Source organism: Phodopus roborovskii, unplaced genomic scaffold, assembly GCF_943737965.1.
Source record: "Phodopus roborovskii unplaced genomic scaffold, PHOROB, whole genome shotgun sequence".
Taxonomy (NCBI): Eukaryota; Metazoa; Chordata; class Mammalia; order Rodentia; family Cricetidae; genus Phodopus; species Phodopus roborovskii.
In genome coordinates, this window is record NW_026125896.1 from 1 (window position 1) to 243,367 (window position 243,367).

Here is a 243,367-nt window from a genome sequence, read left to right on the forward strand (position 1 = left end):
CAGAGTCCCAGTATCTGCTCTGCTTTATCCGTGTTGTAAACACAATGGAAACATAGGAGCTCTGCCTAGAAAACATTTTAATCCAAAGCCACTCCATCTATATGTTCCATGAATTCATTGATCCAGAGCTATCATGACCCCATCATCTTTCACAGGTCCCACCTTTTAATTCATATTCCAACACATGAAACTTGAGGAATACCTACAAATCACAGCATGCTTTTCCTTCTTGCTCCTTTCCTTACCCTATTCTACATAGTACATCTTTAACATAGTAATCTAATCACATGTGATTATTTTACCATTGGTATCATGTTTCCCTAGTCATGAGTTCCTTTTCTCTTTTACATTATTTGTCCAGTGAAAGCAACAGCATTATTTTTGCCCTTCATTGGTTTTTGCTTATTGATTTACTATTGATACTTATTTTATAACACAATTTCATACTTGTTTTCTTTCTTCTGATCCCATGCTGCAGCTCATCAACAAGTAGTTGAAGAACAGAAAAATAAAAGACTCGGGAGCATCTGAGACTGTCTTCCTCTCAATGGGCAGTCATTTCATTTGCTCAAAATCTGTAGATTTTTTTTCTTTGTTTTCAGATATTTAATTCTATGATGGAGAATGTTTTTGACTGATTTTATTAATTCTTAGGTACCCTGGGCACTTCAAGTATCGCAGAAATATATGTGATGTTCCGTAACTCTCACACTATCAGAAATTGTCTTACAAATTTCCATTATTGCACACACTTCAACTGTTGTGTCTGTGGTGTTCTATGCTCCTCAGTTCTGATAGAGTAAAGGCTTAAGTCGCGGGCTATGCCTTCTCTGTTCTTATGATGTCCACCCCTTGGATGCTTTTTTTCTGTGAGCTTAATTATCATTATGACTGTGCTGTACGTTATCCTCCTGAACTATGTAACTGTGCTGGGACAGTGATACGTAAGTGTTCTCTGGGCAGTGCTAAAAATGTTCCCATTCCCCCTTGAGACCAGGCCTTGAGTTTCCACCTGGACTCAAACAGTAGTCAAGTAAGTAGGCCCTGTCACGAGACAAGCTGACCATGGGACTCACTAGGCCTACTTTGGTTACTGTTTGACATTTTGTGTAAAAGAGAAAAGAGAGATCAGAGACAAAGACAGAGAGACAGAGACAGTGACAGAGACAGAGACATAGAGAAAGAGATTATTTTATAACTCCTGATGCTTGGTCTAGTATTCCAATAGACAGACAGAGGGACAGAATGGAGAAAAGAAGGATGGATAGATGGATGAATAAATGAATCAAAAAGTGGTCAGAGAGATAGGTGGGTTGGATATATGGTTAGGAGGAATTGTAGAAGGATGTGGGTGTGTGAAAGGAGGAAGGAGGGGTAGAAGGTGGCCAGAAGAGGCTGGTTGGGGAAAGGAGGGTGACAGAAGCACAAAGGCAGAGACATGGAGCCATATTCCTCACTGACCTGATGCTGAGGTCTGGCCCTCCACAGGGAGAGTTTCCTGGTCCCCTGGTCATGCCTCATTGTAGAGGGGATGCTGCTCTTGGTACCTGGAGCTGGCTGTGGGGCAGCGCATGCTGCAAGGCAGCATCGGTGCCTGAGGTGCCCCTACCTCAGTGGTGTCGGTATGTTGGACCCTTCTCAGATCCTCTGACAGAGATTTTGTGGGTTTCCCTTTGAGCATCACTGGTATGCATGGGCTGGACCTGTGACTGGATGAACCAACTCCCAAAGAGGGCTACCATGGAGCCTCGGGCAGAGAGGGCCCTGGATCTGGCTCTCACATGGTACCCCATCCCACCCCAATGAAACTTCCACCTTAGGCATCGCCACTCTGGACCTCAGCTTGATATCCTCTGACTCGCTGGACATGGCATTCATTTCGTCCTGGCTACCTATCCTCTGGGGATGTACACAAATGTCACCCCCTGCTTAATGTGTGCCTGGTGCTGAACATGGCATGCACGAGTGTGAGGTCATTTCATCTTCACCACACCACTTAGGGGCGTTGGGGCATCATAGTGATACCTGGATGCACAAGCCAAGCATCTATGTGAACATACAAGGTGTGGCCTACTGTACTCTTCCAGAGTGACCTTCAGTCACTGTCCCCTGGCACCCCTCCATGATGTGATTCTGCTAGTTTGTAAAAGACCAGATCTAGAGCCATCAGAGTTCATACATGTTCTGTGTACTTTTCATGTCCAAGAAAGGGAAGCAGACAGGAAGCCTGAGCCATTGTTTAGGAATGAGGAAGGGTCCACCTGATGTGACCTCCTGCATCTTTGGAAGAAGCCATGTCCGGGTATTAGAACTCATCATCTTCAAACTGCCTCCTCATGATGAAGAGCTATGAAGGCCATCAGAGGAAGCTGAGGCAGCAATGTATGCTGTATATTGGAAAACATGGAGGCTGCCTGGCCCCTTTGGCACTGACATGCACTTACTGGCCTGAGTTCCCAGTGGAGTGGGAGGAGTTGCTCTGCAATGCTATTGATACCTGTATAGTCTGCCACATGCAAAGTCAACAACTTACAACTCTTCTGGTTATGTGGGATGACAAAGGTTGACAACACTCCCAAGTAAACTCACTTTAGAGCAACCTAATGGCAAACTCTCACTTCTCACATACTCCTGGGACCTCATAGATCAGACCAGGCTGGGGGTAAGTGTTGTCTGTCTGTCACACTCCTGCCACATGGATGGGGCTGGCTCCAGGAACTCCACCTCCAAAAGGAGCAAGTCTACCATCAGGCAAGTGGTTAGCTCCTCTCCATAGCTCTGCTGGGTAGTTTTTGGAAAGCTCTGAGCTTTAGTTTGCTCTTTGGAAGGAGGATAATGCTTTGTGTGAACTAACTGCACACAAAATACTGAGCCCAGGACCTGACACTTAGATGTCAAAACCAATACTGATCTACCATCTCAGATGATCAGAGTTGAGGGGTAGTAATTCTCAAGAAGATGTCATAGGTGTAGTATCAGGTCTAATGAAAGCCTAAAGGAAGAGTGTTCTTGTTTGGGGATGTCACCATAGTTGTGTCATTCAAGTCCCCCCTTTAATTGCCACCATACACATCTGATCTTCAGCATGGCCCTCTGCTTTGCTCACAGGTGTTGCTAGTGTGGTGGTCTCCTCCCTTCCAATGTACTACAACGTCATCAATGCCTGGGGCTTCTGGTATCTCTTCCATTCCTTCCAGGTAAGCCAACCTCTGGTCAGAGCAAAAGCAAAAAGGGTAGAAAATGCAGGGCCACTCACCAAGTGGGGAGCTGGTAGAGGATGAGAACGCCAGCCTGTGGGAACCCTCTCAGTGATGGGGAGCGTGAGGGAGCCACAAGCCAAGCAGGGATGACAGAATCTGGATCCACTACTTGTCACAATGTAAGCCCAACCATGCACTGTGTGTGTGTGCGTGCACATGCGTGTGTGTTTGCATGTGCGTACACACATGTGCACACTCTCATTTCTGAGGAGCAGGTCCACAGCACTCATTGGAATATCTACAGGAATATTTTCAATGACAAGCATTTTAAACAGTGCATTATCTAAATTCTTGTTACTGATATTCTGGAAGGGTCTAGGCTTTGGGGAAAATAAATAAATGCTACAATTCCACACTGAGCGCTGGAATGTTCCTTCACTAGTCATATTCTATCCCACCCCACCCCCCATCTTCATCCTTTTTACTCTCAGAGACTCTAATCCCACTGCCTCCATATCAGCCTCTTTCCAGATGGAAAAAGAAGAGAAGGACCCAGGAATTACCACTCTAATATCCATGCATTCCATACTTCACAAAATCCCCCCCCTTACCTCTGCAGTAAATCCTCTCCCAAGGTCATAGGATAATGACACAGCAGACTCTCACTTGGACATCTAAGGGCCATGCAGGCCCTTCGGAACATATAAAATCTACACTGGCATGGCCACATACACGACATAAGAGCTTTGTTCAATCCCACGAGCTACAAGTGACTCTACAGGACTCTACTTTATGGAGGGTGTCGGTCCTTCTTAGCGGGTACCTTTGGGGCCAAGCAAATGTAAGGACCCTATCTTTACCTTCTGGATGCAGATGAAGGGAGAAGAAAACTGAAAATCTCTCAGTTGTTCCATACCCAGAGCTTCTTCATGTAGCATGTTCATTGGCAGGAATATTAAAAAACAAAAAAATAAAAACAAAAACAAACAAAACAAAAAAACCTGAAGTCAAAGCTCATCTCAAGCAAAGGACCCCAGAGGTATCCTCAGATTTGCAGCCAAATGGGTGAAACAGTGTGAGGTTAGGAGTGGCCTCAGCAGAGGGCCCAGAGAATGTTGGGCTAGGCAACTGAGCTTAGAGGGCTTCTGTTTCTTAGCTGGGACCTGCTGCTGGTTCCATCAGATACCACAGTGTCTCCCTCTTGTGGCCTGTCCATCCAAATGGGCTCACTGTTCAAGATTCTAACTCAAGTACGTTCACAACTTTTTTTTAAATTATTTTTAAAGTTTATCTTATTTATTTTATGTATATGGTTGTTACCACCTAAATGTCCATGTACAACATGGTGCCTGGTGCCTGCAGAGGCCAGGAGAGCGTGTCAAATTCCCTGGGACTAGAGTTACAGAAGGGGAGCCATCCTATGGTTACGGGACTCTAACCTGGGGGAAAACGCCAGTACCCTTAACTAGTGAGCTATCTCTCCCAGCCCTACAACTGGTTTTGAACTTGGGTAGCTACAAGGATCTGGAAAGACTAGGCCAGGGAAGCCTCTGATCCACTGTACTCTGTTGTTTCTGCGCAGTTCCAGGCTAGCCCATATTTTCAGGACAAGGTGTGAAGCCTCCTGTCCAAAGATGCTTCCCTATCATCCCACCAAGCCCTTGGCCTTTCCCTTGACTCTCTGTTGATTCTCACTTCATTCCAAAGGATCCCCCTGCCGTGGTCTGTCTGCCCACTGAATGGAACCCGCACAGGCTACGACGAGGAGTATGGAAAAGGCTTCATTAATGCAGTACTTCTGGTGCAGGAAAACACTAACATCTCACCATCCATCCAGGAGAATGGAGGAGTGCAGTGGGAGCCAGCACTGTGCCTCATCCTGGCGGGGCTGATGGTGTATCTGTGCATCCTGAGGGCACTGAGTCAACCAGCAAGGTGTGCTAGGGAGTGTGATGGGACTGAATCTGGTCCATGCTATGAGCTGTCTCTTGCTGTCCAGAGTAGAGGCTCAGTGGGTCAGAAGGCATGGATGGTGTTATTGGCATGTTCCTGTACTAGCTGACAGTGGAGGGTGTCAAGAAGTGATTAAAGTTGTAGCACTGAATCTGAAATGACAGGCCCCAGCCAGTTCTCACACTCACATGTACCAGGTCATTTCATGGAGATATTCAAACACCCTGCTATTCAGTCCTTGCACCTCAAATGCCAGATATATCTTGTGGAGGGAACTCAACATCAGACTAGCAAGCCTCTGGGGACTTTATTGTGTAGTTGATTTTGGGGTCCCATTTCAAAGTGCTTTCAGGAAATCACAATACTACCCAGAACTGTTGGGTTCTCCTTGGTTTTTGTTTGTTTTGTTTTGTTTTGTTTTGTTCTGTTGTGTGGTATGGGGTTTTAGTTCTTGTTTTGGCTTTTATTTGTGATGTTCTCTTATGTACTTCAGGCTGGCATGAAACTGGCTGAACGACCCAAGTTGGCCTCAAACTCAGTGATCCTCCTGACTCAGCCTTCTGAGTGTTGGGATTTCAGGGCCAGAGATATGCCAAAATACCCAGCAAAGGCCTTTTATTTGCCTAAGCTCGTTCTTTCTGTTGAAATGCCCAGGTTTCCATTCATCCTAGGGCTGGAGTATCTGCTGTATTTCCATCACCCATACCTGTTTCAAGCTGGGGTAATGCCCATACTCAGCTATTCAGCAAAGCAAATCCATAGTTGATCACGGTGTCTTATTCCTGTAACAACAGCCTCAGAGTGTAGATAAATGAGGTCACTCCCAAAAAAGGCTTAGATAGGAAAGTATTCTTTCACAAAATCACAGCCAGGGGACTGCACACTCAGGACATAGACCAGATTTATCTCAAAGCTCTTCCCATCCTATTGGTGAAATGCAGCATGAATGTTCTCTTCACATCTTTTGTGACTCTAGTCATTTACAATTTGTCTTCTTCTGAGAATCCCATGAGACCCCTAGATCTCACTCTTCTGATCACCTGCCTGCCTTCTCCAGTACTGACATGTTTGTTTGCTTTGTTCTTTCATGAGGCATCAAGCTTAGAACAACCTATGTCATTGAGCCCCCCCCCCCCCCAGATATTGCATGACAACACCAATGTTGTGCCTGGCGGACATTTCACATTGTTTTCTAAGTCCCCATAGTGGCCAGCCCCACATAGTCATCTTAGCCCCACAGCACTTTGCCTCACAGCTGAGCATAAGAATCAGGGTGTTCTGGTCAGCTGAGCTCAGACCTTGCAGCATCTTCTCTGTCCCAACCTAGACCAAGCATGATCCAAAAGATCTAAGGGCTATGTCTGTACCCTTGAATATTAAAGTAGCCCTTTCCTCTCCAGGCCTCTTATAGTTGTGAAAAATAAGTAGAGTCTGGACATTATTCTCCTCTGAAGTTTTACTTACTGGTCAGTGTTATTTCTCCTGATAGGTTAAGCTAAAGCTAGATCACATGTCCAGCCATCCTTCCCACAAGAAAAGAAGGAAGCCACTTTGTGAGGACTCTAGAAAGCCCATAAGAAACACGGACCACTGGCGGGGTAGGGGAAGTCCAGAGCTTTCCCCAAATGTCTTTCTAAGTGCCCAGTGTTATGGACCGGATCAGATCCACCATGCCCCCCTGAATTTCTTTCACATCACTGGCAAAAAGACTCTTATCCATTTGTATCTCACCTGGTTTGACATATTAGATATTTGGGTAAATTCACTAACCCCCAAATGTGTAAGCAGCCATGGTAAACATATATCCCACTTTCTCAGTGTCCTCTCTGATAGTCTCTTTAGTTCATAAAGTATGGTGCCATGCTACACTCCTAAATGGAAGTCTGAGATTAATTCAAGCATATCAAGATATGGGTTACTAGCTGTTTCTCAGAGGTGGATCCAACCTAAAAGAAGATTGATAAAAACAAACCAACCTTGTGAAAAGTTTTGTTTCGTTTTTGTTTTTGTCTATGAATCTAGGCAAAATCCCTTACAGTTTTATGCCCATGATACATTGTTTTTAAATTTTATTTATTAACATAATATCCGTGCATGCTTATGAAGGGCCTGATGCTTTGATCAAAGCATGAAACACATAGCAGCTAGACCAATGCCACTACAACATTTCCTTCTCCTCATACATGAATTATATATACATTTTTTTACTCTTCTAGTTATTTTTATGTATCATGGATTCTGTAGATTAGAGTTACCTATAGTGCTGGGCAAAGAAGCAATGATTTTTGCTTCTAATTCTGTATTTCAGTTACTCTTGCTCCATCCTCTGTCTTCCCTGGCTGCCTTTCCCATCTTCTTGGAAGTTCATTTAACAATTTCTCACAAATGAGCAGCAAAAAATGCATTATTTGTCTATGATTTGTTTTATTTACCATGATGCCTGAACTTGTCTATACCTTTACATGTGACAAGATTTCATTCTTTTATGGCTAAGTAGTATTCCTTTGTGGATACACACCATGTGATTTCTATATGTTCACTTTCCATGGATGGTTTTATATCCTAGATTTTTTTAAAGGACTATCACAGTAAAAATGAGAGTGCTGCTATATCCTTGACACATGGCTTTAAGATCCCTTTGCAATACATCTAATTGTGGTTTTTTATTTGTATTCCCTTAAAGATTAATGATGCTGAATTTTTGTTCATATATTTGCTGGCTATTTGTGTCTTAACTTTTAGATGTATTTATTTTATTTGACACATATGAGTATTTTGCTTGCATGTGTATGTGTATGCCACATGTATGTCTGACACTCGCGTAGGGATAGAAGAGGGCTATGACAGTGGTTATGAGTTGCCAGGTGGGTGCTGGAAACTGAACCCAGGTCCTCTGCAGGAACAGCAGGCGCTCTTAACCACTGAGCCAACCTAAAGTCCCTCCTCATGTCTTTTTTAACAAATGTCTATGTAGCCCATTTCTTGCCCATTTTTTAAGGTGGACCTTTGCTCTCCAGTTGTTTGAGCTCTGAATAAAAAGAATTAAGGGAATGAGAGGTATTGGCAATAAAACTGTGAAAATATTAATGAAAGATGTCAAGATGACCTCCAGGAAAGGAAAGATACTCTATGGAGCAGAAGATGTCCTAGTTAATTTTCTGTTCCTGTGAAGAGACACTATGTTCTATGTACTCTGTACTCTGTACTAAGTACTATGTACTCTGTACTATGCTTATCAAAAAGAAGAATTTAATTGAGACTTTGCTTACAGTTTCTTTGAGTCTATGATTGTGGCAGGAAGTGTGGCAGCAGGCAGGTTGAAGAATGCTCTTGCTTATATCTAATCCACAGGCAAGAGGCAGAGTGAGGGGAATGGTGAATGAGAAGGAGGAGGAGGTAGGAGATGGGAGAAGAAAGAGAGAGATTGGGTTCAACCTGGCCTCCCTCATTGGCATGCGCACTCCCTTCAACAAGGCCACTTCTCCTAACCTTCTAAAATAATTCTACCCACTGTGAACCAAGGGCTCAAATATATGAGCCTGTCGGGGCCATTCTCATTCAAACCATCACAGAGTTGGCCCCCATATTATTATTATTATTATTATTATTATTATTATTAAAGTGTACATACTACCCAAGACAGTTTACAGATCCAGTTCAATCCTTACCAATAATAATATTCATAGAATCAGAAAAAATCTTAAAATTACATGACACTATTGAATAAAAGAACAAAACTGAAGTCATATTAATACCTGATTTTAAGTCTGTCTACAATGTGTCTGGTATTCGCTTGAGAAAAGACAAGGAGACAAGTAGAACATAGTAGAGTACCTGAAAACCACATATTTCTGTCAAAGACACCACGAGAATACATTGGAAAGCCATCAAATCAATTGCTGATGCTAGATCCACATCTCACATGCTGTACAAAAAGTCCAAAGTATGAAAAGTCTAAGGCGAAACACTTGAAGACTTAGATTTTTGTGTTCCATGTTTTGGGATAAGACCCGAAAACTTGCACAAAGTAAAAACCAGTAGGATTACATCAAAGAAAGAACTTTCTGTGCAATAAAAGAAATAGTCAATATCATGAAGAAAATATTTAGGAACTCACACACACATTCACAGAGTAAGGGGGAGACTTAAATAAATAATATTGTTTTGTTAGCAGTTTTACTAAGTAATGACAATTTTAAAATAGTAAACAAGAGCAAACTAAATTTAATTATGGCATTTTAATACATAAGTATCATTGCTCCTTATTCTTATTCACCCTCTCTATCCTCCCTCTTTTACCCCTTCTTTCTGGTATAATTTAGAGGGAAAATACATGTTTGAGGTGTAAGAATAGAGGAATTACTATAAAAGTGCAAAAAGAATAGTTATAAAAAGCTGCTCAAGTACGATGATTGTGGTTGATACATTGTTTATGAACTAATAAAGCAATGAAGATCAGAGAAGCAAAGCATCTAGGCTACCAGAGAGCCTGTCCTGTACTAGGCTGGAGATATTATCCATAGCTAAGTTGAGACAAATTGCCAAGACTAAATCCTTAATGCCCTGCTCCTATCTTATATATTAGTGCTGGGGCTTAAAGCTGTGAGCTCTGTTTGTCTTTTAGACTGATTCACTTCTCATGTAGCCCTGGATGGCCTTGTAAATCTAACATTAAGTATTTTGGTTTTTATGTTTTCTACTTCTGCTGTTGACTGTGGCCTTCTTTTTAGGCTCACCTTTTAGTTAAACTCTGTAGGATATGGAAGAGTACATCTCTCCCTCCGTCTTTGTTCCAGGGGATTGGGTTTTGATTTAGGAACATAGCTTTCTCTCATTCACCTAACTCTGTCAGATAATTTCCCTTGTGAATGTCTTTGCATATCTTCTGTTACATTGCTATTGTAAATAGTGTCTTTCTCCTTATTTCTACGGTTGTTTATGTTGGTGGCAGAAGAAACAAACATTTTTTTTATGTTAGTCTTGTACCTTGGAAATCTTGATGCATTTCCTAATGAATTCTCACAACTACAGATTGCTTCTGTTTACTCTATAAACTATCCTATAACCTGGATATGATTTAGCACATTTCTTTTCAGTGTCTGTATTTCAACCCTTTTTTATTGTGGTTTCACTATTATTACTGATTTTATTGGAGTCTCAGGCAACAATTGTTTCTTCCTGTACTTTGAACACAATGAAATTCCAAGTGTTTGGTGAACACTCTGACTAGTTCTTTGATTTACTATAAAGGCTTTTTCTGACTGCTTTTTTTGAGAATACTTTCAAGGCCAGGGATAAAGTTTCCATGGCCTTTGCTTATTGGTTAGGTTAGGGGGAGTAGTTGGTTGGTTTTTTTGATTTGTTTGTTTGATTTGTTTTGTTTTGTTTTCTGGGGCTTACCATTGTCCACGGAGAGATACAACACTTTCCTTTTTTGCTTGTTGTTCTAGTTAGAGTCACAATTGCTATGAGGAAAGGCCATGACCCAAAGCAAGTTGGGGAGGAAAGGGTTTATTTGGCTTACACCTCCATCATGAACTCAAGGTAGATTCCTGTAGATAAGAACTGATGTAGAGGCCACAGAGGGTTGCTGGTTACTGGCTTGCTCATGGCATGATCAGCTTACGTTCTTTAAGAACTCAGTACCACCAGGCCAAGGATGGCACCAGCCACAATGGGCTGCCTCCCATCACTAATTAAGAAAATGCCCCGTAACTTATGGAAGCATCTTCTCAGTTGTGGTCCCCTCCTTTCAGATAACTCTAGTTTGTGTTAAGTTGACATAAAACTAACCAGCACCATTGTCAAGCTCTGAGCCCTGCCTATAGGATCTATAGCCTGACCCTCCATTCCTGCACAACACAGACACGCAGACGCTGACACCCAGGATTCGAGATCTAGATCTCCACTTGTGCATCTATGGCTCCTGGGTTCTAAACTTTTGGCATCCATTCAGTTCCCTTCTTTTGGTTCTGACACTTAGTTTTCCTCGCTTTTTTTTTTTTTTTTTTTGAGATTGGCTTTATGTCCAAGATGTTATAATTACTGATTTTATTTTATTTTATAGTTTTAGAATTATTTCTTTCCCCTGCTCCTGCCATTCTCTCTCTCTCTCTCTCTTATTTCTTTCCTTTCTAGTATATATTCTCTACTGTTTGAAATTTCGACTTTCATATCTCCTTCCAGGTGTGTGCCAGACCTGTCTCTCTTCCATTTTAAACATTATCGTCATGCAGTTCAGGCCCTTGAGCCTATAACTTTCTAAATACTGCAAACTTAGGATGCACAAGGCACTGAGATCAGTCTCTGGCTCCAGGGATGGACACACACACACACACACACACACACACACACACACACACACACAATTTTATTTTGTAAATACCTTTCTGCATTCCAGCTATCTTTCGGAGAGAGGAACTAGCTTTAAAATACCTTCCTGTGGGGCTAAAGAGATGGTTCAGCAGTTAGAAAAGCTTGGTGTTCTTCCAGAAGACCGGAGTTTAGTTCCCAACACTCACATCAAGTACTTCAAAGTCAACTCCAGAATCTGATGTTTCTCTGGCCTTGTGGGCACCTGCACAGACATTACAAAAACATGCACATATACATATACATGTACATATACATATAACTAAATAAATCTTCTTTTTAAAATATTGTTCTATAAGGCAGTTTGTTTATCTGGGGTCGAGAAGGGATGTCTGCTCAAGACAGAGTTTCTCTGTGTAACACCCCTGGCTGCCCTAAAACTTGTTTTGTAGACTAGGCTAAAATGGAACTCATAGATCTGACAGTCTCTGCCTCCTGAGTTCTGGGATTAAAGGTTTGAGCCATCATGCCTGGAAAGGGCAAGTTCTGGCGATTAAAAATTTTGTTAGATTTTATTTCCATATAAACATATGTTTTTGGCCCCATTTTGTTTTCTTTCTTTCATTCTTGTATTTCTTATTTTTTATTTGTCTGTTTGTTTACTTGCTTGCTTCTTTGAGGCAGGCTTTTTCTGTGTAGCCTAGACTCTCCTGGAACTTCCTCTGTAGACCAGGCTGGCCTCAAACAGAGATCTTGCCTGCCTCTGCTTCCTGATTGCTGGTATTAAAGGCGTATTCTATCACTGCCTGTCAATGTATAACAGTCTTTTTTAAACATTGTTTTATGTGTATTTTGTCTACATGAACCATGTGCATTCCCAGTGCCCATAGAAGTCGGAAAATGCTGTCAGATCTCTGGAATCAGAGTTAGCCACTCTGTAAGCCACTGTGGGTACTGGGAATTGAACTCCAGGTCATTTGGCAGAGCAGACAATGAATGCTCTTTTCTCCTTAAAAATCTTCATTTAGATTTATGTTAATCTTTTCCTCCTATTCCACAGGTCTTATAACTTTTTGATTGCATATTACACTATCCATGTCATCATTTCTTTGGGTTATCTTCTATGTTGTTAAAAGGGAATTGAGGTAGTTTAATGAGAATGTCCCCATAAACTCACATGTTTAAATACTTGTTCCCTAGCTGGTAGAATGGTTTAGGAAGGATTAAGAGGTGTGGCCTTGTTGGAAGAGGTGTGTCTTTCTGCCTGCCTTCCTGCCTGACTGCTGCCTGCCTGCCTACCTGCTGCCTGCATGCCTGCCTGCCTGCCTGCCTGCTGCCTGCTGCTATGCTTTCCTCATGATGATCATGGATTCTAACCTTCTGCAGCCCCAAATTAAACACTTTCTTTTAATAAGAGGAAGACAAAATGTTGGTACTAAGGGGTGGGGCATTGCTGTGACAGGAAGCTAGCCATGCTGCTTTTGGAAGGAATATGGAAAACCTGGGGAAATTGGATTATGAAAGCTGTTGACTGCTATAAGCAGGGCTGAATGGACATCCTAGTAAGAGCTTGGAGACAACAGTGCTAAGATCATTGAGGGTTATGGATGCTAGCTCCAGAAACTTCAGAGGGCAACAAAATTAGTGACAGTGTTAGAAACCATTCTTGTGGTGCTTGGGTGAAAAAATGAGGATGCTTTTCTGCCTGAGGGCAAATTGAAATAGTTGGACTAATTTATAGGCAGGCAGAGGATATTTCAAAACAGCCTAATATTAACTCTGTTGCATGGTTATTAGTAATCACATTCATGCAGAGCTACCATAAAAAAAAATAAGCAGGGCAAAAAGAAACACAAAATGTATAGTTTGAGGAGGGGAAAAAGCACCAAGAAATTTGATGTCTGTACTGAAAGAGATAAGGAGAGGCCTAGTGTGAAATGGAATAAAGGGAGTGTTGTCTTTGGGTGAGCACCTAACTCCAGCTAACCCGGAAACTTGCATAAAGGAAATGCCTTTTGTATTTCTATAAAGCTGCAATGTGGGAAAATGTTATGCAAATATAATTCAAGAAGGGGAACAGGCTCCAACCAAAATGGCTGAACTTGGCTTCATTGGCCAGGCTGTCTTGGCTTTAGATCCCTGAATGATACTGGAGTAAAGGGGAGTTGTGGAATCTTCCTCCCGCAGTTAAGAAAATCCTCTGAAGCGAGGTGTTTGGCATGGGAATCCCTTCAAGGAAACCAGAGAAGCTATATGTGAATTTATGAAAATGAAGCCTGGATTGTATTGGAGACCTCAAGATCTTGGAAATGACAAAATCATAGACTTACCAAGAAGCTTGGGACCAAATCAAGAGAGAAAGACACATGTTGTAGCCAGCGGGAACTTGAAGGGAAGAGCCATCTAAGCCCATTGGCAGCAGATTAGAGCTATAGATTTGGAGTTTGCCCTCCTGAATTTCCATTTGCCTATTAGAAATAGATTAGAGATACAGGATTTGAAGATTGCCCCATTGGATTTCTGTCATGCCTTGATCCGTATTTTCTAACTATATTACCATTCCTCCTTTTGAAATGGTAAATATATATTCTATGCTGTTTTACATTGAAGTTTATAAATTACTTTTAGTTTTGCTGAGTTATAGTTAAGTGGGTGCCTCTAGGTCTCAGAGAAACTTAAAATAGATATTCCCCTCAAAGACCATGGGGACTATTCAGAGTTGAACGAAAGATCATTTTGCATTATGATATGGCCACTAGCCCTAATGGCAGACAAGGTGTGGGGTGTGGTAGTTTGAATGAGAATCACCCCATATGTGCCTATCTTTGAATACTTACCCCCATTCAAAGTGCGTCCTTTGGGAAGGATTAAGAAGTGTGGCCTCATTGAGGGAGTCTGATGCCGGCAGTGGGCCTGAGGTTTCAGAAACCCCAGGCCATTCCCAAATAGCTCCCTCTGGTTCCCTGTTTGCAGAAAGGGATATAAGCGCTCATGGGCCCAACACCATGCCCTGCCTGCCAGCCACCCATGTCCTACACGATGATGGCCTGGACTCTAACCCTCTGTAACCATGCACCCCAAATTAAACACTTTATTCTTCTGTGGCCTTGGTCATGGCTTTTGTCCAACAGAAAAATAAGACAGAATCACTTGTATAGATTTTAATTGGCTTGATTCTGCAGTTAAGAAAACATACTGGGCAAAATGAAATTCAGAATGTTCTACCCTCACATGTGCAGGATATCAAAAGAAAAGAAAATTAAATATAGAAAGTGGAAATGAGGGGGCTGGAGAGATGGCTCAGTGGTTCAGGAAACTATCCGTTTTTCCAGAGGGACATGGGTTCAATTCTCAGCACCCTACAGAAACTCCAGCTCCAAGGATCTCTCTCTCTCTCTTTCTCTCTCTCTCTCTCTCCCCCTTGCTCGCACTCTCTCTCTCACACACACACCTACAAACACCCTGTATGTGAGCAAAACATAATTCATATAAAATAAAATTTTAAAAAGAAAATAGAAAAGAAAGTATACAGAGTGCTCATTGGGTAAAACTTATATTTGCTTTCTTTGAACCTGGTTTTTAGCAGTTGGTTCCCTAGCTCTTAGAGGCTAGCTAATGTGATTAGCTTAAGGTTCACAGGTGTACAAAGACATCTTTAGGTCCCACTACATTCTATTGAACAGAATTACACTGAGAAATAACTCCCTGCCCACTAATTTCCCTTCTAACCATGTCTAATTCAACATTAACATTACAGTGACATTTAAACCCAATAATTATATTAATCATTGAAAACACTATTTATTTTTTAAGTCATTGATTCCAATTGTCTACAATGTGGTGCTTTTGGTGTAGTCATGGGCAGGAAAGTGAATTTCAAAGTACCCTAGTAGGGTGTATTTTTTTACTGACATTGTTTAGAATTGATAGCTCCTGCTAATAATAGTGAAATAATTGTTGTGTGATATATAATATTCATAAAATGTTCAAATTGTCATATTATCCTCATCTGCTCACGAAGCCTACTATTCCCCCTTTGCTTATACCATTTAGCTTATTTCATTTTTGTATCAGTTAATACAAAATTGTGTTGCTATAATTAAATACCTAACATGGTCATGAGTGAGGCACTTATTTTATTTCTGGATTGAAAGGGCACAATCAATATGGTGGAGAAGGATTGTACAATTCATGACAATAGACTCATAGCCAAGATTTTAACATTGATGGACATGGAAGCAAAAACAGACAGGAAATGACAGCGGGCTATACAATCTCAAACAACTACCCAATGATCTACTTTCTCCAGTGAGAACGCAGCTCTGAAAGTTATATGTGGTGATCTATAACTTATGACTTATCTAAGCTTGCCTGAGGATTCAGAAAGCAAAGCCAGCCACTAGCTATAGAGGTCAGGCAAGGTGACAGTTACCTTGCAACTGTGCAAGCCATACTAGCTTAGCCAGGCAGTATCCACATACCTTTGGGTGGATTTCTGTGAGTTAGAGACCTCCCAGGGACTAACTAGAGTGAATCAGTCTGAAAGATTTAACAGAGCTCATGCCTTTTTAATCCCTGCTCTAGAGAGGTCAAATGAAAGACAGAATCAGTGTCTCAGGCAGCTTGTGACCTGAGATTTAATCTAAGCCACCCCGAGGATAGGCAGCAGTCTGAGGTTTGCTGGAGTCCTTGTGGAGACAGGATACACCCTTTTGGACTGAGGTAGATGTAAGACCTAGTGGCCAGCTGCTTTGCTTCCTGCAAACCTCAGCTTGAAGCTGACTCCAATATCTCTGTCTCTGGGTTTTTATTTTTGGTGTTACAGTTACACACCCGAAGAGTGCAGTAAGACAGGAGGGTAGACATTCCACATCAGAATTATGGTTTTCATTCTTGTCCCCCTCAGCTCACATGGGATATCTGATGTCTTTTAATCATAGCAGGCTGTCCAGGGCTGGGCCTTCCCTTCATAAAGTCTACAATTGAGGCCATTAAAAACATGGAAGTGTCCCAGCTCTGGTCAGTTCTCTACTCTCATGCTGCTGATGATGGGTTTTGGGAGCATGCTTGGAAACACAGTGGCCATCCTCCACCCCTCTGACCGGACCGTAAGGTCATCTCCAGCTACCTGCCCAAGAAGGCATTTCAGATTAGGTACACCAGGCAGTGGAGGCGGGGCATGGGAGAGTGGAGAAAGGCTAGACAATCAGTGGAAGGGGTCTAATTAGGGGCCTATGTGCTTCTAAGACAACTCAGAAAGGCTGCAGGGGTGTAGCTGTGCTCCTGCTAGGGCAGCCTCGGTTCCACTTGGGGAAGTTGTTCTGGTGCTTTATCCACATGTAATGTGCACCACAGAAGACCCATTTTTAATTTCAACATCTTGCACACCCACCAGGATTATGAGAACCCTCCTTGTGCCTCTGATGGCTCTATGTCCAGGATAGATAATGTAAAATCAAATTACATGCCCTAGCTATCATGTGGGAAGTATCCTCTTCCCGCTCTCGAAGCCTGATAGCACTTGGTTTTTTTTTTTTTTTTTTTTTTTTTTTTTTTTTTTTTTTTTTTTTCTCTGAGTGGGGTCACTCTGTGGTCCACAGGTACAAATGCATGTAGCTCCCAATCCCAGCACTTAATGCTCTCCTGAGGAACCTCCCAGTTGGCTGATGTTGTATGGTATGGCAGTGGGAAGGGCTACCCTATGAGATTCAGAGGCACCATGGAAAGCCTCCAGGAAGTCAGAAGAAAAACACGGAAAGAGGTCAAATATTGACTCTGCCATGCTAGTGCAGTTATCGACAACTTTAAGCCCTGTACCCCAGTATAAAGATCTCTGACTACTACCTTGGAGGCTTAATCTGCTCTGGTACATGACCCAGAGCCTGGCATGTGAGAGCATCTATGTAAATTGAGTTTCCTTTACCTAAAATACTTATCTAGGGCCCCACACCACATTTAGCCATTATCATAGTATAAGGACCTATCTTTAGCATTCCCAGACTTTCAGCCATTATGATAGAATATATCCACGACGAGAAGGCAGAGGGTGGTCTTGAGTTTAAGCCTAGCAGCTTTGTTCCTGCTCTAACTCTGCCTGCTCTCCCCCGCCCCCAAGGCCAGGCCCACCCAAGCACATAGTGACCATCTCGAGGAGGCAGTAGACCATACCCGAACCATCACTGATGGACCTAGGAGTGGGAGGGCAGAGGGAATCTCACTAGCCCTGGGACTCAGAGGCCTGCACCCCCTCCCCCACCTTCTCTGGGAACTAACCTCGTCCCCACCTGGGACTCGAAGCCACACCGGGGAGATGATGTCTCATGACCAGTTCTTCATTGGTCATCCCTCAGAAGCCTCAGCCCTTACCCTTTACCTCAATAGCTCCCCCAGAGAGGATCAGATGGGTTGGGGTCACATTCAAACATCAAACCAGAACAGCATCTTCCCAAGGGCAGAAGGTGTGCAAGCTCGAGTCCCTCCCTCTAGAGCATGAATAAATCTGTCTCTCTGTGCTCCCAACAGATTTGAAAGTGACCTTTAGGCCATGACTTGCCACTCCCCTCAACTGGTCCTGGAAGGCCATGTGGGCGTTTGTGAGTCCAATACTCATCATCAGCCTCTATGTCTTCTACCTGAGTGACTATATCCTCTCAGGGACACTGCAGTACCAAGCCTGGGATGGCACTCAGGTACCCGATGTTCCTGCAGGGCTGGGGAATAAGGCAGAGACCACACAGTCACTCAGAACACAGGGACTATTGCTGTGCTGTGAGAAGGCTCCATGTGAGTATTTCACAGATGCTCAATTTAGCACAGCAGAAGTGGGCTATGAGTTTTTAACCATGATGCATGGAGAGAGCAAGAGATGCCCCAAAGCATCGCAGTGGGCCTTTCCCTAGAAGTACCAGTATCCTCTGGTGTGCCACACTGTACATATTTATACCAGAACATTTCTACCACCACAGAAACCATAGTCTGTGCTGAAGGTTACATAACAGTTAGGGCTCTAGAATAAGGTACTAGAAAAATTGTTTTAATGGCATTCCTGGATAGGCTTCACACACATTCTCTCACATATGCTCGCAAAGGTCAGAATTTCCTTTCTTCGTGGTTTCTCTGAATTGCAGGGTAGTAGACACCACAGTCTTCACTCTTTAGCCTCTTCCCCTTCTTAGAAGGCTTGGGTGAACAGTTCTCTTGGACTTGATGGGAGGGACCTTCCCCTGAGGCTCAATCTCTTCTCCCAGGGGCAGCTGGTGACCAAGGATTACCCCCCACATGCACCAGCTGTCATCGGTTTGCTGGTGGCTTCATCTACCATGTGCATCACCCTGCTGGCCCTAGGGATTTTCATCTGAATTGCCTCAAGAGGGAGGTTCATCCCCAGTGGTCTAAGAATGGACCTCCCAGGGATGAAAGTCAGCCACTATCTGTTTCACAGTTGCTGCCTGCTGGTGGCGACACCTTGGCTGGAGTGCTGGTCTGGGACCTCCTGAATCTGTAAAGAGGATTAGGGAGCTTAGAAAAAGAAGACTACCTTGGGGAGGGGACCACATCCCTTAGAAGACTCCCTCCATTATTTGCCATCTGAAGACTACAACTTGCAGCCTTCTTGTCGTCAGGGGTTAAGGCCAGTACTGAAGATCATTGTCACCCTAGACTCTAGGAAGTCCTAGAATTCAAGGTAAGCTGTCGTTAGAAACTTGACCATAACCCTGAGGAGCCAAACAAGCACTTCGGTTTATGTTTGTTTGTTTTTTGTTGTTATTTTTGGTTTTGTTTTTTTTTTTCTCAAAAGAAAACAAGATACTAATTGCTTTTCATCCAGTGTCAGAGGTTTTTGAAGCACCTAGGGCAACACATTACAATTCTTCTCATTGAAGCCACAGTGAGTGTGTAATTTTTGTATTACTACACTGTACTACACTGTAAATACTACCGGGATTTAGTGTCCACGAAGGAGAGTTATGTTGGGAATGCAAAGGTTCCTCACAGTGGGCTGTGGCAACGCTAAACTGTACAAGGAATCTGAACAGACATTCCCATCCCTGGGGTTTCAGGGTCAGATGATCCACAAGGGTACAAGGAACTGTAACTTTTCTACAAACATCACTCACAGCCACCTTCATTCACCTCTGTATAGTAATGCTTTCTAAAATGTACATAAGTCACACAGAGCAGTGTATAACTGAAAACACTCCATATTAATGGCTGTTATTCATCCATTATGTCAATTTGTCTGTTTTCTTTTTTTTTTTTATCATAATAAAGTGGATCAAGGTTATCCAGACTGAGAGTTCCCTCCTGTACTAACAAGCCGAGCTCATGGAATTGAAGGACTTCTTTGGATCCATCTGTGCAGACACCTCTGAAGACACTTAGACATCACTTGGAACATCGACCAGAGAGATCTTTTTATTTCTCTCTTTTTCCCAATGACAAAAGTAGGCACTGGAAAGGTCTTTGATGTGGCAGGTGGTGGTAGTAAAGAGAAAATTCTCTGGCTAAACACTTGCTACATTTGCAGAGAAACAAAATAAGGTTCCCAGAATCCACGTTGGAAAGCCTACAGTGTCTGAAAATCCAAGTTCCAGATGATAAAACATCCTTGTTGTATCCTTTTCTATCCTTGTTTTCACCAGCATGAACATGTACACAAAACACATACACATAAGTTAAAATAATATACATATCAAAAAGGTAGATAGTGATGATGTCTTTCCAACAGTTGAGTCTTTAACAGAGGACAATAACTCACAGGACAAATTGTTCACTATCATAGCTGCCTTCTTATTTTCATTTTAAAATGATCACTGTCCTTAAATATATGAGAAGCAGCATTTATTTACCTAAGTGTTTACTCCTGGTTTTCTCATCAGATGGATTTTAGGCTCGAACAGTGGGTACACCCTGTGATAATACATCAGAGTCTATTCCTGAACACTTAAGTGTCTGTCCCCTACTCTCAACCTAGGCATAGTGACTGCCTTTCTGCACTTGTCATGCCTTCCTAGGGTCAGTCACTGACAGGGTCTCAAAAATCATGTACCCTCAAAGGTGAAAAGAGGAACATTGTCATGTTATCATTATTCTATTCTTTTTCAGTGCGCCCATCACCTCTGCCATTCTAGACACATCAGAGCATTGAAAATTTGCAGTGTCCATGCTACTGGATTCAAGGAGCCTTTGTCAGAAAATCTTGGGAGTGAGTCTGGTGCTCTTGGGTGAATACAATGTGCAATCAAATCTGAGAGCCTGGGCAGAGCCTATTGATGGAGAGGGGAAAGTATGCAGTGTGTTTAGACATACTTACATCCAGAACAACTTGTAAAAATATAAATGCACTGTTGAACATCTCTAGGTATGAGTGGGAGTCACCTCAACAGAACAGTTGTGCTTATGGAAATCAGACAGGTGAAGTAATGCTATCATGAAATACAGATGTGCCTCAGTTTACCGATCTAAAGGTAGTGGAACCTGGGAGAATGGAGCCTAAAAAGGGGGAATAAAGTCTCACACAACAGCCAACTTTATTAAGAACATCAGGCAATATCCACTTTGAGCGTTAAGAAAGATCATGTGAGTAAAGCTCTCATGAGTTCAAACTGAATATAATCACAATAACAGGCTGCACATGGAAAAAAACCCCATGAATTTCTATAGAGGTGTATAAATAAGTACTAATAGCCAGTTGGAATGAATAATCTGAAGAAAACTCACTCCTATATGATACACCTGGGAGGGGGTGTAGAAGAATAATCCTCCAAGAACAATTCGGTGTTTTGGAGAAACTGAGGTCACGAGACTTTTATTTTCTTGGAAGTTTTCTCACAGGTACTCAGAATTGTTTTTCTTTCTTTAGAATGTTTCTTCTCTTTTCCATTTTTTTCTTTTTTAATTTTATGTGCGTTGTTGTTTTGTCATGGGTGTCAATTCCCCTGGAGCTGGAATTACAGACGGTTGTGAGCTGCCTTGTGGGTGCTGGGAATTGAACCCATGTCCTCTGGAAGAGCAGCCAGTACTCTTAACCACCGAGCCTTATCTCCAGCCCCAGCACTCAGAATTCTCACAGGACTACATTCTTGGATTGTGTTAGGATACTCTTCCATCCACATTGTGGTTACATCCCGCTAAACCCACTTTAGATCGAAGAGCCCCCTAAATTAAAAATGCATTTGTTACACCTACCTTCCTATCCATCACACTCAGAGCTGTCAAATGATCATCCCAGAGGCCATGTGATCACTGGGGTTCCCAACATCTCCACAGAATACCCTCTTCAGATTGCTTGCCCACAAAATGTTGGGTCTCAAATTATAGCTTCTACAGATTTCATTTCCCTTTCACACATTGTAGAGTCAGAAGACACTAAGCTGAACTGGTCAGCCAAGGAGCTCTCCACATACAGTCAAATGCCAGTTTCTCCATGGGGACGTACCTTTGCTTTGTTTTGTTACTGTAAAAGAGAAAGAAAGATCACTGTAGAATGATAAAAGATCAATTATAATGTTTAAAAGCTTACTCATATAACAGCTGTAGAATTTACATTCTTATCAGCACACTGAAATTCCCTCAAATCAAATCTCAAATAATGTAGTGGTAATTAGACGTCAACATGAATCAGGAGGGTGGGATGCACCTGTAACCTACCAAATTGAGAGGCTGAAGCAGGGAGACTAAAGACCCGACCTAAACAATCAACCTAGCTAAACCCCATCTAAAAAGGGGAGGCTGCAGCAATGGCTCAACAGCTAAAAGCTCTGGCTGTTCTTGTAGAGACCATGGGTCCAGTCTCCAGCACCCAGATGGTGGTTCACAGCCATCCACAACCCCAGTCCCAACTATGTATTATGTATATGCATTTTGTATGTATGTATGTACATATGCATATGTATATGTAGAATATGAAATAAAATAAAATCTTTCTTTTTTAAAGGACAAGAATTGCAACACAACCCAAAACAAACAAACAAACAAAAACTCTCAAGGTCTTGCCAACAGTGCTAAGGAGTTTGGACTCTCTCATACAGGGAAACTAGAAACTCTTATGATTCATTAACAGTGGACTCACCAGGATGAGCAAATGATTCAAAATTGTATAACCTTAGTTTGCAGGGTAAGACTATAGAACCCTGCGTAGAGCTATTCCTGCTTTCTCTCCTTCCCTCAGGAGTTCTGGCGAATCAGCTTTATCATGTTCTGTATTGTGTTTCTGATAGGCACAGTGAAGTTCCTACCCACCGGCAGTCATCCATTAGCCAGAATTGCATCCTGAGAACTCTCAGGTGGGGCTAAGCCTGACTGAGTCACCTGCACTGGGAATCTGGACACCCCAGAGAACTGAGATTCATCCCCTTTGTTGAGATAATTTTTAAATACAGTTATGACCAAGGTCTGAGTGAAGTGTAAATTTTAAATCAGACACAATGCTCAAAACTCATGATTTATGATTCCTTGTCAGTTGTTCTCCTGAGGCTACCTATGTGACTGTAAGTGCAAGGTGGGAGGGAACCCAAAATAATAGTGTCCCTTTGCACTTATTGGTAGCTCAGGATGTGCCATCATGGAAGCGTTTATGCTATAGAAATTGAAAAGCACATAGATCAGAGACTTTCTGCAGTTTCCAGTTCACCATCAGCCTCCAGCAGACGCAATCGTATCTTCATGAGCTATTTTTCAGTAATCCTTAATAGTATGAGGAGCCCAGAAATCCTGGAGTTTGAGAGTCATGACACAGAAAAAAGAATGTGGCCAAAGGTCAGTGGGAGGCTGTGAACTGGCCACCACTGAGGTTAAAGCCGAGGGAGGCACCGACCCACCAGGGAAGACTCACACCAGGGCCTGACAGTGCAGAAAGCTGAACAACAGGAAACCCAAGGGACTGGAATCCAGAAGAGAGCACAGGAGTGGGCCCATTCTACCCTGAGTGTTGTCTCAGAAGATGGAATCACCCTTGGCGCATGTGGTCTCCCTGCCAGAAGATGAGGAGCTGCAGCCCAAGGGCAGCCCTGAATGCCCTGACCAGCACACAGGAAGACTTGGCCCAACCAAATATGCCCAGCCTAAGGTTGTGGAGAAGGGGCAACCAAAGTGGGACAACCCCAGCAGTTCTTGCTTACCTGCATATCCTATGCCATGGGCCTGAGCAATGTGTGGCCCATCCACCACCTGTTCCAGATGTACTCCAGAGGTGAGTGCAGTTTGCAGGGACAGCAGTGTCTGAGTAGCTGAGTGCTTCACATCTCAAACCTTCACCTTCCTGGAATCTGTATGAATTATAGGACTAGTGGATGTCACCCCCAAAGAGCTGGCCCACAACCCAGCGAAGAAGGAAGATTGGGTTTTGCTTTTGCTTTCACGGACAGTGCTTTTGTGCTGTCTTAAAAAAAAAAAAAAAGTTTGCCTTTCCTAACTTGAAGTCAAAAAAGCTTTCTGTTCCTCCTCTGAGTTCTTAACCACAGGGTTGTTGAAGCTGTGTTTTACTTCCTTTCCTTCCTTTTTTTTTTTTGTGTGTGTGTATAAAATATGGTACCTAATGAGGTTCAATATATTATGTTGTTGTATTGTTGTTTTCATGACAAAAAGATTGCAAAGCTCTTTTGCTTGGATTACATCCTTGAAGTTTGAGTAAGTGATGGAAAGGTTGCTAGGCAGAGGTGCCCACACTCCCACGTTGGTTAGAGCAAGCAGGCTGTCACAAAGACAAGTTGCTGTGAGCCATACCAGACCTGCTGTAGTTGCTACTTGGTACTTTGAGTTAAAATTAGACTATCTTATGACCTTTGTGTGTTAGAGCACAATTCCAAACAGCTGTGGGGAACATGGCTATGGCTCCTGCTCCCAGGTGTCTCTAAGACTAATACTCACAGGCCTCAGCCTCCTTCAACATCAACCTGAAAGTAAAACCCCAGTGTTTAAAGAGCAGGATTCCCCTCTGCAAAGCAGGCTCTGAAATGACTATTTCCTGTTCCTAGAAGGTGTTGTGAGGAGAAATAGTAGGAAGGTGGTGGTGGTGCGGAGTGTGCTTGCATGTGATGGGGGCATCTAAACAGTACCAATGAGGGAAAAGGGAGTAAAGGCTCACAGCCTTAGGTCCACCCCCATTCCAAAGGGATAAAGCTATTGCTTTCACTTTACCTACACCTGTTACATTTCTTGGAGTCTCCCATCTGTAATTCGAGAAGACCTCTACATAGTGTCATATACGAGATTCAAAATTGTGGAGGAGGACGTGGACATGTCCAGACTGTGGCAGCACTCTCTCCTCAAGTGAAGGAACCATCTCCAACCAGGGTAATCTTGGTGAGAAGCCCAGACAGCTTCCACCTCCACCAAGAATAAGGAAAGAAGGGCTTCTGTCTGTCTGTGCAAAGTGATTGATCTCATTTGGCTATCCATGTGATAATTAGGGTAGAGGGGGTAAGTCACAACTCCAAAAGCAAGAGACTTAGACTGCAAGGAACCAAGAATCTTTTGGAGAAGGAAGAGTGGTAGGGGTGGCCCTCCCCTGCCCCCTCCTCCTGTAGATTGCTTCATTGCCCCATGCTGGGCTTTTGAGCTAGGATTGCTGAGTATAAGCACCTGGTGGTAGGCTTGGGTAGGGAAGATTTGCTCAGCTTTTTTCTTTCCTGAACTGTTCTAGCCCACAGGCAAAACCTGAGCTACTCCTGAAGTTTTCCATCTTCGAAGGAAGACATACAGAGCCTGCTTTTGAATTTGAAGTGGGGATTGCCTGAAATTCCAATGGAGCCTGTGAGTGATCTAGCAGGGCAAGCTTCTAAGTAGGAAATCTTTGTTGGGTATTAGCACCCATTTGCCCAGAACTCACATATTTACAGCTGGGGTGCTGGAACAAATGACCCCTGTATTCACCTCCACCCCCACCCCCATCCGGTTCCGTAGGCTCCCATGTCCCTGGTGTACTGGGCTGTTGGGTAGGTCTATGTCAAATAAAGTGCCAAGAGTACTTAAATGAGTGCTGTGGGTCAAGGTTGCTGGAAACCTTTTTTTTTTTTTTTTTTTTTTTTTTTTTTGCTTTTCGAGATAGGGGTTCTCTGTGTAGCTTTGGAGCCTGTCCCAGCACTTGTGAAGTATACCAGGCTTGCCTTGAACTCGCAGAGATCTGCCTGCCTCTGTCTCCCTAGTGCTAGGATTAAAGGGATGTATCACCAAAGTCCAGCAGGGCTGCTGAAATCTTAAACATTCCTGAGGCCCAGGCTTGCATTCCCAGTGAAGTTACTATCAATCCTTGAAGCTAAAGGAGACTTCCAGTTTATCTGGTCCTGAGCCTCCAGCACTAAGATAACCGACCTGGGAAGCTCATGTGAATTTTCAGCAGCACAGGGTCAGGTGTTAAACAAGCTGTTACCATTGGCAGATATAGGCAAAGAAGGATCAGCTTGCCTGAGTAGGGAAGATGGAGACAGGGGCATTGCTGGGGTAGTGCTGTTCTTTGTAGCTAGCATCTGCAAAATTGGTTTGCCTCAGTTGGATGTAGAATATTTTTCCCCATTATCCTGCCTGCTTTTTTTGCTGGCCCATTAATATTATTATCATTACTCTGATTATTTTTGAGACAAACATTTCCTCTTTCCTTTGGAGATTGTCCTAAAACACTCTCTGTAATAAAACAGGCTTGGAATACAAACAGATCAAGTTTTGTTTGCCTCCCTAGTGCTGATGGGATTGAAGGACAATATCACCATTGCCTAGTCTATACTACATTTTTCCCTTTTCCTTGGAATATAAACTCACATTTCTTCTCTCTTATTTTCTTTTTCTTTCTCCTCACTCTCAATAGGAATCTAAACCTGGGTGGTAAATTCATTTTCATGTAAGACTGTGCTTTCTCAATATGAGAATCTCCTCACAATTCTTAATGTGAAAAATGGTTTAAGTTCTCACTAGGAAACAACAAGAAAAAACAAAACAAAACAAAAAAAACAAAAAGGGTATTGAAAAGTATATCATGATTGGGTGCATCTTAGTATCTTGTTGAGTTAACTAACCGAAAGACCTGGAAATGAAAACCAAAGTAGGTAGAAAAGACGACATGTGTTCCATCATTGCTGGAATTTGTCAAACAACTATGCTGGCCTTGTGAATATTAGCATTAAAATCCCTTGTCCACCCTTAAGATCAATGGCTCCTATACCTCCTTCCAACACGTGCCACAAGATATCTGTAGGTCTTTATCTTCTAGGGAGTGTGATGTCTGTTAGGAAGGCAAACATTCTTGAATGATAGATATCCAAGTAACATCATCTCAGTTGGTAAGATATTATCTATGGGGAATGGGAAAGAACCATTTTAGTATATATTGTACTTGTTTTTTGGGGAACAGAGTTGATGTTGCTCATCAACATCATCATCATACATGTGGCTCTTGCTGCCTTCATTTTACAAATTAATGCCTCTGCTTTCCTGAGGATAAATCAAATGGATAGTCTAACTTGGATATGGTTAGCTTTGGAAGTGTGTTATTTTTGTTTTTTTTAAGACATGTTCTGTCCCTTCATCTGTCCTCCACTACATGGAGCAGGTCTTTTTTCTGAGAACAGATATGAAAGCATTGAGCTACTTCAAATTAGTTTACCTCTACTAATGTTGTTGCTCTCACTATACAGCAGAGACAGGGCAAGCCATGCATAAAAGTCCAGCTCTGTCAAAGAGCAAAGGGGACCTTTCTTGCTGTAGGGCTTAACAAAGCTTGGCCCTAATTCTCTTGTACTTGTAATCATGGATACATTGTGAATTTTAAAATCATTGAAATCCTGATAGTCCCCTTGTCACTCTCTAGATTTTCACTGAACTCTTGTCATTTGTTTGTTTTTGATTTATCATTTAGTGTGTGTGTGTGTGTGTGTGTGTGTGTGTGTGTGTGTGTATCTCATCTGCCTCCTTGCCAATGTGCCTACTCAGTTTGAGCATGAAAATGTTCAGATTTATAGTTAGATTTAGTGCAAAAAGACAGCTTTCAATTTTTCAAGCTATGATTTTACTGTGTAGCTCTGACTGTCCCAGCACTCAGTCTGTAGACCATGCTGGCCATGAACTCATAGGTCCTCCTGCCAATAGAGTGGTTACATTCTAGACATGTGGGGACATTTCCTGCTCCATACTGCGTTTTCTTCTTTCTTCCTTTCTTCCTTGCTTTCTTTCTTCTACCACATCAACTTCTTCCTTTCCTCCTTCTTCTCCCACTTTGACTTCTTTTTGTTTTGTCTTTCTCATCACCTTCTTCTTTTACTTCCTCTTATCCTTAGTTTCTTTTGCTCTTTCATGATGAGGCTTCTCTATGCAGGTTTACTGACCTGAGTCTGCGTTGAACTCAAACTCACACAGCTTCTTCAGTGCTGTTTCATGGCCACTGACCAGTAATTTTGCCTTTCAATTCTTTCTATCTAGACATTTAATTTTTTAATTACGTACCACTTTGTCTTTTTGTCTGTGCACTCATGTAAATCCAGATCCTCAGACCTCCCTAAACAATCAAAAATAACTAGAGATAAATAATTAACCTGGCCTTCATACAGGTAAAAATCAAAAATAAATGAAGAAGATCAAAGGGAGCTTGGCCTGGCGTTCAGATGAAACTTCCTGAATTGCTGGACAGCTGAACTAGTCTAGTAGTGTATGCTTACACAGAACAAACAAGTTGTGGTGCTTGTTTGAACTTGGGTTAGTATGTGAAGAAACACAGATTCTGATTCCAAAGTGAATCTTTCTTTGTCCACCTTTATTTATTTCATAAGTAAAATCAGAGAACCGGTTGGCATGGAGCTTATATTGCCGGTCCCCCAGGCACACAGGGTTTGGAAGCATTGTGCATACACACCCCATTCCATTGTCTTCTGCTGTATCATACAAGTGCATAGTCTTCTACCAATTTACACACACACTCACACACACACACACCCACACACGCACACACGCACACACACACAACACACACACACACACACACAAATATTAAAGAATAGGGCCCAGGATCATAGACTATAAATTCTTGGTAGCATGTAGTGCCCTCTTTAGGTAAAGGGGCATACCTGCAGACAGAATACTCATGCATAAAATCAATATAGGACCATTTAACTTTTAAATCATTATTACTATTATCATCATTATCTTTACTATGATTATTTTTGAGACAACATTACCTCTTTCCTTTGGAAACTGTCCTAGAACACTCTCTGTAATAAAGCAGGCTTGCAATCCAAACAGATCAATTTTTGTTTGCCTCCCTACTGCTGATGGGATTGAAGGCCAATGTCACCAACAGACCATAGTGTGTTCTCCTTTTGTCCCTTTTCCTTTTTCTGTAAACTCCCATTTCTTCTCTCCTATTTTCTTTTTCTTTCCCCTCACACACAATAGGAATCTAAACCTGGGTGGTGTTTTCCTTTACACGTAAGATGTGCTTTCTCAATATGAGTGCCTCCTCACAATTTTTCACGTGAAAATTGGTTTTTCGTTCTCACTAGGAAACACAAAGAACAAAAAGGACCTTGAAAAGTACAAAATATGATTGCGTCCATCTCGGTATCTCGTTGAGTTAACTCACGCAAAGTTGTAGAAATGAAAACCAAAGTAGGCAGGGTAGCCGGCAAGTGGCCCATCACTGCTAGAATTTCTCAAACAACTGTGCTGGCCTTGTGATTTTTAGCATTATACTCCCGTGTTCCCTCTTACTCTCCATGGCTCCTTTACCTCCTTCCAACACGTGCCAGAAGACATCTGTGAGAGTTTATCTTCCAGAAAGAATATTCTCTGTCAGGAAGACAAACATTCTTGAATGATAGATATCCAAGTAACATCATCTCAGTGGGCAAGGTATTATCTCTGAGGAATGTGAATGAACCATTTAAGTATATATTGTACTTGTTTTTAGGGAACCAGAGTTGTTATTCATCAACATCCTCATCATACTTGTGGCTCCTGCTGCCTTCCTTTTACAAATTAATGCCTCTCTTCTCCTCTCATGAGGGTAAATCAATGGATAGTCTAACTAGGACATGGTTTTCTTTGGAAGTGTGGGATTATATTCCTCTTTGCTGAACCTGGACCATTCAGGGAGGACTGAGAGTTGCTGTATTCACTGGAAAGTCAACCAAGTATTGATGATGGCTTTTCATAAGCATACAGCTGGAGCCCACTTTGCATAAAATCAATACCCTATATATCCTCACCTGGGTCATCACAGTGCCATTGCTAGCTGAGTGCGGTTGGATATAAAGAAACGAATCACTTACAGTCAGTGATTTCTCCTCCCTTGTCTTTTCTTTTTATTTTATTTCATTTTATTGTTTATTTTGATTGTTTGGCCAAATGGATTCTATGCATCTTTGCAGACTGTCCTGGAACTCACTCTTGATACCAGAATGGCTTCAACCACACAGAAATCAGTTTGGCTCTGCCTCCCAAGGGCTGGGATTTATGATGTGTGACACAACCCCACAGTTTTTATTTTATTTTGGTTTTGGGGAAGGGAGTATGGTGGGAATGCTTTATCACTTCTTTCTTTACATCCTTCAGGTTTGATTTCATACAAAGTGTTCTGACCACAGTTTCCCTTCTTCCCACAACTCCATCCCCTCAGCCAAATCCACATGGTGCTAGCATTAGGCTTCTTGTTCTCTCTCTTTCACACACTGCTGTGTTAAAGCATCAGCTGTAATTATTTTCTCCATGGATCTTGGAATTATCAGTTTTTAGATTATGCATGTGGTTTAGCCAAGCACATGATTAAAATCAGTGAAATCTCAGTACCACCTGCCAGTGCAGAAGAACTTTTACAAGGATTTCAACTTATAAGCAGAGTATGTCAAGAAAGGGCAAGCTCTTTTCACTGGGGTTATAGCCTTTACAATTGGTGCTACATAACCAAAGCATTACACAGAATCAAGCCAACTTTCAAATAACCTAGCCAATCATTCTGTTGTACTCATAGTGATATTAATAGAGGAAAGTAGAGAAAGATAGAGTGAAAATTTAAGGACCAGGCTTCAATTCCAGCAGAAGTAAAATATATGAAACTTAAAATAAAGAAAAAAAAATAAAAACAAAAAAACAAGAAAAGGCCTGGGAGATGGCTTAGTAGTGGAGAGACTATCTGTCCTTTTTTTTTTTTTTTTTTTTACTTTCAGCATTTCTCTTTATTGCCATTTCTTTTCTAGATCTCAGACTGATGTCCTGGTGAGCTGACAAATCTCCACTTTCAGATTTTTGAGAACAGAGGCTTGATTGATCATCTGTCACTAAAAGTTGGAATTTTGTTACTTTTTTTTTGAATATATGAGACCTGAGAACAATAGCAGCAGAAAAATACTCAGGAATCAGTTGGTGTTCTGCTTTAGGGACTGTGTGACCTTTTTTGTCTTGATGTTTGTTTGTTTTTGGTTTTGTTTTTTGTTTGTTTTTGTATTATTTGTCTCCATATTTACATTTCCTCCACTGTCTCTCCCTTCCTTCCTTCTTCCTTTCATTACTTTTTGAAACTGGTTTTTTGTCTTTGTACCTTGAGAGCTGTCTTGAATCTCATTTTGTAGGCCAGGCAGAAATGAAAGTTGGAAATCAACCAGACTCTCTGCCTCTGCCTCAGAAACACTATGCACCAATCTCCACTGGCATACTCAGGTATGCATGTGCCACACTTTCCAGTTAAACATTTGTTGACGAGGGAAAGCCTGCATTGCTGATAGGAATTCAGTTCTTTTCAGGTTTTTGAGGAAAATTAAATTTTATTTTGTTTACTTTATATTTTCACTTGTTTTTTAATACAGGTCGTGTCCCTTTATCTGTACTCTAGTACATGGAGCAGGTCTTCTTTCTGAGAACAGATATGAAAGCATTGAGCTACTTCAAATTAGTTTACCTCTACTAATGTTGTTGCTCTCACTATACAGCAGAGACAGGGCAAGCCATGCATGAAAGTCCAGCCCTGTCAAAGAGCAAAGGGGACCTTTCTTGCTGCAGGGCTTAACAAAGCTTGGCCCTAATTCTCTTGTACTTGTAATCATGGATACATTGTGAATTTTAAAATCATTGAAATCCTGTTAGTCCCCTTGTCACTCTCTAGATTTTCACTGAACTATTGTCATTTATTTGTTTTTGATATATCATTTAGTGTGTGTGTGAGTGTGTGTGTGTGTGTGTGTGTGTGTGTGTGTGTGTGTGTGTGTGCATCTCATCTATCTCCCTGCCAACGGGCCTACTCAGTTTGAGCATGAAAATGTTCAGATTTAGAGTTAGATTTAGTGCAAAAAGATAGATTTCAATTTTTCAAGCTATGATTTTACTGTGTAGCTCTGACTGTCCCAGCACTCAGTCTGTAGACCATGCTGGCCATGAACTCATAGGTCCTCTTGCCACCAGAGTGGTTACATTCCAGGCATGTGGGGACATTTCCTGCTCCATACTGGGTTTTCTTCTTTCTTCGTTTCTTCCTTGCTTTCTTTCTTCTACCACATCAACTTCTTCCTTTCCTCCTTCTTCTCCCACTTTGACTTCTTTTTGTTCTTTATCTTTCTCATCATCTTCTTCTTTTACTTCTTCTTCTCCTTAATTTCTTTTGCTCTTTCATGATGAGGCTTCTCTATGCAGGTTTACTGTCCTGAGGCTCCATTGAACTCAAACTCACACAGCTTCTTCAGTGCTGTTTCATGGCCACTGACCAGTAATTTTGCCTTTCAAGTCTTTCTATCTAGCCATTTAATTTTTAATTACTTAACCCCTTTGTGTTTTTGTCTGCTCACTCCTGGAAATCCAGATCCTCCAACCTCCCTACACAATCAAAAATAACTAGAGATAAATAATTAACCTGGCCTTCATAAAGGTAAAAATCAAAAATAAATGAAGAAGATCAAAGGGAGCTTGGCCTGGGGTTCAGATGAAACTTCCTGAATTGCTGGACAGCTGAACTAGTCTAGTAGTGTATGCTTACACAGAACAAACAAGTTGTGGTGCTTGTTTGAACTTGGTTTAGTATGTGAAGAAATTCGGATTCTGATTCCAAAGTCAGTCTTTCTTTTTCTACCTTTCTTTATTTCATAAGTCAAATCAGAGACAATATATCAATGCACATAATAAAATAAATGTGTTTTTTAAAATGTTAGAAGGTGTAAATGCTCACTCAAACCAGGGAAATAATGCCCACCCTGCCTTGAGAATTCTTTTCCTCACTTGAAGCAACCCTTGGAATCTCTGCTGGGCAGAATGAATTCATCCACAGAGCCCTCTTGAGGCTCTTCCAATGTAATTCTACAACAGAGTTTGTCAAACTTCATAATGCTTCCTTCTTCCTGGCATGCCGATCCCAAACCATAACATAATTTGTTACTACTTCACAATCGTAAATATTCAAGTTGTGAATGCTACACAAATGTCAGTGTTTTTTAATGGTCATAGGCAACCCCATTGAGAGTGTCATTTGAACACCCAAAATGGTCCATACAAAGATGTTGAGAACTGCTATTCTAGAGTGTCCTGCAGGATCCTCTCTGTGTGTATGGAGATAATGGTAAACCTTGCAAAATCTAATGAGTCTGTTGCATAGAAATATAAACATTTCATCCATTAAATCTCAGAATAAGGATAAAATTGTATTTTAGGTTCCCACCGAGGAAAAGACACTAGCAGCATCTCCAATAGACTTGGGGGCAGGTGGAGATACCTGCAGGATGAGATATTCAAATGGATGATGAAGAGCTGGTACAGGTCTTGAGGGGAGCCTGTATGAGGCTGTGGAGTGTCCTTTGAATTGAAGGCAGAAAGGTGAATGCTGACAATTCCTGGCATCCTGCTAGTGGTGAGGCATTGGGGAGCAAAGCTTTTGCTTCAACAACAAAGGGCCACATCACCTGTTCTTTTACTTTCTGGTGAAGTGATTGCCTGTGTCCCTGGGAAACCTTCCTTGCTGCCTCTGATATTTGTTTTACTTGTTTCCAAGAGATGGACTATTGAAGTCCAGTCTGACCCTAAAGTTTATATAATGAAAGATAATTTTGGACGACCAGACTTGGGTTCACCTTCTAGAGCTGAGATTGTTCAGGACACTTGCTAGTTTCTCCTCTTAATGCTGATCTTGCTTTATGTACTGGACTTGGTGAGAGTCGTACCTGAGAACTTGTTTGTGTGACACAGCCTTTCCTCCAGTTTGGGTTCTTTTTAAACCAAAGCAAAGAACTGGGGGCCTCCACTTACCCAAATGGGACTGAGCTAGGCTACCCTTTCACAGAAAAATGTGGTCTCACTGGAGACCTGCACCAGTGCTGTTTCTATGGTGAGGAACAGCAGTGTTATTCGGCCTTCCACCAAGGCAAGGTGAGCGAGCAGTTATTGCCCAGCTCCATAACCATCTTTTCCTCTCAACCTCTTGAGTTAAAAGAAGCAACAAGGACAGTGTTTTCCCTTCTGCCCATCCCTTCCAGAGAAAGAGGGAAGATCAAAAAATTCAGTGAGTTTTATTGGTGGCATAGACAGCTACCCCTAGGTCCTCCACGGTTGTTGAAGTCAGAGGTTTTAAGGATGTCTGCCTTCTGCTGATGGCATGAGACATGTGGATTAGGAAGCTTGGAAGACTTACCTACCATTGGCCCAAGCAACGTGGAGAAAGTCAGCTGCCAGCTTGTCCATGGTCCTTAGAACCCTTGGCAGCAGTTGAGATGAAAGGCAGTATTGCTCAGTAGCTAGTGTTGCAACTTTTGTGGGTGGAGCTTCATCAGTGTCTTGGAGGAAATGTGTGTTGCCAGCAGCTGGCCTGTCTTTCTGTTATGAGAGCTTTCTAATTAAACATTTTAAATGCCTTATTCTCTAGATCTCTAAGCATTTGAGGGCTGTCTTACTGTTCAGCATACCTTAGTATACAAAATTTGTGTTTAGTTACTTGCCTTAAACACATAGGTGACTGAGTGATGGTTTATCCCTGTAATTAATTAATGTGTCTGGAAAAGTGGATAAAAGGTGAGAGTCTGTGGAGGGATGCTTTACTCAGAGCCCTGCAGCCTGACTGTAACTGGTTTTAACTTAGTCGGTTAGACTTACACCTGTAAAGGACAAAGAGGTACAGAAAACTCCCTTTGATAATAGAGGATTAACCTTTATAAACAGCTTACAGGAAGGACTGTATGGCGTAAATATTTTGTTAGTTTAAATACCTTTGTCCACTGGCCCACTTGCTCAAGTATGACATGAGGTTGTCCTGTGTCCTGAAATGTGTAGAAAAAACTATCAGCATGAAGGAGCATAACAGGTTTCCTCGCTAGAGCTCCAGAGTGGTAAATACATATTTAAAAATATGACAGTTACTTAAAGGCAGAATGTTATAGACAATTACCACAGAAGTATGTCATTGTAGGCTGCAAATTAGTATTGGGGTCTTTTTGGACATCTGAAAATTTACAATATGCTGTAATTCACATTAGCTGTCAATTTAATGGCTGAGTTTTCATCCATTGTGCTTTGGTTACATCTGTGTGAGATTATGTTGATCAACATAGGGTGAACCAGGTTGAACTGCGCTGCATAAAGAAGGTACTGTGAGAAAGTGAGAGAACCAGAGATGAGCTGACAACTGCATTCCTCCACAGTTTCTTCCCACTGTCCTGCTTGAGTCACTGCTGTAATTCTCATTAGGGACAGTGACCTGGAGTGTAAGCTAAGTAAGCCCCTTTCTGGCCTGCTTTGTGTTTGGTCAGTGTTTTAGCACAGCAACAGAAGCAGCCAGAATGGTAAGATATGATTTTCTTCTTTTTAACTGTGGTGAAGTAAATATATGTTTTTGTTTATTTTCATCTTATTTGTTCTTTTTCCAAGATAGGCTCTTAGCAATGCAGTCCTTTCTGGCCTTGAACTTGTGACCCCTGTCTCAAGTTTATGAATGCTGAGCAAGGCGTGTACCATCCCACTGGTTTGTAATTTTCACTAATTAAATATGAGATGGTTACATTTAAGTTTCTTTATCTATATTTATTTGTTTTGAGGCAGGGTCTTGCTTTGTAGCCAAGGCTAGCTTGGAGGTAATAGCAGTCATCGGTACATACTTCCAAGTGCTACAATTATAAGTTTGCACTACACATAGCTACCTAAATGTATGGGGCTTTTTTGTAAAAGTAAAAAATGATATATGTTTAGGCTTAAATTTTGTGATGTTCAAAACAATTTTGTTGTTTCTTTAAAGAGTTAATTTTTAAAATTTTTCCGTATAGTTAGGTTTTTCATTCAAAACTTCCTAAAAATTTGAGAAGCCCATGCATGACATTAGACACTGTGATCTCAAAACTGGGGTGGATGAAGGAGGGTTGGCTGTTAGATACTAGGCAAGGCCTAATCTAGAAAAGTATCTTTTCTTTTTCGGTCCCCCATCTACTCCTCAAAGGGAAAAGACCTATTTTCAATAGTCTACTAACTCTGACAAACCAAGCTGAGAAAGCAGTAAGGCACTCCATCATGGATCAAGAATGATCAAATTATCCCACCACAGGTAGTGGCCTCGAAAAAAGCCAGTTCATGGACCTGCGATGGATCCTGATTTCACTGACAGGGGCCCCTCAGCATATCAGTCACATAAATGTCACCCACATTCAGGGAGTCTAGTTTGGTGCCATGAAGTTTTCACAGCTCTCAGTCCACAGTCTGTGATCATACGAGTGACAGTAGGAGGAAGTGTACCTTTTTTTTTTTTTCTTTAGAGTTGGCTTTTCACTGTTAGATGAAGTATGACTCTATGGGTCACACAATTGAGGTTTCTTATCTTCAGGGTGTTGCACAGTGTTATTAGTCAACTTCCTGTTGCCACTGCTTAAGCTTTTAGGACTATAACTTCCAGAACCTTAGCTGCCTGTATGCTGCCATAATGATGATTAATTGAACCTCTGATATTTTAACTGAGACTCCTCAATGAAATGATTTTATTGTTTGTTCTTGTTTTGTTTTTAAAAGTTGTCAGGGCCTGTGTTGTCTCTTCACAACAATACAAACCTCACAAAGACAGAAGTTACTACCAGGGTCTGGGGTATTGCTGTGATAGGCTGGGCCTATGATATAGTTTCTCAGATGAGTTCTCAGTAGTGTTGTTCTGCAAGCTTTCCTCTCCCTTTATGACTCTTCATTGTGATTTCTTTCTCAGGGCTATAAGCAATTTGAAGAGCCAAGAAATGGTGCATGTTTAACTCCCATTCATTTCCCACTAAAATGACTAGGTGAATACAGCATGAAGACCATGTCATGATGTAAGTGTGAGAAGTACCAGGATTTTACAACTATATTGGAAAAGAAGAAGACATTTCTAATGTGAGTATCACACTTACTCTTTTACACATGTATGGGTTATTTTAGGATGCAGTGACCTATGATGATGTGCACATCAATTTAACTCAGGAAGAGTGGGCTTTGCTGAATACGCCCCAGAAAATGGTCTACAAGTATGTGATGCTGCCCACTTTCTCACTGCTAAAGATAAGATTGCATTTTCCTTCTTGCTTGAAAATAAGGGGACAGGTATCCTTGCTTATTGATACTATTGTCTAATTTCAATTGAGTAAAGACAAAATTAGTTGAATAAGGCATAGTTCTTAGAATTTTTTAATATATTAACTTACATTCTGTACTATTTCAATTAATATATGATATATATTCTGGTCTTATATTTCAGGCTACTTTTGGGAAGAATTTACTATTAAAGAACATTGTCAACGTTCTAGAAAAAGTGAATGGTAAATACATTAATTTATACAAATTAACCTCTGAAACAATTTTAATTTTTCATGCAACTTTTACATAAAAACAACAGTGTACATAAGCACAGCTTAAACTTTATTGATTTTTCTTAATTTCTCACAAACAAGTACCACAATGTCACATAGCTATTCTGTGTTTTCAAGGAATTCCTGTGGAAAAAAGACAAGGATACAATGACTAAACACATACCACTGTTTGAATTATAGCCCCATGAAAGATATGCTGTTTTTGCAAGACCCAGTTTCTCTGTATAGCAGTGCCTGTCCCTGGCATTTATTCTGTAGACCAGTCTGACTTGAACTCAAACATTTACATGCCTATGCCTCCTGAGGGCCGGGATTAAATTTTCACCTTTGGGAAATATAAAACCATTTGGGATACATGAGGAATAGTTATTACAAATCGCTGAGGCTCTGAATAATCATATCTGGGTAAATTGAATGGCACTGATCTTTCTGCAGTGAGAACAAGAGGTACGGGTGTTGCTGCCTTATTTGAGACAGCAGGCATACAGATATTTAGGGGCTTGTATGGGAAACTTAGTAGGTATAGGCATCTGCACCTCCATGATATATGCCTGAAGACATGAGCTCAATCACCAGAACACATCCATAGAAGATATATCTTATGGCATCTGCATTCCTCAAATGCACATCATGAGCAAACATAATGATAAATAGAAAGAATAATATTTAGTCATTCTTACTGGGATAGCACAGGTTCTTCCTGATTTTGATTATTTAGAGATCTTTCTGCAAAATTTGAATTTATGTGAGTTTTAACATCCTAGTTAGTTTTGTTGTGTTGAGTTTTGCTTTATTCCGATTGGCTCCAGACCTTTACCAACCATTTTCTTTATCACAGGAAATTCTGGATAGGGTTATTACTGAAGAGGAGGGAAGCCTCTTGAGACAGCTTATCAAAAGCATATATGTTGCAATCTTGGCATTGTGCTGACCTTGCCCCCAAACTATGGGCAGGACATGCATGCCCAACATGGCCACACCATGGATACCTCTTCTCTCCCTCTTCTCTGCTCTGTGTTGGCTAACTTTTTTCACCACCCTTCTTTTCCCTCCAACAATGAACTCCAGGTGGCCTCATTGAGTTTCTTGTTTGTGTTTCATTGCTAACTGCTGTAGCAAATGAACAACAATATCCATCTTTCAGGAAGAATTGAGTACCCTTTGTAGTGAGTTACAAGGGAAGCCAAATTTCAGGTGTGTCAGTTCAGAGTGATTGGGAGCTGGTGGGGATCTAAGACAGAGGAATATGTTGTGAGTTTAGCAATGCAAATGGAAGCATTCTAGTTGGAGGAGAGATATATATGACAAAAGTGGAAGGAAGTTACCGTATTCACTCTTTTTACAATATTTCTGTTTTATAGAGCATAATAATATATTTTTAAATTTTTATCTATCTATTTATTTATTTTTTATAAACAAGTCCATTTAAATGAAAACAAACATGTATAGACAATATTTGGGAATTTGGACATCGTTCTTTCCAAACTACTTCCTGCTGGTAAGGGGTGCTGTCTTAGGGGATTCTAAGAAGATGCATAAATCCTGGCTGTAGTCTGTAAGTCTGCATTGTCCAGCTGTTTTGAATGTAGGATCACCTGGTACTCTGTTTCAGGCAGTCTGGCTTGATCAAACCACATTAGTCTGGAAGGAATCCACAGCTTTTCATTTTCTGTGGAAACAAAAATAGAAATCCTTTTGCCCAGTAACTTGTCCTTGACCTTAAATTTTGGAGTCAAAGCATTTTTTTATTTAATTGATTATTTTACATGTCAATCCCAGTCCCCTCTCCCTCTCTCCCTCCCTCCCTTTTTCCCTCTCTGCCCTCTCACATGCACCCTAATCACCCTCCCCTCCCATCCCCCCCCACCCGAACTCCATATATAGGGGAATGTCATCCATTTTGGGTCATGTAGGCCTGACAGGTCATGTGAAGTAGGGACTATGGCTTTGGGTCTGTGTCTCCACTCCACCACTGGTTAAGTTCTCTGACTTGGGGCAAGTCATTTAATACCTCTGACTGTTTCGTCTGCAATAGAAAACAAAAAGAAATCCCTGCTACTCCACCCCCACAAGCTTAAACTACCTATCCCAGAACTTTTCACCTTCAAACAGTAAAGAAAGCAGGCACAAAAGAGCAGAAGGCACTCAGGCTATTTATGCTTCAGATTATACGTTTCCCCACCCCACCCCTGTCTGCTTCCCCCCATGCCTAGTTCCAGTCTATTGCTGATGGATATTTGTGTTGTTCCAGTTTGCGGCTACTATGAACAGAACTAGTGTGTACATTGTAGCATGTTCCTATTCCTCTCTCTCTCTCTCTCTCTCTCTCTCTCTCTCTCTTCTCTCTCTCTCTCTCTCTCTCTCTCTGTGTGTGTGTGTGTGTGTGTGTGTGTGTTTGTGTATGTGTATGTGTTTGTGTGTGTGTGTTTTAAAAAAGCATTTATTGGGGGCAGGAGCCACAGAATGAGTTGAAGTCAGAGACAATTTGTAGGAGCCAAGCAAGTGACCTTACCATTTTACTGGCACTGCCGTTCCGTTCCAGTTTTAGACTTTTGTGTAGACTTATGACTGTGCACTGATGTTTCCTTTTGCCTGTTGATTTTCCTGACAACTGACAAGTCTGCAACCTGTTCACTTGCTTACTGGGACATCAAAAGAGCACGGGGTTTCTGAAATGTCTGCCTGAGCCCTTGATAGGTTTATACTGGGCTGTCTTTTTTTACTGATTTGCATTTGTTTCCCTACTTTGGCTAATGGCCCTATGTCTGCTTTATATACCAACTATTTCATTTCTTACTGTGTTGCCTTTCTGGCCCATTTTAAGTGTATTCTGTTGGAGAGAATTCTTAACTTCAAGAAAGTTCAATTTGTGCTGGAGATGTGTGTAGCTCAGTGTTTAGAGTGCTTGCCTAATATGCATTCGACCCTGGGATTTATTCCTAGCTCTCCATAAACTGTGTATGTATGGTGGTATATACCTATATTCCCAGAACTTGGGAGGTAGAAACAGGAAGATCAGAGGTTCAAGGTCATCCTCAGCTACACAGCTACATAGCAAGTTCAAGGCTAGCCTGTTATTGGAGACCCTATCTCAAAAAGTAAACAAGTAAGCAGAAGGAATAGAGTTTAGTTTCCAGCATCCATATGATGAGCTCACTACCACCTGTAGCTCCAGGTATAGTAGGGGATCTGATGGCTTTTTTTTTTTTTTTTTTTTTTTGAGGGCACCTGTATGCATGTGCTTGTATATACACACAGACATATACACAAAAATAAAAATAAATATTAAAAACACACAAATCTATCAATCTTTTTTAAATAGTTGTCTTTATGACCCTTTTTTCCCCTCATGTCTTACTTTACACAATCTTTTCCTACCAGGAGAGTAGTAGATGCCTTTAATTCTAGCACTTGAGAGACAGAAGAATCTGTGAGTTCGAGACCAGCCTGGTTTAACATAGTGATTACAGAGAGATCCTGTCTCAAAAAACAAAAACAAAAAGCAAACAAAAACAAAACAAAAAATCCCAAACAACAACAAAAAGCCCAACTTCTTCCTTATGAAGTCCAAGTTTATGAAGATATTCCTGAGGAGTCAACCCCTTCGCAAAGCTAATCTCAGCAGTGGATGAGTTACTGCCTACAAACTGCCCTTCACTGAACCTGGATCTCAAGGATTCTGCTAGGCTGGCTGGTTAATGCACTGCAGGGATCCTCCTGTCTCCATATTTTCCCTCTCCTCAGTATTGGGAGAAATAGTCATGTGCCACTGTCCCTGACCTTTTACCCAATGAGCCATCTCCAGCCCCAGCCATCCTGGTAGAGGGTCTACCTAACGGCATGATGGTGAATAGTTTGTATAAAACAGCTATTGCTGCCTCCAGCTATGTACTTATGTTTTGTGTATCACAAATAAGTTCTCCTATAGGATTCTTAGCCACATAGTGACATTTAGGAACTGGACACCTCAGAAAGATACCCAGGACAGTTACCATGGGATTTGTTGGTACAATGGTGGCAGTGCCCTTCTTTTAGTCCTTACCCCAGGGACCAGGCCAGCATCTGGTCTTAGCCTTCCTTGGGAAGCGATCCCAATATGTGAGGCCCAGTAACTGAAAATCTCTGCCTTTGTGTCTCTGTGGTGTGTGTGTGTGTGTGTGTGTGTGTGTGTGTGTGTGTAATATAAAAAACTACCCAGTCCAAGTAAATGCAAATAAAGTAGTCACATCACCACACCACCCTAAACATGCACTTGGTAACTTTTATCTGAGATGATTCATTGAGTGATGGACTACTATACTTACAAAGTGGGTGGTCGTGGGGGACCTCTACTCGGAGAGAGTGATGTACTGTGTGAACATTAATGGTAGACTGACAGATGTATATTACCTTTTTGCAGAAAAATCTCTCATCTGCTTGTGCAAATACCCCAACTCTGTGCTATTTTGAGCTTCCAATATATCACTAGTTGGGGTTGGGGAGAAGACATTTAGTGGCAAACCATCATGTTGAGTTCTCCCCATGCAGGTACAGTGACATGGGTAGCCACAAGAGCTTAGCCTATAGTAAAGAGTAGCAAATAACTGGAAATGATTTTTAACTTTTACTTCTGCTTTAGATATTTATACAATAACTTAGTCCTCAGCAATGACTGTATTTAATAAAACAAATTCTCAAAATCCCTCCACATGCCCTAACTGGTTACTCAGAGCTCTGTAGAGGATTGGGCGGTAGAGCAAACTCAGCTCTTTGATGTGTTTGTTTCTCTTTTGGGTGCTTGGTGTCCCAGAAGCTGAGTTTTCAGACAAGCTTTAGTGCTCAGAGAAGCCTACTCTGGCTTGCGGGAGAACCCTTTCTTCAGACTTTACTTTTACAGCATCTATGACAATAGCAACACTGAAGTTCATGTTATGCACTTTCCTAAAGAGGAGAAGAAGGGGCCATGACTGCATGGGTGTGGGCCACTAAGTGCATCCCGGGATTCTAAATTCTTACCTTATTAATATGAAGGCCATGCAGCTTTCAATCATTTGCTCATCTTGCTGATTTTCATTGTTACCTAACTACTATCTAGAGCTTCTAGTTCCCCACAAGATAAAGTCCAAACTCACTCCTTAGCTTTGTTTGGAAAGTTTTGAGGACTTTTTTTTTAAATGAGCCCTGAGGAATTTGACCCTTGCATACCTGGGTTCTACAAAACAGAGTTTTAACTCTTAAGTCTAAAAATAAATAGCATTTTGCTGCAGGTGAGAAACCTACCTCTAAGGATGAATAGGACATATCAGCCACAGTCCCAAAGGAACACATACAATTCACTTTTCAGAACAAATGCAGTTCTGCAGGGCCTGGGGCACCAAGAGCTAGCTCAGTGGTTAAGTGCAGTTAGAGGACCCCAGGTTCAGTTCCTAGCACCCACATGGTGGTTCACAACTATCTGTAATTCTTTTAACAAGGGATCTGATACCTTCTTCTCGGTTCTGAAGGCTCCTGTCACTCAGGAACAAATGCATGCACATTTAATAAATAAAAAATTTTGAAAGTAAAACTGAAACATTGATATTATTATGTATATGGGGCTATTGTTTTTCTTATGTATTTTTAGATAGATATTAAGAATTTTAAAATGGCTCTTCTCCTGTATTTCCTTGGTCATATGTCTCACACTAGGTACTCTGACATTTTCAGAAGCTTCCCAAATCCTTATAGTCTCCAGGATTTTAATATTACGTCCAGAGTAGCCTCACTACAGTAACTAGTGTACATCGCATTTTCATTTGGAATTTCAGTTGCCAAGTGTTCCTCAGCACCACAAACTTGCAGCTCAGCCTATTTTTGCCAAGAAAGAGCCTGGAATTTATTGTTAATTATAGCAATCATTTAGCCACTTGTAGCTGGTGGCTTCTGTGTGTGGACTGGAAAGACATAGAACATCATTGTACAATTTCCACTAGGCAGTCCTGGCCTGGAAGTTCAGTGATAACACCTGCCATGCAGTATTCCTCTCTATGTTTAGACTGCAGGCAGCTGCGTGGGATGGAGCCCTATGTTGCATGCTGCACTGCTTCCTCAGAAAAGGATGTGACTTTCTCATTGCCTCTGCTCCTTCTTTGGGTGCTGACCAAGGGCATGTCAGGGTTCTCCAGAGCTACAGCACCTCATCCTCTGCCAGGAAGGTCAGTCACATGTATCAAAGGTGACTCCATCCCTTAAGGCAATAATCACTACAGGATGGGAAATTCATGTCCCTTCATCAGACCTGGGCTCCTGTTTCACATTTCTGTCTCATGGGCTCCAGGTTCTGCTGTCTCACCAAACCCTGCTTCTGGCCCTCCCTGTTTTTCCAAAGTTTCCATTTCTGTCTAGACCTCACAGGTAGTCCATCAGTTTAAACATCTTGCTCCTACCCACATTTCCCCCATTCCTTCTGCAGTACAAACCCCAAGAGCTCTGGATCCTTGGGCAAGCCCAGGTGCAAGATGTCAGCATCTCTGTTAGAGGTGTTGACCTGTGGCTCTGGGTCATCTTATCTCTGTGTGCCTCAAATGATACTTCCCACATCTCTTATCCCACTTATTGCTTAGCAAAGGTCCCATATAATTACATAGATGGCTAAGGGGAAACTCTCTCCTACCTGAAGATTACTTTTCCTTTCCTGTTATCTTCGGCATGTGCTCTCACTTCTTTCTTGGGCTTCAGGAACTCCCTAACAGTCACCTTTCTCTTCGTGGAATTACTTATAGATCTCCTTCTCCTCCATGTTCCCTCCCTTCCTCTGTTTACACATACCCTCAAGGTCTACTAACAACTTTTAAAACCTCTTAGGTCTACAGGCCACCAACTCTTTATATAAATTTGTAGCCTACATTTGTAGCCTCTGTTCATCACTCCGTTTATGCATTTATTTATTTATTTATTTTACAAAGGAATATGGTGGTAATGACATCTAGGTCTCTACAGATCCTTCCTTACTTTTCTGTAAATCCACTAAGCACAAACTCCTGAAAACATCTTAATTTTATCTACATTCAAACTTCACATTATGGCAGTGGTTTTTCTTTGGTAACTGACCTCACATTTACATTGGTGTTAGAGCTATAGTTTTAGAGTTTTTCTTTCATTCTTACTTTCTTTTTTATGCCAGTACTTATACAATTAAATGCTTTATACTTAAATGCTTTGCTACTGACATATATTTGGATTACTTACAGTTTCATGCTGTTATGAAAAATGTTGCTTTTTTTGTTGGTTTTGTTTTGTCTTTCAAGACAAGGTTTCTCTGTGGCTTTGGAGCCTATCTTAGAACTAACTCTGTAGATTAGGCTGGCCTGGACCTCAGAGATCTGCCTGCCTCTGCCTCCTGAGTGCTGGGATTAAAGGCATGAGCCACCAATGCCTGGCAAATTGCTCATATTCTTACATAGTCTGGTGAAGGAAACATTGTTAAAAATTCATCACCAATACAAAGAACAAAAGAAAGGTTGAGTGTGATGGAATGCCTGTAATCCAGCACTTAGCAAGGCAAAGGAACAAGGATCATTCCAAATTTGAGGAGAGTCTAATTGTTTCATTTTGAGATAATATTATTCTTTCTATATTTTCCTCTGGTTATTTGTAGAGTATTGTTTAATTTAATCTTCATATGACATATGTATGTGCACACAGTGACAGGATAAAATTCACTTATATAATAGTTGTACTTGTTATTGACAAAATTTAGGGGAAAATGCATGCTTTTTGAAAAGTATATAACCTTTCTCAGTCTATATTTTGCATTTTAAAAATGGGGGACAGTCAGTCCTGACTCTTCTCTGAACAATTCCAAGCAATTTAGATTATGTAAAAATAAAGTATTAAGAGGCAGACAGTCCCCAGGGCAGCAAGAAATTGCTAGCCAGAACTGAAGGCAAGGTGGCAACCACAGAGTTGGGTCTGGGGTGACAGCTACAGGCTCTGGCTGTTTCCTGCTGTTTCTGCTGTGAGACTGACAAAGTTGAGGAAAGAAAAATCAAACAATTATAAGATTGAAAGCAAAGAGGTCTTAATCTAAAAACAATGTGGGGGAAATGCTACAATAAACATCTATTTCTTTAACATACAGACATAAAAATGCATAGCTCTCTAAGACTTCAACTCAGATAACTTCAGTATAGTGTGTTCCTTAGTGTGTATACTCACCTCCAAAGGACAACTGGGAAAAGAGGATAAGTAGCCTGGATCATTTTCTGTGAATTGACGCTGTGTAATCTGAAATAATTAGGTGGTATACACAACACAAAGTGGACATTGTTTGCTCAGAAAGGCCCAAATGGAACAAATATATTTTCCAGGTCAGTTCAAGCAGATGTAGGAATAAGCTTATTTAGAAAACACTCTGGCTTCTCACCATGACCACTCAGCTGATTGAGATGGGTTTGGCAAGACCCAGCCAGGTGTTATGGAAACAGGGGACTGAGAGAACCGTGGTGAGGCCTTCAGAGATTTTGTTGGTCTTGGCTAAATTTACTCCTTCACCTCAACTATTTTTGATGGGAACAAGAATCAAGACTAACTTGAAGGCATGGTCTGCTGGGGAAAATAGCTGGAACACTGTGGAAATATTTTCCAGGGTCAAAATGTGGTTGGGGCCATGCTGGCTCCACTAGTAAGCCCCAAGGAGTCTCACTGAGTCCTGCTGGGCTGGTGTGTTTGCTCTTTCATCTCACAACAGCAGAAGCTGTAAGACCCACGTTGCCAGGAAACACATGTGCTTTGTTTCACAAGCTCAGGGCTGAAAGTATATTGGATCCCTTTCACCTCTGAATACTCAAAATAAATGTCATAAAATGTGGGCATCATGGTGTGTGTGTGTGTGTGTGTGTGTGTGTGTGTGTGTTGGGGGGGGGGCTTGTACAGACACTCAGGTCCATTTTAAAGAGTACCAGGGATTTTACAGGCATGTTGAGATATTAAAAACATACTGGCCTAAAAAAAATCTTTTAGTTTTTGAAATTACAATATATTTAAAACATTTCTCCTACCCTTCCCTCCCTCCAAGCCCTCCCATATACCCCCTCCTTTAGCTTTAGAATTCATGGCCTTTTTTTTTTATCAGTGGTTGCTACATGCACACACATACACACAAGTAAATATGCATGCACATATACATTCTTAAATACAGCATGCTTAGTCAGTATAGTGTTACTTGTATTATGTTTTCAGTGTTGACCACATAGTATTGGATAATCAACTGGTGTGCTCTTCCCTGGAGAAGACTATTTCTCAGTATTCCTTGGTTGCCTGTAGTTGTATAGAGTTGAAGCCTTGGGAGCTTCCTCCAGGCCACTGTAGCTGCATACTTAGGCAGTCATGTTGGAGAGAAATTATAGGTGTAGCTTCTGACATTACTAGGAGGCACATTCTCACAGCATTCTCTCAACACCTGACTCTTATCAATCTCTCCACCCCTCCTTCTGCAAAGTCCCCAAAAGCCTTACTTTCAGGAATTGTTTTGTACATGTACTCCTTGGGATTGTGTTCCCACAATTAGGCATTTTACTTAGCTGTGGTTTTTATGTAGTGGTTTCTGTTGACTGCAAAAAAGAAGTTCCTTGGATGAGGGTGAGGACTACACTTACATATGTGAGGATATGAACAAATATTTATAATGTAGTTAGGAATTATGTTGTTTTAGTACAGTGGTGGTTGTAATTTATCCTCTAAGACCACAACTTAACTAGCCTTGGGTAGTTGGCTACGTTTCTAGAACCAGGCATGCTTTCTATATTGTTGAGCAGGTAAGTTCAATTAGAGAGCTTTTGGTTACTATCAAGGTACGTGTGCCGCTTTTGTTCTCTTAGTGATTATAGGCTGGCCTTCTCTCTCTTTCGGTTCATAGGCATCCCAACTGGGCATATTAGATTTTATACTTGACTGCACATCAGAATCATTTGTGAGACTTTTAAAAAATAAAAGCAAGCCGGGAGAGATGGCACATACCTGATCTCCCAGCACTCACTTGGGAAGTCAAACTAGGAGAATCAAGAGATCACATACTTGTAAATGGAGCTCTTAATTGGTCTAAGTAGTAAAAACCTGGAGTCATATATAGAGGAAAATGCTGAGCAATCAGAGAGAAGGAGCAAGCCGCCACCACACCTTATCTCCTTAGTGCTTCAGCAGTCAAGAGAGCAATTTCAATTTCTCCCAGCTTATATCCTGTTTCCGCCCAGCTACTTCACTTCCTTTCTGTCTGTACAGACCTCCAGATCTCTATGGTTAGCTAGTGGCAAGCTCCATTCTCTGACCTTCAGACAGCCCTTATTTGTGCAAGCAAGATATCATCACAATCACATCCAAACTGGATTAAACAGCAGTCTTGTCTTAAAAAATAAAACAATAACCTCAACATCCCAAATCTACAGATGCTTGTCTCAAGGGGGAAAAATGAGGTTGATAGGTTGTCCCTAAGTATCTGGCATCTTAAGGATGTCATGGCAACAGGTACATACTGCCCTTTTCAGGAAGCAAGAGTCCTATCAGTACTTCCCTGTCACTCATCTTATTTTAATTATTTTCGGTTTTTTAGAGACAGGGTTTCTCTGTATAAGCCTTGGCTGTCCTGGAACTCACTCTGTAGACCAGGCTGGCCTTCTGCTTGCCTCTCTGTGCTGGGATTAAAGGTGTACACCACCATCTGCATCAATCATTTTATTAACCTTTATGTATATCATTGAACTTTTCCCTTCTGTACCACTCCTCCATTTTCCAATCTCCCAATACCATCACTGCCACCATTTACTGTCAACTTCTGATTTTTCTACTTTTAAAATTTCCTCTGCAAAATAAATTCAGATCATCAAGTAAGTGGGGAGGGGAGGGGAAGGAAAGGAGGGAGAGAGAGATAGAGAGAGAGACAGAGAAAGTGAGAGAGAGAGATTGCATATCCTGCCTCTCCTTGGAGTGCTAGGATTATAAGTGTGCACCATCACTCTGAATTACATTGAAGATAGTTTTGTTATACATGCCACACAGATTTCTTCTCATGCATTCAAGGAGTCCAAAACATTCCCCTGCTTGCTGAGATGCCACATTGCCTGGAAATAGCTCAAGAACTATCTAGGAGCAATTTGTTAAACATATTTCCTGCAGTATTACAAGGAACGATACTCTTCCACAGTTTCTCTTCTGATTTTTGTTTCCATTTCTTAATATATAACATATACAGTTTCTTATTTTTTATTGATGTCTATTGTTTTGTTTTCATTTATGCAGTATTTTTCCTTGTGGCATGTCACAACCTCTGAAAAGTCACATTAAGTTGAATAACTTAACAAAGCAAATGTTTACATAATTAACACACAGGCAACAAAATACAAAGCCTTCAGGGTTCAAGGATATACCCTATCTACTTCAAATTTACACAGTCCTCCCCCCCCCAGATTATATAATCCAACTTTTTAAAATACAGATTTTAGAATTTTATTACCTTTTTTTTCCAGGATTTTTATTCTGCTGTGGTTTGAATGTAAACTGCCACCATAGACTTGTGTGATGGGCAGTTTGCTCCTCAGTAGTCTGTTTTGGCACATTGTTGAACCCCTAGGAGGTGGAGTCTTGCTGGAGGAAGAGGACCACTAGGGTCAGGCTTTGAAGTTTTATGCTCTGGCCTCACTTGCTTCCTGACTACAGAGGCAATGGAAAGGATTCACACTCCTGCTACCAGGCTTTTCCTACCAAGACATACTATATATCCAAAATAAGCCCTATTTCCCTTAAGTGTTTTTCTGTTGTTGCTTTCGTTTTGCTATGTCAAGTATTTGGTCACAGGAACAAGGCAAGATACTACTATACCTTCCCACATACCATTGATTTATGTAGATCTGAATTTTATAACATCTTTTTCATGTTTTACTTTCTCTACTTGTCAGACATGCTATATGTAGCTATAACCTGTACATTTTCACTACTCTGGACATAGCATTTGGGGATTTTATAAAACTAGACTGTTTTAGAACCAGCCATTAGGCTTTGATTTCCATGATAGCACACCAATGCTGTGCTTAAGAAGATGGGATACCGAGCAAAGAGGGTGTGCATGCTACATTTACTGGGTCCAATGTGTTGCTCCACTCACCGAATCTTTTGTGAGTTTGATCTGACAGTCACAGAGAAAACTTACATCCTCTGTGATGATTGTAGGCTTCCATCAGTGTGTCAACTGGTGCTGTAAAGGCCACTCAAATCAAAGTGTAGTTTTCCTACAGATGGAAACTTCCACCAAGTGGTATGGTAGGCTCTAGCAGTGCCAGGCTCTCCTTTTATAACCCTGCAGTGCTGTCTTTAACATGCACAATCCTGTCATCTCTAAGCCATACCATCTATGAATGCTGGCCATTTTGTTTTCTAGCCTTCTGTTCTGGTTTAGACCTCCAGCACAATGCTGATATGACTTAGAGGCAACAGGAGAACTCACTGTACTCTGGAGATTAAAGTGGAAGCATGTGACACATCACTACAAATCATGATGTTGAAGCTTATCGAATTAAGACAAAATATGTCACCCTTGGGCCCTAAACTTCTGAGGAGCTTCCCTGTTTCGGCACAATGGATAAAAGCACTTGCAGTGACCTGTGAGAGGCTATGTGACCTGGCCCTTCATTGCTTCCCTGGCCAACTTTCCCACTATTTTCCCTGCTCACAGTTCCAGGCACAGCATGCCACCTGCTGTTCCATCGATACTTCATGTCTACACTGCTGTGTCCTCTTTTCAGACATCCCATGGCGAGCTCCCTTACTGTGTTCATGTCCTTGCTTAGAGCACATTCTCATGTGTACCTAGTGGCAGCCCTATTTCTCTTATACTTCCTCTAATTACTCAGGCCAATTCTCACTGGGGGAGGGGGGAGGGAAGATACCAAAGCTAGCATGGTCTCAAGCAATGCCCTGCCCACATGCCTAACTGACATGGCACCTTGTCAGTCTTCCTCTGGAGCTGTGTTGCCTGGACAAATCTCTCCTTCCAGATGTGCTTCATGAGCAGGCCTCTAAGGATGCTTGAGGTTTCCCTGTAGCCTTAGAGGTTTCTGCTGTTTTGTATTTGCTGCTTCTCCCATATCCCAGATTTCATGGTGACAGGGCATTCTGTGTTGTCATCTATACTCACTCCCTTGGTGAGACTGCCTCTGCCATGGCTTAAATTCCCTCCATGGATGCTCATATTGCTTTGTTTCTAATCCAGACCAAGCTGTTGAGGTTGGGACTTGAATGTTTACCCCTTTTTTGATACCTCATTTGACATCTCAGGATTATATAGAACAAAATTCCCACCTTTCTCTTCTTTTCACCTACACTCCCAAATCCCTGCTTCTGGTCCAGCTGATACCGAGCCTTACCTAGCAGTGGCCCAGCTGCAAACACTTGGAGTTAACCCTAGTTCTCTTCTGTGAGACACGGTGGATAGGCTGTTTTACCTCCAAAACATACACAGAACCAAGCTCTTCTACAGTGTTGGCAACTTGGAGAGACTCTGAGCAGTATCCATTACTGCTGAATATCCACACGACACCACACTTTGTTTATATAATTCTTTGTTCTACCCCAAACTGGAAAACTCCAAATGTGCATCAGTAGTAAAGCAGATGATTAAATGATAGGCTGTTCACATAAGACAATGTTATATAACCACGAGAACAAGCAAATGATTTCTCTCTGTAAAACAGAAATGAATCCTCAGAAATCTCACTCCAGGGGTGGATGGAGCAGGACTTAGTGGAATATATAGGGTGAATAATCCCATTATAGTTACAAACTATGACAAAAACTGACAGCCCAGATGAACCACAGTGCTATTAGTCAGGAGAGTGCTTTTGGAGAAAGTATGTGGGAAAGAGACAGGGGCTCTGTGGGCACAAATAATGGGTGTTTCTTCATCTGGGCTCTGGAGGAATCCTGAGGCAGGATCTCTGAACCCTATCCTGTGGTGTGTGTACTCTGCAGTCTGCTGAGTCTCAGACATTCTTCCCACCTGAACACTTCTAGTGTAACCTGCTACTTCTTACTTGTATCACCTTACTCTCAAACGACTTTTAATGTTATTGTCAATTTTTCATTATTCGAAGGTTATCCACCTTGCAAAAGCTTTCCATGTCCTTAAATATAAAATCCAATTATAAGTGTCCTTAGAAAAGAAAACACAGAAGAGAAGGAGATGTGAGGGTAGCAAAACGCTCCAATCGATGTGGTTTTTAAGTCACTGAACAAATGGGTCCCCAGCAACCACCAGGAGAGGCCCTTGGGGCACATCCCGCAGAACACAGCATGACCCAACTTACCAGATCTTGACTTAGGGATTCTGGCTTCTGTATGTAAGATCAAATTTCTGTTACCTTAAGCCATGGACTGTGCAATTTGTTAGAGGAGCCATAGGAACTAATGCATATAATTGTGTAATTTAGCTACTATGATTTGTATTTTAGATCCCCTCTTCAGCTCCATGAAGGCACACATTACTTTGTTCATGCTGGCTCTCAAATGACACACAGCAGGCACTCAAGCAAATTTTAAAAAAAAATGTTTTTATGTATGAAGTTTACTAAATATTGTTGGAAATACTCTTGAGATTTGGTTGGATAAACAAGCTATGATAGACCACACACTGGATACTTCCCAACAACAAACAAGGTATATTAATGGCATCCACTCAGATGCAGGCAGATCTTAAATATTAAATATACTTTATTGATTGAAAGAAGCCACGTTTAACAACTAACTTATGATATTATCATATGAATTCTAAAAAAAAAAAGCCCATTGAGCTATCAAAAGAAAAAGCAGACCACTGGTTGCTAAGGACTCAAGATCTGGGAGAGTTATAGCAGGGGCATTGAGAAATAGATATCCTATTTCCCAATTGTTGTAGTAGTTATGTGGGGATTCACATTTGCCAGAACTCATCAGATATTTCCTTATAATGGATCTGAGAAAACAAAGCAATTAAAAACTTAGGATAATATATAATCATCTAAAGAATAAGCCTAAATTGTTATTTTGTAGTCCAAAAATATGGGTAAGGCTATCAAGCACAAGAAAAATGAAAATATAAAACCAAAACAGCATTAGAGAGTGGCTTACTAAAAGGAACTTTACAAGACAACACAGACAACTGAATTCATACTGTAGACCTCTAGGACACTCCCCCATTGCTCTACAGAGACCCAGCACAAACAGCAGAAAGCCCAGTCATGCAACATCTGCTGGGTGGTAAATCGTGGTAAATAAGGATCTGGGAAGTGACAGGCTGATGTTGATGGATGTTTATTTGGGGAGAAATAACTTACACCAGAAACAGATGATCGCCGCCACAGGTTCCAGTTTCAAGGATGCCTCCGGATGCTCTGTCTCCAACCAGGAAGTAAGAACACTAGCTGGGTTCCAGCATCCGAGCCCCAGCCCTCCCACTCCCTGAAGGTCATGTCCACACCTGCCCCCCACCCCCAATGGGCAACAGGTGCAGGCAGGGTGGATATCTCACTACAATTCCCCATTTAGTCTAAAGAAGAGATTTAGGCTTGACTACATTGATGGGAGCTGTCCTGAGAGAGACAGTTTGTTCATTATTCACAAACACCACACCCACCCTTTTCTCTCTACTGTCCTTTCTTAAAATGGATTACTTCAGATCACTGTTTGCAATTATAACCACTAGTTGAAGTATTCAAGGGTTTTGCTGAATATTATCAGAGCTCAAGCTTTTTTTTTTTTTTTTTTTTTTTTCAAGTTAGTTTATGGGCTCAGAAACATTATTGGCAGCTTTCAAGTAACAGATGTTTACCAAGGAAGGAAAATTCCAGACCAGTTTTATTGCGAATATTGTAAAACTGCTCAATACCGTGTCACCTGACAAGGCCCAGCAATATATATATATATATATATATATATATATATATATATATATATGGAGAAAGTGTCATAACTGAAATAATAACCCAGGGAGAGGCAGGCTGAAGCAAGGATATGGTGTCATTACTTATGGGGTAGCCCCAAGGGAGAAGGAAAGGGAATCAGCAGGAACCTCAGGTGCAACAGAATGGCTATAGACCCTGGGAAGACAAGATACACTGAGCCTGAGAGCAAAATTTTTGTTTTTTTGTATTTTAGATGACTGCTGTTAAGCATTCTGCCTTCCTTGCCTCCTGAAGGGCACACAAACTTGGGTGAGGCTGCACACCTCTCAAAGTGCAGGCGGCAGAAGGCTGGCTGTGAGTTGCTTTGACAGAAGTTACAGGTTATAGTCCTTGATTCCTGAGAGGGTTTTAGGTACACTGCAGCACACCAAGACATACACACACACACACACACATATATACATACATACATACATACATACATACATACATATATATGGTGAGCTCTTTTTAGATTCAGGCACTTTATTACTTACATCAGTAACAACAGAGAGGAAGCCAAAGGTGCCAGCTTCTCGGGTCTTCTTCCCACAAACCAAGAAGTACAATGGCTCATCAAAACAGGCAGGGTACGAGCAACAAGAATTGTGAGATACTCTACTATTGGGAAGTCAAGCCTAGACCCCCTCCCCTAGCAAGAAGTTTTGTATTTTGCAAGTGCAAATGGAGAAGGGTGTCAGTGGGAGATAGCTTTAGATGGCTTCACATACTTCCTGTGTTCTGAGAGAATCAGAAGGCAGCCTGACAAGTCTGAGATTAGCAACATTAACACTTTTCTGTAAAAGCCACTCCCCTACCCACCCAGGAACTGCCATTGCTAAGAGAAGTACTATGAACAAACTCTAAAACAAACAAACAAACAAAAAAAAAAAAACATAAAGAAAAGCACCCAGGAAATGAAGGCACTAAGATCAAGATTTCAAGGCCAGACTACCAATTATAGCAAGACCCTGTCTTTAAAAAATAAATAAAACCTAAATACAGTCAGTGGTGGTGCACACCTTTAGTCCCAGCACTCAGGTGGCAGAGGCCAGAGGATCTCTGTGAGTTTGAGGCCAGCTGAGTCTACAAAGTGAGGTACAGGGCAGTCAGTGACACTCAGAAAAACCCTGCAATTAAACGACGACAACAACAACAACAACAAAAAAGCCATGTGCAATAAATGGGCTTCACATTGAATTGCAAAGACCTAGTCCAGGAATGTTCGTTTTTGTTTGGCCCAGGTCCAATTAATGCCTAGGTTTAGCAATCCAGGCACAATCCTCATCCCCATAAAGAGGGTACATTCCCAGTATCCTCACTCCCCAGTAGGACCAAGCAAGGTGTTCCCCAGTGCTAACATTCTTCTTTCCCACCCCTCATCCTTTGCCTTTGTCCTTCCAGGGATTCGCCCCTGTACTCCCAAGTACTTAAACCAAATCTCCAGGATTTGTGACAAGTCCAAATAGCAAAGCTGACCCAGAAACATCCCTAGAAAAGAACTCTGGGCACCCAGCACTCACAATTTAAAAATTGGGATAAAGTCAGGCAGTGGTTGTACATGCTTCTAATCTCCTCAGCACTCAGGAGGCAGAGTTTAAGGCCAGCCTGGTCTATAGAGCAAGAGCGCTATACAGAAAAACCCTGTCTTGAATTGCCCCCCCACAAACTACAACCCAAAACACACCACACCACACACACACACACAAATGGGATGAAGAGAAGGCAGATTCTGTTTAGCCACTGTTATCTCAGATGTCCCAGAAACATTTAGATGCATCCAGTGCACAGGCAGCAAAATGTGCTCAAAATCAGGTCCAGGGACTATAAAGGTTATAAAGGAGACCAAATTCTCAAATGCCATGCCTAGAAGTCCTTGTCTGAACTGGTGCTCTAGTTGGGAAGGAACGAAAACCATCTGGGTAGACCTTGGTTTTCCAAATTCCCCTGAACTCTGGAGTCACATTCCCTTCCTACAGGAGAGTCTTCTCCCATTACCTGGAACATGACATCTTTCCAGAACAGCCTAGCAAGGCTTGTTGGTCATTCTGGATATCTGAGTCTACTTGTCTCTCAATCAGTGTGGAAAGCAGTGTTTCTGGTTCCTAGTGACCCCAGGTAATGCAATGGCTGCTGCTCTCTTGCTTTGGACTCTTCAAGCCACTAAGAAAGCAGTCCAGGAGAGGAGAGGCTACACAGGAAGAAGGTGAGAGCTCAAGAATCATTAAGAGCTGGGATTAGTGCAATGTAAGGGGAAAGAAGTATTCATGGGAATGCTTGCTGATGTTTAGGGGCAAGGGCTGACCACAGAAGGGTTCATCGAAGGTAAAATCTGTAATAAATAGAAAAGGGTGGAGATTAAAAAAAAAAATTCCCCGTGGCTTCAGTACAGTTTCCAAGAGTAAAGAATATAGGCTGTCCTGCTAACCTTCTAGTTGCTGGCATTTTTCTTTATTTTATTGTTTAAAAAAAAAAAAAAACGACTATCAGTCACTGTGCTCAGACAAAAAAGTGTAATACACAAGACGATGGAGGCTGAATGGGGTGTACTGTGGGAGAAGTTTACTGGTTGCTTTAACATACCACCCCTTTTATACCTGGATGTTGAAACAGAATTCACACATCAAACCTGTGAAATGTCTGATATAGTGGATTTTAGTATATATACCACACTGTAAAACCTCTGCTACTAATCCCCAAACACTTAAACTAAAACTAAAAATTAAACCATTTAGAATCTCTTCATCTCCCCTTGTGGCTCCCTGACTAACTACATGCAACCTGACTAGAGGGAGAACCTGACCCTCATTTACAGGAGTATGAACACAATATCTCGGATTTGTCACACTTCAGTAGAAGTGTTAAGAATTGTTTCTGCAAGTGTCTAAGAGTTCCAGTAGGACAGAGTTTTGGCTGCTTTTCTGGTAACTTAACCTACCTGAATACCTGCCTCCTGTAGGAATCCCTATATAAGCCACCTGCACTCAGACCCTGAACCAGCTAAAGCATTCTTCAGTGATGTTTTCATAGCACTAGAAATCACATCCATTAATCCAGTCAACCCCCCAGCCACCACTTTCCAAGAGACAGCCTTGGTATTTGGAATAAACTTTACCCTTTACTCATGGAAAAGCTATTTTGGTTTCTTTACTGCACCCATTTTATTCATCTGGTGCCAAAAACACTTCCTTCCCTCCCTCCCCCCTCCCTCCCTCCCTCCCTCCCTCCCTCCCTCCCTTCCTTCCTATCTATTTGTTTATTTATCTTGTTTTTTCCCATTCAGCTGCCATGTCTGATGACCTGAGTTAGATCCTTGGAATCATGTGGAGAGAACCAACTCACAAATTGTCCTCTGACTTCCACATAAACACCTTGGCATGCACAACCCACACACATTCACAGAGAATAAATATGCATTAAAAAAATTCCCATGCCTTTAATCTCAGCATTTGTGAGGCAGAGGTAGGCAGAGGATCTCTGAGTTCAAGGCCAGTCTGGGATACAGAGTGAGTTCTAGGACAGCCGGGGCTACACAGAAAGACCTTGTTTCCAAAACGTAACCAGACCAAACCAAACCAAACGACCCACAAATTTAATATATGCCTCAATTTCTTAACCCCACTTTAAGTATTTATTTACTTTATTGTATACATGTGTACTGTGTACAAGCAGGTGCCTGTGTAGGCCAGAAGAGAATTGGAGTTATAGCTTGTTGTAACCCGCCTCATGGATGCTGGTACCTGAACCTTTGTCTCCTGCAAAAATAAGTGCTTTGAATAGCTGAGTTATCTCTCCAGTCTCCAAAGATAGCATTGTTACTTATATGCATGCATGTGTGTCTGCTTGTGGAGGTACCTGCCAAGGTCGGAATAGGTGACTAGATGGCATAGAGCTGGCGCTACAGGCAACTGTGGGTGACCCAGCGTGGGTGCTGGGCAGATTTGAGTCCTCTGAAAAAGCTGCAAGCACTTTTAACTGCTGAGTCATGGCTCCCAGTCCCTTCATCTCTTTACCCTTATTTCCTTCTTTCAGTATTGGAGCGTGAACCCAGGACCTTGTACATGTAGGCAAAATGCTCTACCACATTTTATTTGGAGAAAGAGTCTTGCTAAATTGCTCAGACTGGACTTGAACTCACTCTGTAGCCCTTGAGGGCCTTGAACTTGTGCTCCTACTTCTTCAACATCTCAAGTTGAAAGGTTAGCAGGCCTATGTTACCAGGCATAATTTCTTGCTAGCAAAGTCCACACTGGCTCCAAGTGATCATATTTGTTTTTCAGCACTCATAAACTTCTATTTAACAAATTGATAGTTGGCTTCATAATGAGTTTATTGCTACATTTAAAAATTACAAAGGATGGGGATGGAGAGGTAGCTCAGCTGATAAAGTGCTTACTGTGCAAGTATGAAAACCTGTGTCCCAGTCTGCTGCACCCTTTACACTGGCAGAGTAGCAAGGCCTATAATCCCAGTGCTGGCCTGATAGTCAGGTGATAGAGCCTGCCTCAAAAGACAGAGAAAGACAGTGGAAGGTCCATACACACTCAAACAGACACACACGCGCCCACACACACACACACACACACACACACACACACACACACACACACACACGTACACATGCTCACAAGGGCATGTATACCAACAGATGTGAATAAACATGTATATCTTAGCACCACACAAGTGTCTGGTGCTTGTGAAAGTCAGAAGAAGGTGTTAGATCCCTTGGGCCTAGAGTTACAGATGGTTGTGAGCCATCAAGTAAGTGCTGGGAATTGAACCTGGGTTCTCTGTAAGATCAAAAAGTGTTTTTAACTGATGAGTCAGCTCTCCAGCTCTGACTGTTTTCATTATTTACTTTCTAAAATAGGACCAATCGCAGTGCCTCACATATAGAAGGTTAAATCCTGTCGCTGGCTGGAGCTTCACTAAAATGGCTATCCTTGAAGCTACAGGAGACTTCCGGTTTTTCCAGTCCTGAATCTCCTGCACTAAGGTTACCCACCAGGGAGCTTAAGTGAGTTTTAAGCAGCTCAGGGTCAGGAGGTAAACATATATATTTATGCAAAGTTTGGAAGCTTGAGACAGGGTCTTTGCTGGGATACTGCTGTTCTTTGGAGCTGGCATATCCAAAATTGGTTTGCATCAGTTGGATGTAGAATATTTTTCCCCATTATCCAACCTGCTTTTTTTGCTGGACCATTGTGATATGGGCACACCTACCTCCCCCCCCCAACACTCCAGTTTTGTGACAAAGGGTAAAGTAGTAAATATTCTCTTATTATGGGTACATGGGAAAATTTTTTTTGCTTTGAGTGCTTAGGATGTTTGCTTATGGATTATTAAGTTGAAGGGGGAAATAGGACAAAGAATATTTACCTCACTTTCCATGAATAGAGGAATGTTGCATGACACCTCCAAAGAGCTGGCCCATTACCCAGTGAAGAAGGAAGGTTGGGCTTTGCTTCAGGGACAGAGATTTGTGCTGTCTAATGAAATAAATAAATAAAATAACAAAAATGAAAAGCTTTCCCTAACTTGAAATCATAAAAGCTTTGTTTTCCTCCTCTAATTTATTAAACTCAGGGTTGTACATATGGCCTGTGATGTCCTTTCTTTCCATCCTTGTTTTTCGTGTGTGTTTGTGTGTGTGTGTGTGTGTGTGTGTGTGTGTGTGTGTGTGTGTATAAAATGTGGTACCAACTAAGGCTCATTATTTTATGTTGTTGTTTTGTTGTTTTCATGACAAAAAGATTGCAGAGCTCTTTTGCTTGGGTAACATTGTTGAGGTTTCAAGAAGTGATGGAAAGGTTGCTAGGCAGTGCTGAGAAAGTGCCCACACTCCCACCTTAGTAGGAGCAAGCAGGCTGTCACAGAGACAAGTTGATGTGAGGCATACCAGACCTGCTGTGGTTGCTCCTTGGTACTTTGACTTAAAATTAGACTATCTTGAGGCCTTTCTGTGTTAGAGCATAAATCAAAACAGCTGTGGGGAACATGTCTGTGGCTCCTGCTCCCAGGTGTCTCTCAGAATAAACCTCACAGGCCTAGGCCTCTTTCAACAACAAGCTGAAAGTAAAACCCAACTGTTTATAGAGCAGGATTCCCCACTGCAAAGCAGGATCTGCTGAGATGATGCTTTCCTGTTCCTGGAAGGTGTGGTGAGGAGAAATGTTAGAAAGGTGGTGGTGTTGTTCTGTGTGCCTGCAAGGGATGAGGACATCTAAACAGTACCAATAAGGGAAAAGGTAAGATCCCTTGATTTGTACCCTATCAAATAGTCAAGGGAGTGAAGGCTGACAACCTTAGGCCCACCCCTATTCCAAAGGAATATGGCTATTGCTTTCTGCTTTCCCTTTCCCTGCACCTGTTTCTTTTCTTGGTGTCTCCCATGTGTAATTCAAGAAGACCTCTACATAGGGACATATACCAGACTCAAAGTTGTGGAGGGGGACTTGGAAGTGTCCAGACTGTGGCAGCACTCTCTCCTCAAGTGAAGGAACCCTCTCCAACCAGGATAACCTTGGTGAGAAGCCCAGACAGCTTCCACCTCCACCAGGAATATGGAAAGTAGGGATTCTGTCTGTGCAAAGTGATTGATCTAATTTGGCTATCCATGTGATAATTAGGGTAGAGGGGTAAGTCACAACTCCAAAACCAAGAGACTTTGGAGCCCCAGGAACCAAGAACCATCCTGAGAAGGAAGAATGGGAGGGATGGCTCTCCCCTGGCCCTTCCCCCTGTAGATTGCTTCATTGCCCCATGCTGGGCTCTTGAGCTAGCACTGCATAATGTAAGCACCTAGAAGTAGGCTGTCTTGGGTAGGGAAGGTTTACTCATCTTTTTCTTTCCTGAGCTGTTGAGGCACACAGGCAAAACTTGAGCTAGTCCTGAAATTTTCCAGCATGGAAGGAAGAGATACCAAGCCTGCTTTTGAATTTGAAATGGGGATAGCCTGAAATTCCAATGGAGCCTGTGAGTGAGCTAGCAGAGCAAGTATCTAAGTAGGAAATCTTTGATGTGTGTTGGCAACTGTTTGCCAAGAACTCTCCTAGTTACAGCACGGGTGCTGGAAAAAAATGACCCCTGCATACACACACACACACACACACACACACACACACACACACACACACACACATTGCTTAGGCTCCCCATGTCCCTGGTGTACTATGTTGTTGGGTGTGTGTGTGAAAGAAAATGCCAAGAGTCCTTAGCTGAGGGCTGTGGGTCAAGGTCTTCCTGCTGGAATAATTTTATTCATTTTCTTTTATTTATTTATTTATTTATTTATTTATTTATGTATTTATTTATTTTGTCTTTTTGACCTCAGGTTTATCTGGGTAGCTGTGGATCCTATCCTGGCTCTAGCTAAGTAGACTAGGCTGGCCATGAACTTGCAGAGATCTGCCTGCCTTTGCCTCCTTAGTGCTGGGATTAAAGCCTGTGCCACCAATGTCCAGCAGAGCTCCTGAAGTCTTAAACATTCCTGAGCCCCAGGCTTGCATTCCCAGTACAGTAACTATACTTGAAGTTACAGGAGACTTCCGTTTTTTCCAGTCCTGAACCTCCAGGACAAAGGTTACCCACCTGGGAATCTTAAGTGAGTTTTCAGCAGCTTCAGGTGGTAAGCAAGCTCTTACCATTGGCAGATATAGGCAAAGAATGATCAGCCTGCCTGAGTTTGGAAGCATGAGACAGGGTCTTTGCTGGGATACTGCTGTTCTTTGTAGCTGCATATCCAAAATTGGTTTGCCTCAGTTGGATGTAGAATATTTTTCCCCATTATCCAACCTGCTTTTTTTGCTGGACCATTGTGATATGGGCACACCTACCTCCCCCCACCAACACTCCAGTTGTGTGACACAGGGTAAAGTAGTAAATATTCTCTTATTATGGGTACATGGGAAAAATTTTTTGCTTTGAGTGATTAGGATGTTTGCTTATGGATTATTAAGTTGAAGGGGGAAATAGGACAAAGAATATTTACCTCACTTTCCATGAATAGAGGAATGTAGCATGACACTTCCAAAGAGCTGGCCCCATTACCCAGTGAAGAAGGGACAGAGATTTGTGCTGTCTAATAAAATAAATAAATAAAATAACAAAAATGAAAAGCTTTCCCTAACTTGAAATCATGAAAGCTTTGTTTTCCTCCTCTAATTTCTTAAACTCAGGGTTGTACATATGGCCTGTGATGTCCTTTCTTTCCATCCTTGTTTTTCGTGTGTGTGTGTGTGTGTGTGTGTGTGTGTGTGTGTGTGTGTGTGTGTGTATAAAATGTGGTACCAACTAAGGCTCATTATTTTATGTTGTTGTTTTGTTGTTTTCATGACAAAAAGATTGCAGAGCTCTTTTGCTTGGGTAACATTGTTGAGGTTTCAAGAAGTGATGGAAAGGTTGCTTGGCAGTGCTGAGAAAGTGCCCACACTCCCACCTTAGTAGGAGCAAGCAGGCTGTCACAGAGACAAGTTGATGTGAGCCATACCAGACCTGCTGTAGTTGCTCCTTGGTACTTTGACTTAAAATTAGACTATCTTGAGGCCTTTCTGTGTTAGAGCATAAATCAAAACAGCTGTGGGGAACATGTCTGTGGCTCCTGCTCCCAGGTGTCTCTCAGAATAAACCTCACAGGCCTAGGCCTCTTTCAACAACAAGCTGAAAGTAAAACCCAACTGTTTATAGAGCAGGATTCCCCACTGCAAAGCAGGATCTGCTGAGATGATGCTTTCCTGTTCCTGGAAGGTGTGGTGAGGAGAAATGTTAGAAAGGTGGTGGTGTTGTTCTGTGTGCCTGCAAGGGATGAGGACATCTAAACAGTACCAATAAGGGAAAAGGTAAGATCCCTTGATTTGTACCCTATCAAATAGTCAAGGGAGTGAAGGCTGACAACCTTAGGCCCACCCCTATTCCAAAGGAATATGGCTATTGCTTTCTGCTTTCCCTTTCCCTGCACCTGTTACTTTTCTTGGTGTCTCCCATGTGTAATTCAAGAAGACCTCTACATAGGGACATATACCAGACTCAAAGTTGTGGAGGGGGACTTGGAAGTGTCCAGACTGTGGCAGCACTCTCTCCTCAAGTGAAGGAACCCTCTCCAACCAGGATAACCTTGGTGAGAAGCCCAGACAGCTTCCACCTCCACCAGGAATATGGAAAGTAGGGATTCTGTCTGTGCAAAGTGATTGATCTAATTTGGCTATCCATGTGATAATTAGGGTAGAGGGGTAAGTCACAACTCCAAAACCAAGAGACTTTGGAGCCCCAGGAACCAAGAATCATCCTGAGAAGGAAGAATGGGAGGGATGGCTCTCCCCTGGCCCTTCCCCCTGTAGATTGCTTCATTGCCCCATGCTGGGCTCTTGAGCTAGCACTGCATAATGTAAGCACCTAGAAGTAGGCTGTCTTGGGTAGGGAAGGTTTACTCATCTTTTTTCTTTCCTGAGCTGTTGAGGCACACAGGCAAAACTTGAGCTAGTCCTGAAATTTTCCAGCATGGAAGGAAGAGATACCAAGCCTGCTTTTGAATTTGAAATGGGGATAGCCTGAAATTCCAATGGAGCCTGTGAGTGAGCTAGCAGAGCAAGTATCTAAGTAGGAAATCTTTGATGTGTGTTGGCAACTGTTTGCCAAGAACTCTCCTAGTTACAGCACGGGTGCTGGAAAAAAATGACCCCTGCATACACACACACACACACACACACACACACACACACCACACACACACCCACACACACATTGCTTAGGCTCCCCATGTCCCTGGTGTACTATGTTGTTGGGTGAGTGTGTGAAAGAAAATGCCAAGAGTCCTTAGCTGAGGGCTATGGGTCAAGGTCTTCCTGCTGGAATAATTTTATTCATTTTCTTTTATTTATTTATTTATTTATTCATTTATTTATTTATTTATTTATTTTGCCTTTTTGACCTCGGGTTTATCTGGGTAGCTGTGGATCCTATCCTGGCTCTAGCTTAGAAGACTAGGCTGGCCATGAACTTGCAGAGATCTGCCTGCCTTTGCCTCCTTAGTGCTGGGATTAAAGCCTGTGCCACCAATGTCCAGCAGAGCTCCTGAAGTCTTAAACATTCCTGAGCCCCAGGCTTTCATTCCCAGTACAGTAACTATACTTGAAGTTACAGGAGACTTCCGTTTTTTCCAGTCCTGAACCTCCAGCACAAAGGTTACCCACCTGGGAATCTTAAGTGAGTTTTCAGCAGCTTCAGGTGGTAAACAAGCTCTTACCATTGGCAGATATAGGCAAAGAATGATCAGCCTGCCTGAGTTTGGAAGCATGAGACAGGGTCTTTGCTGGGATACTGCTGTTCTTTGTAGCTGCATATCCAAAATTGGTTTGCCTCAGTTGGATGTAGAATTTTTTCCCCATTATCCAACCTGCTTTTTTTGCTGGACCATTGTGATATGGGCACACCTACCTCCCCCCCACAACACTCCAGTTGTGTGACAAAAGGGTAAATTAGTACATATTCTCTTATTATGGGTACATGGGGTAATTTTTTCTTTGAGTGCTTAGGATGTTTGCTTATGGATTATTAAATTGAAGGGGGAAATAGGACAAAGAGAATATTTACTTAACTTTGCATGAATATAGGACTGTTGCATGACACCTCCAATGAGCTGGCTTATTACCCATTGAAGAAGGAAGGTTGGTCTTTCCTTCAGGGACAGAGATTTGTGCTGTCTAATAAAACAAATAAATAAAATAACAAAAATGAAAAGCTTTCCCTAACTTGAAATCATAAAAGCTTCGTTTTCCTCCTCTAATTTCTTAAACTCTGTCTTGTACCTATGGCCTGTGATGTACTTTTTTCCATCCTTTTTTTCTTGTGTGTGTGTGTGTGTGTGTGTGTGTGTGTGTGTGTGTGTGTGTAAAATGTGGTACCAACTAAGGCTCATTATTTTATGTTGTTGTTTTGTTGTTTTCATGACAAAAATATTGCAGAGCTCTTTTGCTTGGGTAACATTGTTGAGGTTTCAAGAAGTGATGGAAAGGTTGCTTGGCAGAGCTGAGAAGGTGCCCACACTCGCAAATTAGTAGGAGCAAGCAGGCTGTCACAGAGACAAGTTGATGTGAGCCATACCAGACCTGCTGTGGTTGCTCCTTGGTACTTTGACTTAAAATTAGACTATCTTGAGGCCTTTCTGTGTTAGAGCATAAATCAAAACAGCTGTGGGGAACATGTCTGTGGCTCCTGCTCCCAGGTGTCTCTCAGAATAAACCTCACAGGCCTAGGCCTCTTTCAACATCAAGCTGAAAGTAAAATCCAACTCTTTATAGAGCAGGAGTCCCACTGCAAACCAGGCTCTGCTGAGATGACACTTTCCTGTTCCTGGAAGGTGTTGTGAGGAGAAATGTTAGAAAGGTGGTGTTGTTGTTCTTTGTGCCTGCAAGGGATGAGGACATCTAAATAGTTCCAATAAGGGAAAAGGTAAGATCCCTTGATAGGTACGCTATCATATAGTCAAGGGAGTGAAGGCTGATAACCTTAGGCCCACCCTTATTCCAAAGGAATATCACTATTGCTTTCTGCTTTCCCTTTCCCTGCACCTGTTACTTTTCTTGGTGTCTCCCATGTGTAATTCAAGAAGACCTCTACATAGGGACATATACCAGACTCAAAGTTGTGGAGGGGGACTTGGAAGTGTCCAGACTGTGGCAGCACTCTCTCCTCAAGTGAAGGAACCCTCTCCAACCAGGATAACCTTGGTGAGAAGCCCAGACAGCTTCCACCTCCACCAGGAATAAGCAAAGTAGGGCTTCTGTTTGTTTGTTCAAAGTGATTGATCTAATTTGGCTATCCATGTGATAATTAGGGTAGAGGGGTAAGTCACAACTCCAAAACCAAGAGACTTTGGACTCTCAGGAACCAAGAATAATCCTAAGAAGGAAGAGTGGAAGGGGTGCCTCTCCCCTGGCCCTTCCCCCTGTAGATTGCTTTACTGCCCCATGCTGAGCACTTGAGCTAGCACTGCTAAATGTAAGCACCTAGAAGTAGGCTGTCTTGGGTAGGGAAGGTTTACTCTACATTTTCTTTCCTGAGCTGTTGAGGCACACAGGCAAAACTTGAGCTAGTCCTGAAATTTTCCAGCATGGAAGGAAGAGATACCAAGCCTGCTTTTGAATTTGAAATGGGGATAGCCTGAAATTCCAATGGAGCCTGTGAGTGAGCTAGCAGAGCAAGTATCTAAGTAGGAAATCTTTGATGTGTGTTGGCAACTGTTTGCCAAGAACTCTCCTAGTTACAGCACGGGTGCTGGAAAAAAATGACCCCTGCATACACACACAGACACACACACACACATTGCTTAGGCTCCCCATGTCCCTGGTGTACTATGTTGTTGGGTGTGTGTGTGAAAGAAAATGCCAAGAGTCCTTAGCTGAGGGCTGTGGGTCAAGGTCTTCCTGCTGGAATAATTTTATTCATTTTCTTTTATTTATTTATTTATTTATTTATTTATTTATTTATTTATTTATTTTGTCTTTTTTACCTCGGGTTTATCTGGGTAGCTGTGGATCCTATCCTGGCTCTAGCTTAGAAAACTAGGCTGGCCATGAACTTGCAGAGATCTGCCTGCCTTTGCCTCCATAGTGCTGGGATTAAAGCCTGTGCCACCAATGTCCAGCACAGCTCCTGAAGTCTTAAACATTCCTGAGCCCCAGGCTTGCATTCCCAGTACAGTAACTATACTTGAAGTTACAGGAGACTTCCGTTTTTTCCAGTCCTGAACCTCCAGCACAAAGGTTACCCACCTGGGAATCTTAAGTGAGTTTTCAGCAGCTTCAGGTGGTAAACAAGCTCTTACCATTGGCAGATATAGGCAAAGAATGATCAGCCTGCCTGAGTTTGGAAGCATGAGACAGGGTCTTTGCTGGGATACTGCTGTTCTTTGTAGCTGCATATCCAAAATTGGTTTGCCTCAGTTGGATGTAGAATATTTTTCCCCATTATCCAACCTGCTTTTTTTGCTGAACCATTGTGATATGGGCACACCTACCTCCCCCCCAACACTCCAGTTGTGTGACAAAGGGTAAAGTAGTAAATATTCTCTTATTATGGGTACATGGGAAAAATTTTTTTCTTTGAGTGCTTAGGATGTTTGCTTATGGATTATTAAGTTGAAGGGGGAAATAGGACAAAGAATATTTACCTCACTTTCCATGAATAGAGGAATGTTGCATGACACCTCCAAAGAGCTGGCCCCATTACCCAGTGAAGAAGGAAGGTTGGCCTTTGCTTCAGGGACAGAGATTTGTGTTGTCTAATAAAATAAATAAATAAAATAACAAAAATGAAAAGCTTTCCCTAACTTGAAATCATAAAAGCTTTGTTTTCCTCCTCTAATTTATTAAACTCAGGGTTGTACATATGGCCTGTGATGTCCTTTCTTTCCATCCTTGTTTTTCGTGTGTGTGTGTGTGTGTGTGTGTGTGTGAGTGTGTGTGTGAGTGTGTTTGTGTGTGTATAAAATGTGGTACCAACTAAGGCTCATTATTTTATGTTGTTGTTTTGTTGTTTTCATGACAAAAAGATTGCAGAGCTCTTTTGCTTGGGTAACATTGTTGAGGTTTCAAGAAGTGATGGAAAGGTTGCTAGGCAGTGCTGAGAAAGTGCCCACACTCCCACCTTAGTAGGAGCAAGCAGGCTGTCACAGAGACAAGTTGATGTGAGCCATACCAGACCTGCTGTAGTTGCTCCTTGGTACTTTGACTTAAAATTAGACTATCTTGAGGCCTTTCTGTGTTAGAGCATAAATCAAAACAGCTGTGGGGAACATGTCTGTGGCTCCTGCTCCCAGGTGTCTCTCAGAATAAACCTCACAGGCCTAGGCCTCTTTCAACAACAAGCTGAAAGTAAAACCCAACTGTTTATAGAGCAGGATTCCCCACTGCAAAGCAGGATCTGCTGAGATGACGCTTTCCTGTTCCTGGAAGGTGTGGTGAGGAGAAATGTTAGAAAGTTGGTGGTGTTGTTCTGTGTGCCTGCAAGGGATGAGGACATCTAAACAGTACCAATAAGGGAAAAGGTAAGATCCCTTGATTTGTACCCTATCAAATAGTCAAGGGAGTGAAGGCTGACAACCTTAGGCCCACCCCTATTCCAAAGGAATATGGTTATTGCTTTCTGCTTTCCCTTTCCCTGCACCTGTTACTTTTCTTGGTGTCTCCCATGTGTAATTCAAGAAGACCTCTACATAGGGACATATACCAGACTCAAAGTTGTGGAGGGGGACTTGGAAGTGTCCAGACTGTGGCAGCACTCTCTCCTCAAGTGAAGGAACCCTCTCCAACCAGGATAACCTTGGTGAGAAGCCCAGACAGCTTCCACCTCCACCAGGAATAAGCAAAGTAGGGCTTCTGTTTGTTTGTTCAAAGTGATTGATCTAATTTGGCTATCCATGTGATAATTAGGGTAGAGGGGTAAGTCACAACTCCAAAACCAAGAGACTTTGGAGCCCCAGGAACCAAGAATCATCCTGAGAAGGAAGAATGGGAGGGATGGCTCTCCCCTGGCCCTTCCCCCTGTAGATTGCTTCATTGCCCCATGCTGGACTCTTGAGCTAGCACTGCTTAATGTAAGCACCTAGAAGTAGGCTGACTTGGGTAGGGAAGGTTTACTCATCTTTTTTCTTCCCTGAGCTGTTGAGGCACACAGGCAAAACTTGAGCTAGTCCTGAAATTTTCCAGCATGGAAGGAAGAGATACCAAGACTGCTTTTGAATTTCAAATGGGGATAGCCTGAAATTCCAATGGAGCCTGTGAGTGAGCTAGCAGAGCAAGTATCTAAGTAGGAAATCTTTGATGTGTGTTGGCAACTGTTTGCCCAGAACACTCCTAGTTAAAGCACGAGTGCTGGAAAAAAATGACCCCTGCATACACACAAACACACATACACACACACGCAAACACACACACACACACACACACACACACACATACACACACACACACCATTGCTTAGGATCCCCATGTCCCTGGTGTACTGGGTTGTTGGGTGAGTGTGTGAAAGAAAATGCCAAGAATACTTAGCTTAGGGATGTGGGTCAGGGTCTTCCTGCTGGAATACTTTTATTCATTTTTATTTATTTATTTATTTTGTCTTTTTACCTCGGGTTTATCTGGGTAGCTGTGGCGCCTATCCTGGCTCTTGCTACGTAGACCAGGCTGGCCATGATTCATTATCTGTGGCTAAAAGTTGGAATTTTGTTACTTATTTTTGAGTGCATGAGTCCTGAGAAGAATAGTAGCAGAACAATATTCAGGAATCAGTTGGTGTTCTTCCTTAGGGACTGTGTGACCATTTTTGTCTTGAAGTTTGTTTGTTTGATTTTTATTTTGTTTTTTGTTTGTTTTTTGTATTAACTGTCTCCATATTTACATTTCCTCCACTGTCTCACCTTTACTTCCTTCTTCCTTTCATTTCTTTTTGAAACTGGTTTTGTGTTTGTACTTTGAAACTCATTTTTAGGCCAGGCAAAAGTTAAAGTCAGAAATCAACATGACTCTCTGCATCTGCCTCAGAAACACTGAGCACGAATCTCCACTGGAATACTCAGATATGCATGTGCCATGCTTTCCAGTTAAACATTGGTCGAGGAGGGAAAGCCTGCATTATTGATAGGAATTCAGTTAATTTCAGGTTTATGAGAAAAATAAACTTTGTTTTGTTTACTTTATATTTTCACTTTTTTTTTCTTTTTTATTTTAAGTCAGGTCTGTGCTCCACTACATGGTGCAGGTCTTCTTTCTGAGAACAGATATGAAAGCATTGAGCTACTTCAAATTAGTTTACCTCTATACAGAAGAGACAGGGCAAGCCATGCATGAAAGTCAAGACCTGTCAAAGAGTAAAGGGGACCTTTCTTGCTGCAGGGCTTAACAAAGCTTGGCCGTAATGCTCTTGTACTTGTAATCATGGATACATTGTGAATTTTAAAATCATTGAAATCCTGTTAGTCCTCTTGTCACTCTCTAGATTTTCACTGAACTATTGTCATTTGTTTGTTTTGGGCTTTATCATTTAGTGTGTGTGTGTGTGTGTGTGTGTGTGTGTGTGTGTGTGTGTGTGTGCATCTCATCTGCCTCCCTGACACAGGGCATACTCAGTTTAAGAATTAAAATATTCAGATTTATAGTTAGATTTAGTTCAAAAAGATAGTTGTTAATTTTCCAAGACACGATTTTTCTGTGTAGCTTTTTCTGTCCCAGCACTGTGTCTGTAGACCATGCTGGCCATGAACTCATATGTCCTCCTACACAAGGGTGGTTACATTACAGGCATGTGGGGATATTTCCTGCTCCACACTGGGTTTTCTTCCTTCTTCCTTTCACATTGCTTTCTTTCTTCTACCACTTCAACTTCTTCCTTTCCTTCTTCTTCTCCCTCTTCAACTTCTTTTTGTTCTTTATCTTTCTTTTCATCTTCTTCTTCTTTTACTTCTTCTTCTCCTTCTATAATCTATTGCACTTTCATGATGGGGCTTCTCTCTGCAGCTTTTACTGACCTGAGGCTCCGTTGAACTCAAACTCACAGATTCCTGAGTGCTGTTGATATAAGCTCTCATGGCCACTGCCCAGTCATTTCGCCTTTCAAGTCATTCCACATTGCAATTTAAATTTTTAATTACTTACCCCTTTGTCTTTATGTCTGCCCACTCCTGGAAATCCAGATCCACTGACCTCCCTACACAATCAAAAATAACTAGAGTTAAAATAATTAAACTGGCCTTCATACACGGAAAAGTGAAAAATAAATGAAGAAGATCAAAGGGAACTTGGCCTGGGGATCAGATGAAACTTAATGAATTGCTGGAAAGCTGAACTAGTCTAGTAGTGTATGCTTACACAGAACAAACAAGTTGTGGTACTTGTTTGAACTTGGGTTAGCATGTGAAGAAACACAGATTCTGATTCCAAAGTGAGTCTTTCTTTGTCCAACTTTCTTTATTTCATAAGTAAAATCAGAGAACTGGTTGGCATGGAGATTGTATTACCGATCCCACAGGCACACAGGCTTTGTATGCATTCTGTCTACACACCCCATCCCATTGTCTGCTGCTGTATCATACAAGTGACCAGTCTTCTACCAATTTACACACACACACACACACACAAACACACACTCACTCACACACTCACTCACACTCACTCACACACACACGAACACCCAAATATTAAATAGGGCTCAGGAGCATAGACTATCTATAAATTCCAGAGGTCACTTGGTGGCATGTAGTGCCCTCTTCTGGTGAAAGGGCATACCTGTAGACAGAATACTTGTGCATAAAATCAATACAGGAGCATTTCATTTTTAAATTATTATTTCTATTATCAAAAATATCATTATTCTGATTAGTTTTGAGACAAATATTTCCTCTTTCCTTTGGAGACTGTCCGAGAACACTCTCAGTAATAAAGCAGGGTTGGAATTGAAACAGATCAATTTTTGTTTGCCTCCCTACTGCTCATGGGATTGAAGGCCAATGTCACCAACAGAACATAGCTTGTTCTCCTTTTTCCCTTTTCCTTTGACTGTAAAATCCCATTTCTTTTCTCTTATTTTCTTTTTTCATTCCCCTCACTCTCCATAGGAATCTAAACCTGGGTGGTGTTTCCTTTTCATGGAAGACTGTGCTTTCTCAATATTAGAGCCTCCTTACAATTTTTCAGGTGAAAATTGGTCTTACGTTGTCACTAAGAAATACAAAGAAAAAAAAGGACCTTGAAAAGTACATCATATGATTGCGTCCATCTTGTTGAGTTAACTAAGGCAAAGACCTGGAAATGAAAACCAAAGTAGGCAGGACAGCTGGCATGTGGCCTATCATTGCTGGAATTTCTCAAACAGGTGTGCTGGCCTTGTGAATTTTAGGATTATACTGCCTTGCTCCCTCTTACTCTCCATGGCTCCTTTACCTCCTTCCAACATGTGCCACAAGATATCTGTGAGAGTTTATCTTCCAGAAAGTTTGTTGTCTGTCAGGAAGACAAACATTCTTGAATGATAGATATCCAAGTAACATCATCTCAGTGGGTAAGGTGTTATATCTGAGGAATGTGAGTGAAACATTTTAGTATATATTGTACTTGTTTTTAGGGGACCTGAGTTGTTGTTTTTCATCAACATCCTCATCATACTTGTGGCTCCTGCTGCCTTCCTTTTACAAATTAATGCCTCTCCTCTCCTCTTCTTAGGGTAAATCAATGGAAAGTCTAACTTGGATATGGTTTGCTTTGGAAGTGTGGGGAGTATATTCCTCTTTGCTGAACCTGGGCCATTCAGGGAGGACTGAGAGATGCTGTATTCACTGGAATGTCTACCAAGTATTGATAAGGGCTTTTCATGAGCATACAGCTGGAGCCCACTTTGCCTAAACTCAATACTCTATATACACTCCCCTTGGTCAGCACAGTGCCATTGCTAGCTGAGTGTGGTTGGATATAAAGATATGAATCCCTTATAGTCAGTGATATCTGCTCCCTTGTCTTTTTATTTTATTTTATTTTATTTCATTTTATTGTTTATTTTGATTGTTTGGCCAAATGGATTCTATGCATCTTTGCAGACTGCCTGGAACCCACCCTTGAGACCAGAATAATTTCAAGCACACAGAAAATACCTTGGCTTTGCCGTCCAAGGGCTGGGATTAATGATGTGTGACACAACCCCGCAGTTTTTATTTTATTTTGGGTTTTGGGGAAGGGGGTATGGTAGCAATGCTTTATCACTTCTTTCTTTAGATCCTTCAGGTTTGATTTCATACAAAGTGTTCTGACCACAATTTCCCTTCTTCCCACAACTCCTTCCCCTCAGCCAAATCCACCTCGGGTTAGGGTTAGGCTTCTTGTTCTCTCTCTTTCACACATTGCTCTGTTTGTGCATCAGCTGTAATTACTTTTGTCCATGGATCCTGTAATTATCCGTTTTTAGATTATTCATGTTGTTTAGCCATGCCCATGATTAAAATCTGAGTACCACCTGCTAGTGCAGAAGAACTTTTATAAGGATTTCAACTTATAGGCAGAGTATGTCAAGAAAGGGCAAGCTCTCTTACACTGGAGTTTACAATTGGTGCTACATAACCAAAGCCTTACACAGGATCAAGCCTACTTTCAAATAAGGGAGCCAATTATTCTGTTGAACTGATAGTGATATTAATAGAGGAAAGTAGAGAAAGATGGAGTGATAAAGTTAGGGACAGGGCTTCATTTGCAGCAGAACTCAAATATACGAAACTTAAAAAAAAAAAAAAAAAGCAAATAAGAAAGGGCCCGGGAGATGGCTTAGTAGAGGACAGACTTTCTATCATTTTATTTTTATTGCAACATTTCTCTGTATACCCACTTCTTTTCTAGTACTCATACTGAAGTCCTGGTGAGCTGCAAAATCTCCACTTTTAGATTTTTGAGAACAGAGGCTTGATTCATCATCTGTAGCTAAAGTTGGAATTTTGTTACTTCTTTTTGAGTACATGAGACCTGAGAACAATAGTAGCAGAACAATACTCAGGAATCAGTTGGTGTTTTGCCTTAGGGACTGTGTGACCTTTTATGTCTTGATGTTTGATTGTTTTTGTTTTTTTCTTTTTGTTTGTTTTTGTATTAACTGTCTCCATATATACATTCCCTCCACTGTCTCTCCATTCCTTCCTTCTTTCTTTCATTTCTTCTTGAAACTGGTTTTGTCTTTGTACCTTGAGAGCTGTCTTGAAAGTCATTTTGTAGGCCAGGCAGAAGTGAATGTCAGAAATCAACCTGACTCTCTGCCTCTGCCTCTGCCTCAGAAACACTGTGCTCCAATCTCCACTGGAATACTCAGATATGCATGTGCCATGCTTTCCAGTCAAACATTGGTTGAGGAGGGAAAGCCTCATTGCTGATAGGAATTCAGTTATTTTCAGTTTTATGAGGAAAAATAAACTTTGTTTTGTGTACTTTATGTTTTCACTTGATTTTTTAAGACAGGTCGTGTCCCTTTATCTGTGCTCCACTACATGGTGCAGGTCTTCCTTCTGAGAACAGATATGAAAGCATTGAGCTACTTCAAATTAGTTTACCTCTACTAATGTTGTTGCTATCACTAGCCAGCAGAGACAGGGCAAGGAATACATGAAAGTCCAGACCTGTCAAAGAGCAAAGTGGACCTTTCTCTCTGCAAAGCTTGGCCCTAATTCTCTTGTACTTGTAATTATGGATACATTGTGAATTTTAAAATCATTGAAATCCTGTTAGTCCACTTGTCACTCTCTAGATTTTCACTGAACTATTTTCATTTGTTTATTTTTGGCTTTATCATTGAGTGTGTGTGTGTGTGTGTGTGTGTGTGTGTGTGCATATCATGTGCCTCCCTGCCAACGGGCCTACTCAGTTTGAGCATGAATATGTTCAGATTTGTAGTGCAAAAAGATAGTTTTCAATTTTTCAAGACATGATTTTTCTGTGTTGTCTTGACTCTCCCAGGACTCAGTCTGTAGACCAGGCTGGCCATGAACTCATAGATCCTCCTGCCACCAGAGTGGTTACATTACAGGCATGTGGGGATATTTCCTGCTCCATACTGGGTTTTCTTCTTTCTTCCTTGCTTTCTTTCTTCTACCACATCAACTTCTTATTTTCCTCCTTCTTCTACCCCTTGTACTTCTTTTTGTTCTTTATCTTTCTCGTCATCTTCTTCTCTTTTACTTCTTCTTCTTCTAATTTTCTTTTGCTCTTTCATCATGAGGCTTCACTATGCAGCTTTTACTGACCTGAGGCTCCTTTGAACTCAAACCCAAACAGCTTCCTGAATGCTGTTGATAAAATTCTCATGGCCACTGCCCAGTAATTTCGCCTTTCAAGTCTTGCTATCTAGCAATTTAATTTTTCAATTACTTACCCCTTTGACTTTATGTCTACGCACTCCTGGAAATCCAGATCCTCAGACCTCCCTACACAATCAAAAATAACTAGAGTTAAAATAATTAACCTGGCCTTCATACAGGTGTAAATCAAAAATAAATGAAGAAGATCGAAGGGAACTTGGCCTGGGGATCAGATGAAACTTCACGGATTGCTGCAAAGCCGAACTATTCAAGAGGTGTATGCTTACACAGAACAAACAAGTAGTGCTGCTTGTTTGAACTTGGGTTAGTATGTGAAGAAACACAGATTCTGATTCCAAAGTGAGTCTTTCTTTTCCACCTTTCTTTATTTCATAAGTAAAATCAGAGACCTGGTTGGCATGGAGCTTGTATTGCCAGTCCCACAAGCAAACAGGCTTTGTAGGCATTCTGCCTCCACACCCCATCCCGTTGTCTTATGCTGTAACATACAAATGCCCAGTCTTCTACCAATTTACACACACACAGACACATGCACGCACACACACACGCACACACACACACACACACAAACACACACTCACACATTCACAAACACACACACATATTAAAGAATAGGGCCCAGGAGCATAGACTGTCTATAAATTGCAGAGGTCACTTGGTGGCATGTAGTGCCCTCTTCTGGTGAAAGGGCAGACAGAATACTCATGCATAAAATCAATCCAGAAGCATTTCATTTCTACTTATTATTACTATTATCATCATTATTATTATTCTGATTATTTTTGAGACAAACATTTAGTCTTTTCGTAGGAGAATGTCCTTGAACACTCTCTGTAATAAAGCAGGCTTGGAATTCAAACAGATCTATTTATGTTTGCCTCCCTAGTGTTGATGGGATTGACGGACAATGTCAGAAACAGAACATAGTGTGTTCTCCTTTTTTCCCTTTTCCTTTGTCTGTAAACTCACATTTCTTCTCTCTTGTTTTCTTTTTCTTTCCATTCACTCTCCATTGGAATCTAAACCTGGGCGGTGTTTTCCTTTTCATATAGGGCTGTGCTTTCCCAATATAAGAGCTTCCTACAATTCTTCAAGTGAAATTTGATTTTACTTTGTCACTGGGAAACACAAAGAACAAACAGGACCTTGAAAAGTACATCATATGATTGTGTCCATCTTGGTATCTTGTTGAGGTAACTCAAGCAAAGACGTGGAAATGAAAACCAAAGTAGGCAGGGCAGCCGGCATGTGGCCCATCATTGCTGGATTCTCTCAAACAACTGTGCTGGCCTTATGAATTTTAGCATTGAACTCCCTTGCTCTCTCTTACTCTCCATGGCTCCTTTACCTCCTTCCAACACGTGCCACAAGATATCTGTGAGAGTTGGTCTTCCAGAAAGCGTGTTGTCTGTCAGGAAGCCAAACATTCTTGAAGGATAGCTATCCATTTTACATCATCTCAGTGGGTAAGGTATTGTCCCTGAGGAATATGAATGAACCATTTTAGTATATATTGTACTTGTTTTTAGGGGACCAAAGTTGTTGTTATTCATCAACATCCTCATCAAACTTGTGGCTCCTGCTGCCTTCATAGTGAAGCCTCATGATGAAAGAGCAAAAGAAAATTAGAAGAAGAAAAAGTAAAAGAGAAGAAGATGACGAGAAAGATAAAGAACAAAAAGAAGTAGAAGGGGTAGAAGAAGATGGAAAATAAGAAGTTGATGTGGTAGAAGAAAGAAAGCAAGGAAGAAAGGAGAAAACCCAGTATGGAGCAGGAAATATCCCCACATGCCTGTAATGTAACCACTCTGGTGGCAGGAGGATCTATGAGTTCATGGCCAGCCTGGTCTACAGACTGAGTCCTGGGAGAGTCAAAGCAACACAGAAAAATCATGTCTTGACAAATTGAAAACTATCTTTTTGCACTAAATCTAACTACAAATCTGAACATATTCATGCTCAAACTGAGTAGGCCCGTTGGCAGGGAGGCAGATGATATGCACACACACACACACACACACACACACACACACACACACACACAAACACACTCAATGATAAAGCCAAAAATAAACAAATGAAAATAGTTGAGTGAAAATCTAGAGAGTGACAAGAGGACTAACAGGATTTCAATGATTTTATAATTCACAATGTATCCATAATTACAAGTACAAGAGAATTAGGGCCAAGCTTTGTTAGGCCCTAAAGCAAGAAAGGTCCCCTTTGCTCTTTGACAGGGCTGGACTTTCATGTATGGCTTGGCCAATCTCTGCTGTATAGTGACAACAACAACAGTAGTAGACGTAAAATAATTTGAGTAAGCTCAATGCTTTCATAACTGTTCTCAGAAAGAAGACCTGCACCATGAAGTGGAGCAAAGATTAAGGGACACAAGCTGTCTTTAAAAAAAGAAAAAAAAAAAACCACAAGGGAAAATATAAAGTAAACAAAACAAAGATTATAGTTCCTCATAAACCTGAAAATAACTGAATTCCTATCAGCCATGTAGGCTTTCCCTCCTCAACCAATGTTTAACTGGAAAGCACGGCACATGCATATATGAGTATTCAAGTGGAGATTGGTACACAGTGGTTCTGAGGAAGAGGCAGAGGCAGAGGCAGATAGACAGGTTGATTTCTGACTTTCACTTCTGCCTGGCCTACAAAATGAGTTTCAAGACAGCTCTCAAGGTACAAAGACAAAACCAGTTTCCAAAAGAAATGAAAGGAAGAAGGAAGGAAGGGAGAGGAAATGTAAATATGGAGACAGTTAATACAAAAAACAAACTAAAAAACAAAAACAAACAAACATCAAGACAAAAATTTCACACAGTCCCTAAGGCAGAACACCAACTGATTCCTGAGTATTGTTCTGCTACTATAGTTCTCAGGTCTCATGTACTCAAAATTTAATAACAAAATTCCAACTTTTAGCCACAGATGATGAATCAAGCCTCTGTTCTCAAAAATCGGAAAGCGGAGATTTGTCAGCTCACCAGGACTACAATCTGAGTTCTAGAAAAGAAATGGTTATATAGAGAAATGCTGAAAAAAAAAAGACAGAAAGACTTTCAACTATTAAGACATCTACCAGGCCATTTCTGGTTATTTTTTTTTTTAATTTCATATATTTGACTTCTGCTGGAAAGGAAGCCATGTCCCTAAATTTATCAGTCTATCTTTCTCTAATTTCCTCTATTAATGTGACTATCAGTACAACAGAATGATTGGCTACCTTATTTGAAAGTTGGCTTGATCCTGTGTAATGCTTTGGTAATGTATCACCAATTGTAAATGCTCTAAACCCAGTGACAGACAGCTTGCCCTTTCCTGACATACTCTGCCTATAAGTTGAAATCCTCGTAAAAGTTCTTTTGCACTGGCAGGTGGTACTCAGATTTCACTGATTTTAATCATGTGCATGGCTAAACCACATGCATAATCTAAAAACTGATAATTCCAGGATCCATGGAGAAAAGTAATTACAGCTCTTGCATTAACACAGCAATGTGTGAAAGAGAGTGAACTAGAAGCATAACCCTAACACCAGTTGGATTTGGCTGAGGAGAAGGAGCTGTGGGAAGAAGGGAAACTGTGGTCAGAACACTTTGTATGAAATCAATCCTGAAGGATCTAAAGAAAGAACTGATTAAGCATTCCCACCATACCCCCTCCCCCAAAAACAAAATTAAATTAAAAACTGTGGGGTTGTGTCACACATCATTAATCTCAGGCCTTGGGAGGCAGAGCTGAGCTATTTTCTGTGTGCTTGAAGCCAGTCTGGTCTCAAAAGTGAGTTCCAGGACAGTCTACAAAGATGCATAGTATACATTTTATCAAACAATGAAAATCAACAGAAAAATGAAGTAAAATAAAAAGAGAAGGGAGCAGAACTCTCTGACTCTAAGTGATTCCTTTCTTTATATCCAACCACAATCAGCTAGCAATGGCCCTGTGATGACCCAGGTGAGGATATATAGGGTATTGAGTTTAGGCAAAGTGGGCTCCAGCTGTATTCTTATGAAAAGCCATTATCAATACTTGGTAGACTTTCCAGTGAATGCAGCATCTCTCAGTCCCTCCCCGAATTGCCAAGGTTCAGCAAAGAGGAATATAATCCCACAATTCCAAAGCAAGCCATATCCAAGTTAGACTTTCCATTGATTTACCCTCACGAGAGGAGAGGGAGAGAGGCAATTAATTTGTAAAAGGAAGGCAGCAGGAGCCACAAGTTTGATGAGGATGTTGATGAATAACAACAACTTTGGTCCCCTAAAAACAAGTACAATATATACTAAAATGGTTCATTCATATTCCTCAGCGACAATAACTTACCCACTGAGACGATGTAACTTGGATAGCTATCATTCAAGAATGTTTGTCTTCCTGACAGACAACACGCTTTCTGGAAGATCAACTCTCACAGATATCTTGTGGCACGTGTTGGAAGGAGGTAAAGGAGCCATGGAGAGTAAGAGAGAGCAAGGGAGTACAATGCTAAAATTCATAAGGCCAGCACAGTTGTTTGAGAGAATCCAGCAATGATGGGCCACATGCCGGCTGCCCTACCTACTTTGGTTTTCATTTCCACGTCTTTGCTTGAGTTACCTCAACAAGATACCAAGATGGACACAATCATATGATGTACTTTTCAAGGTCCTGTTTGTTCTTTGTGTTTCCCAGTGACAAAGTAAAATCAAATTTCACTTGAAGAATTGTAGGAAGCTCTTATATTGGGAAAGCACAGCCTTATATGAAAAGGAAAACACCGCCCAGGTTTAGATTCCTATGGAGAGTGAAGGGAAAGAAAAAGAAAACAAGAGAGAAGAAATGTGAGTTTACAGACAAAGGAAAAGGGAAAAAAAGGAGAACACACTATGTTCTGTTCCTGACATTGGCCGTCAATCCCATCAACACTAGGGAGGCAAACATAAATTGATCTGTTTGAATTCCAAGCCTGCTTTATTACAGAGAGTGTTCAAGGACATTCTCCTACGAAAAGACTAAATGTTTGTCTCAAAAATAATCAGAATAATAATAATGATGATAATAGTAATAATAAGTAGAAATGAAATGCTTCTGGATTGATTTTATGCATGAGTATTCTGTCTGCCCTTTCACCAGAAGAGGGCACTACATGCCACCAAGTGACCTCTGCAATTTATAGACAGTCTATGCTCCTGGGCCCTATTCTTTAATATGTGTGTGTGTTTGTGAATGTGTGAATGTGTGAGTGTGTGTTTGTGTGTGTGTGTGTGTGTGTGTGTGTGTGCGTGGATGTGTCTGTGTGTGTGTAAATTGGTAGAAGACTGGGCATTTGTATGATACAGCAGGAGACAACGGGATGGGGTGTGGAGGCAGAATGCCTACAAAGCCTGTTTGCTTGTGGGACTGGCAATACAAGCTCCATGCCAACCAGGTCTCTGATTTTACTTATGAAATAAAGAAAGGTGGAAAAGAAAGACTCACTTTGGAATCAGAATCTGTGTTTCTTCACATACTAACCCAAGTTCAAACAAGCAGAACTACTTGTTTGTTCTGTGTAAGCATACACCTCTTGAATAGTTCGGCTTTGCAGCAATCCGTGAAGTTTCATCTGATCCCCAGGCCAAGTTCCCTTCGATCTTCTTCATTTATTTTTGATTTACACCTGTATGAAGGCCAGGTTAATTATTTTAACTCTAGTTATTTTTGATTGTGTAGGGAGGTCTGAGGATCTGGATTTCCAGGAGTGCATGGACATAAAGTCAAAGGGGTAAGTAATTGAAAAATTAAATTGCTAGATAGCAAGACTTGAAAGGCGAAATTACTGGGCAGTGGCCATGAGAATTTTATCAACAGCATTCAGGAAGCTGTTTGGGTTTGAGTTCAAAGGAGCCTCAGGTCAGTAAAAGCTGCATAGTGAAGCCTCATGATGAAAGAGCAAAAGAAAATTAGAAGAAGAAGAAGTAAAAGAGAAGAAGATGACGAGAAAGATAAAGAACAAAAAGAAGTACAAGGGGTAGAAGAAGGAGGAAAATAAGAAGTTGATGTGGTAGAAGAAAGAAAGCAAGGAAGAAAGAAGAAAACCCAGTATGGAGCAGGAAATATCCCCACATGCCTGTAATGTAACCACTCTGGTGGCAGGAGGATCTATGAGTTCATGGCCAGCCTGGTCTACAGACTAAGTCCTGGGAGAGTCAAAGCAACACAGAAAAATCATGTCTTGAAAAATTGAAAACTATCTTTTTGCACTAAATCTAACTACAAATCTGAACATATTCATGCTCAAACTGAGTAGGCCCGTTGGCAGGGAGGCAGATGATATGCACACACACACACACACACACACACACACACACACACACACACAAACACACTCAATGATAAAGCCAAAAATAAACAAATGAAAATAGTTGAGTGAAAATCTAGAGAGTGACAAGAGGACTAACAGGATTTCAATGATTTTATAATTCACAATGTATCCATAATTACAAGTACAAGAGAATTAGGGCCAAGCTTTGTTAGGCCCTAAAGCAAGAAAGGTCCCCTTTGCTCTTTGACAGGGCTGGACTTTCATGTATGGCTTGGCCAATCTCTGCTGTATAGTGACAACAACAACAGTAGTAGACGTAAAATAATTTGAGTAAGCTCAATGCTTTCATAACTGTTCTCAGAAAGAAGACCTGCACCATGAAGTGGAGCAAAGATAAAGGGACACAAGCTGTCTTTAAAAAAAGAAAAAAAAAACCACAAGGGAAAATATAAAGTAAACAAAACAAAGATTATAGTTCCTCATAAACCTGAAAATAACTGAATTCCTATCAGCCATGTAGGCTTTCCCTCCTCAACCAATGTTTAACTGGAAAGCACGGCACATGCATATATGAGTATTCAAGTGGAGATTGGTACACAGTGGTTCTGAGGAAGAGGCAGAGGCAGAGGCAGATAGACAGGTTGATTTCTGACTTTCACTTCTGCCTGGCCTACAAAATGAGTTTCAAGACAGCTCTCAAGGTACAAAGACAAAACCAGTTTCCAAAAGAAATGAAAGGAAGAAGGAAGGAAGGGAGAGACAGTGGAGGAAATGTAAATATGGAGACAGTTAATACAAAAAACAAACTAAAAAACAAAAACAAACAAACATCAAGACAAAAATTTCACACAGTCCCTAAGGCAGAACACCAACTGATTCCTGAGTATTGTTCTGCTACTATAGTTCTCAGGTCTCATGTACTCAAAAATCAATAACAAAATTCCAACTTTTAGCCACAGATGATGAATCAAGCCTCTGTTCTCAAAAATCGGAAAGCAGATTTGTCAGCTCACCGGGATTACAATCTGAGTTCTAGAAAAGAAATGGTTATATAGAGAAATGCTGAAAAAATAAAAAAGACAGAAAGACTTCCAACTATTAAGACATCTCCCAGGCCATTTCTGGTTATTTTTTTTTTTAATTTCATATATTTGACTTCTGCTGGAAAGGAAGCCATGTCCCTAAATTTATCAGTCTATCTTTCTCTAATTTCCTGTATTAATGTGACTATCAGTACAACAGAATGATTGGCTACCTTATTTGAAAGTTGGCTTGATCCTGTGTAATGCTTTGGTTATGCATCACCAATTGTAAATGCTCTAAACCCAGTGACAGACAGCTTGCCCTTTCCTGACATACTCTGCCTATAAGTTGAAATCCTCGTAAAAGTTCTTTTGCACTGGCAGGTGGTACTCAGATTTCACTGATTTTAATCATGTGCATGGCTAAACCACGTGCAGAATCCCTACTGCTGTTGGGATTGAAGGCCAATGTCACCAGCAGAACATAGCCTGTTCTCCTTTTTTCCCTTTTCCTTTGTCTGTAAACTCCCATTTCTTCTCTCTTCTTTGCTTTTTCTTTCCCCTCACTCTCTATAGGAATCTAAACCTTGCTGGTATTTTCTTTTCCATGAAAACCGTGCTTTCTCAATATGAGAGCCTGCTCACATTTTTTCACATGAAAATTGGTTTTATGTTGTCACTAGATAACACACAGAACCAAACTCTTATTGAGTTACCTAACGCAAAGATGTGGAAATGAAAACCAAAGTAGGCATGGCAGCCGACCTGTGGCCCATCATTGCTGGAATTTCTCAAACAGCTGTGCTGGCCTTGTGAATTTTAGCATTATATTCCCTTGCTCCCTCTTACTCTCCATGGCTCTTTTACCTCCTTCCAACATGTGCCACAAGATATCTGTGAGATGTTATCTTCCAGAAACTGTGTTGTCTGTCAGGAAGACAATCATTCTTGAATGATAGATATCAAAGTAACATCATCTCAGTGGGTAAGGTATTATCTCTGAGGAATGTGAATGAACCATTTTAGTATATATTGTACTTGCTTTTAGGGGACCAGAGTTGTTGTTTTTCATCAACATCCTAATCATACTTGTGGCTCCTGCTGCCTTCCTTTTACAAATTAATTGCCTCTCTCCCTCTCCTCTCGTGAGGGTAAATCAATGGAAAGTCTAAGTTGGATATGGTTTGCTTTGAAAGTGTGTGATTATATTCCTCTTTGCTGAACCTGGGCCATTCAGGGAGGACTGAGACATGCTGCATTCACTGGAAAGTCTACCAAGTATTGATAATGGCTTTTCATGAGCATAGAGCTGGAGCCCACTTTGCCTAAACTCAATAACCTATATACACTCCCCTTGGTCAGCACAGTGCCATGGCTAGCTGAGTGTGTTTGGATATAAAGAAACGAATCACTTATAGTCAGAGAGTTCTGCTCTCTTGTCTTTTTATTTTATTTTATTGTTTATTTTGATTGTTTGGCCAAATGGATTCTATGCATATTTGCAGACTGTCCTGGAACTCATCCTTCCTACCAGACTGGTTTCAAGCACACAGAAAAGAGCTTGGCTCTGCCTCCCAAGGGCTGAGATTAATGATGTGTGACACAACCCCACAGTTTTTATTTTAGTTTTGTTTTTGGGGAAGGGGTTATGGTGGGAATGCTTTATCAGTTCTTTCTTTATATCCTTCAGGATTGATTTCATACAAAGTGTTCTGACCACAGTTTCCCTTCTTCCCACATGAGACCTGAGAACTATAGTAGTAAAACTATACTCAGGAATCAGTTGGTGTTCTGCCTTAGTGACTCTGTGAAATTTTTGTCTTGATGTTTGTTTGTTTTTGTTTTTGTTTTTTAGTTTGTTATTTTGTATTAACTGTCTCCATATTTACATTTCCTCCACTGTCTCTCCCTTCCTTCCTTCTTCCTTTCATTTCTTTTGGAAACTGGTTTTGTCTTTGTACCTTGAGAGCTGTCTTGAAACTCATTTTGTAGGCCAGGCAGAAGTGAAAGTCAGAAATCAACCTGTCTCTCTGCCTCTGCCTAAGCCTCCACCTAAGAAACACTGTGTACCATTCTCCACTGGAGTACTCAGATATGCATGTGCCATGCTTTCCAGTTAAACATTGTTTGAGGAGGGAAAGCCTACATGGCTGATAGGAATTCAGTTATTTTAAGGTTTATGAGGAAAACTAAAGTTTGTTTTGTTTGCTTTTTATTTTCACTTGTTTTTTTTTTTTTTTTTCAATTTCTTTTTTTTTTAAGACAGGTCGTGTCCCTTTATCTGTGGTCTACTACATGGTGCAGGTCTTCTTTCTGAGAACAGATATGAAAGCATTGACCTACTTCAAATTAGTTTACCTCTACTAATGTTGTTGTTCTCACTATACAGCAGAGATTGGCCAAGCCATGCATGAAAGTCCAGCCCTGTCAAAGAGCAAAGGGGACCTTTCTTGCTGCAGGGCTTAACAAAGCTTGGCCCTAATTCTCTTGTACTTGTAATTATGGATACATTGTCAATTTTAAAATCATTGAAATCCTGTTAGTCCTCTTGTCACTCTCTAGATTTTCACTGAACTATTGTCATTTGTTTATTTTTGGCTTTATCATTGAGTGTGTGTGTGTGTGTGTGTGTGTGTGTGTGTGTGTGTGTGTGTGTGTATATGTATGTATGAGAGTGTGTGTGTGTGTGTGCATCTCCTCTGCCTCCCTGCCAACGGGCCTACTCAGTTTGAGCATGAATATGTTCAGATTTATAGTTAGATTTAGTGCAAAATGATAGTTTTCAATTTTTCAAGACATAATTTTTCTGTGTTGCTTTGACTCTCCCAGGACTCAGTCTGTAGACCAGGCTGGCCATGAACTCATAGATCCTCCTGCCACCAGAGTGGTTACATTACAGGCATGTGGGGATATTTCCTGCTCCATACTGGGTTTTCTTCTTTCTTCCTTGCTTTCTTTCTTCTACCACATCAACTTCTTATTTTCCTCCTTCTTCTACCCCTTCTACTTCTTTTAGTTCTTTATCTTTCTCATCATCTTCTTCTCTTTTACTTCTTCTTCTTTTTCTTCTAATTTTCTTTTGTCTTTCATCATGAGGCTTCACTATGCAGCTTTTACTGACCTGAGGCTCCATTGAACTCAAACCCACACAGCTTCCTGAGTGCTGTTGATAAAAGCTGTCATGGCCACTGCCCAGTAATTTCCCCTTTCAATTCTTGCTACCTAGCAATTTAATTTTTCAATAACTTACCCCTTTGTCTTTATGTCTGCGCACTCCTGGAAATCCAGATCCTCCGACCTCCCTACACAATCAAAAATAACTAGAGTTAAAATAATTAACCTGGCCTTCATACAGGTATAAATCAAAAATAAATGAAGATGGAAGGGAACTTGGCCTGGGGATCAGATGAAACTTCATGAATTGCTGGAAAGCTGAACTAGTCTAGTAGTGTAAGCTTACACACAACAAACAAGTAGTGGTGCTTGTTTGAACTTGGCTTAATATGTGAAGAAACACAGATTCTGATTCCAAAGTGAGTCTTTCTTTGTCCACCTTTATTTCATAAGTAACATCAGAGACCTGGTTGGCATTGAGCTTGTATTTCCAGTCCCACAAGCAAACAGGCTTTGTATGAATTCTGCCTCCACACCCCATCCCATTGTCTGCTGCTGTATCATACAAGTGCCCAGTCTTCTACCAATTCACACACACACACAATCAGACGCATCCACACTCACACACACACATTCACAAACACACACACACACACACACACACACACACACACACACACACACACACACACACACACACACACACACATTAAAGAATAGGGCCCAGGAGCATAGACTATCTAAAATTGCAGAGGTCACTTGGTGGCATGTAGTGCCCTCTTCTGGTGAAAGGGCATAACTGCAGACAGAATACTCCTGCATAAAATCAATACAGAAGCGTTTCATTTATACTTATTATTACTATTATCATCATTATTATTATTCTGATTATTTTAGAGACAAACATTTAGTCTTTTCTTAGGAGACTGTCCTTGAACACTCTCTGTAATAAAGCAGGCTTGGAATTCAAACAGAACAATTTATGTTTGCCTCCCTAGTGTTGATGGGATTGAAGGCCAATGTCAGGAAAAGAACATAGTGTGTTCTCCTTTTTTCCCTTTTCCTTTGTCTGTAAACTCACATTTCTTCTCTCTTGTTTTCTTTTTCTTTACCTTCACTCTCCATAGGAATCTAAACCTGGGCGGTGTTTTCCTTTTCATATAAGACTGTGCTTTCTCAATATAAGAGCTTCCTACAATTCTTCAAGTGAAAATTGGTTTTACTTTGTCACTAGGATACACAAAGAACAAAAAGAACCTTGAAAAGTACAACATATGATTGTGTCCATTTTGATATCTTGTTGAGGTAACTAAAGCGAAGACGTGGAAATGACAACCAAAGTAGCATGGCAGCCGGCACGTAGCCCATCATTTTTGGATTCTCTCAAACATCTTTGCTGGCCTTATGAATTTTAGCATTGTACTCCCTTGTTCTCTGTTACTCTCCATGGCTCCTTTACCTCCTTCCATCACGTGCTACAACATATTTGTGAGAGTTGATCTTCCAGAAAGTGTGTTGTCTGTCAGAACGACAAATATTCTTGAATGATAGCTATCCAAGTTACATCATCTCAATGGGTAAGGTATTGTCGCTGAGGAATATGAATGAAACATTTTAGTATATATTGTACTTGCTATTAGGGGACCAGAGTTGTTATTCCTCAACATCCTCATCATATTTGTGGCTCCTGCTGCTTTCCTTTTACAAATTAATCCCTGTCCTCTCCTCTCTTGAGGGTAAATCAATGGACAGTGTAATTTGGATATGGTTTGCTTTGGACTTGTGGGATTATATTCCTCTCTGCTGTACCTGGGCCATTCGGAGAGGACTGAGTGATGCTGCATTCACTGGAAAGTCTACCAAGTATTGATGATGGCTTTTCATAAGCATACAGCTGGAGCCCACTTTGCCTAAACTCAATACCCTATATATCCTCACCTGGGTCATCACAGGGTCATTGCTAGCTGATTGTGGTTGGATATAAAGAAACGAATCACTTAGATTCAGAGAGTTCTGTTCCTTGTCTTTTTATTTTATTTCATTTTACTGTTGATTTTCATTGTTTGGCAAAATGTATACTATGCATCTTTGCAGAGTATCCTGGAACTCACTTTTGAGACCAGATTGGCTTCAAGCACACAGAAAATAGCTCAGCTCTGCCTCCCAAGGCCTGAGATTAATGATGTGTGACACAACCCCAGTTTTTATTTTATTTTTGTTTTCGGGAAGGGGGTATGGTTGGAATGCTTTATCAGTTCTTTCTTTAGATACTTCAGGATTGATTTCATACAAAGTGTTCTGACCACAGTTTCCCTTCTTCCCACAGCTCCTTCTCCTCAGCCAAATCCAACTGGTGTTAGCGTTATGCTTCTAGTTCACTCTCTTTCACACATTGCTGTGTTAATGCAACAGCCGTAATTACTTTTCTCCATGGATCCTGGAATTATCAGTTTTTAGATTATGCATGTGGTTTAGCCATGCACATGATTAAAATCAGTGAAATCTGAGTACCACCTGCCAGTGCAAAAGAACTTTTACGAGGATTTCAACTTACAGGCAGAGTATGTCAAGAAAGGGCAATCTCTCTGTCACTGGGTTTATATCCTTTACAATTGGTGATACATAAACAAAGCATTACACAGGATCAAGCCAACTTTCAAATAAGGTAGCCAATCATTCTGTTGTACTGATAGTCATATTAATAGAGGAAATTAGAGAAAGATAGAGTGATAAATTTAGGGACATGGCTTTACTTCCAGCAGAAGTCAAATATATGAAACTAAAAAAAAAACAAACCAGAAAGGGCCTTGGAGATATCTTAGTAGTTGAAAGACTTTCTGTCTTTTTTTTTTTTCAGCATTTCTGTGCATACCCATTTCTTTTCTAGAACTCAGGCTGAAGTCCTGGTGAGCTGACAAATCTCCACTTTCAGATTTTTGAGAACAGAGGCTTGATTCATCATCTGTGGCTAAAAGTTGGAATTTTGTTATTTATTTTTGAGTACATGAGACCTGAGAACTATAGTAGTAGAAACATGCTCAGGAATCAGTTGGTGTTCTGCCTTAGTGACTCTGTGAAATTTTTGTCTTGATGTTTGTTTGATTTGTTTTTGTTTTTAGTTTGTTATTTTGTATTAACTGTCTCCATATTTACATTTCCTCCACTGTCTCTCCCTTCCTTCCTTCTTCCTTTCTTTTCTTTTTGAAACTGGTTTTGTCTTTGTACCTTGAGAGCTGTCTTGAAACTCATTTTGTAGGCCAGGCAGAAGTGAAAGTCAGAAATCAACCTGTCTCTCTGCCTCTGCCTCTGCCTCCACCTCAGAAACACTGTGTACCAATCTCCACTGTAATACTCAGATATGCGTGTGCCATGCTTTCCAGTTAAACATTGTTTGAGGAGGGAAAGCCTACATGGCTGATAGGAATTCAGTTATTTTCAGGTTTATTGAAAACTAAAGTTTGTTTTGTTTGCTTTTTATTTTCACTTTTTTTTTATTTTTTTAAGACAGGTCGTGTCCCTTTATCTGTGCTCCACTACATTGTGCAGGTCTTCTTTCTGAGAACAGATATGAAAGCATTGAGCTACTTCAAATTAGTTTACCTCTACTAATTTTGTTGTTCTCACTATACAGCAGAGATTGGCCAAGCCATGCATGAAAGTCCAGCCCTGTCAAAGAGCAAAGGGGACCTTTCTTACTCCAGGGCTTAAAAAAGCTTGGCCCTAATTCTCTTGTACTTGTACTTATGGATACATTGTGAATTTTAAAATTATTGAAATCCTGTTAGTCCTCTTGTCCCTCTCTAGATTTTCACTGAAGTATTGTCATTTGTTTATTTCTGGCTTTATCATTGAGTGTGTGTGTGTGTGTGTGTGTGTGTGTGTGTGTGTGTGTGTGTGAGAGAGAGAGAGAGAGAGAGAGAGAGAGAGAGAGAGAGAGTGTGTGCATCTTGTCTGCCTCCCTTTCAACGGGCCTACTCAGTTTGAGCATGAATATGTTCAGATTTATATTTAGGTAGCCAATCATTCTATTGTACTGATAGTCATATTCATAGAGGTAAGTAGAGTAAGATAGAGTGATAAATTTAGGGACATGGCTTCATTTCTAGCAGAAGTGAAATATGTGAAACTTAAAAAAAACAAACAAACAAACAAACAAACCATAAAGGGCCTGGGAGATGGCTTAGTATTTGAAAGACTTTCTGTCTTTTTTTTTTTTTATCAGCATTTCTCTGTAGACCCATTTCTTTTCTAGAACTCAGACTGAAGTCCTGGTGAGCTGAAAAATCTCCAGTTTCTGATATTTGAGAACAGAGGCTTGATTCATCATCTGTGGCTAAAAGTTGGAATTTTGTTATTCATTTTTGAGTACATGAGACCTGAGAACAATAGTAGCAGAACAATACTCAGAAATCAGTTGGTGTTCAGCCTTAGGGTCTGTGTGACCTTTTTTGTCTTGATGTTTGTTTTTGTTTTCGTTTTTATGTTTGTATTTTTTCAGGTTTATTTTTTTATTTAATTTTGTATAAGAAAGTCCAATTAAATGAAAACAAATATTTATATACAATATTTGGGAATGGGCGTCCTTCTTTCCAAACTACTTCCTGCTGGTAAGGGGCACTGTCTTGGGGGATTCGAAAAAGATTCAGGTATGCTAGCTGTAGTCTATAGGGCTGTTTTGTCCAGGTGTTTTGAATGTAGGATCAGCTTTTACTCTGTTTCAGGCAGTCTGGCGTGATCAAACTACATTAGTCTGGAAGGAATCCACATCTTTTCATTTTCTGTGGAAACAATAATAGAAATCCTTTTCCCCAGTAACTTGTCCTTCAACTTAAATTTTGGAGTCAAAGCATTTTTTTTAATTTATTATTTTTCCTGTCGATCCCAGTTCCATCTCCCCTCCCTCCCTCCCCCCCCTGTCATCCTTCCCTCCTTCTGTCCCTTTTACCCTCTCTGCCCTCTCACATGCACTCAAAAAACCCTCCCCTCCTGTCCCCCACCCCAATTCCATATGTAGGGGAATGCCATCCAGTTGGGGTCATGTAGATCTGACAGGTCATGTGAAGTAGGGACTAGGGCTTCTCTCCTGTCTCTAGACTAATGCAGTTTTCCCTCCATGGGGGATATGTTCACAAAGTCCTTTTGTGCACCAGGGATACATCCTGGCTCCACTGTCTGAGGTCTCTTAGACTGCTCAGTCCATCTGGCTGAGACCCATAATCATGGGGGCCTGAGTCAGTCTCATGCTGGCTTCCCAGCTATCAGTCTAGTGGCCCTTAGCTCCTCCTTGTTCAGGTAAGCTGTCTCTATGTGTTTCTGCTGCATGGTCTTGTCCTCTCCATCTGCATCTGGGTTCTAGTTTGACTCAGTGTTTATGTATGGGTGTTTGTTCCTGTTTTCAACAGGCATTAGTTGAGGACTCCATGGAGAAGTTAGTTGTTGATCTCACTCTCTGGGAAGAGCATGTATGATAGCCTTTTCACGGACGCTGAGATTGTTAGTTGGGAGCAGTCTTGTAGTTCTCTCTACCTTTCTTTGTGTTAAATTTTACCTTCAAACCAATATTGGCTCCGTCTTTTATGTTCTCTGTCTCTCTCTCTCTCTCTCTCTCTCTCTCTCTCTCTCTCTCTCTTTCCTATCTTCTATTCCTAACCAAGCTCAATCTTCCTGGTCGCACCTGATTTCCTTTCCTCCCCCTCATTTTCTCCTACTTCTCTCTCCATTCGCTGTCCTCCCCCACTTCACCTGAGCTCTGGGGGACTTGTCCCTTCCCAGTTCTGTGAGGGACTTTATATAAATCTCACCTTGTATCCTAGTTCGTCTGGTGATGTGAATTATAGGCTGGTGATCATTTGATCTAGGTCTAAAATCCATATAAGAGTGAGTACATACTGTGTTCCTCTTTTTATGACTGGGTTACCTCATTCAGGATGGTTTCTTCAAGTGCCATCCACTTTCCTGCAAATTTCAAGATTCCATTATTTTTTTCTGCAGAGTAGTATTCCATTGTGTAGATGTGCCACATATTCATTATCCATTCTTCAATTGAGGGGCATCTAGGTTGTTCCCAGGTTCTTGCTATTACAAATAGTGCTGCTATGAACATAGTTGAACAGATGTCTTTGTTGCATGGATGTGAATCCTTTGGTTATATGCCTAAGAGGGGGATTGCTGGGTCCTGTGGTAAACTAATTCCCATTTTCCTGAGGAACCGCCATACTGATCTCCAAAATGGCTGTGTGAGTTTGCACTCCCACCAGCAGTGGAGGAGTGTTCCACTTTCTCCTCATCTTCTCCAACATAAGTCATCACTGATGTTTCTAATTTTAGCCATTCTGGCAGGGGTAAGATGGTATCTCAAAGTTGTTTTGATTTGCATTTCCCTGATAGCTAAGGATGTGGAGCATTTTCTTAAGTGTCTTTCAGCCTTTTTGATTTCCTCCATTGAGAATTCTTTCTTCAGTTCTGTACCCCATTTTTTAATAGGGTTAAAAACCCTTTTTAATCTTGCAGAGAACCCAGGTTCAATTCCCAGTACTTACTTGATGGCTCACAAACATCTGTAGCTCTAGGCCCAAGGGATCTGATACGTTCTTCTGACTCTCACAAGCACCAGACACTTGTGTGGTGCTAAGACATACACGTTTATTCACATCTGTGGGTATACATGCCCTTGAGAGCTTGTGTACGTGTGTGTGTGTGTGTGTGTGTGTGTGTGTGTGTGTGTGTGTGTATGTCTGTTTGTGTGTGTATGGACCTTCCACTGTCTTTCTCTGTCTTTTTGAGGCAGGCTCTATTACCTGACTATCAGGCCCCCGGGTTCTCCCGTCTCTCCCTACTAGCACTGGGATTATAGACCTTGCTACTCTGCCAGTGTAAAGGGTGCTGCAGACTGGGACACAGGTTTTCATACTTGCACAGTAAGCACTTTATCAGCTGAGTTACCTATCCATCCTCATCCTTTGTAATTTTTAAATGTAGCAATAAACTCATTATGAAGCCAACTATCAATTTGTTAAATAGAAGTTTATGAGCGCTGAAAAACAAATATGATAACTTGGAGCCAGTGTGGATTTTGCTAGCAAGAAATTATGCCTGGTAACATAGGCCTGCTAACCTTTCAACTTGAGATGTTGAAGAAGGAGGAGCACAACTTCAAGACCCTCAAGGGCTACAGAGTGAGTTCAAGTCCAGTCTGAGCAATGTAGCAAGACTCTTCCTCCAAATAAATAGTGGTAGAGCATTTTGCCTACATGTACAAGGCCCTGGGTTCACCCTCCAATACTGAAAGAAGGAAATAAGGGTAAAGAGATAAAGGGACTGGGAGAGATGACTCAGCAGTTAAAAGTGCTTGCAGCTTTTTCAGAGGACCCAAATTTGCCCAGCACCCACACTGGGCCACCCACAGTTGCCTGTAGCTCCAGCTCTATGCCATCTATTCACCTATTCTGAAGTTTGCAGGTACCTCCACAAGCAGACACACGTGCATGCATATAAGTAACAATGCTATCTTTGGAGACTGGAGAGATAACTCAGCTATTCAAAGCAATTATTTTTGCAGTAGACAAAGGTTCAGGTACCAGCCCCCATGAGGTGTCTTACAACAAGCTATAACTCCAATTCCAGACGATTTGATGTTCTCTTCTGGCCTACACAGGCACCTGCTTGTACACAGTACACATGTATACAATAAAGTAAATAAATACTTAAAGTGGGGTTAAGAAATTGAGGCATATATTAAATTTGTGGGGGGTTTTGGTTTGGTTTGGTCTGTTTTCGTTTTGGAAACAAGGTCTTTCTGTGTAGCCCTGCCTGTCCTAGAACTCACTCTGTATCCTAGACTGGTCTTGAACTCAGAGATCCTCTGCCTGCCTCTGCCTCATAAATGCTGAGATTAAAGGCATGGTGATTTTTTAATATATATTTATTCTCTGTGAATGTGTGTGGGGTGTGCATACTATGGTGTTTATGTGGAAGTCAGAGGACAACTTGTGGGAGTTGGTTCTCTCCACATGCTTCCAAGGATTTAACTCAGGTCATCAGACATGGCAGCTGAATGGGAAAAAAGGGAGAGGGAAGGAAGGGTTTTTGGCACCAGATGAATAAAATGGGTGCAGTAAAGAAACCAAAATAGCTGTTCCATGAGTAAAGGGTAAAGTTTATTCCAAACCACCAAGGCTGTCTCCTGGAAAGTGGGGGCTGAGGGGCTGAGGGGATTAATGCATGTGATTTCTAGTGCCATGAAAACATCACTGAAGAAAGCTTTAGCTGGTTCAGGGTCTGAGTGCATGTGGCATATATAGGGATTCCTACAGGAGGCAGGTATTCAGGTAGGTTAAGTTACCAGAAAAGCAGCCAAAACTCTGTCCTACTGGAACTCTTAGACACTTGCAGAGACAATTCTTAACACTGCTACTGAAGTGTGACAAATCCGAGATACTGTGTTCATCCTCCTGTAAATGAAGGTCAGGTTCTCCCTCTAGTCAGGTTGCATGTAGTTAGTCAGGGAGCCACAAGTGGAGATGAAGAGATTCTAAATGGGTTAATTTTTAGTTTTAGTTTAGGTGTTTGGGGATTAGTAGCAGAGGTTTTACAGTGTGGTATATATACTAAAATCTACTGTATCAGACATTTCACAGGGGTTGGTTTGATGTGTGAATTCTGTCTCAACATCTGGGTATAAAAGGGGTGATATGTTAAAGCAACCAGTAAGCATCTCCCACAGTACACCCCATTCAGCCTCCATCATCTTGTGTATTACACTTTTTTGTCTGAGCACAGTGACTGATAGTCTTTTTTTTTTTTTTTTTAACAATAATGTAAAGAAAAATGCCAGCAACTAGAAGGTTAGCAGGACAGCCTATATTCTTTATTCTTGGAAACTGTACTGAAGCCATGGGGAATTTTTTTTTAAATCTCCACCCTTTTCTATTTATTACAGATTTTACCTTCGATGAGCCCTTCTGTTGGTCAGCCCTTGCCCCTAAACATCAGCAAGCATTCCCATGAATACTTCTTTCCCCTTACATTGCACTAGTCCCAGCTCTTAATGATTCTTGAGCTGTCACCTTCTTCCCGTGTAGCCTCTCCTCTCCTGGACTGCTTGCTTAGTGGCTTGAAGAGTCCAAAGCAAGAGAGCAGCAGCCATTGCATTACCTGGGGTCACTAGGAACCAGAAACACTGCTTTCCACACTGATTGAGAGATGAGTAGACTCAGATATCCAGAATGACCAACAAGCCTTGATAGGCTGTTCTGGAAAGAAGTCATGTTCCAGGTAATGGGAGGAGACTCTTCCTGTAGGAAGGGAATGTGACTCCAGAGTTCAGGGGAATTTGGAAAACCAAGGTCTACCCAGATGGTTTTCGTTCCTTCCCAACTAGAGCACCAGTTCAGACAAGGACTTCTAGGCATGGCATTTGAGAATTTGGTCTCCTTTATAACCTTTATAGTCCCTGGACCTGATTTTGAGCACATTTTGCTGCCTGTGCACTGGATGCATCTAAATGTTTCTGGGACATCTGAGATAACAGTGGCTAAACAGAATCTGCCTTTTCTTCATCCCATTTGTGTGTGTGTGTGTGTGTGTGTGTGTGTGTGTGGTGTGGGGTGTGTGTGTGTGTGTGTGTGTGTGTGTGTGTGTGTTTTGGGTTTTATTTTGTGGCGGCGATTCAAGACAGGGTTTTTCTATATAGCGCGCTTGCTCTATAGACCAGGCTGGCCTTAAACTCTGCCTCCTGACTGCTGAGGAGATTAGAGGCATGTACCACCACCGCCTTTCTTTATCCCAATTTTTAAATTGTGAGTGCTGGTGCCCAGAGTTCTTTACTAGGGATGTTTCTGGGTCAGGTTTGCTATTTGGACTTGTCACAAATCCTGGAGATTTGGTTTAAGTACTTGGGAGGTGATCCCAGGAAGGACAAAGGCATAGGATGAGGGGTGGGAAAGAAGAATGTTAGCACTGGAGAACACCTTGCTCGGTCCATCTGGGGAGTGAGGAAACTGGGAATGTACCCTCTTTATGGGGATGAGGATTGTGCCTGGATTGCTAAACCTAGGCATTAATTGGACCTGGGCCAAACAAAAACAAACATTCCTGGACTAGGTCTTTGCAATTCAATGTCAAGCCCATTTATTGCACATGGCTTTTTTGTTGTTGTTGTTGTTAATTGCAGGGTTTTTCTGAGTGTCACTGACTTCACTGTACCTCACTTTGTAGACTCAGCTGGCCTCAAACTCACAGAGATCCTCTTGCCTCTGCCTCCTGCGTGCTGGGACTAAAGGTGTGCACCACCACTGACTGGATATAGGTTTTATTTAATTTTTAAAGACAGGGTCTTGCTATAATTGGTAGACTGGCCTTGAAATCTTGATCTTAGTGCCTTCATTTCTTGGGTGCTTTTCTTTATGTTTTTTTTATTTGTTTGTTTTAGAGTTTGTTAATAGTACTTCTCCTAGCAATGACAGTGGGTGGGTGGGTAGGGGAGTGGCTCTTACAGACAAGTGTTAATGTTGCTAATCTCAGACTTGTAAGGCTGCCTTCTGATTCCCTCAGACAACAGGAGTATGTGAAGCCATCTAGAGCTATCTCCCACTGACACCCTTCTCCCTTTGGACTTGCAAAATACAAAACTACTTGCTAGGGGAGGGGGTCTAGGCTTGACTTCCCAATAGTAGAGTATCTCACAGCTCTTGTTGCTGGTAACCTGCCTGTTTTGATGAGCCATTGTCCTTCTTGGTATGCGGGAAGAAGACCCAAGAAGCTGGCTCCTTTGGCTTCATCTCTGTTGTTACTGATGTAAGTAATATATATATATATGTGTGTGTGTGTGTGTGTGTATACATATATATATGTGTGTGAGTGTGTGTGAGTGTGTGTGTTTGTGTGTCTGTATGTGTTTGTCTGCTGCAGTGTACCTAATAACCTCTCAGGAATCAAGGACTATAACCTGTAACTTCTGTCAAAGCAAATCACAGCCAGCCTTCTGCTGCCTGCACTTTGAGAGCTGGGCAGCCTCACCCAAGTTTGTGTGCCCTTCAGGAGGCAGGGAAGGCAGACTGCCTAACAGCAGTCATCTGAAATACAAAAAACAAAAATGTTGCTCTCAGGCTCAGTGTATCTTGTCTTCCCAGGGTCTATAGCCATTCTGTTGCACCTGAGGTTCCTGCTGATTCCCTTTCCTTCTCCCTCGGGGCTACCCCATAAGTAATGACACCATATCCTTGTTTCAGCCTGCTTCTCCCTGGGTTATGATTTCAGTTATGACATTTTCTACACACACACACACACACACACACACACACACACACACGCACGCACACGCACACACACACACACACACTCATATATATATATATATATATATGAATGATATGCTGGGCCTTGTCAGCTGACATGGTATTGAGCAGTTTTACAATATTCGCAATAAAACTGGTCTGGAATTTTCCTTCCTTGGTAAACATCTGTTACTTGAAAGCTGCCAACAATGGTTCTGAGCCCATAAATAACTTGAAAAAAAAAAAAAAAAGCTTGATCTCTGATCATATTCAGCAAAACCCTGAACCAGTGTTTATAATTGCAAACAGTGATCTGAAGTAATCCATTTTAAGAAAAGGACAGTAGAGAGAAAAGGGTGGGTGTGGTGTTTGTGAATAATGAACAAACTGTCTCTCTCAGAACAGCTCCCATCAATGTAGTCAAGCCTAAATCTCTTCTTTAGACTAAATGGGGAATTGTAGTGCGATATCCACCCTGCCTGCACCTGTTGCCCATTGGGGGTGGGGACAGGTGTGGACATGACCTTCAGGGAGTGGGAGGGCTGGGGATGGGGTGCCTGACCCCAGCTAGTGTTCTTACATACTGGTTGGAGACAGAGCATCCTGAAGCATCCTTGAAACTGGAACTTGTGGCGATCATCTGTTTCTGGTGTAAGTGATTTCTCTCCGAATAAACATCCATCAGCCTGTTGCTTCCCAGATCCTTATTTACCACGATTGATTTTCAGCCCAACAGAGGTTGCATGACTGGGCTTTCTGCTGTTTGTGCGGGGTCTCTGTATAGCAAAAGAGGAGTGTCCTAGAGGTCTACAGTGTGAATTCAGTTATCTGTGATGTCTTGTAAAGTTCCTTTTAGTAAGCCACTGTCTGTTGCTGTTTTGGTTTTATATTTTCATTTTTCTTGTGCTGGATAGCCTTACCCATATTTTTGGACTTCAAAATAACATTTTAGGCTTATTCTAGGGAGCATGGTGCTTGCTTTGGATGATTATATATTATCCTAAGTTTTTAATTGCTTTGTTTTATCAGATCTTTTAGAGAATGCATATCCATTATAAGGAAATATCTGATGAGTTCTGGCAAATGTGAATCCCCACATAACTACTACCACAATTGGGAAATAGCATATCTATTTATCAATGCCCCTGCTATAACTCTCCCAGATCTTGAGTCCTTAGCAACCAGTGGTCTGCTTTTTCTTTTGATAGCTCAATGTGCCTTTTTTTTTAGAATTCATATGATAATATCATAAGTTAGTTGTTAAACGTGGCTTCTTTCAATCAATAAAGTATATTTAATATTTAAGATCTGCTTGCATCTGAGTGGATGCCATTAATATACCTCGTTTGTTGTTGGGAAGTATCCAGTGTGTGGTCTATCATAGCTTGTTTATCTAACCAAAACTCAAGAGTATTTCCAACAATATTTAGTAAACTTCATACGTAAAAACATTTTTTTTATTTGCTTGAGTGCCTGTTGTGTGTCATTTCAGAGCCAGCATGAATAAAGTAATGTGTACATTCATGGAGCTGAAAGGGGATCTAAAATACAAATCATAGTAGCTAAATTACACAATTATATGCATTAGTTCCTATGGCTCCTCTAACAAATTGCACAGTCGATGGCTTAAGGTAACAGAAATGTGTTCTTACTTACAGAAGCCAGAATACCTAAGGCAAGATTTGGTAAGTTGGGTCATGCTGTGTTCTGCGAGATGTGCCCCATGGGCCTCTCCTGGTGGGTGCTGGGAGCCATCTGTTCGGTGACTTAAAAACCACATCGCTTGGAGCTTTGTTCTACCCTCACATCACATTCTTTTCAGTGTTTTCTTTTCTAAGGACACTTGTAATTGGATTTATTGTCCATACTAATCCAGGATGGTTTCATCTTGAGACTCTCAGTTACATCTGAAAAAAAAAAAAAAAAAAAACCTTTAGGTTCTAGGTGGACACGTTTTAGGGGTTACTACAGAAATTCCTGCCAAGTGTTAAACAGTGGTAACAGGGCAGCAGAATAATTAGAGGTGGAGTGCTGGAGGACTGTAGATGTAACTTCAGTAAAGTGGTCAGAACAAGCCAGTGATGAACGAGGCGGGACAAAAGCAGTGGGCAATGCTGTCTGAAGTCAAGAGAACCCCACGTCGCAGGCACTGCCCAGGAGTGGCCCTCACTCGGGAAAAGGGCAGGGAAGGGCATGCCTGTGGGACAGCTGTAAGTACTCAAGAAGCATTGATTAGGGACAGGGTCTCACTGGGTAGCCCTGGCTGACTGGGAACCTGCTTTGTTGACCAGGTGGACCTAAACTCACAGATATCCATTTGCCTGTGTCTCCCAAGAGCTGGGATTTATTTTATATGCATGAGTGTTTTTTTTTTTAAAGATTTTATTTATTATGTATAAAGTGTTCTGGCATGTATTCTTTCATGCTAAATATAGGCACCAAATCTCATTGTAGATTGTTGTGAGCCACCATGTGGTTGTTGAGAATTGAACTCAGGGCCTCTGGAAGAGCAGTCAGTACTCTTAAACTCTGAGCCATTTCTCTGGCCTCATGTATGAGTGTTTTGCCTGCATGTTTTTGTGTACCCCATGTATACCTGGTGGTTTGGGGGGACCAAAAGAGGGTGTTGAATCCTCTGGATCTGAAGTTACAGATGGGCTGTGACCTGCCATGTAGGTGCTGGGAACAGAACCCAGGTCCTCTGCAAGAGTAAAAAGTCCCCTTAACTACTGAGCCACGAGGTCAGGATTTTATACTTAAGGACATGGAAAGCTTTTTGCAAGGTGGATATCCTTCGAATAATGAAAACTTGACAATAACATTAAATGTCTTTTGAGAGCAAGGTGATACAAGTAAGAAGTAGCAGGTTACACTAGAAGTGTTCAGGTGGGAAGAATGTCTGAGACTCAGCAGACTGCAGAGTACATAGACCACAGCATAGGGTTCAGAGGTCCTGCCTCAGGATTCCTCCAGAGCCCAGATGAAGAAACACCCATTATTTGTGCCCACAGAGCCCCTGCCTCTTTCCCACATACTTTCTCCAAAAGCACTCTCCTGACTAATAGCATTGTGGTTCATCTGGGCTGTCAGTTTTTGTCATAGTTTGTAACTATAATGGGATCATTCACTGTATATACTCCACTAAGTCCTGCTCCATCCACCCCTGGAGTGAGATTTCTGAGGATTCATTTCTGTTTTACAGAGAGAAATCATTTGCTTGTTCTCATTGCTATATAACATTGTCTTATGTGAACAGCCTATCATTTAATCATCTGCTTTACTACTGATGCACATTTGGAGTTTTCCAGTTTGGGGTAGAACAAAGAATTATATAAACAAAGTGTGGTGCCGTGTGTATATTCAGCAGTAATGGATACTGCTCAGAGTCTCTCCAAGTTGCTAAAGTAGTATCTTGTTTCTGTGTATGTTTTCAAGGTAAAACAGACTATCTGCTGTGTCTCACAGAAGAGAACTAGGGTTAACTCCAAGTGTTTGCAGCTGGGCCACTGCTAGGTAAGGCTCGGTATCAGCTGGATTAGAAGCAGGGACTTGGGGGTGTAGGTAAAAAGAAGAGAAAGGTGGGAATTTTGTTCTATATAATCCTGAGATGCCAAATGAGGTATCAAAAAAGTAGTAAACATTCAAGTCCCAAACTCAATAGCTTGGTCTGTATTAGAAACAAAGCAATAGGAGCATCCATGGAGGGAGTTTTAAGCCATGGCAGAGGCAGTCTCACCAAAGAAGTGAGTATAGATGAGAACACAGGATGCCCTGTCACCATGAAATCTGGGAGAAGGGAGAAGCAGCAATGACAAAACAGTAGAAGCCTGTAAGGCTACAGGGAAACCTCAAGCATCCTTAGAGGTATGCTCATGAAGCACATCTGGAAGGAGATATGTGTCCAGGCCACACAGGTCCAGAGGAAGACTGACAAGGTGCCCTGTCAGTTAGGCATGTGGGCAGGGCATTGCTTGAGACCATGCTAGTTTTGGTATCTTCCCTTCCCCCTCCCCCAGTGAGAATTGGCCTGAGTAACTAGAGGAAGTATAAGAGATATAGGGCTACCACTAGGGACACATGAGAATGAGCTCTAAGCAAGGACCTGAACACAGTAAGGGAGCTCACCATGGGATGTCTGCAGAGAGGACACAGCAGTGTAGACACGAAGTATCGATGGAACAGCAGGTGGCATACTGTGCCTGGAACTGTGAGCAGGGAAAATAGTGGGAAAGTTGGCCAGGGAAGCAAGAAGTGCCAGGTCACATAGCCTCTCAGAGGTCACTGCAAGTGCTTTTGTCCATTCCCCTAAACGGGGAAGCTACTCAGTAGTTTAGGGCCAAAGGGTGACATATTTTGTCTTAATTCGATAAGCTTCAACATCATGATTAGTAGTGATGTGTCACATGCTTCCACTTTAATCTCCAGAGCACAGTGAGTTCTCCTGTTGCCCCTAAGTCATATCAGCATTGTGCTGGAGGTCTAAACCAGAACAGAAGGCTAGAAAAAAAATGGCCAGCGTTCATAGATGGTATGGCTTGGAGATGACAGGATTGTGCATGTTCAAGACTGCACTGCAGGGTTATAAAAGGAGAGCCTGGCACTGCTAGAGCCTACCATACCACTTGGTGGAAGTTTCCATCTGTAGGAAAACTACACTTTGATTTGAGTGGCCTTTACAGCAAAAGTTGACACACTGACGGAAGCCCACAATCATCACAGAGGATGTAAGTTTTCTCTGTGACTGACAGATTAAACTCACAAAAGATTTCGGTGAGTGGAGCAACACATTGGACCCAGTAAATGTAGCATGCACACCCTCTTTGCTCGGTATCCCACCTTATTAAGCACAGCATTGGTGTGCTATCATGGAAATCAAAGCCTAATGGCTGGTTCTAAATCAGTCTAGTTTTATAAAATCCCCAAATTCTATGTCCAGAGCAGTGAAAATGTACAGGTTATAGCTACATACAGCATGTATGACCAGTAGAGAAAGTAAAGATGTTATAAAATTCAGATCCACATAAATCACTTGTATGTGGGAAGGTATAGTAGTGTCTTGCCTTGTTCCTGTGACCTAATACCTGACAGAGCAAAATGAAAGCAACAACAGAAAAACACTTAAGGGAAAGAGGGCTTATTTGGATATATAGTATGTCTTGGTAGGAACGGCCTGGTAGCAGGAGTGTGAATCCTTTCCATTGCCTCTGTAGTCAGGAAGCAAGTGAGGCCAGAGCATAAAACTTCAAAGCCTGACCCTAGTGGTCCTCTTCCTCCAGCAAGACTCCACCTCCTAGGGGTTCAACAATGTTCCAGAACAGACTACTGAGGAGCAAAGTGCCCATCATACAAGTCTATGGTGGCAGTTTACATTCAAACCACAGCAGAAAAAAAGGTAATAAAATTCTAAAATCTGTGTTTTAAAAATTTAGATAATATAATCTCTGGGGAGGGGGGACTATGTAAAGTTGAAGTGGATAGGGTGTATCTTTGAACCCTGAAGGCTTTGCATTTTGTTGCCTGTGTGGTAATTATGTAAACACTTGCTTTGTTAAGTCATTCAACTTAATGTGACTTTTCAGAGGTTGTGACATGCCACAAGGAAAAGTACTACATAAATGAAAACAAAACAATAGCCATCAATAAAAAATAAGAAACTGTGTAGGTTATATATTAAGAAATGGAAACAAAAATCAGAAGAGAAACTGTGGAAGAGTATCGTTCCTTGTAATACTGCAGGAAATTGGTTTAAAAAAACTGCTCCTAGGTAGTTCTTGAGCTATTTCCAGGCAATGTGGCATCTCAGCAAGCAGGGGAAAGTTTTGGGCTCCTTGAATGCATGAGAAGAAATCTGTCTGGCATGTATAACAAAACTATCTTCAATGTAATTCAGAGTGATGGTGCACACTGATAATCCTAGCACTCCCAGGAGAGGGAGGATATGCAATCTCTCTCTCTCTCTCTCTCTCTCTCTCTCTCTCTCTCTCTCTCTCTCTGTCCCTCTCTCTTTACCACTCTCTCCCTCCTTCCATTCCCCTCCCTCCCCACTTACTTGATCTGAATTTATTTTGCAGAGGAAATTTTAAAAGTAGAAAAATCAGAAGTTGACAGTAAATGGTGGCAGTGATGATATTGGGAGATTGGAAAATGGAGGAGGGCTTCAGAAGGGAAAAGTTCAATGATATACATAAAGGTTAATAAAATGATCCCAGCACAGAGAGGCAGGCAGATCTCTCTGTGTATTGGCCAGCCTGGTCTAGAGAGTGAGTTCCAGGACAGTCATGGCTTATACATAGAAACACTGTCTCTAAAAACCAAAAATAATTGAAATAAGATGTGTGATAGGGAAGTACTGGTAGGACTCTTGCTCCCTGAAAATGGCAGTATATACCAGTTGCCATGACACCCTTCAGATGCCTGATACTTAGGGACAACCTATCAACCTCATTTTCCCCCTTGAGACAAGCATATGTAGATTTGGGATGTTGAGGTTATTGTTTTATTTTTTTTAGACAAGACTGCTGTTAATCCCCTTTGGATGTGATTGTGATGATATCTTGCTTGTACAATAAGGGCTGTCTGAAGGTCAGAGAATGGAGCTTGCCACAAACTAAACATAGAGATCTGGAAGTCTGTACAGACAGACAGGAAGTAAAGTAGCTGCGCAGAAACAGGATATAAGCTGGGAGAAACTGAAATTGCTCTCTTGTCTGCTGAGGCACTAAGGAGATAAGGTAAGGCGGTGGCTTGCTCCTTCTCTCTGATTGCTCAACATTTTCCTGTATATCTGACTCCAGGTTTTTATTACTTAGAACTATTAAGAGATCCATTTACATGTATGTGATCTCTTGATTTTCCTACTTTGACTTCCTGAGTGAGTGCTGGGATAGCAGGTATGCACCATCTCTCCCAGCTTGCTCTTATTTGTTTCAAAGTCTCACAAATGATTCTGATGTGCAGCCAAGTATAAAATCTAATATGCCCAGTTGGGATGCCTATGAACCGAGAGAGAGAAGGCCAGCCTATAATCACTAAGAGTATAAAAGTAGCACACGTACCTTGATAGTAACCAAAAGCTCTCTAATTGAACTTACCTGCTCAACAATATAGAAAGCTTGCCTGGTAGTAGAAACCTAGCCAATTACCCAAGGTTAGTTCACTTGTGGGTCTGAGAAGATAAATTACAACCACAACTGTACTAAAACAACATAATTCCTAACTACATTATAAATATTTGTTCATATACTCACATATATAAGAGTAGTCCTCACCCTCATCCAAGGAACTTCTTTTTTGGAGTGAACCGAAACCACTACAGAAAAACCACAGCTAAGTAAAATCCCGAATTGTGGGAAAACAATTCCAAGGAGTACATGTACAAAACAATTCCTGAAAGTAAGGCTTTGGGGGACTTTGCAGAAGGAGGGGTGGAGAGATTGTTAAGAGTCAGGTGTTGAGAGTATGCTGTGAGAATGTGCCTCCTAGTACTGTCAGAATCTACACCTATAAATTCTCTCCAACATGACTTCCTAAGCATGCTGCTACAGTGGACTGGAGGTAGCTCGCAAGGCTTCAACTCTGTACAACTCCAGGCAACCAAGGAATACTGAGAAATAGTCTTCTCCAGTGAAGGGCACACCAGTAGGTTTTCCAATACTAAGTGGTCAACACTAAAAATATAATAAAAGTAATACTATACAAACTAAGCATGTTGTATTTAAGAATGTATATGTGTGTGCATATTTACTTGTGTTTGTGTGTGTGTATGTAGCAAACATTGATAGAAAAAAAAGGCCATGAATTCTAAAGCTAAAGGAGGGGGTATATGGGAGGGCTTGGAGGGAGGGAAGGGAAGGAGAAAATGTTTTAAATATATTGTAATTTCAAAAACTAACATTTTTTTTAGGCCAGTATGTTTTTAAGATCTCAACATGGATGTAAAACTACTGGTATTCTTTAAAGTGAACCTGAGAGTCTGTACAAGCCTCCCCCTCCCTACACACACACACACACACACACACACACACACACACACACACACAAACACACACAACAAGATGCCCACATTTTATGACAGACCACATTTTGAGGATTCAGAGGTGAAAGGAATCCAATATACTTTGAACCCTGAGCATGTGAAACAAAGCATATGTGTTTCCTGACAACGTGGGACTCATAATTTCTGCTGTTGTGAGATGAGAGAGCAAACACACCAGCCAGGCAGGACTCAGTGAGACTCCTTGGGGCTCACTAGTGGAGCTAACATGGCCCCAATCACATTTTGACCCTGGAAAATATTTCCACAGTGTTCCAGCCATTTTCCCTAGCAGACCATGCCTTTGAGTTAGTCTTGATTCTTGTTCCCATCAAAAATAGTTGAGGTGAAGGAGTAAATTTAGCCAAGACCAACAAAATCTCTGAAGGCCTCACCATGGTTCTCTCAGTCCCCTGTTTCCATAACACGTGGCTGGGTCTTGCCAAACCCATCTCGATCAGCTGAGTGGTCATGGTGACCAGCCAGAGCGTTTTCTAAATAAGCTTATTCCTGACTCTGCTTGAACTGACTTGGAAAATATATTTGTTCCATTTGGGCCTTTCTGAGCAAACAATGTCCACTTTGTGTTGTGTATACCACCTAATTATTTCAGATCACACAGCGTCAATTCACAGAAAATGATCCAGGCTACTTATTCTCTTTTCCAGTTGTCCTTTGGAGGCGAGTATACACACAAAGGAACACACTATAATGAAGTTATCTTAGTTGAAGTCTTACGGAGCCATGCATTTTTATCTCTGTATGTTAAAGAAATAGATGTGAAATAGACAAATGAAATCATCCTTAGGTTAAGTCACCTTGCCTTTATTTAGAAATTATTGCACACCTAGTGGTAACAGTGTAGGTATGTGAAGAGAAGCTGAGATTACCTTGTGGTCCTGGCATGAGAGGAAGCTTAGCCGGGAAGAAGGATACTCCTCCACCCTTCCCACATAAAAAAAAAAAAAAAAAAAGAAGGGTTTACTTTGTTTCTGAGTATATTTGAGAGTAGATCCATTATAATTTTGACCTAGATATCATTACCACCATATTCCTTTGTAAAAAAAAAAAAAACATAAAATAAATAAAGGCATAAACGGAGTGATGAACAGAGGCTACTACAAATGTAGGCTACTAATTTATATAAAGAGTTGGTGGCCTGTAGACCTAAGAGGTTTTAAAAGTTGTTAGTAGACCTTGAGGGTATGTGTAAACAGAGGAAGGGAGGGAACATGGAGGAGAAGGAAATCTATAAGTAATTCCATGAAGAGGAAGGTGAGTTTCTGAAGCGCAAGAAAGAAGTGAGAGCTCATGCTGAAGATAAAAGGAAAGGAAACTGCAGATAGGGAGAGAGTTTCCCCTTAGCCATCTATGTAATTATTTGGGACCTTTGCTAATCAAGTAATGGGGTAAGAGATGTGGGAAGAAACATTTGAGGCACACAGAGATAATATGACCCAGAGCCACAGGTCAACACCTCTATCGGAGATGATTAATAAAGGATCAGGGCCCTGCTGACATCTTGTACCTGGGCTTGCCCAAGGATCCAGAGCTCTTGGGGTTTGTACTGCAGAAGGAATGGGGGAAATGTGGGTAGGAGCAAGATATGTAAACTGTTTGGTCTAGATAGAGAGGAAAACTTTGGAAAAACAGGGAGGACCAGAAGCAGAGTTTGGTGAGACAGCAGAACCTGGATGGAGCTCATGAGAAATAAAGGTGAAATAGGAGCCCAGGTCTGATGAAGGCACATGACTTTCCCATCCTCTGGTGATTGTTGCTTCAAGGGATGGAGTCACCTTTGATACATGTGACCTTCCTGGCAGAGGATGAGGAGCTGTAGCTCTGGAGAACCCTGACATACATGTCCTTGGTCAGCACCCAAGAGGGGGCAGAGGCGAGGAGAAAGTCACATCCTTTTCTGAGGAAGCAGTGCAGCATGCAACATAGGACTCCATCCCACACAGCTGCCTGCAGTCTAAGCATAGAGAGGAATGCTGCATGGCAGGTGTTATCACTGAACTTCCAGGCCAGGACTGCCTAGTGGAAATTGTACAATGATGTTCTGTGTCTTTCCAGTCCACACACAGAAGCCACCAGCTACAAGTGCCTAAATGATTGCCATAATTAACAGTGAATCCCAGGCTCTTTCTTGACAAAAAATAGGCTGAGCTGCAAGTTTGTGGTGCTGAGGAACACTTGGCAAATTAAATTCCAAATGAAGATGCGATGTACGCTAGATACTGTAGTGAGGCTACCCTGGACGTAATATCAAAATTCTGGACACTGTAAAAATGTGGGCAGCTTCTGAAAAGATAAGAGTAAGTAGTGTGAGACATATGACCCAGGAAATACAGGAGACGAGCCATTTTAAAATTCTTAATATCTATCTAAAATTACATAAGAAAAACAATAGCTTCATATACAAAGTAGTATCAATGTTTCAGTTTTATTTTTAAAAATTTTTATTTATTAAATGTGCATGCATTTGTTCCTGAGTGACAGGAGCCTTCAGAACCCAGAAGAAGGTATGAGATTCCCTGTTAAATAAATTACAGATAGTTGTGAACCACCATGTGGGTGCTAGGAATTGAACCTGGGGTCATCTAAATGCACTTAACCACTGAGCCATCTCTTGGTGCTCCAAGCCCTGCAGAGCTGCATTTGTTCTGAAAAGTGAATTGTATGTATTTCTTCGAGACTGTGGCTGATATGTCCTATTCATCCTTAGAGGTAGGTTTCTCACCTGCAGCAAAATGCTGTGTATTTTTAGACTTAAGAGTTAACACTCTGTTTTCTAGAACCCAGGTATGCAAGGGTCAAATTCCTCAGGGCTCAATTAAAAAAAAAAATTCCTCAGGGCTCAATTTAAAAAAAAAAAATCCTCAAAGCTTTCCAAACAATGCTAAGGAGTGAGTTTGGACTTTATTTTGTGGGGAACTAGAAGCTTGAGATAGTAGTTAGGGAACAATGGAAATCACCAAGATGAGCAAATGATTGAAAGCTGCATGGCCTTCATATTAATAAGGTAAGAATATAGAATCCCGGGATGCACTTAGTGGCCCACACCCATGCAGTCATGGCCCCTTCTTCTCCTCTTTAGGAAAGTGCATAACATGAACTTCAGTGTTGCTATTGTCATAGATGCTGTAAAAGTAAATTCTGAAGAAAGTGTTCTCCCACAAGCCAGAGTAGGCTCCTCTGAGCAATAAAGCTTGTCTGAAAACTCTGCTTCTGAGACACCAAGCACCCAAAAGAGAAACAAACACCTCAAAGAGCTGAGTTCTCTCTACCGCCCAATCCTCTACAGAGCTCTGAGTAACCAATTAGGGCATGTGGAAGGATTTTGAGAATTTGTTTTATTAAATACAGTCTTTGCTGAGGAATAAGTTGTATAAATTATCTAAAGCAGAAGTAAAAGTTAAAAATCATTTCCAGTTATTTGCTACTCTTTACTACCAGCTAAGCTCTTGTAGCCACCCATGTCACTGTACCTGCATGGTGAGAACTCAACATGATGGTTTGCCACTAAATGTCTTCTCCCCAAACTGCCAGCTGATATGTTGGAACCTCAAAATAGCCTAAAGTTGAGGTATTTGCACAGAAATTTACCAGCAGATGAGAGATTTTTCTCCAAAAAAGGTAACATACATCTGTCAGTCTACCATTAATGTTCACACAGTGCATCACTCTCTCTGTGTAGAGGTCCCCCATGACCATACTCTTTGTAATTGTAGTAGTCCATCACTCGATGAATCATTTCAGATAAAAGTTACCAAGTGCATGTTTAGTGTTGTGTGGTGATGTGACTACTTTATTTGCATTTACTTGGACTGGGTGATTCTTTATACTAAACACACACACACACACACACACACACACACACAAACCACAGAGACACACACACACACCACAGAGACACAAATGCAGAGGATTTTCACTTACTGGGCCTCACATATTGGGACGGTTTCCCAAGGCAGCTAAGACCAGATGCTGGCCTGGTCCCTGGGGTAAGGACTAAAAGAAGGGCATTGCCACCATTGTACCAACAAATCCCATGGTAACTGTCCTGGGTATCTTTCTGAGGTGTCCAGTTCCTAAATGTCACTATGTGGCTAAGAACCCTATAGGAGAACTGATTTGTGATACCCAAAACATAAGTATATAGCTAGAGTCAGCAACAGCTCTTTTATACAAACTATTCACCATCATGCCATTTAGGTAGACCCTCTACCAGGACGGCTGGGGCTGGAGATGGCTCATTGGGTAAAAGGTCAGGGACAGTGGCACATGACTATTTCTCCCAATACTGAGGAGAGGGAAAATATGAAGACAGGAGGATCCCTGCTGTGCATTAACCAGCCAGCCTAGCAGAATCCTTGAGAACCAGGTTTGGTGAAGGGCAGTTTCTAGGCAGTAACTCATTCACTGCTGAGATTAGTTTTGCTAAGGGGTTGACTCCTCAGGAATATATTCATGACCTTGGACTTGATAGGGAAGAAGTTTTGCTTTTTGTTGTTGTTTGGGTTTTTTTCTTTTATTTTGTTTTTGTTTGCTTTTTTGTTTTTGTTTTTTGAGACAGGATCTCTGTGTAATCACTATGTTAAACCAGGCTGGTCTTGAACTCACAGATTTTCCAGTCTCCCAAGTGCTAGAATTAAAGGCATCTACCACTCCCCTGGTAGGAAAAGATTGTGTAAAGTAAGACATGAGGGGAAAAATGGTCATGAAGACAACTTTTTTAAAAAGATTGATAGATTTGTTTGTTTTTAATATTTATTTTTATTTTTTTTGTATATGTCTGTGTGTATATACAAGCACATGCATATAGGTGCTGTCAAAAAAAAAAAATCCATCAGATCCCCTACTACACCTGGAGTTACAGTTGGTAGTGAGCTTGCCATATGGATGCTGGAAACTAAACTCTATTGTTTCTGCTTACTTGTTTAATTTTTGAGATAGGGTCTCCAATAACAGGCTATCCTTGAACCTGCTATGTAGCTGTGTATCTGAGGATGACCTTGAACCACTGATCTTCTTGCTTCTACCTCCCAAGTTCTGGGATTATAACTATACACCACCATACATACCCAGTTTATGGAGAGCTAGGAATAGAGCCCAGGGTCTCATGCATGTTAGGAAAGCACTCTGAACACTGAGCTACATACATCTCCAGCACAAATTGACCTTTCTTGAAGTTATGAATTCTCTCCAATAGAATACACTTAAAATGGGCCAGAAAGGCAACACAGTAAGAAATGAAACTGTTGGTATATATAGCAGACATAGGGCCCGTAGCCAAAGTAGGGAAACAAATGCAAATCAGTAGAAAAAGACAGCCCAGTAAAAACCGATCAAGGTCTCAGGCAGACATTTCAGAAACCCCGGGCTCTTTTGATGGCTCAGTGAGCAAGTGGAAAGGGTGCAGACTTGTCAGTTGTCAGGGAAATCAACAGGCAAATGGAAACATCACTGCACAGTCATAAGTCTACACAAAAATTTAAAACTGGAACGGCAGGGCCAGTGAAATGGTAAGGTCACTTGCCTGGCTCCCACAAATTGTCTCTAACTTCAACTCATGCTATGGCACCTGCTCCCAATAAATGCTTGTTTAAAACCAAACACACACACAAACACACACACACACACACACACACACACACACAAAGAGAGAGAGAGAGAGAGAGAGAGAGAGAGAGAGAGAGGAACATGCTAGAATGTACACACTAGTTCTCTTCATAGTAACTGCAAACTGGAACAACACAAATATCCATCAGTAATAGACTGGAACTAGGCATGGGGGGAAGCAGGCAGGGTTGGGGGTGGGGAAACATATAATCTGAAGCTTAAGTAGCCTGAGTGCCTTCTGCTGTATTGTGCCTGCTTTCTTTACTGTTTGAAGGTGAATAGTTCTGGGATAGGTAGTTTAAGCTTGTTGGGGTGGGGGTGGAGTAGTAGGGATTTGTTTTTGTTTTCTATTGCAGATGAAATTGTCAGAGGTGTTAAATGACTTGCCCCAAGTCAGAGAGCTTAACCAGTGGTGGAGTGGAGACATGGACCCAAAGTCACTCAGCAATAGCATGAAAATCTTAGGTTTCCGCCTAGCCTAGGGCCTAGCCTAGGGAATGAGACTCTGTAGCTTGCACAGGCTGTCTGGAGCCTGAGCTGCAGCACCAGCAGGTACCTGGCAGTGGCAGGGAACCTGCTGTCCCCTTGTGGCAGGACAGGCGCCTCACCCTCTACTGAGGTGGAAAAGTGAGCAACCTGCAGATTGAAAATTTAAGTCCCCAACCACAAGTTGAAACACAAATCAAAAGGGTTGTGAGTTGCTTCTTTACTTTTTATTAATAAAGAAAAAGATTGGTTTGTGGATGTGGGGACTTATTTTGGGTTTGAAATTATAGAAGGCAGGGAAAAAACAAATAATCCCACACACAGATACTTTGTTTCTTGGTCCTGCTGTTGTTTTGTTTTTACAATGTTTTCTCTGACAGGGAGTTGAAGGGGTACAACAGACAGCTGCAAACTCACCATGCATTCCTGTTAGTGGAACAACAAGCAGGGAACTCCTGGGACTCAGACCCGGACCTTCCTAAGGTCAAGTACCTTTCTGAAGCCTGTATGGCATGAAGTCTCAGCATGTATTTAAAACAAAATTCCTCTCCAACTCCATTTCTCTAAAGCCTCGTCTAAAGTACAAGTCAGCATTCTGAGGCAGAAAATAACGTGATCACTGCCTTTTAATAAGATCACAATGTTAACAACATTCTAAGCCCTTCAGAAAAGGGGGTTGGTTCAATAAATTGTGGAACATTCACCTAAGGGTGCCCTTGACAGCCTTGGAGGTAAAGTTTTAATAAGATTTTATCATATATTAAGTGGAAGGAGAGGAAGTCAGATTCAAAACTGGTAACATTTTAAAGCAGTTGTGCTTAAAATCATGCATGGAATGGATAACTAAAAAAAGTATTCTAAAGTGTTTACAGTAGTTCCCTGGGTGGCTCTTGTTTACCTAATAGCATGTGTGTGTGCACCTGGGGGAATTAATCAGCCCTTTCTTCTCACCCTCACAACTTTGAAAGATGCTAAACTGGTATATGACAAATTTCAACCTGTTCAAGAAAATTCCAACCCTCCCTCATCCTGTTACTCTATCCAGACCAAAATCAAGTCAACAAAGGGTTAAGCTATAGATTTTTAAAAGGTCATTCTTAATTATCTGTCTCCTTTATTATAATTTTGAAAGGCCCCCATGAGACCCCAAGAGTTTGGAGCTTATCAGGGTGAAAGTCGCTTGCCCCCAAGAGACAAGACCAGACCACTGGATGCAAGTGCAAGAGGTTATTTATTGTTTACACAGGTACCTGTGGATGCTTCAGTCTTTCTGGGACTGAGAATGCTGAGGTTAAAACTCAGGCAGTTTATATAGGGTTGGGGTGGCAAGAAGCAGGCTTACAGAAGCAGAAGCATGGTTACAGGGATTTCATTGTTTCATCTAATTGTAGCAGTTGTAGTTAATCAAGGACAGATGGTTATATGAGGTTGGGCACAAAGGATACAAAGAATTCAGTTATGACTATCTCAGCATCCAGGATACCGTCCTGCTGACCTTGCTTTGGTCCAAGCTGCAGACCACAGATATCTGGTTGGTGCTGGAATAGAACAGCACCTGGTTCCCTCCTGTACTTTTCACATAACTTGACATTGGCAAATTAGTAAGAGTAATTTAAACAAGCAATCAGCATAGTGGGGGTCTTTCACTATCCTATGCAATTCATGTTCAATCCAGTCACTAAGCTCCTCCCTTCTCCAACTGCCAGCGAGTTAGGAATCCAACTTCCTATTAGGTACCTTCTTCTCCCTACCTTGGCTGTGTTTTGTTTTGTTTTGTTTTGTTTGTAAGACCCTCAGAATGAGTAGTCTCATAATTTCAGTCGGTACCCCCAAGAACTCAATGTGTAGTACAGCTGCTGCAACACGCAAGAGGATTTAATGAACAGGAAACATTTGAGCAAATGGGCTCCTCCAGCAGGCAAGCTAGAGATAAGCCGCCTCCCCCTCCCTCTCCCCCCCACAGGTGTTTTTATAGGCAAACCCACAAGCTTAGGATGGGGGTGGGGCCTTCTGTCTATTGAGTATGTGACTCTTTCAGGCCAGATGGTCTCGCTATTAGGGTCAACAGACATTAGGGCCTCAGAGTGTGCTAATTAATTTTGTCTGGGCAAACTGGAGTTGCAGCTATCTCTTTGTTTCCTAAGGACCCTATTCACCACCTGCTAACTCACAAGAAAGGAGGGGCAGTGTGAATTCTTGGTATCTTGTTATCTCCCTTGTGAGGGGAAGTTAGCAAATTCCAAGGAACAGATGTTGGTTTACAGGTTAGTCCTTCATTTCAAGTGAGGGGTTTCTTTAACTTTACTTTTTTTGTCTTTCAGTTTAGTTGGAGAACTTTCTTGTTACCATATTGTGTTTGTCTTTCTGACTCTCCTTACCTGTAAAATCAGATGAGCACTTGGTCATGGACACTGGGAGCTTTAGACTTTCTCTCTCACTCTGATCATCCAGTCCTCCAGTGCAGGGAAGCCAGAGGAAGAATCCCATTAAATACTTACTAAATGAATGCAGCCAGAGCTGCAATGAAAGCCATACATTCGGACTAAGAAGGTAGATCAGTGGATTAAAGCACTTGCAGTGCAATGGTGAGGGTCAGTTTGGATACCCAGAACCCAGGCAAACATCTGGCAGTTGTAAGAGTCTGCACTCAGGAAGCAGAGACAAGATCCTTACAGCAAGCTGTGTGGCTTCACCAGCCCATCAGAGAACTCTGAGCTCAAATAAGAGACCTTAGCTCAGTAAACAAAGTGGAGACTGATGAAGGAAGACACCCACCATCAACTTCAGACTTAGTAAACGTGTGCACGTGCATACACACACACACACACACACACATACACACACACATAAAGTCAATAATGGGAGATGCTGAAGGCACTCCCACACCACTCTGGATCCATAGTAGTCAACTTCCAGCAAGTTATTAGTATCACCCAAACCCATGGTAAGGATGGACCAGCTACAAAAGCAAAACTGTCGATGCTAGAGCACTGTTTCTCAGCCTCTAGGTCACAACCCCTTTGGCAAACTTCTGTCTCCAATATCAAAATTACAGTTAGGTAGCAATGAAAATAATTTTATGGTTGGGGGTTACTATAGCATTGTAAGAAGTTTGAGAACCAATGTTCTTGAGTATAAAGGAAGGATGTAAGATGTCTCCGGACACAGATGCAATCATGCCAGTTAACAAGGAGTTTGTTTATAAACCGCCAAAAACCTGGAATCCAGTAGACTGTAACTGCTTCCTTCAGCCAGTCCTGAACACACAATGTTAATTCTAAGGGTTATGTTCCAGGTGTCCCTACTCTCTGCATGACTCTGTTGCTTCAACCCCTACAACAAAGAAGAAAAAGAAAACCAACAAGGAGGCTGAAGGAATTTTACCAAATCACACTTTCAAAAAAGTCAGCAGACCAAAGACCAAGGTATTAAGTACTTCCAGCTTCAAATGTGCTGAATACCAACCAATGTGTGAAAACATACATGCACATGCATGAACAGTGTGCTTGAATGCATGTAAAATGTGTGGGAGAAAGGCAGCAGTCATGTTACTGAAGAAAGATTATAGATTATGCATCCCCCCTCTTAATTATTCTCTAGATGATATTTGAACAAGGGGAAAATTAGAGGGCATTTGACTCCATAGAGTGTCATCATTTTCAGAGTTAATGTTCCATTCCTCTTTAATGCTTCCCTTCCTTCCCCTTCCCTCTCTTCCCCTCCCCTTTCCTTCATTTCCTTTCTTTTCCTTCCTTTGCCATTCCTTCCCTTTCATTTCATTCCCTTTTCTTTCCTGTGCTTTTAGTCCCTTTAATTCTGCCAATTCTCAAAATGTTAATTTTTTTTTTGAGACAGGGTTTCTCTGTGTAATAGTTCTGGCTGTCCTGGAACTGACTCTGTAGATCAGGCTGGCCTCAAATTCAGCAAGGGCTGGGAGTAAAGGCATGTGCTACCACCACCCAACCAGGATCTGACTTTTTAAACGGGGCCTGTTAAGACTGATACTTCCAGTTCACAGACCATACCTTGGAAGAAGATTCAGGGTTATTCAAATGTCCCCATTCTGTCAGATTCTGGGGGTTTAGCCTGCCACCCTGGGTCCTAAATCATAGCATTAGCTTTCCATCCTAGTATAAACAGTCCCACTGTGGCTGGCTCCAGAATGCCACACAATTGCAGGGTGAAAGCCTAGAAAGAGGTGAGGATGGCTAGGTGTGTGAGCTGCACCAGAAAGGCTTGTATACACCACTGGAGTGAAGCTCTATGGTGACCATGGCTCAAATGAACATTCAGCCTGGGCGTGGCACACACCAAAATGTCCAGGAATGGATGGGGACTCACCCTACAGTGTTTACTTAAGAGTGTGTGCACACACATTCAGGCTGTGTCTTGTTCTGTTTCTGCAGTTCTGGGTAGAACAGAACCCGAGCATCAGCGAGCAGGCATTAAGCCTCTACCTAGTATGTACAATTCCCAAATTGAGATTCCAGGTACGAGGCCATAAAGTTGTGGTCTAGGCCATAGAAGTCCCCTCTGCTGCTCTTCCCTGGCATTTTCAGCATCAGTCCTGGTAACAATCTACTCCACTGGGCTTCATGCTGTAGAACATTTTCTACAGATGTTCAAGGCAGTCTTTAAGCACTCCCAGGATTGACCTTGTCTGTTACAGAGGAAAAACATGCCCAGGAACCAAAGGTGACTTCAGGAGGAGTAAGGAGATTTAAACCATCCCTGTCTCCAAATTGGGACTCTGTGAAACTCTGCTTCTATATTTAACATGATAAATGCTAGAGCTCCTCTTGAGGCTCTCTCAGTCAGGGCTTTGGGTGAATATTGGAAGGGGCCTGGCCAAGAGCTTATGTGTCCTCTGTGCTCTCTTTTAAAGGTCCCATGTACCTTTTGTTCCAACCTCTTCTCTAGTTCTGCCCTTCTCTGAGTGAACATAGGAATATCTGATGTCCTCCCTCTATCTACGGACTTGGTCCCCTCACATCTCCTGGAAACCTCATTCTCCCCAAATCAGAAGTATCACATGCAGCCTTTCTAGGTACCTAGGCTAAGCCATCTCTCCTCTGTGGTGATGGGTGTGGTAATGGGTGTGGTAGAAAGGATAAGTGACAAGTCTCAGTGTCCCTGGGTTGATAGCGAAGCCTCCATTCTCATACATGATAGAATTACTAGTAGCTGTAAGTGTGTGTGGGGTTTGTGTGGGTGTGTGTGTGAGCATTCCCCATGTTCCACCCCCCAGAAGTCCTAAACCTACGGAGTTTAAAAACTTCCCCATAGGATTGTTCACAGTCAGTAATCACTGTCTTAAATTTTGTTCTTAGAAGAAGGGGAATAAAACAAAAATCAGTCACAAGGCAAGACTTATATTATGGGTGAGCTAGCAGAGATGGAGACTATATTGGGGCAAGAAGGAGCAAATGTATAAACATCCTATGCACAGAGCAGGTGGAGCTTTCACAGAAGGCTGTTTACTGAAATGATTGAAGAAGGACTTGTGTATGAAGGAGCCCAGAAAGCCTGTGTCAATGGCATTATTTAAATGAGCATATCAGATAGAACTAAGGGCAGAATACTCCAAGCAGAGGGAACTGTGGAAAAAGCATAGAGAGCATGCATACATGAAGCAGAGACCAAGGTAGTCGTAGGAGTGGTGAGAGAAGTAGGTCCTTAAGGGTTCCTTATTCACAGGCAGACGAAGAAGAAGAGGAGGAAGAGGAGGAGGAGAATAGGAGAAAAAGAAAAGGAGGAGGAGAAGAAGTGCTTTGCTTTTTACTCTTGAGGGCAAGGCCAGGGTTAAGCAGGAGAGTGGTATTGTCATCACTGAGGCACACAGGAGGATGGTGGCCAGAGAGTAAGGGGATAGTGGGTGATGGCGGGGATAGAGAAAGGGCTAGAAGAGAAAGCTTGAAGCTTTAGATCCAGGTGACCAGGGACAGTAAGAAAGGCTTCAATTTTCCTCGCCTGTGCTTTTGCTGTTTGTTGCTAAAGCATGAATCTGAGCCAAACCCAAAGGGAACCTGGAGAGTAAACTGAAGTGGGAGGAGGTAAGTAAATAGAACTAAGGAGTAGGATGGATGGAGCCCTGCATCCAGCGTTTACTTGCAAGTGGCTCTTCAAGTGTTCCCCATCAAAGCAAGCTCCAGGGTAACCCAGGGTGTGTGTCTTAAATCAAGAAAGTGTAGGCCTCAAGAAGGAAATCAGGCTAATGGACACCTGCTGTGGGTTTTGTAGACAACTAAGGTATGTAAGTGGAGGGGAGACCAATAGTCAGAAAACATGAGTCGACTTCATGTAAGCCACTAAATTTGGGTTCTCTCGCTCTCTCTCTCTCTCTATGTCTCTCTGTCTCTGTCTCTCTCTCTCTCTCTAGATTCCCAAAGGGATAGAACTCAGTGCAAGGCCTTGGCCATAGTGATAAATGTCACACAGAAATGAGTCTATCTTCCAGTGAGACCCTTGGGTTATGCAAACAGGGTACTGCTGTGGCGGTTATAAAGATAAGTCATTGCACACTCCAAATAAGCTATTGTATGAGTAGGAATTCTGGAAAATAGAGAAATTCATGAAGAATAAAATTCAAACTCAGGGTCTAATGGTGAGGTTTAGTAGTAAGACAATGACTTAGCATGAATGAGGCCCTAGGTTGAATCCTGCACACACACACACACACACACACACACACACACACACACACACACACACAAAATCAACAACAAAAAACCCTGAAATTCTGCTACCCAGTGATAATAATAGCTCCTATTTTTTTATTTTAAAAGTGAGAGCTACATTTTACATTTCATTTGATGCTTTGCTCTTAAAATTAACCTAGCCTAGTTTGGCCAGCAAAATGGCTCAGTGAGTAAAGGCTCTTGCTGCCAAACCTAATAACGAGTTCAATTCCCAGAATCATATGATAGAAAGAGAGAACCAACTCCTGAACACTGCCCTCTGATATTTGACTCTGTACATATGACTTGGCATACGTGAGAAAACACCTGGTCAGGCATGATGAGTAATAGCAATCACTTAGCTGAGGCAAAGAGATTTTAATTTCAAGACCAGTCTATGGTACAGACTGAGATCCTGTCTCAAAAAAATAAGATAAAATGAGAGAGGGGAGAGAGAGAGAGAGAGAGAGATAAAAGAAATGAAGGAGGAAAGAAAGGAAGAGACAATAAAGTGGGGGGAAAACTTTTGTAATAATTTTCAAAGTCATATCCTATTATTTAAAAATATAAACTTAATGGCTCAATAGCATTCCATTATATAGAGGTAACAACACATTTAAGCATTTTCCAGTTGTGGAAGCTAATTTCTTTAAAATTTGACAATTTATTATTAAATAATTAAAAACTTCTAGTGGAAGAGTTGGATCCATTTATAATCATTACCACACTATATTTGCTGATTTATTATTATTATTATTATTATTATTATTATTATTATTATTATTGAGGCAGGGTTTCTCTGTGTAGCCTTGGCTTTCCTGAAACTCACTCTATAGACCAGACTGGCCTCAAACTCAGATCTGCCTGCCTCTGCCTCCTGAGTGCTGGTAGTAAAGGTGGGTACCACCACCTATTGACTATTGGTTATTTCAGGTTCTTGCTGTTTGATTGTTGCATTCTGATCTCTTATAATACAAAATATAATTGCTTCTCTCTCAAATGATTACAGGTTTTAAGTTCCCATTTTACTCTTCTAATAATTAAATTTTTGAAAAATTGTTCATTTCCTTCATCAGCATCATGAATGAAATGTTATCTTTGATATCACCCTTTGTAGTTCAAACTTTTAACACATTAGCATTCCATTTTATATTGTTATAACTGAATAGCACCCAGTGAGTAATATATAAAGCACAGGCATGTGTTCAGCTCATCAATCTGAAGGCTGAACATTCTGAGAGTATGATGCCTGTATAGGCTACTTTTCCCATTGCTACGACTAATGCTTGACAAGGGCAACTTAAGGAAAGAAGATTTTGGCTCACAGCTTTAGGGTACAATGCTTCCTGGCAAAAAAGTAATGGCACAATGCAGCTGTTTTCCCTACTACCACCCTACCACCAACACTCTCCCATATCTGTTTGCGTGCACACACACACACACACACATACACACAGTTGCATATTCACAATTTATTTATACACATGTATGTAGAGGCCAAGAAGTCAACATTGTGTCTTACTCGATTGCTCTCTAGCTTATTATAAAAAATTAAAAAAAACATTTATTTTTATTTTATGTCAAGGAGAGTTTTGTCTACATGTATATCTGTATGTATAAGCCTGGTGCCCATGAAGGCCAGAGAGGGTGTTGGATCTCCTGGATCAGGAGTTACTGATAGTTGTTAGCTGTCATTTAGGTGCTGGGAATTGAACCCATATTGTTTGCAAGAGCTGCAAGTACTCTTTAACCACTGAGTCATATCTCTAGCCCTTTTGAGACTGAACTCACCAATTCTGCCAGACTGACTGGCCAGCAAGCCCCAAGGACTTACTGTCTCTGACTCCTCAGTGCTGGGATGGAAGGCATAATCAGTTTTTTTCTGTGGGTGTTGGGAATCAAAAATCAGGTCTTTACATGTATAGGGCAAGCCTTTTACAAACTGAAAGTCTCCCTACCCTTCATTGCTCTGTTAGTTCAGTCCAGAACCCTAGTCCTTTGAATGTTACTATATTTAAGGTAAGTCCTCCCTTTTCATTTAAATATTCCTGGAAACATCGTCACTGACAGATCCAGAGGTATGTCCCTATGGTGATTCTGAATCTTGTCACCTTAACAATGAAGATTGCTCATCAGAGTCCCAGTATCTGCTCTGCTTTATCCGTGTTGTAACACAACAATGGAAACATAGGAGCTCTGCCTAGAAAACATTTTAATCCAAAGCCACTCCATCTATATGTCCCATGAATTCATTGATCCAGAGCCATCATAACCCCATCATCTTTCACAGGTCCCACCTTAATTCATATTCCAACACATGAAACTTGAGGAATACCTACAAATCACAGCATGCTTTTCCTTCTTGCTCCTTTCCTTACCCTATTCTACGTAGCACATCTTTAAGATATAATCTGGGATTCCATATGTGATTATTTTACCATTGGTATCATGTTTCCCTAGTCATGAGTTCCTTTTCTCTTTTACATTATTTGTCCAGTGAAAACAACAGCATTATTTTTATCCTTCATTGTTTTGCTTATTGATTTACTATTGATACTTATTTTATAACACAATTTCATACTTGTGTTCTTTCTTCTGATCCCATGCTGCAGCTCATCAACAAGTAGTTCAAGAACAGAAAATAAAAGACTCGATGTCGAGACTGTCTTTCCTCTCAATGGGCAGTCATTTCCTTTGCTCAGAATCTGTAGATTTTTTTCTATTGTTTTCAGATATTTAATTCTTTGATGGAGAATGTTTTTGACTGATTTTATTATTAATTCTTAGGTACCCTGGGCTCTTCAAGTATTGCAGAAATATATGTGATGTTCAGTAATCTCAACCACACTATCAGAAATTGTCTTACAAATTTCTTTATTGCACACACGTCAACTGTTGTGTCTGTGGTGTTCTATGCCCCTCAGTTCTAGATAGAATAAAGGCTTATGCTCGCTGGCCATGCCTTCTCTCTGTTCTTATGATGTCCACCCCTTGATCCTTTTTTCTATGAGCTTAATTTATCATTATGACTGTGCTGTACTTCTTGCTCCACTGGGCTTTACAACCAACAATCATATTTTTTCATCTTTAAGAAGCATGTTTTCATTTGCACTGTTGATCATCATTGCTTGATGATATCTGATAAACACAATTCCTTTCTGCTTCTTCTCTTTCTCACAGCAAGTCTATTCTACAGGAAGGCATTTGTTCTAACACTGAAGTTTTATTGTACGTGTGTTGATCTACAGTGTCTTATCATAAGTTCAAAGAATACTTATCATTGCCCATCTTTATGGATAGACTTTCCCCTGTCTTATCTATTGCACACGCAAGTAAAGTTAGAGGAAGTTAAAATAATTATTTGTGCTTTTTAAAAACCTATTTATTTTGTTTGCGTAGCAGGCAGAGGACAACTTTTGAGAGTTCATTCTCCCCTTCTACCATGTGTGTCACAGGAATCAAACTCAGATCATCAGGCTTGGTGGAGAGCACCTTCCTTCAGCTGCTAAACCATCTTACTGGGCCTGGTTTGAATTTTTAGATGCACTGTTCTTAGCAACATGAGTGACTTTCAAGACATCTCCGTCATCATCCTCCAGTAATATCTTTGTTACCTACCCTCTTAAATAGAACCGTTACTATAGAACCATTATCACCAGCAGTCTATGGAGGGCCTACTCCTTGCCAGAACTAAAGGCAGTGATGAGCCAGATAAAGTCTTCCTCTGTCCTCAGTGGCTTAGAAGTCTGGGGGTAGCATAGCTATAAATAGTATAGGGACAATTGCCTTGAGAGGAGGAGCTATCAGACCAAAGATGAAGAAGACCCCACCTCTGTATTTGAAGTATGGGGGGATGTGTAAAACGTTCCATAATACCTAAAAGATATTAATCTGTAGTCACCCTGGACTCCAGCTTTGCCCGGTGTCATGAGGAACTAATGGGTAAAAGCTCCCTCAATGGTAAGGAGACAGATACCAAGAGAAAATGGCAGTAACTTATTACTCAAAAAGTAAGTCATACAGATTAGAGGGCAGAGAAGGAAGCCTCTGGAGAAGCCAAATGTGTGCAGAAAATGGACAGGGGGAGACAGAAATGAAGGTGTTAAGACCTCTGAACCAGGGAACAATGGTCGTAGAGGGAAAGAAGTCCTTGGAGATCAAGGGGGTGTGTGTAAATTTTATCTCAAGTGTAAAGAGCAAGGAAAGAGGATTTGACCAGGTAAGAGACTGAGGGCTAAAATAAGCAGAATGCCACAGTCTCTGACACAGCCTTGGAAACACTTATAAACTGAGAGCCAGAAGACCAGTGTGGAGATATAATGGTGCTTGGTACAATGCAGGTAGAGATACATTGGCAGGTTTCAGGGGTCTAAGGAATAAAAGCCAGTCACTTCCTCCCAGCCATCTTTCAACTCAGTGTTCACCCACCTGAACTAGCACAGAAACACAGGCAGCAGGTGTGCTAACAACAACAACAACAACAACAACAACAACAACATGCTCATTTGTGCTGTAGTTATCTGTTGTGCATGACAAGAGATTGAAAATGCCAACATTGAAGGTGACAATGCCGGTTACAGGCAGAGGGATGAGAAAACACAACTAATGATAAGAATTATTGATTCATGTAAAACGTCCGCACAGTAAAATGGGAATCAAATTCTCCAAGTCTAATGCAGTGGCCAAGGAAGCCTGTAACAAAGCTTTTCGGAGGTTGAGGCGTGAAGATTGCCAGCTTTTGCCATACAATGAGACAGTGTTTTAAAACAAAACCAAAACCAAACAAAGAGTATCCCCTCCAAATTACTTTACTGCTTCAAAGGAAAAAGTTAAGATTTAGCAGAGAAATCTAGCAGACGCCACCTAAGTAAGCCACATGAGCAAAGTCTGAATTGCCAAGAAGGGGCAAATGGACATCTTGTACCTCTGGAGGAGGACATCAGGTCACTTTATTGTTTCTGCCAGAACCGCAAGTGAGGGACATTCCACAAAATAAATTGCTGGTAAACTTATAAAGTGTGGGGGGGTGGAGGGGAAGATAAAACCCTTGAGGAAACATTAAGACCAGATCTGAAGATATGACTATGTTCTGGAACCTATCCTGAGAAACTAGTAAAATTTCAATAGCTCTGTATAGCAAATGTCCTGGGTTTTGTTTCTTTGTGGGTTTTGGGTTTTTTGTTTGTTTGTGTTGCTTTGTCTTTTGCTTTTGTTTCTTTCATACAATCTTGCTTTTATGCAACCCAAGTGGAGATACTGAAATGAGGGGAAAGTAGTGACTTACAGCAACAATAATCACCTCATACAGCTTTGTGGGGTACCTAACATGCTTGACCGCTTCATCTGGCCCCATTCATGTGGCTATAGGTCCTACACACCCAGTACTTAAGCTAGTGGCTCACAATTCTCCAGCATGTAGCTCCTCCCCCTGGGGACCCTGGAGGACCCCAATCATGATGTTCCCTGGCCATATTCCATGAGGATGAAAAGCTGCAAGCCTCTGGAATACACATGCCATTTCTTTTTCTGTTCTTTCTTTCTTTCTTTTTCTTTTCAATATTTTGATGGACAAAGAGGCCAGCCCAGACCCATAGGGTAGGGGAGAGAACTCTCCTTTTGGTGCAAGGATCAATGAAGAATAGTGACCATATTTAATTCACCAAGTATGCTCCTTGCTGGCCCTTCCCCTCTGATGTCTCATTTGGTCCCAGCTACCTACCCTCTGGGGATGTACACAAATGCCACCCCCTGCTTAATGTGTGCCTGGTGCTGAACATGGCATGCACGAGTGTGAGGTCATTTCATCATCACCACACCACTTAGGGGTGTTGGGCCATCGTAATGATACCTGGATGCAGAAGCCAAGCATCTATGCGAACATACCAGGTGTGGCCTACTGCACCCTTCCAGAGTGACCTTCAGTCACTGTCCCCTGGCACCTCCAGGATGTGATTCTCCTAGTTTGTAAAAGCAAAGGATCTAGAGCCATCAGTGTTCATACATGTTCTGTATACCTTTCATGCCCAAGAAAGGGAAGCAGACAGGAAGCCTGAGCCATTGTTTAAGGAATGAGGAAGGGTCCACCTGATGTGACCTCCTCCATCTTTGGAAGAAATATGTCCGGGGCATTAGAACTCATCTTCAAACTGCCTCCTCATGATGAAGAGCTATGAAGGCCATCAGAGTGTGCTGAGGCAGCAATGTATGCTGTATATTGGAAAACAGGGGAGGCTGCCTGGCCCCTTGGGCACTGACATGCACTTACTGGCCTGAGTTCTCAGTGGAGTGGGAGGAGTTGCTCTGTAATGCTATTGATACCTGTATAGTCTGCCACATGCAAAGTCAACAACTTACAGCTCTCCTGGTTATGTTTGGGATGACAAAGGTTGACAATACTCCCAAGCGAACACACTTTAGAGCAACCTAATGGCAAATTCTCACTTCTCACAGTGATACACACTGTGGGACCTCATAGATCAGACCTGGCTGGGGGTAAGTGTTGTCTGTCTGTCACACTCCTGCCACATGGATGGGGCTGGCTCCAGGAACTTGACCTCCAAAAGGAGCAAGTTCACATCAGGCATGTAGTTGGCCCTTCTCCATAGTTCTGCTGGGTGGTTTTGGGAAAGCTCTGAGCTTTAGTTTGCTCTTTGGAAGGAGGACAATGCTTTTGTGTGAACTAACTGCATAAACAAAATACTGAGCCCAGGACCTGACACTTAGATGTCAAAAATCCGTTACTGATCTACCATCTCAGATGATCAGAGTTGAGGGGTAGTAATTCCCAAGATGATGTCATAGGTGTGGTATCAGGTCTAATGAAAACCTAAAGGAAGAGTGTTCTTGTTTGGGGATCTCACCATAGTTGTGTCATTCAAGTCCCACTGGTTAAATGACACATATCTGATCTTCAGCATGGCCCTCTGCTTTGCTCACAGGTGTTGCTATTGTGGTGGTCTCCTTCTTCCTCTCAATGTACTACAACGTCATCAATGCCTGGGACTTCTGGTATCTCTTCTACTCCTTCCAGGTAAGCCAACCTCTGGTCAGAGCAAAAGCAAAAAGGGTAGAAGATGCAGGGCCACTCACCAAGTGGGGAGCTGGTAGAGGATGAGAACGCCAGCCTGTGGGAACCCTCTCAGTGAGGGGGGGAGCGTGATGGGAGCCACAAGCCAAGCAGGGATGACAGAATCTGGATCCACTACTTATCACAATGTAAGCCAAACTATGCACTGTGTGTGCGCACGTGTGCATGCATGTGCGTTTGCATGTGTGTACACACATGTGCACAATCATTTCTGAGGAGCAGGTCCACAGCACTCATTGGAATATCTACAGGAATATTTTCAATGACAAGCATTTTAAACAGTGCATTACCTAAATTCTTGTTACTGATATTCTGGAAGGGTCTAGGCTTTGTGGAAAATAAATATGAGCCACAATTCCACACTAAGCGCTGGAATGTTCCTCTCCACCAGTCACATTCTATCCCACCCCACCCCCATCTTCATCCTTTTCACTCTCAGAGACTCTAATCCCACTGCCCCCATATCAGCCTCTTTCCAGATGGAAAAAGAAGAGAAGGACCCAGGAATTACCACTCTAATATCCATGCATTCCATACTTCACAGAACTTCCCCCCCCCTTACCCCTGCAGTAAATCCTCTTCCAAGGTTACAGGATAATGACACAGCAGACCTTCACTTGCACTTCTATGGGCCATGCAGGTCCCCGGAACATATAAATCTACACTGGCATGGCCATATACACGACATGAGAGCTTTTGTTCAATCCCAGGAGCTACAAGTGACTCTATAGGACTCTACTTTATGGGAGGGTGTGGGTCCTTCTTAGTGGGTACATTTAGCAAAGCAAATATAAGGACCCTATCTTTACCTTCTGATGCAGATGAAGGGAGAAGAACACTGAAAATCTCTCAGTTGTTCCATGCCCTAGAGCTTCTTCATGTAGCATGTTCATTGGCAGGAACATTAAAAACAAAAACAAACAAACAAACAAACAAACAAACAAAAAACTGACGTCGAGCTCATCTCAAGCAAAGGACCCCAGAGGTATCCTCAGATTTGCAGCCAAATATGTGAAACAGTGTGAATTAGAGTGGCCTCAGCAGAGGGCCCAGAGAATGTCGGCTAGGCAACTGAGCTTAGAGGGCTTCTGTTTCTTAGCTGGGACCTGCTGCTGGTTCCATCAGACACCACAGTGTCTCCCTCCTGTGGCCTGTACATACAAATGGGCTCACTGCTCAAGATTCTAACTCAAGTACCTTCACAGCTTTGTTTTTAAATTATTTTTAAAGTTTATCTTATTTATTTTATGTATATGGGTGTTTCACCTGAATGTCTATGTACAACATGCATGCCTGGTGCCTGCAGAGGCCAGGAGAGCGTGTCAAATTCCCTGGGACTAGAGTTACAGAAGGGGAGCCATCCTATGGTTACTGGGAATCTAACCTGGGGAAAAACAGCCAGTACCCTTAACTAGTGAGCCATCTCTCTAGACCTACAACTGGTTTTGAACAGGGTAGCTACAAGGATCTGGAAAGACTAGGCCAGGAAGCCTCTGATCCACTGTACTCTGTTGTTTCACGCAAGCCAGGCTAGCCCATATTTACAGGATAAGGTGTGAAGCCTCCTGTCAAAGACGCTTCCTATCATCCCACCAAGCCCTTGACCTTTCCCTTGACTGTCTGTTGATTCTCACTTCATTGAAAAGGATCCCCTGCCATGGTCTGTCTGCCCACTTAATGGTAAGGGCACAGGCTACGACGAGGAGTATGAAAAGGCTTCGTCAATGCAGTACTTCTGGTGCAGGAAAACACTCAACATCTCACCATCCATCCAGGAGAATGGAGGAGTGCAGTGGGAGCCAGCACTGTGCCTCATCCTGGCCTGGCTGATGGTGTATCTGTGCATCCTGAGGGGCACTGAGTCAACCAGCAAGTTGTGCTAGGGAGTGTGATGGGACTGAATCTGGTCCATGCTAGGAGCTGTCTCTTGCTGTCCAGAGTAGAGGCTCAGTGGGTCAGAAGGCATGGATGGTGTTATTGGCATGTCCCTGTACTAGCTGACAGTGGAGGGTGTCAGAAGTGATTAAAGTTGTAGCACTGAATCTGAAATGACAGGCCCCAGCCAGTTCTCACACTCACCTGTACCAGGTCATTTCATGGAGATATTCAAACACCCTGCTATTCAGTCCTTCCACCTCAAATGCCAGAGCTATTATTCTGTGGAGGGAACCTCAACATCAGACTAGCCAGCCTCTGGGGACTTTATTGTGTAGTTGGATTTGGGGTCCCATTTCAAAGTGCTTTCAGGAAATCAATACAACCCAGAACTGTTGGGTTCTCCCTTGGTTTTTTGTTTTGTTTTGTTTTGTTTTGTTTTGTTCTGTTGTGTGGTATGGGGTTTTAGTTCTTGTTTTGGCTTTTATTTTTAAAGTGTCTCCTTATGTACTTCAGGCTGGCATGAAACTGGCTGAACGGCCCAAGTTGGCCTCAAACTCAGTGATCCTCCTGACTCAGCCTTCTGAGTGTTGGGATTTTAGGCCACAGATATGCCAAAATACCCAGCAAAGGCCTTTTATTTGCCTAAGCTCATTCTTTCTGTTGAAATGCCCAGGTTTCCATTCATCCTAGGGCTGGAGTATCTGCTGTATTTCCATCACCCGTACCTGTTTCAAACTGGGGTGAATGCTCCATATTCAGCTATTAGGCAAAGCAAATCCATAGTGGATCACGGTGTCTTATTCTTCTAACAGCCCCTCAGAGTAGATACATGAGGTCACTCCCAAAAGGATTAGATAGGCAAAGTATTATTCGCAAAATCACAGCCAGGGACAGCAGACTCAGGACATAGCCCATATTTACTCCAAGCTCTTCCCATCCTATTGGTGACATGCAGCATGAATATTCTCTTCACATCCTTTGTGACTTAGTCATTTACAATTTTTCTTCTTCTGACAATCCCATGAGACCCCTAGATCTCACTCTCCTGATCACCTGCCTGCCTTCTCCAGCACTGACATGTTTGTTCGGTTTTGTTCTTTCATGAGGCATCAAGCTTAGAACAACCTATGTCATTGAGATATTGCATGACAACCCCAATGTTGTTTCTGGCATGACATATCACATTATTTTCTAAGTCCCCATAGTGGCCAGCATCTTAGCCCCAAAGCACTTTGCCTCACAGCTGAGCAGAAGAATCAGGGTGTTCTTTCTCAGCTGAGATCAGACCTTGCAGCATCTGCTCTGTCCCAACCTAGACCAAGCATGATCCAAAAGATCTAATGGTGATGTCTGTACCCTTGAATATTAAAGCAGTCCTTTCCTCTCCAGGCCTCTTATAGTTGTGAAAATAAGTAGAGTCTGGACATGATGCCATATTAATCCTCACCATCTATTTTCTCTCCTTATACTATGACCCCCCACCCTGACTGAAATGCCCCAGGGTTCCATGTATGGGGAAAGATGCTGCCTTTTCCTTTTTGTTTGAAATCTCTTTTATTCTCCTCTGAAGTTTTACTTATTGGTCAGAGTTATTTCTCCTGATAGGTTAAGCTAAATCTAGATCACATGTCCAGCCATCCTTCCCACAAGAAAAAGAAGGAAGCCACTTTGTGAGGACTCTAGAAAGCCCAGAAGAAACACAGCCCACTGGCGGGGGTGGGGGTAGAAGTCCAGAGCTTTCCCCGAATGTCTTCTTAGTGCCCAGTGTTATGGACCCGGTTCAGCCCTCCCCCATGCCCCTGAATTTCTTTCACATCACTGGCAAAAGGACTCTTATCCATTTGCATCTCACCTGGTTTGACATATTAGATATTTGGGTAAATTCACTAACCCCCTAAATGTGTAAGAAGCCATGGTAAACATATATCCCACATTCTCAGTGTCCTTCTGACAGTCTTAGAAGTACATGAAGTATGGTGCCATGCCAAGGAAGAAATGGAAGACTGAGATTAATTGAAGCATATCAAGACATGGTCACTAGCTGGGTTTCTCAGAGGTGGATCCAACCTAAAAGAAGATTGATAAAACAAAACCAACCTTGTGAAAAGTTTTGTTTTGTTTTGTTTTTGTCTATGAATCTAGGCATACATAGAAAGTGAATTACCCAAAATTTCCCACCCAGGGTAGGCAGATGTTTATCTGAAAGCCCTTACTTTCAGGCTTTTAGAAGTCAGGGTGACCCTGAGTCTGAGATTCCCCTGCCAAAGAGACTTAAATTGTGATGCATGTCAACAGGGAAAGAAGATTGGCTTAACCAAATAGACTTTTCTTTTTATGAAGAATGCACAAAATCAGTACATTTGTTGCATTTGTTGTGGGGACATTGCCCTGTGCACTGTTTTCTACATATGGACATGCCTAACCAGGCTCCCCTCGGATCCCATCCAGAAAACCCAGTTCTGCCCCTTAAGACACTAATTTCACTTTGGAGATAACATAGATCCTGTAAGTGATTAGTCTTTCTGATTTTCTTGGGACCTCAGAAAGCTGAGTCAAATCTGGCTGAAAAAACAAAACAGAACAAACAAACAAACAAAAAAAACAAAAACAAAAACAAAACAAAACAAAACAAAACAAAAAAACAAAAAACGTGTTGTGTGGGCTCCTCCAGCCTTTCAGCCTTTCTTAGAGAAACAGGGGCTCGGGGAGTGTTGCCTCTCATGCACTGGAGAAGAAATTTCATGGGGGCAACAGACATGAGCAGCCATGTCCCACACTTTCTTTCTCTAGACCATACTCAGAACCTGTGTCCTACTCAGGACCAGTGCTACCCACAGCTCTTAGCAGCTGTGGATGCAGCCTAAATGCCAAAGAATTAAGGTTTTTGTGGGAGTGGCGGTCCCCATCTCTCCAGCAGTCTTATTCTGTTCCTGGATGCCTACAGGTGGTCTACTTCATCGCGTTGATGCCCTACTGTGTGCTGATATCTACTTGGTCCGTGGCCTCACAATCCACGGAGCTACCAATGGCCTGAGGTACATGTTCACACCCAAGGTATGGTTTGCAAGGGAAGGGGACTGTCACTTTCTGGGATACCTGGGAGGAAGGGGAAAGAGGGTAAGATCTGTAATCATCAGAGCTGGTGTGAGCCCATGACTGGGCCAAAGACTATAGATATCCTGGAAGTTATGTTCTCTGTAGCCTGTCCTGCAGCCCTCACTACCACTAGTGACTAGTGCCTGTGCCTTCCTTCAGGTCTTCCTGCTCCAGTTCTCACCTAAAGCCCAGTCCAGACTCCCCACTAAGCTAGGGACCATGGACATCTCTCCAGTCATCTCCCTTATCTGTTCCCATATTTTCTTAGACCTTTTCCCTCTAGGGAATGCTATGGTCCCGTCCCTAACGTTTTTTTTTTCCAGTCACCCTAGCCATTGTTCTTCAGTGTAGATGTTATTGAATTTAGAGTAGGGCACATTCTTTGCTGGACAAATGGCTGGAATCATATGACTGTATCCTTTCAAAATGGACACTCTTATTGCATAGGCCTTAAGTGTCAGTACTGGAGTAATCTCGAACTTGACTCCACATCCACCTAAATTTCCTGTGTGGTAAGACTGTTGTTGTGGTAGGCTGGTGATTTAGATGTTTTATGTGTTTTAGACTATTAGACCAGGCAATACTCAATTGCACTCTCCATGGGTAGGGTGCCATAGAGGGTATGAGAGGAAGATTGCTGAGTAGTTTACCTGCCAGGAAATACACTGGAGACATTCTGAGACATGGACCTAGAATTCAGCACCAAGTCATTCTGACTACCTGTGAGTTGGAAGTAATTTCTTCCCCATCTCTGAGCTTTCATCTCCTGGGAGGGAAGAGTTTGGGATTAGAGCTCAGGATTCCTCAGCCCTATCCCTACTGGCCTTCTAGATGAAACAGCTAGCCAACCCCAAGGCCTGGATCAATGCAGCCATGCAGATCTTCTCCTCACTGGGCTTGGGGTTTGGCAGCCTGATTGCCTTTGCCAGCTACAATGACCCCTCCAACAACTGCCAGAAGCATGCCATCATTGTGTCCATCATCAACAGCTCCCACCTCCAGATATGCCAGCATCGTGTCCTTCTCCATCTACGGCTTCAAGGCCACCTTCAACTATGAAAACTGCTTAAACAAGTGAGTCTAAGCTGTCCCTCAGAACCGTGGACCCCAAGTGGGAAGGCAAGGCTCCAAAGCCCTGAGCTGAAAGGGAGACTGGGAAGGACTGGGTTCCCAGAAGTCAAGGAGTAGACTAAAGACACCAGTATTGAGGTCTGCAATGTGAGGGTCAGTTCTGTTTCCTCGACGTGCTAATTGCTGCCTTCTACCAGCACTAGAAACTGAGGGTCCAGAAAGCAAAGGCCGCCTTGCAGGGAATGGGACATTTAAGGTAGGCATTGCACTTAGCAGAAAGGGGCGTTCAGGAAAAAACAAAACCAAAACCAAACAACAACAACAACAAACACACCAGTGTCTTCATCTCATTTGTAAGCAAGGCCTCTCTAGCCGAGTCTACTGTCTTTGGCTTCCCTCAAAACAAATGCTAATATGTCCAGTAGGGAGGTCACTTACATGAGTAGCCATCTCTAAACTAGGACTTAAATTAATGGAAATCAGTATACATGCAAATCATTTAATTCGTACTGTGATATAAAATTAAGCTTAATAATTCTAGGCCAAATGTAGTGGTGCATGCCTTTAATCTCACCAATATGGAGGCAGAGTCAAATGAATCTCTTAAGTTTGAGACTAGCCTGGTCTACACAACAAATTCCAAGACAGCCGAGGTTGCATAGTAAGGCCCTGCCTGAAAATAAGTAAATATGTTTAAGTGATTCTAAACTTATTTCTAAGCGGTTGGTCAATGGCATTAGCCACATTCTTGTGTTGTCACCACCAAAGGGTACGAATCTGGCTATGAAGTATTGAATGCTTCCAACATCCTACCCAATCTCACTGGAGGCCACTTATCCAGATGTGAAGTAGCCTGTTGGGAGGTAGTTTCTGTTCTCATCTCTTCTGCACTGGGCAGGAGGGAAGAGGCTACCCACCTTCCTCCCAGGTTTTAGAGCCAATGGCTTTTTAGTGGTATATGTTAAGATGATAGTCTGCTCTGCAGGGTGATTCTGCTGCTGACAAATTCTTTTGAGCTAGAAGATGGCTTTCTGACAGCCAGCAACCTGGAGGAGGTGAAGGACTACCTGGCATCCACCTACCCAAGCAAGTATAGTAAAGTGTTCCCACACATTAGAAACTGCAGCTTGGAGTCAGAGCTGAACACTGTAAGAGGCCTGGAAAGGGTGGGCACTGCCTCTCTCCACACGGTCCATGAAGACTTGTGGAGAGAGACATGGTCCCCTGCAACAGTGATGAGAGACTGGACTCCTGCTCTCTCCCAGCTGCTACTAGGAATTCTTTTCATTTCCCTGTGTCTTTTTGAAATTTCCAAAACTTGAGAAAGGCAAAGGACAAGGTAACACACTGTCTTACTTAGGGTTACTTAGAGGAGGAGAGGGTTTATTTGGCTGCACTCTCACATTGCTGTTCATCATTGTAGGAAGTAGGGACAGAAATTCGAACAAGGTAGAAAGCTGCAGGCAGGAGCTGATGCAGAGACCATGGATGGGTGCTGCTTACAGTTTGCTCAACCTGTTTTATTTATAGAGCCCAGCACCACCAACAACACAACGGACAGTGTACTCTCCCAGCAACCATTAATTAAAAAAATGCTTTACAGACAGATCTTATGGAAGCATTTCTCAGCTGAGGTTCCCTACTTCCAAGTTGACATAAAACTATCCAGCACTCAAACACCAATATTTCCAATTCTCAAATAAACACTATAAACCTTTTTGTTACATAAAATGTAGATTTTTATACAGGACAAACAAAATTATTTTAAGGACACACAATTAAATGTCCCTGAAATTAATAGAAAGTTTTCCCTACTCATTGTAGACAAAATCCCTTACAGTTTTGTGCCCATGATACATTGTTTTTAAATTTTATTTATTAACATAATATCCATGCATGCCTATGAAGGGCCTGATGATTTGATACAAGTATGACATATATAGCCGCTAGACCAATGCCCCTAGCATTTCCTTCTCCTCATACATGGATATTATATATATATATATATATATATATATATATATATATTTATATATATATATATATTACTCTTCTAGTTATTTTTGTGTATCATGGATTCTTCTAGATTAGAGTTACCTACACTTCTGGGCACAGAAGCAGCGATTTCTGCTTCTAATTCCTGTGTTTTTGTGACTCTTGTCTAACCTCTGTCTTCACTCGCTGCCTTTCCATCTTCTTGGAGGTTCATTTATCACTTTCTACAAATGAGTGCAAAAATGCATTATTTGTCTATGATTTGTTTTATTTACCATGATGCCTGCACTTGTCTCTACCTTTACACTTGACAAGATTTCATTCTTTTTATGGCTAAGTATTATTCCTTTGTGGATACATACCACGTGATTTGTATATGTTCACTCTTCCATGGATGGTTTTATATCCTAGAGTTTTTTTAAAGGAATATCACAGTAAACATGAGAGTGGTGCTATATCCTTGACACATGGCTGTTAAGATCCTTTTGCAATAATATCTAATTGTGGTTTTTATTTGTATTCCCTTGAAGATTAATGATGCTGACTTTTTGTTCATATATTTGCTGGCTATTTGTGTCTTAAATTTTTAGATGTTTTTATTTTATTTGACACATATGAGTATTTTGCTTGCATGTGTATGTGTATGCCAAATGTATGTCTGGTGCTCGCAGGGGTAAGAAGAGGGCTATGACAGTGGTTATGAGTTGCCACGTGGGTGCTGGAAACTGAACCCAGGTCTTCTGCAGGAGCAGCAGGCGCTCTTAACCAGTGAGCCAGCCCTGACGTCCCCTCATTTCTTTTTAAAGAAATGTCTATGTAGCCCATTTCTTTGCCCATTTTTTAAGGTGGACTCTTTGCTCTCCAGTTGTTTCAGCTCTAAATAAATAGAATTAAGGGAATGAGAGGTATTGGCAATAAAAGAGTCAAAATGCTAATGAAAGATGTCAAGATGACTCCAGGAAAGGAAAGATACTCTATGGAGCAGATGTCCTAGTTAATTTTCTGTTCCTGTGAAGACACACTATGTATTATGTACTCTGTACTCTGTACTATGTACTATGTTCTATGCTTATCAAAAAAGCATTTAATTGAGGCTTTGCTTACAGTTGCTTTGAGTCTATGATCGTGGAAGGAAGCATGGCAGCAGGCTAGCAGGAAGAATGCCTGCTTATATCTAATCCACAGGCAAGAGGCAGAGGGAGGGGAAGGGTGAATGGGGAAGGAGTAAGAGGTAGGACATTGTAGAAGAAAGAGAGGATTGGGTTCAGCCTGGGCTCCCTCAATGGCATACACACTCCCTTCAACAAGGCCATCTCTCCTAACCTTCTAAAATAGTTCTACCCACTGTGAACCAAGGGCTCAAATATATGAGCCTGTGGGCACCATTCTCATTCAAACCATCACAGAGTTCTTATTATTATTGTTGTTGTTGTTATTATTATTGTTGTTTTTGTTATTATTACTGTTGTTATTATTATTATTATTAATGTGTTCATACTACCCAAGACAGTTCACAGATTCAGCTCAATCCTTACCAATAATAATGTTCATAGAATCAGAAAAAAAATCTTAAAATCTACATGACACTATTGAATAAAAGAACGAAACTGAAGTCATATCAATACCTGATTTTAAGGCTGTCTACAAAGTGTCTGGTATTGGCTTGAGAAAAGACAAGGAGACAAGTACAACATAGTAGAGTACCTGGAAATCCACATATTTCTATCAAAGACACCAAGAGAATACATTGGAAAGCCATCATATCAATTACTGATGCTAGATCCACATCTCACATGCTGTACAAAAGTCCAAAAGTATGAAAAGTCTAAGGGGAAACAGGGGAAACACTTGAAGACATAGGTTTGTGTGTACCTATGTTTTGGGATAAGACCCCAAAACTTGCAACAGAGTAAAAACCAGTGGGATTACATCAAAGAAAGATCTTTCTGTGCAATAAAAGAAATAGTCAATAGCATGAAGAAAATATTTAGGAACTCACACACACATTCACAGAGTAAGGGGGAGACTTAAATAAATAATATTGTTTTGTTAGCAGTTGTACTAAGTAATGACATTTTTAAAATAGTAAATACATAAAAAACAAATTTAATTATGGCATTTTAATACATAAGTTTCATTGCTCCTTATTCTTATTCACCTTCTCTCTATCCTCCCTCTTTACCCCTTCTTTCTGGTATAATTTAGAGGGAAAGTATATGTTGGAGGTGTAAGAATAGAGGAATTACTATAAAAATACAAAAAGAAGTCATAAAAAGCTGCTCAAGTAAGATGATTGTGGTTGATACATTGTTTATGAACTAATGAAGCAATGAAGATCAGAGAAGCAAAGCATCCAGGCTACCAGAGAGCTCTGTCCTGTACCAGGGCTGGAGAGATATTATTCATAGCAAGCTGGAGACTAATTGCCAAGAGTAAATACTTAATGCCCTGCTCCTATCTTATATATTAGTGCTGGGGATTAAAGCTGTGAGCTCTGTTTCTCTTTTAGACTGATTCACTTCTGGTGTAGCCCTGAATGGCCTTGTAAATCCAACATTAAGTATTTTTGAATTTTATATTTTCTTACTCTCTGTTGTTGACTGTGGCCTTCTCTTGTGGCTCACCTTTTAGTTGTAACAGGATTTGCTTTAAACTCTGTAGGGATATGGAAGAGTGTTATCTCTCCCTCCATCTTTGTTCCTGGGGATTGGGTTTTGATTTAGGAACATGCTTTCTCTCATTCACCTAAGTCTGTCAGATAATTTCCTTTGTGAATGTCTTTGCATATCTTCTGTTACATTGCTATTGTAAATAGTGTCTTTCTCCTTATTTCTACCATTGTTTATGTTGGTGGCAGAAGAAACAAACATTTTTGTATGTTAGTCTTGTACCTTGAAATCTTGATGCATTTCCTAATGAATTCTCACAACTACAGATTGCTCATATTTTCTCTATAAACTATCCTATAACCTGTGGATATAATTTAGCACATTTCTTTTCAGTGTCTGTATTTCAACCCTTTTTTATTGTGGTTTCACTATTATTATTGATTTTATTGGAGTCTCAGGCACAATTGTTTTCCTGTACTTTGAACACAGTGAAATTCCAAGTTTTAGGTGAACACTCTGACTAGTTCTTAGATTTACTATAAAGACTTTTTCAGACTGCTTTTAGAGAATACTTTCAAGGCCAGGATAAAGGTTCCATGGCCTTTGCTTATTGGTTAGGTTAGGGAGTAGTTGGTTGTTTTTTGTTTGTTTGTTTGTTTTGTTTTGATTTTCTCTTTTTTATTTTTTTTAATTTTATTTAATTTTATATAATAGTCCCATTAAATGAAAACAAACATTTATATACAATATTTGGGAATTTGGGTGTCGTTCTTTCCAAACTACTTCCTGCTGATAAGGCGCGCTGTCTTGGGGGATTCGAAGAAGATTCAGATATCCTGCCTGTAGTTTGTAGGGATGTTTTGTCTAGCTGTTTGGAATGTAGGATCAGCTTGTATTCTGTTTCAGGCAGTCTGGCATGATCAAACCACATTAGTCTGGAAGGAGTCCACATCTTTTCATTTTCTGTGGAAACAAAAATAGAAATCCTTTTCCCCAGTAACTTGTCCTTCAACTTAAATTTTGGAGTCAAAGCACTTTTTTTATTTTTTTTTTCTTTAATATATTATTTTACATGTCGATCCCAGTTCCCTCTCCTTCCCTCCCTCCTCCCTCCCTTGCTCACTCCCCTGAGCCCTCCCTCCTTCCTTCCCTCCCTTTTTACCCTCTCTGCCCTCTCACATGCACTCTAAACACCCTCCCCTCCCATCCCCCCACCCCAATTCCATATGTAGGGGAGTGCCATCCAGTTGGGGTCATGTAGATCTGACAGGTTCTGTGAAGTAGGGACTAGGGCTTCTCTCCTGTCTCTAGATTAAGGCAGTTATCCCTCCATGGGGGATATGTTTGCAAAGTTCTTTTGTGAACCAGGGACACATCCTGGCTCCGCTGTCTGGGGTCTCTTAGACTGCTTAGTCCTTCTGGCTGAGACCCATAATCAGGGGGGCCTGAGTCAGTCCTATGCTGGCTTCCCAGCTATCAGTCTAGTGGCCCTTAGCTCCTCCTTGTTCAGTTAAGCTGTCTCTATGAGTTTCTGCTGCATGGTCTTGTCCTCTCCATCTGCATGTAGGTTCTAGTTCGACTCAGTGTTTATGTATGAGTGTTTGATCCTTTTTTCAACAGGCATTAGTTGAGGGCTCCATGGAGAAGTTAGTTGTTGATCTCACTCTCTGGGAAGGGCATTTATGATAGTCTTTCCACATAAGCTCAACTTGTTAGTTGAGAGCAATCTTATTGTTCTCTCGACCTTTCTTTGTGTTCAATTTTATCTTCAAACCAATATTGGCTCCCTCTTTTATCTTCTCTCTCTCTGTCTCTGTCTCTGTCTCTCTCTCTCTCTTTCCTATATTCTATTCCTAACCAGGCTCAATCTTCCTGGTCGCACATGTTTTCCTTTCCTCCCCCTCATTTTCTCCTACTTCTCTCTCCATTCGCTGTCCTCCCCCACTTCACCTGAGCTCTGGGGGACTTGCCCCTTCCCAGTTCTGTAAGGGACTTTATATGAATCTCTTAGAATACACCTTGTATCCTAGTTCGTCTGGTGATGTGAATTATAGGCTGGTGATCATTTGATATATATCTAAAATCCATATATGAGTGAGTGCATACTGTGTTCCTCTTTTTGTGACTGGGTTACCTCATTCAGGATGGTTTCTTCAAGTGCCATCCACTTGCCTGCGAATTTCAAGATACCATTATTTTTTTCTGCAGAGTAGTATTCCATTGTGTAGATTTGCCACATCTTCATTAACCATTCTTCAATTGAGGGGCATCTAGGTTGCTTCCAGGTTCTTGCTATTACAAATAATGCTGCTATGAACATAGTTGAACAGATGTCTTTGTTGCATGGATGTGAATCCTTTGGGTATATGCCTAAGAGGGGGATTGCCGGGTCCTGTGGTAAACTAATTCCCATTTTCCTGAGGAACTGCCATACTGATCTCCAAAATGGCTGTATGAGTTTGCACTCCCACCAGCAGTGGAGGAGTGTTCCACTTTCTCCACATCCTCTCTAACATAAGTCATCACTGGTGTTTCTAATTTTAGCCATTCTGGCAGGGGTAAGATGGTATCTCAAAGTTGTTTTGATTTGCATTTCCCTGATAGATAAGGATGTGGAGCATTTTCTTAAGTGTCTTTCAGCCTTTTTGATTTCCTCCATTGAGATTTCTTTCTTCAGTTCTGTACCCCATTTTTTAATAGGGTTATTTGGTGTTTTGTTGACTAGTTTCTTGAGTTCTTTGTATATTTTGGAGATCAGCCCTTTGTCAGATATAGGATTAGTGAAAATCTTTTCCCAGTCTGTGGGCTGCCATTTGTTCTTGTCAACTGTTTCCTTTGCCTTACAGAAGCTTCTAAGTTTGAAGAGGTCCCATTTATTAATTATTTCTTTCAGTGTCTTTGCCCCTGGAGTTATGTTCAAGAAGTGGTCTCCTATACCAATTTGTTCAAGGGTACCTCCTACTTTCTCTTCTAAGAGGTTCAATGTGGCTGGATAGATGTTGGGGTCTTTGATCCATTTGGACTTGAGTTTTGTGCATAGCAACAGACATGGGTCTATCTGCAGTCTTCTACACACCCTCATCCAATTTTGCCAGCACCATTTGTTGAAGATGCTGTCCTCGCCCCATTGTATAATTTTAGCTGTTTTGTCGAAAATCAGGTGTTCATAGGTGCGTGGATTAATATCAGGATTTTCAATTCGATTCCATTGGTCTACCTGTCTATTTTTATGCCAATACCAGGCTGTTTTCAGAACTATAGCTCTGTAGTAGAGTTTAAAGTCAGGAAGGGTGATGCCTTCTGAAGTTCTTTTATTGTATAGAGTTGTTTTGGCTATCCTGGGTCTTTTGTTTTACCATATAAAGTTGATTATTATCGGTGAAGAATTGTGGTGGGATTTTAATGGGGATTGTATTGAATCTGTAGATTGCTTTTGGTAAGATTGCCATTTTTACTATGTTAATCCTACCTAAGCAAGAGCATGGGAGATCTTTCCATTATTTTTTTTTTGTTTTGTTTTGTTTTTTTTTTTTTTTTTTTTTTTTTTTTTTTTTTTTGTTCTTTTGTTTTCTGGGGTGTACCATTGTCCACGGAGAGATACAACACTTTCCTCTTTTTGCTTGTTGTTCTAGTTAGAGTTATAATTGCTATGAAGAAAGGCCATGACCCAAAGCAAGTTGGGGAGGAAAGGGTTTATTTGTCTTACACCTCCATCAGGACCTCAAGGTAGATTCCTGTAGATAAGAACTGATGTAGAGGCCACGAGGTGTGCTGCTTACTGGCTGCTCCCCTCCCCATCACTAATTAAGAAAATGCCCTGCAACTTATGGAAGCATCTTCTCAGTTGTGGTCCCCTCTGTTCAGATAACTGTAGTTTGTGTTAAGTTGACATAAAACTAACCAGCAACGTTGTAGAGCTCTGGGCCCTGCCTACAGGATCTATAGCCTGACCCTCCATTCCTGCACAACTCAGACACCAAGACGCTGACACCCAGGCTTCGAGATCTAGATCCCACTTGGGCAACTATGGCACCTGTTCTAAGCTTTGGCATCCATTCAGTTGCCTTCTTTTGGTTCTGACACTTAGTTTTTCCTTGCTTGTTTTTGAGATTGGCTTTATGTCCAAGATGTTATAATTACTGATTTTATTTTATTTTATGTTTTTAGAATTACTTTCTTTCCCCTGCTCCTGCCATTCTCTCTCTCTTATTTCCTTTCCTTTCTAATATATATTCTCTACAGTTTGAAATTTGGACTTTCATATCTCCTTCCTGAAATCTCTTAATTAATATTTAACTTAACACAGCTTAATGTTAGAGAGTATTCATGAGATCCCTTTCAAAAAGTGAAAGAATTTTAGATCACTTTCTCCTGTCTTTCCTGTCTTTGCATTTTTAAAGACAGAAGAATGATATAGAAATCCTGATCTTCCCACCTCTGCCTCCTGAGTGCTGGGATGAATGGTGTGTGCCAGACCTGGTTCTCCTCTTCCATTTTAAACATTATTGTCATGTAGTTCTGGCCCTTTGAGCCTATAACTTTCTAAATACCGCAAACTTAGGATGCATAAGGCAGTGAGATCTGTCCCTGGGCTCAGGGATGGACACACACACACACACACACACACAAATACACACACACACACACACACACACACACAATTTTATTTGTAAATACTCTTTCTTGCATTCCAGCTATCTTTGGGAGAGAGGAGCTAGATTTAAAATACCTTCCTGTGGGGCTAAATAGATGGTTCATCAGTTAGAAAAGCTTGGTGTTCTTCCAGAAGACCGGAATTTACTCCCCAACACTCACATCAAGTAGTTCAAAGTCACCCCCCAAAGCATCCGATGTTTCCTTCTGGCCTTGTGGGCACCTGCACACACATGGTACACAAACACACATGTACATGTACATATGCATATAACTAAATAAATCTTCTTTAAAATATTGTCCTATAAGGCAAGTTTTTTTGTTTATCGGGGGGGGGGGGGGAGAAGGATGTGTTTTCAAGACAGAGTTTCTCTGTGTAACAGCTCTGGCTGTCCTAAAACTTATTTTGTAGACCAGGCTAGTTTCGAACTCACAGAGATCTGCCTGCCTCTGCCTTCTGAGTTCTGGGATTAAAGGTGTGAGCCATCATGCCTGGACAGGGCAAGATTTAGGGACTGTAAACTTTGTTAGATTTTGCTTCCACATAAACATTTGGCCCCATTTGTTTTCTGTCATTCTTTTTTCCTTATTTTTGTTTGTTTGTTTGTTTGTTTGCATCTTTTTGAGGCAGGGTTTTTCGGTGTATCCGAGACTCTTCTGAAACTCCCTCTGTAGACCAGGCTGGCCTCAAACTCAGAGATCTGCCTGCCTCTACCTCCTGATTGCTGGGATTAAAGGCGTGTTCTATCACTGCCTGGCAATGTATAAGAGTCTTTTTAAACATTGTTTTATGTATATTTTGTCTACATGAACCATGTGCATTCCCAGTGCCCATAGAAGTCAGAAAATGCTGTCAGATCTCTGGAACCAGAGTTAGCCACACTGTAAGCCACTGTGGGTACTAGGAATTTAACCCAGGTCCTTCGGCACAGAAGCATATGAACGCTCTTAAACACCAAGACACTTTTTCAGCCCCTGGCCCCTTTTCTTAAAGAACTTGTGCCAAGAGTAGGTTTTTTTTTTTTTTTTTTTTTTTTTTTTTTTTTTTTGTTAACAGTTATTTTCTCCCAATACTTGGATAACATTTGCCTTATAATTCTGGTTTCAATCGTTGCTGCTGAATTTTTCTTTTATTTTGATTGAAATTAATTATGTGTGTGTGTGTGTGTGTGTGTGTGTGTGTGTGTGTGTGTGCGCGTGCATGTGTGGAGGTCAAAGGACAACTTTGTGGATTCAATTCTCTCCTACCTTTACATGGGTTCTAGAGATTGAACATAAGTTCAGGCCTGCATTACAAACAAATCTACTGGCTGAACTGTCTTGTCTGCCCTTCTTTTATTTTTATAAGTGAGCAGTCCTTTCTCTGACTTCCCTAAATATGTCCCTTTGTCTTTGGCATCTTTAGTGAATTTAGTATGGGTGGGTTTTTATTACCTCATCCAGGCCTGAACCTAAACACTATTAAACCTGCTGGATTTATGAATCCATGATTTCTTCTCAGTTTTGGCAAGTTCATACATACTATGTCTTAATTGTCACCTGTGTTTATGTCTTTTCTCCTTGAAGATCTTCATTTAGATTCATGTTAATCTTCTCCCTCCTATTCCACAGGTTTTATACCTCTTTGATTACATATTACACTCTCCATGTCATCATTTCATTGGGTTTCCTTCTATGTTGTTAAAAGGGAATCTGAGGTGGTTTAATGAGAATGTCCCCATAAACTCACATGTTTAAATACTTGTTCCCTAGCTGGTAGAACTGTTTAGGAAGGATTAAGAGGCGTGGCCTTGTTGGAAGAGGTGTGTCTGCCTGCCTGCCTGCCTGCCTGCTGCCTGCCTGCCTGCTGCTTGCTGTATCCCTGCATGCCTGCCTGCCTGCCTGCCTGCCTGCCTGCATGCCTGCCTACCTGCCTGCCTGAGGCCTGCCTGCCTGCTGCCTGCTGCTATGCTTTCCTCATGATGATCATGGATTCTAACCTTCTGCAGCCATGAGCCCCAAATTAAACACTTTCTTTTTCATAAGTTGCCTTGGTCATAGTGTTTTCTCGTGACAACAGGAAAGTGAGGAAGACAAAAGTTGGTACTACGGGGTGGGGTATTGCTGTGACAGGAAGCTGGCCATGCTGCTTTTGGAAGGAATATGGAAAACCTGGGGAAATTGGATTAGGAAAGCTGATGACTGCTATAAGCAGGGTTGAATGGACATCCTAGTCAGAGCTTGGAGAAAACAGTGCTAAGATCATTGAGGGTTATGGATGCTCAGCTCAAGAAACTTCAGAGGGCAACAGTATTAGTGACAGTGTTAGGAACCATTCTTGTGGTGCTTGGGGAAAAAATGAGGATGCTTTCTGCCTGAGGGCAAATTGAAATAGTTGGACTAATTTTATAGGCAGAGGAGATTTCAAAACAGCCAATTATTAACTCTATTGCATGGTTTTTAGTAATCACTTTCATGTGTAGCTACCATAAAAATAATAAGCAGGGCAAAAAGAAACACAAAATGTACAGTTTGAGGAGGGGAAAGAGCACTAATATAAGGAGATACCTGGTGTGAAACAGAATAAAGGGAGTGTTGTCTTTGGGTGAAGACCCCTCCAGCTCAACCTAAAACTTGTAAAAAGGAAATGCCTTTTGTATTTGTATTTCTAAAAAGCTGCAATGGGGGAAAATGTTATGCAAATATAATTCAAGAAGGGGAACAGGCTCCAACTCAAATGACTGAACATGGCTTCATTGGCCAGGTCGTTCTGGCTTTAGATCCCTGAATGATACATGAGTAAAGGAGTTGTAGAATCTTCCTCCACAGTTAAGAAAATCCTCTGAAGCGAGGTGTTTGGCATGGGAATCCCTTCAAGGAAACCAGAGAAGCTATATGTGAATTTATGAAAATGAAGCCTGGATTGGGTTGGAGACCTCAAGATGTTGGAGATGTCAAAATCATAGGAAATACTTACCAAGAAACTTGGGACCAAATCAAGAGAGAAAGTCACATGTTGTAGCCAGCAGAACTTGAAGGGAAGAGCCATCTAAGCCCATTGGCAGCAGAATAGAGCTTTAAGATTTGGGGTTTGCCCTCCTGAATTTCCATTTGCCTATTAGCAACAGATTAGAGATACAGGATTTGAAGTTTGCCCCGCTGGATTTCTGTCATGTCTTGGTCCAGTATTTTCTAACTATATTCTCATTCCTCCCTTTTGAAATGGTAATGTATATTCTATGCTGTTTTACATTTAAGTATATAATTTACTTTTTGATTTTACAAGGAGTTATAATTAAAAGCTGCCGTAGTTCTCAGAAGAAATTTAAAAGTGTTAACACTGATGGGACTATTAGAGTTGGACAAAAGTCATTTCACATTATGATCTGGCCACAAGCCTATGGCAGCCAAGGTGTGGGGTGTGATGGTTTGAATGAGAATGGCCCCCATATGTGCATATGTTTGAATACTTGGCTCCAGTTGGTAGAGTTTCTTGGGAAGGATTAAGAAGTGTGGCCTCATTGGAGGAGTACTGATACTGGCAGTGGGCCTGAGGTTTCAGAAGCCCAGGACATTCCCAAATAGCACCCTCTGCCTCCTGTTTGCAGAAAGGGATATAAGCGCTCATGGGCAAACACCATGTCTGCCTGCCAGCTGCCATGTTCTCCCCATGATGGCCATGGACTCCAACCTTCTGTAACCATGCACCCCAAATTAAACACTTTATTTTCTGTGGCCTTGGTCATGGCATTTTGTCACAACAACAGAAAATAAGTAAGACAGAATCACTTTCATAGATCTTAATTGGCTTGATTCTGTAGTTAGAAAACATACTGGGCAAAATGAAATTCAGAATGTTCTACCCTCACATGTGCAGGATATCAAAAGAAAAGAAAATTATATATAGAAAGTGGAAATGAGGGGGCTGGAGAGATGGCTCAGTGGTTCAGAAAACTATCTGTTTTTCCAGAGGACATGGGTTCAATTCTCAGCACCCTGTAACTCAAGCTCCAAAGGATCTCTCTCTCTCTCTCTCTCTCTCTCTCTCTCTCTCTCTCTCTCACACACACACACACACACACACACACACACACACACATATAGACAGACATGCATGTGAGCCAAACACCAATGCATATAAAATAAAATTTTATAAAGAAAATGAAAAGAAGTATACAGAGTTTTCGTTGGGTAAAACTTATATTTGCTTTCTTTGAACCTTGTTTTAAGCAGTTGACTACCTGGCTCTTAGAGGCTGGCTGATGTGATTAGGTTAAGTTTCACAGTGTACAAAGTCACCATTAGTCCAATTTAAGTGCATCTTTAGGTCAAACTACATTCGATTGAACAGAATTACCCTGAGAAATAACTCCCTGTCCACTAATTTTCTCTTCAGCCATATCTAATCCAATATTAACATTACAGTGACCTTTTAAACCAATAATAATATTAATCATTGAAAAGACTATTTTTTTAAGTCATTGATTCCAATTGTCTACGATTTGTGGTGCTTTCTGTGGTAGTCATGGGCAGGAAAGTGAGATCAGAGTACCCCAGTAGGGTGTATTTTAACACTGACATTGTTAAGAATTGATGGCTCCTGATAATAATAGTGAAATAATTGTTGTGTGATATCTAATATTCACTTAAAAATTACAGTGTCATGTTATCCTTATCTGCTCCTGACACCTACTATTCCCACTGTGCTTACACCATTGAGCTTATTTACATTTTTGTATCAGTCAATACAAAATTGTGTTTCTATAACCAAATACCTAACACGGTCATGAGTGAGGCATTTATTTTATTTCTGGAGTGAGAGGTACAATCTATCATGGTGGAGAAGGATTGTACAATTCATGACAATAGACTCATGAGCCTAAGACTCTAACAATTGATGGACAAGGAAGCAAAGAACAGACAGGAAGTGACATCAGTGACATCGGGCTATAAAATCTCAAGACACTTACCCAATGATCTAATTTCTCCAGTGAGAGCTCAGCTCTGAAAGTTATATGTGATGATATATTATTTATGATTCATCAAATCTTGCCTGAGGATTCAGAAAGCAAAGCCAGCAACAAACTATAGAGGCCAGGCAATGGTGATACATACCTTTAATCCTAGAAACGATACTAGCTAGCCAGGCAGTGGTGGCACACACCTTTGGGTAGATTTCTGTGAGTTCGAGACCTCCCAGGGATACACTAGAGTGAATCAGTCTAAAAGATTAACAGAGCTCAGGCCTTTAATCCCAGCTCTAGAGAGGCATATAAAAGACAGGAACCCAATGTCTCAGGGTGCATTGTGAGATTTAATCTCTAGCCACCCTGAGGAGAGGTAGCAGTCTGAGGTTTGCTGGAGAACTTGCAGAGACAGGATCACCCCCTTTTAGACTGAGGTAGATGTAAGTGCTAGTGGCTCGGCTGCTTTGCTTCTCAAACCTTCGGCTTGGAGCTTGAACCCCAATATCTGTCTCTGGGTTTTTATTTTTGGTGTTACAGTTACACACCTCTAAGAGTGCAGCAAGACAGGGAGGATAGACATTCCACATTTGAACTATGGTGTTTCATTCTTGTCCCCTCTGACTCACATGTGTATCTGGTGTCTTTTAATCATCAGCAGGCTGTCCAGGGCACGGGCCTGGCCTTCATTGTCTACACTGAGGCCATTAAAAACATGGAAGTGTCCCGGCTCTGGTCAGTTCTCTACATCTTCATGCTGCTGATGCTGGGTTTGGGGAGCATGCTTGGAAACACAGCAGCCATACTCACCCCTCTGACGGACAGCAAGGTCATCTCGTGCTACCTGCCCAAGGAGGCCATTTCATTCAGGACACCAGAAGGTGGAGGCAGGGCATGGGTGGGTGACAAAATGCAAGACAATCAGTGGAAGGGTCTAATTAGGGGCCGTGTGATTCTAAGACAACTCCAGAAGGGCTGCATGGGTGTAGCTGTGCTCCTGCTAGGGTAATACTCAGTTCCACTTGGGTAAGTTGTTCTAGGAGCTGTATGTACATGTAATGTGTACCACAGAGACCCATTTTTAATTTCAACATCTTGCCACCCAGCCAGGATCATAAGAACACTCCTGTGCCTCCGATGGCTCTATATTCAGGATAGATAATGTCATGTCTGATCACATGTCCTAGCTATCATGTGGGAAGCATCCTCTTCCCTGTTCCTCGAAGCCTGATAGCACCTGGTATTTTTTTTTCTGAATTTGGGTCTCTGTGGTCCACAGTACAAAGGCATGTAGCTCCCAATCCAGCACTTAATCCTCTCCTGAGGGAACCTCCCACTGGCTGACATTGTATGGTATGGCAGTGGGAAGGGCTACTAAGAATTCAGAGGCACCATGGAAAGCCTTTGGAAGTCAGAAGAAAACCTGGAAATAGTCAAATATTGACTCTGCCATGTTGTGCTACAGGGAGTTATCTGACAACACTGAGCCCTGGAAACCCGGTATAAAAGGGATCTCTGACTACTACCTTGGAGGCTTAATCTGGTCTGGTATATGACCAGAGCCTGGCAAGTGAGAACACCTACATAAATGTAAATTGCAGTTTCCTCCCAAACCAATCCTTATCTAGGGCCCCACACCACATTTAAGTCCACTTCTCACAGTCTCAGGGGCTATGTTTTTGGTATCTTCAGCATTCCCAGACTTTCAACCATTATGATATCCCCCGAAGAGCAACACCCTGACTTTTGTTGTTGTTTTCCTGCTCTGAAATACCTTACAAAGCAGCTCCTATAGCTGATGTGGGAACTCACCCTCCAAAGCACACCTAGGGATCGATGGCTCTTGTTGACATCCAATGTGGGATGAGTCAGGGAGTCTCAGAGAGATGAGCAATGATCTTGTGTTCCAGGTCTGGTGTGCCTCATCAACTGTGCCATCGGCACAAGTTCACCATGGAGGCTGGGAACTACTGGTTTGACATCTTCAATGACTATGCAGCAACACTGTCTCTGCTGCTCATCGTGCTGGTGGAGACCATAGCTGTGTGCTACATGTATGGGCTAAAGAGGTAAGGAGACCCCAGATCCTGCCTGCTACAAGAGGCAGAGAAGCTGCAGGTCCACATCCATAGGAAAATCACCTTTCCTCTGTGCGCATGCCTGTTTTAGATAGCAGAACTGGCAGTCTGTTCTCTGCCCTCAAATCTCTGCTATCTCTTGCTTCCTCAGTTTACTTGTATCTTTCTTTCCTTTTCCATTTTCTTTTTTCCCCATTTTGTATCATCAGATGGATTTTAGGCTCAAAGAGTGGGTGTACCCTGTGATAATACATCAGATTCTATTCCTGAACACTTAAGTGTCTGTCCCCCTACTCTCAACCTAGGCATAGTGACTGCCTTTCTGCACTTGTCATGCCTTCCTAGGGTCAGTCACAGACAGGGTCTCAAAAACCATGTACCCTCAAAGGTGAAAAGAGGAACATTGTCCTATATCATTATTCTATTCTTTTTTCAGTGTGCCCATCATCTCTGCTATTCTAGACACCCCGGAGCATTGAAAATTTTCAGGGTCCATGCTACTGGCTTCAAGGAGCCTTTGTCAGAAAATCTTGGGAGTGAGCCTGGTGCACTTAGGTGAAGCCAATGTGCAATCAAATCTGAGAGCATGGTCAGAACCTATTGAAGGAGAGGGGAAAGTACGAGTTGTGTTTAGACATACTTACATCCAGAGCAACTTGTACAAATATAAATGCTCTGTTGAACATCTCTAGTTATGAGGGGGAGTCACCAAAACAGAACAGTTGTGCTCTTGGAAATCAGAAAGGTGAAGTAATGCTATCAGGAAATGCAAATGTGCCTCTGTTTACCGATCTAAAGGTAGTTGAACCTGGGAGAATGGAGCCTAAAAAGGGGGAATAAAGTCTCACACAACAGCCAACTTTATTAAGAACATCAGGAAATATCCACTTTGAGTGTTAAGAAAGATCATGTGAGTAAAGCTCTCATGAGTTCAAGCTGAGTATAATCACAATGACAGGCTGCACATGGGAAAAAAAAAAAAAACAAGAATTTCTATAGAGGTATAAATAAGTAATAATAGCCAGTTGGCAAGAATAATCTGAAGCAAACTATATGATACACCTGGGAGAGGTGTAGAAGAATAATCCTCCAAGAGCAATTCAGAGTTTTGGAGAAACTGAGGTCACGAGACTTTTATTTTCTTGGAAGTTTTCTCACAGGTACTCAGAATTGTTTTTTCTTCTTGAGAATGTTTCTTCCCTTTTCCATTTTTTCCTTTTTTAATTTTATGTGAGTTGGTGTTTTGTCATGGGTGTCAGGTCCCCTGGAGCTGAAATTACAGATGGTTGTGAGCTGCCTTGTGGGTGCTGGGAATTGAACCCAAGTCCTCTGGAAGAGCAGCCAGTGCTCTTGACCACTGAGCCTTCTGTCTAGCCCCAGCACTCCGAATTCTCACAGGAATGCATTCTTGGATTGTGTTAGGATACTCTTCCATCCACATTGTGGTTACAACCTGCTAAACCCACTTTAGATTAAAGAGCACCCTAAATTAAAAATGCATTTGTTATACCTGCCTTCCTATCCATCACACTCAGAGCTGTCAAATGATCATCCCAGAGGCCATGTGATTGACTGGGTTACCAACATCTCCACAGAATACCCTGCTTCAGATTGCTTGCCCACAAAATGTTGGGTCTCAAACTATAGCTTCTACAGAATTCATTTCCCTTTCACACATTGTAGAGTGAGAAGACACTAAACTGAACAGGTCAGCCAAGGAGCTCTCCACATACAGTCAAATGCCAGTTTCTCCATGGGGACGTAGCTTTGCTTTATTTTGTTACTGTGAAAAGAGAAAGATCATTGTAGAATGATAAATGATCAATTATAATGTTTAAAAGCTTACTCATATAACAGCTGTAGAATATACATTCTTATCAGCACACTGAAATTCCCCCAAATCAAATCTCAAATAATGTAGTCGTAATTAGAAGTCAACGTGAATCATGAAGGTGGGATGCACCTGTAACCTACCAACTTGAGAGGCTGAAGCAGGGAGACTAAAGACCGGACCTAAACAATCAACCTAGCTAAATCCCATCTCCAAAGGGGAGGCTGGAGCAATGGCTCAACAGCTAAAAGCTCTGGCTGTTCTTGTAGAGACCATGGGTCCAGTCTCCAGCACCCAGTTGATGGTTCATAGCCATCCAGAACCCCAGTTCCAAGTAGGTATTATGTATATACATTATATATATATATATATATATATATATATATATATATATGTGTGTGTGTGTGTGTGTGTGTGTGTGTGTGTGTGTGTGTGTACATATACATATGTATATGTAGAATATGCAAATAAAATAAAAACATATCTTTCTTTTTTTAAAGGACAAGAATTGCAACACAAACAAAAGCAACAAACAAACAAAAAACAAACAAACAAACAAAAATTCTCAAGGTCTTGCCAACAGTGCTAAGGAGATTGGACTCTCTCATACAGGGAAACTAGAAACTCTTATGATTAATTAACAGTGGACTCACCAGGATGAGCAAATAATTGAAAATTGTATAACCTTAGTTTGCAGGGTAAGACTATAGAACCCTGCGTAGAGCTATCCTTGCTTTCTCTCCTTCCTCAGGAATTCTGGCGACTCAGCTTGATCATGTTCTGTATCGTGTTTCTGATAGGCACAGTGAAGTTCCTACCCACAGGCAGTCATCCATTAGCCTGAATTGCATCCTGGGAACACTCAGGTGGGGCTAAGCCTGACTGAGTCACCTGCACTGGGAATCTGGACACCCCAGAGAACTGAGATTCATCCCTTTTGTTGAGATGGTTTTTAAATACAGTTGTGACCGAGGTCTGAGTGAAGTGTAAATTTTAAAACAGACAGGACGCTCAAAATTCATGATTTATGATTGCTTGTCAGTTGTGCTCCTGAGGCTACATGTGTCACTGTACGTGCAAGGTGGGAGGGAACCCAAAACAATAGTGTCCCGTTGCACTTATTGGTAGCTCAGGATGTGCCATCGTGGGAGCGTTTATACTATAGAAATTTACAAGCACATAGATCGGAGTTTTTCTGCAGTTTCCAGTTCAACATCAGCAGACACAATGGTGGGAGATGTTATTCTATATATGTTTCTCATACTGGTTAATAAATAAAGCACTGTTGGCCAATAGAAAAGGAAGATAGGAGGGACTAGGAGACAAGGAGGAAGAGGAAATAGTAAGGAGGAGTCAAGATGGAGAGTCTGGAGAAAGCAGTATGCCTACCAGCTCCCTGGTAAGAGAAATACATAGATCAGTAGAAATGGGTTAATAATTAAGACAGAGCTAGCCGATTAGAAACTAGCACCTGGCCAACAGCATAATATCAAATATGGAGTCTTGGTGTTTTCATTGGGGCTGGTGCGGCGGCGGGACAAGGCAGGACAAGACCAAGCGGCGGGCAGAAAAACCGTACTCCTTACACACAATCGTATCTTCATGAGATATTTTGCAGTAACCCTTAATAGTGGAAGTCTGAGGAGCCCAGAAATCCTAGAATTTGAGACTCATGACAGAGAAAAAGAATGTGGCCAAAGGTCAATGGGAGGGTGTGAACTGGCTACCACTGAGGTTAAGGCCAGGGGGGAGGCACCAGCCAACCAGGGAAGACACACACCAGGGCCTGACAGGACAGAAAGCTGAACAACAGGAAACACAAGGGACTGGAATCCAAAAGAGAGCACAGGAGTGGGTCCATTCTACCCTGAGTGTTGTCTCAGAAGATGGAATCACCCTTGGCGCATGTGGTCTCCCTGCCAGAAGATGAGGAGCTGCAGCCCAAGAGCAGCCCTGAATGCCCTGACCAGCACACAGGAAGACTGGGCCCAACCAAATATGCCCAGCCTGGGGTTGGGGAGAAGGGGCGACCAAAGTGGGACAACCCCAGCAGTTCTTACTTACCTGCATACCCTATGCCATGGTCCTGGGCAATGTGTGGCCCTTCCCCCACCTGAGCCAGACATACTGCAGAGGTGAGTGCAGTTTGCAGGGACAGCAGTGTCTGAGTAGCTGAGTGCTTCACATCTCAAACCCTCACCTTCCTGGAATCTGTATGAATTATAGGACTAGTGGATGTTACCTCCAAAGATCTGGCCCACAACCCAGCAAAGAAGGAAGGTTGGGCTTTGCTTTCACAGACAGGGCTTTTGTGCTGTCTAAAAAAAAAGAAAAGAAAAGAAAATAAAGAAAAAAAACTTTCCCTTTCCTAACTTGAAGTCATGAAACCTTTCTGTTCCTCCTCTGAATTCTTAACCACCGGGTTGTGGATATGGAGCTGTGTTCTACTTCCTTTCCTTCCTTTTTTTCTGTATAAAATATGGTATCTAAAAAGGTTCATTATATTATGTTGTTGTATTGTTGTTGTCATGACGAAAAGATTGCAGAGCTCTTTTGCTTGGATTATATCCTTGAGGTTTGAGGAAGTGATGGAAAGTTTGCTCGGCAGAGCTGAGAAGGTGCCCACACTCCCACCTTGGTAAGAGCAAGCAGTCTGTCACAAAGACAAGTTGATGTGGGCCATACCAGGCATGCTGTAGTTGCTACTTGGTACTTTGGGTTAAAATTAGACTATCTTATGACCTTTGTGTGTTAGAGCCCAACTCCAAACAGCTGTGGGGAACATGGCTATGGCTCCTGCTCCCAGGTGTCTCTAAGAATCCTCACAGGCCTCTGCCTCCTTCAACATCAAGCTGAAAGTTAAACCTGAGTGTTTAAAGAGTAGAATTCTTCTCTGCAAAGCAGGCTCTGCGATGAATGTTTCCTGTTCCTGGACGGTGTTTTGAGGAGAAATGTTAGGAAGGTGGTGGTGGTGCGGTGTGTGCGTGCACGGGGTGGGGACATCTAAACAGTACCAATATGGGAAAGGGGAAGATCCCAGGTACCCTATCAAATACTCATGGGAGTAAAGGCTGATAGACTTAGGCCCACCCCCCATTCCAAAGGGATAAAGCTATTGCTTTCCCTTTCCCTGCAATTGTTACATTTCTCATGGGTGTCTCCCATCTGTAATTTGAGAAGACCTCTACATAGGCTCATATACCAGACTCAAAATTGTGGAGGAGGACTTGGAAGTGTCCAGACTGTTGCAGCACTCTCGCCTCAAGTGAAGGAACCCTCCCTAACCAGGATAAGCTTGGTGAGAAGCCCAGACAATTTCCACCTCTACCAGGAATAAGGAAAGTAGGGCTTCTGTCTGTGTGTAAAAAGTAATTGATATCATTTGGCTATCCATGTGATAACTAGGGTAGAGGGGTAAGTCACAACTCCAAAACCAAGAGACTTTGGACTCCAAGGAACCAAGAATCTTCTGGAGAAGGAAGAGTGGGAGGGGTGGCTATCCCCTGCACCCTCCACCTTTAGATTGCTTCATTGCCGCTTGCTGGCCTCTTGAGCTAGGATTGCTAACTATTAGCACCTTGAGGTAGGCTGTCTTGGGTAGGGAAGATTTGCTCAGCTTTTTTCTTTCCTGAGATGTTCTAGCCCACAGGCAAAACCTGAGTTCATCATGAAGTTTTCCAGCTTCAAGGAAGAGATACCGACCTTGCTTTTGTATTTGAAGTGGGGATTGCCTGAAATTCCAATGGAGCCTGTGAGTGAGCTAGCAGGGCAAGTTTCTAAGTAGGAAATCGTTGTTGGGTGGTGTCACCAATTTACCCAGAACTCAAGTATTTACAGCTGTGGCATGCTAGAAAAAATGACCCCTGCATACAACCCCCCATGTCCCTGGTGTACTGGGCTGTTGGGTGGGTGCGCGTCAAAGAAAGTGTCAAGACTACTTAACTGATGGCTGTGGGTCAGGGTTGTGTGGCTGGAAAAAAAATTTATTTTTTTCGGATTTTCCAGATAGGGATTTTCGGTGTAGCTTTGGAGCTAGTCCCTGCGCTTGCTAAGTAGACCACGCTGGCCTTGAACTCGCAGAGATCTGCCTGCCTCTGCCTCTCTAAAGCTGGGATTAAAGGCATGCATCACAAAAGTCCAGCAGGGCTACTGAAATCTTAAACATTCCTGAGCCCCAGGATTGCATTCCCAGTGAAGTAACTATCAATCATTGAAGCTAAAGGAGACTTCCAGTTGTTTAAGTCATAAGGCACCAGCACTAAGATTAAAGCTCATGTGAATTTTCAGCAGCACAGGGTCAGGTGCTAAACAAGCAGGTACAGGCAAAGAAAGATCAGCCTGCCTGAGTTGGGAAGCTGGAGACAGGGGCTTTGCTGGGGCGGTCGTGCTCTTTGTATCTGGCATCTCCAATATTGGTTTCCCACAGTTGGATATAGATTACCATTTCACTTATTCCTGCCTGCATTTTTGCTGGCCCATTATGATTACTAATATTATTTTTGAGAGAAACATTTCCTCTATTCCTTTGCAGACTGTCCTAGAACACTCTCTGTAATAAAGCAGGTTTGGAATACAACCAGAACAATTTTTGTTAGCCTACCTAATGTTGATGGGATTGAAGGCCAATGTCACCAACATCTAGTCTGTTCTCCTTTTTTCCCTTTAACTTTGTCTGTAAACTCACATTTCTTCTCTCTTATTTTCTATTTCTATTTCCTCACTCTCCATAGGAATCTAAACCTGGGGGGGTGTTTTCATTTTCATGTAAGACTGTGCTCAATATAAGAGCTTCCTACAAATCTTCAAGTGAAAATTGGTTTTACTTTGTCACTAGGAAACGCAAAGAACAAAAAGGACCTTGAAAAGTACATCATTTGATTATGTCCAACTTGGCATCTTGTTGAGGTAACTAACACAAAGACATGGAAATGAAAACCAAAGTAGGCAGGGCAGCCGGAACGTTGACCATCATTGCTGGATTTTCTCAAACAACTGTGCTGGCCTTGTGAAATTTAGCATTATACTCCCCTAGCTCCCTCTAAATCTCCACTGCTCTTTTACCACCTTCCAAGATGCCACAAGATATCTGTGAGAGTTTAACTTCCACAAAGTGTGTTGTCTCTCAGGAAGACAAACATTCTTGAATGATAGATATCCAAGTAACATCACCTCAGTGGGTACGGTATTATCTCTGAGGAATGTGAATGAACCATTTCAGTATATATTGGACTTGTTTTTAGGGGACCAGAGTTGTTGTTAGTCATCAACATCCTCATGATACTTGTGGCTCCTGCTGCCTTCCTTTTACAAATTAATGCCTCTCCTCTCGTCTCATGAGGGTAAATCAATGCAAAGTCTAACTTGGATTTGGTTTGCTTTGGAAGAGTGGGATTATATTCCTCTTTTCTGAACCTGGGCCATTCAGTGGGGACTAAGAGATCTGCATTCACGGAAAAGTCTACCAAGTATTGATGAAGGCTTTTCATAAGCATACAGCTGGAGCCAATTTGCCTAAACTCAATACCCTATATATCCTCACCTGGGTCATCACAGTGCCATTGCTAGCTGATTGCGGTTGGATATAAAGAAATGTATCACTTAGAGTCAGAGAGTTCTGCTCCCTTGTTTTTTTTTTATTTTATTTTATTTCATTTTATTGTTTATTTTGATTGTTAGGCCAAATGGATTCTATGCATCATTGCAGACTGTCCTGGAACTCAATCTTGGGACCAGACTGTCTTCAAGCACACAGAAAATAGCTTGGCTCTGCTTCACAAGTGCTGGGATTATTGATGTGTGACACAACCACACAGATTTTATTGTATTTTTGTTTCTGGGGAAGAGGTATGGTGGCAATGCTTTATCAGTTCTTTCTTTAGATCCTTCAGGATTGATTTCATACAAAGTGTTCTTACCACAGTTTCCCTTCTTCCCACAGCTCCTTCTCCTCAGCCAAATCCAACTGTTGTTAGGGTTATGCTTCTAGTTCACTCTCTTTCACACATTGCTGTGTTAATGCAACAGCTGTAATTACTTTTCTCCATGAATCCTGGAATTATCAGTTTTTAGATTATGCATGTGGTTTAGCCATGCACATGAATAAAATCAGTGAAATCTGAGTACCACCTGACAGAGCAAAAGAACTTTTACGAGGATTTCAACTTACAGGCAGAGTATGTCAAGAATGGGCAAGCTCTCTATCACTGGGTGTATAGCCTTTAAAATTGGTGACACATAAACAAAGCATTACACAGGATCAAGCCAACTTTCAACTAAGGTACCCAATCATTCTGTTGTACTGATAGTCATATTAATAGAGGAAATTAGAAAAAGATAGTGTGATAAATTTAGGGACATGGCTTCATTTCCAGCAGAAGTCAAATATATGAAACAAAACTAAAAAAAAAAAAAACCAGAAAGGGCCTGGTAATTGTCTTAGTAGTTGAAAGACTTTCTGTCTTTTTTTTTTTTCAGCATTCTCTGTATACCCATTTCTTTTCTAGAACTCAGACTGAAGTCCTGGTGAGCTGCCAAATCTCTGCTTTCAGATTTTTGAGAACAGAGGCTTGATTCATCATCTGTGGCTAAAAGTTGGAATTTTGTTATTTATTTTTCATAACATGAGACCTGAGAACTATAGTAGCAGAACAATACTCAGGAATCAGTTGGTGTTCTGCCTTAGGGACTGTGTGAAATTTTTGTCTTGATGTTTGTTTGTTTTTCTTTTTGTTTTTTAGTTTGTATTTTGTATTAACTGTCTACATATTTACATTACCTCCACTGTCTCTCCCTTCCTTCCTTCTTCCTTTCATTTCTTTTGGAAACTGGTTTTGTCTTTGTACCTTGAGAGCTGTCTTGAAACTCATTTTGTAGGCCAGGCAGACGTGAAAGTCAGAAATCAAACTGTCTCTCTGCCTCTACCTCTGCCTCTGCTTCTGCCTCTTCCTCAGAACAACTGTGTACCAATCTCCGCTGGAATACTCATATATGCATGTGCCATGCTTTCCAGTTAAACATTGGTTGAGGAGGGAAAGCCTACATGGCTGATAGGAATTCAGTTATTTTCAGGTTTATGAGGAAAAATAAACTTTGTTTTGTTTACTTTATATTTTCACTTGTGTGTGTGTGTGTGTGTTTTTTTTTTTTTTAAAGACAGCTCGTGTCCCTTTTTCTGTGCTCCACTACATGGTGCAGGTCTTCTTTCTGAGAACAGATATGAAAGCATTGAGCTACTTCAAGTTAGTTTACCTCTACTAATGTTGTTGTTCTCACTATACAGCAGAGATTGGCCAAGCCATGCATGAAAGTCCAGCCCTGTCAAAGAGCAAATGGGACCTTTCTTGCTGCAGGGCTTAACAAAGCTTGGACCTAATTCCCTTGTACTTGTAATTATGGATACATTATGAATTTTAAAATCATTGAAATCCTGTTAGCCTCTTGTCACTCTCTAAATTTTCACTGAACTATTGTCATTTGTTTATTTTTGGCTTTGTCATTGAGTGTGTTTGTGTGTGTGTGTGTGTGATCATCTCATCTGCCTGTCTGCCAACGCCCTACTCAGTTTGAGCATGAATATGTTCAGATTTGTAGTTAGATTTAGTGCAAAAAGATAGTTTTCAATTTTTGAAGACATGATTTTTCTGTGTTGCTTTGACTCTCCCAGGACTCAGTCTGTAGACCAGGCTGGCCATGAACTCATAGATCCTCCTGCCACCAGAGTGGTTACATTACAGGCATGTGGGGATATTTCCTGCTCCATACTGGGTTTTCTTCTTTCTTCCTTGCTTTCTTTCTTCTACCACATCAACTTCTTATTTTCCTTCTTCTTCTACCCCTTCTAATTCTTTTTGTTCTTTATCTTCTTATATTCCATCTTTTTCTACCCCTTCTACTTCTTTTTGTTCTTTATCTTTCTCGTCATCTTCTTCTCTTTTACTTCTTCTTCTTCTAATTTTCTTTTGCTCTTTCATCTTGAGGCTTCACTATGCATATTTAACTGACCTGAGGCTCCATTGAACTCAAACCCACACAGCTTCCTGAGTGCTGTTGATAAAAGTTCTCATGGCCACTGCCCAGTAATTTTGCCTTTCAAGTCTTGCTATCTAGCAATTTAATTTTTCAATTACTTACCCCTTTGTCTTTATGTCTACGCACTCCTGGAAATCCAGATCCTCAGACCTCCCTACACAATCAAAAATAACTAGAGTTAAAATAATTAACCTGGCCTTCATACAGGTGTAAATCAAAAATAAATGAAGAAGATCGAAGGGAACTTGGCCTGGGGATCAGATGAAACTTCATGGATTGCTGGAAAGCCGAACTATTCAAGAGGTGTATGCTTACACAGAACAAACAAGTAGTGCTGCTTCGGTTAGTATGTGAAGAAACACTGATTCTGATTCAAAAGTGAGTTTTTCTTTTCCACCTTTCTTTATTTCATAAGTAAAATCGGAGACCTGGTTGGCATGGAGCTTGTATCGCCAGTCCCACATGCAACAGGCTTTGTATGCATTCTGCCTCCACACCCCATCCCATTGTCTCCTGCTGTATCATACAAATGCCCAGTCTTCTACCAATTTACACACACACACAGACACATGCACGCACACACACGCACACACACACACACAAACACACACACATACACACTCTCACATTCACAAACACACACACACATATTAAAGAATAGGGCCCAGGAGCATAGACTATCTATAAATTGCAGAGGTCACTTGGTGGCATGTAGTGCCCTCTTCTGGTGAAATGGCAGACAGAATACACGTGCATAAAATCAATCCAGAAGCATTTCATTTCTACTTATTATTACTATTATCATCATTATTATTATTCTGATTATTTTTGACACAAACATTTAGTCTTTTCTTAGGAGACTGTCCTTGAACACTCTCTGTAATTAAGCAGGCTTGGAATTCAAACAGAACAATTTATGTTTGCCTCCCTAGTGTTGATGGGATTGACGGCCAATGTCAGGAACCCAATATAATGTGTTCTCCTTTTTTCCCTTTTCCTTTGTCTGTAAACTCACATTTCTTCTCTCTCGTTTTCTTTTTCTTTCCCTTCACTCTCCATAGGAATCTAAACCTGGGAGATGTTTTCCTTTTCATATAAGGCTGTGCTTTCTCAATATAAGAGCTTCCTACAATTCTTCAAGTGAAAATCGATTTTACTTTGTCACTGGGAAACACAAAAAACAAACAGGACCTTGAAAAGTACATCATATGATTGTGTCCATCTTGGTATCTTGTTGAGGTAACTCAAGTAAAGACGTGGAAATGAAAACCAAAGTAGGCAGGGCAGCCGGCATGTGGTCCATCATTGCTGGATTCTCTCAAACAACTGTGCTGGCTTAAGAATTTTAGCATTGTACTCCCTTGCTTTCTCTTACTCTCCATGGCTCCTTTACCTCCTTCCAACACGTGCTACAAGATATCTGTGAGAGTTGATCTTCCAGAAAGCGTGTTGCCTGTCAGGAAGACAAACATTCTTGAATGATAGCTATCCAACTTACATCATCTCAGTGGGTAAGGTATTGTCGCTGAGGAATATGAATGAACCATTTTAGTATATATTGTACTTGTTTTTAGGGGACCAAAGTTGTTGTTATTCATCAACATCCTCATCAAACTTGTGGCCCCTGCTGCCTTCCTTTTACAAATTAATGCCTCTCCCCCTCTCCTCTCCTGAGGGTAAATCAATGGAAAGTCTAACTTGGATATGGCTTGCTTTGGAATTGTGGGATTATATTCCTCTTTGCTGAACCTGGGCTATTCAGTGAGGACTAAGAGATGCTGCATTCACTGGAAAGTCTACCAAGTATTGATAATGGCTTTTCATAAGCATACAGCTGGAGCCCACTTTGCCTAAACTCAATACCCTATATATCCTCACCTGGGTCATCACAGGGCCATTGCTAGCTGATTGTGGTTGGATATAAGGAAACAAATCACTTAGAGTCAGAGAGTTCTGCTCCCTTGTCTTTTTATTTTACTTCATTTTTCTGTTGATTTTCATTGTTTGGCAAAATGTATACTATGCATCTTTGCAGACTGTCCTGGAACTAACTTTTGAGACCAGACTGGCTTCAAGCACACAGAAAATAGCTCAGCTCTGCCTCCCAAGGGCTGAGATTAATGATGTGTGACACAACCCCACAGTTTTTAAGTTAATTTTGTTTTTGGAGAAGGGGGTATGGTGGGAATGCTTAATGAGTTCTTTCTTTAGATCCTTCAGGATTGATTTCATACAAAGTGTTCTGACCACAGTTTCCCTTCTTCCCTCAGCTCCTTCTCCTCAGCCAAATCCAACTGGTGTTAGGGTTATGCTTCTAGTTCACTCTCTTTCACACATTGCTGTGTTAATGCAAGAGCTGTAATTACTTTTCTCCATGGATCGTGGAATTATCAGTTTTTAGATTATGCATGTGGTTTAGCCATGCATATGATTAAAATCAGTGAAATCTGAGTACCACCTGCCAGTGCAAAAGAACTTTTACGAGGATTTCAACTTACAGGTAGAGTATGTCAAGAAAGGGCAAGCTCTCTGTCACTGGATTTATTGCCTTTACAATTGGTGATACATAACCAAAGCATTACAAAGGATAAAGCCAACTTTCAAATAAGGTAGCCAATCATTCTGTTGTACTGATAGTCATATTAATAGAGGAAATTAGAGAACGAGAGAGTGATAAATTTAGGGACATGGCTTCACTTCCACCATGAGTCAAATATATGAAACTTAAAAAAAAAAAAAAAAAAAAAAAAAAAAAAAGAAAACCAGAAAAGGCCTGGTAGATGACTTAGTAGTTGAAAGACTTTCTGTCTTTTTTTTTTTTCAGCATTTCTCTGTATACCCATTTCTTTTCTAGAACTCAGACTGTAGTCCTGGTGAGCTGACAAATCTCCGCTTTCAGATTGTTGAGAACAGAGGCTTGATTCATCATCTGTGGCTAAAAGTTGGTATTTTGTTATTTATTTTTGAGTACATGAGACCTGAGAACTATAGTAGCAGAACAATACTCAGGAATCAGTTGGTGTTCTGCCTTAGGGACTGTGTGAAATTTTTGTCTTGATGTTTGTTTGTTTTTGTTTTTGTTTTTTAGTTTGTTTTTTGTATTAACTGTCTCCATATTTACATTTCCTCCACTGTCTCTCCCTTCCTTCCTTCTTCCTTTCATTTCTTTGGAAACTGGTTTTGTATTTGTACCTTGAGAGCTGTCTTGAAACTCATTTTGTAGGCCAGGCAGAAGTGAAAGTCAGAAATCAACCTGTCTCTCTGCCTCTGCCTTTGCCTCTGCTTGTGCCTCTTCCTCAGAACCACTGTGTACCAATCTCCGCTGGAATATTCATATATGCATGTGCCATGCTTTCCAGTTAAACATTGGTTGAGGAGGGAAAGCCTACATGGCTGAGAGGAATTCAGTTATTTTCAGGTTTATGAGGAAAAATAAACTTTGTTTTGTTTACTTTATATTTTCACTTGTGGTTTTTTTTTTTTTTTCTTTCTTTCTTTTTTTTTTTGAACAGCTCGTGTCCCTTTATCTGTGCAGGTCTTCTCTCTGAGAACAGATATGACAGCATTGAGCTACTTCAAATTAGTTTACCTCTACTAATGTTGTTGTTCTCACTTTACAGCAGAGACAGGGCAAGGAATACATGAAAGTCCAGCCCTGTCAAAGAGCAAATGGGACCTTTCTTGCTGCAGGGCTTAACAAAGCTTGCCCCTAATTCTCTTGTACTTGTAATTATGGATACATTGTGAATTTTAAAATCATTGATATCCTGTTAGTCCTCTTGTCACTCTCTAGATTTTCACTGAACTATTGTCACTTGTTTATTTTTGGCTTTATCAATGAGTGTGTGTGTCTGTGTATGTGTGATCATCTCATGTGCCTCCCTGCCAACGGGCCTACTCAGTTTGAGCATGAATATGTTCAGATTTGTAGTTAGATTTAGTGCAAAAAGATAGTTGTCCCTTTTTCAAGACATGATTTTTCTGTGTTGCATGGACTCTCCCAGGACTAAGTCTGTAGACCAGGCTGGCCATGAACTCATAGATCCTCCTGCCACCAGAGTGGTTACATTACAGGCATGTGGGGATATTTCCTGCTCCATACTGGGTTTTCTTCTTTCTTCCTTGCTTTCTTTCTTCTACCACATCAACTTCTTCTTATCCTTCTTCTACCTCTTCGAATTCCTTTTGTTCATTATTTTTCTTGTCATTTTCTCCTAATTTTCTTTTGCTCTTTCATCTTGAGGCTTCACTATGCAGCTTTTACTGACTTTAGGCTCCATTGAACTCAAAACCACACAGCTTCCTGAGTGCTGTTGATAAAAGTTCTCATGACCACTGCCCAGTAATTTCGCCTTTCAAGTCTTGCTATCTAGCAATTTAATTTTTCAATTACTTACCCCTTTGTCTTCATGTCTGCGAACTCCTGGAAATCCAGTTCCTCCGACCTCCCTATATAATCAAAAATAACTAGAGTTAAAATAAGTAACCTGGCCTTCATACAGGTGTAAATCAAATATAAATGAAGAAGATCGAAGGGAACTTGGCCTGGGGATCAGATGAAACTTCATGGATTGCTGGAAAGCTGAACTAGTCTAGAGGTGTATGCTTACACAGAACAAACAAGTAATGCTGCTTGTTTGAACTTGGGTTAGTATGTGAAGAAACACAGATTCTGATTCCAAAGTGAGTCTTTCTTTTCCACCTTTCTTTATTTCATAAGTAAAATCAGAGACCTGGTTGGCATGGAGCTTGTATTGCCAGTCCCACAAGCAAACAGGCTTTGTATGCATTCTGCCTCCACACCCCATCCCATTGTCTCCTGCTGTATCATACAAGTGCCGAGTCTTCTACCAATTTACACACACACAGACACATGCATGGACACACACACACACACACACACACACAAACACACACACACGCACTCACACATTCACAAACACACACACACATATTAAAGAATAGGACCCAGGAGCATAGACTATCTATAAATTGCAGAGGTCACTTGGTGGCATGTAGTGCCCTCTTCTGGTGATAGGGCATACCTGCAGACAGAATACTTGTGCATAAAATCAATCCAGAAGCATTTCATTTCTACTTATTATTACTATTATCATCATTATTATTATTCTGATTATTTTTGAGACAAACTTTTAGTCTTTTCTTAGGAGACTGTCCTTGAACACTCTCTATAATAAAGCACGCTTGGAATTCAAACAGATCAATTTATGTTTGCCTCCCTAGTGTTGATGGGATTGTCGACCAATGTCAGGAACAGAACATAGTGTGTTCTCCTTTTTTCCCTTTTCCTTTGTCTGTGAACTCACATTTCTTCTCTATTGGTTTCTTTTTCTTTCCCTTCACTCTCCATAGGAATCTAAACCTGGGCGGTGTTTTCCTTTTCATATAAGACTGTGCTTTCTCAATATAAGAGCTTCCTACAATTCTTCAAGTGAAAATTGATTTTACTTTGTCACTGGGAAACACAAAGAATAAACAGGACCTTGAAAAGTACAACATATGATTGTGTCCATCTTGGTATCTTGTTGAGGCAACTCAAGTAAAGACGTGGAAATGAAAACCAAAGTAGGCAGGGCAGCCGGCATGTGGCCCTTCATTGCTGGATTCTCTCGAACAACTGTGCTGGCTTATGAAATTTAGCATTGTACTCCCTTGCTGTCTCTTACTCTCCATGGCTCCTTTACCTCCTACCAACACGTGCCACAAGATATCTGTGATAGTTGATCTTCCAGAAAGCGTGTTGTCTGTCAGGAAGACAAACATTCTTGAATGAGAGCTATCCAAGTTACATCATCTCAGTGGGTAAGGTATTGTCGCTGAGGAATATGAATGAACCATTTTAGTATATATTGTACTTGTTTTTAGGGGACCAGAGTTGTTGTTATTCATCAACATCCTCATCATACTGGAGGCACCTGCTGCCTTCCTTTTACAAATTAATTGCCTCTCCCCCTCTCCTCTCGTGAGGGTAAATCAATGGAAAGTCTAACTTGGGTATGGCTTGCTTTGGAATTGTGGGATTATATTCCTCTTTGATGAACCTGGGCCATTCAGGGAGGACTAAGAGATGCTGCATTCACTGGAAATTCTACCAAGTATTGATAATGGCTTTTCATAAGCATACAGCTGGAGCCCACTTTGACTAAACTCATTACCCTATATATCCTCACCTGGGTCATCACAGGGCCATTGCTAGCTGATTGTGGTTGGATATAAAGAAATGAATCACTTAGAGTCAGAGAGTTCTGCTCCCTTGTCTTTTTATTTTACTTCATTTACTGTTGATTTTAATTGTTTGGCAAAATGTATACTATGCATCTTTGCAGACTGTCCTGGAGCTAACTTTTGAGACCAGACTGGCTTCAAGCACACAGAAAATAGCTCAGCTCTGCCTCCCAAGGTCTGAGATTAATGATGTGTGACACAACCCCACAGTTTTTAATTTAATTTTGTTCTTGGGGAAGGGGGTATGGTGGGAATGCTTTATCAGTTCTTTCTTTAGATCCTTCAGGATTGATTTTACACGAAGTGATCTTACCACAGTTTCCCTTCTTCCCACAGCTCCTTCTCCTCAGCCAAATCCAACTGGTGTTAGGGTTATGCTTTTATTTCACTCTCTTTCACACATTGCTGTGTTAATGCAAGAGCTGTAATTACTTTTCTCCATGGATCGTGGAATTATCAGTTTTTAGATTATGCATGTGGTTTAGCCATTCACATGATTAAAATCAGTGAAATCTGAGTACCACCTGCCAGTGCAAAAGAACTTTTATGAGGATTTCAACTTACAGTCAGAGTATGTCAAGAAAGGGCAAGCTCTATGTCACTGGGTTTATTGCCTTTACAATTGGTGATACATAACCAAAGCATTACACAGGATCAAGCCAACTTTCAAATAAGGTAGCCAATCATTCTGTTGTACTGATAGTCATATTAATAGAGGAAATTGGAGAAAGATAGAGTGATAAATTTAGGGACATGGCTTCACTTCCAGCAGAACTCAAATATATGAAATTTAAAAAAAAAAAACAAAAACCAGAAAAGGCCTGGTAGATGACTTAGTAGTTGAAAGACTTTCTGTCTTTTTTTTTTTTTCAGCATTTCTCTGTATACCCATTTCTTTTCTAGAACTCAGACTGTAGTCCTGGTGAGCTGACAAATCTCCGCTTTCAGATTGTTGAGAACAGAGGCTTGATTCATCATCTGTGGCTAAAAGTTGGTATTTTGTTATTTATTTTTGAGTACATGAGACCTGAGAACTATAGTAGCAGAACAATACTCAGGAATCAGTTGGTGTTCTGCCTTAGGGACTGTGTGAAATTTTTGTCTTGATGTTTGTTTGTTTTTGTTTTTGTTTTTTAGTTTGTTTTTTGTATTAACTGTCTCCATATTTACATTTCCTCCACTGTCTCTCCCTTCCTTCCTTCTTCCTTTCATTTCTTTGGAAACTGGTTTTGTATTTGTACCTTGAGAGCTGTCTTGAAACTCATTTTGTAGGCCAGGCAGAAGTGAAAGTCAGAAATCAACCTGTCTCTCTGCCTCTGCCTTTGCCTCTGCTTGTGCCTCTTCCTCAGAACCACTGTGTACCAATCTCCGCTGGAATATTCATATATGCATGTGCCATGCTTTCCAGTTAAACATTGGTTGAGGAGGGAAAGCCTACATGGCTGAGAGGAATTCAGTTATTTTCAGGTTTATGAGGAAAAATAAACTTTGTTTTGTTTACTTTATATTTTCACTTGTGGGTTTTTTTTTTTTTCTTTCTTTCTTTTTTTTTTTGAACAGCTCGTGTCCCTTTATCTGTGCAGGTCTTCTCTCTGAGAACAGATATGACAGCATTGAGCTACTTCAAATTAGTTTACCTCTACTAATGTTGTTGTTCTCACTTTACAGCAGAGACAGGGCAAGGAATACATGAAAGTCCAGCCCTGTCAAAGAGCAAATGGGACCTTTCTTGCTGCAGGGCTTAACAAAGCTTGCCCCTAATTCTCTTGTACTTGTAATTATGGATACATTGTGAATTTTAAAATCATTGATATCCTGTTAGTCCTCTTGTCACTCTCTAGATTTTCACTGAACTATTGTCACTTGTTTATTTTTGGCTTTATCAATGAGTGTGTGTGTCTGTGTATGTGTGATCATCTCATGTGCCTCCCTGCCAACGGGCCTACTCAGTTTGAGCATGAATATGTTCAGATTTGTAGTTAGATTTAGTGCAAAAAGATAGTTGTCCCTTTTTCAAGACATGATTTTTCTGTGTTGCATGGACTCTCCCAGGACTAAGTCTGTAGACCAGGCTGGCCATGAACTCATAGATCCTCCTGCCACCAGAGTGGTTACATTACAGGCATGTGGGGATATTTCCTGCTCCATACTGGGTTTTCTTCTTTCTTCCTTGCTTTCTTTCTTCTACCACATCAACTTCTTCTTATCCTTCTTCTACCTCTTCGAATTCCTTTTGTTCATTATTTTTCTTGTCATTTTCTCTCTAATTTTCTTTTGCTCTTTCATCTTGAGGCTTCACTATGCAGCTTTTACTGACTTTAGGCTCCATTGAACTCAAAACCACACAGCTTCCTGAGTGCTGTTGATAAAAGTTCTCATGACCACTGCCCAGTAATTTCGCCTTTCAAGTCTTGCTATCTAGCAATTTAATTTTTCAATTACTTACCCCTTTGTCTTCATGTCTGCGAACTCCTGGAAATCCAGTTCCTCCGACCTCCCTATATAATCAAAAATAACTAGAGTTAAAATAAGTAACCTGGCCTTCATACAGGTGTAAATCAAATATAAATGAAGAAGATCGAAGGGAACTTGGCCTGGGGATCAGATGAAACTTCATGGATTGCTGGAAAGCTGAACTAGTCTAGAGGTGTATGCTTACACAGAACAAACAAGTAATGCTGCTTGTTTGAACTTGGGTTAGTATGTGAAGAAACACAGATTCTGATTCCAAAGTGAGTCTTTCTTTTCCACCTTTCTTTATTTCATAAGTAAAATCAGAGACCTGGTTGGCATGGAGCTTGTATTGCCAGTCCCACAAGCAAACAGGCTTTGTATGCATTCTGCCTCCACACCCCATCCCATTGTCTCCTGCTGTATCATACAAGTGCCGAGTCTTCTACCAATTTACACACACACAGACACATGCATGGACACACACACACACACACACACACAAACACACACACACGCACTCACACATTCACAAACACACACACACATATTAAAGAATAGGACCCAGGAGCATAGACTATCTATAAATTGCAGAGGTCACTTGGTGGCATGTAGTGCCCTCTTCTGGTGATAGGGCATACCTGCAGACAGAATACTTGTGCATAAAATCAATCCAGAAGCATTTCATTTCTACTTATTATTACTATTATCATCATTATTATTATTCTGATTATTTTTGAGACAAACTTTTAGTCTTTTCTTAGGAGACTGTCCTTGAACACTCTCTATAATAAAGCACGCTTGGAATTCAAACAGATCAATTTATGTTTGCCTCCCTAGTGTTGATGGGATTGTCGACCAATGTCAGGAACAGAACATAGTGTGTTCTCCTTTTTTCCCTTTTCCTTTGTCTGTGAACTCACATTTCTTCTCTATTGGTTTCTTTTTCTTTCCCTTCACTCTCCATAGGAATCTAAACCTGGGCGGTGTTTTCCTTTTCATATAAGACTGTGCTTTCTCAATATAAGAGCTTCCTACAATTCTTCAAGTGAAAATTGATTTTACTTTGTCACTGGGAAACACAAAGAATAAACAGGACCTTGAAAAGTACAACATATGATTGTGTCCATCTTGGTATCTTGTTGAGGCAACTCAAGTAAAGACGTGGAAATGAAAACCAAAGTAGGCAGGGCAGCCGGCATGTGGCCCTTCATTGCTGGATTCTCTCGAACAACTGTGCTGGCTTATGAAATTTAGCATTGTACTCCCTTGCTGTCTCTTACTCTCCATGGCTCCTTTACCTCCTACCAACACGTGCCACAAGATATCTGTGATAGTTGATCTTCCAGAAAGCGTGTTGTCTGTCAGGAAGACAAACATTCTTGAATGAGAGCTATCCAAGTTACATCATCTCAGTGGGTAAGGTATTGTCGCTGAGGAATATGAATGAACCATTTTAGTATATATTGTACTTGTTTTTAGGGGACCAGAGTTGTTGTTATTCATCAACATCCTCATCATACTGGAGGCACCTGCTGCCTTCCTTTTACAAATTAATTGCCTCTCCCCCTCTCCTCTCGTGAGGGTAAATCAATGGAAAGTCTAACTTGGGTATGGCTTGCTTTGGAATTGTGGGATTATATTCCTCTTTGATGAACCTGGGCCATTCAGGGAGGACTAAGAGATGCTGCATTCACTGGAAATTCTACCAAGTATTGATAATGGCTTTTCATAAGCATACAGCTGGAGCCCACTTTGACTAAACTCATTACCCTATATATCCTCACCTGGGTCATCACAGGGCCATTGCTAGCTGATTGTGGTTGGATATAAAGAAATGAATCACTTAGAGTCAGAGAGTTCTGCTCCCTTGTCTTTTTATTTTACTTCATTTACTGTTGATTTTAATTGTTTGGCAAAATGTATACTATGCATCTTTGCAGACTGTCCTGGAGCTAACTTTTGAGACCAGACTGGCTTCAAGCACACAGAAAATAGCTCAGCTCTGCCTCCCAAGGTCTGAGATTAATGATGTGTGACACAACCCCACAGTTTTTAATTTAATTTTGTTCTTTGGGAAGGGGGTATGGTGGGAATGCTTTATCAGTTCTTTCTTTAGATCCTTCAGGATTGATTTCATACGAAGTGATCTTACCACAGTTTCCCTTCTTCCCACAGCTCCTTCTCCTCAGCCAAATCCAACTGGTGTTAGGGTTATGCTTTTATTTCACTCTCTTTCACACATTGCTGTGTTAATGCAAGAGCTGTAATTACTTTTCTCCATGGATCGTGGAATTATCAGTTTTTAGATTATGCATGTGGTTTAGCCATTCACATGATTAAAATCAGTGAAATCTGAGTACCACCTGCCAGTGCAAAAGAACTTTTATGAGGATTTCAACTTACAGTCAGAGTATGTCAAGAAAGGGCAAGCTCTATGTCACTGGGTTTATTGCCTTTACAATTGGTGATACATAACCAAAGCATTACACAGGATCAAGCCAACTTTCAAATAAGGTAGCCAATCATTCTGTTGTACTGATAGTCATATTAATAGAGGAAATTGGAGAAAGATAGAGTGATAAATTTAGGGACATGGCTTCCTTTCCAGCAGAACTCAAATATATGAAATTTAAAAAAAAAAAACAAAAAACAGAAAAGGGCTGGTAGATGTCTTAGTAGTTGAAAGACTTTCTGTCTTTTATTTTTTCAGCATTTCTCTGTATACCCATTTCTTTTCTAGAACTCAGACTGTAGTCCTAGTGAGCTGACAAATCTCTGCTTTCAGATTTTTGAGAACAGAGGCTTGATTCATCATCTGTGGCTAAAAGTTGGAATTTTGTTATTCATTTTTGAGTACATGAGACCTGAGAACTATAGTAGCAGAACAATACTCAGGAATCAGTTGGTGTTCTGCCTTAGGGACTGTGTGAAATTTTTGTCTTGATGTTTGTTTGTTTTTGTTTTTGTTTTTTAGTTTGTTTTTTGTATTAACTGTCTCCATATTTACATTTCCCCCACTGTCTCTCCCTTCCTTCCTTCTTTCTTTCATTTCTTTGGAAACTGGTTTTGTATTTGTACCTTGAGAGCTGTCTTGAAACTCATTTTGTAGGCCAGGCAGAAGTGAAAGTCAGAAATCAACCTGTCTCTCTGCCTCTGCCTCTGCTTCTGCCTCTTCCTCAGAACCACTGTGTACCAATCTCCGCTGGAATATTCATATATGCATGTGCCATGCTTTCCAGTTAAACATTGGTTGAGGAGGGAAAGCCTACATGGCTGATAGGAATTCAGTTATTTTCAGGTTTATGAGGAAAAATAAATTTTGTTTTGTTTACTTTATATTTTCACTTGTTTTTTTTTTTTTTTCTTTCTTTCTTTTTTTTTTTAGGACAGCTCGTGTCCCTTTATCTGTGCTCCACTACATGGTGCAGGTCTTCTCTCTTAGAACAGATATGACACCATTGAGCTACATCAAATTAGTTTACCTCTACTAATGTTGTTGTTCTCACTATACAGCAGAGATTGGCCAAGTCATGCATGAAAGTCCAGCCCTGTCAAAGAGCAAATGGGACCTTTCTTGCTGCAGGGCTTAACAAAGCTTGCCCCTAATTCTCTTGTACTTGTAATTATGGATACATTGTGAATTTTAAAATCATTGATATCCTGTTAGTCCTCTTGTCACTCTCTAGATTTTCACTGAACTATTGTCATTTGTTTATTTTTGGCTTTATCATTGTGAGTGTGTGTGTCTGTGTGTGTGTGATCATCTCATGGCCCTGCCTCCCTGCCAACGGGCCTACTCAGTTTGAGCATGAATATGTTCAGATTTGTAGTTAGATTTAGTGCAAAGAGATAGTTGTCCCTTTTTCAAGACATGATTTTTCTGTGTTGCTTTGACTCTCCCAGGACTCAGTCTGTAGACCAGCCTGGCCATGAACTCAGAGATCCTCCTGCCACTAGAGTGGTTACATTACAGGCATGTGGGGATATTTCCTGCTCCATACTGGGATTTCTTCTTTCTTCCTTGCTTTCTTTCTTCTACCACATCAACCCCTTCTTTTCCTTCTTCTTCTACCTCTTCTACTTCTTTTTGTTCTTTATCTTTTTGTCACCTTCTTCTCTTTTACTTCTTCTTCTAATTTTCTTTTGCTCTTTCATCATGAGGCTTCACTATGCAGCTTTTACGGACCTTAGGCTCCATTGAACTCATACCCACACAGCTTCCTGAGTACTGTTGATAAAAGTACTCATGACCACTGCCCAGTAATTACGCCTTTCAAGTCTTGCTATCTAGCAATTTAATTTTTCAATTACTTACCCCTTTGTCTTTATGTCTGCGAACTCCTGGAAATCCAGTTCCTCCGACCTCCCTATATAATCAAAAATAACTAGAGTTAAAATAAGTAACTGGCCTTCATACAGGTGTAAATCAAATATAAATGAAGAAGATCGAAGGGAACTTGGCCTGGTGATCAGATGAAACTTCATGGATTGCTGGAAAGCTGAACTAGTCTAGAGGTGTATGCTTACACAGAACAAACAAGTAATGCTGCTTGTTTGAACTTGGGTTAGTATGTGAAGAAACACAGATTCTGATTCCAAAGTGAGTCTTTCTTTTCCACCTTTCTTTATTTCATAAGTAAAATCAGAGACCTGGTTGGCATGGAGCTTGTATTGCCAGTCCCACAAGAAAACAGGCTTTGTATGCATTCTGCCTCCACACCCCATCCTATTGTCTCCTGCTGTATCATAGAAATGCCCAGTCTTTTACCAATTTACACACATACAGTCACATGCATGCACACACACACCCACACACACACAAACAAACACACACATACACACACACACACACTCACATTCACAAACACACACACACATATTAAAGAATAGGGCCCAGGAGCATATACTATAAATTGCAGAGGTCACTTGGTGGCATATAGTGCCCTCTTCTGGTGATAGGGCATACCTGCAGACAGAATACTTGTGCATAAAATCAATCCAGAAGCATTTCATTTCTACTTATTATTACTATTATCATCATTATTATTATTCTGATTATTTTTGAGACAAACATTTAGTCTTTTCTTAGGAGACTGTCCTTGAACACTCTCTGTAATAAAGCAGGCTTGGAATTCAAACAGATCAATTTATGTTTGCCTCCCTAGTGTAGGTGGGATTGACGGCCAATGTCAGGAACAGAACATAGTGTGTTCTCCTTTTTTCCCTTTTCCTTTGTCTGTAAACTCACATTTCTTCTCTCTTGTTTTCTTTTTCTTTCCCTTCACTCTCCATAGGAATCTAAACCTGGGCGGTGTTTTCCTTTTCATATAAGGCTGTGCTTTCTCAATATAAGAGCTTCCTACAATTCTTCAAGTGAAAATTGATTTTACTTTGTCACTGGGAAACACAAAGAACAAACAGGACCTTGAAAAGTACATCATATGATTGTGTCCATCTTGGTATCTTGTTGAGGTAACTCAAGCAAAGACGTGGAAATGAAAACCAAAGTAGGCAGGGCAGCCGGCATGTGGCCCTTCATTGCTGGATTCTCTCGAACAACTGTGCTGGCTTATGAATTTTAGCATTGTACTCCCTTGCTGTCTCTTACTCTCCATGGCTCCTTTACCTCCTTCCGACACGTGCTACAAGATATCTGTGAGAGTTGATCTTCCAGAAAGCGTGTTGTCTGTCAGGAAGACAAACATTCTTGAATGAGAGCTATCCAAGTTACATCATCTCAGTGGGTAAGGTATTGTCGCTGAGGAATATGAATGAACCATTTTAGTATATATTGTACTTGTTTTTAGGGGACCAAAGTTGTTGTTATTCATCAACATCCTCATCATACTGGAGGCACCTGCTGCCTTCCTTTTACAAATTAATGCCTCTCCCCCTCTCCTCTCCTGAGGGTAAATCAATGGAAAGTCTAACTTGGATATGGCTTGCTTTGGAATTGTGGGATTATATTCCTCTTTGCTGAACCTGGGCCTTTCAGGGAGGAAGAGAGATGTTGCATTCACTGGAAAGTCTACCAAGTATTGATAATGGCTTTTCAAAAGCATAGAGCTTGAGCCCACTTTGCCTAAACTCAATACCCTATATATCCTCACCTGGGTCATCACAGGGCCATTGCTAGCTGATTGTGGTTGGATATAAAGAAACAAATCACTTAGAGTCAGAGAGTTCTGCTCCCTTGTCTTTTTATTTTACTTCATTTTTCATTTGATTTTCATTGTTTGGCAAAATGTATACTATGCATCTTTGCAGACTGTCCTGGAGCTAACTTTTGAGACCAGACTGGCTTCAAGCACACAGAAAATAGCTCAGCTCTGCCTCCCAAGGGCTGAGATTAATGATGTGTGACACAACCCCACAGTTTTTAACTTAATTTTGTTTTTGGAGAAGGGGGTATGGTGGGAATGCTTAATCAGTTCTTTCTTTAGATCCTTCAGGACTGATTTCATACAAAGTGTTCTGACCACAGTTTCCCTTCTTCCCACAGCTCCTTCTCCTCAGCCAAATCCAACTGGTGTTAGGGTTATGCTTCTAGTTCACTCTCTTTCACACATTGCTGTGTTAATGCAAGAGCTGTAATTACTTTTCTCCATGGATCGTGGAATTATCAGTTTTTAGATTATGCATGTGGTTTAGCCATGCACATGATTAAAATCAGTGAAATCTGAGTACCACCTGCCAGTGCAAAAGAACTTTTACGAGGATTTCAACTTATAGGCAGAGTATGTCAAGAAAGGGCAAGCTCTCTGTCACTGGGTTTATTGTCTTTACAATTGGTGATACATAACCAAAGCATTACACAGGATCAAGCCAACTTTCAAATAAGGTAGCCAATCATTCTGTTGTACTGACAGTCATATTAATAGAGGAAATTAGAGAACGAGAGAGTGATAAATTTAGGGACATGGGTTCACTTCCAGCATGAGTCAAATATATGAAACTTAAAAAAAAAAATAAACCAGAAAGGGCCTGGTAGATGACTTAGTAGTTGAAAGACTTTCTGTCATTTCTTTTTTTCAGCATTTCTCTGTATACCCATTTCTTTTCTAGAACTCAGACTGTAGTCCTGGTGAGCTGACAAATCTCGGCTTTCAGATTTTTGAGAACAGAGGCTTGATTCATCATCTGTGGCTAAAAGTTGGAATTTTGTTATTCATTTTTGAGTACATGAGACCTGAGAACTATAGTAGCAGAACAATACTCAGGAATCAGTTGGTGTTCTGCCTTAGGGACTGTGTGAAATTTTTGTCTTGATGTTTGTTTGTTTTTGTTTTTGTTTTTTAGTTTGTTTTTTGTATTAACTGTCTCCATATTTACATTTCCCCCACTGTCTCTCCCTTCCTTCCTTCTTCCTTTCATTTCTTTGGAAACTGGTTTTGTATTTGTACCTTGAGAGCTGTCTTGAAACTCATTTTGTAGGCCAGGCAGAAGTGAAAGTCAGAAATCAACCTGTCTCTCTGCCTCTGCCTCTGCCTCTGCTTCTGCCTCTTCCTCAGAACCACTGTGTACCAATCTCCGCTGGAATATTCATATATGCATGTGCCATGCTTTCCAGTTAAACATTGGTTGAGGAGGGAAAGCCTACATGGCTGAGAGGAATTCAGTTATTTTCAGGTATGAGGAAAAATAAACTTTGTTTTGTTTACTTTATATTTTCACTTGTTTTTTTTTTTTTTCTTTTTTTTTTTTTTTTTTTTTTTTTTGGACAGCTCGTGTCCCTTTATCTGTGCTCCACTACATGGTGCAGGTCTTCTCTCTTAGAACAGATATGACAGCATTGAGCTACTTCAAATTAGTTTACATCTACTAATGTTGTTGTTCTCACTATACAGCAGAGATTGGCCAAGTCATGCATGAAAGTCCAGCCCTGTCAAAGAGCAAATGGGACCTTTCTTGCTGCAGGGCTTAACAAAGCTTGCCCCTAATTCTCTTGTACTTGTAATTATGGATACATTGTGAATTTTAAAATCATTGATATCCTGTTAGTCCTCTTGTCACTCTCTAGATTTTCACTGAACTATTGTCATTTGTTTATTTTTGGCTTTATCATTGAGTGTGTGTGTGTGTGTGTGTGTGTGTGTGTGTGTGTGTGTGTGTGTGCATCTCATCTGCCTCCCTGCCAACGGGCCTACTCAGTTTGAGCATGAATATGTTCAGATATGTTGTGAATCCTACTCAAATGTCTGTGTTTTTTAAAGGTCATAGGCAACCCCATTGAGAGTGTACTTTGATCACCCAAAGTGGTCCATACAAAGATGTTGAGGACTGCTATTCTAGAGTGTCCTGCATGATCCTCTCTGTGTTTATGGAGATAATGGAAAACCTTGCAAAATCTAATGAATCTGTTGCATAGAAATATAAAAATTTAATCCATTAAATCTCAGAATAAGGATAAAATTGTATTTTAGGTTCCCAACTAGGAAAAGGCACCAGCAGCATCTCCAATAGACATGGGGGTAGGTGGAGATACCTGCAGGATTAAACATTCAAATGGAAGATGAAGAGCTGGTACAGGTCTTGAGGGGAGCCTGTATGAGGCTGTGGAGGGTCCTTTGAATTAAAGGGAGCAAGGTGAATGCTGACAATTCCGGGCCTCCTGCTGAGTGGTGAGGCATTGGGGAGCAAAGCTTTTGCTTCAACAACAAAGGGCCACCTCACCTGTTCTTTTCTCTTTCTGGTGAAGTGATTACTGTGTCCCTGGGATACCTTCCTTGCTGCCTCTGATATTTTTTTTTACTTGTGGATTTCCAAGAGATGGACTATTGAAGTCCAGTCTGACCTTAAAGTTTATATAAAGAAAGATAATTTTGGACGACCAGACTTGGGTTCACCTTCTAGAGCTGAGATTGTTCAGGACACTTGCTAGTTTCTCCTCTTAATGCTGATCTTGCTTTATGTACTGAACTTGGTGAGAGTCGTACCTGAGAAATTGTGTGACACAGCCTTTCCTCCAGTTTGGGTTCTTTTTTATGTAGCAACGAACTGGGGGCCTCCACTTACCCAAATGGGACTGAGCTAGGCTACCCTTTCACAGAAAAATGTGGTCTCACTGGAGACCTGCACCAGTGCTCTTTCTATGGTGAGGAACAGCAGTGTTATTTGGCCTTCCTCCAAGGCAAGGTGAGCAGTTATTGCCCAGCTCCATAAGCATCTTTTCCTCTCAACCTCTTGAGTTAAAAGAAGCAACAAGGACAGTGTTTTCCCTTCTGCCCATCCCTTCCAGAGAAAGAGGGAAGCTCAAAAAAATTCAGTGAGTTTTATTGGTGGCATAGACAGCTACCCCTTGGTCCTCCACAGTTGTTGAACTCAGAGGTTTTAAGGATGTCTGCCTTCTGCTGATGGCATGAGACATGTGGATTAGGAAGTTTGGAAGACTTACCTACCATTGGCCCAAGCAACATGGAGAAAGTCGACTACCAGATTGTCCACGGACCTTAGAACCCTTGGCAGCAGTTGAGATGAAAGGCAGTATTGCTCAGTAGCTAGTGTTGCAACTTTTGTGGGTGGAGCTTCATCAGTGTCTTGGAGGAAATGTGTGTTGCCAGCAGCTGGCCTGTCTTTCTGTTATGAGAGCTTTTTAATTAAACATTTTAAATGCCTGTGTTGTCTCTTCACAACAATACAAATCTCACAAAGACAGAAGTTACTACCAGGGCCTGGGGTATTGCTATGATAGGCTGGGCCTATGATATAGTTTCCTAGATGAGTTCTCAGTAGTGTTGTTCTGCAAGCTTTCCTCTCCCTTTATGACTCTTCATTGTGATTTTTTTCAGGGCTATAAGCAATTTGAAGAGCCAAGAAATGGTGCATGTTTAACTCCCATTCATTTCCCTCTAGGTGAATACAGCATGAAGACCATGTCATGATGTAAGTGTGAGAAGCCCCAGGATTTTATAACTATATTGGAAAAGAAGAAGACATTTCTAATGTGAGTATCACACTTACTCTTCCTCACATGTATGGGTTATTTTAGGATGCAGTGACCTATGATGATGTGCACATCAATTTAACTCAGGAAGACTGGGCTTTGCTGAATACGCCCCAGAAAATGGTCTACAAGTATGTGATGCTGCCCACTTTCTCACTGCTAAAGATAAGATTGCATTTTCCTTCTTGCTTGAAAATAAGGGGACAGGTATCCTTGCTTATTGATACTATTGTCTAATTTCAATTGAGTAAAGACAAAATTAGTTGAATAAGGCATAGTTCTTAGAATTTTTTAATATATTAACTTACATTCTGTACTATTTCAATTAATATATGATATATATTCTGGTCTTATATTTCAGGCTACTTTTGGGAAGAATTTACTATTAAAGAACATTGTCAACGTTCTAGAAAAAGTGAATGGTAAATACATTAATTTATACAAATTAACCTCTGAAACAATTTTAATTTTTCATGCAACTTTTACATAAAAACAACAGTGTACATAAGCACAGCTTAAACTTTATTGATTTTTCTTAATTTCTCACAAACAAGTACCACAATGTCACATAGCTATTCTGTGTTTTCAAGGAATTCCTGTGGAAAAAAGACAAGGATACAATGACTAAACACATACCACTGTTTGAATTATAGCCCCATGAAAGATATGCTGTTTTTGCAAGACCCAGTTTCTCTGTATAGCAGTGCCTGTCCCTGGCATTTATTCTGTAGACCAGTCTGACTTGAACTCAAACATTTACATGCCTCTGCCTCCTGAGGGCCGGGATTAAATTTTCACCTTTGGGAAATATAAAACCATTTGGGATACATGAGGAATAGTTATTACAAATCGCTGAGGCTCTGAATAATCATATCAGGGTAAATTGAATGGCACTGATCTTTCTGCAGTGAGAACAAGAGGTACGGGTGTTGCTGCCTTATTTGAGACAGCAGGCATACAGACATTTAGGGGCTTGTATGGGAAACTTAGTAGGTATAGGCATCTGCACCTCCATGATATATGCCTGAAGACATGAGCTCAATCACCAGAACACATCCATAGAAGATATATCTTATGGCATCTGCATTCCTCAAATGCACATCATGAGCAAACATAATGATAAATCGTAAGAATAATATTTAGTCATTCTTACTGGGATAGCACAGGCTCTTCCTGATTTTGATTATTTAGAGATCTTTCTGCAAAATTTGAGTTTATGTGAGTTTTAACATCCTAGTTAGTTTTGTTGTGTTGAGTTTTGCCTTATTCCGATTGGCTCCAGAACTTTACCAACCATTTTCTTTATCACAGGAATTTCTGGATAGGGTTATTACTGAAGAGGAGGGAAGCCTCTTGAGACAGCTTATCACAAGCATATATGTTGCAATCTTGGCATTGTGCTGACCTTGCCCCCAAACTATGGGCAGGACATGCATGCCCAACATGGCCACATCATGGATACCTCTTCTCTCCCCCTTCTCTGCTCTGTGTTGGCTAACTTTTTTCACCACCCTTCTTTTCCCTCCAACAATGAACTCCAGGTGGCCTCATTGAGTTTCTTGTTTGTGTTTCATTGCTAACTGCTGTAGCAAATGAACAACTATATCCATCTTTCAGGAAGAATTGAGTACCCTTTGTAGTGAGTTACAAGGGAAGCCAAATTTCAGGTGTGTCAGTTCAGAGTGATTGGGAGCTGGTGGTTATCTAAGCCAGAGGAATATGTTGTGAGTTTAGCAATGCAAATGGAAGCATTCTTGTTGGAGGAGGGATACATATGAGAAATGTGGAAGGAATTTACTGTATTCACTCTTACAATATTTCTGTTTTATAGAGCATAATAATATATTTTTAAATTTTTATCTATTTATTTATTTATTTTTATAACCAAGTCCATTTAAATGAAAACAAACATTTATGGACAATATTTGGGAATTTGGGCATCGTTCTTTCCAAACTACTTCCTGTTGGTAAGGGGCACTGTCTTGGGGGATTCTAAGAAGATGCAGAAATCCTGGCTGTAGTCTGTAAGTCTGCATTGTCCAGCTGTTTTGAATGTAGGATCACCTGGTACTCTGTTTCAGGCAGTCTGGCTTGATCAAACCACATTAGTCTGGAAGGAATCCACAGCTTTTCATTTTCTGTGGAAACAAAAATAGAAATCCTTTTCCCCCAGTAACTTGTCCTTGAACTTAAATTTTGGAGTCAAAGCATTTTTTATTTAATTTATTATTTTACATGTCAATCCCCATCCCCTCTCCCTCTCCCTCCCTCCTTTTTACTCTCTCTACCCTCTCATATGCACCCTAATCACCCTCCCTTCCCATCCCCCCCACGCGAATTCCATATGTAGGGGAATGTAATCTATTTCGTGTCATGTAGGTCTGACAGGTCATGTGAAGTAGGGACTATGGCTTCTCTCCTGTCTCTAGGTTAAGGCAGTTATCCCTCCATGGGATATGTGTTCGCAAGGTCCTTTTGTGCACAAGGGATTCATCCTGGCTCTACTGTCTCAGGTCCCTTAGACTGCTCAGTCCTTCTGCCCAAGACCCCTATTCAGGGGGGCCTGAGACAGTCCCTTGCTGGCTTCCCAGCTATCAGACTGGTGTCCCGTTAGCTCGTCCTTATTCAGGTAAGCTATCTCTGTGTTTCTGCTGCCTGGTCTTCTCCATCTGCATCTGGATTCTACTTCAACTCAGTATTTGTGTATGGGTGTTTGCTCCTGTTTCCAACAGGCATTGGTTGAGGGCTCCATGAAAAGTTAGTTGTTGATCTCCCTATCAGTGAAGGGCATTTATGGTAGCCTTTCCAAGGAAGCTCAATTTGTTAGTTGGCAGCAGTCTTGTAGTTCTCTAGACCTTTCTTTGTGTTCAATTTTATCTTCAAACCAATATTGGCTCCCTCTTTTATGTTCTCTCTCTCTTTCTCTCCCCTCTCTCTCTCTCTCCTGTCTTCTATTCCTAACTGGGCTCAATCGTCCTGGTCGCACATGTTTTCATTTCCTCCCCCTTGTTTTCAACTACTTCTCTCTCCATTCTTCCCCTGTGCTCTGGGGGACTTGTCCCTTCCCGGTTCTGTGAGGGACTGAATATGAATCTCTTAGAATACACCTTGTATCCTAGTTCCTCTGGTGTTGTGAATTATAGGCTGGTGATCTTTTGCTCTAACTCTAAATTCCATATATGAGTGAGTACATACTATGTTCCTCTTTTTGTGACTGGGTTACCTCATTCAGGATGGTTTCTTCTAGTGCCATCCACTTGCCTGCGAATTTCAAGATACCATTATTTTTTTCCGCAGAGTAGTATTCCATTGTGTAGATGTGCCACGTCTTCATTATCCATGCTTCAATTGTGGGGCATCTAGGTTGCTTCCAGGTTCTTGCTATTACAAATAGTGCTGCTATGAACATAGTTGAACAGATGTCTTTGTTGCATTGATGTGCATCATTTGGGTATATGCCTAAGAGGGGGATTGCAGGGTCCTGTGGTAAATTAGTTCCCATTTTCCTGAGGAACTGCCATACTGATCTCCAAAATGGCTGTGTGAGTTTGCATTCCCACCAGCAGTGGAGGAGTGTTCCCCTTTCTCCACATCCTCTCCAACATGAGTCATCATTGGTGTTTCTAATTTTAGCCATTCTGGCAGGAGTAAGATGGGATCTCAAAGTTGCTTTGATTTGCATTCCCTGATAGCTAAGGATGTGGAGCACTTTCGTAAGTATCTTTCGGCCTTTTTTATTTCCTCTATAGAGAATTCTTCCTTCAGTTCTGTACCCCATTTTTAATAGGTTTATTCGGTGTTTTGTTGACTAGTTTCTTGAGTTCTTTGTATATTTTGGAGATCAGCCCTTTATCGGATATAGGATTGCTGAAAATCTTTTCCCAGTATGTGGGCTGCAATTTGGTCTTGTTCACTGTGCCCTTTGCCTCACAGAAGCTTCTAAGTTTGAAGAGGTCCCATTTATTAATTATTTCTCTCAGTGTCTGTGCCCCTGGAGTTATGTTCAGGAAGTGGTCAACTATACCAATTTGTTCAAGGGTATCTCCTACTTTCTCTTTTAAGAGGTTCAATGTGGCTGGATTGATGTTGAGGTCTTTGACCCATTTGGACTTGAGTTTTGTGCATGGTGACAGACATGGGTCTATCTTCAGTATTCTACACACCCTCATCCAATTGTGCCAGCACCATTTGTTGAAGATGCTGTCTTTGCCCGATTGTATAATTTTAGCTGTTTTGTCAAAAATCAGGTGTTCATAGGTGTGTGGGTTAATATTATGATTTTCAATTTGATTCCATTGGTCTACCTGTCTACTTTTATGCCACTACCAGGCTGTTTTCAGAACTACAGCTCTGTAGTAGAGATTAAAGTCAGGAATGGTGATGCCTCCTGAAGTTCTTTTATTGAATAGGGTTGTTTTGGCTATCCTGGGTCTTTTGTTTTTCCATGTAAAGTTGATTATTATCCTTTCAAGGTCAGTGAAAATTTGTGGTGGGATTTAATGGGGATTGTATTGAATCTGTAGATTGCTTTTGGCAAGATTGCCACTTTTACTATGTTTATCCTACCTATCCAAGAGCATGGGAGATCTTTCCATTTTCTGGTATCATCTTTAATTTCTTTCTTTACAGCCACAAAGTTCTTATTATATAGGACTTTTACTTGTATGGTGAGTGTTACACCAATATTCTTTATGTTGTTTGTGGCTATTGTAAAGGGTGATGTTTCTCTGATTTCTTTCTCTGTCCCTTTGTCGTCTGAAAAAAGTAGGACTACTGATATTTTTTAATTTATCTTGTATCCTGCTAGTTTGCTGAAGGTGTTTATCGCTGTAGGAGTTCCCTGGTAGATTTTATTGGGTCGCTTATGTAAACTATCATATCATCTGCAAACAGAGACAGTTTGACTTCTTCCTTTGCAATTTGCATCCCTTTGATCTCCTTTTGTTGTCTTATAGCATTAGCCAGAACTTCTAGTATGATATTGAAGAGATATGGAGAGAGAAGGAAGCCTTGTCTTGTTCATGATTTTAGAGGAATTGCTTTAAGTTTCTCTCCATTCACTCTGATGTTGGTAGTTGGTTTGCTGTATATTGCTCTTATTATGTTTAGGTATGTTCCTGTTATTCCTGACCTCTCCAAGACCTTTATCATGAAAGGGTGTTGAATTTTGTCGAAGGCTTTTTCCGCATCTAGGGAGATAATCATATGGTTTTCCTTTTTCTGTTTGTTTATATGATGGATCACGTTGATAGATTTTCGTATGAAAATCATCCCTGCATTCCAGGAATGAAGCCTACTTGGTCATGGTGGATGATTTCTGTGATGTATACTTGAATTTGGTTTGCCAGTATTTTATTGAGTATTTTTGCATCAATCAGGGATATTGGTCTGTAGTTTTCTTTCTTAGTTGTGTCTTTCTGAGGCTTGGGTACCAAGGTTATTGTGGCTTCATAAAAAGAGTTTGGCAATGAACCATCTGTTTCTATTTTGTGGAACACTTTGAGGAGTAGTAGTATTAGTTCTTCCTTGAATGTCTGGTAGAATTCTACACTGAATCCATCTGACCCTGGACTTTGTTTGGTTTGAAGGCTTTTGATGTCTGCTTCTATTTCATTGGGGTTTATAGGTCTATTTAAGTTGTTTTCCTTGATTTAATTTTGGTAAGTGATAGTTATTCAGAAATTCGTCCATTTCCTTTGAATTTACAATTTTTGTGGAATACAGATTTTCAAAGTATGACCTTGAAATTGTCTGGGTTTCCTCTGTGTCCGTTGTTATGTTCCCCTTTTTGTTTCTGATTTTGTTAATTTGCATGTTCTCTCTCTGCTTTTTTGTTAGTTTGGATAAAGGTTTGTCTATCTTGTTGATTTTCTCAAACAACCAACTCTTCGTTGCATTGATTTTTTTTCATATTGTTTTCTTGGTTTCTATTTTATTGATTTCAGCCCTCAAGTTGATTATTTCCTTCAATCTATTGCTATGGGGTGAGTTCGGATCTCTGTGTTCTAAGGCTTTCAGTTGAAGACTGAGTTAACTTTGCATCTCTCTATCATGAGTGCTGTTTGTCAAAGGAGATGCAGTCATTTTTTTTTTTTTTTTTGCATCCTGACTTGTCACATGTTATGAGTGGGAGAAAGACATATATATTCTATGCTTTCACAGTTTAGATAGCAGATGGACTGAGAGTATATGCAGTCTTTAGACTTATTTCGAGAATATCCTTTTAGCCTGAATGTGAATTAGAACTCTTTCAAAATTTGACTCAACAGAAAGTGGGTGACTGGGTTCCAGGTTGGACTTTGGGTTATGGTTTGTATATGTGTAGAGAAATGGTGCTTACAAGAGGCGTTAATATTTCTCTTGGTGTGCTTTTCCTTGGCCAGTCATAAAGAAAGTATTAGAAACAGTACACATACCTGCAGTGTGTAGTGCAGTTATGAATGAATGAAGACCACGAGGCAGTTAAAACTCAGAAAGAAAGCATTTACTCTCCACATGTTAACATGGAAGACGTTTTCCCATTTCTCAAAGCAAACATGTCACATGTGTATGAACCTCCACAAATAAGGAACTTATTCCCAGAAAAGACTGCACTGCTCTCTGTTATTTTCACTTAAACTTTGTTAAAATTGTAAAGGAACAAATAGCAGCGAGGTAATTTGTCCCTAAAAAGGCAAAGGAGGCAATCTTAGAAGATGAATGACTCTGAAAAGGAAGAAAAAAAAAACTATAATAACAAGCCAACATTTCCCACACATATTCTTCTCTTCCATCTCTTTGTAGTTAGATCACTCATGAGTTTCTTGTAGGGCTTTCTTTGAGGACTCTGTTTTCACCCTGTATTTCTTTAGCTCAACATAATTACCTCTGTTCCATCATTTGTGGACCAGCATGTTCTGTAGAAGTCAGAATCCAGAACTTTTCACTAAATGGAAAATGTTTTTTTTTTCTAGAAACCATTTAGTTGTATCCTCCCCTACCCCCTTTCTCAGTTTAATGCCAGAACGAAAAGATTTGTTAAGAAGCCAGTAATACATTACTGGGTAGAAGTTGATTTGTTTGCTCATTTATTTTTGTTGGTAGTGGCTTTGAAATATTCTGTGTAGTGTGTTTACTTGTTGAATAATAATTCAGAAGTGTTTATGAGCCCTTAAAATCTCTTAAGCAGTGAGACAAACAAACAGGCTTCGAGAATCAGTGTGATGCTTCCCTCACTCACGCCATGGGCTGTTTCTGGTTTTGTCACTGTCCTGCTTTGCATTTAAACACAGGCCACTCAGCAGAGTGCAGTTTTAAGTTTATTTCCCATGGCGTCCCAGTTTTAAGTTTTATCTCATTTAACTCAACAAAGCCTGTTCACTCTATACGTTTTGGCCCTTTGGGAACCTAGCCCAGCCTCGATTTAGTGGTTAGTGTACTGGTAACTGAAAAGTCAGGGCTGGTAAGCCATCTTAAAGAAGCTCCTGCCCAGCGAGAGCATTTAACCTTCTATATGTGAGGCACTGGGATTGTTCCCCACATTATAAAACAAAAGCAAAAACTAATATATGCAGCTTTGACCTAACTTTAAAATTCAAGCCTTCAGAATTATGACATAGACATTTTGCTATCAAAAATAAAATGTAAAGGGTTTGTTATTATCATCTTCAATTTGACAGCTAAATGTTTATTTGTTCTTACATTTGTATATGTGTGAAATGAATATTTATTCATTTATGTGTTGTAAATCTAACTATATGGAATGTTTTCCTCTCTGAAATATGTAATAATATTTGATAAAACCATTACTATTTGTGGTTTCCATTTTGATAAACCAAACTAAATGAGATTCCTATAGATCCTTACATTTTAAATGCTTGCATTTTTAATACATTTGTTTGTAAAAGTTTGCTATTTTTTGTCCTCTGCTTACACATAAGTGCCTGTGTTCTAAGCTTTGCATTAGAAATGTAAAACATGATTTACCTCTGCAAGCAAGTGTTTGAGGATGAAAGCAAGTCTTTCAATCTTAGCAAGCTAAACTGCCATCAAAAATCAAACCAGACAAAGAAACAATATCTGTTCAGTATTTCCTGAAGGGAAATAGTTAAGAAAGGTATTGGAATGGCCCTGTGATCTTTCATACTGTCATCCTGTCAACCAGTGAAGGCATGTCTTGCCACAGAATTGCCTATTTTAAAAAGTAAATAAAGAAACAGTCAGAGCTGGAGAGCTGACTCATCAGTTAAAAACACTTTTTGATCTTGCAGAAAACCCAGGTTCAATTCCCAGCACTTACTTGATGGCTGACAACCATCTGTAACTCTAGGCCCATGGGATCTGACAACTTCTTCTGACTTTCACAAGCAACAGACACTTGTGTGGTGCTAAGACATACATGTTTATTCACATCTGTGGGTATACATGCCCTTGTGAGCATGTGTATGCATGTGTGTATGTGTGTGTGTGTGTGTGTGTGTGTGTGTGTGTGTGTGTCTGTTTGAGTGTGTATGGACCTTCCACTATCTTTCTCTGTCTTTTGAGACAGGCTCTATCACCTGACTATCAGGCCCCCGGGTTCTTCCGTTTCTCCCTGCCAGCACTGGGATTATAGGCCTTGCTACTCTGCCAGTGTAAAGGGTGCTGCAGACTGGGACACAGGTTTTCATACTTGCACAGTAAGCACTTTATCAGCTGAGCTACCTCTCCATCCTCATCCTTTGTAATTTTCAAATGTAGCAATAAACTCATTATGAAGCCAACTATCAATTTGTTAAATAGAAGATTATGAGCACTGAAAAACAAATATGATCACTTGGAGCCAGTGTGGATTTTGCTAGCAAGAAATTATGCCTGGTAACATAGGCCTGGTAACCTTTCAACTTGAGATGTTGAAGAAGGATGAGCACAAGTTCAAGGCCCTCAAGGGCTACAGAGTGAGTTCGAGTCCAGTCTGAGCAATTTAGCAAGACTCTTCCTCCAAATAAAAAGTGGTAGAGCAATTTGCCTACATGTACAAGGCCCTGGGTTCACCCTCCAATACTGAAAGAAGGAAATAAGGGTAAAGAGATAAAGGGACTGGGAGAGATGACTCAGCAGTTAAAAGTGCTTGCAGCTTTTTCAGAGGACCCAAATATGCCCAGCACCCACACTGGGACACCCACAGTTGCCTATAGCTACAGCTCTATGCCATCTAGTCACCTATTCTGACCTTGGCAGGTACCTCCACAAGCAGACACACATGCATGCATATAAGTAACAATGCTATCTTTGGAGACTAGAGAGATAACTCAGCTATTCAAAGCAATTATTTTTGCAGGAGACAAAGGTTCAGGTACCAGCACCCATGAGGTGGCTTACAACGAGCTATAACTCTAATTCCAGGAGATTTGATGTTCTCTCCTGGCCTACACAAGCACCTGCTTGTACACAGTACACATGTATACAATAAAGTAAATAAATATTTAAAGTGGGGTTAAGAAATTGAGGCATATATTAAATTTGTGGGGCGTTTGGTTTGGTTTGGTCTGGTTTATGTTTTAGAAACAAGGTCTTTCCGTGTAGCCCCGCCTATCCTAGAACTCACTCTGTATCCCAGACTGGCCTTAAACTCAGAGATCCTCTGCCTGCCTCTGCCTCACAAATGCTGAGATTAAAGGCATGGGAATTTTTTTAAATATGTATTTATTCTCTGTGAATGTGTGTGGTGTGTGCATACTATGGTGTTTATGTGGAAATCAGAGGACAACTTGTGGTAGTTGTTTTTCTCCACATGATTCCAAGGATCTAACTCAGGTCATCAGACATGGCAGATGAATGGGAAAAAAAGAGAGATAAACAAATAGATAGGAAGGAAGGAAGAGAGGTAGAGAGGTAAGGAAGGGATTTTGGCACCAGATGAATAAAATGGGTGCAGCAAAGAAACCACAATAGCTATTCCATGAGTAAAGGGTAAAGTTTCTTCCAAATCACCAAGGCTGTCTCTTGGTAAGTGGGGGATGGGGGGCTGAGGGGATTAATGCATGTGATTTCTAGTGCCATGAAAACATCACTGAAGAAAGCTTTAGCTGGTTCAGGGTCTGAGTGCAGGTGGCTTATATAGGGATTCCTACAGGAGGCAAGTATTCAGGTAGGTTAAGTTACCAGAAAAGCAGCCAAAACTCTGTCCTACTGGAACTCTTAGACACTTGCAGAGACAATTCTTAACACTTCTACTGAAGTGTGACAAATCCGAGATAATGTGTTCATGCTCCTGTAAATGAGGGTCAGGTTTTCCCTCTAGTCAGGTTGCATGCAGTTAGTCAGGGAGCCACAAGGGGAGATGAAGAGATTCTAAATGGTTAAATTTTTAGTTTTAGTTTAGGTGTTTGGGAATTAGTAGCAGAGGTTTTACAGTGTAGTATATATACTAAAATCCACTGTATCAGACATTTCACAGGGGTTGGTTTGATGTGTGATTTCTGTCTCAACATCCGGGTATAAAAGGGGTGATATGTTAAAGCAACCAGTAAGCATCTTCCACAGTACACCCCATTCAGCCTCCATCGTCTTGTGTATTACACTTTTTTGTCTGAGCACAGTGACTGATAGTCCTTTTTTTTTTAACAATAAAGTAAAGAAAAATGCCAGCAACTAGAAGGTTAGCAGGACAGCCTATATTCTTTACTTTTGGAAACTTTACTGAAGCCACTGGGAATTTTTTTTTAATCTCCATCCTTTTCTATTTATTACAGATTTTCCCTTCGATGAGCCCTTCTGTTGGTCAGCCCTTGCCCCTAAACATCAGCAAGCATTCCCATGAATACTTCTTTCCCCTTACATTGCACTAGTCCCAGCTCTTAATGATTCTTGAGCTGTCACCTTCTTCCCGAGTAGCCTCTCCTCTCCTGGACTGCTTGCTTAGTGGCTTGAAGAGTCCAAAGCAAGAGAGCAGCAGCTATTGCATTACGTGGGGTCACTAGGAACCAGAAACACTGCTCTCCACACTGATTGAGAGAAGAGTAGTCTCAGATACCCAGAATGACCAACAAGCCTTGCTAGGCTGTTCTGGAAAGAGGTCCTGTTCCAGGTAATGGGAGGAGACTCTCCTGTAGGAAGGGAATGTGACTCCAGAGTTCAGGGGATTTGGAAAACCAAGGTCTACCCAGATGGTTTTCGTTCCTTCCCACCTAGAGCACCAGTTCAGACAAGGACTTCTAGGCATGGCATTTGAGAATTTGGCCTCCTTTATAACCTTTATAGTCCCTGGACATGATTTTGAGCACATTTTGCTGCCTGTGCACTCGATGCATCTAAATGTTTCTGGGACATCTGAGATAACAGTGGCTAAACAGAATCTGCCTTATCTTCATCCCATTTGTGTGTGTGTGTGTGTGTGTGTGTGTGTGTGGTGTGTGTTTTGGGTTTTATTTTGTGGGGGTGATTCACGGGTTTTTCTATATAGCGTGCTTGCTCTATAGGCCAGGCTGGCCTTAAACTCTGCCTCCTGAGTGCTGAGGACATTAGAGGCATGTACCACCACTGCCTTACTTTATCCCAATTTTTAAATTGTGAGTGCTGGTGCCCAGAGTTCTTTACTAGGGATGTTTCTGGGTCAGGTTTGCTATTTGGACTTGTCACAAATCCTGGAGATTTGGTTTAAGTACTTGGGAGGTGATCCCAGCAGGACAAAAGCATAGAATGAGGGGTGGGAAAGAAGAATGTTAGCACTGGGGAACACCTTGCTCGGTCCCACTGGGGAGTGAGGATACTGGGAATGTACCCTCTTTATGGGGATGAGGATTGTGCCTGGATTGCTAAACCTAGGCATTAATTGAACCTGGGCCAAACAAAAACAAACATTCCTGGACTAGGTCTTTGCAATTCAATGTCAAGCCCATTTATTGCACATGGCTTTTTTGTTGTTGTTGTTGTTAATTGCAGGGTTTTTCTGAGTGTCACTGACTGCCCGGTACCTCACTTTGTAGTCTCAGCTGGCCTCAAACTCACAGAGATCCTCTTGCCTCTGCCTCCTGAGTGCTGGGACTAAAGGTGTGCACCACCACTGACTGGATATAGGTTTTATTTATTTTTTAAAGACAGGGTCTTGCTATAATTGGTAGACTGGCCTTGAAATCTTGATCTTAGTGCCTTCATTTCCTGGGTGCTTTTCTTTATGTTTTTTTTTTTTCTATTTGTTTGTTTTAGAGTTTGTTAATAGTACTTCTCTTAGCAATGGCAGTGGGTGGGTGGGTAGGGGAGTGGCTCTTACAGACAAGTGTTAATGTTGCTAATCTCAGACTTGTCAGGCTGCCTTCTGATTCTCTCAGAACACAGGAGTATGTGAAGCCATCTAAAGCTATCTCCCACTGACACCCTTCTCCATTTGCACTTGCAAAATACAAAACTACTTGCTAGGGGAGGGGGTCTAGGCTTGACTTCCCAATAGTAGAGTATCTCACAGCTCTTGTTGCTGGTACCCTTCCTGTTTTGATGAGCCGTTGTCCTTTTTGGTATTCGGGAAGAAGACCCGAGAAGCTGGCTCCTTTGGCTTCATCTCTGTTGTTACTGATGTAAGTAATAAAGTGCCTGAATCTAAAAGAGCTCAATATATATATATATATATATATATATATATATATATATATATATATATCCTGTAACTTCTGTCAAAGCAACTCACAGCCAGCCTTCTGCCACCTGCACTTTGAGAGCTGTGCAGCCTCACCCAAGTTTGTGTGCCCTTCAGGAGGTAAGGAAGGCAGACTGAAATACAAAAAAAAAAAAAAAAAAAAAATGTTGCTCTCAGGCTCAGTGTATCTTGTCTTCCTAGGGTCTATAAACATTCTGTTGCACCTGAGGTTCCTGCCGATTCCCTTCTCCCTCGGGGCTACCACATAAGTAATGACACCATATCCTTGTTTCAGCCTGCCTCTCCCTGGGTTATGATTTCAGTTATGACACTTTCTCCATATATATATTTTGCTGGGCCTTGTCAGCTGACACGGTATTGAGCAGTTTTACAATATTCACAATGAAACGGTCTGGAATTTTCCTTCCTTGGTAAACATCTGTTACTTGAAAGCTGCCAGCAATGTTTCTGAGCCCATAAATTAACTTGAAAAAAAAAGATTGATCTCTGATCATATTCAGCAAAACCCTTGAATACTTCAACCAGTGTTTATAATTGCAAACAGTGATCTGAAGTAATCCATTTTAAGAAAAGGACAATAGAGAGAAAAGGGTGAGAGTGGGGTTTGTGAATAGTGAGCAAACTATCTGTCTCTCTCAGAACAGCTCCCATCAATGTAGTCAAGCCTAAATCTCTTCTTTAGACTAAATGGGGAATTGTGAGATATCCACCCTGCCTGCACCTGTTGCCCCTTGGGGGTGGGGACAGATGTGGACATGACCTTCACGGAGTGGGAGGGCTGGGGCTGGGGTACCGGACCCCAGCTAGTGTTCTTACTTCCTGGTTGGAGACAGAGCATCCGGAAGCATCCTTGAAACTGGAACCTGTGGAGATCATCTGTTTCTTGTGTAAGTGATTTCTCTCTTGTTGCTTCCCAGATCCTTATTTACCACGATTTACAACCCAGAAGAGTTTGCATGACTGGGCTTTCTGCTGTTTGTGCTGGGTCTCTGTATAGCAAAAGAGGAATGTCCTAGAGGTCTACAGTGTGAATTCAGTTATCTGTGTTGTCTTGTAAAGTTCCTTTTAATAAGCAACTGTCTGTTGCTGTTTTGGTTTTATATTTTCATCTTTCTTGTGCTGGATAGCCTTAACCATATTTTTGGACTTCAAAATAACATTTTAGGCTTATTCTAGGGAGCATAGTGTTTGCTTTAGATGATTATATATTATTCTAAGTTTTTAATTGCTTTTTATTATCAGAGCATTTAGGTAATGTGTATCCATTATGAGGAAATATATGATGATTTCTGGCAAATGTACATCCCCACATAACTACTACCACAATTGGGAAATAGCATATCTATTTCTCTCTGCCTCTGCTATAACTCTCCTGGATCCTGAGTCCTTAGCAACCACTGTTCTGCTTTTTATTTTGATAGCTTAGTGTGCCATTTTTTTAGAATTCATACAATAATATCATAAGTTAGTTGTTAAACGTGGCTTCTTTCAATCAACAAAGTATATTTAATATTTAAGATCTGCCTGCATCTGAGTGGATGCCATTAGTATATCTCGTTTGTTGTTGGGAAATATCCAGTGTACAGTCTATCATAACTTGTTTATCCAACCAAATCTAGACTATTTCCAACAATATTTAGTAAACTTCACAATTAAAAACAATTTTTTTTAATTTGCTTGAATGCCTGTAGGGTGTCATTTGAGAGCCAGCATGAACAAAGTAATGAGTGCTTTCATGCATTAGTTCCTATGGCTCCTCTAACAAATTGCACAGTCGATGGGTTAAGGTAACAGAAATTAGTTCTTACTTACAGAAGCCAGAATCCCTAGGTCAAGATTTGGTAAGTTGGGTCATGCTGTGTGTTGCGAGATGTGTCCCATGGGCCTCTCCTGGTGGTTTCTGGGGACCCATCTGTTCGGTGACTTAAAAACCACATCGCTTGGAGCTTTGTTCTACTCTCACATCACCTTCTTTTCTGTGTTTTCTTTTCTAAGGGCACTTGTTATTGGATTTAGTGTCCTTACTAATCCAGGATGGTCTCATCTTGAGGCTCTCAGTTACATCTGAAAAATAAAAAAACCCTTTAGGTTCTAGGTGGACATGTTTTAGGGGTTACTACAGAAATTACTGCCAAGTGTTAAACAGTGGTAACAGAGCAGAAGAATAATTTGAGGTGGAGTGCTGGAGGACTGTAGATATAACTTTAGTAAAGTGGTCTGAACAAGCCAGTGATGAACGAAGCGGGACAATAGCACTGGGCAATGCTGTCTGAAATCAAGAGAACCTCAGGTCGCAGGCACTGCTCAGGAGTGGCCCCCACTCAGGAAAGGGCAGGGAAGGGAATGCCTGTGGGACAGCTGTAAGTACTCAAGGAGAATTGATTAGGGACAGGGTCTCACTGGGTAGCCTTGGCTGTCTGGGAACCTGCTATTTTGACCAGGTGGACCTAAACTCACAGATATCCATTTGCCTCTGTCTCCCAAGAGCTGGGATTTATTTTATATGTATGAGTGTTTTTTATTTAAAGATTTTATTTATTATATATAAAGTGTTCTGGCATGTATTCTTTCATGCTAAAAGTAGGCACCAAATCTCATCGTAGATTGTTGTGAGCCACCATGTGGTTGTTGAGAATTGAACTCAGGGCCTCTGGAAGAGCAGTCAGTGCTCTTAAACTCTTATCCATCTCTCCAGCCTCATGTATGAGTGTTTTGCCTGCATGTTTTTGTGTGCCCATGTATGCCTGGTGTGTTGGGGGGAGCAGAAGAGGGTGTTGAATCCTCTGGAACTGGGGTTACAGATATTGTGAACTGCCATGTAGGTGCTGGGTACTGAACCAAGGTCCTCTGCAAGAGCAGTAAGTGCCCTTAACTGCTGAGCCATGAGGTCAGGACATAGACTTAAGGACATGGAAAGTTTTTGCCAAGTGGATATCCTTCGAATAATGAAAACTTGACAATAACATTAAATGTCTTTTGAGAGCAAGGTGATACAAGTAAGAAGTAGCAGGTTACACTAGAAGTGTTCAGGTGGGAAGAATGTCTGAGACTCAGCAGACTGCAGAGTACACAGGGTTCATAGAGTACACAGAGTACACAGAGTACATAGGGTTCAGAGATCCTGCCTCAGGATTCCTCCAGAGCCCAGTTGAAGAAACACTCATTATTTGTGCCCACAGAGCCCCTGTCTCTTTCCCACATACTTTCTCCAAAAGCACTCTCCTGACTAATAGCATTGTGGTTCATCTGGGCTGTCAGTTTTTATCATAGTTTGTAACTATAATGGGATCATTCACCCTATATACTCCACTGAGTCTTGCTCCATCCACCCCTGGAGTGAGATTTCTGAGGATTCATTTCTGTTATTACACAGAATAATCATTTGCTTGTTCTCATTGTTGTATAACATTGTCTTATGTGAACAGCCTATCATTTAATCATCTGCTTTACTACTGATGCACATTTGGAGTTTTCCAGTTTGGGGTAGAACAAAGAAGTATATAAATAAAGTGTGGTATCCTGTGTATATTTAGCAGTAGTGGATATTGTTCAGAGTCTCTCCAAGTTGCCAACTTGGAGCTTGGTTCAGTTTTGGAATATGTTTTGGAGGTAAAACAGCCTATCCGCTGTGTCTTACTGAAGAGAACTAGGGTTAAATCCAAATGTTTGCCGCTGAGCCTCTGCTAGGTAAGGCTCATTATCAGATAGGGACTTGGGGTGTAGTTGAAAAAAAGAGAAAGGTGGGAATTTTGTTCTATATAATCCTGAGCTGCCAAATGAGGTATCAACAAAGGGGTAAATGTTCAATCTCAACCTCAACAGCTTGGTCTGGATTAGAAACAAAGCAATAGGAGCATCCACAGAGCGAGTTTTAAGACATGGCAGAGGCAGTCCCAACAAGGGAGTGAGTAGAGATAAGAACACAGGATGCTCTCTCACCATGAAATCTGGGAAAAGGGAGAAGCAGCAAAGACAAAACAGCAGAAGCCTGTAAGGCCACAGGGAAACCTCAAGTGTCATGAAGCACATCTGGAAGTAGAGGTTTGTCCGGGCCACAAAGGTCCAGAGGAAGACTGACAAGGTACCCTGTCAGTTAGGCATGTGCACAGGGCATTGCTTGAGACCATGCTAGCTTTGGTATCGTTTTTTCCAAAAGTGAGAATTGGCCTGAGTAACTAGAGGAAGTATAAGAGAAATAGGGCTGCCACTAGGTACACATGAGAATGTGCTCTAAGCAAGGACGTGAACACAGTAAGGGAGCTTGCCATGGGATGTCTGCAGAAGAGGTCACAGCAGTGTAGACATGAAGTATCGATGGAACAGCAGGTAGCATGCTGTGCCTGGAACTGTGAGCAGGGAAAATAGTGGGAAAGTTGGCCAGGGAAGCAATGAAGGACCAGGTCACATAGCCTCTCAGAGGTCACTGCAAGTGCTTTTGTCCATTGTGCCGAAATGGGGAAGCTACTCAGAAGTTTAGGGCCAAAGGGTGACATATTTTGTCTTAATTCGATAAGCTTCAACATCATGATGAGTAGTGATATGTCACATGCTTCTATTTTAATCTCCAGAGCACAGTGCGTTCTCCTGTTGCCCCTAAGTCATATCAGCATTGTACTGGAGGTCTAAACCAGAACAGAAGGCTAGAAAACAAAATGGCCAGCCAGCGTTCATGGATGGTATGGCTTGGAGATGACAGGATTGTGCATGTTCAAGACAGCACTGCAGGTTTATAAAAGGAGAGCCTGGCACTGCTAGAGCCTACCATACCACTTGGTGGAAGTTTCCATCTGTAGGAAAACTACACTTTGATTTGAGTGGCGTTTACAGCAAAAGTTGACACACTGACGGAAGCCCACAATCATCACAGAGGATGTAAGTTTTCTCTGTGACTGATAGATCAAACTCACAAAAGATTCAGTGAGTGGAGCAACACATTGGACCCAGTAAATGTAGCATGCACACCCTCTTTGCTCGGTATCCCACCTTCTAAAGCACAGCATTGGTGTGCTATCATGGAAATCAAAGCCTAATGGCTGGTTCTAAAACAGTCTAGTTTTATAAAATCCCCAAATGCTATGTCCAGAGTAGTGAAAATGTACAGGTTATAGCTACATACAGCATGTCTGACTAGTAGAGAAAGTAAAACATGAAAAAGATGTTATAAAATTCAGATCTACATAAATCAATGGTATGTGGGAAGGTATAGTAGTGTCTTGCCTTGTTCCTGTGACCAAATACCTGACAGAGGAAAACGAAAGCATCAACAGAAAAACACTTAAGGGAAAGAGGGCATATTTTGGATATATAGTATGTCTTGGTAGAAAATGCCTGGTAGCAGGAATGTGAATCCTTTCCATTGCCTCTGTAGTCAGGAAGCAAGTGAGGCCAGAGCATAAAACTTCAAAGCCTGACCCTAGTGGTCCTCTTCCTCCAGCAAGACTCCACCTCCTAGGGGTTCAACAATGTTCCAGAACAGACTACTGAGGAGCAACCTGCCCATCACACAAGTCTATGGGGATAGTTTACATTCAAACCACAGCAGAATAAAAATCCTGAAAAAAAGGTAATAAAATTGTAAAATCTGTGTTTTAAACAGTTAGATTATATAATCTCTGGGGAGGGGGCACTGTGTAAAGTTGAAGTGGATAGGGTGTATCTTTGAACTCTGAAAACTTTGAATTTTGTTGCCTGTGTAGTAATTATGTAAACACTTGCTTTGTTAAGTCATACAACTTAATATGACTATTCAGAGGTTGTGACATGCCACAAGGAAAAGTACTACATAAATGAAAACAAACAATAGACACCAATATAAACTAAGAAACTGTGTATGTTATATATTATGAAATGGAAACAAAAATCAGAAGAGAAACTGTGGAAGAGTATCGTTCCTTGTAATACTGCAGGAAATAGTTATAACAAAACTGCTCCTAGGTAGTTCTTGAGCTATTTCCAGGCAATGTGGTATCTCAGCAAGCAGGGGAAAGTTTTGGGCTCCATGAATTCATGAGAAGAAATCTGTGTGGCATGTATAACAAAACTATATTCAATATAATTCAGAGTGATGGTGCACACTTATAATCCTAGCACACCCAGGAGAGGCAGGATATGAAATCTCTCTCTCTCTCTCTCTCTCTCTCTCTCTCTCTCTCTCTCTCTCGCTGTCCCTCTCTCTTTATCTCTCTCTCTCCCTCCTTCCCTTCCCCTCCATCCCCACTTACTTGATCTGAATTTATTTTGCAGAGGAAATTTTAAAAGTAGAAAAATCAGAATGGTGGCAGTGATGGTATTGGGAGATTGGAAAATGGAGGAGGGTTTCAGAAGGGAAAAGTTCAATGATATACATAAAGGTTAATAAAATGATTGCTGCAGGTGGTGGTGTACACCTTTAATCCCAGCACAGGGAGGCAGGCAGATCTCTCTGTGTGGAGGCCAGCCTGGTCTACCGAGTGATTTCCAGGACAGCCAAGGCTTATACAGAGAAACCCTGTCTCTAAAAAACAAAAATAATTAAAATAAGATGTGTGATACAGAAGTACTGGTAGGACTCTTGCATCCTGAAAAGGGCAGTATATTCCAGTTGCCATGACACCCTTAAGATGCCAGATACTTAGGGACAACCTATCAACCTCATTTTTCCCCCTTGAGACAAGCATCTGTAGATTTGGGATGTTGAGGTTATTGTTTTATTTTTTAGACAAGACTGCTGTTAATCCCCTTTGGATGTGATTGTGATGATATTTTGCTTGTACAAATAAGGGCTGCCTGAAGGTCAGAGAATGGAGTTTGCCACTAGCTAACCATAGAGATCTGGAGGTCTGTACAGACAGACAGGAAGTAAAGTAGCTGGGCAGAAACAAGACATAAAGCTGGGAAAAACTGAAATTGCTCTCTTGTCTGCTGAGGCACTAAGGAGATAAGGTGTGACGGTGGCTTGCTCCTTCTCTCTGATTGTTCAACATTTTCCTCTATATCTGACTCCTGGTTTTTATTACTTAGAACAATTAAGAGCTCCATTTACAAGTATGTGATCTCTTGATTCTCCTACTTTGACTTCTGGAGTGAGTGCTGGAATAGCAGGTATGCGCCATCTCTCCCAGCTTGCTCTTATTTTTTCAAAGTCTCACAAATGATTCCGATGTGCAGTCAAGTATAAAATCTAATATGCCCACTTGGGATGCCTATGAACCGAGAGAGAGAAGGCCAGCCTATAATCACTAAGAGTACAAAAGTAGCACACGTACCTTGATAGTAACCAAAAGCTCTCTAATTGAACTTACCTGCTCAACAATATAGAAAGCATGCCTGGTACTAGAAACCTAGCCAATTACTCAAGGTTAGTTCAGTTGTGGGTCTTAGAAGATAAATTACAACCACCACTGTATTAAAACAACATAATTCCTAACTACATTATAAATATTTGTTCATATACTCACATATATAAGTGTAGTCCTCACCCTCATCCAAGGAACTTCTTTTTTTGCAGTGAAGAGAAACCAATACAGAAAAACCACAGCTATGTAAAATGCCGAATTGTGGGTAAACAATCCAAGGAGTACATGTACAAAACAATTCCTGAAAGTAAGGCTTTGGGGGACTTTGCAGAAGGAGGGGTGGAGAGATTGTTAACAGTCAGGTTTTGAGAGTATGCTGTGAGAATGTGCCTCTTAGTAATGTCAGAAGCTACACCTATAAATTCTCTCCAACATAATTGCCTAAGCATGCTGCTACAGTGGACTGGAGGTATCTCGCAAGGGTTCAACTCTGTACAACTCCAGACAACCAAGGAATACTGAGAAATAGTCTTCTCCAGTGAAGGGCAATCGGTTTTCCAATACTTAGTGGTCAACACTGAAAACATAATAAATGTAATACTATACAAACTAAGCATGCTATATTTAAGAATGCATATGTGTGTGCATATTTAATTGTGTGTATGTGTGTGCATGTAGTAAACATTGATACAAAATAAAAGGCCATGAATTCTAAAGCTAAAGGACGGGGTATATGGGAGGACTTGGAGGGAGGGAAGGGAAGGAGAAAATGTTTTAAATATATTGTAATTTCAAAAACTAAAATATTTTTTTTAGGCCAGTATGTGTTTAAGATCTCAACATGGATGTAAAACTCCTGGTATTCTTTAAATTGAACCTGAGAGTCTGTACAAACCTCCCCCTACCCACACACACACACACACACACACACACACACACACAAACACACACACACACCATGATGCCCACATTTTATGACAGACCACATTTTCAGGATTCAGAGGTGAAAGGGATCCAATATACTTTGAACCCTGAGCATGTGATACAAAGCATATGTGTTTCCTGGCAATGTGGGACTCATAGCTTCTGCTGTTGTGAGATGAAAGAGCAAACACACCAGCCCAGCAGGACTCAGTGAGACTCCTTGGGGCTCACTAGTTGAGCCAGCATGGCCCCAACCACATTTTGACCCAGGAAAATACTTCCACAGTGTTCCAACTGTTTTCCCCAGCAGACCATGCCTTCAAATTAGTCTTGATTCTTGTTCCCATCAAAAATAGTTGAGGTGAAGGAGTAAATTTAGCCAAGACCAACAAAATCTCTGAAGGCCTCACCACGGTTCTCTCAGGCCCCTGTCTCCATAACACGTGGCTGGGTCTTGCCAAACCCATCTCGATCAGCTTAGTGGTCATGGTGAGAAGCCAGAGTGTTTTCTAAATAAGCTTACTCCTTCTTCTGCTTGAACTGACCTAGAAAATATATTTGTTCCATTTGGGCCTTTCTGAGCAAACAATGTCCACTTTGTGTTGTGTATACCACCTAATTATTTCAGATTACACAACGTCAATTCACAGAAAATGATCCAGGCTACTTATACTTTTTTCCCATTTGTCCTTTGGAGGTGAGTATACACATAAAGGAACAAACTATACTGATGTTATCTTAGTTGAAGTCTTAGGGAGCCATGCATTTTTATCTCTGTATGTTAAAGAAATAGATAGTTATTGTAGCATTTCCCCCACATTGTTTTTAGATTAAGACCTCTTTGCTTTCAAACCTTATACTTGTTTGATTTTTCTTTCCTCAACTTTGTTAGTCTCACAGCAGAAACAGCAGGAAAAAGCCAGAGCCTGTAGCTGTCACCCCAGACCCAGCTCTGTGGTTTCCACCTTGCCTTCAGTTCTGGCTAACAATTTCTTGCTGCCCTGGGGAACTGTCTGCCTCTGATTAATTTTTTTTTTTACATAATCTAAATTTCTTGGAAGTGTTCAGAGAAGAGTCAGGACTGACTGCCCCCAGTTTTAAAATGCAAAATGTAGACTGATAAAGGTTGTATACTTTTCAAAAAGTATGCATTTTCCCCTAAATTCTGTCAATAACAAATACAACTATTATATAAGTGAATTCCATCCTGTCACTGTGTGCATATACATATGTCATATGAAGATTAAATTAAGAATATTATCTCAAAATGAAACAATTACACCCTACACTCACCTCAAATTTGGAATGATCCTTGTTCCTTTGCTTGCTGAGTGCTGGGATTATAGGCATTCCATCACACTCAACCTTTCTTTTATTCTTTGTATTGGTGATGAATTTTTAACAATGTTTCCTTCACCAGACTATGTAAGAATATGAGCAACTTGCCAGGCATCTGTGGCTCATGCCTTAAATCCCAGAACTCGGGAGGTAGAGGCAGGCAGATCTCTGTGAGTTTGAGGCCAGCCTGATCTACAGAATTATTTCTAAGATAGGCTCCAAAGCCACAGAGAAACCTTGTCTGGAAAGACAAAACAAACAAACAAACAAAAAAAGCAACATTTTTCATAATAGCATGAAACTGTAATCAATCCAAATATATGTCAATAGCAAAGCATTTAAGTAATTTATAATTGTATAAATACTGGCAAAAATAAAGAAGGAAAGAAAGGAAGGAAGAAAGAAATAAAGAAAGAAAGGAGGAAGGAGATAAAGAAAGAAAGGAAGGAAGAAGGAAGAAAGGAAGAAAGAAAAACTCTAAAACTATAGCTCTAACACCAATGTCAATGTGAGGCAAAATCAGTTACCAAAAAAAAAAAAAAAAAAAAAAAATAATGTGAAGTTTGAACGTAGAAAAAATTAAGACGTTTTCAGGAGTTTGTGTTTAGTGGATTTACAGAAAATTAAGGAAGGATCTGTAGAGATAACGCTTAAAGGGAAAGGGACTGTTATTGAAAAGTAGAAGACAGGAAGGGGTGCTGGTAGCCCCTTCCGAGACAAATAAAACCATCCTTAGGTTAAGTCACCTTTCCTTTATTTAGAAATTATTGTACACCTAGTGGTAACAGTATAGGTATGTGTAGAGAATCTGAGATTACCTTGTGGTCCTGGCATGAGAGGAAGCTTAGCCGGGAAGAAGGGTACTCCTCCACCCTTCCCACAGAACAGGGAAAAAAAGAAGGGTTTACTTTGTTTCTGAGTATATTTGAGAGTAGATTCATTATAATTTTGACCTAGATATCATTACCACCATATTCCTTTCTAAAAAAAAAAAAAAAAAAAAAAACATAAAATAAATAAAGGCATAAACGGAGTGATGAACAGAGGCTACTACAAATGTAGGCTACAAATTTATATAAAGAGTTGGTGGCCTGTAGACCTAAGAGGTTTTAAAAGTTGTTAGTAGACCTTGAGGGTATGTGTAAACAGAGGAAGGGAGGGAACATGGAGGAGAAGGAGATCTATAAGTAATTCCATGAAGAGGAAGGTGAGTTCCTGAAGCTCAAGAGAAAAGTGAGAGCCCATGCCGAAGATAAAAGGAAAGTAAAGTAAACTGCAGATAGGAGAGAGTTTCCCCTTAGCCATCTATGTAATTATTTGGGACCTTTGCTAATCAAGCAGTGGGATAAGAGGTGTGGGAAGAAACATTTGAGGCACACAGAGATAATATGACCCAGAGCCACAGGTCAACATTCAGAGATGATTAATAAAGGAGCAGGGCCCTGCTGACATCTTGCACCTGGGCTTGCCCAAGGATCCAGAGCTCTTGGGGTTTGTGCTGCAGAAGGAATGGGGGAAATGTGGGTAGGAGCAAGATATGTAAACTGTGAGGTCTAGATAGAGAGGGAAACTTTGGAAAAACAGGGAGGGCCAAAAGCAGAGTTTGGTGAGACAGCAGATCCTGGATGGAGCTCATGAGAAATAAAGGTGAAACAGGAGCCCAGGTCTGATAAAGGCACATGACTTTCCCATCCTGTGGTGATTGTTGCTTCAAGGGATGGAGTCACATTTGATACATGTGACCTTCTTGGCAGAGGATGAGGAGCTGTAGCTCTGGAGAACCCTGACATGCATGTCCTTGGTCAGCACCCAAAGAGGGAGCAGAGAGGAGGAGAAAATCACATCCTTTTCTGAGGAAGCAGTGCAGCATGCAACATAGGACTCCATCCCACACAGCTGCCTGCAGTCTAAGCATAGAGAGGAATGCTGCATGGCAGGTGTTATCACTGAACTTCCAGGCCAGGACTGCCTAGTGGAAATTGTACAATGATGTTCTGTGTCTTTCCAGTCCACACACAGAAGCCACCAGCTACAAGTGCCTAAATGATTGTCATAATTAACAGTAAATCCCAGGCTCTTTCTTGACAAAAAAATACGCTGAGCTGCAAGTTTGTGGTGCTGAGGAACACTTGGCAACTGAAATTCCACATCAAAATGCGATGTACACTAGTTACTGTAGTGAGGCTACCCTGGACGTAATATCAAAATCCTGGACACTGTAAAAAATGTGGGCAGCTTCTGAAAAGATCAGAGTAACTAGTGTGAGACATATGACCCAGGAAATACAGGAGAAGAGCCATTTTAAAATTCTTATTATCTATCTAAAAATACATAAGAAAAACAATAGCTTCTTATACATAGTAGTATCAAAGTTTCAGTTTTATTTTCAAAAATGTTTATTTATTTATTAAATGTGCATGCATTGTTCCTGAGTGACAGGAGCCTTCAGAACCCAAAAGAGGGTATCAGATTCCCTGTTAAATGAATTACAGATAGTTGTGAACCACCATGTGCGTGCTAGGAATTGAACCTGGGGTCATCTAAGTGCCCCAAGCCCTGCAGAGCTGCATTTGTTCTGAAAAGTGAATTGTATGTGTTTCTTTGAGACTGTGGCTGATATGTCCTATTCATCCTTAGAGGTAGGTTTCTCACCTGCAGCAAAATGCTGTGTATTTTTAGACTTAAGAGTTACAACTGTGTTTTCTAGAACCCAGGTATGCAAGGGTCAAATTCCTCAGGGCTCAATTTAAAAAAAAAATTTTCAAAGCTTTCAAAACAATGCTAAGGAGTGAGTTTGGACTTTACCTTGTGGGGAACTGGAAGCTCGAGATGGTAGTTAGGTAACAATGGAAATCACCAAGATGAGCAAATGATTGAAAGCTGCATGGCCTTCATAAGGAAAGAATATAGAATCCCGGGATGCACTTAGTGGCCCACACCCATGCAGTCATGGCCCCTTCTTCTCCTTTTTAGGAAAGTGCATAACATAAACTTCAGTGTTGCCATTGTCATAGATGCTGTAAAAGTAAAGTCTGAGGAAAGTGTTCTCCCACAAGCCAGAGTAGGCTCCTCTGAGCACTAAAGCTTGTCTGAAAACTCTGCTCCTGGGACACCAAGCACCCAAAAGAGAAGCAAACACCTAAAAGTGCTGAGTGCTCTCTACTGTCCAATCCTCTACAGAGCTCTGAGTAACTACTTAGGGCATGTGGAAGGATTTTCAGAATTTGTTTTATTAAATACAGTCGTTGCTGAGGACTAAGTTGTTGTATAAATTATCTAAAGCAGAAGTAAAAGTTAAAAATCATTTCCAGTTATTTGCTACTCTTTACAAGCTAAGCTCTTGTAGCCACCCATGACACTGTACCTGCATGGTGAGAACTCAACATGATGGTTTGCCACTAAATGTCCTTTCCACAAAGCCGCCCGCTATGTTGGAAGCTCAAAATAGCCTAAAGTTGAGGTATTTGCACAGAAATTTATAAGCATTGGAGAGATTTTTTCTGCAAAATGGTAATATACATCTGTCAGTCTACCATTAATGTTCACACAGTGCATCACTCTCTCTGAGTAGAGGTCCCCCACGACCACACTCTTTGTAATTGTAGTAGTCCATCACTCGATGAATCATTTCAGATAAAAGTTACCAAGTGCATGTTTAGTGTTGTATGGTGATGTGACTACTTTATTTGCATTTACTTGGACTGGGTGATTCTTTATATTACACACACACACACACACACACACACACACACACCACAGATACACAAACACACACATACCACAGAGACACAAAGGCAGAGGATTTTCACTTACTGGGCCTCACATATTGGGATGGCTTCCCAAGGCAGCTAAGACTAGATGCTGGCCTGGTCCCTGGGGTAAGGACTAAAAGAAGGGCACTGCCACCATTGTACCAACAAATCCCATGGTAACTGTCCTGGGTATCTTTCTGAGGTGTCCAGTTCCTAAATGTCGCTATGTGGCTAAGAACCCTATAGGAGAACTGATTTGTGATACCCAAAACATAAGTATATAGCTAGAGTCAGCAACAGCTCTTTTATAAAAACTATTCAACATCATGCCATTTAGGTAGACCCTCTACCAGGACGGCTGGGACTGGAGATGGCTCATTGAGTAAAAGGTCAGGGACAGTGGCACATGACTATTTCTCCCAATACTGAGGAGAGGGAAAATATGAAGACAGGAGGATCCCTGCGGTGCATGAACCAGCCAGCCTAGCAGAATCCTTGAGAACCAGGTTTGGTGAAGGGCAGTTTCTAGGCAGTAACTCATTCACTGCTGAGATTAGTTTTGCTAAGGGGTTGACTCCTCAGGAATATATTCATGACCTTGGACTTGATAGGGAAGAAGTTTTGCTTTTTGTTGTTGTTTGGGTTTTTTTCTTTTATTTTGTTTTTGTTTGCTTTTTTGTTTTTGTTTTTTGAGACAGGATCTCTGTGTAATCACTATGTTAAACCAGGCTGGTCTTGAACTCACAGATTTTCCTGTCTCCCAATTGCTAGAATTAAAGGCATCTACTACTCTCCTGGTAGGAAAAGATTGTATAAAGTAAGACATGAGGGGAAAAAATGGTCATGAAGACAACTTTTTTTTATAACGATTGATAGATTTGTTTGTTTTTAATATTTATTTTTATTTTTTTTGTGTGTATATGTCTGTGTGTATATACAAGCACATGCATATAGGTACCATAAAAAAAAAAAGCCATCAGATCCCCTACTACACCTGGAGTTACAGTTGGTAGTAAGCTTGCCATATGGATGCTGGAAACTAAACTCTAATCCTTCTGCTTACTTGTTTACTTTTTGAGTTAGGGTTGCCAATAACAGGCTAGCCTTGAACCTGCTATGTAGCTGTGTATCTGAGGATGACTTTGAACCTCGGATCTTCTTGCTTCTACCTCCCAAGTTCTGGGATTATAACTATGCACCACCATACATACCCACTTTATGGAGAGCTAGGAATAGAGCCCAGGGTCTCATGCATGTTAGGCAAGCACGCTGAACACTGAGCTACATACATCTCCAGCACAAATTGACCTTTCTTGAAGTTAAGAATTCTCTCCAATAGAATACACTTAAAATGGGCCAGAAAGGCAACACAGTAAGAAATGAAACAGTTGGTATATAAAGCAGACATAGGGCCGATAGCCAAAGTAGGGAAACAAATGCAAATCAGTAGAAAAAGACACCCCAGGAAAAACCAATCAAGGGCTCAGGCAGACATTTCTCAAACCCCCGGGCTCTTTTGATGGCCCAGTGAGCAAGTGGAAAGGTTGGAAACTTGTCATTTGTCAGGGAAATCAACAGGCAAATGGAAACATCAGTGCACAGTCATAAGTCTACACAAAAATTTAAAACTGGAACGGCAGGGTCAGTGAAATGGTAAGGTCACTTGCCTGGCTCCCACAAATTGTCTCTGACTTCAACTCATGCTATGGCACCTGCTCCCTATAAATGCTTGTTTAAAACACACACACACACACACACACACACACACAGAGAGAGAGAGAGAGAGAGAGAGAGAGAGAGAGAGAGAGAAACATGCTGGAATGTACACACTAGTTCTGTTCATAGTAACCGCAAACTGGAACAACACAAATATCCATCAGTGATAGATTGGAACTAGGCATGGGGGGAAGCAGACAGAGGTTGGGGTGGGGGTGGGGGTGGGGAAACATAATCTGAAGCTTAAGTAGCCTGAGTGCCTTCTGCTGTATTGTGCCTGCTTTCTTTACTGTTTGAAGGTGAAAAGTTCTGGGATAGGTAGTTTAAGCTTGTTGGGGTGGGGGTGGAGTAGCAGGGATTTGTTTTTCTTTTCTATTGCAGATGAAATTGTCAGAGGTTTTAAATGACTTGCCCCAAGTCAGAGAGCTTAACCAGTGGTGGAGGGGAGACAAGGACACAAAGTCACTGGTGGAGTCAGGTTGAGCAAAAGCATGAAAATCTTAGGTTTCGGCCTAGCCTAGGTCCTAGCCTAGGGAATGAGACTCTGTAGCTTGCACAGGCTATCCAGAGCCTGAGCTGGAGCTCCAGCAGGTACCTGGCAGTGGCAGGGAACCTGCTGTCCCCTTGTGTCAAGACAGGCAGGCGCCTCACCCTCTACTGAGGTGTAAAAGTGAGCAACCTGCAGGTCGGAAATTTAAGTCCCCAACCACAAGTTGAAACACAAATCAAAAGGGTTGTGAGTTGCTTCTTTACTTTTTATTAATAAAGAAAAAGATTGGTTTGTGGATGTGGGGACTTATTTTGGGTTTGGAATTACAGAATGTGAGGGAAAACAAATAATCCCACACAGGGATACTTTGTTTCTTGGTCCTGCTGTTGTTTTGTTTTTACAATGTTTTCTCTGACAGTGAGTTGAAGGGGTACAACAGACAGCTGCAAACTCACCATGCATTCCTGTTAGTGGAACAACAAGCAGGGAACTCCTGGGACTCAGACCCGGACCTTCCTAAGGTCAAGTACCTTTCTGAAGCCTGTATGGCATGGAGTCTCAGCATGTATTTAAAAAAAATTTCCTCTCCAACTCCATTTCTCTAAAGCCTCGTCTAAAGGACAAGTCAGCATTCTGAGGCACAAAATAACGTAATCACTGTCTTTTAATAAGATCAAAATGTTAACAACATTCTAAGCCCTTCAGAAAAGGGGGTTGGTTTAATAAATTGTGGAACATTCACATAATGGTGCCCTTGACAGCCTTGGAGGTAAAGTTTTAATAAGATTTTATCATATATTAAGTGGAAGGAGAGGAAGTCAGATTCAAAACTGGTAACATTTTAAAGCAGTTGTACTTAAAAGCATGCATGGAAAGGATAACTAAAAAAAGTACTCTAAAGAGTTTACAGTAGTTCCCTGGGTGGCTCTTGTTTACCTAATAGCATGTGTGTGTGCACCTGGGGGAATTAATCAGCCCTTCCTTCTCACCCTCAGAACTGTGCAAGATGCTAAACTGGTATATTACAAAATTTCACCTATTTAAGAAAAATCCCACCCTCCCTCATCCTGTTACTCTATCCAGACCAAAATCAAGTCAACAAAGGGTTAAGATATAGATTTTTTTTAAAAGGTCATTCTTAATTATCTGTCTCCTTTATTATAATTTTGAAAGGCCCCCATGAGACACCAAGAGTTTGGAGCCTGTCAGGGGGAAGGCCCTTGCCCCCAAGAGACAAGACTTGCATACCACTGGATGGAAGTGTAAGAGGTTATTTATTGTTTACACAGGTACCTGTGGATGCTTCAGTCTTTCTGGGACTGAGCATGCTGAGGTTAAAACTCAGGCAGTTTGTATAGGGTTGGGGTGGCAAGAAGCAGGCTTACAGAAGCAGAAGCATGGTTACAGGGATTTCATTGTTTCATCTAATTGTAGCAGTTGTAGTTAACCAAGGACAGTTGGTTATTCGGGTTGGGCACAAAGAATACAAAGAATTCAGTTATGACTATCTCAGCATCCCGGATACTTTCCTGCTGACCTTGCTTTGGTCCAAGCTGCAGACCACAGATATCTGGTTGGTGTTGGATGAGAACAGCACCTGGTTCCCTCCTGTACTTTTCTCATAACTTGACCTTGGCAAATTAGCAAGAGCAATTTAAACAGGCAATAAGCATAGTGAGGTTCTTTCATTCCCCCTTTTTTCTATAAAATGAATAAAACACTTTATTCATTGTTTCTCAGTTTTTATTTGTTTTAATTGCTGTTACTGCTGGGTCAAAAGTAGGGCCTGAATAACTGACAAGTGTGTGGGGGGGGGGGGGGGGGGGGGGGGGGTGTGTGTGTGTGTGTGTGTGTGTGTTTTAATGAACAGTACCAGTCTATTTAAAATGCATCCAGGCAGCAATCCTGTCTACTGTCAGGGCGGTGGGAGTTGTGAGGAGCACAGAGTAAGGAGCCCTTCCTGTGTGGCTCTAAGATCTTAGTCTGATGTCTCTGAACCCAGACAGAATCGCCAATCTGGAAAGAGTGGGGCTGACAAATGGTTCTTTGTTCCTCCCGATATGTGGCCGCCAGAGATTTCCAGACCTCTTCTTGGACTATCTGTAAGGCGCGTAGATGCACCTGCATGGAAGGGGTGTTTGCAAAATCAGAAATGTCAACATCAAAGAATGATACAGTTGGCGGTGGACTGCCATATAGGATTTTAAAGGGAGTTAGGCCATGAGGGCCTGGAGTGTTTCTGGCCCAGTAGAAGGCCAGAGGTAGGAGTTGTACAGAGTCCTTAGAGCCAGTTTCAAGCATAATTAGGATAAAGCCTCCTTAATGGTTTTATTTTTTTTTTTTAACCTGTCCTTAACTCTGGGGTCTGTAGGCACAATGCAGTATCCAATTTATCCCCAGTAACCTGGCCTCCAACTGACTTACCTGGGAGACGAAGGCAGGCCCATTGTCTGATCCTATTACCTGTGACATGTCATATCTTGGAAAGATTTCTTCCAAGAGTTTCTTGGTAATATGCAGTCTCATGTTTGGTAGGGAAAGTTTTCATCCCTTCTGAAAAGGTATCTGTGAAAACTAGTAAATATTTATATCCATACATTCCAGGTTTGACTTCAGTAAAGTCTATTTTTCAATGGACAATCAGGCCTATGGACACAAAGCTGGGTCCCAGAATTCAGTTTTTTTTTTTTTTTTTTTTCTTGCTTGATCTGGGCACAGGCCAGACAGATGGCAGTTACTTGTTGCAGTAATAAATTCTGATGGTGAAGGTAAGTTTCAATTTCTTGCTAATCTAGCAAAGTTTTCATCTTTTTTGGCGCTTGGATGAGTCAGTTTATGGAGGTGGTCTATTAATATTCTTGCCATTTTGGTAGGCAACATAGTCTTTTCTTGGTAGACCCAGCACTGTCAATTGGGGTCATAATCTGCACCCAGTTCTGAACAATGTCCAAATCCGTTATATCATATTCCCAATCTGGAGTCTTATTTGTCTCCTTTTCAGTCAATATGCTTATAGTCAATAGTTGGGGGCCTAAGGTTGCTTATTAGGCTGCTTCATCAGCCAGGCAATTTCCCTTTGCCTCCAGGCTTTCCCCCTTTTGATGTCCAGGGCAATGCATTATGCTCAATTTCTTAGGAAGGAACAGGGCCTTTAATAATGTCAAGATTTCACTTTTATTTTTAATTTTTTTTGCCTTCTGATGTTAAAAGGCCCCTTGTCCGATAAATTTCTCCATGGCCATGGGCAGTGGCTATCAGTGTATAGGTTAAGCTTCTTTTGGAGAGCCTGAGTCAGAGCAATGAGTTCAGCTCCCTGAGCAGAGGTGCCTCCAGGGAGTGCAGTGGCCCATATGACCTCTGTGGCATTCATCACTGCAGCCCCTACCCGTCTCTCACCATTTAGCAAGTAGCTGCTGCCATCCGTGAACCAGGAGTAGTCTGCATCTTTCAAGGGCTGATCAGTCAGATCAGGCCACATTCCATGCATCTCTGTAAGGATCTCTTGACAGTCGGCAGCTTTAACAAGGTGGCTGGTTTCAGGGTTATTATTAGGGGTGGCTGTTGTATGGCCAGCCCCATGCCCCCTGTTTCTGCCCAGGCCAGGGGGTGTTGTTTTATCCATAAGTCCATTCCTTCCTGCTGTTCAGGAGGCTTTTTTTTAAATGTCTATATTTATTTTCCAATTGTAAAGTCAATATTTGAAGTGGAGCCCCTTGTGGGCCAGAGACTTTAGCTCCTGATCCTTCAAAATGGATCTGGGCTTTTAATTAAGTCAGTAGGTCTCGACCCAGTTATGGATATGGACAGTCCAGTACATGCAAAAAGGAATGTGAGACTTTACCTGATGTGAGATGAACTTTTCTCTCCATGGTCCATCGGTATTGTTTTCCTCTGGTGGCTCCTTGTACATAAGCTGTTTTGGTATTCAATGGCCCATTCTTTTCGGTGAGAACTGAATGTTGGGCTCCAGTGTCCACCAGGAAGGTGACTGGTTGCCCCCCCCCCCGACTTTTAAGGTTAGCCTGGGCTGGAGGAGGGGGCTCCTGGCCCCAACCGCCCTAATCTTCATCTAGGGCTAGAAGCTGAGTTGGTCTTTGGGGTCCTTCCCCATGCCACTGATTTTTAGGTCTCTTATGGCAATCTTTGACTCAATGGCCTTTTTCTTTGCAGTAGGCACATTGGTCTCCATCTACCCTGGTCCTCGTTTCTTTTTTCCCTTCCTTTCCTGACTTTCTGCACTATGATTATTCTGAGCTACAAGTGACCAGGATTTGTCTTAATTCTCTCCAGTTCCTATGGTCCTTCTCTTTCTCTCTCTCCTCTAGTTCCTTTTTGTTTTTTTTTTTTTTTTCACTTGTCCTCTCTTTCCTCCTGCAACTTTCTAAGTCTTTCTTCTTTTTTGTCAGGTGTTTCTCTATTATTAAAGATCTTTTCTGCTTCCTTTACAAGATCCTGCAGGCTATAATCTTGTAAATTATCTAGTCTCTGCAACTTATTCCTAATATCTGGAGCCGAATGACAAATGAAAGCCGTAGAAACATTGCCCATTTGCTCATTACTATCAGGACCAAAGGGTGTATACATAAGGTAGGCTTCCTTTAGCCTCTCCAAAAATGCAGTGTGAGTTTCCTCCAGTCCCTGGGTTATCTGTCCTACCTCAGCCAAATTCATAGGACGACGCCCCAGGCCACAGAGACCCGCTGTGAGTAACTGATGATAAAGAAGTAGGTGTTAAAGTCCCAGTAGGGACGATTTAGAGGAAAAATTTCCTCAATTTTATTTGGCAACAGAGTGGGCTTTTCATCATCCTCTAAGACGTTTTTCCGGGCTTCCAGATAGATGCATTTTCTTTTTTCTTTCTTTCTTTTTTTTTTTTTTTTCCATATTAACTAACTGATTGTGAGCGCGGCTCTGTACCTCATCAATGATCTAAAGTAAACTTAAGGGGGTGGTTAAAGATTGTTCCATATTTTCTTCAAAATAAAGAATCAGACAGATAAACAGAACAGACAAAACACATAGACAGCCGGCAGAAAGACACACTGTGCATTTTCAGCGTAAAACCGAAACCAGATACTGAGTTGGAGGCACAGAGGGTCTTAAAACCCCAGGCCCCTCCAAAACCACGAATCCCTGGGACTTGTTGTGGGCCCCGAAACATCGGGGGCCCCAGATCCCTGGAATGTCTCCCAGGGTGGCGGGTAGAAGTCCAAGCCTGTCAGCTCCTTCTCAAGCCACCTACAGACACGACTAGTCGTTAACCGATAGCTGCACAACAAGCAACAAGTATGAACCAGACAACAAAGAACAGAAATTAAGCACTGGCCAGCTTACCTCCCGATGGGTGTCAGTGTCAGTCTCTAGGGGGAAGGGTCTCCAATCTCGGTGGAAACTCCAATGAAAGACTCCAGGAGGCCCCAAGAGTTTTGAGCCTGTCAGTGGGGAAGGCCCTTGCCCCCAAGAGACAAGACTTGCATACCACTGGATGCAAGTGCAAGAGGTTATTTATTGTTTACACACAGGTACCTATGGATGCTTCAGTCATTCGTGAGACTGAGAGAGCGAGCCTAGTTAAAGCATATGCAGTTTATATAAGGTTGGTATGGCAAGAAGCAGGCTTACAGAAGCAGAAGCATGGTTACAGGGATTTCATTGTTTCATCTAAATGTAGCAGTTGTAGTTAACCAAGAACAGTTGGTCATTCGGGTTGGGCACAAAGAATACAAAGAATTCAGTTATGACTATCTCAGCATCCTGGATACTGTCCTGCTGACCTTGCTTTGGTCCAAGCTTCAGACCACAGATATCTGGTTGGTGTTGGATGAGAGCAGCACCTGGTTCCCTCCTGTACTTTTCTCATAACTTGACATTGGCAAATTAGTACGAGTAATTTTAAGAGGCAATAAGCATAGTGGGGGCCTTTCACTATCCTATGCAATTCATGTTCATTCCAGTCACTAAGCTCCTCCCTTCCCCAACTACCCACGAGTTAGGAATCCAACTACCCATTAGGTAGCTTCTTCTCCCTACCTTGGCTGTGTTTTGTTTTGTTTTGTTTTGTTTGTAAGACCCTCAGGATGAGTAGTCTCCTAATTTCGGTCGGTACCCCCAAGAACTCAATGTCTAGTACATCTGCTGCAACACGCAAGAGGCTTTAATGAACAGGAAACATTTGAGCAAATGGGCTCCTCCAGCAGGCAAGCTAGAGATAAGCCGCCTACCCCTCCCTCTCCCCCCCACAGGTGTTTTTATAGGCAAACCCACAAGCTTAGGATGGGGGTGGGGCCCTCTGTCTATTGAGTATGTGACTCTTTCAGGCCAGATGATCTCCCTATTAGGGTCAACAGACCTTAGGGCCTCAGGATGAGCTAATTAATTTTGTCTGGGCAAACTGCAGTTGCAGCTATCTCTTTGTTTCCTAAGGACCCTACTCACCACCTGCTGACTCACAAGAAAGGAGGGGCAGTGTGAATTCTTGGAATCTTGTTATCTCCATTGTGAGGGGAAGTTAGCAAACTCCAAGGAACAGATATTGGTTTACAAGTTAGTCCTTCATTTCAAGTGAGGGGTTTCTTTAACTTTACATTTTTGTCTGTCAGTTTACTTGGGGAACTTTCTTATTTCCATCTTGTGTTTGTCTTTCTGACTCTCCTTACCTGTAAAATCAGATGAGCACTTGGTCATGGACACTGGGAGCTTTAGAGTTTCTCTCTCACTCTGCTCATCCAGTCCTCCAGTGCAGGGAAGCCAGAGGAAGAATCCCATTAAAAACTAATTAAATGAATGCAGCCAGAGCTGCAATGAAAGCCATACATTTGGACTAAGAAGGTAGTGGATTAAAGTGGATTAAAGCACTTGCAGTGCAATGGTGAGGGAAAGTTTGGATACCCAGAACCCAGGCAAACATCTGGCAGTTGTAAGAGTCTGCACTCAGGAAGCAGAGACAAGATCTTTACAGCAAGCTGTGTGGCTTCACCAGCCCATCAGAGAACTCTGAGCTCAAATAAGAGACCTTAGCTCAGTAAACAAAGTGGAGACTGATGAAGGAAGACACCCACCATCAACTTCAGACTTATTAAACGTGTGCACGTGCATACACACACACACACACACACACACACACACATACACACACACACCTAAAGTCAATAATGGGAGATGCTGGAGGCACTCCCACACCACTCTGGATCCATAGTAGTCAACTTCCAGCAAGTTATTAGTATCACCCAAACCCATGGTAAGGATGGACCAGCTACAAAAGCAAAACTGTCGACGCTAGAGCAGTGATTCTCAGCCTCTAGGTCACAACTCCTTTGTCAAACCTCTGTCTCCAATATCAAAATTACAATTAGGTAGCAATGAAAATAATTTTATGGTTGGGGGTTACTATAGCATTGTAAGAAGTTTGAGAACCAATGTTCTTGAGTATAAAGGAAGGATGTAAGATGTCTCCGGACACAGATGCAATCATGCCAGTTAACAAGGAGTTTGTTTATAAACCGCCAAAAACCTGGAATCCAGCAGACTGTAACTGCTCCCTTCAGCCAGTCCTGAACAAAGAATGTTAATTCTAAGGGTTATGTTCCAGGTGTCCCTCCTCTCTTCACAACTCTGTTGCTCCAACCCCTACAACAAAGATGAAAAACAAAACCAACAAGGAAGCTGAAGGAATTTTACCAAATCACACTTTCAAAAAAGTCAGCAGACCAAAGTCCATGGTCTTAATTACTTCCGGCTGCAAATGTGCTGAATACCAATGTGTGAAAACATACATGCACATGCACGAACAGTGAGTCTTAAATGCATGTAAAATGTGTGGGAGAAAGGCAGCAGTCATGTGACTGAAGAAAGATTATAGATTATGCATTCCCCCTCTTAATTATTCCCTAGATGATATTTGAACAAGGGGAAAATTAGAGGGCATTTGACTCTATAGAGTGTCATCATTCTCAGAGTTAATGTTCCATTTCTCTTTAATGCTTCCCTTCCTTCCCCTCCCATTCCTTCCCCTCCCCTTTAATTCATTTCCTTTCTTTTCCTTCCTTTTCCATTCCTTCCCTTTCATTCCATTCCCTTTTCTTTCCTGTGCTTTTAGTCCCTTTAATTCTGCCAATTCTCAAAATGTTACTTTTTTTTTTTTTGAGACAGGGTTTCTCTGTGTAATAGTTCTGGCTGTCCTGGAACTGACTCTGTAGATCAGGCTGCCATCAAACTCAGCAAGGGCTGGGAGTAAAGGCATGAGCTACCACCACCCAACCAGGATCTGACTTTTTAAACGGGGCCTGTTAAGACTGATACTTCCAGTTCACAGACCATACCTTGGAAGAAGATTCAGGGTTATTCAAATGTCCCCATTCTGTCAGATTCTGGGGGCTTAGTCTGCCACCCTGGGTCCTAAATCATAGCATTAGCTTTCCATCCTAGTATAAACAGTCCCACTGTGGCTGGCTCCAGAATGCCACACAATTGCAGGGTGAAAGCCTAGAAAGAGGTGAGGATGGCTAGGTGTGTGAGCTGCACCAGAAAGGCTTGTATACACCACTGGAGTGAAGCTCTATGGTGACCATGGCTCAAATGAACATTCAGCCTGGGCGTGGCACACACCAAAATGTCCAGGAATGGATGGGGACTCACCCTACAGTGTTTACTTAAGAGTGTGTGCACACACATTCAGGCTGTGTCTTATCCTGTTTCTGCAGTTCTGGGTAGAACAAAACCCGAGCATTTGTGAGCAGGCATTAAGCCTCTAGCTAGCATGTATAATTCCCAAATTGAGCTTCCAGTTACGAGGCCATAAAGTTGTGGTCTAGGCCATAGAAGTCCCCTCTGCTGCTCTTCCCTGGCATTTTCAGCATCAGTCCTGGTAACAATCTACTCCACTGGGCTTCATGCTGTAGAATATGTTCTACAGATGTTCAAAGGAGTCTTTAAGCACTCCCAGGATTGACCTTGTCTGTTACAGAGGAAAAACATGCCCAGGAACCAAAAGTGACTTCAGGAGGAGTAAGGAGGTTTAAACCATCCCTGTCTCCACATTGGGACTCTGTGAAACTCTGCTTCTGTATTTAACATGATAAAGGTTGGAGCTCCTCTTGAGGCTCTCTCAGTCAGGGCATTGGGTGAATATTGGAGCGGGCCTGGCCAAGAGCTTATGTGTCCTCTGTGCTCTCTTTTAAAGGTCCCATGTACCTTTTGTTTCAAACTCTTCTCTAGTTCTGTCCTTCTCTGAGTGCACATCGGAATATGTGATGTCCTCCCTCTATCTACGAACTTGGTCCCCTCACAATCTCCTGGAAACCTCATTCTCCCCAAATCAGAAGTATCACATGTAGCCTTTCTAGGTACATAGGCTAAGCCATCTCTCCTCTGTGGTGATGGGTGTGGTAATGTGTGTGGTAGAAAGGATAAGTGACAAGACTCAGTGTCCATGGGTTGGTAGCGAAGCCTCCATTCTCATACATGATAGAATTATCAGTAGCTGTAAGTGTATGTGGGGGTGGGGTGTGTGGGTGTGGGTGTGTGAGCATTCCCCATGTCCCACCCCCAGAAGTCCTAAACCTAGAGAGTTTTAAAACTTCCCTATAGGTGTGTTCACAGTCAGTAATCACTGTCTTATATTTTGTTCTTAGAAGAAGGGGCATAAAACAAAAATCAGTCACAAGGCAAGACTATATTATGGGTGAGCTAGCAGAGATGGAGACTATATTGGGGCAAGAAGGAGCAAATGTATAAACATCCTATGCAGATGGAGCTTTCACAGAAGGCTGTTTACTGAAATGATTGAAGAAGGACATATGTATGAAGGAGCCCAGAAAGCCTGTGGCAATGGCATCATTTAAATGAGCACATCAGATAGAGCTAAGGGCAGAATACTCCAAGCAGAGGGAACTGTGGAAAAAGCATAGAGAGCATGCATACATGAAGCAGAGACCAAGGTAGTGGTAGGAGTGGTGAGAGAAGTAGGTCCTTAAGGGTTCCTTATTCACAGGCAGACGAAGAAGAAGAGGAGGAAGAGGAGGAGGAGAATAGGAGAAAAAGAAGAGGAGGAGGAGGAGGAGGAGGAGGAGAAGAAGTGCTTTGCTTTTTACTCTTGAGGGCAAGGCCAGGGTTACCCATGAGAGTGGTATTGTCATCACTGAGGCACACAGGAGGATGGTGGCCAGAGAGTAAGGGGATAGTGGGTGATGGCGGGGATAGAGAAAGGGCTAGAAGAGAAAGTCTTGAAGCTTTAGATCCAGGAGACCTGGGACAGTAAGAAAGGCTTCAATTTTCCTCACCTGTGCTTTAGCTCTGTTGCTAAATCATGAATCTGAGCCAACCCCAAAGGGAACCTGTAGAGTAAATTGAAGTGGGAGGAGGTAAGTGAATAGAACTAAGGAGTAGGATGGATGGAGCCCTGCATCCAGCGTTTACTTGCTAGTGGCTCTTCAAGTGGTCCCCATCACAGCAAGCGGCAGGGTAACCCAGGATGTGTGTCTTAAATCAAGAAAGTGTAGGCCTCAAGAAGGAAATCAGGCTAATGGACACCTGCTGTGGGTTTTGTAGACAACTAAGGTATGTAAGTGGAGGGGAGTCCAATAGTCAGAAACCATGAGTCGACTTCCTGTAAGCCACTAAAATTGGGTTCCCTCTCTCTCTCTCTCTCTCTCTCTCTCTCTCTCTCTCTCTCTCTCTCTCTCTCTCTTCCCAAAGGGATAGAACTCAGTGCAAGGCCTTGGCCATAGTGATAAATGTCACATAGAAATGAGTCTATCTTCCAGTGAGACCCTTGGGTTATGCAAAGAGGGTACTGCTGTGGCGGTTATAAAGATAAGTCATTGCAACGCTCCAAATATCCTATTTTATGAGTAGGAATTCTGGAAAATAGAGAAATTCATGAAGAATAAAATACAAACTCAGGGTCTAATGGTGAGGTTTAGTAGTAAGACATTGACTTAGCATGAATGAGGCCCTAGGTTGAATCCTGCACACACACACACACACACACACACACACACACACACACACAAAGTCAACAACAAAAAACCCTGAAATTCTGCTACCCAGTGGTAATAATAGCTCCTATTTTTTTTTATTTTAAAAGTGAGAGCTACATTTTACATTTCATTTGATGCTTTGCTCTTAAAATTAACCTAGCCTAGTTTGGCCAGCAAAATGGCTCAGTGAGTAAAGGCTCTTGCTGCTAAACCTAATAACGAGTTCAGTTCCCAGAACCACATGATAGAAAGAGAGAACCAACTCCTGAGCACTGTCCTCTGATATTTGACTCTGTACATATGACTTGGCATACGTGAGAAAACACCTGGTTAGGCATGATGAGTAATAGCACTCACTTAGCTGAAGCAAAGAGATTTTAATTTCAAGACCAGTCTATGGTACAGACTGAGATCCTGTCTCAAAAAAATGAGAAAGAGAGAGAGAGTAAAAGAAATGAAGGAGGAAAGAAAGGAAGAGACAATAGAGTGGGGGGAAAACTTTTGTAATAATTTTCAAAGTCATATCCTATTATTTAAAAATATAAACTTAAAGGTTCAATAGCATTCCATTTATAGAGGTAACAACACATTTAAGCATTTTCCAGTTGTGGAACCTAATTTCTTTAAAGTTTGACACTTTATTATTAAATTATTATAAACTTCTAGTGGAAGAGTTGGATCCATTTATAATCATTATCACACTATGTTTGCTGATTTATTATTATTATTATTATCATTATTATTATTATTATTGAGGCAGGGTTTCTCTGTGTAGCCTTGGCTGTCCTAAAACTCACTCTATAGACCAGGCTGGCCTCAAACTAAGATCTGCCTGCCTCTGCCTCCTGAGTGCTGGAAGTAAAGGTGGGTACCACCACCTATTGGCTATTGGTCATTTTATGTTCTTGCTGTTTGATTGTTGCATTCTGATCTCTTATAATACAAAATATAATTGCTTCTCTCTCAAATAATTACAGGTTTTAAGTTCCCATTTTACTCTGCTAATAATTAAATTTTTGAAAAATTGTTCATTTCCTTCATCAGCATCATGAATGAAACGTTATCTTTGATATCACCCTGTGGAGTTCAAACTTTTAACACATTAGCATTCCATTTTATATTGTTATAACTGAATAGCACCCAGTGAGTAATATATAAAGCACAGGCATGTGTTCAGCTCATCAATCTGAAGGCTGAACAGTCTGAGAGTATGATGCCTGTATAGGCTACTTTTCCCATTGCTACGACTAATACTTGACAAGGGCAACTTAAGGAAAGAAGATTTTGGCTCACAGCTTTAGGGTACAATGCTTCCTGGCAAAGAAGTAATGGCACAATGCTGCTGTTTTCCCTACTACCACCAAAACTCTCATATCTGTTTGCACACACCCACACACACACACAGTTGCATGTTCACAATTTATTTATACACATGTATGTTGAGGCCAAGAAGTCAACATTGTGTCTTACTCGATTGCGCTCTACCTTATTATAAAAAAATAAAAAACATTTAATTTTATTTTATGTCAAGGAGAGTTTTGTCCACATGTATATCTGTATGTACAAGCCTGGTGCCCATGAAGGCCATAGAGGGTGTTGGATCTCCTGGATCAGGAGTTACTGATAGTTGTTAGCTGTCATTTAGGTGCTGGGAGTTGAACCCATATTGTTTGCAAGACCTTTAAGTACTCTTTAACCACTGAGTCTTATCTCTAGCCCTTTTGAGACTGAACTCACCAATTCTGCCAGACTGACTGGCCAGCAAGCCCCAAGGACTTACTGTCTCTGACTCCTTAGTGCTGGAATGGAAAGCATAATCAGTTTTTTTCTGTGGGTGTTGGGAATCAAAAATCAGGTCTTTACATGTATAGGGCAAGCCTTTTACAAACTGAAAGTCTCCCAACCCTTCGTTGCTCTGTTAGTTCAGTCCAGAACCCTAGTCCTTTGAATGTTACCATATTTAAGGTAAGTCCTCCCTTTTCATTTAAATATTCTTGGAAACATCGTCACTGACAGATCCAGAGGTATGTCCCTATGGTGATTCTGAATCTTCTCACCTCAACAATGAAGCTTGCACATCAGAGTCCCAGTATCTGCTCTGCTTTATCCGTGTTGTAACACAACAATGGAAACATAGGAGCTCTGTCTAGAAAACATTTTAATCCAAAGCCACTCCATCTATATGTTCCATGAATTCATTGATCCAGAGCCATCATGACCCCATCATCTTTCACATGTCCCACCTTAATTCATATTCCAACACATGAAACTTGAGGAATACCTACAAATCACAGCATGCTTTTCCTTCTTGCTCCTTTCCTTACCCTATTCTACATAGCACATCTTTAAGATATAATCTGGGACTCCATATGTGATTATTTTACCATTGGTATCATGTTTCCCTAGTCATGAGTTCCTTTTCTCTTTTACATTATTTGTCCAGTGAAAGCAACAGCATTATTTTTGCCCTTCATTGTTTTGCTTATTGATTTACTATTGATACTTATTTTATAACACAATTTCGTACTTGTGTTCTTTCTTCTGATCCCATGCTGCAGCTCATCAACAAGTAGTTGAAGAACAGAAAATAAAAGACTCGATATCTGAGACTGTCTTTCCTCTCAATGGGCAGTCATTTCATTTGCTCAAAATCTGTAGATTTTTTTTTCTATTGTTTTCAGATATTTAATTCTATGATGGAGAATGTTTTTGACTGATTTTATTAATTCTTAGGTACCCTGGGCACTTCAAGTATCGCAGAAATATATGTGATGTTCCGTAATCTCACACTATCAGAAATTGTCTTACAAATTTCATTATTGCACACACTTCAACTGTTGTGTCTGTGGTGTTCTATGCCCCTCAGTTCTGATAGAGTAAAGGCTTAAGCTCTATGGCCATGCCTTCTCTCTGTTCTTATGATGTCCACCCCTTGATGCTTTTTTTCTGTGAGCTTAATTTATCATTATGACTGTGCTGTACGTTATCCTCCTGAACTATGTAACTGTGCGTTGGGACAGTGATATGCAAGTGTTCTCTGGGCAGTGCTAAAAATGTTCCCATTCCCCCTTGAGACCAGGCCTTGAGTTTCCACCTGACCTCAAACAGTAGTCAAGTAAGTAGGCCCTGTCACAGAGACAAGCTGACCATGGGACTCACTAGGCCTACTTTGGTTACTGTTTGACATTTTGTGTAAAAGAGAAAAGAGAGATACAGAGACAAAGACAGAGAGACAGAGACAGTGACAGAGACAGAGACATAGAGAAAGAGATTATTTTATAACCTCTGATGCTTGGTCTAGTATTCCAATAGACAGACAGAGGGACAGAAGGGAGAAAAGAAGGATGGATAGATGGATGAATAAATGAATCAAAAAGTGGTCAGAGAGATAGGTGGGCTGATATATGGTGAGAGGAATTGTAGAAGGATGGGTGTGTGAAAGGAGGAAGGAGGGGGTAGAAGGGTGGCCAGAAGAGGCTGGTTGGGGAAAGGAGGGTGACAGAAGCACAGTTGCAGAGACATGAATCTCATATCTCCTCACTGACCTGATGCTGAGGTCTGGCCTCCCACAGGGAGTTTCCTGGTCCCCTGGTCATGCTCATTGTAGAGGGGATGCTGCTCTTGTACCTGGAGCTGGCTGTGGGGCAGCGCATGCGGCAAGGCAGCATCGGTGCCTGGAGGTGCCCCTACCTCAGTGGTGTCGGTATGTGGGACCCTTCTCAGATCCTCTGACAGAGATTTTGTGGGTTTCTGAGCATCACTGGTATGCATGGGCTGGACCTGTGACTGGAAGAACCAACTCCCAAAGAGGGCTACCATGGAGCTCAGGCAGAGAGGGCCCTGGATTCTGGCCCTCACATGGTACCCCATCCCACCCCCAATGAAACTTCCACCTTAGGGCATCTCCACTCTGGACCTCAGCTTGATATTCTCTGACTGGCTGGACATAGCATTCATTTCGTCCCAGCTACCTATCCTCTGGGGATGTACACAAATGTCACCCCCTGCTTAATGTGTGCCTGGTGCTGAACATGGCATGCACGAGTGTGAGGTCATTTCATCTTCACCACACCACTTAGGGGCGTTGGGGCATCATAGTGATACCTGGATGCACAAGCCAAGCATCTATGTGAACATACCAGGTGTGGCCTACTGCACCCTTCCAGAGTGACCTTCAGTCACTGTCCCCTGGCACCTCCATGATGTGATTCTCCTAGTTTGTAAAAGACCAGGATCTAGAGCCATCAGAGTTCATACATGTTCTGTGTACTTTTCATGTCCAAGAAAGGGAAGCAGACAGGAAGCCTGAGCCATTGTTTAGGAATGAGGAAGGGTCCACCTGATGTGACCTCCTGCATCTTTGGAAGAAATATGTCCGGGGTATTAGAACTCATCATCTTCAAACTGCCTCCTCATGATGAAGAGCTATGAAGGCCATCAGAGTGTGCTGAGGCAGCAATGTATGCTGTATATTGGAAAACAGGGGAGGCTGCCTGGCCCCTTGGGCACTGACATGCACTTACTGGCCTGAGTTCCCAGTGGAGTGGGAGGAGTTGCTCTGTAATGCTATTGATACCTGTATAGTCTGCCACATGCAAAGTCAACAACTTACAACTCTTCTGGTTATGTGTGGGATGACAAAGGTTGACAACACTCCCAAGTAAACTCACTTTAGAGCAACCTAATGGCAAACTCTCACTTCTCACAGTGATACCCTCTGTGGGACCTCATAGATCAGACCAGGCTGGGGGTAAGTGTTGTCTGTCTGTCACACTCCTGCCACATGGATGGGGCTGGCTCCAGGAACTCCACCTCCAAAAGGAGCAAGTTCACATCAGGCATGTAGTTGGCCCTTCTCCATAGCTCTGCTGGGTAGTTTTGGGAAAGCTCTGAGCTTTAGTTTGCTCTTTGGAAGGAGGATAATGCTTTTGTGTGAACTAACTGCACACAAAATACTGAGCCCAGGACCTGACACTTAGATGTCAAAAAACCAATACTGATCTACCATCTCAGATGATCAGAGTTGAGGGGTAGTAATTCTCAAGAAGATGTCATAGGTGTAGTATCAGGTCTAATGAAAGCCTAAAGGAAGAGTGTTCTTGTTTGGGGATGTCACCATAGTTGTGTCATTCAAGTCCCACTGGTTAAATTACACACATCTGATCTTCAGCATGGCCCTCTGCTTTGCTCACAGGTGTTGCTAGTGTGGTGGTCTCCTCCTTCCTCTCAATGTACTACAACGTCATCAATGCCTGGGACTTCTGGTATCTCTTCCATTCCTTCCAGGTAAGCCAACCTCTGGCCAGAGCAAAAGCAAAAAGGGTAGAAAATGCAGGGCCACTCACCAAGTGGGGAGCTGGTAGAGGATGAGAACGCCAGCCTGTGGGAACCCTCTCAGTGATGGGGGGAGCGTGATGGGAGCCACAAGCCAAGCAGGGATGACAGAATCTGGATCCACTACTTGTCACAATGTAAGCCAAACTATGCACTGTGTGTGTGTGCGTGCACATGCGTGTGTGTTTGCATGTGCGTACACACATGTGCACACTCATTTCTGAGGAGCAGGTCCACAGCACTCATTGGAATATCTACAGGAATATTTTCAATGACAAGCATTTTAAACAGTGCATTATCTAAATTCTTGTTACTGATATTCTGGAAGGGTCTAGGCTTTGGGGAAAATAAATAAATGCCACAATTCCACACTGAGCGCTGGAATGTTCCTCTTCACCAGTCATATTCTATCCCACCCCACCCCCATCTTCATCCTTTTTACTCTCAGAGACTCTAATCCCACTGCCTCCATATCAGCCTCTTTCCAGATGGAAAAAGAAGAGAAGGACCCAGGAATTACCACTCTAATATCCATGCATTCCATACTTCACAAAAATCCCCCCCCCCCCCTTACCTCTGCAGTAAATCCTCTCCCAAGGTCATAGGATAATGACACAGCAGACCTTCACTTGGACGTCTATGGGCCATGCAGGTCCCCGGAACATATAAATCTACACTGGCATGGCCATATACACGACATAAGAGCTTTTGTTCAATCCCACGAGCTACAAGTGACTCTACAGGACTCTACTTTATGGGAGGGTGTCGTCCTTCTTAGCGGGTACCTTTAGCCAAGCAAATGTAAGGACCCTATCTTTACCTTCTGATGCAGATGAAGGGAGAAGAAAACTGAAAATCTCTCAGTTGTTCCATGCCCTAGAGCTTCTTCATGTAGCATGTTCATTGGCAGGAATATTATAAAACAAAAAATAAAAACAAAAAAAACAAACAAACAAAAAAAAAAAAAACCTGAAGTCAAGCTCATCTCAAGCAAAGGACCCCAGAGGTATCCTCAGATTTGCAGCCAAATATGTGAAACAGTGTGAGTTAGAGTGGCCTCAGCAGAGGGCCCAGAGAATGTTGGCTAGGCAACTGAGCTTAGAGGGCTTCTGTTTCTTAGCTGGGACCTGCTGCTGGTTCCATCAGATACCACAGTGTCTCCCTCCTGTGGCATGTCCATCCAAATGGGCTCACTGTTCAAGATTCTAACTCAAGTACGTTCACAGCTTTGTTTTTAAATTATTTTTAAAGTTTATCTTATTTATTTTATGTATATGGGTGTTTCACCTGAATGTCTATGTACAACATGCATGCCTGGTGCCTGCAGAGGCCAGGAGAGCGTGTCAAATTCCCTGGGACTAGAGTTACAGAAGGGGAGCCATCCTATAGTTACTGGGACTCTAACCTGGGGAAAAACAGCCAGTACCCTTAACTAGTGAGCCATCTCTCCAGCCCTACAACTGGTTTTGAACAGGGTAGCTACAAGGATCTGGAAAGACTAGGCCAGGAAGCCTCTGATCCACTGTACTCTGTTGTTTCACGCAAGCCAGGCTAGCCCATATTTTCAGGACAAGGTGTGAAGCCTCCTGTCAAAGATGCTTCCTATCATCCCACCAAGCCCTTGGCCTTTCCCTTGACTCTCTGTTGATTCTCACTTCATTGAAAAGGATCCCCTGCCATGGTCTGTCTGCCCACTGAATGGTAACCGCACAGGCTACGATGAGGAGTATGAAAAGGCTTCGTCAATGCAGTACTTCTGGTGCAGGAAAACACTCAACATCTCACCATCCATCCAGGAGAATGGAGGAGTGCAGTGGGAGCCAGCACTGTGCCTCATCCTGGCCTGGCTGATGGTGTATCTGTGCATCCTGAGGGGCACTGAGTCAACCAGCAAGGTGTGCTAGGGAGTGTGATGGGACTGAATCTGGTCCATGCTAGAGCTGTCTCTTGCTGTCCAGAGTAGAGGCTCAGTGGGTCAGAAGGCATGGATGGTGTTATTGGCATGTCCCTGTACTAGCTGACAGTGGAGGGTGTCAGAAGTGATTAAAGTTGTAGCACTGAATCTGAAATGACAGGCCCCAGCCAGTTCTCACACTCACCTGTACCAGGTCATTTCATGGAGATATTCAAACACCCTGCTATTCAGTCCTTGCACCTCAAATGCCAGAGCTATTATTCTGTGGAGGGAACCTCAACATCAGACTAGCCAGCCTCTGGGGACTTTATTGTGTAGTTGGATTTGGGGTCCCATTTCAAAGTGCTTTCAGGAAATCAATACTACCCAGAACTGTTGGGTTCTCCCTTGTTTTTTGTTTTGTTTTGTTTTGTTTTGTTTTGTTTTGTTTTGTTTTGTTCTGTTGTGTGGTATGGGGTTTTAGTTCTTGTTTTGGCTTTTATTTTTAAAGTGTCTCCTTATGTACTTCAGGCTGGCATGAAACTGGCTGAACGGCCCAAGTTGGCCTCAAACTCAGTGATCCTCCTGACTCAGCCTTCTGAGTGTTGGGATTTTAGGCCACAGATATGCCAAAATACCCAGCAAAGGCCTTTTATTTGCCTAAGCTCGTTCTTTCTGTTGAAATGCCCAGGTTTCCATTCATCCTAGGGCTGGAGTATCTGCTGTATTTCCATCACCCATACCTGTTTCAAGCTGGGGTGAATGCTCCATACTCAGCTATTCAGCAAAGCAAATCCATAGTTGATCACGGTGTCTTATTCTTGTAACAGCCCCTCAGAGTAGATACATGAGGTCACTCCCAAAAAGGCTTAGATAGGCAAAGTATTCTTCACAAAATCACAGCCAGGGACTGCACACTCAGGACATAGACCAGATTTACTCCAAGCTCTTCCCATCCTATTGGTGAAATGCAGCATGAATGTTCTCTTCACATCTTTTGTGACTTAGTCATTTACAATTTGTCTTCTTCTGAGAATCCCATGAGACCCCTAGATCTCACTCTTCTGATCACCTGCCTGCCTTCTCCAGTACTGACATGTTTGTTTGCTTTTGTTCTTTCATGAGGCATCAAGCTTAGAACAACCTATGTCATTGAGATATTGCATGACAACACCAATGTTGTGCCTGGCGTGACATTTCACATTGTTTTCTAAGTCCCCATAGTGGCCAGCCCCACATAGTCATCTTAGCCCCACAGCACTTTGCCTCACAGCTGAGCATAAGAATCAGGGTGTTCTTTCTCAGCTGAGCTCAGACCTTGCAGCATCTTCTCTGTCCCAACCTAGACCAAGCATGATCCAAAAGATCTAAGGGCGATGTCTGTACCCTTGAATATTAAAGCAGTCCTTTCCTCTCCAGGCCTCTTATAGTTGTGAAAATAAGTAGAGTCTGGACATTATTCTCCTCTGAAGTTTTATTTACTGGTCAGTGTTATTTCTCCTGATAGGTTAAGCTAAAGCTAGATCACATGTCCAGCCATCCTTCCCACAAGAAAAAGAAGGAAGCCACTTTGTGAGGACTCTAGAAAGCCCATAAGAAACACGGACCACTGGCGGGGTAGGGGGGAAGTCCAGAGCTTTCCCCAAATGTCTTCTAAGTGCCCAGTGTAATGGACCGGGATCAGACCTCCACCATGCCCCTGAATTTCTTTCACATCACTGGCAAAAAGACTCTTATCCATTTGCATCTCACCTGGTTTGACATATTAGATATTTGGGTAAATTCACTAACCCCCTAAATGTGTAAGCAGCCATGGTAAACATATATCCCACTTTCTCAGTGTCCTTCTGACAGTCTTAGAAGTTCATGAAGTATGGTGCCATGCCAAGGAAGAAATGGAAGTCTGAGATTAATTCAAGCATATCAAGATATGGGTTACTAGCTGGGTTTCTCAGAGGTGGATCCAACCTAAAAGAAGATTGATAAAACAAAAACAAACTTGTGAAAAGTTTTGTTTCGTTTTGTTTTTGTCTATGAATCTAGGCAAAATCCCTTACAGTTTTATGCCCATGATACATTGTTTTTAAATTTTATTTATTAACATAATATCCGTGCTTGCTTATGAAGGGCCTGATGCTTTGATACAAGTATAAAACACATAGCAGCTAGACCAATGCCACTAACATTTCCTTCTCCTCATACATGAATTATATATACATTTTTTTACTCTTCTAGTTATTTTTATGTATCATGGATTCTTGTAGATTAGAGTTACCTATAGTGCTGGGCAAAGAAGCAATGATTTCTGCTTCTAATTCCTGTATTTTGGTGACTCTTGTCTAACCTCTGTCTTCCCTCGCTGCCTTTCCCATCTTCTTGGAGGTTCATTTACCACTTTCTACAAATGAGTGCAAAAAATGCATTATTTGTCTATGATTTGTTTTATTTACCATGATGCCTGAACTTGTCTATACCTTTACATGTGACAAGATTTCATTCTTTTTATGGCTAAGTAGTATTCCTTTGTGGATACATACCATGTGATTTCTATATGTTCACTTTCCATGGATGGTTTTATATCCTAGATTTTTTTAAAGGAATATCACAGTAAAAATGAGAGTGCTGCTATATCCTTGACACATGGCTTTTAAGATCCCTTTGCAATAATATCTAATTGTGGTTTTTATTTGTATTCCCTTGAAGATTAATGATGCTGAATTTTTGTTCATATATTTGCTGGCTATTTGTGTCTTAACTTTTTAGATGTATTTATTTTATTTGACACATATGAGTATTTTGCTTGCATGTGTATGTGTATGCCACATGTATGTCTGACACTCGCAGGGATAAGAAGAGGGCTATGACAGTGGTTATGAGTTGCCAGGTGGGTGCTGGAAACTGAACCCAGGTCCTCTGCAGGAACAGCAGGCGCTCTTAACCACTGAGCCAACCCTAAAGTCCCCTCATGTCTTTTTAAATAAATGTCTATGTAGCCCATTTCTTTGCCCATTTTTTAAGGTGGACTCTTTGCTCTCCAGTTGTTTGAGCTCTGAATAAAAAGAATTAAGGGAATGAGAGGTATTGGCAATAAAACTGTGAAAATATTAATGAAAGATGTCAAGATGACTCCAGGAAAGGAAAGATACTCTATGGAGCAGAAGATGTCCTAGTTAATTTTCTGTTCCTGTGAAGAGACACTATGTTCTATGTACTCTGTACTCTGTACTATGTACTATGTACTCTGTACTATGCTTATCAAAAAGAAGAATTTAATTGAGACTTTGCTTACAGTTTCTTTGAGTCTATGATTGTGGCAGGAAGTGTGGCAGCAGGCAGGCAGGAAGAATGCCTGCTTATATCTAATCCACAGGCAAGAGGCAGAGGGAGGGGAAGGGTGAATGGAGAAGGAGGAGGAGGTAGGAGATGGGAGAAGAAAGAGAGAGATTGGGTTCAACCTGGGCTCCCTCAGTGGCATACACACTCCCTTCAACAAGGCCACTTCTCCTAACCTTCTAAAATAGTTCTACCCACTGTGAACCAAGGGCTCAAATATATGAGCCTGTGGGGGCCATTCTCATTCAAACCATCACAGAGTTGGTATTATTATTATTATTATTATTATTATTAAAGTGTACATACTACCCAAGACAGTTTACAGATCCAGTTCAATCCTTACCAATAGTAATATTCATAGAATCAGAAAAAAAATCTTAAAATCTACATGACACTATTGAATAAAAGAACGAAACTGAAGTCATATTAATACCTGATTTTAAGTCTGTCTACAATGTGTCTGGTATTGGCTTGAGAAAAGACAAGGAGACAAGTAGAACATAGTAGAGTACCTGGAAAACCACATATTTCTGTCAAAGACACCACGAGAATACATTGGAAAGCCATCAAATCAATTGCTGATGCTAGAGCCACATCTCACATGCTGTACAAAAGTCCAAAGTATGAAAAGTCTAAGGCGAAACACTTGAAGACTTAGATTTTTGTGTACCTATGTTTTGGGATAAGACCCGAAAACTTGCAACAAAGTAAAAACCAGTAGGATTACATCAAAGAAAGAACTTTCTGTGCAATAAAAGAAATAGTCAATATCATGAAGAAAATATTTAGGAACTCACACACACATTCACAGAGTAAGGGGGGAGACTTAAATAAATAATATTGTTTTGTTAGCAGTTTTACAAAGTAATGACAATTTTAAAATAGTAAATACATAAAAACCAAATTTAATTATGGCATTTTAATACATAAGTATCATTGCTCCTTATTCTTATTCACCCTCTCTCTATCCTCCCTCTTTACCCCCTTCTTTCTGGTATAATTTAGAGGGAAAATACATGTTTGAGGTGTAAGAATAGAGGAATTACTATAAAAGTGCAAAAAGAATAGTCATAAAAAGCTGCTCAAGTACGATGATTGTGGTTGATACATTGTTTATGAACTAATAAAGCAATGAAGATCAGAGAAGCAAAGCATCAAGGCTACCAGAGAGCTCGGTACTGTACCAGGGCTGGAGAGATATTATCCATAGCAAGCTGGAGACAAATTGCCAAGACTAAATCCTTAATGCCCTGCTCCTATCTTATATATTAGTGCTGGGGTTTAAAGCTGTGAGCTCTGTTTCTCTTTTAGACTGATTCACTTCTCATGTAGCCCTGGATGGCCTTGTAAATCTAACATTAAGTATTTTTGGTTTTTATGTTTTCTTACTCTCTGTTGTTGACTGTGGCCTTCTCTTGTGGCTCACCTTTTAGTTAAACTCTGTAGGGATATGGAAGAGTGTTATCTCTCCCTCCGTCTTTGTTCCAGGGGATTGGGGTTTTGATTTAGGAACATGCTTTCTCTCATTCACCTAACTCTGTCAGATAATTTCCTTTGTGAATGTCTTTGCATATCTTCTGTTACATTGCTATTGTAAATAGTGTCTTTCTCCTTATTTCTACGGTTGTTTATGTTGGTGGCAGAAGAAACAAACATTTTTTTATGTTAGTCTTGTACCTTGAAATCTTGATGCATTTCCTAATGAATTCTCACAACTACAGATTGCTTCTGTTTACTCTATAAACTATCCTATAACCTGCGGATATGATTTAGCACATTTCTTTTAAGTGTCTGTATTTCAACCCTTTTTTATTGTGGTTTCACTATTATTACTGATTTTATTGGAGTCTCAGGCACAATTGTTTTCCTGTACTTTGAACACAGTGAAATTCCAAGTGTTAGGTGAACACTCTGACTAGTTCTTTGATTTACTATAAAGGCTTTTTCAGACTGCTTTTAGAGAATACTTTCAAGGCCAGGATAAAGTTTCCATGGCCTTTGCTTATTGGTTAGGTTAGGGAGTAGTTGGTTGGTTTTTTTGTTTGTTTGTTTGTTTTGTTTTGTTTTGTTTTGTTTTCTGGGGTTTACCATTGTCCACGGAGAGATACAACACTTTCCTCCTTTTGCTTGTTGTTCTAGTTAGAGTAATAATTGCTATGAGGAAAGGCCATGACCCAAAGCAAGTTGGGGAGGAAAGGGTTTATTTGGCTTACACCTCCATCAGGAACTCAAGGTAGATTCCTGTAGATAAGAACTGATGTAGAGGCCACAGAGGGTTGCTGCTTACTGGCTTGCTCATGGCATGATCAGCTTACGTTCTTTAAGAACTCAGTACCACCAGGCCAAGGATGGCACCAGCCACAATGGGCTGCTCCCCTCCCCATCACTAATTAAGAAAATGCCCTGCAACTTATGGAAGCATCTTCTCAGTTGTGGTCCCCTCCTTTCAGATAACTCTAGTTTGTGTTAAGTTGACATAAAACTAACCAGCACCATTGTAAAGCTCTGAGCCCTGCCTATAGGATCTATAGCCTGACCCTCCATTCCTGCACAACACAGACACGCAGACGCTGACACCCAGGATTCGAGATCTAGATCCCACTTGTGCATCTATGGCTCCTGTTCTAAACTTTAGCATCCATTCAGTTCCCTTCTTTTGGTTCTGACACTTAGTTTTTCCTCGCTTTTGTTTTTGAGATTGGCTTTATGTCCAAGATGTTATAATTACTGATTTTATTTTATTTTATAGTTTTAGAATTATTTCTTTCCCCTGCTCCTGCCATTCTCTCTCTCTCTCTCTCTCTCTCTCTCTCTCTCTTATTTCCTTTCCTTTCTAGTATATATTCTCTACTGTTTGAAATTTGGACTTTCATATCTCCTTCCAGGTGTGTGCCAGACCTGGTTCCCCTCTTCCATTTTAAACATTATCGTCATGCAGTTCAGGCCCTTTGAGCCTATAACTTTCTAAATACCGCAAACTTAGGATGCACAAGGCACTGAGATCAGTCTCTGGCTCCAGGGATGGACACACACACACACACACACACACACACACACACACATACACACACACACAATTTTATTTGTAAATACTCTTTCTTGCATTCCAGCTATCTTTGGGAGAGAGGAACTAGCTTTAAAATACCTTCCTGTGGGGCTAAAGAGATGGTTCAGCAGTTAGAAAAGCTTGGTGTTCTTCCAGAAGACCGGAGTTTAGTTCCCAACACTCACATCAAGTACTTCAAAGTCAACTCCAGAGAATCTGATGTTTCCTTCTGGCCTTGTGGGCACCTGCACAGACATGGTACAAAAACATGTACATATACATATACATGTACATATACATATAACTAAATAAATCTTCTTTTAAAATATTGTTCTATAAGGCAAGTTTGTTTATCTGGGGGTGGAGAAGGATGTCTGCTCAAGACAGAGTTTCTCTGTGTAACACCCCTGGCTGTCCTAAAACTTGTTTTGTAGACCAGGCTAGCCTTGAACTCACATAGATCTGACAGTCTCTGCCTCCTGAGTTCTGGGATTAAAGGTTTGAGCCATCATGCCTGGAAAGGGCAAGTTCTAAGGATTGTAAATTTTGTTAGATTTTGCTTCCATATAAACATATGTTTTTGGCCCCATTTGTTTTCTTTCTTTCATTCTGTATTTCTTATTTTTTATTTGTCTGCTTGTTTACTTGCTTGCTTCTTTTGAGGCAGGCTTTTTCTGTGTAGCCTAGACTCTCCTGGAACTTCCTCTGTAGACCAGGCTGGCCTCAAACAGAGATCTGCCTGCCTCTGCTTCCTGATTGCTGGTATTAAAGGCGTATTCTATCACTGCCTGTCAATGTATAACAGTCTTTTTAAACATTGTTTTATGTGTATTTTGTCTACATGAACCATGTGCATTCCCAGTGCCCATAGAAGTCGGAAAATGCTGTCAGATCTCTGGAATCAGAGTTAGCCACTCTGTAAGCCACTGTGGGTACTGGGAATTGAACCCAGGTCATTTGGCAGAGCAGACAATGAATGCTCTTTTCTCCTTGAAAATCTTCATTTAGATTTATGTTAATCTTTTCCCTCCTATTCCACAGGTCTTATAACTTTTTGATTGCATATTACACTATCCATGTCATCATTTCTTTGGGTTATCTTCTATGTTGTTAAAAGGGAATCTGAGGTAGTTTAATGAGAATGTCCCCATAAACTCACATGTTTAAATACTTGTTCCCTAGCTGGTAGAACGGTTTAGGAAGGATTAAGAGGTGTGGCCTTGTTGGAAGAGGTGTGTCTTTCTGCCTGCCTTCCTGCCTGACTGCTGCCTGCCTGCCTACCTGCTGCCTGCATGCCTACCTGCCTGCCTGCCTGCTGCCTGCTGCTATGCTTTCCTCATGATGATCATGGATTCTAACCTTCTGCAGCCCCAAATTAAACACTTTCTTTTTAATAAGAGGAAGACAAATGTTGGTACTAAGGGGTGGGGCATTGCTGTGACAGGAAGCTAGCCATGCTGCTTTTGGAAGGAATATGGAAAACCTGGGGAAATTGGATTAGGAAAGCTGTTGACTGCTATAAGCAGGGCTGAATGGACATCCTAGTAAGAGCTTGGAGACAACAGTGCTAAGATCATTGAGGGTTATGGATGCTTAGCTCAAGAAACTTCAGAGGGCAACAAAATTAGTGACAGTGTTAGAAACCATTCTTGTGGTGCTTGGGGAAAAAATGAGGATGCTTTCTGCCTGAGGGCAAATTGAAATAGTTGGACTAATTTTATAGGCAGAGGATATTTCAAAACAGCCTAATATTAACTCTGTTGCATGGTTATTAGTAATCACATTCATGCAGAGCTACCATAAAAAATAATAAGCAGGGCAAAAAGAAACACAAAATGTATAGTTTGAGGAGGGGGAAAAAGCACCAAGAAATTTGATGTCTGTACTGAAAGAGATAAGGAGAGGCCTAGTGTGAAATGGAATAAAGGGAGTGTTGTCTTTGGGTGAAGACCCCACCCAGCTAACCCGAAAACTTGCATAAAGGAAATGCCTTTTGTATTTCTATAAAGCTGCAATGGGGGAAAATGTTATGCAAATATAATTCAAGAAGGGGAACAGGCTCCAACCAAAATGGCTGAACTTGGCTTCATTGGCCAGGTCATTCTGGCTTTAGATCCCTGAATGATACTGGAGTAAAGGAGTTGTGGAATCTTCCTCCGCAGTTAAGAAAATCCTCTGAAGCGAGGTGTTTGGCATGGGAATCCCTTCAAGGAAACCAGAGAAGCTATATGTGAATTTATGAAAATGAAGCCTGGATTGCATTGGAGACCTCAAGATCTTGGAAATGTCAAAATCATAGACTTACCAAGAAGCTTGGGACCAAATCAAGAGAGAAAGACACATGTTGTAGCCAGCGGAACTTGAAGGGAAGAGCCATCTAAGCCCATTGGCAGCAGATTAGAGCTATAGGATTTGGAGTTTGCCCTCCTGAATTTCCATTTGCCTATTAGAAATAGATTAGAGATACAGGATTTGAAGATTGCCCCGCTGGATTTCTGTCATGCCTTGCTCCAGTATTTTCTAACTATATTACCATTCCTCCCTTTTGAAATGGTAATGTATATTCTATGCTGTTTTACATTGAAGTTTATAATTTACTTTTTGATTTTACAAGGAGTTATAATTAAAAGTTGCCTTGGGTCTCAGAAGAAACTTAAAATAGTGTTCACACCATGAAAGACTGTGGGGACTGTTAGAGTTGGACGAAAGTCATTTTGCATTATGATATGGCCACAAGCCTATGGCAGACAAGGTGTGGGGTGTGGTGGTTTGAATGAGAATGCCCCCCATATGTGCATATGTTTGAATACTTGCCCCCCATTTGGTACAGTTCTTTGGGAAGGATTAAGAAGTGTGGCCTCATTGGAGGAGTTCTGATGCTGGCAGTGGGCCTGAGGTTTCAGAAGCCCAGGCCATTCCCAAATAGCTCCCTCTGGTTCCTGTTTGCAGAAAGGGATATAAGCGCTCATGGGCCAACACCATGCCTGCCTGCCAGCTGCCATGTCCTCACCATGATGGCCATGGACTCTAACCCTCTGTAACCATGCACCCCAAATTAAACACTTTATTTTCTGTGGCCTTGGTCATGGCATTTTGTCACAACAGAAAAGTAAGACAGAATCACTTTCATAGATTTTAATTGGCTTGATTCTGTAGTTAGAAAACATACTGGGCAAAATGAAATTCAGAATGTTCTACCCTCACATGTGCAGGATATCAAAAGAAAAGAAAATTAAATATAGAAAGTGGAAATGAGGGGGCTGGAGAGATGGCTCAGTGGTTCAGGAAACTATCCGCTTTTCCAGAGGACATGGGTTCAATTCTCAGCACCCTGTAACTCAAGCTCTAAAGGATCTCTCTCTCTCTCTCTCTCTCTCTCTCTCTCTCTCTCTCTCTTGCTCGCTCTCTCTCTCTCTCTCACACACACACACAAACACCACATGCATGCGAGCAAAACACCAATTCATATAAAATAAAATTTTAAAAAGAAAATAGAAAAGAAGTATACAGAGTGCTCATTGGGTAAAACTTATATTTGCTTTCTTTGAACCTGGTTTTAAGCAGTTGGCTACCTGGCTCTTAGAGGCTGGCTGATGTGATTAGCTTAAGGTTCACAGTGTACAAAGACATCTTTAGGTCAAACTACATTCTATTGAACAGAATTACACTGAGAAATAACTCCCCTGCCCACTAATTCTCTCTTCAACCATGTCTAATTCAATATTAACATTACAGTGACATTTTAAACCAATAATTATGTTAATCATTGAAAACACTATTTTTTTAAGTCATTGATTCCAATTGTCTACAATGTGGTGCTTTCGGTGGTAGTCATGGGCAGGAAAGTGAGTTCAGAGTACCCCAGTAGGGTGTATTTTAACACTGACATTGTTTAGAATTGATGGCTCCTGATCTAATATTCACTTAAAATGTTCAGTGTCATGTTATCCTCATCTGCTCCTGAAGCCTACTATTCCCCCTTTGCTTATACCATTTAGCTTATTTCATTTTTGTATCAGTCAATACAAAATTGTGTTGCTATAACCAAATACCTAACATGGTCATGAGTGAGGCACTTATTTTATTTCTGGATTGAAAGGCACAATCTAACATGGTGGAGAAGGATTGTACAATTCATGACAATAGACTCATGAGCCTAAGATTTTAACTATTGATGGACAAGGAAGCAAAGAACAGACAGGAAATGACAGCGGGCTATACAATCTCAAGACACTTACCCAATGATCTACTTTCTCCAGTGAGAGCCCAGCTCTGAAAGTTATATGTGGTGATATATTACTTATGACTTATCAAAGCTTGCCTGAGGATTCAGAAAGCAAAGCCAGCCACAAGCTATAGAGGTCAGGCAATGGTGATACATACCTTTAATCACAGAAACCATACTAGCTAGCCAGGCAGTATCCACATGCCTTTGGGTGGATTTCTGTGAGTTAGAGACCTCCCAGGGATACACTAGAGTGAATCAGTCTGAAAGATTTAACAGAGCTCATGCCTTTAATCCCTGCTCTAGAGAGGCATATGAAAGACAGGAATCCAGTGTCTCAGGCAGCATTGTGAGATTTAATCTCTAGCCACCCCGAGGATAGGCAGCAGTCTGAGGTTTGCTGGAGTCCTTGTGGAGACAGGATCACCCCCTTTTGGACTGAGGTAGATGTAAGACCTAGTGGCTCAGCTGCTTTGCTTCTCTGACCTCAGCTTGAAGCTTGAACCCCAATATCTGTCTCTGGGTTTTTATTTTGGTGTTACAGTTACACACCTCGAAGAGTGCAGCAAGACAGGGAGGGTAGACATTCCACATCCGAACTATGGTGTTTCATTCTTGTCCCCTCTGACTCACATGTATATCTGGTGTCTTTTAATCATCAGCAGGCTGTTCAGGGCACGGGCCTGGCCTTCATCGTCTACACTGAGGCCATTAAAAACATGGAAGTGTCCCAGCTCTGGTCAGTTCTCTACATCTTCATGCTGCTGATGATGGGTTTTGGGAGCATGCTTGGAAACACAGCGGCCATCCTCACCCCCTCTGACGGACAGCAAGGTCATCTCCAGCTACCTGCCCAAGGAGGCCATTTCAGATCAGGACACCAGGCAGTGGAGGCGGGGCATGGGAGAGTGGCGAAAGGCAAGACAATCAGTGGAAGGGTCTAATTAGGGGCCATGTGCTTCTAAGACAACTCCAGAAAGGCTGCAGGGGTGTAGCTGTGCTCCTGCTAGGGTAATACTCGGTTCCACTTGGGTAAGTTGTTCTAGGTGCTTTATGCACATGTAATGTGCACCACAGAGACCCATTTTTAATTTCAACATCTTGCCACCCAGCCAGGATCATGAGAACCCTCCTGTGCCTCTGATGGCTCTATGTCCAGGATAGATAATGTCACATCTGATCACATGTCCTAGCTATCATGTGGGAAGTGTCCTCTTCCCCGCTCCTCGAAGCCTGATAGCACTTGGTTTTTTTTTTTTTTTTTTTTTTTTTTTTTCTGAAATTGGGTCTCTGTGGTCCACAGTACAAATGCATGTAGCTCCCAATCCAGCACTTAATCCTCTCCTGAGGGAGCCTCCCAGTGGCTGATATTGTATGGTATGGCAGTGGGAAGGGCTACTATGAATTCAGAGGCACCATGGAAAGCCTTAGGAAGTCAGAAGAAAACCTGGAAAGAGTCAAATATTGACTCTGCCATGTTGTGCAGTTATCTGACAACACTAAGCCCTGGTACCCCCGTATATAAGGGATCTCTGACTACTACCTTGGAGGCTTAATCTGCTCTGGTACATGACCAGAGCCTGGCATGTGAGAGCATCTATGTAAATTGTAGTTTCTTCCCAAACCAATCCTTATCTAGGGCCCCACACCACATTTAAGTCCACTTCTCACAGTCTCAGGGGCTATCTTTAGCATTCCCAGACTTTCAGCCATTATGATAGAATATATCCACGATGAGAAGGCAGAGGGTGGTCTTGAGTTTAAGCCTAGCAGCTTTGTTCCTGCTCTAACTCTGCCTGCTCTCCCATGCCAAGGCCAGGCCCTTCCAAGCACATAGTGACCATCTCTAGGAGGCAGTAGAGTATACTCGGAACCATCACTGATGGACAGAGTGGGAGGGCAGAGGGAATCTCACCGTAGCCCTGTGGACTGAGAGGGCTGGCACCCCCTCCCCCACCTTCTCTGGGAACTAACCTCTGGTCCACACCTGGGACCTCTGAAGGCCAACACCGGGGAGATGATGTCTCATGACCAGTTCTTCATTGGTCATCCTCAGGCAGCCTCAGCCCTTTTCCCTTTACCTCAATAGCTCCCCCAGAGAGGATCAGATGGGTTGGGGTCACATTCAAACATCAAACCAGAACAGCATCTTCCCAAGGGCAGAAGGTATGCAAACTAGAGTCCCTCCCTCCAGAGCATGAATAAATCTGTCTCTCTCTGTGCTCCCAACAGATTTGAAAGTGACCTTCAGGCCATGACTTGCCGCTCCCTCAACTGGTACTGGAAGGCCATGTGGGCGTTTGTGAGTCCAATACTCATCATCAGCCTCTATGTCTTCTACCTGAGTGACTATATCCTCTCAGGGACACTGCAGTACCAAGCCTGGGATGGCACTCAGGTACCCGATGTTCCTGCAGGGCTGGGGAATAAGGCAGAGACCACACAGTCACTCAGAACACAGGGGACTATTGCTGTGCTGTGAGAAGGCTCCATGTGAGTATTTCACAGATGCTCAATTTAGCACAGCAGAAGTGGGCTGGGAGTTTTTAACCATGATGCATGGAGAGAGCAAGAGATGCCCAAAGCATCACAGTGGGCCTTTCCCTAGAAGTACCAGTATCCTTTGGTGTGCCACACTGTACACCAGGCTTGGGTGACACAGTTCTCTTGGACTTGATAGGAGGTGAACCCTTCCCCCTGATGCTCAATCTCTTCTCCCAGGGGCAGCTGGTGACCAAGGATTACCCCCACATGCACCAGCTGTCATCGGTTTGCTGGTGGCTTCATCTACCATGTGCATCACCCTGCTGGCCCTGGGGATTTTCATCTGGAATTGCCTCAAGAGGGGAGGTTCATCCCCAGTGGTCTAAGAATGGACCTCCCCAGGGATGGAAGTCAGCCACTATCTGTTTCACAGTTGCTGCCTGCTGGTGGGGACACCTTGGCTGGAGTGCTGGTCTGGGACCTCCTGAATCTGTAAAGAGGATTAGGGAGCTTAGAAAAAGAAGACTACCTTGGGGAGGGGACCACATCCCTTAGAAGACTCCCTCCATTATTTGCCATCTGAAGACTACAACTTGTAGCCTTCTTGTCGTCAGGGGTTAAGGCCAGTACTGAAGATCATTGTCACCTAGACTCTAGGAAGTCCTGAGAATTCAAGGTAAGCTGTCGTTAGAAACTTGACCATAACCCTGAGGAGCCAAACAAGCACTTCGGTTTATGTTTGTTTGTTTTTTGTTGTTATTTTTGGTTTTGTTTTTTTTTTTTCTCAAAAGAAAACAAGATACTAATTGCTTTTCATCCAGTGTCAGAGGTTTTTGAAGCACCTAGGGCAACACATTACAATTCTTCTCATTGAAGCCACAGTGAGTGTGTAATTTTTGTATTACTACACTGTACTACACTGTAAATACTACCGGGATTTAGTGTCCACGAAGGGAGAGTTATGTTGGGAATGCAAAGGTTCCTCACAGTGGGCTGTGGCAACGCTAAACTGTACAAGGAATCTGAACAGACATTCCCATCCCTGGGGTTTCAGGGTCAGATGATCCACAAGGGTACAAGGAACTGTAACTTTTCTACAAACATCACTCACAGCCACCTTCATTCACCTCTGTATAGTAATGCTTTCTAAAATGTACATAAGTCACACAGAGCAGTGTATAACTGAAAACACTCCATATTAATGGCTGTTATTCATCCATTATGTCAATTTGTCTGTTTTCTTTTCTTTTTTTTATCATAATAAAGTGGATCAAGGTTATCCAGACTGAGAGTTCCCTCCTGTACTAACAAGCCGAGCTCATGGAATTGAAGGACTTCTTTGGATCCATCTGTGCAGACACCTCTGAAGACACTTAGACATCACTTGGAACATCGACCAGAGAGATCTTTTATTTCTCTCTTTTTCCCAATGACAAAAGTAGGCACTGGAAAGGTCTTTGATGTGGCAGGTGGTGGTAGTAAAGAGAAAATTCTCTGGCTAAACACTTGCTACATTTGCAGAGAAACAAAATAAGGTTCCCAGAATCCACGTTGGAAAGCCTACAGTGTCTGAAAATCCAAGTTCCAGATGATAAAACATCCTTGTTGTATCCTTTTCTATCCTTGTTTTCACCAGCATGAACATGTACACAAAACACATACACATAAGTTAAAATAATATACATATCAAAAAAGGTAGATAGTGATGATGTCTTTCCAACAGTTGAGTCTTTAACAGAGGACAATAACTCACAGGACAAATTGTTCACTATCATAGCTGCCTTCTTATTTTCATTTTAAAATGATCACTGTCCTTAAATATATGAGAAGCAGCATTTATTTACCTAAGTGTTTACTCCTGGTTTTCTCATCAGATGGATTTTAGGCTCGAACAGTGGGTGGTACACCCTGTGATAATACATCAGAGTCTATTCCTGAACACTTAAGTGTCTGTCCCCTACTCTCAACCTAGGCATAGTGACTGCCTTTCTGCACTTGTCATGCCTTCCTAGGGTCAGTCACTGACAGGGTCTCAAAATCATGTACCCTCAAAGGTGAAAAGAGGAACATTGTCATGTTATCATTATTCTATTCTTTTTCAGTGGCGCCCATCACCTCTGCCATTCTAGACACATCAGAGCATTGAAAATTTGCAGTGTCCATGCTACTGGATTCAAGGAGCCTTTGTCAGAAAATCTTGGGGGGTGAGTCTGGTGCTCTTGGGTGAATACAATGTGCAATCAAATCTGAGAGCCTGGGCAGAGCCTATTGAAGGAGAGAGGGGAAAGTATGCAGTGTGTTTAGACATACTTACATCCAGAACAACTTGTAAAATATAAATGCACTGTTGAACATCTCTAGGTATGAGTGGGAGTCACCTCAACAGAACAGTTGTGCTTGTGGAAATCAGACAGGTGAAGTAATGCTATCATGAAATACAGATGTGCCTCAGTTTACCGATCTAAAGGTAGTGGAACCTGGGAGAATGGAGCCTAAAAGGGGGAATAAAGTCTCACACAACAGCCAACTTTATTAAGAACATCAGGCAATATCCACTTTGAGCGTTAAGAAAGATCATGTGAGTAAAGCTCTCATGAGTTCAAACTGAATATAATCACAATAACAGGCTGCACATGGAAAAAAACCCCATGAATTTCTATAGAGGTGTATAAATAAGTACTAATAGCCAGTTGGAATGAATAATCTGAAGAAAACTCACTCCTATATGATACACCTGGGAGGGGTGTAGAAGAATAACTCCTCCAAGAACAATTCGGGTGTTTTGGAGAAACTGAGGTCACGAGACTTTTATTTTCTTGGAAGTTTTCTCACAGGTACTCAGAATTGTTTTTCTTTCTTTAGAATGTTTCTTCTCTTTTCCATTTTTTCTTTTTTAATTTTGTGCGTTGTTGTTTTGTCATGGGTGGCAATCCCCCCTGGAGCAGAATTTACAGACGGTTGTGAGCTGCCTTGTGGGTGCTGGGAGATTGAGGCCCATGTCCTCTGGAAGAGCAGCCAGTACTCTTAACCACTGAGGCCTTATCTCCAGCCCCACCAGAATTCTCACAGGACTACATTCTTGGATTGTGTTAGGATACTCTTCCATCCACATTGTGGTTACATCCCCGCTAAACCCACTTTAGATCGAAGAGCCCCCTAAATTAAAAATGCATTTGTTACACCTACTCTTCCTATCCATCACACTCAGAGCTGTCAAATGATCATCCCAGAGGCCATGTGATCACTGGGGTTCCCAACATCTCCACAGAATACCCTCTTCAGATTGCTTGCCCACAAAATGTTGGGTCTCAACCAGAGCTTCTACAGATTTCATTTCCTTTCACACATTGTAGAGTCAGAAGACACTAAGCTGAACTGGTCAGCCAAGGAGCTCTCCACATACAGTCAAATGCCAGTTTCTCCATGGGGACGTACCTTTGCTTTGTTTTGTTACTGTAAAAAGAGAAAGAAAGATCACTGTAGAATGATAAAAGATCAATTATAATGTTTAAAAGCTTACTCATATAACAGCTGTAGAATTTACATTCTTATCAGCACACTGAAATTCCCTCGAATCAAATCTCAAATAATGTAAGGGTAATTAGATGTCAACATGAATCAGGAGGGTGGGATGCACCTGTAACCTACCAACTTGAGAGGCTGAAGCAGGGAGACTAAAGACCCGACTCAAACAAATCAACCCAGCTAAACCCCATCTCAAAAGGGGAGGCTGCAGCAATGGCTCAACAGCTAAAAGCTCTGGCTGTTCTTGTAGAGACCATGGGTCCAGTCTCCTCCAGCACCCAGATGGTGGTTCATAAGCCATCCACACAACCCCAGTCCCAACTATGTATTAATATACATTTTGTATGTATGTATGTACATATGCATATGTATATGTAGAATATGAAATAAAATAAAATCTTTTCTTTTTTTTAAAGGACAAGAATTGCAACACAACCCCAAAACAAACAAACAAACAAAAACTCTCAAGGTTCCCACAACAGTGCTAAGGAGTTTGGAGGCTTCTCAGGGAAACTAGAAACTCTTATGATTCATTAACAGTGGACTCACCAGGATGAGCAAATGATTCAAAATCAGAGCAACTCTAGTTTGCAGGGTAAGACTATAGAACCCCATGAGCTATTCCTTCTTTCTCTCCTTCCTCAGGAGTTCTGCGAATCGGCTTTATCATGTTCTGTATTGTGTTTCTGATAGGCACAGTGAAGTTCTCGACCAATGGCAGTCATCCATTAGCCAGAATTGCATCCTGAGAACTCTCAGGTGGGGCTAAGCCTGACTGAGTCACCTGCACTGGGAATCTGGACACCCCAGAGAACTGAGATTCATCCCCTTTGTTGAGATAATTTTTAACATACATCTTTGACCAAGGTCTGAGTGAAGTGTAAATTTTAAATCAGACACAATGCTCAAAACTCATGATTTATGATTCCTGTCAGTTGTTCTCCTGAGGCTACCCATGTGACTGTAAGTGGTATGTTGAGGGAACCCAAATAATAGTGTCCCTTTAAATTTATTGGTAGCTCAGGATGCCATCATGGAAGCGCGAGACATAGGGAAATTGAAAAGCAATGGATCAGAGACTTTCTGCAGTTTCCAGTTCACCATCAGCCTCCAGCAGACGCAATCGTATCTTCATGAGCTATTTTTCAGTAATCCTTAATAGTATGAGGAGCCCAGAAATCCTGGAGTTTGAGAGTCATGACACAGAAAAAAAAAATGTGGCCAAAGGTCAGTGGGAGGCTATGAACTGGCCACCACTGAGGTTAAAGCCGAGGGAGGCACCCCGACCCACCAGGGAAGACTTCACAATTAGGCCTGACAGTGCAGAAAGCTGAACAACAGGAAACCCAAGGGACTGGAATCCAGAAGAGAGCACAGGAGTGGGCCCATTCTACCCTGAGTGTTGTCTCAGAAGATGGAATCACCCTTGGCGCATGTGGTCTCCTGCCAGAAGATGAGGAGCTGCAGCTCAAGGGCAGCCCCAAATGCCCTGACCAGCACACAGGAAGACTTGGCCCAACCAAGTATGCCCAGCCTCCAAGGTTGTGGAGAAGGGCAACGCAAGTGGAGCAACCCCAGCAGTTCTTGCTTACCTGCATATCCTATGCCAAGGGCCTGAGCAATGTGTGGCCCATCCACCACCTGTTCCAGATGTAGTGCAGAGGTGAGTGCAGTTTGCATGGACAGCAGTGTCTGAGTAGCTGAGTGCTTCACACATCTCAAACCTTCCACCTTCCTGAATCTGTATCGAATTATAGGACTAGTGGATGTCACCCCCAAAGAGCTGGCTCACAACCCAGCTAAGAAGGAAGATTGGGTTTTGCTTTTGCTTTCACGGACAGTGCTTTGTGCTGTCTTAAAAAAAAAAAAAGTTTGCCTTTCCTAACTTGAAGTCAAAAAACTTTCTGTTCCTCCTCTGAGTTCTTAACCACAGGGTTGTTGAAGCTGTGTTTTACTTTCCTTCCTTTTTTTGTGTGTTTGTGTATAAAATATGGTACCTAATGAGGTTCAATATATTAGGTTGTTGTATTGTTGTTTTCATGACAAAAAGATTGCAAAGCTCTTTTGCTTGGATTACATCCTCTTTGAAGTTTGAGTAAGTGAAGGTGCTAAGGTTGCTAGGCAGAGGTGCCTACACTCCCACGTTGGTTAGATTAAGCAGGCTGTCACAAAGACGCTAAGTTGCTGTGAGTCATACCAGACCTGCTGTAGGTTGCTACTTGGTACCTTTGAGTTAAAATTAGACTATCTTATGACCTTTGTGTGTTAGAGCACAATTCCAACAGCTGTGGGAACATGTCTATGGCTCCTGCCCCAGGTGTCTCTAAGACTAATACTCACAGGCCTCAGCCTCCTTCAACATCAACCTGAAAGTAAAACCCCAGTGTTTAAAGAGCAGGATTCCCCCTCTGCAAAAGCAGGCTTCTAAAATGGATTATTTCCTGTTCCTAGAAGGCACCAGGAGGAAATAGTAGGTATGTGGTGGTGGCAAGGAGTGTGCTTGCATGTGATGGGGGGGCATCTAAACAGTACCCAATGAGGGAAGGGAGGCAAAGGCTCACAGCCGCAGCTCCACCCCCATTCCAAAGGGATGAAGCTATTGCTTCTCACTTTACCTACACCTGTTACATTTCTTGGAGTCTCCCATCTGTAATTCGAGAAGATCTCACATAGTGTCATATATCAGATTCAAAATTGTGGAGGAGGGACGTGGACATGTCCAGACTGTGGCAGCACTCTCTCCTCAAGTGAACGAACCATCTCCAACCACGGTAATCTTGGTGAGAAGCCCAGACAGCTTCCACCCACCAAGAATAAGGAAAGAAGGGCTTCTGTCTGTCTGTGCGAAAGCCATTGATCTCATTTGGCTATCCATGTGACAATTAGGGTAGAGGGTAAGTCACAACTCCAAAAGCTAGAGACTTAGACTGCAAGGAACCAAGAATCTTTTTGGAGAAGGAAGAGTGGTAGGGTGGCCCTCCCTGCCCCCTCCTCCTGTAGATTGTTTACTGCCCCATGCTGGGCTTTTTGAGCTAGGATTGCTGAGTATAAGCACCTGGTGGTAGTGGTCAGTAGGGAAGATTTGCTCAGCTTTTTTTCTCCTGAAACTGTTCTAGCCCACAGGCAAACCTGAGCTACTCCTAGAAGTTTTCCATCTTCGAAGGAAGACGGACAGAGCCTGCTTTGGACCTGAAGGGCAGATTTGCTCAAAATTTCAATGGAGCCTGTGAGTGATTCCAGCATTGCAAGCTTCTAAGTAGGAAATCTTGTTGCACAGCACCCATTTGCCCAGAACTCACATAGTTACAGCTGGGGTGCTGTCAAAATGACCCCTTGTATTCACCTCCACCTCTGCACCCCCATCCGCTTCCTGTAGGCCCCCCATACCCCTGGTGATTTGTACTGTTGGGTAGGTCTATGTCAAATAAAGTGCCAAGAGTACTTAAATGAGGGCTGTGGGTCAAGGTTGCTGGAAATCTTTTTTTTTTTTTTTTTTTTTTTTTTTTTTGCTTTTCGAGACAGGGGTTCTCTGTAGCTTTGGAGCCTGTCCCAGCACTTGTGAAGTATACCAGCTTGCCTTGAACCCGAAGAGATCTGCCTGCCTCTGTCTCCTAGTGCTAGGATTAAAGGGATGAATTACCAAAGACCAGCAGGGTTGCTGAAATCTTAAACATTCCTGAGGCCCAGGTTTGCATTCCCAGTGAAGTTACTATCAATCCTTGAAGCTAAAGGAGACCTTCCAGTTTATCTGGTCCTGAGCTCCAGCACTAAGAGATAAACTGACCTGGGAAGCTCATGTGAATTTTCAGCAGCACAGGGTCAGATGTTAAACAAGCTGTTACCATTGGGCAGATATAGGCAAAGAAGGATCAGCTTGCCTGAGTAGGGAAGATGGGGAGGACAGGGCATTGCTGGGGTAGTGCTGTTCTTTTTGTAGCTAGCATCTGCAAAATTGGTTTGCCTCAGTTGGATGTAGAATATTTTTCCCATTATCCTGCCTACTTTTTTTGCTGGCCCATTAATATTATTATCAACATTTGATTATTTTTGAGACAAATGATTTCTCTTTCCTTTTGGAGATTGTCCTAAAGCACTTCTGTAATAAACAGGCTTGGAATACAAACAGATCAAGTTTTGTTTGCCTCCCTAGTGCTGATAAACTTGAAAGACAATATCACCATTGCCTAGTCTATACTACATTTTTCCCTTTTCCTTGGAATATAAACCCATACATTTCTCTCTTATTTTCTTTTTCTTTCTCCTCACTCTCAATAGGAATCTAAAACCTGGGTGGTAAATTCATTTTCATGTGTAAGACTGTGCTTTCAATATAGAGAACCTCTCACAATTCTTAATGTGAAAAATGGTTTAAGTTCTCGTTTAGAAACAACAACAAAAAACAAAACAAAACAAAAAAAAACAAAAAAAGGGTATTGAAAAGATATATCAACATTTGGGCATCTTAGTATCTTGTTGAGTTAACTAACCTAAAGACCTGGAAATGAAAACCAAAGTAGGTAGAAAAGATTTACATGTGTTCCACTTCACGAAGTTGGAATTTGGTCAAACAACTATGCTGGCCTTGTGAATATTAGCATTGGAAAACCCTTGTCCACCCTTAAGATCCATGGCTCCTATACCTCCTTCCCAACACGTGCCAAGATATCTGTAGGTCTTTATCTTCTAGGGAGGTGATGTCTGTTAGGAAGGCAAACATTCTTGAATGATAGATATCTCAAGTAACATCATCTCAGTTGGTAAGATATTAGTCTCTGGGGAATGGGAAAGAACCATTTTAGTATATATTGTACTTGTTTTTTGGGGAACAGAGTTGATGTTGCTCATCATCATCATCATACATGTGGCTCTTGCTGCCTTCATTTTACAAATTAATGCCTCTGCTTTCCTGAGGATAAATCAAATGGATAGTCTAACTGGATATGGTTAGCTTTGGAAGTGTGTGTTATTTTTGTTTTTTTAAGACATGTTCTGTCCTTCATCTGTCCTCCACTACATGGAGCAGGTCTTTTTCTGAGAACAGATATGAAAGCATTGAGCTACTTCAAATTAGTTTACCTCTTCTATGTTGTTACCTCACTATACAGCAGAGACAGGGCAAGCTATGTGTAAAAGTCCAGCTCTGTCACATAAAAAAGGGGACCTTTCTTGCTGCAGGCTTAATGTGCCTGGCCCTAATTCTCTTGTACTTAATAATCATGGATACATTGTGAATTTTGTGAAAATCATTGGAAATCCTGATAGTCCCCTTGTCACTCTCCAGATTTACACTGAACTCTTGTCATTTGTTTGCTTTTGATTTATCATTTAGTGTGTGTGTGTGTGTGTGTGTGTGTGTGTGTGTGTGTCTGTGTGTGTGCATCTCATCTGCCTCCTCAACGTGCCTACTCAGTTTGAGCATGAAAATGTTCAGATTTATAGTTAGATTTAGCAAAAAGATAGCTTCAATTTTTCAAGCTATGATTTTACTGTGTAGCTCTGACTGTCCCAGCACTAGTCTTAGACCAGGCTGGCCATGAACCCATAGGTCCTCCTGCCAATAGAGTGGTTACATTCTAGACATGTGGGGAGCATTTAGCTCCTATACTTCAGGTTTTCTTCTTTCTTCCTTTCTTCCTGCTTTCTTTTCTTCTACCATCAACTTTCCTTTTCCTCCTTCTTCTCCCACTTTGACTTTTTTGTTTTGTCTTTCTCATCACCTTCTTCTTTTACTCTCTCCATCCTTAGTTTCTTTTGCTCTTTCATGATGAGGCTTCATGCAGGTTTACTGACCTGAGTCTGCGTTGAACTCAAACTCACAGCTTCTTCAGTGCTGTTTCATGGCCACTGACCAGTAATTTGCCTTCAATTCTTTCTATCTAGACATTTAATTTTTTAATTACGTACCACTTTGTCTTTTTGTCTGTGCACTCATGTGTCCAGATCCTCAGACCTCTCCTCAAACAATCAAAAATAACTAGAGATAAATAATTAACCTGGCCTTCACACAGGTAAAATCAAAAATAAATGAAG

The 243,367-nt window shown here is 41.5% G+C and overlaps 1 pseudogene; it reads left to right on the top strand.

The window, feature by feature from the left end:
- The first annotated feature begins 1,531 nt into the window (after window positions 1-1,531).
- On the top strand, window positions 1,532-234,198 carry LOC127217927 (sodium- and chloride-dependent transporter XTRP3A-like; annotated as a pseudogene).
- Window positions 234,199-243,367: the final 9,169 nt, after the last annotated feature.